This window comes from Phacochoerus africanus, chromosome 5, assembly GCF_016906955.1.
Source record: "Phacochoerus africanus isolate WHEZ1 chromosome 5, ROS_Pafr_v1, whole genome shotgun sequence".
NCBI lineage: Eukaryota > Metazoa > Chordata > Mammalia > Artiodactyla > Suidae > Phacochoerus > Phacochoerus africanus.
In genome coordinates this window covers 87,719,367-88,007,724 of record NC_062548.1, presented here as the reverse complement: position 1 = coordinate 88,007,724, position 288,358 = coordinate 87,719,367, and the positions used below count along the sequence as shown (strand labels likewise).

The following is a 288,358-nucleotide window of genomic DNA, read 5'->3' as shown; positions in this document are numbered from 1 at the left end:
AAGTTACCTTCTATTTTCTATTGTTTTAGTGGTCATCTTCCCCCTCTTCTTATTCTACTTATTCTAAGCCTACTATATACCTAAGTAATCTGTAGCTCTATCCATCTCTTAAATCATATAAGAAACTTAGAACATTTTAGCTCCATACGCATTCTCCCTTTGTCTATGTGATTGCTATTTTCTCCTTTTTAAAATATTTACTCAAATTAATCTTTCATTTTTATAAATTATTATTTGCTTATTATTTCCTCATATATGACATATTTTTGTTCTGGATTCTCTTTCCTTCTTGTAATTGATTTTTGTGTAAGAATATGCGTGTACTGATAACAAGTGAAAATATCTTTATTTCATACTTAATCCTGGATGACAATTTATCAGAGTTACATATTCTAAGATGAAAAAGTTTGTCTTTCTTAGTATTTTTTCTGCTTTCGGCTCATTGGGCTTCAAAGCCCAAAGATTCATCTTTTTTCACATCTAGAAAAATATTTATTAACTATATAGATATTTCCATTCTATCTATTCTCCTTTTCTGGAATTCTTAGTAGACATATATGCAAGTTTATCATTCTGTCCTCCATGTTTTAACTTCTGTTTCATATTTCCCATGTTTGATTTATATGTGTTATATTCTCAGTGATTTTCTCATATCTCATATATTCTGATTTACTAAGTTTCTTTCTTTCTTTTTCTTTTTCTTTTTTTTTCTTTTTTTTTTTTTTTAACTTGTCGGGGCTGCATCTGTGGCATATGGAAGTTCCCAGGCTAGGGTTTGAATCAGAGATACAGCCGCCGGCCTATGCCACAGCCACAGCAATGTGGGAACCAAGCTGTGTCTGTGACCTACACCACAGCTTGCGGCAATGCCAGGTCCCTGAGCCACTGAGCAAGGCCAGGGATCGAACCCGCATCCTCATGGACACTAGTCAGATTCATTTCAACTGTGCCACAACAGGAACTCCCTACTAAGTTTCTCTTTACCTGTATTCAACTTGCTGTTTAGCCTTTTAATTTCAATTACTATATTTTTATTTTCCAGAATTTCTATTTGACTGATTGTTAAGATTACTATTTCAAATAAAGTGTCACAAGTACAAACATTAAAAGGTAATAAGGAAATATTATAAACAACTCTTCCCATAAATTTTACAATGTATAGCAAATGGACAAATTATTTTAGGCACAAATTGGCAGAGCTCAGCTCTCAAAAAGAAATGGAAAAGCTAAAAATTATTATATCTCTTAAAGATATTAAATTTATAGTTACACATCTTCTAACCAAGAAAACTTGATGCTCAGATGGCTCTATGGGCAAATTCCACCAAAAAACTTAGGAAATAAATAATATCAATTCTACACAAACTCTTCAATAATATAGAAAAGGAAGGAACATTTACAGACTTATTTTATTAGGTCAGCAAAGTCCTACAAATACATTACAAAAATTCCAAACCAATGTTCCTCACAAACAGAGATACAAATATCCTTAACAAAAGACTAGCAAATTACATCCATCATGACTAAATGAGACTTATCCCAGGAGTGCAAGTCTGGCTAAACATTGCAAATCCGTCATTGTAATTCACCATATCAATAGACTGAAATTTTTTAAAAGATATTAACATTTCAAAAGGCATAGAAAAAGAAATCACTAAGATTCAACATTCAAAGTGATTCAACAACAAAACTCTAACCAAACTCAGAATTGAAGAGAATTTCCTTATTTCCTTAATCTGATAAAGGATATCTACCAAAAAATCTACAGTTAATTTCATATATGCTAGGGGAAAAATTAATCATTTCTCCCTAGGATTAGAAATACAGTGAGAATGTTCCACTTTTAGACTTCCCATCTGAAACCATACTGAAGGTCCCAGCTGACATTACAAATATGCAGTACAAGTACAATCCCTCATATGTTATTGGTGGAAATGCAAATTATCACAGCCTCTTTGGAAGATGTTTGGAAGATGTTTGGAAGTTTCTTATAAAGCTAACCATATACTAATCATATGACCCAATAGCCCAACTCCTAGGTATTTATCTTCATGAAATGGCAATCTATGTTCATATCATATGAATTTTTATTACACCTTTATTCATAATTGCTAAAACTGGAAATAATTCATATGTCCCTCAACGAGGGAATGAACAAAAATAATGCAACATCTCTATAAAAGGGAGTAATATTTAGTAATAAAAGAGGAAAGAATTCCTGTTCTGATACATGCAACAGCATGGATGAATCTCAGATGCATCACTTTAGGTGAAAGAAGCTGCACTCAAAAGGCCATCCATATATGTAACTTCATTTACATGACATTCTGGAAAAGCCAGAAGTGTTGGGACGGAAAATAGGTCATTGTTATCTGGGCCTAGGGTTGGGAGAAGAGATTAACTACAAAGGAGGGCTTGGAAAATATCTGGAGGCAAAGGAAGTGTTTATAATTATGCTGGTTGCACAGCTGTACACGTTTGCCAAAATTTGTATACCAAAGAGGGTGAATTTTACTGCATGTAAATTATACCTTAATTTACACATTTTAAAATGCTCGCTCCTGTTTTATACTGTCTTACTCAAGCTTTATGTTTTCTTTCAGTTGTGAATTTCACATATTTTACATACTTATATTAAAGTCTTTTCATATTGTTTATGATTTCTATTTTTCGAGATGTTTTATCTTCAGTAATGGCTCAATGGTTTTCTTAATGATTTTACCTATGCTTCTACCACTTAATGTAGTCAGTGTGAATATGGACACCACAGTTGTTCAAAGCAGATTGGGATTGTGCATTCTAGCTCTTGACTTTTCCCACCAAGGCACTAGAAAATGCTGATTTCTCATTGCTTCCAAGCCAGCAGATAGTTTTTTCTTATTTTCAATTTCCTAAACACAGCAACCCTCTCTAGTTCATTTTCAGCAGCCCAATTTGCATGGATTTAATTTATTATCACATGTCCACATAGATATTAGAACCCAGGTATCAAGGTCCTGAGACTGGCCCCCCTCCCCCCAGGAGACATTCAACTTCCTTTTTTGTTTGTTTTTTTATTTTGTCCCTTTAGGGCTGCACCCACAGCATATGGAGGTTCCTGGGCTAGGGGTCCAATCAGAGCTGTTGCTGCCAGCTTACGCCAGAGCCACAGCAACGCCAGATCAGAGCCGCATCTTCCACCTACACCAGAGCTCATGGCAACCCCAGACCCTTAACCCACTGAGCAAGGCTAGGGAACGAACCCGCAACCTCATGGTTCCTAGTCAGATTCATTTCCCGGGGGCCAGGACAGGAACTCCGACCTTCAACTTCAGTAACAGCTCACTCTCCTACCTGATTTCAGTCTTTGTTTCTGGCAGCTACGTTTTCCATTTCCATATGCTTTTAAATTATTTTATTTCTTTTCTCAAATTCCTGTGCTTGCATCCAGAAAGTGATTGGGTGGTATTTCAGGTAATATAAGGCTACCCTCTTGACTGAAAGTATCACAGCAATATTTCCTAACATTTAACATCACTTGGTTTTTTATTCATACACAAAGTGAGTTGGAACATCGAATTAATCGTACATTTTGAAAATGAAATGTTCACCTTGATTCAGATATTTTGTATTTTAATTACCTGTTATAGGACCTGAATTTTCTACCAAATACTTCATATTTTAGTAAAAATTTTATTGTTGTTTACATAGTGAGTGTGTATTATCTTTAATATATTAGTAATTCATTCAGGTAGATTCATGTCTAAAAACAATAGTGTCACTGATTTAATCAACCAACGACTAAGACTTCTGTGTAATTCAGCCTCAGAGTTCAAGAAAACCTGAAAGTTGAGATGTATGAAGTAGCCACATAATAAATTCATTCCTGTGTTTTTCAGAGAATTCAGATTTGTAAATAAAATTGTCCAAGTTTAAATAGAAGGTAGTTTAAAACAATGGTTATCTTCTATTTACTGTTTTAAGAAAAATATAATATTTCTGAAATAATTTATAAAGCTGCCAAAGGATAAAGTTGGTAATACTGTATAATAGATCACTAGATTTGGAACATCTAACTGGAAGAGCTAGAAATGAGAAGTTTAAAGTTCAAGGAGGTCTGAAATCTAACAAGCTTAATCAAAGGAAAAGATGTGAAATGTTCACAAAAAGGAGTCTGCAAAGCCACACACACAGAAAGACTCTGCCAGTGTAGGAAAAGAATGGCAACTTTTTCCTATTAAGAAAAAATAAAAATAGGTCACATTGTTGACCTTGGCCATCCTCTGGCATAGTCATGTCACAGTCATAACACAGAGCATAACATAAATGGCCAAGGGGCTCTCAACATGTGAGAACAATTTCTGAAAAGGGGGTAGGAAATCAATTCATACTAATTTTAACTCCCTCTTGTTTCTGCAAAGCGTATCTTGATTTCTTGGTGATCTTTAACACTCTTAGACTCCTTGACACAGTGCAGTTTTCATACAGTTCTCTTAAGACTTAAAAAAGAGATCGTTGGACCATAGTGCAACAGATAAACACGACCTTTCTTGTACTAAAAATGAGTATGTCATACTAAGCTAAAAGAACAGAATTATACAGGGTAAATATGGCCCCCATGATAGAACAAACTCATAGGAAGAAGAGCACTAAGATTTACCTTTCAAAGTGGCACAGCAACTTTTTAATACTCATCATCAAAAACTTCATCAGGACTTCTCGTCATGGCGCAGAATCTGACTAGGGACCATCAGGTTGTAGGTTTGATCCCTGGCCTCGCTCTGTGGGTTAAGGATCCGGCGTTGCCATGAGCTGTGGTGGAGGTCGCAGACTTGGCTCAGATCTGGCATTGCTGTGGTTGTGGTGTAGGCCGGTGGCTGTAGCTCCGATTAGACCCCTAGCCTGGGAACCTCCATGTGCTGTGGATGTGGCCCTAAAAAGCAAAAAAACTAAACAAAAAAACCACCAAACACAAAAACTTCATCAGAAAACACTTCTAAGTCTAATATTAACACTCTGATATTATTCACTCCTATATCACTGACCAGTGTTGCACAATAGCTTACACTTCAACCAACCAACCACTCAGTAAGTATAAATTTTTATCCATATTTTGCTGAAAACTATTGTGAGGATAAGAGAGGTATAAGAATATCTTACATTTTAGTAATATTTTGTTATTTAGAAAAGACTTGATTGCTGTTTGCATGGGAAAAGGCTCACATTATCCAATATATTGCTCTCATTTTCTTATTAAAATAGCCACACACACACTCCAGATTAAACAAAAGAGAAGTAGTGAGTGAACATAAACCATAAGTATATGAAGAGAAAAGAATTGGAAAGAGGGATTTTATGAATTTTCCTATCCATAGTGATGGCTAAGAAAAAATACATCCTTGAATATCCCAAAAGCCACTCCTGAAACAGAATGGCGTGGATGGCCACAAAAAAGACTTCACTCCTATTCTCGGTCTCTGACATATAGATAGAGTCCGTATTTACCAATAAACTGGTGAACATTTGTCAACTAGAAGAGTCATATCTTCTGAGTTCAACAAATTTCACCCATAACTCTTTCACCATGCCTCTATTTACACATCCATTTAGACATTAACTTTTCTTTAAAATTCATGATAGTTCTATATTTTTTTTTATTGGTAGTTAATGACCATATGCATTTACTAAACATAGAACTACTCCTTTGGTAAAGGGTGAATTTTAATCTATGTAAATTATATCTTAGCAAAAAAAGTTAAAATACGCATAATATGATAAAAAGTGATGGAAGGTGTGGGCACCATTGTGTAGAACCTGGACATACGTACCTTAGACAAAGCATTGCAAATAGGTATTGAGACAGATTGAGGCTGGCTGGCCAAAAAAAGCAGACTTTATGCATCCCATAGCATTTACCAAAGTAGCGTAGGGAGGGTGAATAGACATATAAATATAACAGATTCTTTGCAAGACACTTTAGCCAATACTGATTTTAAAACGAATGTTTAACAAGCTTATTTGTCACATGACTTTTCCAGGTATCTCACAGTGCATTTCCAAGAGGGAGACACAGCACCTTGTATTCTCCAAATTTATTTAATTATTGAACCCTTTTTTCCTAACACATAAGAAATTCTCTGGCAATCAAATGGCCGCTAGAGACTAATCTGCCCCTCTAGCATAGCTTGAGGCCCTGAAATTAAAAGTGCGGTACAGTACAGACTGGTCTAGAGACCATAAAATACTGACATTCAAATCATGGACAGAACTAGGGGCAAATTTTCTAAGCTAAAATACGCACTTAAGATGACTAAAGATACAGATGTGTGTAGGTGTGTCCCACCTATTTAGATGTCCCAGAGTTCAAGAATAAAGACACACACACACATTACATTAAAATCCAAAAATACTGGAATTCCTTTTGTCATGCAGTGGAAGTGAACCCAGCTAGCATCCCCGAGGATGTGGGTTCAATTCCTGGCCTCACACAGTGGGTTAAGGATCTGGCCATGAGCTGTGGTGTAGGTTGGAGACACAGCTCGGATCCCACGTTGCTGTGACTGTAGCATAGGCCAGCAACTGTGGCTCTGATTTGACCCTTAGTCTGAGAACCTCCATATGCTACGGGTGCAGCCTTAAAAAGCAAAAAAATAAAAAATAAACATTGACACGTAATATAAATATAAAAAATACTGAAACAAAAAGAAAAAAACTTGAAATAGGAGCATATCATTGTAATTGCTCCCTACACAAAACATTAGACTACTTTGTTAAACATTTATTTGGTTTATTTGAAAAGAAAAATCTAAAAAGATGAGTTCTATGAAGCAGGAGTAGGGAGTCTCCAGAGGGCAATAGTCTGAGGTGGAACTGGACAAGGAAAGAAAGCTGACTACAAAATAAGCAAAGGAACTAATAATGTTAAAAAGTAGCAACAGAATAAAAATTAATGATTGCATCAGGAAAACACTAGATTGTCATTAGAGAAAACCAAATCAACAAAAGGACAAACTCAAAAGGTTCCCCCAGCGGTAGAAAACATGGATGATGAGAACACAGTCCAAACGTATTGCATTGCTTCCAAAATGCATTGCAAGCTGACTTTTGCCCAACTCTTCATTTTACCGCCATTTCAGCCCCTTGACTTCACCAGAGTCCACATTTCAGCCTTAAATAATTACTTTCAACACCCTGGATATGATGCTACTCTTTCATTACCCTAATTTAAGATCAGCAGCTCTGGAGTGAAAATGTCAACTCAAATTTCAATTCTTTCAATTACTAGCCTTAAGATCTTGAAAAAAATAACTTTTCCATGCCTCAGGTACTCCAGCTCTAAAATAGGCCTTGTTCCTCTGATTTTTATGTTTTTCCTCTTCTTTTTCAAATTGCTACTATTTACTTTTTCTTTAAATCTCGACTCGGGGTTTATAGCATTCCCCAGTCTTCTAGTCTACATTAGACATCGTAAAAGCATCCAGTTTTTTTTTAAGGTCTATGTGCTTATTATTTTATCTTCTAGCACCTAGAAGAGTATATATTAAAAAAATTTCAACAAATACCTATTGAAAGTGCAAATATATGAATAAATGAGATTAGTGAAAATAGGTGAATAACGCTAAATTTCAGCCAAAGCAATATAGCTTAATAAGCTATATTATATATATAATATAAATTTATAAATTTTATATAAATTTCAGCCAAAAGCAATATAGCTTAATAATGCTAAATTATATAAATTTCAGTCAGCAACAAGATAATTAGTCTAGCTTAAGGTGGTAAGAATTATGAGCTAAATAGAAGTTTATGAAAAGCAGATATTGGGCATCCTGTAAGAGTATGTTTTAAATCAAAAGCTAATGCTCTCAGGGTTGTTCAGTAATTTCTTGGTTTAAATAGAAAATATACTAGAAATTTTCTATGTTCCATACCAACACAAATTTTGGGAGGCTCTGATTTTTAACAGATATAGTTTTATGGAGAAAATGAAATTTGAAAAGAGCTTTAAAGAAGGAGCTGCATTTGACTAATAAAAAGAGGAAGAACGTTCCAATTAGGGAACAACAAATACCAAGGCATGAATATCTCAGTTGTCTTATTGTGAAAGAGAAATGAATCAGTAGGGTTATGTATAAGAAATGATGAAAATTCCATAAGCTGCTAACAGAATTCACTATTGTTTATTTTTGATCCCACCGTATTTTGACCATCTGCAGAGGAATCATAGGTGATAGTTAAATTTATATTTTCTGCTTGCTTTCTGATCTCATTACTAACACTTATAAATACTTTGGGACAAAGTTTTAAAACTCTCAGTACCTGAATTTATTCATCTATAAAAGGGGTACAATAAAAGTGCTTACTTCACACAGTGTCCTAGTGGTCCAAATAATTTGATACAGGCAAGTCACCTAGGAACAGTAACTAACACCTTTGAGTGTTCAGTAAACATTATCATTTAATTTAAGATCACAAGGCATTCCCATAAAGTTTAGATAATACATCTTTCAACATATAGCATAATTAAACTCAGTCTTTTCAAATTCAGAATTGTAGTGACTCACTGTTGCTTTAAGAGAGGTTCCAATACTAACAACAACAATCTTATTTAAGGTAGCAGGAAAGTCAAAGTAAAGAGTAATTCCTCAAAGAATACCCATTCATACTCATCCATGGCATTCAAATATCCCAAATATAGTTGCTTTAGAATGAGAGTGTGTTCATCAATGGGTTATTCTTGGAAGTAATAAATCCAGAGTTCCGTCGTGGCTCAGCAGAAAGGAATCTGACGACTACTAACCATGAGGACACAGGTTCAATCCCGGGCCTTGCTCAGTGTGTTAAGGATCCAGCGTTGCCCTGAGCTGGGTTAAGAATCCAGCGTTGCCCTGACTGGGTTAAGGATCCAGCATTGCCGCAGATGCTGCGCGGATCTGGCATTGCTGTGGCTATGGCGTAGGCTGGCAGCTAGCTGCAGCTCCTATTCGACCCCTTAGCCTGAAAAACTCCATACTCTGCACCTGCGGCCCTTAAAAAAAAAAAAAAAAGTAAAAAATCCCTAGAAAAAAATGAAAAGGGAGGGAGGAAGGAAGGAAAGGAAAAAGGAAAGAGGGAGGGAGGAGAAAGGAAGAAAAGAAAGAAGGAAGGAGGGAGGAAAGGAGGAGGGAAGCAAGGAAGGGCGGAGGAGGAAAAAGAAAACAAAAAGAGGAAAATGATTTTAGACCATGTGTCTTCTCAACCTGGAAAAATTGTAGCAAAAATTGTTTAAACACTGAAAACTTCTTTCTAAATCACAGTGCACAGGAGCTATTAGTTTTGTTTGTTGCCATGGATGAGACTCACTCAAAGATGTCATTGAAATATTAATCCGATCTGTGATTTGGAAAATATTTCTCAATAAAAATATTCAAAAGCCTGACTGCTTCTCAGCTCTCAGACGAATTAAGATTTAACTCCGACATGAACTGAACCTCTCTCTGGGGATGCTTCTCTTGACAGGGGCTGAGATCACAGAGTTCATCTTTCTGGCACTAGCAGTTCTTTGATTTTTGTCAGGGAGGCCTGGCACCAGAGCGCAATGCATAGCAACGTGAGGGTTCGTCTCCCATGTTCCCTAATGAAAAGCTAGCCTGGAGAGTGGGGATAGGTCGGAGGGTAAATTTCAAAGAGGGGAAAGGTCAGTTCTTGGTCAAAGTATGAAGAGCTTGTGGAAGAAAGAAAACTTCGAAAATAAAGCATTAACATAAATTACTGAGCACAGGCTTTCAAGTCCTATAGAAAGAGATGAAGCAATGCTACCATGATAAAGGCTCTTTTTTAAAGGATATGTCCATCTTTGTCCTCTTCTTATTGCTTCAAAAAATTATCGGAAATGTCGGTAGATGATTTTATGTGCCTTTCTTAAAGAAAATTGTACAGGCATTGAAATTTAAAGAGATCTTGCCTCTTTAAATCAGAAAGGTGTTCAGGTCATGGTTAGCTTTCTGGGAAGAAAATAATATCTCATTTTCCCAGGAGAACAGCCTTTACTAATTGAGGGAGAAATGGTTAAGCTGACATAACATAATAAGCTGCATCAGTTCAAATATATAGGGGTATGAGTCAATGTCAATAATCTGGTATATTTAGTAATATAGAAGTGAACTAGATAATTATTTTCACAAAGTAAAGATTGGGACGGAGGAGCTGTTGTCCATGCAGTTTGAAGGCATAAAATAACTTGCCAGTCTCCATTATCTACTACTGTCCCACTAGGATAAATGATGGAAGGACAAAAATACTTAGAAGGATCTGGAAACCAAAACTCAGCCAAGTAGAAAGAATATGGAAAATACTTCAGGGCTCTGCAAGCAAGGAAGCAAGAGTCATAGATTTGGTATCAGGATTCCTTTTGAAGCACACCCCCCCGCCCCCCCGCAACAAAGACCATTTGTATATGGATTACCTCTTTCAATATTTGCTCTTTTACAATATTTGCTCTTTTAGAACTTTAACCTGGAAATGTTTATATATTTATTTATTCATTTAAAAACCATAGCAATGACCTTACTCTACATTAACATAGATAACATGTATTCTTACCTAAAATCCACATATTTTCCCAAACCAAAAAAAAAAAAAATTATTGGAAGACTGACATTATCTTACACTTTTGCAAATCTCTTTTAATATCTGGCTTAATAAAGACAGCTGAATTCTCTCTGCTTCTGTATTCCATCTGTTGTGATATCTTAATTTTAATTAAAAATATCAAGAAATCTGGTCTCACACAGAAATGTAGTAGGAAAAGGCAGAAGCATTTTAATAGCCATCTCAGATAAATTAAGTACTCTTCTCTGGTACTACACTGATATCTGAAAAGTGATAGCATCTCAAAGGCTAGAATCTGAAATCACATCAGTGGACTTTCCATAATCATTTACATTGAAATGCACTAGTCAATAAGAAACTTTGAATGGGCTTTCATCTATACATGACTATAACATCACACATTTGTCACTTGGAAAAATAATAGTTGGCTGAGTTATGTAGATCTTCCATTGCAAAATATATTTTAAAAATCACATTCATTAATATCACCACTAATTCTTGGCAAAAGACATTTTGTTGAGAGGCTGTCAAACTCACAGTAGTGGATTGGAGTTTTCCAAAAACTTGATTTTTGCCTGAAAGCTTAAATTTTATTATTGGTGACAAATACTGTAAGTGGTTTCCTTAAAGAGATCATTTCATTCTATTAACTATGAAGAAAAAAATTCCCAAATAGCCAAATCTACATAATCAGTTTTTCTGTCATTTTTTTAAAAAAAGTCATGTTTCATGGAAAAAAGCCTTGTCCAGCTCACTTCTCAAATAATCACGTAACTTCTTTTGACCAAATAGTTACTGTATTTAGTATGCAGTAAAAGTGCTTTACACATAATTCCTGCTTTGTCACACAATATTAAAAAGACATGTACTCAAGGATCAAGATTCAATACAGTAGTAAGTTTTATAGTTCATCAAGAACATTCTATGTGAAATTGGCTTTGTTTTAAATCTGTGATTCTAGTTTGGTAATACTGCCCAGATTCCTGTTAAGGCACAAGTAATTTTACCCACCACCTTTGCTTTTTCACCATCAGTGCAAATGCCAGTATAAAGAGATGAGCAAAATTAATGTCTGTGTTATTATAAGATGTTTTCTGTCAGTTGTCTTTTCACTTTGTGATAGTGTCCTTTGCTATGCAAAAGCTTTTAAGTTTAATTAGGTCCCATCTGTTTATTTTGGGGTTTATTTTCATTATTCTAGGAGGAGTATTCAAGAAAATATCACTGTGATTTATGTCAAAAAGTGTTCTGCCTATGTTTTCCTCTTAAGAGTTTGATGGTGTCTGGTCTTACATTCAGGTCTTTAATCCATTTGAGTTTATTTTTGTGTATGGTGTTGGAGGGTGTTCTAATTTTATTCTTTTACCTATAACTGTCCAGTTTTCCCAGCACTAATTATTGAAGAGATCATCTTTTCTACACTGTGTATTCTTGTCTCCATTTTCATAGATTAATTGACCACAGGCATGTGAGTTTATTTCTGGGCTTTCTATCCTGTTCGTTTGACCTATGTTTCTGTTTTTGTGCCAATACCATACTGTTTCGTTGACAGTATCTTTGTAGTGTTGTCTTAAGTCAAGGAGCCTGATGCCTCCAGTTCACCTATTTCTTCTTCAGGATTGCTTTGGCTATTCAGGGTCTTTTGTGTTTCCATTACAGATTTTAAAGTTTTTTATCCTAGTTTTGTGAAAATTCCATTGATTATTTGATAGGGATTGTGTGGAATCTGAAGATTGTCAAAAAGCTCATGCAGCTAAATTTCAAAAAAAAGAAAACAACCCAATCAAAAAAATGCATAGAAGAGTTAGACATTTCTCCAAAGAAGACATGCAGATGGCCAAAAAGCATATGAAAAGATGCTCCACATCACTAATTATTAGAGAAATGCAAATCAAAATTACAATGAGGTATCACCTCACACCTCACGCTGGTCATAATGGCCATCATCAAAAAAAAATCTGCAAACCATAAATGCTGTAGAAGGTGTGAAGAATAGGGAAACCTCCTACACTGTGGGTGGGAATGTAAACAGAACAGTCAGTATGGATAACAGTATAGAGTTTCCTTAAAAGACTAAAAATAGAACTTCCAATGACCCAGCAATCCCACTCCTGAGCATCTATCCAGAGAAAACCATAATTCAAAAAGATACATGCACCCCAATATTCATTGTAGTGCTATTTTCAATAGCAAAAGCATGGAAGCAACCTAAATGACCATCTACAGAGAAATAGACAAAGAAGTGTGGTACATACATACAATGGAATACCACTCAGTGATAAAAAAAGAATGAAATAATGCCATTTGCAACAGCATGGATGGATCTAGAGATTGTCATACTAAGTGAAATCAGTCAAACAAAGACAAATATTATATGATATCACTTATATGTGGAATCTAAAAAATGATACAAAAGAAATTATTTGAAAACAGACTCATAGACTTAGAAAACAAATGTATGGTTACCAAAAGGGAAAGGTAGAGGGAGGGATATATTAGGAGTTTGGGATTAAAATGTACATACTGCTATATGTAAAATAGATAAGGATCTGCTGTATAGCACAGGGATCTCAATATTCTGTAATAACCTATATGGAAAAATAACATGAAAAAGAACATATATATATATATATATATATATATATATATATATATATCACTTAGCTGTACACCTGAAATGACATTGTAAATCAAGTACACTCCAATATAAAATAAAAATTAAATTAAATTGAAAAAATATTATCTTTTATTATACAAGTTTGAAGTATAGAGCATTACAATTTGACATTCCTTTACACTACAAAATAAACACCAGCACAAGTCTAGCAGCAATCCACCACCATACAATTGACCCTCTTCATTCATCTTCTCCACTGCCCAACCCCTTTCCTCTCTGGTGACCATTAATCTTGTTCTCTGTATCTATGACTTTATTTTTGTTTTATTTGTTTGTTTTTTTGGATTCCACACATAGGTAAAATCATAAGGTATTTGTCATTCTCTGCTGCCTTATTTCACTTAGCATAATAACCTTCAAGGTCCATGCATGTTGTCCCAAATGAAGGATTTCATTTTTTTAATATGGCCGAGTAGTATGCTATAGTGTGTGTGTGTGTGTAGACATATATACACACACGTACACCATGTCTTCTTTATACATTCATCTATCAATGGACATTTAGGTTATTTCCATACCTTGGCTATTAACAACCCACCTAAAATGTCTTGCGGACTTTCAGAAGTCCACAAATCATACTTTGAAAACTGATGAAAGAGAGAAATGTTGGCTAACGCCCAGGAAATTAGCAAATACTATGAGAAGTTGTCATAAGCACAGAGAGAAAACCTCCTGAGTTTTTCTTTTTATACTGATTAGTTAGGGAAGGAATTTTGAGGACAATAGGTGTTTGTCATATCCCAAATGAAGGCAAACATGTGCAGCCAAACTTTTTAAAAATCTATATCTTGAGTAAAAAGAGTGAGAATTAGCTACAGTTGATTGGCTATAAATGTATCCACAAGACTTAAGAAGAATTTCAGCCCAAATTAGAACAAGATAGCTCTGAACTCTAGGAAGAATGTCTTCCAAAAAGAGAGAGAAATTCTAAGCAACGGTCAGAATGAGAAACAAGCTAGTGATATGATAAAGCTGGCTAACATGTTCCCTGTCTCAAAAAGAAAAGAAAGGAGTTCCCATCATGGCATAGTGGAAACGAATCCAACTAGGAACTATGAGGTTGTGGGTTCACTGGCCTCACTCAGTGGGTTAAGGATCCGGTGTTGCCGTCAGCTGTGATGTAGGTCACAGATGCAGCTCAAATCTGGTGCTGATATGGTTCTGGCGTAGGCCAGCAGCAACAGCTGATTGGACACCTAGCCTGACAACATCCATATGCTGTGGGTGTGGCCCTAAAAAGACAAAAGGCAAAAAAAAAAAGAAAGAAAGAAGAAAGAAGAAAGAAAGAAAGAAAGAAAGAAAGAAAGAAAGAAAGAAAGAAAGAAAGAAAGAAAGAAAGAAAGAAAGAAAGATGACTTCAGGTTTAAAAGAAAAACAACAAAACTGTACAAGAAAATCTGATCCAGGAATTTCCTTGTGGCTCAGTGGGTTAATGATCCAGCCCTGTCACTGCAGTGACTTGGGTCGCTGCTCTGGCATGGGTTCGATCCCTGGCTGGAGAATTTCTGCATGCTACAAGTGCAACCAAAAAAAAAAAAAAAAGTCTGATCTAAATAAGATGCACACAAAGTATAGTATGATTTGAACAAGCAATGGAAGGAAAAAAGAGAATCCACTTTATTGATGCCAGGAAATCTCTCTTTCGAGTTGTACAGATTTTGAATTTGTATGGAAGGAAATACTTGCATAGCTATAATGATATAAATACTATTTACCCATATACATATATATGTATATATACCCACAGTTATATACAATTTTGTCTTTAGTTAAATTATATATTTGTGTTAAATATGTATTTATACATGTTATTTAATATACATATATCCAAAAGACAAAATATAAATTTCAATATGGTTGCAGAACAACATGTAAGTATTATCAATATTATAAATGGAGGGCAGAAGAGATGTAGAGGAAATGGTAGAAGCCCTAGAAATAGCCTTAACAAGGGGAAGTTGAGAGATGCAATTGAAAACTTATAGAATAAGAAATACAGGGAGACATTAAGTAAAAGTATTATTCAATATTTTAAAGTTAAGGGATTTAGAAAATCATACAACTATTGCAAACGGGAAAAAGAAGAGATAGGTATTGTAAATGAGCTAAATTTTCTTTTATTGCCTTTAGTCAAGATGAGGTTTAACTGCGATAAAACCAAAAATTAGGATATGTTATATTATTTAATCAGCCTTAATATTAAAAATATTTGATAACTATTATAGTACAGATATATAATGATCAGACCAGAAGTCTATATGTTCAGAATGGAGGCTGACTGGGACACACTGGCTACATATCAACTCTATTTTTAAAAAAGAATTAGAGAAGTAGCAATTATAGGAAATAAAAATAGGAGCATACCAAAAGGCAGTCAGGGCTGAGCAGGAAAATATTGCCTTTTATAAGCCTTTCTGTGCTATTTTAATTTTTACTGTATGCACATATAACTTTGATGAGAAAAAATATTAATATATAAACTGATTTTTCATCCTCTTATTAGTTAGAACTGTTTAAATATTTTGCTATCATTCTCTTTAAAATCTACAACTAATTGATGTCCAATAGAAATAAAAGTAAGAAAATATAATGGTAAATATTTCCTTGGTTTAGTAGCAGATTTTTAATGTACCCTCATATATATTCTCAAGGATATACAATGGAATTACTTCAAGTTTTAATTTAGGAGATAATTCATAATTTTTTTCTTTCTCATAATGATGGGGAATGGAAAGTATCCTAAAACATATAGCTTATCTCTAGGGCACATTCCTTTAAAAGTTATCAATGCTTTTAAACTGTAGGAGATTCTCCTTACCAAAATTAAAGACAACATTGGGAATTTTATTTTACTTTAATGAATGAGCCCCAGTGAACCATAACTTATATCTATATGGCACAATTAACTATCCTTTCTGTTCTTTAGATCACCACAGAGAACAGGCGGCCTACAATAATTACTAGAAGATGTATTTCGAGGACATTGCTTTACTTGAATTTATGGGTAGTACAATTAATCACAGATATTGTTGGCTACAAGATATAAGTCCATGAAAAACAGTCTCCCAAATAACATAGATGCCTGTGCTAAGAAATATTTGCATGTTGGGCTAATTCATTCTGAAAGTATATGAAGTCAGTAAAGAAAATTATGAAAGTAAAAGTTATCAAAACATAAAAACTTACTTGCAATTTTCATGTTTCAAAACATAGAATTTTTTAAACTTTGTATATATTTTTAAATATGATAAAACATAGTATTGGACAGTTGTTACATTACAAGGTATTGAGGTATGGGAAGTGGGTAAGTCAGGGTCTTAGAACACTTGGGTTCATTTGAAGGATGATCTGACACAGAATTGTTTTTAAATTACAGTCCATTTAACCAACACCCCCATCTCGAGTCAACTTCCTTGCTGTGTAATATACCAATATCTTTGTGTAGTATTTCAGATCTCCAGGATCAAATAAAATGGCGCATCAGGACACATGGCATTCTTCTTTTCTATGTTATAAATATCCAAGTTGTACCTCCGTCTTTACTTATGTTTATTATTTAATTTTTATAGATCATATGCAATATAAATATAATATAGAATTTAGTTATGCATATCAAAAAGTGGAATTTCTGCATGTAGGCACATAATATAACTCTGTTAGAAACAAAGGCTTACTAAAGTGAGCAATATTGAATTATTCAAATTGAATAGCTTTCTGTTTATACATATATGTCTACAACAGCCTAATCAACAGCAAAGATAGAAAGTTATTAATTCAAAATTTGTTTATCTTTAATCAAATAGGTGGATTTTTGAGGCTATAGGGTACTATATACATAAATATATAAAGGATGTAGACATATAAAAAGTCTGAAAGAGTATTACTAGAGGCCTGTATGTTATTTAAAGTACTGATGAAGTCTTGTGTCCTATGTTAAAACCATGAGTTCTAGCAAACACATGTAGGAAGATACAAAAATTAGTCTTTATAGTTAGTATAATTTCATTAGTTAAAGCAACAAAATTACATAGGTCATATGTACTAAAACATTTGTTTTTGTCCTACAGTATAAAGTGTTTGAAGCAGAGTCCTTAAGGGTCTTAAGACGCGTTAGATAAACATGTATTAAAAACTGTTTTAAAACACATTATTTCTACCCAAAAAAGCAAATTTAATGCACTACCTTTTTCTTCATTCATTCAATTATTTATTCATCATTCATCTTATAAATATTTATTGAGCTCCCTGCTCTTAAACTTCTGTAGGGAAGGCAGAAGCATAAAACATACAGCCACAATACTACGTGATAAATGCTCTCAGTTATTTACGAAGTTGGGCAACTCGTGAGAACAAACAAATTAATTACCAAAAGTCCCTCAGTAATGTTACTTCCGAAGTAACTGGGTTTGAAAATAAAAAGTTGTCTACATTAGGCTTCATTATACTATAAAAGAACTGGCAAGTGGAAAACTCTAGAATTATTATATTTACATTAAGGAAAATTAGGCAAGATGCCTATCTTCTTAACTTTATATTCATTTAATGGACACTCATTCTTCATTTTTTTTTCTCCTCAGTTATAGAAATACTTGAAAGGCATTAGAACAGGTTCATTTTAATAAGAGAGAGGACAATCATACAGAAAATGAGTAAATTATTCGCAGTTTAAGATTTCACTGTTTATTTATTTATTTATTTATTTTTGCCTCAGGCTTTGGGAACATTAAGGCCATGTTATAAATCCTGGTCACTGCTTTTTCTAAAGAGCAAAAATGAGGGTTTATTAGCATCTCAGTGGTTGCCTCAATAATGACAAAACAGTTGCTCATTACTGCTCATTAGTTTCATATTAGATTCATTTGCAATAGCAATATATCTTCTATTCATACTCAATTGCAAAACACCCGATATGATTTGACACCTGCTGTACAATAGAATTCATTAGATAGTAATAATACAAATAGAAATTCAGGAGCTGGACTTCTATTTGCCTCTCTGATGACTCTGTACAGGAAAAGCCTCTGAAATCATCTATGCTAGAACAAGATAAAAATGCACAGCAGATAATCAAGGTTTTCAAATACTGAATTCTGCTTTTCTGTCTACAACAATGTACTATACACACAATGTACTATTTTAATGAGTAGCATAATTTCCAAAATAATAAAGCACTTTCTGCTACACAGGTGAAATGAAATGTTAAAGAATGATACTGAATAAAAAATGAGCCTGAGATCTATTTTTTAACCACAAGATAAACTAAATTTGTTTTCATACATTTCATATATTTTTCATGCATGTAAGTCTTAATCCATGGGGGGAAATCAGCTTTCAAAATGTACCTAATCATGATTTCTGATATTTGATTATGTTTGTTTACTCAAACCTTGTGGCTATTGCTACATGTCACTGCATATAGTAAGAGACTTTCAAATATTCTTCTGTTTAGATTCATGTTACCTAAATCACCTAAATGCTACACACAAATTCAAAGTGAGATGACTGCTTACCAGAAATGTTTTAGGGAAATTTAAAATGCTTTGCTTCAGGTAAGAAAGTCAGTTGTTAAGTTTCTGTTGTATGTCCATAAAAAATGAAGAAAAAGCTTCATTAACCAATCCCTAAAATATGAGTCATGAGAGACGTTATGCTGTTCCATTTCACTACCATTTTTCAGGTATCCACAATATTCCAGGAGTTATGAAGCCATGAGATTCATGCTTTTTGCAATGAGAATTTAACAATACTTTGCCATTTCCATCAGATTATAAACTCCAAACAGCCTCACTAATGGTTGAATTCCTACCATGTGGCATAGGCCTAAAACATGGCAGGAAGCCAATGAATGTTTGTTGAATGAATTGATGAGTGATATGAGTCATTTAACAGAGGACAAAAATATCTGCCCTTGAGTTGCTTATAATTCCGGTGGAAAACTAAGTCTTAAGAGATAGTTTTAAAGTAAAATAAATCAGTAGTTTACAATGTGTGAGAATGGATAGTGGGGAACACACTTACTTTCAGAATATGGAAAAAATGTGAAATCAACATAGTTTTTTTTTTTTTTTGGTTATATTTTCTTCCAAGCCCTGAAGGATGAGCTGAGTTTGAATAACTGGAAGCTAGGAAGCAAATATTTTAGGGCAGAGAAAAGAATTGGCCTAAGTTTAGAGGTAGAAATGAGCATAGAAAATTATGTTAACTACAAAAGCTATTTTACAATATATTGAAAGTTTGTAAATAAGGCATTTTCACATATGCATTGCCTCTTTCAGACATCAGAATACATTGGTGCCCCTTATTCAAGGTTTTGCTTTCTACATTTTGTTACCTGCTATCAACCATAGTCTGAAAATATTAAAGGGAAAATTTCATATATAAACAATTCACAAGTTTCAAATTTCGTATCATTCTGAGTGGCATGAGGAAATCTCACACTGTCCCACTCCAACCACCTCAGCTTGTGAATCATACCTTTGTAAGCATATCCCACCAGTTAGTCACTTAGTAGCTCCCTGGATTATCAGACTAAATGCCAAGGTATCGCAGTGCTTGTGTTCAAGTAACCATTACTTTACTAAATTATAGCCCCAAAATATAAGAATAGAGTTGCTAGGAATTCAGATATGCCAAAGTATTTCCTTTTAAGTGAAAAGGTGAAAGTTCTTGACATAAGGAAAGAAAAAAAAATTGTCTGCTGGGATTGCTAAAATCTGTAGTGAAATAAAAACTTCTATCCATAAAATTGTGAAAAGGAAAAAGAAATATGTTATAATTTTGATATAGCATCTCAAAATACAAAAGTTTCAGCCACAGTGTGTAAGTGATTTGTTAAGATGTAAAAAGCATTCAATTTGTACAAACAAGGTATTTTGAGAGAGAATAAGAGAGACTGCATTTGCCTAACTTTTATTATATTGCTATAATTGTTTTATTTTATTGTTAGTTATTTTTTTTGATTGTCTGAAATTTTTTTTATTTTTCTGAGGAAACTCCATACTTAAAGTACATTAAGATATTTATTACTTAATAATGCCACTTTATTCTACAGATATGAGTTTGTTTTTCTTTAGTGACACTAGATTCTCTAAAGGCAGAAAGAATTTTAAGATGCATATTTTTTCCTGATCGATTTACAGTATCTAGAAAATCTTAAAATTCCTTTTTGTTAAGGTTTGACAGTTCTTTATAATTCCTGTCCCTAGAGTAGTAGTTTCTCTTTTTTTATCATTTATTTATATATATATATATTTTTTTTTTTGTTAATCTCTTACTGTATATAAACTGAACTTTATCATAGGTATGTATATATAGGGAAAAAAATATGGTATATATAGGGTTTTGTACTATCTGCAGTTTCAGGCATTCATGGGAGTCTTGGAACATATCCTCTTAGATAAGGGGGTTCCACAAAAATGCTGTTTCAGTTGTTAAAACATCCTTCACTTTGTATTCTGAAATGAATCTACTAGAACCCCAAAATAAATGGTTTTTAAGCAGACCTAGAGGAAAAAAGCGAAGTCAAAGCGTCATGATGCAAATAAACTCACACCACTTAAATACAATAGCGCTAGAGATTAAGTAAATTGGAATATAGAAAATGAGTTAATAATCATGGTATTGGTATATACAATACAATTTAGGAAAATGGACTCAAATTCCAAGACATATATTCTTTAAGAATAATGTTTCTTACAACACTCTTACAATTTTCCATAAGAAATATATGTAAAATAAGTCATAATAATCAAAGTTTTGAATGTTAATTCCTATGAGATAGTATAATTGTTTTATAATAAAAAGCATAAGTCACAGAAGAGTTCAGTAAGAAACAAAAACACCCAGAGATTCAATTTTATGATGACAAACGCAAACTGTGTAAAATTAATATGTAAACTATCTAATAGCATAACTTAAGTCTTAATACTAACCGATTAGAATCTATATTTCAACAGTTTTCTTGTCTGGTCTTCGTACCACCTGTCTAATTCTTTTTATTTTATTTTTTATTTCATGTGACATATTGAATAAACTGTTCAATATTCTCTATTATTTTTATAATTTTAGCTAATATCTAATATAGAATTTCCAGATTTAGCAAATAAAATTATAGGATGCCTACTTGAATTTGAATTTCAGATAAATAACATAGAATTTTTAGCATAACTACATTTTGATATAAATATAAAAATAATTTTATAGTGTAAGTATGTCTAAAATATTTCATGGGACATTCCTATGCTAAAAATCAGGTGTTGTCTGTCTGAAATTCAAATTTAACTGAATGTACTATAGTTTATCTAGTGATGCTAGTCTAAAACAATGTATCACAGTTTCAAATTCAGTTGTTTAACAACCTTCTTTTCTTCCCATTAAATACCATATTGTCTCATGGTCTATGATTTCAGCTATAATTCTAATCCAGGCTTAATCAATAAAATTGGTATATACATTTCTATTTGCACAAAATTATGTTATATAATAAATTGTAAACTTTAACTTGTTATATCATGTTACAGAGCCCTTTTTGTAGGCTGGATTCTTAGGATCATCTTTATCGTTGCCCTATATAGACCAGATATAGAGCATCCCTTATTCTAGACTGCCATGTTTTTTATATGTGAAAAGACATTTTCTCTTCATATTACTTCAAAGATTAAAAGATTTTGTAACTTACTCAGAAGTGCATGTTTAATAGTCAAAGAATAAATTCTCTTTCTCTTTTCCTCCTCTTCATTTTCAATTTGTCTTTCTCTTTGTCTCTCTCTCTCTTTTTCACACATACTCACATGCACACACAAATGTATACACATTTCCTGACCCACCACATATCTATAAATTATAATAAACTTGAGATAATTTCAAATATGCTAGTGTTTGAAGCCATAGAAGTATTAAGTTACTGTGTATATTATTTGAAGATATGGTATGATTTTTATGAGTTGTGTGATTTAAAAAATACTTTTATTACTCAGTGGATCAATGGAAAAATGAGAGTATTTCTTTCAAGACTGGCAAATAAAACCCTTACCAAAAGCTTTTCATTAGAATGGCAATTGACTATTTTCTAATTTGCATTTGTAATAATTTTTAGCCTTTTTAAAATAGTGAGTGATGTTTGATATAAAAAATTTTAAACATGATCTTCACAAACAACCAGAGAAATATATCCTTGTATAGCCATGTGTAATTTGTTTCGTGTTTTATTCATAAAAGAAACAGAAGTTTCTGTTGTGGTTTAGCAGGTTAAGATCCAGCTAGTATCCATGAGGATGCAGCTCTATCCCTGGCCTCACTCAATGGATTAAGGATCCAACGTTGCACCAAGCAGAGGCATAGGTCCAGATGTGGCTCAGATATGGCATTGTTGTGGTTATGCTGTAGGCTACCAGCTACAGCTCCGATTTGACCCCTAACCTGGAAACTTCCACATGCTGCAGGTGCGGCCATAAAAAGAAGAAAAGAAATATATAATTCCTTTAATATTCCTCAATAATAGTTGATTTTCTTTATTCGGTCTTCTATCAAAAAACCTGATATTCAAAGGAAAGAATATAAACATTTCTAGCTCTTCTACATATGTGGTTGCATTGGTTAAATTTTAATAGACTAAATTCTCTTACCTAAACATTTATCTGGATTCTTTCACTGAATCAGACAAATAAGACAAACATTTTATTTTGAGAAATATCAAAAATTCTGAAATCGAACAGGAATTGTTGAGAAATACACTAGTTCTTTCAGTCCAGTGGAAGGGATTTGCCTGCTTCTAAGAGCTTCCTATCAGAAGCAAGTATAAATCATCTGTGGAAGATGGCAACATTGTCCTAGATCTCAAGTTATCCTAATATTTGTCAATCAGTAAAAAGAATATGTGTGTGTGTGTGTGTGTGTGTGTGTGTGTGTGTGTGTGTGTGTATGAAGAAACAAGATGAAGTGACTTAGACCAAAAGAAAAAATAGGTAGTAAAACTAGACCTACTAGGAATCAGCATAGTAGACTTTTCAAAATGGAAAAATAGTTATGGTTAATATGCCCAAGGAAATAAAAACAAAACCAAGATTACTGGGAAAGAAGTGATAACAATAGTAGAGAATCAACGTGAATTCTAACACTAAAAAAAATAAAAAATAAAAATAAAAATACATAGAGTGGTGTTGAGAATGCAATGCACAGCAGGAAAAAGCAGGTTAGAAACAGATAAACAGAGAATTTTTAAACTGAGTGCAAGTCAGAAGAAAATACAAAGAATTAAGCACACAGAGACAAATGCTGGAAATTATTGAAAAATATAAAGGATACACAAGAAATGCAATCAAAATGATCTAACTCCAATGTAACTAGGGTTCCAGAAAAAGAGAAAACAAACCAGACGGAAGTCATATGTGAAAAGACAGGTTGAGACTTTTTTTTTATATGACTCAACATCAAGCCAAACATTCTCCAAGTACTATGAACACCAAACCAGAGAAATATAAAAAAGAAAAAACACTGTGGGGCAGCAAATTAAAACTGCTGAAAAACAAAAATATAAAGAAAATAAACAAAAGCATCCAGAGAATATATACTTCAAAAATACCTATCCAAACTGAAGAGGAAGTGAAGATATTTTTAAACAAACAAAAACTTAGGAGATTCATCATTAGTAGATCCTCACTAAAGAAATATTATGGCTGATCTTTAAGCAGAAAAAAATAATCCTGAAAGAAAGCTTAGCTGTGTAGGAATGATTGAAGAACAATAAAACTATAATTACATGGACAAATGTAAACATGGCTATATAAAACAAAAATAATAACAGATTATGAGGCTTAAAAATATATGTGAAATATATGGAATTAAAATACATGACGATAGTAATAGTTTATGAGGGGGTAAATGGTGACAAAATATTTTAAGATCTTTACTATGTGTAAGAAGTGGTTGGACTCTAATAAAACAAAGATGCATGTTATAACCTCTACTGTAAAATCTAAAGAAGTAGTAAAAGGATATATAACTACTAAGAATAATAAAAAGAAAATAAAATTATAAAAGTTTCTCGGGAGTTCCTGCTGTGGCTTAGCAGAAACGATTCTGACTAGTATCCATGAGAAGGTGGGTTCGATCCCTGGCCTTTGCTCAGTGGGTTAGGGATCTGGCATTGTGGTGAGCTCTGGTGTAGGTGGCAGACCCTGCTCAGATCTGGCATTTCTGTGGCTGTGGCTGGCAGCTGTAGCTCCAATTTGACCCGTAGCCCAGGAACTTCCATATGCCGTGGGTACGGCCCTAAGAAGAAAAAATATATATATTAATCTTTAATAGTAAAAGGCCAGAATGACCCGGAAGACAAAAAAAAAAAGTACACATGGGCCAAATACAAAGTAGATAGTAAGACAATAGATGTAAATACGATAATTATAACAAATGCCAATGAACTAAATGATCCAAAAGACAAAGGCTGTTAGACTCAATTTGTAAAGCCTATAAGTTTATTAGCAGAGGCGTATAGAATATACAAGGATGCATAAGACTTAAACAGATGAAAAAGATATTCCATTGTTTATATGATTATGGAGGCTGATTACAGAGGCTGAGAATTATGATTATGTTCCCATGATCTGCCAAAAACTGTATTAGTGTATTTGCGAGTACAGGAAGTTTAATAGTGTAAGTGCCTGTCCAGGGCAGGAGAGGATACAGGCCCCAGCTCAAACAGACAGAGCTAGTGAATTCCCCTTCCTTCAATTTTGTGTTCTAGTCAAGCCCTGAATAGAACTACTGGGGAGAACTACCTGCTTTACTTGGTCTACTCATTCAAATGCTACCCATATCCAGAAACATCCTCACAGATACACTCAGAAATAATGTTTAACCTGGGCACTTTTTGTCCCAGTCAAGTCGATGCATAAAACTAACCATCACAGGGAACCATCACTTGGGAATGACACTAAGTGAGAAGAGTGAGGAGGTAGGATCAGGCAGAGAAGTGGATTTGCACTTTAGTCACAGCAAAGCCTGTAGTTCTGGTATGGTCCATGGCAGTTTTTCACATTGAGGCAAAAGGGCCAGGCCTTTGTGTTCCCATATCAACAGGTTATGTGATGTGGCCTGTCCCAAGAAGGGAACAAGATCTTAGGTGAGACAGAATCCTTTGAGAAATTCCTGGCGGCAGCCTCAGTAGTGAGCCATCATCAACCAAAAGTCCCAGAAACTGGTGAATCCAGTTCCTCTGCCCTGAAGGAAAGATAAAGACCATGTCCTACAGCATCTACTATTATCCAGTTCCCATATTTCACTTTGGTGAAACTAACCTCCCAGAATTTTAACTTTGCAGTTTATGTAAAATTGACATCACCTGACCTCTATCTCCCAAGATGGATTGTGATTGGCCTAAACTTGTCAACTGAATCCCAACAAACTTCCTTTCAGTTCTGGGATGGGCAAATCAGCAAACAGAATTACCTGATCAAGGCAATTCTTTTAGGTGTCCAAAGTCCCACAGATGGTTCAATCAGAGCAAAGACCAAAACTTTCTTTCAGTCATTCTCTCTCATAAACAAAGAAACAGGTAACCAGCCCTCTGAGCTGCTGGCAGCCTTTTTTTTTTTTTTTCCAACTAGAGAAACTAGATATAGGTTAGTAGGATAGCAGGCATTAATATATACAAGCTTTAGCTGATTACAGCTTTGTAACTTTTAATTATTATTATATAATATAAAGGATAAAGCTGACACCTCAGAAAGAAGCACAGATGTGGAAAAAATCAGGGTCTAAGGTGCTATTGGATAAAAACAATACTGAAGACTCCCACTATGAAGACTATTTCTGCACTTATGTGAGCTAAAAATTTCTCATATTTTTAAGCCAGTTAGAATGGTTCTTTGATCACTTGCAAGGTAAGGGGTTACTGAGACACCTGACATGGAGACATCTATTTGTGTTCATTGCTAATGTTTCCATTAATGTGTGACTGTTTCTTTCTATAAAAATACTTTTTTAAGCTTATTTTTATAAACTTCTGTTGTTTTCATTTGCATGGTCCTCTATCTAGTGGTATCCACACTTCTACATTGTACCCTATAATTAAAAAACGATTGAGCTAACAACTTACTGGGTGGGTTGAACTGTCAAAGTAGACTCTGGCTATTACCAATCTTTCCTAATGATTCAAAGGTTACACGCAACAGCTGGCAGAGGAGTAGCACTTCTTTCTAGGAAAGGTCAAATGTTTTAGCTACAGTTTTCAAAAATATCCCTTTCTCTGGCATTGACATGGAAGGGGTTAAGATACATTCTGAACAATGGATATGACGTCTCCAAGACGTCATTTCAGTTTTGTGGTTCTCCAGTTTTATACTCAGTTGCACCGATAAAACATACCCATATTACCATATCCCATTCTCCAGGAAGTCAAATTATAGGCCGATTACTGTAAGAAATCTGCACAGATCACATGTAGCATTTTTCAAATAGGCATTCTCCAGTATCTTTCCCCTAATAAATATCATGAACAGGTTTTATAAGGAGTTCTAGCCCAAGTAGTCAGAGTAGGTAAAGGAGTAAGTCACAGTTGGCTTGTCTTATACCACAGAAAAAACTAGCTTTACTTATTTATTCAGATCATACATATATACTATATCGTAAGAGTATGCAAAAGCAAAAATTAGAAAAATGCAAGATAAAGACTAATGAACATTTAAACATACTATGTTCTATGTATTAAGAGCAAAAGTCTACTGTAAAATGTTATTTATAAAATTTATAATAGTGAGAATTATTTTTAGGGCAGCAATATTATTGAGTATGCCTCACTGATTTGGAAATTTTTGATTTAATATTTTCTAATACAGTGTCTCTAGGATCTAAGTTTTTGATACTTGCTGTTAATGGTTAATATAACTGAAAAGAATTGCACTCAAAGATATGTGATCCAAGTGGAATAAGTGCTGAATTAGCTCTGCTAAACTATAATATTCATTTCAAATTTCCATCAACTAACAATTTTTTGGTTAAAATTTGCTTTTGGTTAAAATTTTAACAAATTTCAAAATTCACTGAAACTCATTGAATATAAAAATTTTAATTACGTTAGAAAATTTTGTTTCCAAAATTTTTAAAGCATGTGTGAGTTTTTATTAATAACACATTTACATAATTATCAAACACACACAAACACACAATGTTAGAAATATTTCCATACATTCATTTCAAAATCTTTTCTCTTTACCATGAGTTTTTTTCTTTTTTTTCAGAAAAATTGTTATTTTCTCAGTTGTTTATAGAAATCACATCCATGAAGGAACAGGTTAAGATATTTATTTTTTCTAGACTATACACCAACCAGCAATCCCTGACAGCTTTTTGGCTTTATAGAAAATCTGGAGTGCTTGATTTTTTTATAAAAGAAAGATCTCTAGCTCATATTCAAGTTTGACAGTTTTCTTAAGTCTTTTGTCAAGATATAACCAGTACAAAAGTTTTTCATAGTGACTTATCTCAAGTACTGAATTAAATAGTCTACGATTTAGCAAAATGCTATCTGTGAATCTGCTTAACTAGGCACATAATACATTGTGTAGGCACATATACACATTGCTATATGCAAAAATAAAAGCAAAAATCCTGCTAATCTCTTGGGCTGTATGAGGGAGACTTCTCTTCTCTTTTCTCTGTACCACTTACGTTTGAATATCATCCATAACCATGTATTATATTAACAAAGAGAAGCCACTAGTGTAATATGTGCAGAAATATTAATAAAGGCTGATTTCTTTCTTATTTTTAGTTTAAAAATAATAAAATTAACGGAGTTCCCTGGTGGCCTCATGGGTCAAGGACATGCCGTGGCTCAGGTCACTGATGTGGTGCGGATTTGATGTCTAGTCTAGGAAAATCCTCAAGTCACAGGTGAGGCCAAAAAAAAAATTGTGATATAGTTAATAGATCTACTATGTTTTCTTATACCTCAATTTATCTTTTTGTTTTCACATCACCCATGGTGGTTTACACATTTTATTTAATTCCTAATTTGATTTTCTGCAGTGTCAATTTTGATAATTCAGGCTACTCTATTTTCATTTTATTCCTATAGCCTATATTTTACTTAAATTGTAAAGAATATAACATAGATAATTACTAAATTTTTTACCTAAGGTAAGTACTGTATAGATATGCTTTGCCCATGGTGTTTAGGTCCATGTTTTACTTGTACTATATGAGTGAATATTTTCACTGATTCCTCGTGTTGATTTTTTTTTCTGGATCACTTTAATGAAGCACAACCAGCATATACAGGTTGTAAGTTGACAATGTGAATATGTATTCCAAATTTTTTCTGACTTAGGGTTCACTGGCATGCTGCCAAAATTCTCTTAATTCTCTCATACCTTAATCTGAAGAACAACAGGTGTGTACTCTCAAATTTGTGGTTTCTAGCAAATGCTTATTTGGTGCAACTGAGACAGCCTTGTTTTATTTACTCTGGGACCTGGTTCCTTTACAATGAGGAAGTGGTCTTATATATTGTTTAAAACCATACAATCTCTAATCATATTGCCCAGGTTCAAACCCAGCTCTACAACCTATTAGAGGTGTGACGTTAGGCAAATCATTTAACTTATCTCTGTCATAGCATATCTCTAAAATAGAAGTGGTCATCTTCACCTCATAGTGTTATAATTCTGTGGCAAATGTGTGTGAGTGCCTATTGGGTCCACTTTTTACTAAAAATGCCAGATGAAAACTCAAATCTCCATACTGCATCAATTATCCATGTTTTTCCGACTTCTAGTCTTATTTACAGCTGATTTAATAACAAGGCATTATGGGTCCCTGTTCACCCCTGGCTAGTGTGTGTGTGTGTGTGTATACACATATAGTGACTTTCAGGCACTCAGTGGATGAGGGAATTTAGTACATTGATCAGTTTTGCTGCCACTCTTTTTGGTTGAACACAGGCCTCAGTTTCTGATGCAGAGGTAGGGAATAGGGAGAAGCAGGGACTCTTTCCCATCTCCGACTTGCAGCACTTTCAGAGGCCCAGACATGAGTACTATCTTTTATCAATCTGACACTTTTCCATAATTAATGCTTTCAGAGTTTGGCAACTATGAGTGTCTCTCTCCCCTTCATAGTACTCCCTACCTTCTAATGTATTATGTTAATTGTGGATTATCTGCCTCTACCCTAGCTACAATATCTCTAAAAAGACAAAGAGGATTCTCACTCTGTATTTACCTAAAACAGTCCCAGGCCCAGAACAGGCCCTCAGATAAATATTTAACGTATTAATCACTTAATAGTACAACTTTGACTCTACAAAGTTTCCTGTGTTTTTAGGGGCTTTCCAATGGGGAATGCCATCAGACAAAGCTTAGCTGACCACCATAACTTGGAAGTCAAGTGCATTATTTTAAGAGCTAATCATTTGGACTTTTTCCAACACGTATAGGTTTTTAAAAAATACATATTCAACGGCCCAGGGCATCTTTTCTTTGGTAATGTCAGAGAAGACAATTGAAGTCACTGAATTTGCATTAAGAGCAGCAACTTTCCCTCAAACAATAGCTGCCTTAGGGCAAGGGCAAACCTTCAGCAATGCTGGCTAGACAGGGTTGAAAAACTTGATTGGTTACAGACCCTGCTCTACATATATCATCCAATAAAACTGGTTTTGGTTAGTAATATTCATAGCATGCCTTTTTTGGGTTTCTTCCAATTCCTTTCTGTTCTAAAGTTCTGCCTCTATTTATGATGATTCCAACTGCCAGTCAAAAAGCTTCTGTGCAAAGCTGCTAGCTGAGAAGACACTTGAACTGAAATTTCTATTAATAAGTTTTGTAAGTAATGATTTAGTGTCATTCATCTAATAAATCATATTAAATCATAGAAGAAATACACAGGTTATGTCTGATGTGCTTTTCCTCTTGATGGGTTTTTCCCTTCCTAGTAATTCAATTGCTAGGATGGTAAGAAATGTGTTCATGGCATTTACTCTTCCTGTCATTTCATTTTTGGGTCTTATTAATATACTGGGAGATTAAAACCAGTTCAACAAAATGAAATTGAAATAGTTGAAATCCAGAGATTCTTATTGTTAGGTCACAGATTCGAATTTATCATGTCATTTGCTGGTTACATAAAATGCTATTATCTGAACTAAATATCACTTACTATATGGAGAACAACATCTGCACATGTCATTTTCCAACAACAGTTCTCTTATTCTCTGTTACCAACCAGATGTCCTACCATTCAATCCTATTCTGCCACTCCCCAGAATTTGCATCAGACTCCACAGGTTTAAGGGTTCAATCACACAGGACCGCACTCACTTCAGACATCAGGCACAACTCCTAGGCCTCCAGGCTACCTGCACTTTTGACAGACGTGGCTAAAAATCAGGAAGCCCCCACAACCCATCCCCACCTTCAGCTATGATTCTTATTAGAATGATTCATAGAACTCAGGGAATCACTTGAATTACTAGTTTGTGATAAAGGATCCAACTCAGCAAAGAGGATGATATATGCACAGGCAAGGCTTTATGAGAAAGGGGCAGAGCTTTCTTGTCTTCTCTCGGAGTGCCACCCTCCCAGAGCGCTGATGCATTTACCACCACAAATCTCCCTGAATCTTGCTGTTCATGAATTTTTAAAGGTCTTATTCCTTAGTCTTGCTTGATTAAATCACTGGTCATTGGTGATTGAACTCTATTTGCAGCCACTTCCCTCAACAAGTGTGGCCATTTCCCCTTCAAACTATCTAAGGGACCACCTAGAGTCACAACATTAGCATAAACTCCTAGTGGAAAGGAGCTCATTATTATGAATAACAAACGACACTCCAGTTGCTCAGTAAATTCCAAGGGATTGGGGTGCTCTGTGCCAGGAACCATGGATAAAAAACAAATATATTTTTTGTTATCCAGCACTGGGCAAATCCTTTTTATTGACAAGGATATTTTGCATATTATACCTAAACAATACTAAATATTTTCTTTCATGTAGCCAGTTATTTTTAATGAAAAAAAGAGATTTAAATCTTCCAGTGTGTTTTAGCATGGAAAATACTTCCTAAACATTCCAGTATCTGAAAATTCACACTTTGCAAGATTTTTAAATCATTACAAGGAGAGATTTGGCTTATGGGGAAGAATAATTTAAAAAAAAAAGCAAAATTTAATTTTAGGTGTATTCTATTTTATATTTTTAAAAATAAATTATTTCCAGTTTTAAATGAATCAAATTACACCAAAATAGCAAGAAGCAAAAAAAAAATTAGTCTCTGTTCTTTAAATGCCAATATATTTTAATGGTGAAATATGCAAGTAGCCATAGTATAAAAAGACCTTAAATACTGTATCCAAGTTTTGATCCTCACCACAAGGTAACTTGTATAAGTGTACTCATAGAAGGTATATATGTAACTTCAAGGCACATTTACTTATATCTGTTCTTTGCATATTAAATAGGACCATAAAAAATGCATAATGAAAGAGCAGTGGCAGAATACTTACTCAGATAATGTATTTACATATTCTGATATCTGATACACTATGTGATGCTGAAATAAAGAAATAAGTTAAAATGTTCTTCCAGTGGTAACCTTATAAAGAATTTAATTACAATTACCTAAAACTTTTTGAAAGCAGGGAAATGTAATTCCCTTATATTTTTAAAATAAGTAATAGTTGCTAAAGAGTATTATAAAAAGACAAATGCAATATCTTGCTCAATACACACTGATTAAATGTTTCATATTATTTTTACATTGAACTGCAATATTTTCTCAATCTACTCAAATTTTGCACATGTTACAGGTTAATCCTTTAATAATACTTTCAGAAGATAGTAGATATATCACCTAGACAATAAAATCACAATGTTTCTACTTTTCCATAGCAGGGATTCAATAGCAGCTATTCTTAGCAGAGATCATTCTTTACTAATTGGTTCATTATATCAGTGTTTAAATTGATATCTGTACTAAAGATTTATGCACAACCTTGGAACATACTACATTGCAATTGCTCTAGCTGGTGTCTTTTCTATCTTCATGAAGAGATAAACTGTCAAATCTCTACAAAATGTACACTGGCAACAGCAATGTAAATTATCAGTACCCTATGATCAAGGATAATTCCAATTAATACAATGTCCTTTCTGCAACATTTAAATAATTACTTCAATTCCTCTTATAATTTTCTTCGATTATTAGGTCTCTGCTTATACCTTTTTTCGTTTGCTAGTATTAAGCCCGTGTGCCCTTGAGTTACATTGCCTCGCTCTACCACTTACAAATCTGTGATCTTTGGACAAATTATTTGAATGTTCTGTGCCTTGGTTTCCTCACCTGTAAAATGGAGAGCATACAAGCATTCACCCTGTAGTGTTGTAAGGATAACATGTCTTATTCCATGTAAAAGATTAAAACTCTGGCACATAATACGAGTTTAACAAATACTATTTTTTTGTTTTGTTTTGTTTTGTTTTGTTTCGTCTTTTCTAGGGTTGCACCCATGGCATATGGAGGTTCCCAGGCCAGGGGTCTCATTGGAGCTACAGCCGCCAGCCTATGCCAGAGCCACAGCAACGCCAAATCCGAGCCACGTCTGCAACCTCCACCACAGCTCACGGCAACTCCGGATCCTTAACCCGCTGAGCCAGGCCAGGGATGGAACCCACAACCTCATAGTTCCTAGTTGCATTCGTTAACCACTGCACCATGACAGGAACTCCCAACAAATACTAATTATTACTGATGGTATTTCAATCATGATATTCCCATAGAACCTCTAATTTACAGGTTCTCCACTTGTTTTAATTTTGAATACAGTTTCCATCTAAATGCAGTGTTTTCAAAATTTCCATATTGCTGCCTTTGTGCAGATGCCACATTTTACAGACTCTTGTGGGGGGATATGAACTACAGTTTTAAAAATTTGGTCTTGTTTCTTGTTTTATTACCCCCCAGAGGACATTTGCTTTACTTCCCCGCAAGAATTTTCCTCCTCTGAACTACTAAATATTTCCATTCGCCTGGTGATTTTTCTGTTTGTTCAGCTTTACAGAACAAGACATTTGTTCATTTGGGGAAGTTGATACTGGATCAGCCAGCAACTGTGTGGGCTTCATTTCTGAGTTTTAACTCCAGTCAAAGGAGAAAAGGAAGCATCTTCATTTTCTGTAGCTTTGTATTGCTGGCTCTGAGAGTTCCAAGTGCCTGTAGTGAGCAGTGCAAGAGCTTCTGGGGAGGAAGTCACATGACAGAAAATTTTCTGCTTTGGTAAGAGAGTTTCTTTCCCACACTTGTTGAACAATCTCAAATTAGCTGAGCGCCTGTCCCTTCCCTCTTCACTTCACATGACTAATCTCCTGGTGGTCTGTTGTGACATTGTCCACCTCAGCCAGCTGTTCTATTGGTGCCCTCTATTATTTGCCCTCCATTCACTACCTGAGAGAGTCAACCCCCAGTTCCTCTTCAGAGACGGGACTTTGCAGAAGAGATGTTAGGCAATCCAGTTTTCTTATTTCATAGGTGCACTTTTTTTGTCAAAAGTGCCTTATCACAAACTAGATTTTATGGCTCTCCGTCTGCTCCATCTGTAGTAGAATTTGTAGGGATAATCTAATATAGGCTTCTTAGTAGCCTTCTTTCCTAATACAATACTGTTAATGATTTATTTGAGATTTTCTCCTATTATTTACATTTCTTTGATCAATTCCTCGGAACAGCATTAAATATATGTGCCCACATTACTGTCCTGAAATGTAAATCTCCTATTTTCTTTTTTTTAAATGGGAGATTCTTACTTTTCTAAAGCACTGACATTTGTGTATAATGGACCCAGATTTGAAGTATGTGATTAAATGTATAATATAACTTCTTGAAAAAGTCAATTACCTTATTTCTTACTAACCATAGTAAAAGCACTCTCTTGGATTTGTTGCCGAATTTCTGTTAAACAAATGAATTAGCCAAATAACGTGAATTTTTAAGCTGCTACTTGATAATTATATGAAAATATTCATAGAACATATTGCATCATAATAGAAATGATGAATATCTAGAAGAAGATAATCTCCCTTGAATATTAGAAAATGTATATTTTTAAAAACAAAAACTTTAAACCCAGTTCTTCAATGAGAGAAAAATTTTACTGGGTTAACCTTACCTTGTTAATTCTAAAAGATCTTCATCTCATGAATCAAGTACAAGTGTTTCTCAATTTTGTAAAATTCATATTCCATCTGCAGCAAATATTTTTTAGGGTCTTATGTTCCTAAAATTTCTGTTTCAAAAAATATTTTTTCACTTATAAATATAGCACAACATTGTAATGTGGAATTATACTTTTGTCAAATTATAACACTTCTGCAGAAATTCTGATAATGCCCTCTGGCTACTTAAATATACATCTGACTTCTCTCTAATTCCTCTGAATAAAAATACTGGTCTTTGTAGAGAAGCTGCATTGAAATCTTTGTTTTGTTTATTTTTATATAGAGATGTGATCTGACTAAGAACCAAACTCTGATTTTTCCTTTTAACTCTCCTCTATATGGGCGAGGCTTAGCTGACCACTTCCAGATCTGAGGGTACAAATAACAGGTAGTTTCCACTCTGCAGGTTTTATTCTATCTGCCTGAAATGCTTCTCCAGCCCCAGGCCTTCAACAGTACCACTCTACAACCTTGTTTTATCCAAATAACCTCTACTTATCCATAGATTATGTGCCCCCCCCACCCCAGGAATCCACTTGGCTTATATCACCTGCTCACTCATCACTATTACAATACTTTTCACCTGGTATTGAAAAGGTATCTTAAAGTGCCTTGTCTACCAAATAAATAAACTAAATTCAGCAGGCAAAATCTATACCTTCCTTGTTATTCCTGCTGTGGTGGAAGTGGAAAAGTGATTTAAGAATCCACTGCAGGGGCTAGGGTCACTGTGGAGGCTCAGGTTTGATCCTTGACCCAGGAAAATGGGTTAAAGGAGCTGGTGTTGCCACAGCTGCAGTAATATAAGTTGCAGCTGCAGCTTGAATTCAATCCCTGGTCAAGGAACTTCCAAATGCCGCAGATGCAGCCATAGGGGGAAAAAAAAGAACTATATCTTCCTCCAATTAGTATTTAAAATACTAATCATAACATCCACTCTCAAAAATATTCATGGAATTGATTCCTAAATAATGTCACCACATTAAACATTGGAACAATAAAGAAAAGTTTGAACACTGCTATCACAAATCTTGCAATACTAAGAATATCAGGAACTATTAGTACTTTAAGTGAGGGGGGTAATATCTGTTTTAAGACTAATTAATAAGTATTTCTGAGTTTATTTTGTAAGAATTTAACAGCCATCATGCAAATGACAACATTATATAATGTTGCCATGTGTTAAGATGTAGTCATGACTCATATTCATACCAGGTTTTCATAGCAAATGTGACAGAGAAAAATGAGATAATTATCTGGGAAATTGGGGTGTGTGATGGGAATAGAAAGCTTTGACCTAAATGACAGTGAGTGTATAATTTAATCCAACTTTGATTTTCAATTGTGACAGAAAAAGAAGTAGCATTCCAACTATTTCAGAATCTTTTCGGGCTTCCAACCTCCTACTTCTAGTGAAGACTCTCCTTTTAAACAAGTGCTTTTCAATTTTGGCAGCACATCCACATAACCTGTGGGATTCTGTTCACAAAGCTGCATTTCTGAGGATACCAGGGCATCTAAAACTTCTCAGAAGTATACTAATTTCCTTTATAAGCAGATATTATTTCAAGACATAAAAATTGAGATATATTATTCAAAAATCATAAAGGAATAACTAGAGAAATTGGCAAAACTACATGCTTTCAACTTTTCAAACCATTCAAACTTTTAGAAGATACAAATATACATCCAAAATAAACATGGGCCATTAGGGGTGGATAAAAAGAAGCATTAAAAATAAACCAGGAGTTCCCGTCGTGGCGCAGTGGTTAACGAATCCGACTAGGAACCATGAGGTTGCGGGTTCGGTCCCTGCCCTTGCTCATTGGGTTAACGATCCGACGTTGCTGTGAGCTGTGGTGTAGGTTGCAGACGCGGCTCGGATCCCGCATTGCTGTGGCTCTGGCGTAGGCCTGTGGCTACAGCTCCGATTGGACCCCTAGCCTGGGAACCTCCATATGCTGCGGGGGCGGCCCAAGAAAAGGCAAAAAGACAAAAAAAATTTAAAAATTAAAAAAAATAAAAATAAACCAAAAAGCATAAAGCATAACTGAGAGTAAACATATTAAAACATGTGGAAGGTCTATATACAATAAATATTAAATAGTACCTATGGGCATTGTTTGAAATATTAAAATACTGAATGCTATTTATGTAGAAATCAACAAAGATCTGGTCAAAAAGTGGTGTACTTCTTAAAATCAAATACTTCCTGGCACCAAAAATAAAAAATGTACTTTTTTTCTTTCTCCTGATATGAAGCAATTGCCATGATTGCTTGGCAAATCTCAGTGACAAAGCTGAGGTATAGATTATTATGTAAAGTATACTACTATTTGGGTAAAAATCAGAAAAAATTATTGTCCTATGTAAATATATATATATATATATACACATAATATAATATAAATATGTTAACATGTATTATATGCTCAAATTTGAATAGAAAGGCTCATAGGAAATAATAGTTGCTTCTGGGCAGTAGAGTTTCAGGGTTCACAGATGGCGCCTAAGGTCTATCCAGGAATTCACTGAGTGTCTATAGACTTCAAATTAAGAAACTCTTTTTCTTAAATTCTTTCAGATTCAAAAGTAATTTTAATGCATTATCTTTGTCATAAGGGCTTCAGATGAGTAGTTAATGTGTTCACTGTGGAATTTTTCTTAATTCCAACTTATAAATATACTTGGGATATTAATTTTTTTCTAAAATACCACAATCAGTAATTTAGAGATATTGCAACAATTTGGAGTTTATACTAACATATGAAATGAAAAATATATCTATCAGTTACCCAGTGAATCCTTTACATTTAGACATCTGTTAATATTGATTCTAGCCTTTTTTGTAATTGAACTTCCTCTCTTTTCTCCAGCCCACCCTAAAATTAATGAGTTACATTTTTTAACATTTTCTTTACTTTTATCCCAGGACTCAGAGAGTAATAGCTCCCATACTTCTCCCCACCATGACAGATGGCTACTGAAAACTACATCTTCCTTTGATTTTATATAGCACCACATTTTTCATCCTGGGGATGTATGATTGAAAGAAATTGCTCAAATTCCAATGCCCATGTCTTTTAAATAGCTGTTGCTTCTTCCTTTTTTCTCCACTGTCAGGCTGTTAATACTTTGAACCCTTTTTAAGTTGTAAAATGTCCACTTGAAAACCTTAATCAGTCAGAAAGTTGGTAAATTATACCTTCATGCTATCCATATTGAGTACCCATTACTCCTGGATATAGCACATTAACTGACTCATTAGCTATTTCAAACCATATGGACTTGGGTTTGGGTGGGTCACTTTGATAATATCCTGAGGTGAGTTTCCTAATTATTGCAATTATGTGATCTCAATCATGAGGCCAGGCTCACAGAATAGTGTCAGTGCCTTTAGAATGAGTGTCAATGCACCCAGACAATGACTGAGATGAGCAACATGCTCTTTGGTTGTTATAAGTCCCTTGATACCCAAAAAGTAATTACTTGAAAAGTTCTGAGAAAATGCCAGACACAGTCTGAGAATCAAGTAAGCATGGAATGTTACAGTGCTTGACAATCATGAATAGATGGGCCAGAGCTGAAAGTGGGAAAAACTTGAGTATCTTTCTTAATGTTAATGCTGTTTAGACACTATGTTTCTAATGTGTCTCAATTAGTATTTTAAGCAACAGATGAATTTTTTTTTAAAGGAGTGAGAAAAAATGTTAAAAAATTATATTGTCTATGAGAAATTCTGTGACAATATCAGAAAACAAATGTAGGAGGTTAGAAGTTCACCTACTAGAGGTGGGGAGGGCTCAGGAGCAAGAGTTTGTTTTTTTTTTGTAATTAACTGAAAGGTTTTTATTGCAAAATATATATAAAAGTTATCATTCTAAAGTGTACAGTTTTGTTGACATTCAATGAATTCACATTGTTCTGAAACTATCAAAACTGTCCATCTTCACAACTTTTCATCTTGCGAAACTGAAACTCTGTAGACTTTAAACAATCATTCCCCAGTCTCCGCTCCTTCTGGCTCTTGGTAACTGTAATTCTACTTTCCCTCCCTATGAATTTTATTACTCTGCTATCCCATATAAGTGTAAGCTTACAATATTTATTCTTTTGTTACTGGCCTATGTCACTTAGCCTATCTTCAAGGTTCGTCTATGTTTATAGCACATGTCAGAGTCTCCCTCTTTTTTAAGGATGAACAATATTCCTGTATGTATATATACATACATACTTATATCACATTGTTTATCCATTCATCCGTTGATGGATACAGATTACTTCTACCTTTCAGCTAGTGAAAATGAAACAGAGGAATCCCCAAAGCTTACCATTTCCCTTCAATTTTCTGGCTTCTTTACCTAACAGCCAAAGATAAATAAACATTAGAAATCACAATTTTCTCTTCCTAGGGCTCTAAGATATATGTGAAAGGATTAGTACAATCAGAACTGCTGAAGTGGGTTATCTGGGAACAATACCTGAACAACTTTACAAAATCAATAGAGAAGCTTTGGATGGGTATTGTCATGTTAGGTTGATATAAACAATCAAATTGTTAAAATATGGAGGTTTATTGGAAAAATGGAAGTCTTTAATCTTACAGCTGAATGCTAATGATGAACAGATAACTAGTTAGTAGGAAATATTTTAAATATTTAAAATCTAGAGGTGGGGAGACACAAGAGCAACTTCTGAAATAAGTATATATTTAGGCTGGAAGTGTGGTTGCTATGAGTAGGTCTCAGATTTGACAAGCACCATTTACCCCAGTGAATAGCTTGAGCGTTCTGGACAAATATTTCTAATTTAGAGGTTGGTATAACATGCTTAGAAATCAGAATAAATCAGGAATTAGTAGTAGTGTGTATGTGTGTGCACTTTTTTTTTCATTCTGGTAGGAGAATTAAAAGACTTAATAGAGTGTAATATCACTTGTAAGTGGGAATCTAAATTTTAGTGGAGATACGATGTTCAACAAACAGTCTATGGAGAAGACACCCTTGTTGGCTTCCACAATTCTAAGTTTAATTTTGGTCAGAAAAAGAATCATGACCTTTCTTGATATTTTATTTTGGAACTGTTCTTCTAAAATTGAACCTGTCCAACTTTATCCCTAGCAAGCGTATCCACAGAGCCTGTTGAATAAGGGCTGAATACCCTAAAGATGTTTTATTTCAAGGTTTTGATGCTCTTGTAAAGGCCTAACTCATAAAATACCAAGCTTTTAAATTATTACATAGGGTTTGAGTAGTGATGCATGCTAAGGATGCTGAATTTATTTGCTTAATGTGACAGCAATTTTATAAAAAGAATCAATAATTTTTGGAAATAAGGATTATCTAAAGAGCTTCAAATATAAACGAAAAAAACCTTTGCTAGAAACTAAATCTAAATGTGGGTGATGGAACTTGTTTTATTTGCCTAAGGGTTAGTTTGAGGAATAAAAGCAGAAAGACTGGGTAGTAAGGCATCTATTTTGGACAAAGACACCTCACAGACCACTATTTAATTGAGGCATCCTGTCCTTAATCCCATGTTACACTGAATGTTATATGAAGTAGAGCAGAGTGGTATAAATCAAAAAATAAAAAGTATAGATTCTGTAACGAGACTGCCTGGTTCAAATTCTATCTCCACTACTTCCCTGCTGTGATCTTAGGCCAAGTAATTAAACTGTTCAGATTCTCAGGTTCATCTACTATAAAATAAAGACAATACTATACCTATCTCATTTCTGTCTCTCTTTCTTTTCATTTTTATTTTATTTTATTTTTTGTCTTTTTAGGGCCATGCCCAAGGCATATGAAATTTCCCAGGCTAGGGGTGAAATTGGAGCTACAGCTGCCACCCTACACCACAGCCATAGCAATAGTGGATCCGAGCCCCATCTGTGACCTACACAGAACCTCACGACAACTACTAGATCCGTAACTCACTGAGGAGGGCCAGGGATAGAACCAAGTCCTTATGGATACCAGTTGGGTTCGTTATCACTGAGTCACAATGGGAACTCCATTTTTTTCTCTTTTTAACTATTAAGTGAGTTAATACCTAGAAAACAATTAGAAGAGGGCCTGGGATATATTAATAGCTCAATATGTGGTAAACCATTACCATTGCTCTCACTGTGGTTTCTTTCTTTCATATGACTTTCTAATAAGAATTCAAAAGCCAATTTTAGAGAAAGCCCCAATTGAAGAATCAGTCAAAAGGAGAAAATTACGGGCTAATTTTTTAATTAGAATATTCACTCTATTTCAACCATTTCTGAGTCTTTTATCTATCTATATGTTCATTGCTCAGGGCTGTTAAATGAATTCTGCTCCCAACACCTAAGTTATGGTTTATCTTATCACCTGTCTCAGAGCTGAGGGACAGCCAAGAATAATGGCATGAACTTTTTTTTTCAGGGACAGAATGAACCCTCTAGCTGGATTAAAGATGTCCTTCTATTTTGGAATGTGTTATCCTGGTGTTTTTCAAGGCTGGTTTGGTTTACCGAAAAAGGGATGCCAGTTGGCTAGCTTTTATAGAAAATGTAAGCTTCTGCTAGAGACAGTCAAAAACCTTTTGCTTGACCTTTGCAGATCACTGGTTCCTGTGTTATCCTTTCCAGGTAATGCCACCTTCTTGTAACTTTTACTCCCACACATAGTCCCTTTTCATCTAATTTATAAGGTGTGTGAAGCATTCATCAGTTTGTAATGCTCCCTGTGATTTCAGCAGAGATGATTACTCTTCATGCATTAAATAGTGTTCTGTACAACTATATGTAAATGAAATAAAATATGACCCTATAGGGAGATTTTAATAATTCAACTATTGCAAGTCTTCGCTCTTTTAGTGTTCTCTGTCTCACTTCTTCAATTACGTCATGGAGAATTGCCTAGCACATTCTGGCTTGTGAGAGAATAGTGGAAAATCTTTCCATTGCTGAGATTACTGGCATCTTTATTACCTAAAAGTGGGTGTTGCTAATGAGACCAAAGGCATTTGAGTGAAAGAGAAAATGGTGGGGAAGAACTGAGGGAAACAATTTAATATGCAAATTATGTAATTAATTTCTCTAGCATGAAAACATTTTCTATATTTAACTAAAGTATGTTGATATGACTCCTAAAGGCTACAAATCCACAGCACTCTACTTATGAATATGAAACCATGAAAAATAGGTTTTCAAATAATTTGGGGGTCATGAATTAAGCTTGTCATTATTGGCATGTGCAACATTTTAAAAGGATGAGTATGGGAGGACAAGATGGCGGAGGAGTAGAGGGACACGCTCGCTCTCTCCCACACACACAACAAAAAAAAGCACATCTACAGAATAAATGACTCGCACAGAACAGCAACCAATCACTGGCAGAAGAACCTAAACTCCAATAACGGCAAGAAGTTCGTGACATTACGGGGCAGAACGGGAGAAAAGAGGAGAGTGAGAGAAGGTGCATCTGAGCGGGAGAGGCGCTCCCGAAAGGGAACTGCGGAGGAGAAAGGGATCCTGCACCCTGGAAAGACACCTACACGGGGGAAAGATCAAACGAACCGGAGGAATCTCCAGATGCAGAGAAGAGTGTAGCAGTAAGTTGGAGTACAGAAAAGCCAATCAAGAACCGAATGGACCATCTGAACTATGGGCAGTCACCAAAAATTTAGATGCCTGGGTGGGGGCTGGGCACCGAGACCTTGGCTCCAGAGGTTAGTCCCCGAGAAAGGGCCGGGGGACGCCTGGGTGGGGGCTGGGCACCGAGACCTAGGCTCCAGAGGATAGTCCCCAGGCTGGGGGGGCGGGGAGGAGAGGAAACTGCTTGGGAGGTCTAGAAACTATTTGACGGGGCAGAAACTGCCTGGGAGACTAGAAAACAAAGCTGTCGCAGAGGAAGGGAGCAATACTCTAGGGGCGGGGAAGTGGAAAGCTGCATCAGAGAGAACCTGGGAAAAGAGCCTGGTCTGCACCCATGCTGGGGAGGGGAGAAAAGAAGGGGTGGGTCCCCATAGAATACACCCCACACCATAGCAAGTTTACAGGCCTGCTAGCTAGCTGAAAGCTGTGCTTCCCAGTGCATCCCCTCCCCCCACCCCCGCCATCCCCTACGCTATCGCTGAACCTGGGGCTGCCTGCCATCCAGGAAGGCTGGCCTCAACAATTGCCTGAAGCCTACCACTGCAGGGCCTGTCCCTGCACAGGCCTGCTTGCCCTTTGGAGGGGCTACACTTCCACAGAGTAGCACCAAACACCACCAGCCCCCGAGAAAAGGCCTGCAGCCCAGAAAAGCTACAAAAAGCCTAGCCAGGCAGTGAATAGATCTGCCTAATTCGCACACGGTTTTTCTGAGTCCGGCTGCCCCGGGGAGGAGCCTCTTCGGTTGCCAACAGCCCTGCTACCCGCCCTAGCCCCCAGGGGGTGCCCTAGTGGATCAGCTGCATGGGACTGCCAGCTCCAGGCAGGACCCCCTGCAGCCCAGAAAAGCTGCAACAAGCCTGGCCAAGCCGGGAAAAGATCTCAGACGGTCTTTCTGAGTCGGGCTGCCCCGGGGAGGAGCCTCTTCGGTTTCCAGTGGCCCTGCCACCCGCCCATGCCCCTAAGGGTTGCCCCACTCCCACGGAATAGCTGCTCAGCACCACCAGTCCCCTAGAAGAGCCCCTGCAGCCCAGAAAAGCCGCAACAAGCTTGGCCAGACTGTGAAAAGATCTGCCTACATTCTCAGGCCATCCTTCTGAGTTGGGCTGCCCTAGGGAAGAGCCTCTTAGGTTCTCAGTGACCCAGATAGCTGCTCCAGCCCCCAGGGGGTGCTGCACTCCTGAGGAACAGCTGCCCAACACCGCCAACCCCCTGCAAGAACCCCACAGCCGAAAAACACCAGAGCAAGCTCTGCATGACCAAGTGAAATCTGCTACCATCGTGCTGTGGACCTCCCAGTCCTGTCTGCCCTCAGGAAGTCCTCCTTTGCTTCAAAGAAACACTCTTAGCCCCATCAACACTCCAGAAAAGCCACACTGCCTCAAAAAAGATTGACCAACAACGCCAGCCCTCAGGAAATATTCCACGGCAGTGACAAGGCAAACACTGCCCGATCACGGAGAGTACAACTCCCTCAGGAGAAAGAAAACAACAAGCAAGATGAAGAAGCTGAGAAACCTCCCCCGGTCAAACCAACAGGAGAACTCACCTAAAACAGTCAACAATGAAACAGATCTCGGCAGTCTGACAGACCTGGAGTTCAAAAGAGAAATAGTGAAAATACGGAAGGAATTAAGAGAAGATATGAACAGTAATGCAGATACCCTCTGAAAGGAACGAGAAAATATAAGGAGGAGCCAAGAAAAACTAGAACATTCATTTGCAGAGATGCAAACAGAACTAAGGGCAGTAAAAACCAGAATGAATAATGCAGAAGAACGAATCAGTGACATGGAAGATAGAATAATGGAAATCACTCAATCCGGTCAACAGACAGAAAACCGAATCAAAAAATAGAAAGCAATATAAGAGACCTATGGGATAATATAAAGCGGGCCAATCTACGCATAATAGGAATTCCAGAAGGAGTAGAAAAAGATAAGGGGATGGAGACTATATTTGAAGAAATTATCGCTGGAAACTTCCCAAATCTAAAGGATGCTGGGTTCAAGATACAAGAAGCACAGAGGGCCCCAAACAAACTGAACCCAAATAGACCCACAGCAAGACACATCATAATAAAAATGGCAAAAGTTAGTGATAAAGAGAGGATCCTAAAGGCAGCAAGAGAAAAGCAGAATGGTACCTACAAGGGAACCCCCAGAAGAATATCAGCTGACTTCTCTACAGAAACACTACAGGCCAGGAGGGAATGGCAAGAGATATTTAAAGTGCTCAAAGGAAAAAATATGCAACCTAGAATACTCTATCCAGCAAGAATATCATTTAAAATAGAAGGGGAAATAAAAACTTTTCCCAACAAACAAAAACTTAAAGAATACTGCAACACAAAACCCAGGTTAAAGGAAATATTGAAAGGGCTTCTCTAAACCAAAAAGGAAGGAAGGAAAGGGAAGAAAAAAGAAAAGAAAAAAAAAAAAAAGAAGAGGAAGAACTAGGACTGAGGAAACCGCAATCAGAGAGCAGTCACTCAAATAAGCCAGCATACAGATTTAATCATGAACGGGCCTCAAACAAAATAAAATTAAAAAGAAAAAAATAAAAAAGAGTCATCAAAACCATAAAATGTGGGCAAGGGATGTTAGGAAGTAAATAACCCTTTTGGTTTGTTTGTATGTTTCCCTTCTTAATTTTAATATAGTAATGAAGTGTTTGAACTTACAGGACCATCAGGCTAAAACACACAATTATGGGAAGGGGTTAGCATACTTAACAAACAGGGCAACCACAAGCCAAAACCAAATACTGCATTTGCAAAAAATGAAAAAAAAATACACTCAAGCAGATAATAACAGGAGACCATCCAACCAAAAAAAAAAAAAAAGAAAAAAGAAAGGAAGAATGGAGAACCATAGAATCAACTGGAACACGAGGTTCAAATGGCAATAAATAATCATCTATCAATTATCACCTTAAATGTCAATGGACTGAACGCCCCAATCAAAAGACACAGAGTGGCTGAGTGGATAAAAAGGCAAAAACCTTCAATATGCTGCCTACAAGAAACTCACCTTAGGACAAAAGATACATATCGATTGAAAGTGAAAGGGTGGGGAAAAATATTTCACGCCAATAGACATGACAGAAAAGCAGGAGTCGCAACGCTCATATCAGACAAAATAGACTTTAAAACAAAAGACATAAAGAAAGACAAAGAAGGACACTACTTAATGATCAAGGGATCCATCCAAGGAGAGGATGTTACTATCGTCAACATATATACCCCAAATACAGGAGCACCCAGATACATACAACAAATATTAACAGACATAAAGGGAGTTGTTGATGAGAATACAATCATAGTAGGAGACCTTAATACCCCCCTCACATCAATGGACAGATCCTCTAGACAGAAAACCAATAAAGCAACAGAGATCCTAAAGGAAACAATAGAAAAGGTAGACTCCATTGATATCTTCAGGACCCTACATCCAAGAAAATCAGAATACACATTCTTCTCAAATGCTCATGGAACATTCTCAAGAATCGACCACATGTTGGGACACAAAGCTAACCTCAATTAATTTAGGAGCATGGAAATTATCTCAAGTATCTTCTCTGACCACAATGCCATGAAATTAGAAATCAACCATGGGAAAAGGAAGGAGAAAAAACCTACTGCATGGAGACTAAACAACATGCTACTAAAAAATCAATGGGTCCATGAGGAAATCAAGAAGGAAATTAAAAACTACCTTGAAACAAATAATAATGAAGACACAACCGCTCAAAACCTATGGGATGCTGCGAAAGCAGTGCTCAGAGGGAAATTTATAGCAATACAGGCCTTTCTCAAAAAAGAAGAAAGATCCCAAACCGACAACTTAACCCTCCACCTAAACGAATTAGAAAAAGAAGAACAAAAAAGGCCTAAAGTCAGCAGAAGGAAGGAAATTATAAAGATCAAAGAAGAAATCCATAAAATAGAGACTCAAAAAACAACAGAGAAAATTAATAAAACCAAGAGCTGGTTCTTTGAAAAGGTAAACAAAATTGACAAACCCCTGGCCAGACGCACTAAAAAGAGGAGAGAAAGAACCCAAATAACCAAAATTAGAAATGAAAAGGAGAAATCACAACGGATACAGCAGAAATACAAAAAACCATAAGAGAATACTATGAACAACTATATGGCAACAAGTTGGACAATCTGGAAGAAATGGACAGTTTTCTAGAATCTTACAGCCTGCCAAAACTGAATCAAGTAGAAACAGACCAACTGAACAGACCCATCACTAAAATGAAATGGAAGAGGTCATAAAATCACTCCCTACAAATACAAGTCCAGGACCAGATGGCTTCACTGGTGAATTTCATCAAACATATAAAGAGGAATTGGTGCCCATCCTCCTGAAACTCTTTCAAAAGGTGGAAGAAGAAGGAATACTCCCAAAGACATTCTATGATGCCACCCTCACCCTCATTCCAAAACCAGACAGAGATACCACCAAAAAAGAAAACTATCGCCCAATATCATTGATGAATATAGATGCAAAAATTCTCAACAAAATCTTAGCCAACCGAATCCAACAACATACCAAAAAAATTATACACCATGACCAGGTGGGGTTCATCCCAGGTTCACAAGGATGGTTCAACATACGCAAATCAGTCAGCATCATACACCACATTAACAAAAAAAAAAGTCAAAAATCATGTGATCATCTCAATAGACACAGAAAAAGCATTTGACAAAGTCCAACATCCATTCATCATCAAGACCCTCGCCAAAGTGGGTATAGAGGGAACATTCCTGAATATAATCAAAGCCATTTATGAGAAACCCACAGCAAATATCATCCTCAATGGGGAAAAACTGAAAGCCTTCTCGCTCCAATCTGGAACAAGACAGGGATGCCCACTCTCACCACTGCTCTTCAACATCGTTTTGGAAGTCCTAGCCACAGCAATTAGACAAACCAAAGAAATAAAAGGCATCCATATAGGAAGAGAAGAGATCAAACTGTCACTGTATGCAGATGACATGATACTACACATAGAAAACCCGAAGGACTCAACCCCAAAACTCCTTGAACTGATGAATCAATTCAGCAAAGTAGCAGGATATAAGATTAACATTCAGAAGTCAGTCACATTTCTGTATACCAGCAAGGAAATATTAGAAAAGGAATACAAAAATACGATACCTTTTAAAATTGCACCTCACAAAATCAAATACCTCGGAATACACCTGACCAAGGAGGTAAAGGACCTATATGCCGAGAACTATAAGACTTTAAGCAAAGAAATCAAAGAAGATGGAAAGAAATGGAAAGATACTCCATGTTCCTGGATTGGGAAAATCAATATTGGAAAAATGGCCATACTTCCCAAAGCAATCTACAGAGTCAATGCAATCCCTATCAAATTACCCAGGACATTTTTCACAGAACTAGAACAAACAATCCAAACATTTATATGGAACCACAAAAGACCCAGAATCGCCAAAGCAATCCTGAGAAACAAAAACCAAGCAGGAGGCAGAACTCTCCCAGACTTCAAGAAATACTACAAAGCCACAGTCATCAAAACAGCGTGGTACTGGTATCAAAACAGACAGACAGACCAATGGAACAGAATAGAGAACCCGGAAATAAACCCTGACACCTATGGTCAATTAATCTTTGACAAGGGAGGCAAGAACATCAAATGGGAAAAAGAAAGTCTATTCAGCAAGCATTGCTGGGAAACCTGGACAGCTGCATGCAAAGCAATGAAACTAGAACACACCCTCACACCATGCACAAAAATAAACTCCAAATGGATGAAAGACTTAAATATACGACAGGACACCATCAAACTCCTAGAAGAAAACAGAGGCAAAACCCTCTCTGACATCAACCTCATGAATATTTTCTCAGGTCAGCCTCCCAAAGCAATAGAAATCAGAGCAAAAATAAACCCATGGGACCTCATCAAACTGAAAAACTTTTGCACAGCACAGGAAACCCAAAAGAAAACAAAAAGACAACTTACAGAACGGGAGAAAATAGTTTCAAATGATGCAACCGACAAGGGCTTCATCTCTAGAATATATAAACAACTTATACAACCCTACAGCAAAAAAGCCAATCAATCAATGGAAAAATGGGCAAAAGACCTGAATAGACATTTCTCCAAAGAAGATACACAGCTGGCCAACAAACACATGAAAAAATGCTCAACATCGCTGGTTATAAGAGAAATGCAAATCAAAACTACCATGAGATATCACCTCACACCAGTCAGAATGGCCATCATTAATAAATCCACAAATAACAAGTGCTGGAGGGGGTGTGGAGAAAAGGGAACCCTCCTGCACTGTTGGTGGGAATGTCAACTGGTACAGCCACTATGGAGAACAGTTTGGAGATACCTTAGAAATCTAGACATAGAACTTTCATATGACCCCGCAATCCCACTCTTGGGCATCTATCCGGACAAAACTCTCCTTAAAAGAGACACGTGCACCCGCATGTTCATTGCAGCACTATTCACAATAGCCAGGACATGGAAACAACCCAAATGTCCATCGACAGATGATTGGATTCGGAAGAGGTGGTATATATACACAATGGAATACGACTCAGCCATAAAAAAGAATGACATCATGCCATTTGCAGCAACATGGATGGAGCTAGAGAATCTCATACTGAGTGAAATGATCCAGAAAGACAAAGACAAATACCATATGATATCACTTATAACTGGAATCTAATATCCAGCACAAATGAACATCTCCTCAGAAAAGAAAATCATGGACTTGGAGAAGAGACTTGTGGCTGCCTGATGGGAGGGGGAGGGGGAGGGAGTGGGAGGGATGGGGAGCTTGGGCTTATCAGACACAACTTAGAATAGATTTACAAGGAGATCCTGCTGAATAGCATTGAGAACTTTGTCTAGATACTCATGTTGCAACAGAAGAAAGGCTGGAGGAAAAATGTAATTGTAATGTATACATGTAAGGATAACCTGACCCCCTTGCTGTACAGTGGGAAAATAAAAATAAATAAATAAATAAATAAAAATAAATAAAAGGATGAGTATGGTTCTGTTTAATTTATAGAATGCATTGGCCTTAATGTAATAAAAGACCTCTTTTTTTTTTTTTTTTTTTTGCTTTTTAGGGCCACACTGCGGCATACGGAGGTTCCCAGGCTGGGGTCTAATCAGAGCTACAGCTGCCGGCATACACCACAGCCAGAACAATGCTAGATCCTACACCACAGCTCTCAGCAACACCGGATCCTTAACCAACGGAGCGAGACCAGGGATCAAACCTGCAACCTCATGGTTCCTAGTTGGATTCATTTCTGCTGCACCATGACGGGAACTCCTAATCATCTACCTTATAGGCTGGTGGCAAAAGGAAACTCTTTCTTTGTTGACTGTTGAAGAAATATGAATCTGCAAGTTTTAGTGGGTTTTAGCTAACCTATAGTGATGTAATTTTAACTTCTATGTAAGTAAAGTAATGGTAAGTTCAATAATAGTACCATTTTATGACAATTAAGGGTACCCTTCCCTTTTTAATCTTTTCCCTTCCTAATTATTTAGAATCTCTATCCCATTATATCCCAAATCTGAGGAAATCAATTCAGGATACCCAGTGATGAGGCAGAATGAGGAAAAAAACCTCACTGGAGGCTAGTGAGACTCCAGGATATGATATTAAAGGCAAAATACCTCTCCATCCAACTTCATGAACATAGGTACAATCCCACAAAATTCAAATTACATCCGGGGGGAAGTAACAGGAATGAGTAGGGGTAAGACGACATCTCTGGAGTGAGGACAACGGGTATGAATGATAGTGTAACCTATAAAATGACAGAATATCCATCAAAAGTTGTCTTTTAAACAATAGGAGACTAAGGTTTCCCTACTGAACGAAGCTGTGATTTCTGCTTGGGTCACATGTTAGTGGTAGTGATGAAGCGAGGAATGGAAAGGGGATGAAAGGGATCAGTGGATTTGGTAGCCATCTGTGGAAATGGGGGCCACAGAGTCAAAGAAAACAATCAATTATAGAGTTAGTCGACTGTATCAATAAAAATTACTTTTGCACATCGCAGTCAATGTATGTAGATATTGATTCTCATACAGATAGAATTATTGACAGAATTTTCTTGTGTTTCAGACTAGGAAAATAATACTGGCTTCATCTATGAAACTTATAGAAGTATAAATATCTGACATGGAAGGTCAGAAAGGATAATAAGAATGATTACATAAATAAGGAAGAGGAAAAAGCATTGTTCTCTGAACAGAAATGTACTTATATTTCCATAAATATGACCAATGTTTTAACAGAGAAAGCTTGACTTGACTCAATGACTTAGTTCTAGTAAAATGTGACCAACACTACAGTAATCATCTATCTGATAGAAGAAGAAAATACCATAGTGGGGCTTGGTTCAAATGAAGAACTGCCTAGTAAGGAAGGCAATGACTATTTGTTACCAAATGGAGCTCAAACACTCTCATATTCTAAGTCTTTAATCTAGACAGGAAATGTCTGAATACTGCACCTGGACCAGCTATTTTTAGGATTCAGAGCTGAGAAAATGTTTTTATCTTGAGAAGTCAGTTGATCCCCATTTAGTGCTTTGTACTTCGGGGTTGTCAGAGAGAACTGACACTTTAGAAGCGACAATTAGTAGCATCATTTCCTGGTCTTGTCTGTAGTTCCTATTTATTATAGTTCTGTAACAACTGTTAGGAATATACAAAAAAAAGGGAAGAAGTTTATTCCAAAGAGTAATCCAATAGAACTGTTTCTGGGTTCTTAAAATTTTTGACAATTACATCAAAACACTTAACAATTTGATCTCTCTTGAAAAAAAATACCTGTAGACCTTTGGGAAGATGAAAGATCCAGCTGCAGTTTAGTCATCCAGAAATGCCAAAAAAGCTAGCTGAGAATTCTATTCTATAAATTCCTTTAAGAGCCTAAAGAGCTGTATGGAAGCTGATTAATTATTTTATATTTCTATCACCCTCTATTAAATAGAGGGAAAAAATAAAAGGCAAACCTCCAGGCATGAAGTGGTCTACATAATTTGCTTCTCCAATTTTCTTTCACTTGCAATATCTTTTACCTATTTGGCCCACTTCCACCATTATTATGTCTTAGACCAGTGTCCTCTCAGGCACCACTGTACTTAAACACTCAGAGGTCTCTGATTTACCTAACGCCACTTAAACGGGACCATTTTGCTTTGCATCAGTTCAAGTAGGAACTGATTTTTACTAAAATGTACAGGGAAAGTTAAACGAATCTGTATTAACTGACTTAACCCAGAGCTAGTAGTATGGTTGGCATAGCTTTCAAGATTTTCCCCTCTTTTCTTTTTTTAGCCACCGTCTTTTCTCATGACCAGATTAATTATTCAGATTCTTAGGCTAAGGCAGACATAGGCTACCTCCCTTGTCATATTGAGGTTCTTAAGTGTTTTTGTTTTTGATTTTTGTATCAGAACAGCCACTTTGGTTCTGGGCTCTGTCGAGCTCCTGGTCTACAGATATCTTTGTCTGACTGTTATCCTTTATAGTCATCTGACTTTTCTGGAGTATCTGGATAAAGAAGGCATATTGTTATTTGGCCCCAATAACGCTTCCTGATATTCTGAAAGAAATATCCTACACAGCACTTATCATGGTCATTTGCACTGTTTGAATATTATTTGAGCACTAGAGTCATTGGTGTGGTCTTCCAGCCTAAACATGTGAGTTATCAAACTTTCAGACAGTTCTACTCCTCAGGCTGCACGTCACCCCTAGACTGCAGATCCCAGCAGGGGCAAGCCATCCTTTTTGTATCCTCTCTAAGCTCTTGACACACACACAATATGTTAGCTTAATAACATAGCTGTTGTTTCATGCTACAAAGTTTGAAGTGTTTGTCACTCCATATGTTAACTGAAATAACTAGGAATATAAATTTTGGAGTCCACAATAACATACATTGCATTTAAAGCTGTAGGACTAGATGAAATAAAAGACGATCAGCATCTGTGGACTAAGGAAAGACTGAGACCAATTAAACAAAGCAATTTAGAAGGAATAGTCAGTGAGCTGGAAGGAGCTCCAGGAAACGGCTGGTGTCCTGGAAGTCCAAGGGAGATAACTGAGATTGGAAGGGGTGCATCTTTTTGTTATAGGACCTGAGCTATGATTGCCATTTCCCTCCCTTCCCTCAGAATGATGGATTGATTTGACTTCAGTGACTGACTTCTGTAGGAGTGGAGGAAAATAAAAATCGCTTGGTGTTGAGAGGCCAAATGAAGAAAACTTTTAAACACAGTTTGAAATGATATTTAAAATAACCATTTAGACTTCAGATCATTAATGATTACCAACAGTGCCTTCTGACTGTAATTTCCATAATTTATGTGCAGCCAAAATGATAACCAGGTGCTTCCAAGTCTTTCAAGATCTAAACAAAATGAACTCAAGGCCCTTTTTCTTAGAACTTCTATGGATTTCATTTATTTTTAAATTTTTTTTATTAAATTATAGTTGATTTACAATGTTCTTTCAATTTCCCCTGTACAGTGAAGCAATCCAGCCATACATATATGTGTGTATGTGTGTATATATATATATATATTCTTATTTTTCTACCATCTTCCATCATGTTCTAACCCAGGAGACTATACATAGTTCCCTGTGCTATACAGTAGGACCCCATTACCCATCCATTCTAAATGTAATAATTTGCATCTACCAACCCCAAACTCCCTGTCCAGTCTCTTCTCTCCTGCCTCCCCACTGGTAAACACAAGTCTTCTCTCCATGTCCATGATATGTTTCTGTTTTGTAGATAGGATTATTTATGCCATATTTTAGATTTCACATATAAGTGATATTATATGGTATTTACCTTTCTCTTCCTGACCTCACTTATTATGAAAATCTCTAGCTCCATCCATGTTGCTGCAAATGGCATTATTTTGTCCTTTTAATGACTGTATTCCAATATATATATATATATATATATATATACCACATCTTCTTAATCCACTCATCTGTCCATGGACATTTGGGTTGTTTCCATGTCTTGGCTAATGTGAATAGTGCTTCAATGAAATAGGGGTGCATGTATCTTTTTGAGTGAATGTTTTGTCTGGATATATGCCCAGGAGTGGGATCGCTGGATCATATGATAGTTCTATATTTAGTTTTTGTGGTATCTCCATACTGTTTTCCACAGCAGTTGTACCAATTTACAATCCCACCAACAGTATAGGAGCTTTCCCTTTTATCCATATTCTCTCCAGCATTTGTTATTTGTTGATTCGTTAATGATGGCCATTCTGACTAGTGTGAATTACCTCATTGAAGTTTTGATTTGCATTTTTCTAATAATTAGTGATGTTGAGCATTTTTTCATGTACCTGCTGACCATCTGTATGCCTTCTTTGGAAAGATGTCTATTTAGGTCTTTTGCCCATTTTTTGCTGGGTTGTTTGTTCTTTTGCTTTTGAGTTGTATGGGTTGTATGCACAGTTTGGAGATTAAGCCCTTGTCGGTTGCATCATTCGCAAAGATTTTCTCCCATTCTCTGTGTTGTATTTGGTTTGTTTAATCATTTCCTTTGCTGTGTTAAAGATTTTAAGTTTAATTAGGTCCCATTGGTTTATTTGTGTCTTTATCGTCATTCTAGGAGGTTGATCAAACAAGATGTTGCTGTGATTTATGTCAGAGAGCGTTCTGCCTGTTTTCTTCTAGGAGTTTTATAGTATTTGGCCTTACATTTATGTATTTAATCCATTTTGAGTTTATTTTTGTGTGTGGTGTTAGAGAATGTTCTAAATTCATTCTGTTATATGTAGCTTTCCAGTTTTCCTATCACCACTTATTGAAGACACTATCTTTCTTCTACTGTATGTTCTTGACTCCTTTCTCATAGATTAGTTGACCATAGATGCTTGCATTTATTTCTGGGCTTCCAATCCTGTTCCATTGATCTATATTTCTGTTTTTGTGCCAGTACCATACTATTTCAATGACTGTAGTTTTGTGGAATAGTCTGAAGTCAGGGAGCCCAATTCCTCTAGTTCCATTTTTTCTTTTCAATATTGCTTTGGTTGTTTGGGGTCCTTTGTGTTTCCATATAAATTTTAAAATATTTTGTTCTAGTTCTGTGAAGAATGTCATTAGTAATTTGATAGGGATTGCCTTGAATCTGTAGATTGCCTTAGGTAGTATAGTCATTTTGGCAATATTGATTCTTCCAATCTAAGAGCATGGTATATCTTTCCATTAGTTTGTGTCATCTTTGATTACTTTCATAAGGGTCTTATAGTTTTCAGAGTAAGGTTTTTTGTGTGTTTAGGTAGGTATATTCCTAGGTATTTTATTCTTTTCGATGCAGTGGTAAATGAGATAGTTTCCCTAATTTCTCTTCCTGATTTAACATTGTTAGTACGTAGAAATGTAATTGATTTTTGTGTATTAATTTTGTATCCTGCAAATTTACCAAAGTCATTGATGAGCTCTAACAGTTTTCTTATAGTGTCTGTAGGATTTCTAGGTATAGTATCATGTTGTCTGCAAACAGGGATAGTTTAACTTTTTCTTTTCCAACTTGGATTCCTTTTATTTATTTTTCTTCTCCGATTGCTATAGGTAGTACTTCCAAAACTATGTTGAATAATAGTGGTGAAAAGGACATTGTTGTCTTGTTCCTAATCTGAAAAGAAATGCTTTCACTTTTTCACCATTGAGAATGATGTTAACTGTGGGTTTGTCATGTATGGCTTTTATTATGTTGAGGTAGTTTCCCTCTATGCCCATTTTCTGGAGAGTTTTTATCAGAAATGCAAAAGCTTTTTCTGCATCTATTGAGATGATCATATGGCTCTTATTTTTCAAGTTATTGATGTGGTGTATCACATTGATTGATTTGCAGATAATGAGAAGTCCTTGCATCTCTGGGATAAATCCCACTTGATCATGATCTATGATCTTTTTACTGTATGTTAGGATGTGGTTTGCTAATATTTTGTTGTGGATTTTTGCATCTAGGTTCATCAGTGATATTGGCCTGTAGTTTTCTTTTTTGTGGTATCTTTGTCTGGGTTCGGTATCAGGTTGTTGGTGGCTTCCTAGAATGTGCTTGAGAGTATTCCTTCCTCTGCAATCTTTTGGAAGAGTTTCAGAAGAATAGATGTTAACTCTTCTCTACTGTTTGAGAGAATTCACTTGTTATGACATCAGGTCCTGGATTTTTGGTTTTTTGGAAGTTTTTAATCACATTTTTAATTTCAGTGCTTGTTATTGGTCTATTCATATTTTCTATTTCTTCCTAGTTCAGTCTTGGTATGTTGTACCTTTGTAAGAATCTGTCCATTACTTCTAGGTTGTCCCTTTTGTTGGCATATAGTTGCTCATAGTCTCTTATGATCCTGTTGTGTATTTCTGTAGTGTCAGTTGTAACTTCTCCTTTTTCATTTCTAATTTATTTAGTTGAACCCTCTCCCCCTCTTTTTTTTTTTCTTGATGAGTTTGGCTAAAGGTTTATCAATTTTATTGAGCATTTCAAGGAACAAACTTTTGGTTTCATTGATCTTTATCATTTTCTGTGTCTCTATGTCATTAATTTCTGCTCTAATCTTTATGATTCCTTTCCTTCTACTAATTTTGGGCTTTGTCTCTTTTTCCTTCTCTAGATGTTTCAAGTGTAAAGTTAGGTTGTTTATTTGCATTTTTTCTTCTTTCCTGAGGTAAGACTGTATTGTTATAAACTTCCCTCTCAGAACTGCTTCTGCTGTGACCATAGGTTTTGGATTGCTTTATCTTCATTGTGATTTGTCTCTAAGTATCTTCTGATTTCCTCTTTGATTATTTCAATGATCTCTTGGTTACTTAGTAGCATTTTGTTTAGTTTCAAGAAGTTTGTGTTTTTTGCTGTATTTTTTTTTCTTGTAGTTGATTTCTAGTCTCATAGAATTGTGGTCAGAGAAAATATTTAAAATAATTTCAAAATTTTTAAAAATTGGCTAAGGCTTGATCTGTGGCCCAAGATGTGATCTATCCTGGAGAATGATCCATGTGCACTTGAGAAGAATGTATATTCTGTTGCTTTGGGATGGAATGTTCTATAAATATCAGTTAAATCTATCCGGTCCAGTGTTTCATTTAAGGCCTGTGTTCCTTGTTTATCTTCTGTCTGAATGATCTGTCCATTGGTGTAAGTGGTGTGTTAAACTAGCCCACAATTATTGTGTTGCTGTGTATTTCTCCTTTTATGGCTCTTAGCAATTGCCTTATATATTGTGGTGCTCCTATGTTGGGTAAATATATATATTTATAATTTTTATATCTGCTTCTCAGATTGATCCTTTGATAATTATGTAATGTCCTTCTTTGTCTCATGTGACCTTTACTTTAATATCTATTTTGTCTGATATGAGTATTGCTACTCTTGCTTTTCCGTGATTTCCATTTGCATGTAACACTTTTTTCCCTCCACTCACTTTAAGTCCTATGTGTCCTTAGATCTGAAGTGAGTCTCTTGTAAATAGCATATATATGGGATGTGTTTTTGTGTCCATTCAGCCAGTCTGTGTCTCTTAGTTGAAACATTTAATCCATTTACATTCAATACAATTGTGAATAAGTATCTACTTACTGCAATTTTCTTAATTTTGGGGGGTTGTTATTTTGGGTCTTTTTTCTTCCCTTCTTGTTGTTTCCTTTTGTGATTTGTTGACCATCTTTAGTGTTATGTTTGGATTGCTTTTTCTTTTTCATGTGTGTGTCCACTGTAGTTTTTTGATTCATGGTTCCCATTATATCTTGATATAACCATCTATATGTGTTAACATTATTTCCAGTTGCTGGTCTCTTAATTTCAAATGCACTTTCAATGTTCTGTATTTGTCCTCTCTTCTCATGCTTGCTAGTTTTGATACCATATTTGTGAGTGATTTCCTACTTTTTTATTATCTTTGCCTTTACTAGTAAGCTGTTTCACTTGTAATATTCTCATTTCTAATTGTGGCCTTTCCTTTTCTGCTTAGAGAATTTCCTTTAGTAGTTGTTGTAGTGCTGTTTTGGAGGTGATGACTTCTCTTAGCTTTTGCTTGTCTCCATCAAATCTGAATGAGAACTTTTCTGGGTAGAGTATTCTTGGTTCTAGGTTTCTCCTCTTCATCACCTCAAATATATCTCGTCACTCCCTACTGACTTGTAGAGTTTCTGCTGAAAAATCAGCTGTTATCTTTATGGAGAGGTTTCCTTATATGTTATTTGTTGTTTTCCCCTGTGGTCTTTAATATGTTTTCTTTGTGTTTATTTTTTGTCAGTTTGGTTAGTATGCGTCTTGCTGTTTTTCTCATTTGGTTTATCCTGTATGGGATTCTCTATGTTTCCTCAACTTGAGTATTTCCTTTCTCACGTTTTTAGGGAAATTTTTGGCTATTATCTCTTCAAATATTTTCTCCAGCCCATTCTCTCTCTTTCTCTGGAACCCCTATGATGTGAACGTTGGTATGTTTAATATTGTCCCAGGGGTCTCTTAGACTCTCCTCATTTCTTTTCATTCTTTATTCTTTGCTCTTTTCTGTGGTAGTGATTTCCATCACTCTGTCTTGCACCTCACTTTTTCCTTCTTCTGCCTCTGTTATCCTGCTATTGATTCTTTCTAGTGCATTTTTCATTTCAGATATTGTGCTATCCATCTCAGTTTACTTGCTCTTTAAATCCTATAACTCTTCATTAAATATTTCTTTTAACTTCTCGAACTGTGTCTCCATTTTTTTCCCAGTATCTTAGATCATCTGTACTATCAGTATTCTGAATTCTTGTTTAGGTAAATTGCCTATCTCCTTATCATTTAGTTGTTTTTGTGTGTGTTTGTCTTGTTCCTTTGTCTGGAAGCTACTTCTTTAAGGTCTAACTTTCTGTTTATAGTCCCCTTGACAGTAGGACTGTAGATGCAGCATCAGGTGCCCAGACCTGGAGTTTTCAGGGGTGATAGTGGTTCATGTGTACCTATAGCATATGATGGGAGCAGCAGTATCACACTACCTTTCCTGGGGCTTGGTGGCTGCAAGGAATGGAGTCTATGAGAAAGTTGCCAGTGATTCACAGATCACAGGATAGCTTTTGCAGCATGCAGGGACAGCTGTGGCTCCTATGACTCTTCCTGCCATGAGATAACTCTTGGGACTATTTCCCGTAGTTGGCAATGGCAGCAGCTTCTCCTGCAGTCCCTCCCTTTGCTGGGGAGGCTCTTAAGACTGCTTTCTGTAGTTGTAGGGGCAAGTACCATTCTGCAGCTACCCCCCCTTGTTTGGGCACTATAGATATCTCTCTCTGTAGCCCCAAGGGCAGGGGCTGCTCCCTAACTGTTGCTAAAAGGCTCTCTCTGTAGCTGCAGGAAATGCACTTCTGGCAGTCCCTCACCTCACCTGGCTGCCAGCAGGAGTGCTCTCCATAGCTGACATGGATCAGAATGTGGACCAATGGACCTCCATCAGCTCCCTTGGTGGAGAAGGAGTGCCAATGGTTCAGGCCCCTGCAGGGCCACTGGCAGGAGCCATAGAGTTTGTGCTTTTCCCAGTAAGGCAGATTGCAATTCCTGTAGGGAACATGTGCCAGCAGGCTTCTCACAGCTCTTTTGGTGTGGAACAGGTGCCGCTAGGTGAGCCCCTGAAAGAAGATTGGGCAGAGTTGTGGAGCTTGTGCTATTCCTCTGGGCCTATTCCAGGGTTATTCTACCTGCTCCAGTTTTCCAAGGCCCTAAGGATTAGGCTGCTCTTCAGCTATTCTTGGGAGCCATTGCTCCTGGGTTGTTCTCAGAGCTGAAGCAGGCAGTGTCCTGTAGCCCGAGAACTCACTCAAGGAACTAGGCTGCAGTGGTGGATCCCACCCCTTCCCTCCAACATCCCCAAACAATGGCACCTAACCTCTAAGCCTCACTGGGTTGCCTTGGCTTATGCCTTCAAATGTGGTCACCCTATATTCTAGTCCCCCCAGGCCACATGGCCAAGCCCAGTTTTTTTCCCATAGCCACCCCAGCTCTGTCTTTGAGTCTGGCCTTTAAAACCAGAGTTTTAGTTCCCAACACTTGCTGGCACCAGCAAAGATTGCTATTTGTCATTGAACTGACCTTGCTATAGCACTGACCATTTATGGAATATTGTTTTTGTTTTAACTGCTTGACACCAATTGCTGTGTTCTCCTCCAGTACTCTAAAATTCCTCCTCTGTCCTGGCTGATCTCCTCACTGGTATGGGAACTTCCCAAAGTGCCAGAGCTTTTCCTCTTTCCAGCTTCTTCCTAGGGGTGCATATATCCCGTTTCACTTCTTTTCTCTTCTTTTTTTTTCTTTCTTCTTTATTTTGTCCTATAGAGTTTGTGAAGTTTTTCCTTGCTCTGTCGTAATTCTGAGGTCTTTTGTCAGTGTTTAGAAAATTTTCTGTGTGAATAGTTCCACATATAGATTCATTCTTAGTGTAATTTGTGGAAGTAGATGACCCTCACATCCTACTACTCTGCTGTCTTCCTACAGACTCCCTGTGGATTTTCAGGGGTTCGTGTTCTCATCTCTCATATAAGAGAGATCGGGAGGGTCAGAGCCAGAGATAAATATTGGAAGATGCTACATTGCTGGCTTTGAAGATGGAGCATGGGACCACAAGCCAAAGAGTACAGGCAGCCTGTATTGGCTAGAAAAGTCAAGGAAATGGATTCTCCCCTACAGTGTCTACAAGGAACACACCCTCCTGCCATCTTAATTTTAGGATTTTTTTTTTTTGGTCTTTTGGTCCTTTTAGGGCTGCACCCGTGGCATATGGAGGTTCCCAGGCTAGGGGTCCAATCGGAGCTGTAGCTATCGGCCTACACCACAGCCACAGCTCTCTCATTGGATTGGGGATCTGGTGTTGCTGTGAGCTGTGGTGTAGGTCTAAGACACAGCTTGGATATGGTGTTGCTGTGGCTCTGGCATAGGCTGGCAGCAACAGCTCCGACTAGACCCCTAGCCTGGGAACTTCCATATGCTGTGGGTGCGGCCCTGAAAAGACAATAAGACAAAAAAATTAGGTGCTCCTTTTACATATTCTAATAGAATCATATAAATTTTCTCAGTGATTATTTAGTTCCTGTCCCCTCTAAGATGTGGTAAGTTTCAAACCGGCAAAGACTATGTCTTTTGTTACAGTCTCCTCCAGAGCCAAGCTCAAGTAATATTCGAGGAAGTGAATGAACATGAATTGCTCTTTCATGGCTTCTCCATGGTGATTTCTGGCCATTGCATGTCACCTCTGTTGTATTCCATTGATCTGTCTTAGCCTCAAAGCATGAACATCACCTCTCATCTGTGTTTTTTAGTCCCCAAGTCAGTGCTAAGGAAGGCCAATGCCAGGTTGCAGGTTTGTTTTTATTTTGAAACTTCATTTATTCATTCAAAATATTTGCACTGAACCTTGTTCTAAATGCTTAGTGGTTCTTTCTCAATGTGGGGAGCAAGATGCTATTGCTCCATGAGGCCTTTGATATGATCCAGATATTTTGGTTTATAAACTTGAGGTTATGCTCCTAATGTTGTAATGCCTGGATTTCAAGTTTAATCTTAATACTTTTGAATTTCAGAGGATGTTGGTATTAATTGGCCAGTATTTTCTCTACTGCATTTTGGGTATTTTTCCCTTTAAAAGAGGATGTTTGACATTGGTACTCCATGCCTTCCTTCATCATGATTCTGTCTATGTTACTTTTAACAGAAATGCATCAAAGTTTCTTGCATATGGGCAGTATTCATCTTCTTTTATTACTTAATGAGTTTTATTACATCACAACCAAATTTTACAGCATTTCCCAAATTCATCTTTACTTTCTAATGCAAATGTGGAATGTTTCCTCTTTCTCATTAAAAAAATAATAATATATTGTATGGAGTATTGCAATCAAAATGTCAAAACAGGGAGATAAAAGTCTGCATTTGTTACTATCTTGCCCAGTAGCCACCAATGATTTCTTCACCAAACTATGGTCTCCTTACTCTCTATCTTGTCTGTTGTCTATCAGTTCATTTTCGTTATGAGTAGGAACTGCATTCTAGGAAATTATTCTGTATATTAAAAACTCAGGAGTATTCATATAGTGTGAAATATCCAGTAATAGACTGTACAGGTAGTTTCAGAGGAAGAATTTCATGACTCTAGTAACATTTGCATTTCATAGTTGATTGGGTACCTTGTGAAATGAATGAGCACTGCCATGAATACTTGACACTGTTGATTCACTCCAACATATTGGCAATTGAATGTTCCTCACCTCCGTCAAATCAATTCAGCGTTTACTTCACTTCTAAGGAATGGATTTTTGTGGTCTTCTCCATAACTTGGAAGAAGAGAAGAGAGAAAGCGCCATGAAGTATGAAAGAGTGCTAGAATTCCTCCATTTTATAAGTGAATTCAAGTGGCATCAGTTGGAACCCAACCACATATTTGTGAAAATATTAAACATTAAGCTATGGATAACATTCAAATATAAAATGAAAGCACTAAGCTCAAACAGAATTGCTCTTGAACTGTATCATTGGAGAATAATCTTGGAAAGAACTTCCAGCACTTGTTATGGTTGTAGTCCATTAGGATGACTTCATAAGAGTGGCTTATAAATATCCTCTTAAACATACTTGAATAAGAATAATTTTTCTCTTATATGCTTGAGACAGCTAAATAAAGCATGATCTTTTCAGAACTGAGACCAACAGAATATATCATTAATTTTATCCGATTGTTTCCTGAAGTGGTCTCAATTATATGATTTTTTTTTCACCTAATATAGTTCATTAACAGAAAGTGGAATATAAGCAACATTGTATTTCATTTTCCACCAAAAAAGGGAGTTTATTTGGTATAATGATTTTATTTTGGACTGTTTATATATATATATATATATATATATATATATATATATATAACACTTTAAACTGTAAAGTATCTATATTCAACTGGCTACCTAATTATCTTCCCTGATGACTTTTTTTTTAAGAACAAATATGATGAGGCAATGAGTATATCATTTGTTTCATTTTATAGAGGTAACACACATGTATTTTTCTTTTTCATAGCAGTAAAACATTTCAGAGGTCTGAAATAAAATAATCTATGCCCACCTTTCCTACTCTACATCCTGAGATAACCCAGTGTAATTTGTATCATGATGACGTCTATCTTCCACATCATTTTCTATGTTAATATAAATGAAATTAATATGAAATATATATACATATGATGTGAAAATATCCAGGACAATATAAAATATTGAATATATTATAAAAATACTATAATAAAAAAGAATATGGTATTGGCTGATGAACGGACTTTTCACAGACACACCGTTCTATGTTCTGTGTGGCTATCACACATGAACACTTAGTGTGAGCCTCCTGCTCAAGTTTACAGTGTTTCTTTGTTGTCTATGGCAATGCTGTCTGACAAAACTTTCTTTGGTAATGGAATTATTCTATAATGTGTTCTATACATTAGGGTATCTACATGAAGCAGTTGAGTATTTGAAACATGTCCCATGAAACTATTGTACTGAATTTTTAATTGTGCTTAATTTCAATTAACTGAAATGTGAATGGTCACAAGTGGTTTATGGCTACTATCCTGGATAGCACCGCTCTATAATGTCAAACCCCAAATCCTTATCAAACATTTAAGATTGTCCATAATTTTATCTCAGACAACATGAGATCAAGGCCTTATAGTCTTAGAATTAAATCTGAAAGAGGATGCAAACCCTTGAAAGGAAAGTTCAAAAGTGTGGTGTGAACTGAAGTTTGGCACTTGCCATCAGCCTCTACATGGATTAAATTATGAGCCACTCACTGCTCCTGCAGAGCTCAGGGTGAAAATCAGGAGTGAAGCACTCTGTGCTCTGGGAAAACTGGAAGAACAGGTCTTCAGACAGTCAGATATTTTTAGGAGAAGATTTTATGTGCCCAATTTTGACATCTCCTCATATCGAGAAAAACACTAAAATTCTTCATGGTGATGTCTGCTCCTTGTGACCTTCAGGAGATCAACAACAAACTTTGTAAAATGTGTGTATGGCTGCATGCACCTCCCTCTCACCTTTATCGTATCCTGATATTCCCCCTTTCCTATCCGGGATGGCATGTCAGAGCTATCTGAAATACCTCCACCTGGTTGTAGTTAAGGATAAAATAGAGAATGTCATCTGTGAATGCAGTCACCTCCAAGGGTGAGAGCCTGTGAGTCCTGCAGGCTGTGAAAACTCTGGATACTGGCCCTGATAGCAGAGGTGCATATCGAAGGAATGATTTCAGTGAGCCAAGGCCTCTTTTGTTCCTGCTACCTGCCCTTTGTTGCAAAAACTCCTATATATTCTAGCGCCTCCCTTTTTTATGATTTTTACTTTTTCTATTATAGTTGATTTATAGTCTTCTGTCAATTTCTACTATACAGCAAAGGGACCCATCTATATATACATATTCTTTTTCTCACATTATCCTCCATCATGTTCCATCATGAGTGACTGGATATAGCTCCCTGTGCTACACAGCAGGATCTCATTGCTTATCCATTCCAACTGCAATAGTTTATATCTATTAACCCCAGATTCCCAGCCCATCCCACTCCCTCCCTCTCCCCCTTGGCAACCACAAGTCCGTTCTCACAAGTTTAACAAGTCTGAAACCACAAGTCCATAAGTTTCTTTTCTGTGGAAAAGTTCATTTGTGCCATATATTAGATTATTAGATTCCAGATATAAGTGATATCAAATGGTATTTGTCTCTCTCTCTCTGACTTCACTTAGTATGAGAGTCTCTAGTTCCATCCATGTTGTATCCATGATGCAAATGGCATTATTTTGTTCTTTTTTATGGTTGAGTAATATTCCATTGTGTATATATACCACATCTTCTTAATCCATTCCTCTGTTGATAGACATTTAGTTTGTTTCCATGTCTTGGCTATTGTGAATAGTGCTGCAATGAACATATGGTTCACGTATCCTTTTCAAGGAAAGTTTTGTCTGGATATAAGCCCAAGAGTGGGATTGCTGGATTATAAAGTAGTTCTACATATACTTTTCTGAGGTACCTCCCTACTGTTTTCCATAGTGGTTGTACCAATTTACATTCCCACCAACAGTGTAGGAGGGTTCCATTTTCTCCACACCCTCTCCAGCAATCCCTCATCGCCTCAGATTTGTTTCTTAGGGCTACCTGAAATGCTGTCTCCTGGGCTTAAGTTCTAATTTGCCCCAAATAAAACTTAACTCTCAACTTTCAGGTTGTGCTTTTTTTTTTTTTAAGTCAACAGTGGCCTACTTAACACAGGGAAAAACTGTCCTTACCTCTGCTTTGAATACATCAACTCTATTATTATTGGAAGAATAGCCTCTCCTTAAAAATCTTTCAGTCATTTTCCCTTCCTCCTTTTCTACCTCATGTTTTTGATTATTTCAGACATGTTAGTTGGAGAGAAAGAGGCTGTAAAGGGTGAATATAGTTTTATTATTAATTAACCTTTTATGATGTTCGTATTAGGGGAATAGACAGAGTAAGACCAACACTGCTTTTCACTAACCAATTTAGGTTTTACCACGTTCAGTTGTTTGAGAGATAATATGATGTATATTTAATTCCTTGTTTAGGAGCATGGGCTCTGCTAGTTAATATCTCTGGAAAAGAGCTAGAGTCTGCTGACATACTGACAAGTGACATTAAAGAATTTTTTTATCCTTGTCTTTCATTTATATGGACAATCAGGAATCATTTTTGGACAAATAAGTTCATACTTTGTAATGGTCTCTATGTAAAAAATGAAAAGAATATAGCTATTTGGTCTGATTGTTTACCTGATAGCTTTGAGATTCCATTTATTTGAATACTATTATTTTCAAAATTTCTGTGTCAGTAACTGCTTAGCTCTCCAGGGATTGTGTGTTTATGAGTGTAAATGGCCTCCTGATTTTTGTAAAACAAAACTAGCTTCTTTGGCAGACAAAATGTTTCCAGTGACGTGATCTCCTTTTCTCACATTAAATAACAAAGATTGGATTTTTCTAAATGTTTTGTCTATGCAACATCTTTAACACTTTAATTGATTTGAAATGATCTTGGCCTTGCTAAGTGGTTAGGTTTTTCTTTTTTCTTTGAACCAGTGTAAGCATTTCTATAACACCTGGTTCTTTGAAAAGCAGAATCCATGCCATACCTACAAGTTGGCACACTGCCAAGAAAGTCCTTTCGTGTGTGTTTGTGATGAATCATTCATAGTTTGTAAGATCTATCAAAATAGTGTTGTTTGAAAATCTTGTTTTCCCTATTTTTTTCTTCTGATGACTCATACTTCAGTGCTTTCATGTCTAAATTCTCTTTTCTTTCTTGTTTCTCATCATGTTCATTCAGAAGATGTTCTTTCACTAGTTCCAAAATTTGTATTTCTATATTCTGTCAGTTTTCATCTTGAAACATACACACAGCAATATGCTCTGAATCATAAAATTCTGCATTATATCCCAACACTTAAAAAACCCCACATATTCTCAGTACAGGTTTACCTGCACTTCTGTTCCCATTTTCATTTTACAAATGTATTAACATTTTAAATTCATTAATGCTTGAAACTTTATTTTATCTCTTAGGAAGCTTTTGACTGTGAAAATGTAAAAACCAATGCTAAGTGTCTTAAACAGTAAGGACACCTGACACCTTATGGATGAATATGAAAGGTATGGTGGCTTCAAGTTTAGCTGAATGAGTTGTTCAATGATAGTCTCAAGGACTCAACTTCTTCCTATCTTTCTCTTCAGACATTCTTTTCTTTTGGGTCAGTTTCACTGAGGCATAACTTACAAATAATATAATTCATAAATTTTAATGTATAATCATGTCATCACTACCACAATCAAAAAATGAAACATCTCTCTCATTCCAAAAAGTTCCCTGAGCCCCTTTGCTGTCAATCCCTATCCCCCTAATCTCATCCCTGGCATTATCAATGGGATGATACAGTATATACTCTTTTATGTCTCCTTTTCTTCACAAAGCATCATGCTTTTCAGATCCATCCAGATTGTTGTGATATCAGTAGTTCGTTCCTCTTTATTGCTGGGGGATAGTCCATTGCATAGGAGATGTATTGTGTACCACAATTTGTATACCTAAACACTAGCTGATAGGATTTTGACTTGTTTCCAGTTGTTGGCTATTACACAGAAAACTCTTAGAAACACTCACATCCAAATTTTTGTGCACATATAGGTGTACATATCTCATGGGTAAATACTTGGGAACACAAATGCTGGGTCATATAGTAATTATATGTTTAACATTACAAGAAAATGACAAACTGTTTTCCAAAGTAGCTGTCCTACTTTGGATCCCTACCAGTAGTGTAAAAAGTTATTCCACACACTTACTAAAACTTGGCATCTTAGTGCTTTGCGATGAGCAGTTTTTTATTTTTATTAAATTTAATCAACTTATTCTTTTAAGCTTTCGGCTTTTGTTTTCCCCTGGGTACATTCTACTTATGAAAACTAAAAGATTACAAAGATTTACCAAATGCAAGCTTGTAAAGACTTTGTCCTGGGTTTTCTTCCAAAAGTTTTATAGTTTTAACTCTTGTATTTAGATATAGATTTATTATTAATTTCAAGTTAATTTTTATGTGGGTTATGAGTTAAAGGTTGAGGTTCTTTTTCTTTTCTTTCTTTTTTTTAATACATATATAATAAGTATATAAATAAGTGTTCTAAGTGTTCTAACCTCACTTGTTGAATGTTCTGCAATATCTGGTATATTGGGTTTGTATTTTGTTCTACATTCATGGTGACAAGATGGCTACAGAAATTCTAGGCATATTATCCAGAATAATATGAAGAAAAGACCATCTCTTTATAGATATGTACAGACACTTTTCTTCACTTCTTATTTTCTACACTTTATACATGCTTACTGTCTAAACCAATCACTGGAAAGGGAAATGGGACCACCATGATTCATTTTTTCTTTTAACAAGAAAATAGGATGTTTTCTATATGCATTCTAGGGGCTGGGAATACTACAATGACTAAAACAGTAAAATATGTTGCCTCCTCTCATGGAGCATAAAATTTACTGAGGAATACTCTTTATCTGTTTTCAAAATAAATACCTAACCTGTATAATATGTTGTCCAGTATTAAGCACTAGGAGGAAAAAGGAAAAGGGGCAATGAAGTACTGTGGATAGGTTGAAATTTTAGATAGCATCCTTAGGAAAGATCTCCCTGAGTTGACTTTTGAATAGTGACCTGAAGAAAGTGGTAGAGTAGGCCATACAGATACCAGATTGGAGAGTGGTCCAGGCAGATTAAAAAGTACAGTAAGCCTAAAACAGCAAGGATGCCACAGTGGTGGAGAGAGTATTACGAAATAGGGGAAGTGCAGAATATGGGAATCAGTATGGGTAAGTCATTCTCAACCAGCAGCAATTTTGGCAAAATTTACAAATTTTGATGATGTCTAGGAGACATTTTGGTGGGGGTTGGAGGGGTGTATTTAGTACTACAGAGGCCCAGGGTGCTGGTAAATAACCTATTATGCAAAGGAAACTCCACCTGGGACCATCTTCCCCTTCTCAACAAGGAACTATCTGGCCCAAATGTCAATAGTGTCAAGGTTGAAAAACACTGTCTTGGGTCATAGAAAGGACTGGCTAACTGTTAGAGAATTAGAATGACACTGATGTGTTTTGAACAGAGGAATAATCTAAGCTTTTAAAAAGATCATGTTGCTGTTGTGTTGTTTGTTTGTTTGCTTGCTTTTTGTGAATAGACTGATGGGGTAGAAGGGTAGGAGCTAGGATAACATTTAAGAGGATACTACTAATATCCAAGAAAGGCATGGTGGTTTGGACCAGAATAATAGCAGTAGGAGTGGGAGAATGTGATGGATTCTGGATATAGTTTGAAGGTCTGGAACCAAGCATGGCCCTGTGGGGCTCCTGGCCACAAAAGCCTTTCTATGTCTCCCATTTCTTGTTTTTAGGAAATGGGCCTCATTCAGCCTCCATGGCCTTCCTTCTCTGAGTTTCAAAGGGCAGTTTCAGATAGTTGATTGAGGAAGGGAGGGGGATGCAGAGACAAGGGAGGAACAGTCAAGAAAGAATAGTGCAGCCTTGGGGCAGTAAAATGCTTCCCCTCAAAGGATGCACATAATGCTGTAGGCATCTTATATACCTAAAAGAAAAGTTATATTCCCTACACTTCTTCTAGAAATGAATTGTTTAAAATTGAACAGCTTGGAGCTATTCCTTGTGCTTCTCTCTTGCTTGACTTCACCCTAAACACAATCACCAGTGAGCTAAAGATTAGGCACTCTGAGCACAATTGCCTGTGAATTAAAGATTATAAGAACCTGATGCTTTTCAGAAACTTTCTGATCTCTGGTCAATATGCCCTTTTTCGCAAGTATTGTTATTCTTGAAAAAGTCAAGAGGTGATCACCCAGAAAAGCACTGCCAGGATCACGTGGTGATCTCCTGGTGCCAGCCTCAATGACTGAGATTCCCCAAAAGAAAGAAGAATGCATGTCCACTCCAACTCTGATTCTTATCTGAAACCCTGTTTTTCTCCTTTTAGACTATAAAATGCCTGCAATTCTTTGCCGAAGGAGGGCAGTCTTTAGGGCATTAGCCTATTGTGGCCTTTGCCTGGCAAAGCGATTAAAACTAATTTTTTTCTCCTTCACCCCAAACTGTCTCAGAGTTTCTATTAGGCACCAGTGGACAGAAGCCAATTTTCAGCAACTGGTTGAGCTAACAAGATTTACTAATGACCTTATACTAAATAGTGTCCTCCTAAAATTTGTATGTTGAAAGGTAATCTCCAATATGCTGGTTTTGGAGGCAAGGCTTTAGGAGGTGACAGTCATGAACTTCCCAGCCTCAGAACTGTGAGAAATAACATTTCTGTTGTTTATAAACCACCTAGTCTATGGTATTCAGTTGTAGTAGTGCGAAAGGGCTATGACACTAACATGCTAGGTATACATGTATGAAAGAGAGGAGCCATGTTTGACTGCAAGGGAGTAATCAGTTGTGCCAGGTACTGGAGCTGCATCTTCCCAAAGAAAGCAACCTGGGGGAGTGGTTAGAAACCGGAACAAACTTGGAATGGGAGATTTTATGCCCATATAAATGTTTGGACAGGCAACCAATAGTATTTGTTATACACATGTAGCATATGGAAATAAGAATTGATGTTGTTAGTGAATGACTACCTTAAAGAGCACAATTATTCTATGTATAGACTGTTGAATTTCTTTAAAAATGCTTTTATACCTACAGCACAAGAGCTTTTTAAGAAATGTCTTCTCGTGCCATCTTTCATTTAGTGACAGTTTGATAAATACAGGAGGTCATAAAAGCTTATTCCATCAAAGTCCTTAAAGGATTTTGATTTTCCTTTCGGTATTCACATCCCAGGCAATTACTGACTTCTTGCAAAAGATGTTGATATATTGTTTATTAACTGCTTTCTGAGCATTTGTTCTGTCTACCCTAAAATAGTATAAGCCCACTATGAGTCCTTATTATATGTTAGAAAACTACTTATTTCTTTCACTTAGTTATCATCATAATCTTATTAGTTATAATCTTATAACTAATAACCCAGCAAATATCCTCTCCTTGACCAAACTCTGCTTAGGCTCCCCTGACCTCTTTTCCAACATACATTGACTTTTAGACTTCCGTGTACTCTCTACATTGTCCAAATCTCCCCATCCTCCATAACTAATCCAGTCCCTCTTCCTCTCCCCCTTACCCCCAGGTGATGTATGAACAAACTGGCCTGCCTTTAGCAAGAATCCTATTACCTCAATTTAGCCAGAATCCTCTCCTCAACACTGATATTTGCTTTTATTAATTTTCCATCCACTCACCCCCATCTTGCTCCTTGCTATAAATTCCCACTTTTGTTCATTTTATTTGGAATTGAGCATAGCTCTTCCTCCCACTGAAGAGTTTTGAATACAAAGGTCTTCCTCATCATTTTAAGAAATGTCAGAATAATTTGTTGTTGAAAAAAAAATCAAAACTTTATTATTTTACTTTTTTTGGGTCTTTTTGCCATTTCTTGGGCCACTCCCATGGCATATGGAGGTTCCCAGGCTAGGGGTCAAATCGGAGCTGTAGCCGTGGGCTATGCCAGAGCCACAGCAAGGTGGGATCTAAGCAGCATCTGCAACCTACACCACAGCTCGTGGCAACGCTGGATCCTTAACCCACTGAGCAAGGCCAGGGATCGAACCTGCAACCTCATGGTTCCTAGTCTGACTCCTTAACCTCTGAGCCACGACGGGAACTCCAATCAAAACTTTATTGAAGTTGATAATTACCCAGAAGCCTCAAGATAGAAACAATTTATGAGTCATAATGATAACTCTCTGAAGCCATTTCTAATGAACTTTATACAATATAGTTAGTGCAAGTCCTGGAGATTATGCAATAAGAAAGTCTGGCAAAATAAATAAATATATTCTTTTACACATCTCTTCATTTGTATGTCCTCCTTCCTATTATTTTTGATAATATAATTTTAATAATGAATTAAAAATTGTGCAGACCTCTCTCAGAACTTGCATTTTTAAAACTTGTTTAATTGACGTGTAGTTAATTTACAATGCCGTGTTAGTTTCAAGTATACAGTAAAGTGATTCAATTATACATATATTCTTTTTCAGATTCTTTTCTATAGAATAATTTTTTAACAAACCTTATTAACCTAAATAACTAGGGTTATTTCCATTTTTCAGAAGAAAAATGTTTTGTAAAGTAATTACGTTTAGTCAAGGTTATCCGACTAGTAAATGGGTTTTGAGCCAACATGTTTCTGAAACGCTGTGTTATAGGTCTTCTTGCTCACACCCAGCTTCTTGCTCGAGTTTAACTGGTTGCCTCTAAATGCTCCTTAAGGTCTGGCCCACTGATTTGAAAGCGCGAGGTACCGAGATCAGGGTAAGAAGACAACTGAAATTCCTTCTCAAAAATGCCCGCCAAAATGATCTGATGGCTCATCTTCCACCTTCTGGCGGGCCAGGGTGGATGGTAAAAATACAGCTCCCACTCCGGGGTTAGACCCACCGCTGCCTCTGCTCCTCCGCGCCAGCTGCGGCCTGGTTGATGCTCCCCAGGCGGGGCCTGCTTCTCCGCCCCAAGCAAGCGGCGCCCGGCGCCCGACGCACCTCGAGTCGCGAGACCGGGGGCGGAGAAGTTAGTTTGGTCCTTTCCGAGGGCCGGCGCTGCTCGGGGCCCGCCTCCCCGCGGGATTGGAGGCCCGCCGCCCCGCCCGGGACCGCGAGGCTGGCGGGAGGCGTAGAGCGGGCCCTGCGGCTGGGACGCCGAGAGCCGGGTCAGCCTTCTCTTGTCTCCGGGTCCTGGGGGTCGTGGCGGGCCCCCGCGCGTCAGCTCCCCGCTCTCCACGTGCCCGGCCGGCGCGGCGCCCCAGCCCCGGGTGGAGCTGCCGTCAGAGAGAGACGCCAGAGTCTCCGCCCCGCGCCCCAGTGCCGGGCCGGGCGGTGCGCCTGCTTCCGCGGTTGGTTCTGACTTTTTCCTAACCGAGCGAGAGCCCGGCGCCCCTTTAACTCGAGTATCCCCAAAGCGCAGGGCGGAGGAGTTAGGATGGGAAGGGGGTCAGGTTTCTCTTTCCGCCGGTCCAAGGAGAGCTTGAGGGGAAAAGGGAAGTATTCAGACGCCGGCAGGCTTCGCGGTGGTTCCGATTAGTCCAGGGTACGGGGCCCGGGTCGCGGGTAGGCCGCGCTGTCCCGCCCCTGCTCCTTCCTGAGGACCTGTGGCCGCGGCCGCCGCAAACCCGGTCCTGGCCCGGGTTCAGGTCCCTGGGTACCGGTTTGCCCCGGAAACTCATGTTGAACACTTAGTATCTTAGCTTTGGGAAGGAACCCCAAAGCAGCAGGGACCCCCATGCTGGTAACTGGCCTTGAGAGAAGGCTGGCGCTTCCTCTTGTGAACCAGATTCCGTGCCCAGAGTGTACATTTATAGTCAGTGGTCGCCTTTCACGTCTCAAGTTCTGATGCCACAGACTGGCCCCCAAACTGTTTATCTGCTTCATACTGAGAATTTATGCCCTGCTGAAAAGTTGTTCTTTGAAGACTTTAGGTTTTAAATCGGCAAATGGGTGTTGGACACCCGTGTAGGAAGTACTGGTCAATATATATAAGGTACTGATGAATATTTTTCCTGTTTTAGGCATTAATCGTCTAAACTCCTGGCTTCCCTTGTGTCCACGTTAGGAGGAGGATAGGTGAATATTATTAAAGATTTCTACTGTGTTCCTTCGCTGTACCTCAGGTGTTGCTGCTAAGTGCAGGTCCTTGGATTAAAGTAAGTGAAGGAAAACCTCCTGAAAGAAACAGAAATCTCCTCATTCAGAAGATGGATAGATTATACAGCGAAAGCTTTACTTTCATTTCAAAAGCACTCACCAGTTTTTAAAAATTCTTTGGAAAAATTTAGAGGATGACAATTATCCTCACTCTTAGTTTAGTTTTAGGACTGTATGCTGTGTGTGTGTGTGTGTGTGTGTGTTTCTCTAAGAAGTTTTATCCTCCAACTCAAAATCTCTGGTGAATTTCAATAACGTGTACAGTTATAATTAATGGGTTAAAGTTGTATGGTTGTATTGTGGTGTCTATACTTTGGTTGTTGGCAGTACTTCATTAATCTCTAAGGCAGGGCAATTTTCACTTTAGTGAGGGCTGGAAAGGGACAGGATATAGAGAAACAGAAAGACGCCCAAAGAGTAGTATGCAGGCCCTGAAAATGCCCATTGGCCTAGTACTCTGCTTTTTTTTTTCTTCTTATTAGGGCCACACCCACAGCATATGGAGTTTCCTAGGCTAGGGATCAAATCAGAGCTGCTGGCCTATGCCGCAGCCATAGCAACACCAGATCCAAGCCGCAGCTCTTGGCACCGCCGGATCCTTAATCCACTGAACAGGTCCGGGAATGGAACCCGCATCCTTGTGTATACCAGTCGGGAACTCCTGCTTAGTTATATATCCAGGAAAATTTGGGGCTCGTTTAACAAACATTTACTGGGTATCTACTCTGTGTCAGTTGCCGGGCTTGGTAATGATGTATGTTGCTATCGTCCATGTTTTCCCAGTCCAAAGCTGTATGTTTTTCAAGTGACTCAAGACCTTCTCATCTTTGACATTTAGCATTCTCAATGAAAAGAGTATTTCCATATATGTGGAAATATATAACTTATTTTCTCTTTGTAATTGGAAAGTGTTAACTCATTTCTTAAGGTGTATGCTGCACTGTTAATCGGAATTTTGATCCCCTAGATGAATTTTGGAAATGTTAATTGAGATTCAACATGTTTGTTTTTTAACCTTGGTGCCTCTTAGATTTCATTTTTTTTTCTTTTTTTAGCTGCATCTGTGACATATGGAAGATCCTAGGCTAGGAGTGGAATCAGAGCTGCAGCTGCAGATCTCTGCCACAGCCACAGCAATGCTGGATCCGAGTTACATTTGTGACATATGCCTGCAGCTTGCAGCAATGCTGGATCCTTAACCCACTGAGCAAGGCCAGGGATTGAACCCGTATCCTAAAGTACATTGTGTCCTGCTCTTAACCTGCCAAGCCACAACTGGAACTACCTAGATTTCAATATTGTAATGTGAGTGAATCTCCAGTTTGAATATAGTTTGTGGACTCCCAAACCCAATTGACTTCAGAATCCTAATTTCGGGGAATCTGGCAAAGTGCCCCATGGAAGACATCTTGAGAAATGTATTTTAACTGGAGTTTTCTTTGTTGTGTTTATTTTTAATCACTATCTCACCCCTCTGCCAACAGAAGTGATGCCACCAAGAAGAAATGAGAAATACAAACTTCCTGTTCCACTTCCAGAAGGCAAGGTTCTGAATGATACAGAAGGAAAGCAATGGGTACTGGGCAAGATGATTGACTCTGGAGGATTTGGCTTGATATATTTAGGTAAGGTATAACTCTAAATTACCAGATATTCATCTATATGCAGCTGTAACTGTGATTACTTAATAATATTTTGACAATTGAAATTCGAAGTAAATTAGAATTCATAAATGTACTTTATTACATAATATGAAGATAGTTAATGTTTAGTGGAATGTCTAGGTTCAAGACATAATTGACCCCAGTCCTTGTTGTCCATGTTTTTCTGAAGGACTCTCAGGAACATAATTACATAGCCTGCCACACAGAATATGAATGTTCTTTTTTGAGAGTGTGTTTTCCTAGAAAAAAATTGCTTTTTACAGCTCAGAGAACACAACTGTTTGAGTACAAACACTTTCCATTTGTGAATCTTAATCATTAATACTTAAGTAGTACAAGGATCGTGGTCATTTCTTAAGTAGGCTCCAGTAGAGAACTGAGCCTTAATACTTCGAGGCATCTGTTGATGTAATGAACTAACTTTTCTCCTCTACACCTAGAGTGGTACTTGTTATGTGCCATCCTTGGGATAATTAAGAAAATAGACACTCAAATTTAAATTTAGTTTCTCTTCTTTTTTTGTACAGGTAAAGACCCTGAGTTGAGTATACTTTTATACTACATTTAAAATTTTAAAAATTACTCAGACATTAAAAGGATCATTCACAGCTCCCTTACACCTGTAGTTTAATGATCAGGGATTGTTTATTACAAAACTAGATTTAATGAATACAATAAGATCAATACTAGTGATTTTAAAATGTCCCTTCAAGGACAAGTTCTCCTAAATGTAGTAGCTCATTACATCTGTTTCTGTTCTGTTAAGAAGTTGGTAAAAGGCCTGCATTGTGGGAAATCTTGGGTTCCTCATTAAACATTTCAAACTGTAGAGGAGGAAAGACTTCCCCTCCATCCTCCTAAGTTTAATAGCTGGGTTTATGAAATAAACCAACAATAGGCAGATTAATAGGAGAAAAGCTATACAAATGGATTAACTTTTTAATGTTTTACGCACAGTAATATCACAGGAAAAAAAGTGAATGCCCCCAAATACGGTGTGATTTGAGATTTGAGAGCTTGTATTCCATCTTAGTAGAGGAAGGGGAGATAGGATATAGGCCATTTAAGAGACAGTAAATGATTTTTAAGAAAGATTAATGGACCTTTAGAAGAGTAGATGGGAGTAGTATAATTTGTTACAAAGTTTATCTGGGAGTGGTGTCAATTTCTGATCTCTTCTCAAGTGATAACAGCCAGTTTTTCCTGGGTAATGAAGCTCTCCTGGAGGGGATTTAAAAGTACTGAGTTTTTTTTTCAAACAAAGGGGTTCAGAGAAAGCCTTCCCCTGCCTTCAGTTCAAAATATTCCTTAGGCCAAAGAGGTGTGTTTTTAGTGAACAGACTTGCAGTTCCAAGGGGGAGGGGAGAGGAAGTAGGATGGACTGGGAGTTTGGGGTTTGTAGATGCATACTATTACATTTCAAATGGATAAGCAATGAGGTCCTACTGTATAGCACAGGGAATTATATCCAGTCTCTTGGGATAGACATGATGGAAGATGATATAAGTAATGGAATATATAAGTATGTATAGACTGGGTTACTTGGCTATACAGCAGAAATTGGTGCAGCATTGTAAACCAATTATACTTTAATAATTAAAAAAAGAGGACGTTTCATGGGCCATGAAGTTTTGTAGTTTTGCTCAAATGGATGAAATTCAGTCAATAAGTACATTTTTATTAATCACTCAGTATGTAATCTAGTTGGCAAGATAAGATCAACACAAAAATATTGTGTGGGTTAAATGAAGACTTGCTTCCCCATTTAACGGTTTGAACTTGCGTGAAAAACGTGATGATTCTACGTACTAGACTGAATGATACAGGTGGCGCTGTTCAGCAGAATGTAATGGAAGACACATAGGGAATGTAAAATTTTCAGGAGCCACATTTAAAAAAAAGTAAAAGCAGGTGAAATTCATTTAAATAATATATCTTTAATACGATATATCTAAAGTATTATAATTTCAACATGCTACCAATATTAAAAAAGGAAATATTTCACATTTTTAGTTAAAGTCTTGAAAACACAGGATGTGTCTAGTCGTATTTCAAGGGCTCAATAGAATTTTTGTGTGGAATAAGTGTTGATCAAGGCTCTGAATTAGTGAGTTCTTTTGTTTTAGCCAAGAGTTAAGATATCTAGTGCATTGTCTGGACTCAAAGTCAGAGAAATGGAGTTGAATAAATTATTTCTTTTTTTTTTTGGTCTTTTTTGGTCTTTTTTTGCTATTTCTTGGGCCACTCCCACGGCATATGGAGGTTCCCAGGCTAGGGGTCGCATCGGAGCTGTAGCCACCAGCCTATGCCAGAGCCACAGCAACGCCGGATCCAAGCCGCGTCTGCAACCTACACCACAGCTCGTGGCAACGCCGGATCGTTAACTCACTGAGCAAGGGCAGGGACCGAACCTGCAACCTCATGGTTCCTAGTCGGATTCGTTAACCACTGCGCCACGACAGGAACTCCTGAATAAATTATTTCTGATGTGGCCCAGCTATAGCCTTGGATTGTGCAGCTTATCACTTACACTCTTAGTCGTTTTTTTTTTTTGCCTTTTGTCTTTTTACGGCCACACCCATGGCATGTGGAGGTTCCCAGGCTAGGGGCTGAATCAGAGCTACAGCTGCCAGCCTACACCACAGCCATAGCAACTCAGGATCCAAGCTGTGTCTGCGACCCACACCACAGCTCATGGCAATGCTGGATCCTTAACCCACTGAGCGAGGCCAGGGATCAAACCCATGTCTGCAAGGATACTAGTCGGATTTGTTAACCACCGAGCCATGATGGAAGCACCACTTTTAGTTTTCTAATGTTTAAATTATTTGAGTAATTTCAAAGAGCTACAGAAAAGCATTGATTGTGATGATGTCCCTCCTTTTCTTTTTTAAATGTAAATTTATATGTTGTAATATGTATTTCAGTGCATGTTTAAAGTTCAATATATCTACACACATATACATGTAAGCATATGTATGTGTATACATACTCACTTTTTGTGGGTTCCTATCATGAAAAAGGCACTTATTGCTTAGGTGTGTGATTTGTGTGTGTCCTTATTCAAATACAGAAAAATCTTTACTTCTTTCAGTCTAAGTACTGGACATATTTTTTACTTATTTTTTTCTCATTACCAAAAAATATTTATTTTGCAAAAATCTTCAAGGTTTTTTTTTTATTTTTTTTTTATTTTCCCACTGTACAGCAAGGGGGTCAGGTTATCCTTACATGTATACATTACAATTACATTTTTCCCCCAGCCTTTCTTCTGTTGCAACATGAGTATCTAGACAAAGTTCTCAATGCTATTCAGCAGGATCTCCTTGTAAATCTATTCTTAAGTTGTGTCTGATAAGCCCAAGCTCCCCATCCCTCCCACTCCCTCCCCCTCCCCCTCCCATCAGGCAGCCACAAGTCTCTTCTCCAAGTCCATGATTTTCTTTTCTGAGGAGATGTTCATTTGTGCTGGATATTAGATTCCAGTTATGAGTGATATCATATGGTATTTGTCTTTGTCTTTCTGGCTCATTTCACTCAGTATGAGATTCTCTAGCTCCATCCATGTTGCTGCAAATGGCATTATGTCATTCTTTTTTATGGCTGAGTCGTATTCCATTGTGTATATATACCACCTCTTCTGAATCCAATCCTCTGTGGATGGACATTTGGGTTGTTTCCATGTCTTGGCTATTGTGAATAGTGCTGCAATGAACATGCGGGTGCACATGTCTCTTTTAAGGAGAGTTTTGTCCGGATAGATGCCCAAGAGTGGGCTTGCGGGGTCATATGGAAGTTCTATGGATAGATTTCTAAGGTATCTCCAAACTGTTCTCCATAGTGGCTGTACCAGTTGACATTCCCACCAACAGTGTAGGAGGATTCCCTTTTCTCCACAGCCCCTCCAGCACTTGTTATTTGTGGATTTATTAATGATGGCCATTCTGACTGGTGTGAGGGGATATCTCATGGTAGTTTTGATTTGCATTTCTCTTATAACCAGCGATGTTGAGCATTTTTTCATGTGTTTGTTGGCCATCTGTATATCTTCTTTGGAGAAATGTCTATTCAGGTCTTTTGCCCATTTTTCCATTGATTGATTGGCTTTTTTGCTGCTGGGTTGCATAAGTTGTTTATATATTCTAGAGATGAAGCCCTTGTCGGTTGCATCATTTGAAACTATTTTCTCCCATTCTGTAAGTTGTCTTTTGGTTTTCTTTTGGGTTTCCTTTGCTGTGCAAAAGCTTTTCAGTTTGATGAGGTCCCATGGGTTTATTTTTGCTCTAATTTCGATTGCTTTGGGAGACTGACCTGAGAAAATATTCATGATGTTGATGTCAGAGAGTGTTTTGCCTATGTTTTCTTCTAGGAGTTTGATGGTGTCCTGTCATATATTTAAGTCTTTCATCCATTTTGAGTGTATTTTTGTGCATGGTGTGAGGGTGTGTTCTAGTTTCATTGCTTTGCATGCAGCTGTCCAGGTTTCCCAGCAATGCTTGCTGAATAGACTTTCTTTTTCCCATTTGATGTTCTTGCCTCCCTTGTCAAAGATTAATTGACCATAGGTGTCAGGGTTTATTTCCGGATTCTCTATTCTGTTCCATTGGTCTGTCTGTCTGTTTTGATACCAGCACCACGCTGTTTTGATGACTGTGGCTTTGTAGTATTTCTTGAAGTCTGGGAGAGTTCTGCCTCCTGCTTGGTTTTTGTTTCTCAGGATTGCTTTGGCAATTCTGGGTCTTTTGTGGTTCCATATAAGTGTTTGGATTGTTTGTTCTAGTTCTGTGAAAAATGTCATGGGTAATTTGATAGGGATTGCATTGACTCTGTAGACTGCTTTGGGTAGTATGGCCATTTTTCCAATATTGATTTTCCCAATCCAGGAACATGGAGTATCTTTCCATTTCTTTCCATCTTCTTTGATTTCTTTGATTAAAGTTTTATAGTTCTCGGCATATAGGTCCTTTACCTCCTTGGTCAGGTGTATTCCGAGGTATTTGATTTTGTGAGGTGCAATTTTAAAAGGTATCGTATTTTTGTATTCCTTTTCTAATATTTCCTTGCTGGTATACAGAAATGCAACTGACTTCTGAATGTTCATCTTATATCCTGCTACTTTGCTGAATTGATTCATCAGTTCAAGGAGTTTTGGGGTTGAGTCCTTCGGGTTTTCTATGTGTAGTATCATGTCATCTGCATACAGTGACAGTTTGATCTCTTCTCTTCCTATATGGATGCCTTTTATTTCTTTGGTTTGTCTAATTGCTGTGGCTAGGACTTCCAAAACAATGTTGAAGAGTAGTGGTGAGAGTGGGCATCCCTGTCTTGTTCCAGATTGGAGCGAGAAGGCTTTCAGTTTTTCCCCATTGAGGATGATATTTGCTGTGGGTTTCTCATAAATGGCTTTGATTATATTCAGGAATGTTCCCTCTATACCCACTTTGGCGAGGGTCTTGATGATGAATGGATGTTGGACTTTGTCAAATGCTTTTTCTGTGTCTATTGATATGATCACATGATTTTTGACTTTTTTTTTTGTTAATGTGGTGTATGATGCTGACTGATTTGCGTATGTTGAACCATCCTTGTGAACCTGGGATGAACCCCACCTGGTCATGGTGTATAATTGTTTTGGTATGTTGTTGGATTCGGTTGGCTAAGATTTTGTTGAGAATTTTTGCATCTATATTCATCAATGATATTGGGCGATAGTTTTCTTTTTTGGTGGTATCTCTGTCTGGTTTTGGAATGAGGGTGATGGTGGCATCATAGAATGTCTTTGGGAGTATTCCTTCTTCTTCCACCTTTTGAAAGAGTTTCAGGAGGATGGGCACCAATTCCTCTTTATATGTTTGATGAAATTCACCAGTGAAGCCATCTGGTCCTGGACTTGTATTTGTAGGGAGTGATTTTATGACCTCTTCCATTTCATTTCTAGTGATGGGTCTGTTCAGTTGGTCTGTTTCTACTTGATTCAGTTTTGGCAGGCTGTAAGATTCTAGAAAATTGTGCATTTCTTCCAGATTGTCCAACTTGTTGCCATATAGTTGTTCATAGGATTCTCTTATGGTTTTTTGTATTTCTGCTGTATCCGTTGTGATTTCTCCGTTTTCATTTCTAATTTTGGTTATTTGGGTTCTTTCTCTCCTCTTTTTAGTGCGTCTGGCCAGGGGTTTGTCAATTTTGTTTACCTTTTCAAAGAACCAGCTCTTGGTTTTATTAATTTTCTCTGTTGTTTTTTGAGTCTCTATTTTATGGATTTCTTCTTTGATCTTTATAATTTCCTTCCTTCTGCTGACTTTAGGCCTTTTTTTGTTCTTCTTTTTCTAATTCGTTTAGGTGGAGGGTTAAGTTGTCGGTTTGGGATCTTTCTTCTTTTGTGAGAAAGGCCTGTATTGCTATAAATTTCCCTCTGAGCACTGCTTTCGCAGCATCCCATAGGTTTTGAGCGGTTGTGTCTTCATTATCATTTGTTTCAAGGTAGTTTTTAATTTCCTTCTTGATTTCCTCATGGACCCATTGATTTTTTAGTAGCATGTTGTTTAGTCTCCATGCAGTAGGTTTTTTCTCCTTCCTTTTCCCATGGTTGATTTCTAATTTCATGGCATTGTGGTCAGAGAAGATACTTGAGATAATTTCCATGCTCCTAAATTAATTGAGGTTAGCTTTGTGTCCCAATATGTGGTCGATTCTTGAGAATGTTCCATGAGCATTTGAGAAGAATGTGTATTCTGATTTTCTTGGATGTAGGGTCCTGAAGATATCAATGAAGTCTACCTTTTCTATTGTTTCCTTTAGAATCTCTGTTGCTTTATTGGTTTTCTGTCTAGAGGATCTGTCCATTGATGTGAGGGGGGTATTAAGGTCTCCTACTATGATTGTATTCTCATCAATATCTCCCTTTATGTCTGTTAATATTTGTTGTATGTATCTGGGTGCTCCTGTATTTGGGGTATATATGTTGACGATAGTAACATCCTCTCCTTGGATGGATCCCTTGATCATTAAGTAGTGTCCTTCTTTGTCTTTATGTCTTTTGTTTTAACGTCTATTTTGTCTGATATGAGGGTTGCGACTCCTGCTTTTCTGTCATGTCTATTGGCGTGAAATATTTTTCCCCACCCTTTCACTTTCAATCGATATGTATCTTTTGTCCTAAGGTGAGTTTCTTGTAGGCAGCATATTGAAGGTTTTTGCCTTTTTATCCACTCAGCCACTCTGTGTCTTTTGATTGGGGCGTTCAGTCCATTGACATTTAAGGTGATAATTGATAGATGATTATTTATTGCCATTTGAACCTCGTGTTCCAGTTGATTCTATGGTTCTCCATTCTTCCATTTTTTTTTTTTTGGTTGGATGGTCTCCTGTTATTATCTGCTTGAGTGTATTTTTTTTTCATTTTTTTACAAATGCAGTATTTGGTTTTGGCTTGTGGTTGCCCTGTTTTTTAAGTATGGTAACCCCATCCCATAATTGTGTGTTTTAGCCTGATGGTCCTGTAAGTTCAAACACTTCATTACTATATTAAAATTAAGAAGAGAAACATATAAACAAACCAAAAGGGTTATTTACTTCCTAACATCCCTTGCCCACATTTTATTGTTTTGATGACATTTTTATTTTTTTCTTTTTAATTTTATTTTGTTTGAGGCCTGTTCATGATTAAAACTGTATGCTGGCTTATTTGAGTGACTGCTCTCTGATTGCGGTTTCCTCAGTCCTAGTTCTTCCTCTTCTTTTTTTTTTTTTCTTTTCTTTTTTCTTCCCTTTCCTTCCTTTCTTTTTGGTTTAGAGAAGCCCTTTCAATATTTCCTTTAAGCTGGGTTTTGTGTTGCAGTATTCTTTAAGTTTTTGTTTGTTGGGAAAAGTTTTTATTTCCCCTTCTATTTTAAATGATATTCTTGCTGGATAGAGTATTCTAGGTTGCATATTTTTTCCTTTGAGCACTTTAAATATCTCTTGCCATTCCCTCCTGGCCTGTAGTGTTTCTGTAGAGAAGTCAGCTGATATTCTTCTGGGGGTTCCCTTGTAGGTACCATTCTGCTTTTCTCTTGCTGCCTTTAGGATCCTCTCTTTATCACTAACTTTTGCCATTTTTATTATGATGTGTCTTGCTGTGGGTCTATTTGGGTTCAGTTTGTTTGGGGCCCTCTGTGCTTCTTGTATCTTGAACCCAGCATCCTTTAGATTTGGGAAGTTTCCAGCGATAATTTCTTCAAATATAGTCTCCATCCCCTTATCTTTTTCTACTCCTTCTGGAATTCCTATTATGCGTAGATTGGCCCGCTTTATATTATCCCATAGGTCTCTTATATTGCTTTCCAGTTTTTTGATTCGGTTTTCTGTCTGTTGACCGGATTGAGTGATTTCCATTATTCTATCTTCCATGTCACTGATTCGTTCTTCTGCATTATTCATTCTGGTTTTTACTGCCCTTAGTTCCGTTTGCATCTCTGCAAATGAATGTTCTAGTTTTTCTTGGCTCCTCCTTATATTTTCTCGTTCCTTTCAGAGGGTATCTGCATTACTGTTCATATCTTCTCTTAATTCCTTCAGTATTTTCACTAGTTCTCTTTTGAACTCCAGGTCTGTCAGACCGCAGAGATCTGTTTCATTGTTGACTGTTTTAGGTGAGTTCTCCTGTTGGTTTGACCGGGGGTGGTTTCTCAGCTTCTTCATCTTGCTTGTTGTTTTCTTTCTCCTGAGGGAGTTGTACTCTCCGTTATCGGGCAGTGTTTGCCTTGTCACTGCCGTGGAATATTTCCTGAGGGCTGGCGTTGTTGGTCAATCTTTTTTGAGGCAGTGTGGCTTTTCTGGAGTGTTGATGGGGCTAAGAGTGTTTCTTTGAAGCAAAGGAGGACTTCCTGAGGGCAGACAGGACTGGGAGGTCCACAGCACGATGGTAGCAGATTTCACTTGGTCATGCAGAGCTTGCTCTGGTGTTTTTCGGCTGTGGGGTTCTTGCAGGGGGTTGGCGGTGTTGGGCAGCTGTTCCTCAGGAGTGCAGCACCCCCTTGGGGCTGGAGCAGCTATCTGGGTCACTGAGAACCTAAGAGGCTCTTCCCTAGGGCAGCCCAACTCAGAAGGATGGCCTGAGAATGTAGGCAGATCTTTTCACAGTCTGGCCAAGCTTGTTGTGGCTTTTCTGGGCTGCAGGGGCTCTTCTAGGGGGCTGGTGGTGCTGAGCAGCTATTCCGCGGGAGTGGGGCACCCCCTAGGAGCTTGGGCGGGTAGCAGGGCCACTGGAAACCGAAGAGGCTCCTCCCCAGGGCAGCCCGACGCAGAAAGACCGTCTGAGATCTTTTCCTGACTCGGCCAGGCTTGTTGCAGCTTTTCTGGGCTGCAGGGGGTCCTGCCTGGAGCTGGCAGTCCCATGCAGCTGATCCACTAGGGCACCCCCTGGGGGCTAGGGCGGGTAGCAGGGCCGTTGGAAACTGAAGAGGCTCCTCCCCGGGGCTGCCTAACTCAGAACAACCGTCTGAGATCTTTTCCCGACTCGGCCAGGCTTGTTGCAGCTTTTCTGGGCTGTCGGGGGTCCTGCCTGGAGCTGGCAGTCCTATGCAGCCAAGTTTTTTATGTTTTACAGTACCCCTTATTATCTGAATTTTAGAACCTGGGATCCTGGAAATAATAGCAGGTACACCCCTTTGGGGAAGGACTTTCAAGAAATGTTTAGCTATTTTGAGGAAAAGTTTCCATACTGCAGAATATATAATAAAGTGTGTTGCAAATATTATGATTGTTTCATCAGAAGTGGCACTGATTAATCATAAAATCAGCTCTTTAATGAGATGCCATCAGCAATAATTTCATTAAACTTGTTTTTACTTATTATTTTCAAGGCTAAACAAATCCATATGAAATCATATCATATTTTTGCATTTTACCATGGTTCTCATCACTTGCCGTATATAAATGAAAACGTAGGTAAATTCAAATTTGCTTAATACCTTTGTGTCTAGGTGTGTTCTTCTTGAGCATTGTATATTTCATATACACTTTTTTGGCAGGCACTTCAGCAGCATTTGTTTCCTAAAGCTGAGAAGAAACTAGCCGCTGTGTTCAACTCATTGTGCGTGTACAGCTGACCTCTAGCTTTGAGATCAATAGTTAACACCTTTCAGAAACCAGCAAAAAGTGAAAGGGAAGGGACAGAAAAGCTTTGTACTTGCTCCTGACTTGGAGCAATAATGTGCCTGTAGCATTAATAGAAGTAGTTATAATAACAGAAAGAAAAGTCAGAATAGAAAACAAAGTTCTCTGTATATGAAAAGAGGGAGTGAAAAAAGAAAGAAGGGAAGGTGGTTTATGGGGTGGGGAAATTGCTGTCATTTTAATATCAAATAAATGAAAAGTTTATTTGATTTCTACAACTCTGGAGAGAGAACAAAGAGTTTGAATTCTCCTTTGGTGCTAGGTATAACATAGAATGAAGCAAACTAAGGGTGTGTGTATAAATAAAAGCATGTGTTTGGTGTTAGGCAAATCTGGGTTGAATTCTGACCTAAGGCTTTTGCAAAATGAGTGACTCTCACCTAGTCATGAGTCTTTGTTTCTGTTCTATATGATTGGAATAATAGTAACTGCGATTAAATGAGATCATGTTTTTAAAGAACTTGGAACTTGGTAAGCACTTCAATGTAAGTTATTTAGAATTTCCCATCCTCCATGAGAGTTGAACTCTTAAGTTCAGTGTCTGGTGCTGCAGGGGTTTAGAATGGTGACAAAGACACCTATTGGAGGGTTTTTCCATTTGTTCTTAAATGTGCTCTGATGGATTTAGTTACTAATGTGGTAAAACTAAAAACATAGAGAATACAGTAGGAGAATATGATATTTTACTTATCAACCTATATATTTTTTCCACTATAATTTACAATAGTAGCCATGATGACATAGTGAAAAGTTCCCATTTAAGCTGTGTCTTAGCTGTTTCAGATTTGAAAGATACCTTGTTTCAGAAATTAGTCAAAATCTAGTAAAATAGAACCATAGGTAATATACTTCAGTCAGATTGCTTTGAAAGCTATTATATGAATAAAATAGAAATGATTTATCTGTGGAAGTTTTAGTTTTTTAAATTTGGGCATAGCCATGACCAAATTTAGCATCTTTGGAATATTGAGCACAGACTAGATGTTCTACAGTTATTTGCCCGAGAGGTTGAGACTGAGCTTAGCTGCTTAAATCACACAAGCCAGTTTGCTTTATTCCCTTCTGTAATTATAGATGTCACCCTTAATTCCAGCCTGTAATCTTATAGATGTACTCTTAGTAACAAGAAAAACTGAGACAAAGTATCACGATATCATCTAAAAAAATCTATATATTCTTTGTTGACATTAAATCAATAGTGTTATCTTTTCTAAAGAATAATACATTATTATAATTAAAATTAACCCTCATTAAGCTGAAAGAGCCATCATTTATTCATGGATAAATGTTTAGATTTCATCTAAGTACCTGCCATGCATTTTTTTTTTGGTATGCTGTCATATTAGCTCAATTTTGCTCTTTAGAAACACAAGAAATCTTTTTGTCTGTCTGTCTGTCTGTCTTTCTTTCTTTCTTTCTTTCTTTCTTTCTTTTTGGGGGGGGTGGTGGTGCCAGGGGGAAGAAGATAGGATGGCTAGAGGTTTTAGAAATTATCAGAGTTTAACTCATTTATTTCATAGATGAAGAAACAGACTTCTGTTTATGAAGAAATAGAAAATGTTATTATTCCTCTGTCATTTTTACTCATTATACTTTCTAGTCAGCTGTAATGGATTGATTTGTTAAGGTATGCAGAATAATTTAGTTCAGAAGAGCCTAATGAGAATGATAGTAACAAAGTAAAGTTATTGAAACATATATTGCTTCATGTTGTATTGCTGGTTAAATGTTATTTTGTCAGTGTTTTATAGAGAAGCCTTTGAGATAAGCAGTCTTATTGGATACAGTGCAACATCATGGTGCCGCCACAGTTGTTACTAGGAAATTTTCTAGATGACACTGTGGGGGTGAAAAGAAGAAGGAAATAAATATGAAATAAGGATTACTTGTGCTAGAAACTATAGTATGTATGATAAATTAGTTCCCAGATGAAGGTGTAAAGAGGTAATTGGTGATATAAATTCAATAGAGGAAGGGATTACTTAGGATTTTGTGAATTCAATAAACTTGTTGTGTCTTGACCAAGAATTTAAAAAAGTCCATAGAAGTTGTATTTTAATTTTGGATGTACTGTCCATAGGCTATTAATTTTGAGTTTTTAAAGGGTGAGCTGTGTTCATTTACTTATCAGTTAAGAAACTGAAGTATCTGCAAAAGTTTGGGTTATAAAGGGGAGTTTTTCTAAGGCTTACTTAGTCTTTGCTTATCTTTGTCATTTTTTTAAGTGTCCTATCTTCTTTTTAGCATATTTTATGTTATGGGTCTTCACTTTGAACATTTTTTACTATCAAACTCTTTTGCCTTAAGGGAAGATTTACAAACTGCTCTGTTCTTCAATGATTTATATATTATGTCTCTTCCACTGCACCTCTTACTACCTTGTAACTGTTTACAGTGGTCATGGTTTTTAAATTTGAAACCTTTCACTATAGAAAAATTTTTTCATGAAATGAGTTCACCTCTATTGCCATACAATAAAAAAAAAATCTTAACTTTTGGGAGCTTCTGGCTTCCTTATGAAACATGGATAGACTTTTGCTTCTGAAGTAGTTTAGTTTTTTTTTTTTTCTTTAGGTTTGCAAGAAGAGTAGGAGGTATGATCCTTGTTTTAAAAAATAGGAATATCGGAGTTCCCGTCGTGACGCAGTGGTTAACGAATCCGACTAGGAACCATGAGGTTGCGGGTTCGGTCCCTGCCCTTGCTCAGTGGGTTAACAATCCATCGTTGCCGTGAGCTGTGGTGTAGGTTGCAGATGCGGCTCGGATCCCGCGTTGCTGTGGCTCTGGCGTAGGCCGGTGGCTACAGCTCCGATTCGACCCCTGGCCTGGGAACCTCCATATGCTGCGGGAGCGGCCCAAGAAATAGAAAAAAGGCAAAAAAAAAAAGGAATATTTATAAATGAGAAGAAAATTGAAGCTCTAAGTGGGAGAATTCATTAGAAATTAGCTATTTAGATGATGAAAATTTGTCCGCCATCCCCATTTAGCAATGATTCAAAAGTGTTTATGGATCTTATACTGCTTACACACTTGGTTTTGCATTAGTGTCTCTTCAGAATGTTTGTCCCATATATCTCCATTACATGAACCAGTATACTATGTGAAAGGGTATTTTAGGAGAAAAGACGCAAAATTCAGCAATTATTTCAAGAGAATTGTTGAAGATTTCCATTGTTTCTTTTCAAAGGATGGACTTCAGTTAGTCAGGTAGACTTCTCTTTCCTTTAACATCTCCAATCAAGTAACGCTTGAGGAAAAAGATTCCGTAGAAAGAAATCCATTGAAGGCCAGAAACATCTACAGATGCAGTGTGATCCCAGGCAATGAAGCATGTGGCCCTTCATTGGCATTATATGATAACAGGAGGATCTTCTGGCAGAAGGGCTGACTTTTGCTGCGTTCTGCATGCTGCCCCTCCAAACCCATCTTTGATTGGCACCTATGCCCTATTGAAACTGGCATCACACCTTCTGAATGGGCATAGTGCCAGGCTAGCAGATGGGTATGGGCAAAAGCATGCCAGAAAACCAGTATGTGCATCAAGTTTAAGTATCAGGGGCCCAAACTCCCATCCAGGGATATAAAAACTGCAGTCTGTTGAGAGCTTTTTGTGCTTAAGGTTAAAGGACATGCCATTTCTACTCCAGCTTAGAGGTTGATTAATTTCGAAAGTCAAACAGGAGCTCCTGTGGCTGTGTCAGGCAAAATTCTATCTTTGGTGACTGAGAATTACTACTTCATGTAGAGAAGTGAAAGTATTGTAATGAAGTTTCCAATGAGAGTTACTCTCCTGCAAGTGCCTCCAGCACTTAAGCAGCATGCATTCAGTGGAGATGAATATTTTTGTTCTCCAGCAGAGCCAGGTGCATTTAAGCCAGATCTTCAACCTGCTGCAGTAAAGAACCCTAAATTTAGAAAGGGCAGGCAAAGTTTGGAAGAACTCCTTGGTGGCAGCTCTTACCATGAGCTGATGAGGCTTCACAAAAGTGTATAAAGGGGATGGAGGGAAAAATTCCAAATAAAAACCCCTCAGAATATTTCAGCCTGAAAGAGAAAGATCTTTAACAAACCAAAGGAAAAAGTTGAGTTCTTGCTCCTCAGTGCAGAAATTCTTTTGAATTTTATATCAATAAAAAGTTAGTTTACCAAAATCTTATAACCAACTTAATGCATAAGTAACAAAGCCTCCTATTCTAACATTTATTTCATTGCATGTCTATCATGTATATAAACTTCACTTCTTGAATAATGGATTTTGCATAAAATTGAGTTCTAAATATCATATTCCTTATGATCGTCTCACACCAACTACAGAACTGGGCAAAAAAAAAGGGGGGGCATCATTCCTTGTGATCACTTTAATCATATCCCCTAAATGCTCTTAAATTTACAAGAATGCCTATAAGACCAGCTGTGGCCAAGAGAAGCTTTTCGTAATCTCCTTATAGCCATTGCTTTTTCTTTTCCACTGTGTAAACTTTATCTATGGAGCAGATTCCATGAGACCATTGTGAATACTTCAACGTATTCAAAACATATAACTGCCACAAATTAAACTACTAAAACTAAAGCTGGTGCATTGTAACTGCCAAGTAAAACTGGCACGTCCCTCTGTCAGACTGCGGGAGAGTATGCCATACAGTCCTCAGAAAACACAATTCATCCAGAAGCACTCTTGTCACTTGCTCTGATATTAAACCAGAGAAAGTGACATTAATTAAAGAAGTGACACGAGCCAACAAAGGCAATGAAATTCGAAGCTTTGGCTCATGTGCAGAGCTTACTCCAACTTGCTCTGCATAGGTATTGTGGCCATTTCTGCAGAAGACTGTGGCTTCTTCCCTTCTCCTCCTCCTCTCATCTTTCCATTCTGAAACATCATTTCAGGCAACTAAGATATCATATCCAGGGTTGCACTAGCCAGTGGGTACATTGGTAGTCATTGCAGGGTTTCCCCAAATAGTGGTGTGATGGCATGTGATGCATTTATTGCACTTGAGGTAACTGCATGAGATGAACAACAGCTAGAGACGGGAGACTTCATCTTACAAAAAGGCAAGCAACAGCTGAATAGAGCAGAGCACCTAGATTTGGGAGTCTGTTGCTAGGATTGCTGGTGGAAACAAATGGTGGCTAGTAGGCCTTATGAAAATTCCAACATGCTAACGAAGCCAAGGAGTGTCCACAACTTTCCTCACTCTCTCTTTGTTCCTTCCCATAGTGTGCTCTTTCTCAGTGCTGATTTTGTTGTTTATATAACTGCTATTTGTATACTGTTCACCTTCTACCAACAGTAGATTATAAAATTGCAAGCATTCTCTTTGAGTGCTTAAATAAGGCCTTGCATACAATAGCTTGAAAAAAAAAATGATTGGTTAAATTAACCTCAAAAGTAGTCTGTTAGGGAAACATAATTTTCCCAACAATTAGGTTATCTGAGATGAAATTTTGTGCTCTCTATATTCTAACATGTGATATGTGTGTAAGGCACTGTCCTTTTAGATTTAGAAACCTTATTTTGTATATTTTGGGGAGATTAGGGAGAAAGAAGTATCTGTTCATTCCTTTTCAAGTATGTTTTTTAAATATAAGAAGCCATGTATTTAACTCAGAGATTATTGGATTTATTGGGGAGAGTCTTCTTTGCTAATGCATCATGCAGGGAGAGTTAAAAAATGGACCTTATATTAAGACTAAACAGTTTTATTTTAAAATAAAACAATGCTACTGAGTAACACTTAATTGAAGTATACCTAATAGCAAGTATAAACTGTTGTAATGTAAATGGATTGACTCATAGGCATGTACTATGCACAAAAAAATCTACCTTTCAAAGAATATAAACACAACTTTAATAGAAAATAAATTATTGGAATTTCTTTTAATTCAAGTGAATGAAAGGTTTGATTAAGAGTTTTGTACATAGTCAGAAGCTTTTGTTACAGTTTCTGGGCATGGGGGTTTTACACTTGAGATCAGGAATTTTCTATCTATGTAATTAGTCATGAGGTTTAATGTACATTTTTCATATCAGCCAGACAATGGCTTCAAAGAGACAGCAGCGCTGCAAAGGAGCAAGAAATGAAGGCCAAAGTTGACACACACAGAGGCAAAACAGTGTAGGAAAAATCAACACGTTTTGCAAAATCAATCATTGAAAATGTGTCAGTGTTCAGGAGACTGTCTTTAATTTGCAATCCAAGTGAAAAAGAGTATTTAAATATGAGAGGCAGTATTATTGAGCCCAGCATGCCTGCTACCACTTGTTTGACTAGCTCAGAATAGAACAGAGAGGCGAGGGCTCAAAGTTAAATGAACATTTATACATTTTAAAATCAAATGAAAGATTCAGAGTATATTCATGAATTAAAATTTTTTTTCAGAACCCTAAATTTAATCAGCTGGAATTACTTTTAAAGTGTCATTCTATTTAACTTTTGGGAATGATGAATTTGCCTTTTAATGGGGATGCTGTATTTTATCATGAAGATGAAACAAACTGTCTTTTGTTAATTATTCCCCAGAGACACTGGCCATTTTTCTCTCCTCTGCTTAGTGTGGAGTAAAGGCAGCTTCCCGCAAATTTATATCAAGCGAGAGCAGTCAGGAGCTACAACACATGTGAAAGAGGCTCATGGAGGGCATAGCTTCCATTGTAGGTGTTCTGAGTGCCACCTAATGAAATTCTTAGAGGTAATGTTACGAAAGCCTCACTGTGGAGGCCATGACCATAGGAAATAGAAAAGTGAAAAAGGAATGAAAGCAAGAATCTCCAGTAAAGAGGAGCAGATGAGTCACGCGTGTCTGGGGCACAGTGCTAGGGATAGTTCTTGAAATTTTTTTTAGGAAATCATTATTGTTACCAAGTCCTACTAAAACCGTTTATTTAGTATGTGCCAAGCTCTGTGTTAAATGTTTTACATGAATTATTTTATGTAATTCCCCTAGCAACTTGACAAGAGCGTTATTGAGGCCTAGGAATGTTAAGTGATTTGCTTCCATGCCATCGTTTTAATAATTATCTCCATCTACATTTGAACTCCAAGTCTTTCTGCTCTCCTGATTGATAGACTTTGTCAAAGAGTACTTTGAATTTATTACTTGCCAGAGAAAATAGTGGCAAATGACATGTGTGTGACATGCTCGTTTCTGAAATAACAGTGAAATATCTAATTGATAGTATTGGCAGCTAATTTAAGAAATATGTTAGTGATGATGTTGATAATGGTGTCATTTTCATTTAGATTGACAACTTGAGGTGTAGAGCATCCGTGATATGTTTTTAATATTAAGTTCACAAAATCTGTGAAAGAACATCTGATATTTATAGTAAAACTAATGTTAAAAACTGGAAAAAATGCAATAAAAATGTACTATACCTAGATCAAACAATATTTTTATGAAAAAAAGTGAGAATAGTCAGTCAACAGTGCATATAAACTGGAGAGAAAGATTGCATAGATTTTTCTGCTTTTTAAAAATGAATAAATTTGTCTAGTTTATAGGGATTTTATGCATTTGTTTTGAGGCTAATGACCAACAAGAAGGTCAAAAGAAGCCTCTTTAAATCCCTGTGAAGCAATTTTAATAAGCATCATGTAAAAGTACATATTTTTACAAATATTGAATTCTTTTTGACCATGTCTTTTTTTCATTGGATGATAAAGACAAAGTATTTCAAAAATTAGGTCTTTTAAGAGTAAAACTAAAATAAATACTTAGATAAGTGAAATTTGACAAAGAATATGTTTTCTTATAGAATTTATTCAGACACCAAAATATTTTACTTATAATAGGAGTTTAGTCTTTGAAGAATTATTTGATTCTGTCAAGATATTACTATACAATAGTAGTTATTTATCATATACCTGTAGATGATTTTATGAAAAATTTGTAACATTTCATGTAGAGACAGATCTTTAAATGTTTTTAACAGAGAAGAGATTTTTATTAGATATTGCAATGCTAATTTTTATACTATGATACTTTTTTCCCCTTTGGAGTATATACATAGCAAGGAAACAAATGAACAAAATATAATATTACATTACAATACATATTTTTGAGCACTTTAGAGTGACATAGAGGCATTAATTTCAACTTCTGGAGAATGTGAAGAAAAGCTATTCATTATACTTGATCTTGTTTCTATTAGAAGATCATGTGTTATAGTTCTAACATAGATCTTCAGTGTCACATGTGAGTATTTCAGTTGAGAATGGAGTATTGTAAACCTTCTGTCTTACAAGGTGTTAGGAGAATGGTAGATGGAGAAGTAGTAAAACCCACTAGAAAAGTACCCACACAATATACTTCAATTCAAGACATGTGAAAAGAAAGCAAAACAAAGTTAAAGAAAGCAAAATAAAGTTTCTTCTCTAATATATAATTTTGCTGTGTGATGAAAAAGGGAAGAAAAAAAATTGCAAGGCTTCTTTTTTTTTTTTTTTTTGTCTTTTTGCTATTTCTTTGAGCCGCTCCCACGGCATATGGAGGTTCCCAGGCTAGGGGTCGAATCGGAGCTGTAGCCACTGGCCTACGCCAGAGCCACAGCAGTGCGGGATCCGAGCCGCGTCTGCAACCTATACCACAGCTCACGGAACACCAGATTGTTAACCCACTGACAAGGGCAGGGACCGAACCCGCAACCTCATGGTTCCTAGTCGGATTCGTTAACCACTGCGCCATGACGGGAACTCCGAGGCTTCTATACTATCAGAATTTCTGTTCCAGCAGAGAAAGCTTTTGAAGAAGTACAAATGTTCTGAAATTAACTAGTTTAATATATATTGAATGCAGTGTGGAATCTCTTTTAAAAATAAGTTTTTTTAAAATTTTAAATTTTATTTATTTATTTATTTTTTATTGGGGGAAGGGCATAAGTACCTTCTGACCCTGAAAATCCCTGAGGTCCTGAAGAAGGTGAGAATACTGGTGCATGGATAGAGGCAATTGACTTAGTTGAACAGAGAATTAGTTGTACTGTTAATGAGCAAGAAAAATAAATCTGAGTCACAGAAAAATGACATAAGGAGATCAAAAAGAAAAAAATAACAGTTCTATTAATCTGGTTCTGTAGTATATTTTTGGTTAATAAGAATATTACATGAAAAAGTAAAAGACCTGAAAAATAGAGACATAATGGAAGGTATAAGAAATATTGCCCTTATTTGAAGCCTAAGTTTAGCATGAATATTAGAAAATATTTCAAACAGGTAGAGAAGGGCCAAAGTTCTTACACAGTGGCTTTTTAAACTTAAAATACAGAATTTCAGGCATGGGGTTTAAGAACTACTTCAGCCCTTAATTTATAGACTGACACTAGAAAGACTTCAGGATAGCTAAGAGAAATATGACTAACATTCCAAAATACTATCTGGCTGAATTGTCTCTTGGGATAGAAGGAAACACTTGAAGTCTTAGAAAATCTGAAATCATTTTATAACAGATTACCACAAAGATAAAGTTGACTTGAAAATATCTAAGTGCAGAGTTCCTGTTGTGGCTCAGTGGTTAATGAATCTGACTAGGAACCATGAGGTTGATGGTTTGATCTCTGCCCTTGCTCAGTGGGTTAAGGATCTGGTGTTGCCGTGAGCTGTGGTGTAGGTCGCAGATGCAGCTCGGATCTGGCACTGCTGTGGCTCTGGTGTAGGCCAGTGGCTACAGCTCTGATTAGACTCCTAGCCTGGGAACCTCCATGTGCCGTGGGTGCAGCTCTAGAAAAGACAAAAAAAAAAATAATAATAATAATAATAAAAAAGACAAAAAAAAGAGAAAATATATAAGTGCAAAAGACAAGAAATAAATGAATTAAAATATTGAGAGAAGTTTTGCTAACAGAGTAAAAAGCTTAGTAAAAATTGGAGTTATGAATGTAATTTTATAATGCAATTAACATTTCTAAAGTAGATTAAAGAACTGTAGTTAGGAATTGTCAGGTTAAGATTAAACAAAAAAGTTGTTACAAATCAACCCTTCAAGCCCAAATTGTATTTTGTTAACAATAATAATGAAAACATCTATATTAGAATTTATCGGTGTTAAGGGTGTTTGAGTGTTTGAGAAACAGATAAATGGATTGAAAGATAGTCTATTTTAAGATGAAATAAAATGTGTATTATGTAACACACCAGTAAGTAATTGTTAAGAGAGAGCAAAAAAGAATAACAATAATCACAACATTGTAAATCAACTGGATTCAATAAAACTTTAAAAAATGGAGAAAAGAATAACATAAATTGACAGTGTTGTAGGATAGTACAATTGACAATTAAATTAGATAGAAAGTCTGAAATCCTCTGTTAAAGAATATCATTGACAAAACCCCCATAATCACTTGCCAAAAGAGAAATACCGAAAACAATGATATAAAGACACAAAATTGAGATTTTTCATGCATATGTAAGCAAAGAGATAAGCATTTGTTTTTTTTTTGTTTTTTGTTTTTTTTTTATCTCTTTGCCTTTTCTAAGGCCTATGGAGGTCCCCAGGCTAGGGGTCCAATCGAAGCTGTAGCCATTGGCCTACGCCACAGCCACAGCAACGTGGGATCCAAGCCGTGTCTGCGACCTACACCACAGCTCACGGCAACGCTGGATCCCTAACCCACTGAGCAAAGCCAGGGATCGAACCCGAAACCTCATGGCTCCTAGTTGGATTCGTTAACCACTGTGCCATGACGGGAACTCCAAGATAAGCATTTTTTATTGTTTTATATTCATAGTAAAAATCATTAAGAGAATTAAACAAGGACATTATATAATGGCAAAAGGTTGATAAAGCCAACTGAAAGTGTAATGATAGAATTTATTATGACCAGAATGCTACTATTTCTTTTTTCTCTTTCTCTAAGCATAAAAAGAAAATCTAGCAGATGTTCAAAACGAACATGTTACAAATGTAATAATAACTAGAGGTATTGTTAACAAATTTAGAAAATGACAAATCAGTTACCATTGGGTCTTTGCACTGGTCTCTCTGGAACCTAAGTATACTGGTAAAAGGGGTAGGGGCTCTGGTCTCTACCCTCACATTTCAACCTGAGCATTTCTGCTTTGATCTATGCTGTATATCAGCCTGCCAAGAGACATTCCATTACTAAAAGAGTTTGAGGATAACTGATTATGCTACAATAATTAATAGTCTACAAAGTTGAATATGCAATTAGAAAAATAATATTTGGAAGGGAATTAACATCATTGTACAGAACGAAATTTCCCCTCAACTGTACAAGAGCTCATTTTAAAAATTGTGTGTGGTGATTTAATAAATATTAAAATATCAGAATTTTTATATGTCACAGTCTTGGAATCCAGTGGTGGAAGTAAATATCAATACTGTCTTGTGTTTTCTCCTTATTGCTTGCAATCTACCGTCAGTTTCTGTGTATTTCAGATTGTGTTTATTTGAAGTTCACCTCCCCCTAGAAACCTGTTTTCTTTTTTGCATTTTCTGCCATAGTTGTAGATTGTGTATTTGTTTTCAGTAATATTTTATCTCTCTCTTGTCAGAGGCAAAATTTTGGAGAATTGACTTTTTACTATGTTCAGTCTTCAATCTATGAATTGTCCATTTTTTTAGGTCTTTAATTTCTTTCATCAGCATTTTGTAGCTTTTAGCATATTGGTCCTGTACATGTACAGTTTAGATATATATGTAAGTTTTTTCTATTAAAATTTGATGCTATTGAAAATGGTATTGCTTTCATAATTTTGGTTTACGGTGGTACATTATTAGTGTATAAAAATACAATTGATTTTTGCTTATTGACCTTAACATCCAGTCATCTTGGTAAACTTACTTATTAGTTCTAAGATTTGTTTTTTCAGTTTCTTTGGGCTTTTCTATATAGATAATCATGTTATCTGCAAAGAGGGACCACTTTATTTCTTCTCTTCTCACTCCTTCTTCTGGCTAAGACTTCCAGCACTTCATTGAATAGAAATGGTGAGAATGGACATCCTTGACTTCTTCCTGATTTTAGGGAGAAAGCATTGAGCCTCTCATCATTTAGTATAATGTTAGCTATAAGTCACTTGTAGATACTCTTTCTCAAGTTGATGAAGCTGTCCTTTACTACATTGACAGCTTTTATCATGAATGGGTATTGAATTCTGTCAGATACTTTTTTATGTACCAATTGATATAATCATTTGACTTTTTAGATTCTTAATATGGTAGATGACGTTGATTCATTGATTTCTTTCTTTTTTTGGCATCAGTATCTTGAGGGGAAGATACTGGTCTGTAGTTTTCTTTTCCCTACTGTCTTTGTCTGGGTTTGGTTTCAGGGTAATGCTGGCTTCCTAAAATCTGTTGTGAATTATTCCCTCCTTTTCTGCTTTGGAATTGAATATGTAGAGTTAGAATTACTCATCTTTTAAGTATTTTGTGGAATTCTACAGTGACACCATCTGAGGTTAGAGATACCTTTTCCAGAAGAGTATGTGTTTGTTTAGAGCTTAATTTTGCCTTCTTTAGTAGTTATTGGACATAGTTTGGTTGTTTAATTGTAGGTAACTTTTAGCAGTTTTTTTTTTTTTTCCGTTTTGCCTTTTTTTTTAGGGCTGCCTCTGGAGGTTCCTAGGCTAGGGGTCCAATTGGAGCTGTAGCCACTGGCCTATGCCACAGCCACAGCAGCATGGGATTCAAGCCGCGTCCATAACCTACACTACAGCTTACGGCAGCGCCAGATCCTAACCCACTGAACGAGGCCAGGGATCAAACCTGCGTCCTCATGGATGCTAGTTGGTTTTGCTAACCCATGAGCAATGACGGGAACTCCAGCAGTTTGTGGTTTTTAAGGAATTGCTCTAGTCCATATAAGTTGTCAAATTTCTATGTATAAAGTTGTTCATAGTGCTAGTTTATTATACTTTTAATGTTAGCAGGTTCTATAGTGATATTTCTTTTTCATTCCTGATATAGATCATTTCTATATTTTTTCTGTCTTTTTGATTTCTTGGCTAGTCTTGATAGAGGTTTATCAATTTTATTGATCATTTCAAACAAACAGCTCTTAGTTTCATGGATTTGCTGCATCATTTTTCTATTCTCTTTTCTTTTCTTTGGTCTTTTTAGGGCCACATCCAGGCCGTATGGAGGAGGCTCCCAGGCTGGGGGTCAAATCAGAGCTATAGTCACCCACCTATGCCTATACCACAGCCATGCCAGATCCTCAACCCACTGAGTGAGGCCAAGGATCGAACCTGTTTCCTCATGGATACTAGTCAGATTCGTTTCCGCTGAGCCACAACAAGAACTCCTGTTTTCTATTTTCAATTTTACTGATTTCTGTTGTTTTCTTTTTCATCTCCTTCCTTCCCTTTGCTTTGTGCTTAGTTTGCTATTTTTTTTTCCAGTAGACCCTTACTTATTGGAAGCTTTTCTTCTTTTGTAATGTAAGTATTCCTTGCTAAAATTTCTAAGTCCTTCCTTGACGGTATCCCACACATTTTGATATGTTGTAGTTGTTATACATTACATTTAAAGTCTTCCAGACCATGTTATAATTTTTACTTTAATTATCAAATAATTTTATGTGAAGAGAAGTATAATCCATTACATTTTCTAAACAATTTTCTGTTTTTTCTTTTATTCCTGATAGTTCACATTTCCTTATATGATTTTCTTTTCTTTTTTGACTGTTTTTCTTTAGCAGTTCTTATATAGCAGATCTACTGGCTATGGATTCTTTTAGTTTTTCTTTACTTAAGCATGTCTTTATTTAGCTTTAGTTCCAGAAGGATATTTTTGCTGGATATTGGATTGGCCGTTCTTTTTTTCAGCCCTTCAAACATGTGACTCCTCCCTCTGGTCTTCATGGTTTCTGATGAGAAATCTACATAATTTGAGTCATGTTCCCCTGTAGTTAATTGATTGTTTTACTCTGTCTCCTTTCAAGATTTTTGTTTTTAGCTTTGAAGCAGTTTGATTATATGTAGGTGGACATTGATTTCTTTGGGTTTATACTGTAGAAGATTCACTGAACTGTAGGTTTATGTATATGTAAAATTTCAGCCATTATTTCATCAAATATTTTTTCAGCATCATACTCTTATTTCTCTTCCTCTGGAACTCCAATATCATGAGTGTTAAATGTTTTGTTGTTGCCTATAGGACCTGAGACTCTGTTCAGTTTTTCTCTTCTATCTTGCTGTTTTTCAACTTCTCTTCTATCTTGCTGTTTTTCAACTTAGATAAATTTTATTAATTCATCATCAAATTCAGTGACTTTCATGTGTCATTTTCATAACCACATTGAACCCAATTGATTTAAAAAAAAATATGGTCCTTGTATTTTTCAGTTCCAAAAGTGTCGCTTGATTTTTTTTCTTTGTGTTTTTTTTGTGTGTGTGTGTCTTTACTACATTGGTCAGTCTTTCCATTTGTTCCAAAAATGTTTGCTTTTACTTGCCGGGGCATTTTTTTTTCCCCCCACTGTACAGCATGGAGACCAAGTTACACATACATGTATACATACTTTTTCCTCCCATTGTTGTGTTGCGATGTAAGTATCTAGACATAGTTCTCAATGCTACACAGCAGGATCTCACTGTAAATCCATTCCAAGAGCAATAGTTTGCATCCATTAACCCCAAGCTGCCGATCCCTCCCACTCCCTCCCTCTCCCACTGGGCAGCCATAAGTCTATTTTGCAAGTCCATGATTTTATTTTCTGTGGAAATGTTCATTTGTGCTGTATATGAGATTCTAGTTATGTGATATCATATGGCATTGTCTTTCTCTTTCTGACTTATTTCACTCAGTATGAGAGCCTCTAGTTCCATCCATGTTGCTACAAATGGCATTATATTGTTCTTTTTTATGGCTGAGTAGTATTTCATTGTGTATATATACCACATCTTCTTAATCCAATTGTCTGTCGATGGACATTTGGGTTGTTTCCATGTCTTGGCTATTGTGAATAGTGCTGCAATGAACATGCAGGTGCATGCGTCTTTTTTAAGGAAAATTTTGTCCAGATATATGCCCAAGATTGGGACTGCTGGGTCATATGGTAGTTCTATGTATAGATTTCTAAGATATCTCCATACTGTTCTCCATAGTGGCTGTACCAGCTTACATTCCAACCAACAGTGTAGGATGGTTCCCTTTTTTCCACACCCCCTACAGCACTCGTTATTTGTGGACTTATTAACGATGGCCATTCTTACTGGTGTGAGGTGGTATCTCATGGTAGTTTTGATTTGCATTTCTCTAATAATCAGGGATGTTGAGCATCGTTTCATGTGTTTGCTGGCCATCTGTATATCTTCCTTGGAGAAATGTCTATTCAGTTCTTTTGCCCATTTTTCATTTTTATAATAGTTGCTTTAAAGTCTTTATCAGATAGATCCAAATCTATGTAATTTTGATGTTGATATCTTGAATTTGTGGAGTGAATTAATTAGAATTTATTCACTAAATGACACAGTTTACCTTGGAGTTCACTTGTAGAGGTTTAAGGGTTTTGACAAATGCGTGTCATGTATTCACCATTATAGTATCACACAGGGTACTTTCACTGCCCTCAATTTTCCCTATGTTCCAACTATTTATTCCTATTCTCCTATCTGTAAACTCCTGGAAACCACTGTTCTTCTTATTGTTTCTAGTTTTACTTTTTCTGGAATGGCATATAGTTGGAATTATATGTTATATAGCCATTTAAACTGGCTCCTTTCATTAAGCAGTCTTTTCAGGATAATGATTTTGTTTCCTTTAGATGTATACCCAGCATTGCTAGATCATATGGTAGTTTTATTTTTAATTTCTTGAAGAACCTGCACATTATTTTCCATAGTTGTTATACCAGTTTACATTCCTACCAAGAGTGTACTTTCCTTCACATCTGTACCAGCATTTGTTACCAGTTCTCTTTTTGATAATAGTCTTGGTAACAAGTGTGAGATAGTATCTCATTGTGGTTTAATTTTCACTTCTCTGATGGTTGGTGTTGATGAGCACTGTTTCATGCACCTGTTGGACATTTCAGTGTCTTCTTTGGAAAAAAATCTATCAGAACCTTTGCACATTTTAAAATTGTATTATTATTAATTATTATTTTTGTTATGAGTTGTATGATCCATATGTATTTTGATATTGGATGTATCATTTGAAAATTATTTCTGTCTTGCTACAGAGAGATATCATTTGGTTGATGGTTTTCTTTGCTGTGTAGAAAGTTTTTAGTTTGATATAGTCCCATTTAGTGTTTTTGCTTTTATTGCTTTTGCTTTTGGTGTTAAATCCAAAATAGTCATTACCAGGATAAATATGAAGGAGCTTATTACCACTTTTTTTCTTTAGATTTTTTTATGCTTTTAGGTCTTACACTCAAGTCTTTAAATCCATTCTGAGTTGATTTTTTAGTATAATATAGGGGTCCAGTTTAATTCTTTTGCATGTGGCTATCTAGTGTTCCCAGCACCATTTACTGAAGAGTCTATCCTTTCCCTGTTGTATACTTCTGACTCCTTTGTCAAAAATTAATTGACTGTGAATGCGTGGATTTATTTCTGGCTTCTCTATTCTGTATCACTGATTTCCATGTCTTTTTTTGCCAATACTATACTGTTTTGATTATTATAGCTTTGTAATTTAGTTCAAAATCAGGAGATGTGATGCCTCCAGCTTTGTTCTACTTGCTCAGTATACTTTGGCTTTTCATGGTCTTTTGTGGTTCCATACAGATTTTAGGAGTGTTTTTTTGTTTCTGTGAAAAATGCCACTGGCATTTTGATAGGGATTACATTGAATCTGTTAGATTGCTTTGGGTATCATGGGTATCAGTTAATTTTTTTCATCTGTAAGCATATAATTATTCCATTTATTATGTTTTCTTCCATTTTTTTCATCAGTGTTTAAAGTTTCTCAGTGTACAAATCTTTCACATCCTTGGTTAAATTTATTCCTAAATAAGGGATTATTTTTGATGCTATTGTAAATGGGATTGTTTTCTAAATTTTTCCTTCTGATGCCTCATTGTTAGTGTGGAGAAACATAGTTGACTCTTTGAATGTTGATTTTATATCCTGAAGTCTTAAGGATTTTCTCTATAGAATGTCATCTACAAACAGAGGAGATAATTTTACTTTCTTTCCAATTTGGATGCTTTTTATTTCTTTTTATTGCATGATTTCTCTGGCTAGGACTTCCAGTACTATATTGAATTAAAGTGGCAGGAGTGGGCATCCTTGTCTTTTTCCTCATCTTACAAAAAAAGCTTTTAGCTTTTCACTGTTATATATAATGTTGGATGTGGGCTTCTCTTAATTAGCCTTTATTATGTTGAGGTATGTTCCTTCTGTACCCAGTTTGTGATCATGAAAGTGTTTTGAATTTTGTCAAGTGCTTTTTCTGCATCTATTCAATGATTTTAGGATTTTTATCCTTCATTTTGTTAATATAGTTTATCACGTTCATTTATTTGCATATGTTGAACCATCCTTGCATCCCCTAAATAAATCCCACTTGATCATGACATATGATTCTTAAATGTATTATTGAATTCCATTTATTAATACTTGGTGGACTATGTTTGCATGTATGTTCATCATGATATTGATCTGTAATTTTCTTTTCATGTTGTATTTTTGTCTGGCTTGATTTTTTTTTTCTATTGTCTTTCTAGTCTCCATTTCATTTATTTCTACTCTAATCTTTGTTTCCTTTTTCTACAAATTTTGAGCTTCCTTTATTATTTTTCTAATTCCTTGATGTGTTAAGCTAGGATATACATTGGATTTTTTTTTTCTTAGTGTAGAAGTTTATTATTAGAAACTTCCTTTTTAGAACTTCTTTTGCTGTTAACTTATAAATATTGATATATTGTGTTTCAATTTTTATTTGTCTCAAGTTATTTCTTGATTTTTTAAATTTCCTCTTTGAGCTATTGGTTGTTCAGGAGTATTTTGTTCCAGCTCCATATATTTATGAATTTTCTAGTTTTTTCCTTGTAATTGATAACTAGTTTCATACCACAGTGGTCAGAAAGGAGACTTACTATTATTTCAATTTCTTAAAGTTGTTAAGATGTGTTTTGTCACCTAATATGATATATCCTAAAAAAATGTTACGTGTGTGCTTGAGAAGAATGTACTCCGCTTCTTTTGTTTGTTCTGTATATGTCTGTTACCTCTTGTATAATGTGAAGTTTAAATCTGTTATTTCCTCATTGATTTTCTATGTGGATGATATATCTATTGTTGAAAATAGGGTATTGAAACTCCCTACTGTTCTTGTATTGTTTCCCCCTTTAGATCTGTTAGTATTTGCTTTATATACTTAGGTAAACTTATGTTGAGTACATAGATGTTTACAGCTATCCTCTTGATGGATTAATCCCTTTATCATTATATAATGATCTTCACTGTTTCCTGTTACAGTTTTTAATTTAAAGTATATTTTATCTGAGACAAGCATAAGTTCTTCCACTTTCTTTTGTTTTGCATTTATATAGAACATCTTTTTTCCACTCCTTTTCTTTCAGTGTTGTGTGTCTTTGAAACTGAAGCAAATCCCTTGTAGACATCATATAATTAAGTCTTATTTTTTGTCCATCCAACCACTGTCTTTTGATTGGTGAATTTATTCCATTTATATTTAAAGTAATTATTTATAGTTATGAACGTACTGTTGCCTTCTCTTAATTGTTTTATGGTTTATTTGCAATTCCTTTGTGGCTTTTTTCTTCTCTTGCTCTCCTCCTTTGTGATTTGATGATCTTTTTTGTAATGATGTGCTTGGATTCCTTTATCTTTTGTACATCTACTATAAGTTTATAAAGCTTACAAGAAGCATCTTATCCTCTTAACAGGCTATTTTAAGCTGGTAACTTGACTTTGAACATATATACAACTCTACTTTTACATTCCCTCTACACACAGTTTATGATTTGTTGTCAAAATTTTCATGTTTTTGTCTCGCTTTCATTAACAACTCATAATGGCTACAGTTTTTTCTAATGCTTTTATCTTTTAACCTTTATTCTAGAATTGTAAGTGATTTATCCATTACTATTGCAATGTTAGCTTATTCTGAATTTAACTGTGTATTTACACACAGCTAGTTTTATGCTTATATATTTTCATCTTAATTATTGACATCCTTTTGTTTCAACTTACCTCTCTTGCTTAGCTAGTTTCTAGTCTATTTCAGAAGAAATTGCTGTGTATGTGGCTGTACATTAGGTGCATCTTTGGTTTGAGGGGAGTGCAAGAACCTCTTATAAAAATTTTGATACTGTCAGTTTCTTTCTAGGTACTACTTTCATTCATCAAATTATTCATAAAGTTTTTTTTTTTTTTGGACTTTTGTCTTTTTAGGGCTGCACCCATGGCACATGGAGGTTCCAGGCTAGGGGTCCAATCAGAGCTGTAGCTACTGGCCTACACCACAGCCACAGCAACGTGGGATCCGAGCCACATTTGTGACCTACACCACAGCTCACAGCAATGCCAGATCCCTAACCCACTGAGCGAGGCCAGGGATCGAACCTGCATCCTCATGGATGCTAGTCAGGTTCATTAACTGCTGAGTGACAATGGGAACTCCTATTCATGATGTTTTTAATGAATGCTCTCTAGGTGCTTGAGACACATATAAATAAAGCAAAATATTTCTGTTTTTGTGAAGCTTACATTCTATCAGAGGAAAAACAGTCAGTACATTTTAACTGCCTCCTAACTAGTTTCAATAGGATACTTTCATTGTTATTTAGTACTCTGTATTTTCTAATTTTCACTGTGATATATTTATGGCATTATGGTTACAGAATAGGCATTATGGTCACAGAATATAGCCTTAATAATCCCTTCCTTATTCTTTGATATTTGATAAAACTTGCTTTTTAAATAAAAATAGGAGCAATTAAAAATGTTTCATGTTAGTTTGAAAAAAATATACATTCTTTTATTGTTTTTATGTGATCTTTATATAAAAACTGTTAATTGTATTGTTTCAATTTGTTTTTGTCTGTTTGCCTATTCATTGTGGAGTTGTAGTAAAATCTCCCACAATTTTTGTCACTAATAAATTTTTTTCTTGACATTGCACTGGTTTTGCATGTATATTATGAAGGTACATTATTAGATGCTTTCTGGTTCATAATTTTTGTCTTTCTGTTGAATCATTCCTTTTAGGATTAGGCTGGACTAACTTTATATCAAATAATTCTTTTTTTTCTGAGATTTATATAATTTTGAAAATATGTATTTCAGCTTTCTTTCAGATAATTTTGGGTAATTATTTTTTAAAATATCTTAGTTTTGTTTCTCTGCACCACTAAGTTTTAGTTGTCTTAAAGTTTACATTTATTTATTTATTTATTAAAAAATCTTATAGTTTCTTCCCTTAGCTGAGCTTAGTCTACTAAAATTTATTATGATTACTGGCGTATTTTTTCAAAAGTAAGCTATTATTCATCATAATATATATCACTATTTTATATCTGTAGGTTAAGTCCTCATAACATGCTTAAAAATTTATAATTATCTTCCTCTTGAATTATTCCTTTTGTGTTTATGTAAGACCTGCTTTATATGTAATACCTAATACTGCCCATTAAACTATGACACAGTACCTTTAAAATAATCTTATTTATGAAACACTCAGTTGTTGCAGTCATATCTAATGACTAGGTTTTCCACTAATATAAAATTTATGCTCCGCTCCTCTGTTTTGGCCTGGTTAAATAGTTAATTTTTCTGCATACACAAATCATTGCAAATGACAAACTTAATGTGGAATTCTACCAGCAATGTACATGATTCAGTTGAAGTGTAGTGAAGGAAAATAGACACCTGGGACTGAGTTTGTATCTGCACAGGCAATGACGACTGTAGTAACTGTTGACAGCAACTGTGAGATGTTGTCACTTAGAAGATGCATCAAATTTCAGAGATATTAAAATATGAAAAAATGTATATACTTTAAGTATTTAGTTTATTTTTATTATCATATTTTCTTTTTACTATTTGCCTTACCTCTTCTTTTTTTTTTTAATCTGTTCTTTTCCTGTCTTCTGTTAGAGTTTTTAAGGTTTTCTTTATTGTCTTTTTCCTCTACTGATTTTGAAGTTAATAGATTTTATTTCTATTATTTTAGTGGTTATAGTAACCTCTCAGTGTCCTCTTTCTCTCTTTGTTTTTGTTTTTCTGTTTTTTTCTTCTTCGTCTTTTGGCATGTAATGTGAAAGTTCCCGGGTCAGGGATTGAACGTGCACCAAAGCAGCAACTCAAGTTTCTGCATTGACAATGCTGAGTCTTTAACCCGCTGTGCCATAAGGAAATTCTCAGTTCACTCTCTTGATTTAACCAACTATGAAGCTAATCAGGTTCTCTCCTTTTCTCCTGGGTAAATATTTGGACTTTACAATACTTTAATTCTAGTCACCATACTCCTATCTTGTACATTATGTTTGTCCATGTTTTCAGTGCACCCTGTTCTAGATTGATTATTATTTCCACTCAACATATGAACATGATAGTCTTCAGTTGTTTTCTGATTCCCTTGTTGCTATTGAGAAGTCTGTTGTTACTTCATCTTTCATATACAATCTAATTTCCTATTGAGCTGCTTGTTAGAACTTTGTCATTAATGTCCTCTAGTTTGACTATGGTCAGGGAAGTACAAATTCACTGTTTATCTTGTTGCACACTTGTGATTCTTAAATTTGAGGATTCATGACTTCTGTCAATATTGGAAACTTATCAGACATTATTTATTTAAAGGTGCCTATCTTCCATTCTTGCTAGTCACTGGCTCTAGAACTTTGGTTAGGAAATTGTTTTTCTGTTACATTTTCCCTTAGAGTATTTCATAATCTATTTTTCATATTTTATATCTCTTTATCTCTGTTAATTGAACTCTGGATTATTTCCTTAGATTTAATCCAGTTCACTAGTTCTCTAATCTACCTTTTTTCTGTATGTTTTTAAATATTAATGATTATATATATATATAAAACATGTATTAATATAAACAAAAGTGCACACAGCATAAACATATTTTGTCAAAAAAGTGTAACTCAGAACACTCACAATCCCTATTCATGTCAAGCATATAGTATATCATAACATAACCAGTACACCTCTTTCCTCCCTTGTAGTAGTAACATTTCCTAGACTATTCATGACTTTTATTTTACTACTTGTTATTATAGTTTGTATATATGTATCCCAGAATAAATGTAATTTGTGAGTTTTAAATCTAAACAGATAAAGAATCACAAGTATGCATTCTGTTTTATATGGTTTCTTTCAGTTAACATTATGTCTTAAAGATATATCTATATTGCTACAGTGTGTATTTCATTCATTTTCTTTGTTGCAATGTATTGCCTACTATGACTGTAATGCAATTTATTAAACATTCTACTGAAGATAGACATTTTGGTTAATTTTCACTAGTTGGCTATTCCAAATTCAACCTTATTCCCAGATTTCCACTTGAATTTCTTAGTGCATTCCATGTTCTTGGTCAGTATCTCAGATCTCTGTTGCTTTTTGAATAACAACCAATTAGTTTAGTTGTCTTCACATTGCCTTTCACATTATTTCTTATGTTATTGATACCTTTCTTAGTAACTGTTAAGCAGATAGTCAATCTATGTGGGAGGTTTAAATTTCTTGGGGTTTATTCCTTTTGTTTTTCTCCTGTTGTGTAATTTTGGATCATTAACTCATCTTTAGCCACAGTTTATCTCTGGTAATCCTGTGGGCCCAGTGTTTCCGTTGAAGGAAATTAGTTTTTTTTACTCCGGGTTATCACTGGCTTTGAGTATCTATACCACATTGTGGTGTAATTTGAGCCTTAAATTCTTTTATTTATTTATTTATTATTTTTATAATAGTTATTTCCCCAATAAAATTTTTTTCGTATGCACAGCGAGGTGACCCAGTTACACATACCTGTACACATTCTATTTTCAAAGATTATCATGCTCCATCATAAGTGACTAAACATAGTTCCCAGTGCTACATAGCAGGATCTCATTGCTAATCCATTCCAAAGGCAACAGTTTGTATCTATTAACCCCAAGCTCCCCAACCACCCCACTCCCTTCCCCTCCCTCTTGTCAACCAGAAGTCTATTCTGAAAGTCCATGATTTTCTTTTCTGTGGAAAGGTTCATCTGTGCCTTATATTAGATTCCCGATATAAGTTATATCATGGTATTTGTCTTTCTCTTTCTGACTTACTTCACTCAGTATGAGAGTCTCTAGTTCCATCCATGTTATTTGTGGACTTATTAATAATAGCCATTCTTATTGGTGCGAGGTGGTATCTTGTGGTACTTTTGATTTGCATTTCTCTAATAATCAGGGATGTTGAGCATTGTTTCATGTGCTTGTTGGCCATCTGTACATCTTCCTTGGAAAAATGTCTATTCAGGTCTTTTGCCCATTTTTCAATTGGGTTGTTGGCTTTTTTGCTGTTGAGTTGTATAAGTTGCTTGTATATTCTAGAGATTAAGCCCTTGTCAGTTGCATCATTTGAAATGATTTTCTCCCATTGTGTAAGTTGTCTTTCTGTTTTCTTTTTGGTTTCCTTTGCTGTGCAAAAGCTTGTCAGTTTGATGAGGTCCCATTGGTTTATTTTTGCTCTTATTTCTGTTGCTTTGGGAGACTGACCTGAGAAAATATTCATGAGGTTGATATCTTTGATGCATATTGATGCAAAAATTCTCAACAAAATTTTAGCCAACCGAGTCCAACAACGTATAAAAAAGATCATACACCACGACCAGGCAGGATTCACCCCAGGTGCACAAGGATGGTTCAACATACGCGAATCAATCAGTGTCATATACCACATTAACAAAAGAAAAGTCAAAAACCACATGATCATCTCAATAGATGCAGAGAAAGCATTTGACAAAGTACAAAATCCATTCATGTTCAAATCTCTTACCAAGGTGGGTATAGAGGGAACATACCTTAATATAATTAAAGCTATTTATGACAAACACACAGCAAATATAATACTCAAAGGGGAAAAACTGAAAGCCTTCCCACTAAACTCTGGAGCAAGACAAGGATGCCCACTCTCACCACTCTTACTCAACATAGTATTGGAAGTCCTAGCCACAGCAATCAGACAAACAAAAGAAATAAAAGGCATCCATATAGGAAGAGAAGAGGTAAACCTGTCACTGTATGCAGATGACATGATTCTATACATAGAAAATCCTAAGGACTCAACCCCAAAACTACTTGAACTGATCAACAAATTCAGCAAAGTAGCAGGATATAAGATTAACATTCAGTAATCAGTCGCATTTCTGTATACTAACAATGAAATATTAGAAAGGGAATACAAAAATATAATACCTTTTAAAATTGCACGCCAAAAAATCAAATACATAGAAATAAACCTGACCAAGGAGGTAAAGGACTTATATGCCAAGAACTATAAAACATTAATCAAGGAAATTAGAGAAGATGTAAAGAAATGGAAAGCTATTCCATACTCATGGGTTGGAAAAATTAATATTATAAAAATGGCCATACTCCCCAAAGCAATCTACAGATTCAATGCAATCCATACCAAATTACCCATGACATTTCTCACAGAACTAGAAAAAACAATCCAAAAATTTATATGGAACCACAAAAGACCCAGAATTGCCAAAGCAATTCTGAGGAACAAAAACCAAGCAGGAGGCATAACACTTCCAGACTTCAGGCAATATTACCAAGCCACAGTCATCAAGACAGTGTGGTACTGGTACCAAATCAGACAAACAGACCTATGGAACAGAATAGAGAATGCAGAAATAAACCCAGACACCTATGGTCAATTAATCTTTGACAAAGTAGGCAAGAACATAAAATGGGAAAAAGACAGTCTTTTCAGCAAGCATTGCTGGGAAACCTGGACGGCTGCATGCATATCAGTGAAACTAGAAGACACCTTCACACCATGCAGGAAAATAAACTCAAAATGGCTGAATGACTTAAATATAAGACAAGACACCATCAAACTCCTAGAGTAGAACATAGGCAAAACATTCTCTGAGCCTTAAATTCTTGAAGGCCACTTTGGGATATTTAATTATCAGAAGACACTGCTCTTCCTTATACTTAGGGTCTAGGCCAAGACAGGTTTGATTTGTTTTGTTTTAGTTTGTTTGTTTTTACTTCTTTTTTTCTTTGGTGGTGGATTCTTTCTCTCCCTTCCCCTCTCATCCTTTCTTCCTCCTCTCCCTCCCTCTCTCCTTCCTGTTTCTTTTCTTCCCTCCTTTTCCTCCCTCCTTCTCTCTTGATCATTTTTTCCTCCTTCCTTTTTTCTGCTCTCCTTTCCCTATTTCTTTCTCTCTTTAATATTCCACACTACTGAGAATGTAGCACTTTTAAAATTCTGACTTTATGTGTCCATTTTAACATTTCATTTCTATATCTTCCAGGCCCAAGGACTTGTCCGTTTCCCAAGAGGATTTTAACACTCATATCCTTGGTTGCACAGACTAGATAGTCTCTCCCAAGGCTGCAGCATGGCCTGGAATCTCAATGCTCATGCACATTTCCCTCTAGTTCCTAAGTCACTCTGTCTTTGTGTTCATTGCCCCATTCTCCTTCTTCTTCTTTCTCCTCTTAACAAATCAATTCTACATTAATAAGAATGTTTGACTTATTTTATTCAGCATCCTATTTATAGAGAGAAGTTTTTGGTTTATCTAGTGTACTAGTCTGTTGACATTCTTTACTAGGTGACATAATATTATCATTTTCCATTTGCTGTCTGTGTAAGTCTTTGATTGCCAGTGTCAAAAACTCAAATGAATTCAAGCAAAAGGTAGGTTTATTAACTCTTGTAACTGAAGTTTGCAGCCTTTCTGGCTTTAGGTGTGGGCATCAAGGTTGCAATTGGGTTTATGCACTGTCACTAGGGCCCTTTTTCTTTCCCTGCCTTAATCCTGCTTTCCTCAGTTCTGTGATTTTATTCTCAGGCTTTATTTTCCATTAACCTGAGGAAAACGATCACTGCTATTTCTAGGATTAAGGTTTCCTCTTATAGTTTATGGTCTGTCTTGTGTTGCTTAGCATTTTAATGTCAAATACTAAGAAAGACTGTTACATCTAGTTGGAGCACTTTGCCCTTTCTGAACTGGCTACTGTGGCCAGTGGGCTTGTACCTTCCAGTTAGCCAGGCTTGGTCATGCACTCAACTCTCAAATGCAAGGGAGGGCACACTGTGACAGGCAGCCCTTTTAGGTCTGCATGGATAGTGAGAGGGTTGGTTCCTCAAAGGAAAAATCAAATGAGTTTTTTCAATGAATAGAGAATAAATGCTAGGAAGACAAATGTCATATATATGTATAATGCATTCCTTATTGGGTCTTCAGACCTCTCATCAGGAATTTAAATGAAGCTGTGAGACCACTGTACTTTCAATACTATGATTGATCATTCTTCCCAACCCCCAATAGATCAGTTAGCTGTAACCTACCAAAGTAGATCCCTTTCCCTCCATGGTCAAGTCATATCAGTTTCACCTTCTGTAATCTCTGGGATTGGTCTTTTTTTTTTTTTTTTTTAAATCTGCCATTGATTCTCTAGTCCAATCTATAGTCCTTTCTTCTCTTATCTATCAAGATTAGATCCTTACACATGTGTCAGTGTCTACTCTGGTTCTCTTCAGTCTGTTCTGTACATTTTAGTGTAGTGATCTGTTCAGAATATCAATCTTATTATGTGTTTCCTTCCTACAGCTGTACCTCAAGCTTTTGAAACTTTTCATGGACTGAAATTATTAGTTAGATTTTCATCTTGCCCTTCACCACCTCTCCAACTATTCTTACTCAAGCATTCCTTTTATGTAGATTAAATTATACATTCTTATAGTACCTCTCCCTTTAACATTTATTGCAGTTACATTTTTACACTCCTGTATGTGATGAATGTCTGATTTCTCTGTTAGACTATGAAAGCAGATACCATGTATATTTTCCATCATCATTTAATTTCACTAGCTAGAACATGATTTAGCTTACAGTAAAAAATAAATATTTGTTTAATTAACTGATTGATTACTGTAAAGAGACCTCCATCATAATCAAGACAATTTGTTTGTTCAGCATTCATCTCCAAGAGCTTTCTAGTCAATTGATTTTGGATTTAGGGCCTCCAATATAATCTGGCTTGAAAGTTTATAGAGATTCTTTTTTTTTTTGTCTTTTGTCTTTTTGTTGTTGTTGTTGTTGTTGTTGTTGCTATTTTTTGGGCCGCTCCCGCGGCATATGGAGGTTCCCAGGCCAGGGGTCGAATCGGAGCTGTAGCCACCGGCCTACGCCAGAGCCACAGCAACGCGGGATCTGAGTCGCGTCTGCAACCTACACCACAGCTCACGGCAACGCCGGATCGTTAACCCACTGAGCAAGGGCAGGGACTGAACCCGCAACCTCATGGTTCCTAGTCGGATTCGTTAACCACTGCGCCACGACGGGAACTCCGAAAGTTTATAGAGATTCTTGTGTGTCTACCAAATGACAAGAGTTGAGGATGTTTCAAGTCTATGTCAGCTGATGATTATGTTCATGTGAAATAGTATGAAAGGAAGATTCAGATTATAAAGTGGTAAAGATACACTGATCGAAATGAGCAAGGAGTAGGACATTGGACTGGTTGGATGTCTTTTTTCCCATTTGCAACATAGTTATTTATCTAGTTGAAACCCTCATTTTCCTTTTGTGCTTTTCTGTTTTTTTACATTCCATTGGATTTAAAGATTTATTTGCTGCTCTAGCCACTTGCTTTCAGACAAGAAGCAGGAAGTTTCTACCAGCCTCTACCTTAGGAATCAAAGATTACTATCTGTAGTCGGTGCTGTACTGAGTAGACTGGGGTTAGGGCAGAACAGTTTTTCCCCAGCCTTGGGGAAAAACTGGTAAAAATAGTTTGCCATGGGGTGGGAGGAAGGGCTTTTCTCATTGTTTTTTTCTTTACTAGGACTGGGCCCCTTTGTCTTTATATGCTTTCTTTAGTTTTATCCTTCCAAGGTATTCATAATTCATTCCTCCTGCAGTTCCCTTGAGACTGTTTCATGGGTGAAAATAAAATGACTTTTATGAGTAACCAGGAAAATAATTTTTTTTTTCTTTTTAGGGCCACACCCAAGGCATATGGAGGTTTCCAGGCTAGGTGTCAAATCGGAGCTGCAGCTTTTGACCTGCACCACCGTCACAGCAATGTGGGATCTGAGCCACATCTGAGACCTATACCGTAGCTCACAGCAATGCCAGATCCTCAACCCAATGGGCAAGGCCAGGGATTGAACCCGCATTCTCATGGGTATTAGTCGGGTTCGTTGCCACTGAGCCATGACGGAAACTCGAGAAAACTTTAATTGACATAAATAAGTTTAGTTCCTTTGTTACTGTAAAGAGATTTTGGTTCACAATTTATATCTAATATCAACTGAAATTGATTTCGTCATCTGTCTTATAGCATTGCTAACATCAAAAGTTTTGGAGATTGCTTAAGAAAATTGTGCATGAGTTAAGTAGAATTTATATACTTTACTAAATTTATAATATATTTATTACATCTATTCAGTGAATTAATGGAGAAAATATAATAGAATTAGGAGAAAAGGAAAAATTATAGTGGCAGTAATAAGAGGACATACTGTTTTGATAAATATACTTAAAATATACCTGAAGAATTTTATCTTATTCTCAAGCTAAGTGCCGTGGTCAATACTAGCTTGACTTTTTTTCCTTTAAACATCATCCTAACACTTAACACAGGGCCTTGCATGTGCTAGCCTCTTGATAAATGAATATGGGTTAGCTGAATGAATAAAGGAATAGATGAAGAGTGAATAGATGAATGACAGAATTCTAGACCTTTACAATACAAGTAAATATAAATATCAGCTTCTCTTATAAAGATTTGAGAACAAAGAAAAAATATTTTAATAATTTAGATAATGTCAATGAAATGATTGATTTGATTAAAAAATTTGTACAGGAGAATCAAGTTGAATTACTGCATCTAAAATGCACATAGTAGGAGTTCCTGTCCTGGCTCAGTGGTTAATGAATACGACTAGGAGCCATGAGGTTGTGGGTTTGATCCCTGGCCTTGCTCAGTGGGTTAAGGATCCGGCATTGCCGTGAGCTGTGGTGTGGGTCACAGACGCAGCTCAGATCCCGTGTTGCTGTGGCTCGGGCATAGGCCCGCAGCAACAGCTCTGATTTGACCCCAAGCCTGGGAACCTCCATGTGCCACGGGCGCAGCCCTAGAAAAGACGAAAAGACAAATAAAATAAAATGCAAATAGTAAATAATAAAATGAAGATAACTTGAAATTAATGAGCTTATGTTATGAGATGTATATTCTTTAATTTAGGAATAATTGATTTCTAGGCTCAGGAGATGTTTTCAAAAGACTTTATTCTCTTTCTAACTTGATTTATTTTAGAATTTTGCCAAGTAGAAATTGTTTTGAGCTTTCTACTTAAAATGAACCAATTTTCTTTCTGAATTATCATAGATTTTAATTTAGCAAAACTGAATCGATGGACTTTACTATATATCATTTATTGAGTTTAATGCTAGAAAATAGTTTCTCCACTATTGGGATCTATATGATTAATATAATCTACTGGTTTCTATGTTTGAACATTTGAAAATGGTTCATGGTAGAGAGTGTGGGCTGTGGTGTCAGATTTGAGTTTCAAATCCCCAATCTGCTACTACTTAGCAAATTATCCAACTTGTTAAACCTTAGAGGGACCTTGTGTAAAATGAAGATACCTATCCTAAGAGGTTCTTAGTACAGTGTTTGGGATGTATAGTAAGCTTTTGGTAATTGTGAACAAGTATTTTTTTCCTCACTATCTTTTGTTCTGCAGCTTTCTCCGCAAGTGAACCAGATAAAGATGCAAAACATGTAATAAAGGTGGTAAGTATTGCTCTTAAGTTTGTACTGTGTGTATATTTGACTTTTAATTTTCTGTTTTATTCATTTTATTCTTGTAAAAATGTTTCTCACCTTAGTTTTCACAAATTTACTTATCAGTACACTTAATACTATGATATACCTTTACATTATTAATACGTAAAGATTGGAACATTTTTTGTTCTTCTCTGTTGACATTTATCATCCTTCTGTCTTATCTAGTTGTTTGTCTTTTCCCTCTCCTTCCCTCTCTGCTCAGATGGTAGAGTTCTTAAAGGCAGAGAAGAGGTTTTATTTTTATTTGTATCCCCTGTGCCTAGCAGAATGAGTGAGAAACAGTAGACACTCAGTATAAGTATTTTGTGTGAAGGAACCACACGGTAGTTTGCAGTGTATCTAATCTGTTGTACATGTTGGACACCTTAAGTGTGTCTATGTATGTGTACAATTCTCAGCGCTTTTAATTCTTTCCATAAGAAGATGGCTTTGATGTGTAAGACTGTGTAGAGATAGCATTACAATATGTTAAATTAACAATAAGATTCTTCAAGTTTATTTAGTGCTTTTTTGAGATTCTTTGTGGAAATCTGGTGCCTGTGTTTTTTGATAAATGATTCAAGAACTATTATGTATTACATAGGTACACTCATATTTTCACACAAATACCACCTTTAAAATTTTTCTAATAAAATGAATTGTTTTCTTGTACAGGAATATCAAGAAAATGGCCCATTATTTTCAGAGCTTAAATTTTATCAAAGAGCTGCAAAAAAAGACAATAGTAAGTAAATTAGGAAAGTAAGCTACTTCCATATATATATTTGCCAAAGTGGGTGTTAATATTTTTGTCTTTTTTTGGCCCTCTGGAAACTTCTTTTCCATTATAAATCTTTATTGTAAAATGACACAGTTAACTATTATATGAACACAGGAGAGATGGTATACAAATCTTGATATTGTATACATATGTCATATATTTCAAGTCAAAGTAATTTCTATTACTTTATACAAAATGGTATTGATCTAATTTACCAAGAGTTTTCTAGGTATAAAAGATAGCAGAATATAATTGTTTCTACCACAAAAAAAAAAACCATTTGGATAGGAATAATATGAGATAAAACATTAGGAGTTCCCATTGTGGCTCAGCAGTAACGAACCTGACTAGTATCTGTGAGTATGAAGGTTTGATCCCTACCCTTGCTCAGTGAGTTAAGGATCCGGTGTTGCCATGAGCTTTGGTGTAGGTTGCAGACACAGTTTAGATCCTATGTTGGTGTGGCTATGGTGTAGGCTGGTAGCTGCAGCTCCAATTTGACTCCTAGCTTGTGAACTTCCATATTCTGCAGGTGCAACCCTAAGGAAAAAAAAAAGGAAAAAACATTAAAATGGCAGTAGATTATAAACAAAAGGAATGACCATAGAATAGATTAGGGTAATGTGTGTGGAAATGATTAAACATTAAGATGATTTAGGAAATAAGTTAAAAATTTAAAAACTTGAATGTTGGGAAATTAATTGGGAGCTGGATATCAGATGTAAGCACTATCAGAGGATTTGAATGTTAAATAAATATGAGCAGAACTAAGAAGAATAAATACATTTTATAAATACTGTATGATATAGATGCTAAGTAAAGCTTCAAGGACTTTGATATGAGTAATGACTATATAGTCAAGGTCCTTTACATTGTGTTTAGGAAAAAGAATGATGAGTCTAACCTCAATAATTAACTTTGCTTTCTTTAATAAAACTTTCTAAACATTAAGACTGTAGTCTTTACTAACTGCTTAAACTATGTCAGGGTGACAAATAGAATCCATTAAACTTCATTGTTTATCAGTAGAGCTGTCTTAAACATTAAGCATATATGGTAGAAAAGTGAAAAATTAAATAAGCTACCTGATTATTTAAGTGAATTTGATTTTTTTTTAAACAAAATTTAATCAGTTTCTATATAGCATAATTTCAGAGTAAGATGATTTTTCTGGCCAATTTCTTTACTTTTTTTTTGTTCTTTTCTGTGCTTTTAGATTTTTAGTAATGGGGAAGATCAATCTTTCTACTGATCCTTTGGTAGTTAACATATTTTATATTTAAAAATTTAACAAGCATATAAGGGAATGGCTCTTTTAATGAATAGAAACATTTGCGTAAATTATATCAATGCATTTTATGACTATGACCATTTTTGTTTTGGTTATAACTGATTTAATTTAAAAAATTTAAATGTTAGAAATTTGGGCGTTCCCATCATGGTTCAGCAGAAACAAATCCGACTAGAAACCCTGAGGTTGCAGGTTCGATCCCTGGCCTCCCTCGGTGGGTTAAAGATCCATTGTTGCAGTGAGCTGTGGTGTAGGTCGCAGACTCAGCTTGGATCTGATGTTGCTGTGGCTGTGGCATTGGCCGGTGACTACAGCTCCGATGAGACCCCTAGCCTGGAAACCTCCATATGCTGTGAGTGCAGCCCTAAAAAAGACAAAAAGACAAAAAGACAAAAAAGAGAAAGAAATCTGTATATGTTTTATATTAATTATATTGACAAATACAGCATTTGAAACTATTAACTAGATATATTTTATTTTTTGAAAATGTTTCCAGGAAGGTCTAATTTCTATCTAGGGAGAGTTCCCATTGTTTCCTTCCAGTGGAAATGAATCCAACCAGTATCTACAAGGATGCAGGTTTGATTCCTGGCCTCGCTCAGTGGGTCTGGGATCCGACATTGCCTTGAGTTGAGGTATGAGTTTCAGGCATGGCTTGGATCCTGTAGTTTCTATGGCTGTGGTGTAGACCGGCAGCTGTAGCTCCAATTTGACCCCTAGCCTGGGAGCTTCCATATGCCGCAAGTGTGGCCCTAAAAAGAAAAAAAAATTTCCATTTAGGTTAGCTGAAGAAGTTTAAGCACCTATGCAAATGTAAGAAATATCTTTCTGAAAAAGTAAATCTTTTTTTCCTGTTAAATTTGTCTTTGCAGTCAAAAAATGGATAAAACTCAAACAGCTTGATTATTTAGGAATTCCTCTGTTTTATGGATCTGGTATTACTGAATTCAAGGGAAGAAGGTAAAATGGAATTATTATAATCAAAATATTGTCATATAACTGTTTATATGTGGTCTGTTAGTTATTTGTTGCTATATAACTACCTAAAATGCAGTGGTTTATAATGACAAACTAATATTATCCTAGTTTCTGTGGGTTGGTTATCTATGTATGAATGGCTTCCTTAGATGATTCTGGCTCAGAACTTCTCATGAGGATGTAGTCAGATGTTTTTTTGGCTACAGTCATCTCAAGATTCAACTGGGGAAGGATCTGCTTTCACGATAACTCATGTGATTGTTGGCAAACTTCTCTTTCTCACCAAACAGGTCTCTCCATAGGCTGCCTAAGCATCAGAAAGACATGGCATTTGGCTTCCCATAGAGCAGTTAATTGAAAGAGAGAGGGAGAAAGAGATGTACAAGAGCATCCAAGAAGAAAGTTGCTATCCTTTTATTATCTAAGATGTGATATACCATCATTTCTACTATATTCTCTTTGCTAGAAGCAAGTCACTAAGTCTACCCCATATTCAAGAAAGGAGAAATAGTTAAGGTTCCTCTCTTTGGAAGAGACACAACAAAGAATTTGTAGAAATATTTTTAAACTCAACCAGACATGGCTAGTGGTCACATATAAATAATTCATTAATAGTGATTTTAAAAAAGAAAAAAATTCTGTCATTTGTTAGGTATCCACTTTGTTTTTTCAATAGCCTTTTAAGATAGATGATAATATTTTTTTTCCCCTAGGTTAGAAAATAGGCTCAGAGGTCAGTGCTTTGCTCATAGAGTCTTTAAGTGCTATAGATAAAAACAAAATAAACAAACAATAATCTTGAAACAAAGTAAAGGGATGCCAATAGGGGACTGAATGGGCAAAAAAATCATGGTACATAATATGATATAATACTATGTAACCCATTAAGGAAATCAGTTAGAGTTCTACCCGATGATTTGTAAGGATTTCAATGAGATATTATTAAGAAAATAAGATACAAAAAAGTGCATATAATAAGATTGCATTTTTGTAAAACAAAGACAAATTCCTCTGTGTTTGTGGTGATATACATAGATAGATACAGACTATAGGCTAACATGGTATGTAAGTGAAGGGAAGAAAAGAAGGGAGGAGGTCCCAAACAGAAAAGAAAAGGAAGTACATTTTTAAAAAAGTATGTTGGAGTTCCCACCATGGCATAGTGGGTTAGTGATCCAGCTTGTCTCTGTGGAAGAGCTGTGTTGATGCCAGCTAGGTGCAGTGGGTTAAGGATCCAGCATTGCTGCAGCTGTGGAATACGTAGGTTGCAGCTCTGGCTCAGATTTGATCCCACATGCCAAGGTGGAAGCCAAAAAAGAAAAACAAATTAGAAAACAAACACATACATAAAACATATGTTTATAAATATATAGAGAAAGTAAATATGATTTAATCAGGTCAAGTAAACAAAAAATAAAATTTTCTGTATGGACAATTTCTCAAGTCCATATGGTGAGAAGATAATGGAGTCAAAATAAGTTAAATTTAAGACTGATTGAGAAAGGCTGTTGTCTTTCTTTTCTTTACGATCTAAGACTGGTGGTTCAGTATAGCATGCTCTTCTCCTAGAAAACTAACTGCAAAGTATGTATATAGTAGAATATTTTTGCAAAAGCACAGCAAGATTATTAATGTGTGTTCATTCTCTAATGGTTCAAATTGCATCATTCTTCATTGTTAGGTTGGGGGTATCTTCCATTGTTTCAGATTCATAGTTTCAGCATTGCTATTTTGCATCTTATTTTGATTTCTCCTTCTTATAGTTACAGATTTATGGTAATGGAAAGACTAGGAATAAATTTGCAGAAGATCTCAGACCAGAATGGTACTTTTAAAAAGTCAACCGTCCTACAGCTAGGTGTCCGAATGGTAAGAAGGAATGACTTATTTTCCGTGCTCCATTTTCAGACTGTTTACTTATTACAACATACAAATTGTTGCCCTTTGTGGAATTATCAGAGAATGAAGGATTATTGCCCTAGAAATGTCAGTTATTGAGAGTAGATGCTATTTTGGCAAAATTGATAACAGTGGGCTCTGTAAGTGACAGAATGTGCTGTGTTTGGCACTACAAACTCAATTAGGCTTTGGTTCTACAGTCTAATTTTTTTTTTCCCTCACAGCTTTGTTTTACATATCAGAACAAGCTTGCATTGCTATAAGAATAACCTCTCTTTTGTCAGTTATATTTATAACAGTGCAAACTATGGCAAAATATATTATTTTCCATATTACACGTGTGATGATAAGGGGGTACTATAAAGTTTTTATTATGAGTTTGGGATGGTGTCAGTAATTAGTGTGGCAATGAATAATATATACTTTGCCAAATAAGAAGCAATGAAATCTTAATAGCACCCATGCACACATTTTGTTTATACCACATATTTATCTTATCTTGTTTGTGTTTGCTTTGCCTAAGCTCCATTTTATTTTTTCCATTTTAGATAGAATGCAACTACTCATGCCAGGTTGGAATGTGGCAAATAGAACTCATTAATTTTCCCATTCATCCTCTAGCCAGCCAACAAATGTTTATTGAGCACTAGGTGTAGGTAACATGCAAGTCTCAAGGGCTTTGAAGATGAAGCATAGGTGTTTTTTGTTACTCTGCAGAGGGAAATTTCCTTTCTCTGTGATCATGGACCATGGGACTTTGTTCTGGCATTCCCAAAACTTATTTATAATTATCGCTTGGGTGAATACTTGCTGAGTTGGCATCATGATTATTTCACTTAAGATATCTGATTTTATTGTGTTATTCCTCTTTGCACAGTGTGATTTGGCCACTGGGCTGTCAGGAGCATGTAGGCATTGTTGAATCTTAGTTTCCTTTCCATCAGAGGTGGAGTTAAAACACTTAATATTTGAGGATCATTTTATTCAGCTTTTTCATAGGATGCGCAACCAGCACACGTGATAATTTTAGAACAGATAAATGCATAATTGTTAAATACATGACTTGGCCATTGTTAATTTGAAAAAAAAAAAACATGTTATTCTCTATTCAGAGTGTTTAGAAATCATGAGTTCTAAATAGACACCAGTATAATCCTATATATTTCATTTTGCAGTTGGATGTATTGGAATATATACATGAAAATGAATATGTCCATGGTGATATAAAAGCAGCAAATCTGCTTTTGGGTTACAGAAATCCAGATCGGGTAGGTACAGTATTAAGCTTTTGCTTTTAGTAAGGATCTTCAAAGTACCATACTGAGACTTTCAAAAACCATGCTTCTAACCCAGAAGAGTTTGCAAATGAAGACTTAATGTGATGAGTATTGTAGTTTTTCTTAATTTATCTTACCTTGCTTATCTGATTTAAAGCACTAAACCAATAAGTGATTAGGATGAAGAAACTGAGACTAAGGAAGGTTAAGTAATTTGTTAATGGACACATAGCTAAGAAGTAGCTGAGCAGGGATTTGAATTTCTGAAAAATATAAACAAAGAACCATCAAAATCTAAGAAGAGAAAGGATGGATTTAGGCAAAAAAAGAAAAAAAAAAAGCTGTCACCTTAGTTCCTCTTCTACTGTATAAACAATTAAGTTTTAAAGAGAGCAGCATTTCCAAAAGAGTTCTCTGTAATAATGGAAATATCGTATATGTTACTATCCAACATGGTAGCCATTAGCCATATGTGGCTATTGAGCACTGGTAATGTGGGTAGTACAACACCAAATGCTGGTGAGGATGCGGAGCAACAAGAACTCTCAGTCATTGTTGGTGGAGATGCACAATGGTCTGACCACTGTGGAGGACAGTTGGGAGTTTCTTACAGAACTGAACATATTCTCACATATGACCTAGCAGTTATTTTCCTTGGTGTTTACCCAAAGGAGTTGAAAACTTGTATCCACGCAAATACCTATACACACATGTTTATAGTAGCTTTATTCAGAATTACTAAAACTTGAAGCAACCAAAATATCCTTTAATAGGTGAGTGGATAAGTAAACTCTGGTTCATCCAGGCAATACCATTTTACTCAATGTTAAGGAGAAATGAGCAATTAAGACATGAAATGACATGGAGCAAACCTAAATATGTATTACCAAGTGAAAATCTCCATAACTCCAGTTATCTAACTTTTGGAAAAGGCAAAACTATGGAGACACTAAAAAAGACCAGTGATTGCCAGGAGTGATTGCTAGAGGGAAGGGAGGGATGAATAGGCCAAGTGCAGAAGAGTTTAAGAGAAATGAAATATTCGTGGGGGCATGTCATTATGTGGCTGTCAAAACCCATAGAATATTCCACACCAAAAGTGAACCTTATTGTTAACTATAAACTTTTGGCTATAATGATATATCAGTGTAGGTTCATTTATTGTAACAGATGTAATACTGAGGTGTGCAATGTTGATTGTTTGGGAGGCTATATTGGAGGGTGGGGGTGTTGATTGTGTGGGAGGCTATATCGGAGGGTGGGCGGTGGTATATGAGAACTTGTACTTTATGCTCACTTTTACCTAAATTGTTCTAAATTTGGTAAAATTGAATTTAAAACTGCTCTAAAAAATAGTCTTAAAAATGTGACTGAAGAACCGACTTTAACTTAATTTAAATTCATTTTTTCACATTGCTTTCCCCCCAGCTTTATTGACAAAAAAATGCATATATTTAGTTTGTAAACATGATTTTTTAAGGTATATAAAGTTATGACTTAATATACATATATATTGTGAAATGATTACTGTAATCATGTAATCATTGATCATGTCACATAGTTACCTTTGGCTTTGTTTTGTTTTTATGCTAATAATACTTAAGATCTACTTTTTAGCAAATTTGGAGCATAGAGTATTATTATCTATAGTCACCAGGTAGGGAATTAGATCCATTGAACTTACTCATCTTCTAACAAAAAGTTGGTACCCTTTAACCAATATCTCCCCATTTCTTCCACTGCCCAGCCCCTGGCACCACTGCTGTCTGGTTCTGTAAGTTTCATTTTTGCATATGCCACGTACAAGTGAGGTCATATAGTGTTTGTCTCTCTCTGTCTTGCTTATTTCACTTAGCATAAAGTCCTTTGGATTTATCCATGTTGTTGCAAGTGGCACATTTCTTTCTTTTTTATCACTGAATAATATATATTATTATATATCACATTGTATATATATCATTTTCTTTATCCATTCATCCATCAGCTAGCAGTAAAGTTGTTTATGTATCTTAGCTGTTCTTAGTAATGCCACGGTAACATGGGGGTACAGATATTTCTTCAAGATAATGATTTCTTTTCCTTTGGATTATTTCCAGAAATGGGATTGATGGATGATATGGTAGTTTAATTTTTAATGTTTTTTTGAGGAACCTCCATACTATTTTCCAAAATTACTGTACCAATTTACATTACCACTAACAGTGTACAAGGGTTCCCCTTTCTTGGAGTTCCTGTCGTGGCACAGTGGTTAATGAATCCAATTAGGAACCCTGAGGTTGCAGGTTTGATCCCTGGCCTTTCTCAGTGGGTTAAGGATCCGGTGTTGCTGTGAGCTGTGGTGTAGGTTGCAGACGTGGCTCAGATCCCACGTTGCTGTGGCTCAGGCGTAGGCCAGTGGCTACAGCTCCGATTAGACCCCTAGCCTGGGAACCTCTATATGCCGTGGGATCGGCCCTAGAAAAGGCAAAAAGACAAAAAAAAAAAAAAAAGGGTTCCCTTTTCTCCACATCCACACCAGCACTTGTTATCTCTAATAGCCATCCTAATGGGTATGAAGTGATGTCTCATTGTGGTTTTAATTTTTTATTTCCCTAATGATCAATAATGTTGAATACTTTTCATGTTCCTGTTGTCTATTTGTATATGTTCTTTGGAAAGATGCCTATTTACGTCCTTTGCTCATGTTTTAATTGGGTATTTTTGAGTGTGTGATTTGTATAAATTCTTGGGTACTTTGGATATTAATCTCTTATCAAATACATAGTTCGCAAATATTTTCTCCCATCCCATAAATTGCCTTTCCATTTTGTTGATGGTTTCCTTGGCTATGCAGAATCATTTTGGTTTGGTGTAGTCCTACTTATTTATTTTTGTTTTGTTACTTATGCTTTTGGTTTCAGTTGCAAAAAAATCATTGCCAAGGCAGGTGCTCATGGATTGGAAGAATTAACATTATTAAAATGTCTATATTACCCAAAGCAATAAACAGATTCAATGCAGTCTCTATCAAAATTCCAGTGACATTTTTCACAGAAATAAAAAAAAAATCCTAAAATTTATATGGAACCACAAAAGATCCTCAATAGCCAAAGCAGTCTTGAGAAAGAACAAAACTGGAGGCATCACACTTCTGATTTCAAACTATATTACAGTGCTATGGTTATCAAAACAGTATGCTGTTGGTATAAAAACTGACGCAGCCCAATGGAACAGAATAGAGAATGATGCACATACAATCAACTAATCTTTGACAAGGGTGTCAAGAATCTTCAATGGGGCAAAGATAGGTTAATCAGTAAATGGTGGTAGGAAGATGTGATAGACACATGCAAAAGAATGAAGTTTGATTCATACCATAAACACAAATAAATTCAAAAGGGATTAAAGACATTGAGTCAAAACTATACACTAGAAGAAACTTAGGGGAAAAGCTTAATTTTAATTGATTTAAATTTAAATAACCACATGTGACTAGTAGCCACTGTACCAGCAGAGATTTAAAAAATTTAAAAATTGAGTGTATAAAAAATTAGAAAACATTTAGCTGAATATTTAACTGAACTATCCACGAAGAAATAAATTTCTAGATAAAAGTACCCCCAAAATCTTAGAAAAATATTGAGAAATTTAAAATTTTAAGATATCTGTACATTTAAAAAATCAAAAATGAAAGGCAGGTGAAGAGTGGGAAGTGTATTTATGACAAGTATTTTAGGATATATAGTGACCTCTAAGATATTAATAAGAAAAACACCAAATTCTTTCTTAAAACAATGAATATAATGAATGATCAGGCAGAACAGAGAAGCAACACGACTGAGAAATAGATGAAAAATTCACCATCACTAAAAACTAAGAGATATGCAGATCAAAACAGCGAGTCAACACTTTAAAAGAACTTTATCAAATAAGAAAAGTCTAATATAGTAACTTCACGATATTGAGGCTGGTGAGGGTGTAGGCACTTGTAGGATGCCAGTGGATATGTACATTAAATGGGTGTAGGAGAAGAAATTAAGTTGATGGAAGGGCAATTTGGCAATATATATTAAAAGCCTTTATATGTCTACATATGTTTTTAAGGTGAGGTTTTTTTGAAGTATAATTTACAAACAGTAAAATTCCTCCTTTTAAATGTATAGTTTGATGTGTTTTGACACACGTATATTGTATAACTACCAGTACAATCAAGACATAGAGCATTTCTGTCATTCTCAAAAATTCTCTCATTCCCTTCTGCAGTCAGTCTCCTTCTCTTACCCCTTGGCAATGCCTTCTGCCCCCTTTTTAAAAAATGTATTTTTAGAAATGTCATGTAAATGGCATTGTAGGTTTGTACTCTTTGTGTCTGGCTTCCTTTACTTAGCATAATGTTTTTGAAATTTATTTGTGCTGCAGTTCATTAGTAGTTCATTCCTCTTTAATGATAGGTAGTAGTCCATCGAAAATGACAGTTTCTTTATCTGTATACCTCTGTATAGATATTTGTGTTGTTTCCAGTTTTTAACAATTATGATTGAAGTTGCTGTAAACATTCACATACAGGTTTTTAGGTAGGTATGCTTTTACTTCTCCTGGGCAAATAACTAGGTGTGGAATTTCTGGATCATGTGGAACTGTATGTTTAACTTTAAAAGAAATTGTCAAACTGTTTTCCAGAGTGATTGTACCATTATACATTCCCACCAGCAAAGTGTGATAACTCCAGTTACTCCACATCTTGCCACCACTTGGTTTCATTTGTTTAAAAAAATTTAGGAGTTCCCATTGTGGCTTAGCAGAAATGAGCTGAGTAGCATCCATGAGGATGCAGGTTCAATCCCTAGCCTCACTCAGTGGGTTAAGGATCCAGCATTGCCGTGAGCTGTGGTGTAGGTCACAGATGTGGCCTGGATCCCACATTGTTGTGGCTGTGGCTGTGGTGGCTGGCATTTCAACCACCTGGGAACAGTTGCAGCCCTAAAAAGACAAAAAAAAAAAAAAAGCTATTGCAGTAGATATCTGGTATATCTAGTAGTAAGGTTTTATTTCAGCTTTCAGTTATTTTATTTAGTTTTCAACGCAGTGGGAGTGTAAATCCAGCCATTGTATTTCCTCAATGCCAAAAGTAAAAAGGACCGGTTTTAAATTTTTTTTTATTTATTGTGAATTGTCTGCTCATGACTTGTGCCAATTTTTCTAGAGTTTTTTTTATTCCCTTGATGTTGAAGAGTTCTTTTTAAATATTTTTTATTTTTTCCATTATAGTTGTTTTACACTGTTCTGTCATTTGTACTGTACAGCAAAGTGACCCAGGCACATATATATATATTCATTTTCTCACCTCATACTCCATCATGCTGCATCACAAGTGACTAGATATAGTTCCCAGTGCTATACAGCAGGATCTCATTGCTTATCCATTCCAAAAGCAATAGTTTGCATCTATTAACCCCAGATTCCCAGTCCATCCCACTCCCTCCCTCTTCCCCTTGGCAACCACTATTCTGTTGTCCAAGTCCATGAGTTTCTTTTCTGAGGAAAGGTTCATTTGTGCCCTATATTAGATTCCAGATATGTGCTATCATATGGTATTTGTCTTCCTCTTTTTGACTTACTTCACTTAGTATGAGAGTCTCTATTTCCATCCATATTGCTGCAAATGGCATTGTTGTGTTCTTTTTGTGGCTGAGTAGTATTCCATTGTGTATATATACCACATCTTCTTAATCCATTCATCTGTTGATGTCCATTTAGGTTGTTTCCATGTCTTGGCTGTTGTGAATAGTGCTGCAATGGTTATATGTGTCTTTTTCAAGGAAAGTTTTTCTCCTTTGTTCCTTTCTTTTTTTGGTTGGATGATTTCCATTTATTTTATGCTTGTGTACTTTTCTTTTTAGTTTTTGTGAATGTGATATTTGGTTTTGATTTGTGGTTGCCCTGTTTTTTTTAAGTATGACCTCTTCCTATATCTGCTTGCTTTAGCCAGATAGTCATATAAGTTCAAATGCATTATTTAAAAAAAAAAAGTCAAGATTTTCTTACTTTCCTCCCCACATTTTATGATTTTGAAGTCCTTTTTTAACATCTTCATGTTTGTCATTTTGCTGTTCCTTATGTTTATTGTCACTTTTACAGTAGTTTCTTTTTTTTCCTTTTCGATCTGTACACTGATTCATGTAAGTGATTGCTTTCCGATTTTGGCTTCCTCCATCCTATTTCCTCTTACTTCCTTTTTATTTTGAGAAGGCTTTTCAGTATTTCTTTTAGAATGGGTTTAGTATTGCTGTGCTCTTTTAGCTTTTGTTTGTTGGAGAAGTTCTTTATTTCTCCTTCTATTTTAAATGATATTCTCACTGGGTAGAGTATTCTAGGCTGCAAATTTTTCCCTTTTAGAACTTGGAATATATCTTGCCACTCTCTTCTGGCCTATAGTATTTCTGTAGAGAAATCAGCTGATAGCCTTATGGGGGTTCCCTTATAATGAATGCTTTGTGTTTCTCTTTCTGCCTTTAGAATCCTCTCTTTATCTTTAAATTTTGCCATTTTTATTATAATATGTCTTGGTGTGGGCCTGAAGAGTTCTTTAGATATGAATTATATTAGCTCTAACTGGAATCTAATATCCAGCACAAATGAACATCTCCTTAGAAAAGAAAATCATGGACTTGGAAAAGAGACTTGTGGCTGCCTGATGGGAGGGGGAGGGGGAGGGAGTGGGAAGGATCGGGAGCTTGGGCTTATCAGACACAACTTAGAATAGATTTACAAGGAGATGCTGCTGAATAGCATTGAGAACTTTGTCTAGATACTCATCTGCTATATATTTTGCAAATATTTTCTCCCATTTTGACTTTTGTTCTCTGATTATACATGTGATGTTTCATTGCCATGTAGAAGGTTAATTTAAAAAGTTTTAATGTGGTCAAATTTATCAATCTTTTGTTTACTACAGGTAGGAAGTCATGGTTTATAACCTTGTTCTACAGACAAGTTTTATATCAATTTTATTATTTGATTTTATTTTTTGCATTTAAGTCTCTTATTCAGTTAGAGTTTATTCTTTTACATGACAGGATATATTGACCCAATTTTATTTTTCCCTAAATGATTTTCCAGTTTTTCAACACTATGAAGAAATCTTTGCTTCAGTGATATTAGATGCTGTCTTTTTTATGTAATAGATTTCCATATATACTTGGGTTTATTGAATACTTCTGGTTTGTCTGTTTATGCTTCATTGCCATACTAATGCATTAATTAATGAGGCTTTGTAATGTATTTTAATATCTGGTATGGCTAGTAGTGCCTTGTATATTTTCTTTTTCAGTATTCTTGCTATTCATATTTTTCTATATTTTGTTGTCTAGTTTCATTAAAAATACTTGTTGGTGTTTTCATTGGAATTTTGTTAAATTTTTAAAGTAATTTAAAGAAGATCTGACATCTTTATGATGTAGAGATGTTCTATTCAACAACAAGGAATGTTTTTGTATTTCACTGGCTTTTACATCTTTATCTTCTGGAGTATGTTAAAGCTTTTCTCATATTTTTCACATTTCTTTTTACACTTATCCCTAAATATTAAACCATTTTTGTTTGTACTGTCAGTGTGATTTTACTCTACCATTTTATTTTCTAAGTGATTATTGCTCCTGTATATGAAAGTTACTGATTTTTAAGCATCATTTAATATCCTGTTAATTTACTTAATTTACTTGAGGTAGTTATAGTAATTGTTCTCCAGAGTTTTCTTAGGAAATTGTCATATCCTATGCCAGTAGATGTAGTTTTCCTTCTTTTCTAGTTCTTGTACTTCTGATTTATTTTGTCAAATATGCATTCAGTACACAGATAATTGTAATGAAGATAGTGATCATCCTTGCCTCTTGATATAGTAGAAATGCCAAAAGTAGTACCCCATTAAATGTGATGCTGGCTTTAGGACTAAGGTATGCCTGCCTATGTGTGAGTATGTGTATGTGAGTGTGTATGTCTTTATAGTTATATTAAGGAAATAACCATCAATTCCTATGTTCTTGAATGGGCATTTTGTTTTTATGAAATGGATATTGAATTTTGTCAAAAGATTTTTTTTTTGCATGTATGGAAATGATGATGCTTTTTCTCAGATCAGTTAATATAGTATAACGTATTGTTGTGCTTCTAATAGTGAACCAATCTTACTTTCCAGGAAAAAGTCCCACTTTGTTATGATGTATTATTTACTTTATATGGTACTGAAATATGTTCAGTAATATTTTATGTAATATTTTCACGTTGGTGTTTATAAGTGATGTTGGTCTATAAATATTTGTTTTTGTATTATTTTTTATCAGATTCAAATAATATTCCACTTGCTTATAAAAGGAATTTGGAAGTTTCCCTTCATTTTCTATGTTCCAGAACTATTTCTATTACATTCGTACCCTTAGGGTTTTGAATGTGAAGCTGTCTGCTTCTGCTGCTTTTCTGTGAGGAAGTTCCTTGTAACTCTGTTTTTTCCTGTGGAAATTAGTTGTTAAGCTTTTTATCTCTAGTTGCATCAGTTTTAGTAGTTGTCCATTTTGTTTAGCTTTATAAATTTACTTGTATGGTGGCCTGCAATGTAGTCTCTTATGACTTTTAAATTTCTTCTGCTTTTATAGTTGTTTCCTTTTTTAAATTTTCTTTTTGCTTTCTCCTTTTTTTATCTTGATGAAATTGGCTAGCTTGTCCATTATGTCAATTTTTCAACAAACTTGGATTTTGATTTATTAGAAAAATATATTGTTTTTCTTTTCTATCTTGTTAACTTCTGATTTTACCTTTATTATATCTTTTCCTTGTACTTTTATTTATTTTTATTTATTTATTTATTTTTTTGCTTTTCAGGGCCACACCCTCAGCATATGGAGGTTCCCAGGCCAGGGGTCCAGTCGGAGCTGTAGCTGCTGGGCTACACCACAGGCACAGCCACATGGGATCCAAGCTGCATCAGCAACCTATACCACAGCTCATGGCAATGCCAGATCCTTAACCCACTGAGCAAGGCCAGGGACCAAACCCACAACCTCACGTTTCCTGGTCGGATTTGTTTCCACTGTGCCATGACAGGAACTCCTTGTACTCTTTTAAATTTACCCTTTTGTTCCTTTTCTTGGTCTTCAACTTAGGGTTTACTTCACTTACTTTCATTTTAAATTTTTTTACATCTGTAAATGTTTAGGGCTATGATTTTTCCCCTGGTTACTACTTTATATTATACCTCATGGATTTTGATATGTAGTGTTTCTATTCTCTTTATTTTTTTGAAAGGTTTGTATTTCTCCTTCACCAAAAAGTAGCACAATATAAGGTTTTTGAATTTTTATGTAGAAAGACCTTTAAAAACTAATTTTGTTATTAAAATCTAGATTTGTGACAAGATAGTCATAATATTGTCCACAGGAATTGTATTCTTTGGAATGCACTGAAGCTTTCATTGTAACTTGGAAGAGGATCAAATCTGTTAGTCTCCATGTTTTCTTGAGAACAAGTCTCCATTTTCATAGTGTAAAGTTAAATATGTGTCCAAAAGACCTACCTTATTGACTCTATTATTTGTCATCTATATCTTCACTTAGTTTTTGTCCACTTGATCTGTTTTGTACCAAGAGTGGTATTTAAGCCTTCAGTGATTTAGTGTGTTTCAGTCTGTCTCCTTGATGCTTGTATAGTTTCTGTTTTATAAAGACCACTGCTGTATTGTTTGGTAAATAGTATTTGGTAAATACTCATAATTAAATTTGCTGTGTTTCCTTTGTGTTTTCTTTGATTTTATATTCTTTGAGTTTTTTGAGGGGAAGGAGACTGTTTATGGAAGTCTATACTTTTGTTCTATTGGTTATACCTTTTAAAGGTATTTATAAGTTTTAAAGATGCTTTGAGCCCACTTTTATGTATTTAGTACTACCATGATAGTCTTTTGTGGTGTGTATGTGTGTATGTGTGTGTGTGTGTGTGTGTATATATACACACACATATATATATGTACTTTTTTTTTTTTAACCACAACTTAAATAAGTTTGCTGTTAAGGAGTTTATTTTACTTTCCTTCTTTCCTTACCATTGTCTCATTTTTTAGTCATACTGCTTTGTCAGAACATATATCATTTGTATATTCTTCATTTATGCTTAGCCTTGTTTTTTAGTCTTAGGTATAGTTAACTATATTAAATGCTTGCCCTCTGTCCTTTTGCCAAAGCTACTCATCTTTTAATTGGGGGGAACTAATCTTCTAGTATATTGCTCAAGAAATGCCCATAGGTATAACTTACTTTTCATGTGTAGAACTTTTTCAAAAGCATCGATCTTGGTGTTCCCGTTGTGATGCAGTGGAAATAAATCCGACTAGGAACCATGAGGTTATGGGTTCAATCCCTGGTCTTGCTCAGTGGGTTAATGATCTGGGTGTTGCTGTGAGGTGTGGTGTAGGTCACAGACATGGCTCAGGTACTCCATTGCTGTGGCTGTGGTGTAGGCCGGCAGCTGTAGCCTCAATTAGATCCCTAGCCTAGGAATCTCCATATGCCACAGAAGCAGCCCTAAAAGAAAAAAAAAAAAAAAGATTTATTAAAAAAAAAGAGAGAAAAGCACTGATACTTGAGGGATAGCTTGGATGGATTTAACATACCTAGTTTAGGAGTTTCCACTGTGGCACAGCAGCTTAAGGATCTGGTGTCTCTGTGGAGGCTCTGCTGAGGTGCAGGTTTTATCTCCAGCCTGGCACAGGTGCTAAGGATCTGGCATTGCCACAGCTGTAGCGTATGTCTCAGCTGCGTCTCGGATTCAATCCCTGCCCAGGGAACTTTCATATACCTTGGGTGTGGCCAAAATAAAATAAAATAAAATAAAATACTTAGTTCGTATTTTTTCCTCGAATTTCTTGAAAATATCGATCTATTTTTGCCTTGTTTTGCAGTTTGCTTTTAAGAAGTCTGCTGCCGATTTAACCCTCTTGCTATTGTATGTTGTCCTTTTTGCCATACTGTCTTTAGGATTTTTTTCCTTTGTTAATAATGTCTAATCATTCTACCAGAATATGTTTTAGGATAGACTATCATGTATCAGTTTTTCTAGCTATCTGATAGGCCCTTTTGATATATGAATTCTTTTATTTACAGAAGGTTTTCTTGGTTTATAGTTTTAAATATTAGTTTTCCCTTCATGTATGTTTTAAATTAAAACTATGTAGAAAGGAACTTCGGCAGTAAAACTATTTAATGGACAGAAAAAATAAGTGGGAAAAATGATTCAGAATTAGAGAGGTAAGATGTTAAATGATTTGGCAAGAGAAAAAGACAAAAAAAGTTAGCATTTATACAGCCTTAGTCAAAGCATTAGGGTTGTAAGGACTCAGGTAAAATTGGAAAGTAAAGACAAAGAGGTATTGGATAAAAATAGCAGCCTTCTAAATTAAGGTGTAATGGAAAGATCCTGAAAGAGATAATAATCAAAAGTCTTGTCCTGGATAGCCAGTTGGGGGGCATAATTGATACTCTGGAGTGTTTTTATTTTGTCGACATTTTGGGGGGGGGGAAATTTCCCAAAAGAATAAATTTAGTGGGATCAAACAATTTTTTTTCATAAAAACTAGCCCCATTGAGAGTTGAATGACCTATTGTAGATTATTTTGATTATCACTTTCCCTGTATCTTAATTGCATTTTGGCCATTTCTCGATAACTCATCTGATACTATCCAAATTTGTATTTTTTGAAATTTCTCAAAATTTACGCTCTTTACTTCCTTTTCTTTTATGATTTTCAACATTTTTGTTTAAAGAAAAAAATCCCAACTTCATCTGTGAAAAAAAAACCTCATTTCAAAAAAACTTGGGACTTCTTATATACTTCTTTACATCACCTCTGTTTTGGTGAGGTATTTATTTAAAAGTCTTTATTTTAGATGATTAAAGAAAATGCTTAGTGCTAATATTATACTTGGTAAAATAAATAGAAATCAAGTGTATAGGTTTGGTTAAAAAGTTCTGAAAATTATGGGAGCTCCTGTCGTGCCTCAGTGGAAATGAATCTAATATCTATGATGATACAAGTTCAATCCCTGGCTTTGCTCAGTGGATCGGGGATCCAGCATTGCGGTGAGCTGTCGTTGGTGTTTGTTGCAGATGTGGCTCAGATCCGGTGTTACTGTGGCTGTGGTTAGGCTGGCAGCTGTAGCTCTGATTCAATCCCTAGCCTGGACACTTCTACATGCCATGGTACGGCCCTAAAAAAAAAGCCAAAAAAAAAGTTCTTTGAGTTAAAATGGTATTACCAGAAATGATTCCAGTTGGTGGTTTTGCTAATGAATACTACCCATTTGGCTGAATCTCCCAGGGTCACTAATGAAAGAAGTTGAAGCATTTTAACTGAAAGCAGGTTTGTACCCATCTCTTTATTTCAGTGGTGCTGATGCTTTCCTCATGTATGGAAGGTCACCCCTTTCTTTGTTGATTAGAAGCACATTGTTCTTTTATGGAAAGCTTATTACATCCCTGTTTTTACATGAAGCCTTTCTCAATTCTGGTCTGTACTGAACTCTGTTTCTAACTTCCTTTGGCTTCTAATATATATTTTAAGCACATAAGCACTCAGGTCTCACATGTTTTGCATTGTCTTACATTCCGTACTAAAATTAACTCCTTGAGCCTTGTAGAAAGGTACACGTCTTTTGTTTTCCTCACAGAGCCTAGGTTAGTGTTCTTTTTGCAATAACTCTTCAAGAAATACTTTATTGACTTCTCAGGACATGAGACCAATACCTCTGGCTTAGTACTGGGGCAACTTCAATTGTTCGGCACTTGACCCCACCATGCTCCATGCGTTTCTTCCCCAAAGCTACCTCCTAAGTCAAAGAGGATGATCCTCACAAGTAGACAAGAACAGTTCTTTATGTCAACATTTGGAGTGATACGTATACTGTAGGAAACCTATGATTTTTACAAGTACTTGTTTGATTACTGGAATTTGAGTCGGACCTCAAGTCAGGAAACCAGGTTCTAGTCCTACCTTTGACCTTGAGCAGAATTGCAGCTTCCAGTAAATCATTTAACCTGTGTGGATTTTGGCTTTCTAGTCTATAAAACGTGGGACTCTGACTAGGGGATCTCAAAAGTTCCTTTTTGTTCTAAAAGTCTGTGATTCTTTGAAAACATGTTTTCTAAGTAATTAATGCTTATTGCCAAAGGTGGTATGTGTTATAATGTTTCCAAAGTGTGTTGTTTATTGTTGCATAGCTAAAGAAGTTTAAAAGTTTAAATTTAGAAAAAAAATTAATCATCTGGGGAGCAGGTATTGCACACCTGACCTGTGTCTGGTACTAAAATACTCACTTTCAGATTCTAAGGATATCTTATAAGGTAGGGTCATAAGCCTCATTAAAGCTGCTTGCTCACTGTTTACTAGAGGGAATTCTAGCATAATCCATTTATCAATCACAGTTACTTGTAAGATGGAGTGTGAATTTGTGTGTTTAAGAATTTTGCATGGTATGTGCACGTAATATGGTTACCATTTAGAGAGAGTATTTCCTTTGCTGAACATATACAGTCCTGGTAACATTTCTGTATTTTATTATCTCCAGAATAGCACTAGATGATCTTAGCTTGATGATACCATAGTATTACTATATGGTATAGCTGTCAAGGCCACTTTAAAATATTTTGATATATGTATAAGGTTATACTGTAGGTTAAATAACACGGTGGTATTGACAGTCATTTAAAGCATGCAATAACATTGCATGTTGTTTTCCTTTTTCCTAGTGAGATTCTGTTATGTTTTTTTTAGTTGAGCAAAGAGATTTTGGAAAATTGTTCATATGACTTTAGTTATTTGAACTTTTAAAATTAATAGTTTATGAATTGTATAATTATTTTTAAATATACACTTTCACTGAATGTTTTATCTCATTATAATTATTTATTAATGAATATGTTGATGTTGAGATTTAATAGATTGTATGTATTAAGAGATCCCTTCTACAGACTTAGTGCTGTGGGATTCTTTCAGAATGATTTGTCAAAAAAAATAGAGCCAGCTGCAAATTTTACTTCCATCTAACAGCCTGTAGTGTGTTGATACTACTATGTTTTACTACACTCCAATTTATTACTTTAAAATTTTCTAAGTAATCAAATGTATTTTTGGTTCTGTTATCTGGTACTTAATAGTGTTCCTATCATTAAAATTTATTCTTAACATGTTTATATTAAGATGTCTCCTTTTCAGTCAGATTAGATCCATATAAAAGTTCTTATTTCAAAATATTATACAAGTGACAAGCTATATGAATGCAGACTACTATAGTCTTATTATTGGAGGGTGGTAATGGGTGGAAAATATTGAGGAAAACATAATAATTATAATTTAGAGGCCATGGCTCCATATTTAAAATTAATATTTTGTGAAGCTTATTTCCCAATATAAAAATCTGAGAATCTGTTAAGTATATAATTTTGCCTCTAGGAGGACACAGTCTTTTTAAACTTTTATTTAAAAAAATTTCAAAAAGCAAATTTCAATACTTAAAATAGAGAACTCTGTATACTCATAACTTTGATTTAAAAATTAACATTTTTTTGTTTTATCTATTTTTGGTTGAAATGTTGTAGATTATAGATAAGACATTTTGCCTCTAAGTACTTAAGTACGTATGCATCACTTATATATGCAAATAAGGACAATTCACCATATTATCACAATGCTTTTACCATACTTAACAAAATTAGCAGTCATTCCTTAATATCATGTACAGTGTTATTTCTTCTACTTTCTTTTTCCTAAAATTCAAGAGGAAATAGGAATATAGATTTTGTAAAATTCCAAATGTACTTAAACCCTTTTTGTCTTATTATTTATTGCAATAGTCTTTTCTGTGTCATGGTGTCCCTTTCTGTAAAGTGAATAGCCTAGATCATATGATCTCTTTGGCCCCCCTTTAGTTTTCATAGTCACTTACTTCTGGCTAGAACTGCTTGTTGTTAGCTACAGATCTGACTTAGGAAACTACTGTTCAGAAACTTTTAACTGAAAGAAAACCAAGTGAGCATGATTTCTTTCAGTTAAATATCCATTAGGAGAGCAAGTTTGTAGGCTTGTAAACAGGAAAACAGGAATTATGTTTTATTCACTGATGTGTATCCAGAAGCTGGCACAAAGCATGGCGTATAATCACTCAGTAAATAAGTGATAGGTGAACAATGAGTAATTGAATAGGTTAATGTGTAATTGATTAATTCCCCATTCAGTGTTCAAAAGTAACAGGTAAAGCTAACCAAGTAGAGCCGGATATAGTTTAAAGAAGTACAGCAACTAGGCTATTTATACATTTCTTAAATTCTTATTGGGAGAAATTTAACCACTGTGTCAAGAGATCTTTACTACTTAATATAACCATCATGAGTGTTTTCTTATAGATGGATCTCTGTCAACATATTCACAAAAAGAAATGGGAATGAGGGCTGCTGTGTTGAATTGCGTCCTTTCAAAAGATGTTAAAGTCTCAGTCACCCAGTTCCCATGAATGTGACCTTATTTGGAAATAGGATTTTTGGATATGATCAAATTAAGATGAGGTCATTAGGAAAGGCCCCAATCCAGTATGATTGGTGTTTTTATAAAAGGGGAAATTTGGAGACAGAGACAGACATGCACAGAAGAAAGATGATGTGAAGACAGGGAGAGTGTCTTCTAGAATCTAAGGAACACCCAAGACTACCAGAAGCTAGGAGAGAAGCATGAAACAGATTATTTCTTACAGCCCTCAGAAGGAACCAAACCTGCCAACACCTCAATTTTAGACTTCTGGCATCTGGAACTGTGAGACAATATATTTCTATAGTTGCACTTACACAGTTTGTGGTACCTTGTTATAAGAGCCGTGGGGATTTATGCAGGGTTCTAGATATAAATCTTTGGGTAGAGGTTGAGATAATAAATTTTCCAAATAATTATAATAGAAGTCTCAAGATCGTGTTCTTTTCTGTATAGGTTGCTAACACTTTATCATGAATACCAATGTATTTTGGCCATATATGAGCCTTGGGTACAAGGATAAGGAAAGAAAAAGGAAAAGGGGAAAAGTAAGAGTAGGAAGTGCTCTTATTTTGTCTAGGACTGCTCCAGGTGGGGCCCAGTTGGTCAATGTGTCTAATATGATTTGTTCTTACACATAGAATTGCCAAGTGGTTAATTCATGAACATTTGTGGTGGGATCTCCACTTAATGATATACACAGTCTGCTTGTTTATTCTGGAGTTAAATATCCTTGTTCTGGATCAGAATGAAGATATAAAAAGATGGGATGTGTACTTCTCCTAATCCCAGACAAAACGTTTGTTAAAAGAAGCTTGATTCTATTTGCATAACTTTGAATTATGTCAGAGGTTCAGTATAGAATAGTTAAGGGTGTGAGCTCTGGAATCAAACTCTTCAGGTTTGAGTTCTGGCTTTACTTCTTGTTTGTTTAGTTTCTTAGCCATATTATTTTACCTTCTGCATCCTTTCAACATCTAAAAATAAGGATAATAGAACCTCACTCAGAGATATTGTGAGGATCAAATGATTTGGAAGTGAATGGCTTAGATCAATATTAGACACATACTAATAACAAAATAATACAGTTTTTATTATATTTAAGTTTATAACAAAAAACCCTTATTTTTTGCTTTCCAAAAATTGTTTAGTTTTTTTGAAAAAGAACATTGGTTGTTCTAATTAGATATTAAGAAAATGGTAATGAATTGGACTTAATAAGTATAGTTCTCCCCAGGTGTGTAGTTTGGTGACAGCTATTCCTTAAATTGTAGGGAACAGAATGTTCTGGGTCTATTTACTGTGTAAGGGAAAAAGATTTACCTTTTAGGAATGTATATGTTCTGTAAGTATAGGACGGTCCATTTAACAAATCACCTGTCTCCAAGAATATAGTTCCCAAGAGAGTTAATGCTGTTGAAAACCTAGTGTTTGACTGTTTATATCAATATGTGTTTACTGATGCCTCCTGGGTTCCAGTGGTTGTATTATTTATATTTCTGAAGGCCATATGACCAAAGAACTATATATGACCAAAATATTTGAGCATCCTAATTCAAAAAGTGCCATATATGTATACATATATATTATTTTTTTTTCCCTCTAGTTAGTGTGGGAAAATGGCATTACTGAATTCTGGTTGACTCATTGAGTTGTAAAAGTTGGATGGATTAAAAGGCATGCCTATTTAGGGGCTGTTAAAAAATGTGGACCCTCAAAGGACTGTGCATGTAAAAATTGACATGATTACAAGCAGCCTTAACACTAAGGTTAATGTAGAGCAAGGAGACTCTTCTGAATGTTGGATGGCTATGTTTTATGTGGACAAAGCTTACATGTAATGAAACTTTTTATAATAGAACAATAACAGTCAAATTATATCAGGGTGAGCTCAGAGTCTGATACAATTCTGAGAAAGTCTCAGCTAATCCATTAGGGAGCACCAGAGCAAAAGGGTCCCATTGGAAGAGTCTCCAATTAGGTAGAAATGGCCACACTGTATTCCTACGATGATCATTATTTAGTAGGAGCTGCCCAGGAAGAGTGTGGCCATGGCTTACATGCTCTGGTGGTTTCCAGTGACCCTGCCTCTGGAGATTGTCAGCTTATTGTACTCTTCTCAGGTGGAAGGCCAATTCTTTCTTGATGGGATTGTACCTCAATGGCTACTACAGTACCTTTTCAATAATAAAATATTAAAATTGAAAGTCCTTGAAAGCATTAGTTTAGATGAGGTTTTTTTTTTTTTTTTTTTTTTTTGCGGGGTTGGGGTAGCAGAGAACTTCACTAAGGCAATAAAATCATTTGTAGAAACTGAATATAGGGAGTGTTGGATGACTTGAATTATTTGAGTGTATCACATTTTTCATCTGTTAAATGTGTATAATGACACATATTCCCTACCTAACTCACAAAGTTGAAAGAAAAAAAGCCATAGTACATATCTAAGAAAAATGAGAGAAAAAAATGAATACTGTATGGAAATGTGAGAGGCAATGCAGAGTGATTGAAAGATCTATAAGATTAAAGAAAGTGGGCAAGCTGTTATACTCATGGAGAAAGGAAATGCTTACTAAACTCAGAAAAGTTGTATAAAAAGAAAATTAATTAAAATGCATTAGGATGGAGTTCCTGTCGTGGAGCAGTGAAAACGAATCTGACTAGGAACCATGAGGTTGCAGGTTCAATCCCTGGCCTCACTCAGTGGGTTAAGATTCTGGCACTGATGTAAGCAGATGTAACTCAGTTCTGGTGTTGCTCTGGCTGTGGTGAAGTCCGGTGGCTATAGCTCTGATTCGACCCCTAGCCTGGGAACCTCCATATGCCACAGGTGCAGCCCTAAAAATAAATAAAATGCATTAGGAGAAATTGGTAAAGTATTGTAAATCAACTCTATTTTAAAGTAAATAAATAAATAAAATATATTAGGGAGCTAGACATTTAAATTTTCCTATGTCTAGTCTTATTATAATGCAAATAATAACCCCCACCTGATCTTGGTGATCTTGAATTTCCTAGTATATATATGCTTATCTAAAACTAGGGGTATTATGTATATTTATCCTTAAGTGAAAAAATATTAATGAGTTAGTGTTTTTAATTTCACAGGATAAAAAGGTGATCATACAAGCAAAGTTAACTGAAACTTTTACTTTATATTAGGGGCTGGCAAGGTTTTTTCTATAAAGAGTCAGATAGTAAATATTTTAGGCTTTTATGAGCTCTGTGGGCAGCATATGGGTCTGTGTTTCATATTCTTTTTCTTTCTTTTTTTACCAATCCTTATAAAAATATATAATTCAGTCTTAGCTCAATAGCATACAAAAGCAGGACCTAGACTGCAAATCCTACTGTAGATTGAATTCTACTTAAACGTATTTTTGACTTCACAAAATTTCAGAAATGCCGAGAACCCTAAATTATGTACTGTACTTAAAAAAATACCATAATGGACTTTGAAGTCTTATTGGCATGCATTTGAATCCTGCTTCCATCCTTTGCTTGCTAGCTCTGTGACTTGAGTGAGTTACTTAAGTATTGGAATGCTCAGCTTACTCGTTATGTAAAAAGACCAATGCTACCTGGGTAAGTGACTGCCTGGATTTAATGAATAATTTGTAAAATGTACTTTGCCTAGTGATTATCACATAATTAAAACATCAACAAATGTTAGTCCCTTTCTTTCTTTCCTCATCTTGTTTGACAACATTTCCCAGCCTTTCTTTCTTACTTTCTGTGTCTTGTTCTAACAAAATGCTAGACTCTCTATTTTTACTAAGTTATCTTAGTATAAACTCTTGCTTTGGCCCAATTTGAATCAAATTGACTTGTTAACATTTTAATTATTTGGACAATTATTAACTTTACTCACCTCTCACATCAAATGTCTATTCACTAAAGGCAATCATCCCTAAATTTCTTCCGTGGCATCTACAATCTAGAATTTTTAAATATACTGATAGATGCTAATGGTAAAACTTTCATGACAATTTTGGAGACTTTATCTAACTCTCATAGAATCTGTAAGAATATAAATATTTTGAGCCATGTACTACACTAGTAAATTAAAAATCCAAATTAAAAGATACAGGTGGGTAGAGATAGATAGCTATTCATTTTATTATTTTGTTCAGTAGCCTTACAGTAATACTTGAGGGCTTTAACAATGGATACATCATCTAAACAGAAAAATCAGTGAGGGAACACTGGAGTTAAATTACATATTAAATCTCAGCATTCCTGTTGTGGTTCAGTGGTAATGAAGCCAACTATTATCCTTGAGGATGTAGGTCCAATACCTGGCCCAGCTCAGTGCGTTAAGGTTCCAGCATCTCTGTGAGCTGCAGTATCGGTCATAGACGTGAATCAGGTCTGGCATTGCTGAGGCTGTGGTGTAGGATGTCAGCTGTAGCTCCAGTTGGACCCCTAGCCTGGGAACTTCCATATGCCTCAGTGAGGCCCTAAAAAAAATAAAAAATAAAAACTTTAAAAAATAAAAATGATATGTTAAATCAGATGAATTTAACAGACAGAATTTAACGGTCCTTCAACATCAGCAGAACACGTTCTTCTCAAGCACATATGGAACATTTTCTAGAATAGTTAATATGTTAAGTCGGAGAACAATTCTTTTTTTTTTTTTGTCTTTTTGACATTTTTTGGGCCGCTCCCACGGCATATGGAGGTTCCCAGGCTAGGGGTCTAATTGGAGCTGTAGCCACCAGCCTATGCCAGAGCCACAGCAACATAGGATCCGAGCCGCATCTGCAACCTACACCACAGCTCACGGCAAGGCCGGATCATTAACTCACTGAGCAAGGACAGGGATCAAACCCGCAACCTCATGGTTCCTAGTCGGATTCATTAACCACTGCGCCACAATGGGAACTCCAGAGAACAATTCTTAATAAATGTAAGAAGATTGATATATTAAGCATCTTTTCTAACCACAATGGTATGAAACTAGAAATCAGTTACAAGAGGAAAACTTGAAAATTCGCAAATATTCTTGATCACCATAGATGCATAAATTCTCAACAAAATATTAGTAAACCAATTTCAACAGTACAATAAATGAATAATACACAGTGTTTGGCGTTCCTGTTGTGTCAGGAAATGAATGCAACTAGTATCCATGAGGATGTGGGTTTTATCCCTGGCCTTGTTCAGTGGGTTGGGGATCTGTCATTGTTGTCATGAGCTGTGGTGTAGGTCACAAAAGTGGCTCGGATCCCATGTGGCATGGGCTGGCAGCTGTACCTCCAATTCAACACCTAGCCTGGAAACTTACATATGCTGTGGGTGTGGCCCTAAAAAAGCAAATAATAATAACAATAATAATAATAATACACAATCTTCAAGTGGCACTTGTTCCTAGGATGCAAAGATGATTCAGCACATGCAGACCAGTCCATGGGATACACCACATGGACAAAATGAAGGCTTAGAATCATGATCATGTTAGTAATGCAGAAAAACCATCTGACAAAATTCAACATCCTTTCATGATTAAAAACTCAAAAAACTAGGTATAGAAGTAACATGCCTCAACATAAAAAGGGTCTGTTATGACAAGCCCACAGTCAACATCATAATCAACAGTGAAAAGCTGAAAGCTTTTCCTCTAATATCAAGAACAAGATAAGTATGTCCACCCTCACCATTTTTATTCAGTATAGTACTAGAAGTCTTAGCCAGAGCAATTAGGTAAGAAAAAGAAATAAAAGATGTCCAAATTGGAAAGAATAAAATGGTATCTGTTTGTGGATGACACTATATTATATATAGAAAATCTTAAAGAAACCACCAAAAACTTGTTAGAATAAATTAATTCAGTAAAATTGAAGGATATTAATTCAGTATACAAAAATCAATTGCATTTCTGTAACCTAACCGCAAACTATTGGAAAAAGAAATGAGAACAGTCCAATTTACAGTGGCATCAAGAAGAATAAAATATTTAGAAATAAATTTAATGAAGAACATGAAATACCTATACTCTGAACTCAAGGAAACACTGATAAAAAAAATCAAGAAGACACAAATAGAAAGCTATCCCATGCTCATGGATTAGAATAATTAATATTATTAAACTATCCATATTACCCAAAGCAATCTACCAACTCACTTTAGTTTCTATCAAAATTCTTATGGTATTTTTCACAGAAAAACATCCTAAAATTTGTATGAAACCATAAAAAACCCCAAATAGCCAAAGCAATCCTGTGAAGAACAAAAGCAGAGACATCACACTTTTTGATTTAAAACTGTATTAAAAAGCTGTAGTAATACGGTATTTACATAAAAACAGACACACGGATCAGTTTTGCAGATTAGAAACTTAAGAAATAAACACATACATAAATGGTCAAGTTTTGACAAAGGAGCCAAGAATATATATGGGGAAATGTTAGTCTCTTAAATGGTGTTGGGAAAACCAGACATCCACATGGTAAAGAATAAAATTGGACCCTCTACCTTTGTCTTATACCTTACACAAAATTCGAATCAAAATGGATGAAATTCTTCAATGTAAAACTTAAAGCCATAAAACTCCTAGAAGAAAACATAGGCAGTACACTCACTTTTTGACATTTATCTGAACAATATCTTTTAAAATATCTCTCCTTGGGCAAGGGGAACAAAGCAAAAATGAACAAGTGGGACCATATCAAACTAAAAAGCTTCTGCACAGCAAGAAAACTACCAACAAAAAGATAGCTTACTGATGGAAAAATATATTTGCAAATCATATTCAATAAGGGGTTAATATCCAAGATATATGCAGAACTTATACTATTCAATTAGCAAAACAAAACAACTTAAAATAAATGGGCAAAGACCTGAACAGACATTTTTCCAAAGAAATGGCTGACATGCGTAAAAAGATGCTCAGTATCAGTAATAATCAAGAAAATGCAAATCAAAACCACAGTGATATATCAACTCACACCTATTAGCAAGGCTGTTATCAAAGCGACAAGAGATAACAATTGCTAGTAAGAATAAGAATATAGAGAAAAAGGAGCCCTTTGCTACTAGGATAACAGTATGGAGGTTGCTCAAGAAATTAAAAATAGAACTACCATATAATCCATCTATCTACCTTCTCAGTATATATCCAAAAGAAACAAAATCATTATCTCGAATAGATTTGTACTCCCATGTTCATTATTATTCAAATGAGTTGGTGTATCCTGAGTCAAAGATTAGTGTATGTTTTCTTTATTGTTAGCTTCTTGTCTTTGCATTAAATGTACACCCTGCATTGCCCCTTAAAATTTGAGTAACTCAGCAGTACCTTGAGGCCCATAGCTCAGTGATGACCAAGAAGGCATTACAGTTCCCCTCAGCTTGACCAATTTAGATAGGTTTCCTCCTAATTCCAGGCTACTGTCTTCCCTTTTCTTATAGCATTTACCTAAGAAAATTTGAAATTATAAATTCTTTCTCTGCCTTTTTGAGGTGTGAATCTTCCAGCCTCTTGCCAGTTTTACAACCCAGGAAAGTCTTTCTCAAGAACCTCTAGGACCTGGGAATCATCCCTTTAAAATGTAATCTTAAAGAAAGAGTGTGCTCCTATCTCCACAGTCTTTGAGGGAGGCTAGAAACCTAAGCACCAATTAGCAAACATAGTAACCTAGTCATGTTGACCAACCTCCCCTTAATGTCCTTCAATACTTTTCCCTGGCTCAACCTCAGCACTTAAAAACTTTCCCACCCTTTGTTTCAGTGGAATTGAGTTCAGTTACTCATCTCTATTTCAGTAGCTTTGAATAAAGTCCTCCTTATCTATTTAACTTGTCCAATGCAATTTCAGTTTGATGGTGACTGAGATGAAGATTCTGGAGTCAGACTCTGGGTCTGTTTTACTACACAAGTCACATAAGGTCACTGAGCTTCAGTTTGTTTATGAATAAAATGGAAGTAATAGTGCCATGGGTTAACGAACTTTAAGTTCTTAGCATGCTCTTAGGTGCATATTAGGCATAATCCATATTATATCCAAAAAGTATCCATAAATTTTAGGTATTATTTTTTGGTTAATCTACATAAAAACTTCCTGATAGTTTTTTTTTAATAGTAAACTGCTGTAGTTTATTTAAAATATGTTTCTGCTGAATTACCAATGTGTACATATTCGGAATATCTGCTTTGCAAAGTGGATTTAGTTCTTGAAATTAAGGTAAAAATGCATTATAAATAATGAAATAAGCAGCCGGTTATATATCTGATCCTGAAGTATAGTTACTTTGGGCAGTTACTCTGGGAGGTTATTCTTAAGACCATGTTGAGCTGTGGCATCTGTAGGGGAAAAACAAAACTGAAATTATGTTTTCAAACACTCTAGCAAGCTATGTTCTCCAACAAATGAAGGAACTGTGCTGTTTTTATTTTGAAGTTCAAAATGTCTTGTACTTAGGTTATCTTGAAACCAAAATCAAAAACAAAAATTTAATTTTTTGTTTTTTGTCTTTTTAGGGCTGCACCCATGGTATATGGAGGTTCCCAGGCTAGGGGTCCAGTTCGAGCTGGAGCTGCCATGTCTGCGACCACAGCTTACAACAATGCCAGATCCTTAACCCACTGAGCAAGGTGAAGGATCAAACCCACGAACTCATGGATACTAGTTGGGTTCATTAACTGCGGAGCCAAGATGGGAACTCCAAATTTTATTTTCTTTTAATAGATATTTTTAAAATACAAGTTGTATTACAATACTCTGTTGTCTTGAAGCTACATCATGAAATGTTGCCTCATCCCCTAAATTTTTAAGAAATACATGTGAAACAACACATTTTAAAAGTTAAAACTGCTTTTTTTTAAAAAAATTACTTTTTATTTATTTTTTATTGTTATTTCCGCCAACACATTTTTTTCCCACTGTGCAGCATGGGGACCCAGTTACACATATATGTATACGTAATTTTTTCTTCCATCGTTGTGCTGCGTTGTATGTATCTAGACATGGTTTTCAGTGCTACACAGCAGGATCTCATTGTAAATCCATTCCATGAGCAATAGTTTGCATCCATTGTTCCCAAGCTTCCAATCCCTCCCACTCCGTCCCCCGCCGGGCAACCACAAGTCTATTCTCCAAGTCCATGATTTTCTTTTCTGTGGAAAGGTTGATTTGTGCTGTATATTAGATATCAGATATGAGTGGTATCATATGGTATTTGTCTTTCTCTTTCTGATTTATTTCACTCAGTGAGAGGCTCTAGTTCCATCCAGGTTGCTGCAAATGGCATTATGTTGTTCTTTTTTATGGCTGAGTAGTATTCTATTGTGTATATATACCACATCTTCCTAATCCAGTCGTCTGTCGATGGACATTTAGGTTGTTTCCATGTCTTGGCTGTTGTGAACAGAGCTGCAATGAACATGCAGGTGCATGTGTCTTTTTTAAGGAAAGTTTTGTCTGGATATATGAATAGACATTTCTCCAAGGAAGAGATACAGATGGCCAATAAGCACATGAAAAAATGCTCAACACCCCTTATTATTAGAGAAATGCAAATCAAAACTACCACGAGATACCACCTCACACCAGTCAGAATGGCCGTCATTAATAAGTCCACAAATAACGAGTGCTGGAGGGGTTGTGGAGAAAAGGAAACCCTCCTGCACTGTTGGTGGGAATGTAAGCTTGTACAGCCAGTATGGAGAACAGTATGGAGGTACCTTAGAAATCTATGCATAGAACTACCATGTGACCCAGCAGTCCCCTCTTGGGCATATATCTGGACAAAACTGCTTTCTTTTCCTGGAGAATTGGGGGGGGGGGGGGACATGGTAACATATAGCTGGGAACTATAATATTTTGACTACATGTCAGAATGAATGTCTAGTCATAACAGTTCCCTATTCAGTGATGCTCTATCTATAAAACTACTCCTCTCCCTTCTTTCTATCTCCCAAAGTAATCTGAGAAAAATTCCCTTGAATCGCTATCTGACTTTTAACAATCTATATTCTGTTTGGAAGCCTTGCTTGCAATTCTGACTGACTTACAAAGATAACTGTCATGATATGGATCGGTCTAAAAGGCCAAAAGTATTGCATTGAGGTTCCATTCTTAAATACTATCAACATGACAGTGTTTTATTTTTTTGTTTTTTTAGGAATCATTATCACAGTCTGGTCACTATTTTTATACCTCCTGTTAATGGAGATTCCTATAACATTAGGTTAATATTTTTAGATTGTTTGCTCTCATCTCCCCCTCCCGGCTTGAAATAGTTTTATGTTAGAGGGAGGGGTTACAAGAAAAAGCAGAGCCTCATAAGCTATATGAACACAGATAAAAAGACATATTGTGTTTTATGATGTCTACATGCCCACCTGCAGAGAAGGAAATTTAAGAGTAAAATAAAAAGACTGAAAATCTACATCAGCTCAGAAACAGGATATTCCTATGATGAAGTCAGGATTTAAGTTAGAAAGTTAGCTGTTATGGCCCCCAGTTGTATATATTTTATCCTAAGGCACCATTTGGCTTAATAAAATGTAAACCTGAGGCTTTCTTAACCTATCATTTTCTTAAGACTTAATTGTAAAGGTTATATTTTCAGAGGACAAAAGCATTATTCATTTGTCTGTTCATGTCTTCCAGGTTTATCTTGCAGATTATGGACTTTCCTACAGATATTGTCCCGATGGAAACCACAAACAGTATCAGGAAAATCCTAAAAAAGGCCATAATGGGACAATAGAGTTTACTAGCTTGGATGCCCACAAGGGAGTAGGTAGGTTTCTCTTTCTTTCTTTCTCTCTTTCTCTCTTCCTTTCTTTCTTTCCTTCCTTCCTTCTTTCCTTCCTTCCATTTTTATTTTGGAAGAATAATTATAACAAAGAGTCATAAGGCTTTATGACATGACCTTTGCATAGTTAGTTTGAAAAATGAGACATTGATGAGATTTTTGTCAAAAGTAGTGAATATGCCAAGGAATATTTCCTCTAGCAAGGGAGAAGATACACACTTTGACAAGTGAGAAAGGAATAAGAGAGTGTCAAGTAAGCAAAACTTGATGCTCATTTGGGGCAGGAAAGTACTAGTTTAGGTTAAACTTGGAGGTCAGGAACTGAAATCTTACGATGTATGACTATTACAGATTTGGTACAGGTACATGTGTGAAGAATTATTCCTGTTTTTCATTGTGTCATAGATTTAAAAGATACATACCATCTCAACAATAAGGAGATCTTTTCTGAAACTATAAAGTGTTAACTTGTGGAAGTCTCTCCTAGTCGCCTTTCATATATCTTACTTATTTAAACTCACTTTGAAGGTATTGGAAACACATTTGCAGGTAAATTACATACATAGTCCTTTTATTGGATATTGATTGTACTGCCTTGCATTCCAAGGCAGACTTAATTCAACAATTCCCTAATTAGTTAAAGTCATAACCTATGTCTTGTATTCATTTACCATTAATTAAACCTTAGCTGTTTATTACACTGCAGTCCAAATCCAATAGCCGACCCAGAAAGCCATGGAAAAGGAAGTAGGAGGTCAATATTGAAAATATATGGTGCAGAGTCCCACTGATGGTTGCTTTGTTCACAATCAATATGGTCAATGCAACTGTACTTTCTTAGTTGCTCTGTCAGCAAGACAAAAAGTCAATTCTAATGTTATGCTAGTAAAAAAAAATGGTGATTTTTGAAAAACTTTGGCTTTCAAAATTATATTCTTTGTAAACTTTTTTATAAAAGTATTTTCATATATGCTAAACCATACAAATAATTTTTAAACAGCTTTGAAAGGACTACATTTTCACTAAAAGGCAATTAGACATTTGCACTTGCTAATGGCTGTTGAACTATTACCCTAAACTGATACTTTCTAACGAGTTTTACTTGGTGCAAACAACTGTATATTATTGCTTTTTCTATTAAAAGGACCATTGACCATGTAATGTAGAGGGCCTTGATCATTTTCCAGAGCAATTAAAACCCCACACTAGTTTAAGGTAGGCCAGTGGAGAAGTGAAATGAGTGTGTTATATTCCTTCTTCCTTCAGAAAGAATCATACATTTTCTGAAATGGAAATTAGCTTTTATACTCCTGATCAGAGTCAAAGAAATCACTACATTTTTTTTTCAAGGATAGTTTGATTAGAAAAGTAATGATTTCACTCAGAAATTTAGTATTATTGTGTAGTTTTCCACCATTAACATTGTTAATGAATCAATGAGCATTTAAAAAAAGATGTAAATGGGACATGGCTTTAATTAAATTAAGAAATGTAAGAGTTAAATGTTCACAAAAAATGCTTACACTTTTTTTTTTTCATTTTGAGGTTCTCAATGAATTTTGTTCTTCTGCCAGATTTATTAGTATGCAAGAATTTTTAGAAACCTGAAAGTACTTCTTTGATGACAGGATAAGTGGAAATTCATCGTATAAATTTTTAAGCATTGGCCCAATTTTGTATATTAAGGGTGATGTTAACTTATGATTGGGCCACTTAGTCCAGCTGTTAACTATAGTACTGATGTAATTAGATTTTGACTATTAAACAGCTAGGAAACCACTGTGAGTGTGGAATGAGAAAGTAGAGTTGTTATATGTAGGTCTGGTCAGTGTTTGGACTGTGGTAATTCTGAAAATCCTCCTTAGCTATGCCACAATTTAGGGCAGTGTTTTCATTATACTCTCTTCATGAAAGATTTGAACAGATTTTTATTCTGTAGTGCATTTAAAAGTTTTTTGCCTCCTAAATAATAATACATGTTGATGAGTTGGTTATATTTCACCATGCTAGGTCTTTGGGGAGATGATTGAACTGAAAGTAGAAAGATGTTATCTCTTTGGGAAGACTACATTCAGGGAAGGGCCTACTATTCCATATTTTTGGTGTTTGTTGAAAAGTCATAAGCTGGAGTGAATATTTATTTTTATCACAGGTTTCACAAGATTTCTATAAAAATTAGATTCCTTTTAAAATAGAATGTACAGGGGAGTTCCCATCATGGCTCAGCTGAAATGAATCTGACTAGTATCCATGAGGACACAGGTTCAATCCCTGGCCTCACTCAGTGGATTAAGGATCCAGGATCCAGCTTTGCCATGAAGTGGGGTGTAGGTCACAGACACGGCTTGGGTCTGGCCTTGCTGTGGTGTAGGCCAGCAGCTACAGCTCCTGTTGGACCCCTAGCCTGGGAACCTCCATATACTGTGAGTGTGGCCCAAAAAAGACAAAAAAAAGAGAATGTACACTAAACCTCTCAGCATATGTATAATTTACATATAGATACCGATATATGTGCATATACATACACATGTATACATATATACATGGATATCTATACATATACACATAAATACATATATATTTGCTAAAATTTTCATATGTAGCTTTAGTCTAGTATAAAAATTGAAAGGTTTGGTATCCTGAAATGTTTGCAAACTTTTCATTCCTAATGTTTTTCATTTAATTTTCTAAAATAAAATATTTCACTTTCAGATTTTATTAGAAATAAAATAATCATTTAGTCATATCTAGAAACTAGAATAAATAAGGCCATAAATCCTGTAGGTAAATGCAGAAGGTCATATTAATAAATATTGATGTGTTTACTTTGAGTACACACTATGCAGTTTAATCTCAGAAAAATCTTTTCTATACCATCTGGCTTTGAGATCAAATAAATACTGAGACAGATAATGCAAAGGAAAACATAGAGCAAAACAAGTTATCAGTAGGAAATAGAACCTCTAGTTGTCAAAGCATTTGCTGTGATTTAGGTTTATCTATATCTGATCAGACCCTGGGAAATTTTCAGCCTTTAATGTGCAACTGACTTATGAATTAGCCACTTAACAGAGACATTGCTAACCTGATCAGGCTATCCAGTCCCTGCTACTTTTGTAGTGGTTATTCAAAAACTGAAGATAACTCTCATGTTCCTGTGAATTAGTTGGGTTTTATAATGAAGGAGCTTGTATAAAGTGTCAGCAGTTTTTACCAGAGCATTTTCTAGTTCAACTGGAAAAGGAGGGTAGCTTGTATTATTGCAAACCAAAAATATGAATAGAGACTTAATAGAGGTGGATTGACAGATAGATGAATGGATAGATAACTATTCCTGGAACTATTGCAAATCTATATATCTATAAAGTTTTATAAAATTTTTAAAATTTAGATTTCTAAAATCTATAACTTTTTTTGACAAATTTAAATTTTTTTATATATCTCAATTATATAAAAAATTTTTAAATTTAATTTATTCTTCCAAACTCAGTGCTCTTCTATGACCTAAAGGTATTTTTCTGAGTGGCTGAAATGCTTCATTTAGTATAAAATTAGAATAATATATGCTGGGCTTATCTTATCTATTATTAATTTCTTATTTTTCATAAAAACCAACATGTATTAACATTGACATATTTTGGGCTTGTTGCCTGATAATTAAAGAGAATTATATCTGTGTCAAATACACTATTTTAAAATTTGTTACATTCTTAATAATGTTAAAAAGCAGTATTTGGATCAATGGGTGGTATGGATTTTTGTAGATATTTCTACTCACTGAGGCATGCAGTCAATACCTAATTTCTCTAGAGGTATACTGCATTTAACATATTGAGCTTTTTTAAATACTTCAGACCTGTGCATTGAGTGTATAATACCTGTTTTAATTTGACACCATCGATGACCATAAAATATGATATCTAAATTGCATTTTAAATGTCCATTTGTTTATATAATGTATTCATCATCAAAGAAAGAAATATTTTACATACTTTTTAATATTTTTGCCAATTGCCACAGTATACGAAATCCAAGTCTTGTGTTATTTCTTGCATGGCTTCATTTCACTCTAATCTAGCACTCCAACTTATAAAATATATGTGAAATAAACTGAGAATGTATTTTCATGCTACCACACTGGGGGAAATGATATGGTTTACACAATATTTATCTTCTTAAGCAATAATTCGAAAAAGAGAGCCCATTTTTAATTGCAAAATAAAGTAAACCACCGAGTTATTGATATGTTCCATTGAATAGTAACAAAAGTATACTGTTGATTTTTACTTTTAAGTAAATGTCACTGCTATAGATAGTCTTTGGTTAATGTATAAATAAGTAATAATGAAGACACTATTCCTTCTATATGGCATAACTCAATTGAGATGTTTAGACATGACTTTCAGAGTCTTGACATAGGTCTTAATCTATTTGGTTGGATTAAGAATACACATTGGCCAAATGTAAGATACCTTTGCTCTATTGAATAACTTTTCCCAAGCCTCACATGGTAGTGTTAAATAAAAAACTAAGGCTTAGAATTTAAAAGGTACTGAAGAAATAAGAGAGACCTGGGTTAAACATTTTATTTGAAAGGTGACACCTTGCATTCTATTTTCCTGATATCTTTTTTAAAATTGCCATAAATTGTGGACACCTTAAAATTTCTTTTATACATCTGAATGGACAAACTACTGAATAACATAGATTACTAGTTAGAAAAATAATAAACTATAAATTTGTTCTGCAGATAGTTACTGTTCACCTCTCAGGTGAGCATCCTAGATGTTTTCTGCTTTCTTTTTGTCATTCTGAGTATATATAAACCAGTATTTTGAGCATTTAAACCCTGTCTACTTAAGGCAAAAGTTAAGTTTCCTTTATTATTTCCTACCAAATCTTGTTTTTCTTCATACTTCATGTTACTCTATATAAGAAAACTAAGCAGAAAACACTTTAGGCAAATAATCAGATCCCTTTGGGGATGAATGCTTACACTTTTCTTTTGGTCCTAATTCTTTCATTCCATTTGGTAGATTGCATCCAGATAATTTCATTACAGTTTTTTTTTTTTGGTTAGATTTTATTTGTTTATCCTTTTTTTAAAAATTATTTTTTATTGTTATTTCCCCCAACGCATTTTTTTTCCCACTGTGCAGCATGGGGACCCAATTACACATACATATATACATAATTTTTTCTCCCATTGTCGTGCTGCATTGTAAGTATCTAGACATAGTTTTCAGTGTTACACAGCAGGATCTCATTGTAAATCCATTCCATGAGCAATAGTTTGCATCCATTGTCCCCAAGCTTCCAATCCCTCCCCTCCTTCCCTCTCCTGGGCAACCACAAGTCTATTCTCCAGGCCCGTGATTTTCTTCTCTGTGGAAAGTTTAATTTGTGCTGTATTTTAGATGCCAGATATGAGTGATATCATATGGTATTTGTCTTTCTCTTTCTGACTTATTTCACTCAGTATGAGAGTATCTTGTTCCATCCAGGTTGCTGCAAATGGCATTATTTTATTCTTTTTTATGGCTGAGTAGTATTCCATTGTGTATATATACCACATCTTTCACCCAAAAACTACTTGAACTGATCAAGAAATTCAGCAAAGTAGCAGGATATAAGATTAACATTCAGAAATCAGTCGCATTTCTGTATACTAACAATGAAATATTAGAAAAGGAATACAAAAATATAATACCTTTTAAAATTGCACCCCAAAAAGTCAAATACCTGGGAATGCACCTGATCAAGGAGGTAAAGGACTTATATGCCAAGAACTATAAAACAGTAATCAAGGAAATTAAAGAAGATGTAAAGAAATGGAAAGATATTCCATGCTACTGAGTTGGAAAAATTAATATAAAAATGGCCATACTACCCAAAGTAATCTACAGGCTCAGTGCAATCCCTATCAAATTACCCATGACATTTCTCACAGAACTAGAAAAAAACAATCCAAAAATTTATATGGAACCACAAAAGACCCAGAATCACTAAAGCAATCCTGAGAAACAAAAACCAAGCAGGAGGCCTAATTCTTCCAGACTTCTGGCAATATTACAAAGCCACAGTCATCAAGACAGTGTGGTACTGGTACAAAAACAGACTTAAAGACCAATGGAACAGAGTAGAGAATGCAGAAATAAACCCAGACACCTATGGTCAATTAATCTTTTGACAAAGGGGGTAAGAACATAAAATGGGAAAAAGTCTTTTCAGCAATCATTGCTGGGAAACCTGGTCAGCTGCATGCAAATCAGTGACACTAGAACACACCCTCATACCATGCAGGAAAATAAACTCAAAATGGCTGAACAACTTAAATATAAGACAAGACACCATCAAACTCCTGGAAGAAAACATAGGCAGAACATTCTCTGACATCAACCTTACAAATGTTTTCAGGTCATTCTCCCAAAGCAACAGAAATAAAAGCAAAAATAAACCAGTGGGACCTCATCAAACTGACAAGCTTTTGTATGGCAAAGGAAATCAAAAAGAAAACAAAAAGACAATTTACACAATGGGAGAAACTTGTTTCAAATGCAACCGACAAGGGCTTAATCTCTAGAATATACAAGCAACTTATACAACTCAAACAGCAAAAACGCCAACAACCCAATGGAAAAATGGGCAAAGGACCTGAATAGACATTTCTCCAAGGAAGAGATACAGATGGCCAACAAGCTCATAAAAAAATGCTCAACATCCCTGATTATTAGAGAAATGCAAATCAAAACTACCATGAGATACCACCTCACACTAGTCAGAATGGCTGTCATTAATAAGTCCACAAATAACAAGTGCTGGAGGGGTTGTGGAGAAAAGGGAACCCTCCTGCACTGTTGGTGGGAATGTAAGCTTGTACAGCCAGTATGGAGAACAGTATGGAGGTACCTTAGAAATCTATGCATAGAACTACCATGTGACCCAGCAGTCCCACTCTTGGGCATATATCTGGACAAAACTTTCCTTAAAAAAGACACATGCACCCACGTGTTCGTTGCAGCTCTATTCACAATAGCCAAGAGCTGGAAACAACCCAAATGTCCACTGACAGATGATTGGATTAGGAAGGTGTGGTATGTACACACAATGGAATACTACCCAGTTTGTCTTCAAAATAAGGACCAGTTCTCCAGTGTGGTTTCTTTGTTGTTCTTGTACCAGCTTGGAAGGACCATTTAAAACTTTATAAATTAATGTTTTAATTAGACACTCTTCTTCATCAAAATGAAGTAGTTTTAAAGAAATAGTTGTATCAAAAATTTTGTTAGTGTTGCAGCTCAGACCTCAGGATCTGCTGCTTATTTCTTCCTTGCCACAACAGGTGTCTTTGGTCAGTATGTCTTTTGATGTTTTAAGTTAAAATGCCTGCTTCAAGTACTTTCTGAACTACGGAAGTAGTATATATAATATTGTTTAAATGGTATTAAAACCAACAATGGAGGCAATGTAATTGTTAGATTGAATGTTGCCTTTAGGTTCTGAAATTTTGAATTTCAGTGCAGAGCTCTGTGATACTGAGCAAGTTATTTAACTTCTCTGAGCTTCTATTTTCTTATTTATCAACAGGGCTAATGATACTTCATATTATTGTTAGGATGATTAAGATGATATATAAAAGCAGTTAGAGTGTCTGACACAGTAGCAGTTCTATAAATCACATTGTTTTTATTTTATTTATGTATTTTAGTGTCAGCTGTTTCTGGAATCTGCTTTTTAGTGAAATAGAATTCAAGTCCCACCCTACCTGTGCCTTTTTTTTTTTTAAACTCTTGCCAATACTTTATCTTTTAGAAATGTTGAGCAACTGAGACCACCACAAGCTTTCAATGAGGAGTCATTTACACTGCTCCAAATTAATAAGCTAAATAAAAATTAGATGCTAAGTTGTATTTAGAAAGTAAGAAGAAAATGTAGAAGAAAAATATTAATGACTAAATCTTGCTCCATTTCTAAGCAGTAGTATCATAAGTAAAAGTGTGATTATTTAGGAAATCTCTGTGAAAATATATTGTTAATGATTATATTATCAAATGCAACTGAAGAACCTTATGTGTTATAATAAATTATAGAGAAACACAAATTATATAGAAACAAAATAATCCATAATATATGTTTCAACTTTCAAGTTAAAAATATTTTCATAGTTAGATATTAAGTCTTTCTCAACTATGATCAATTCTTTTTTTATTTTCAGCATTTTATTTGTTTTCAAAAATACAGGGAATAATAGAATAATGTACCAAATATTCAAATATTCAATCCTATATTCAACATATCATCTGTATTTTAATGATGTATTTTAAAGTTAGAGATATATGATCAATTTATTGTTTTAACTATATACCCACGTGTAAATGCTAATATTGTCATCTAGGACATTTTAATTAAGTTAACCAATTAAAATTACTCTTCTCCATACAGTAGATGGACAGAAGACATAATCATTGGAAAAGTCTTAGAGGTTAACTTTTCAAAACCACATAAAACTTTGCAATTTGTTTCCCTCAGAGGGAATTTCAGGGAGCGGTATGTACTTGAGAACATTTTTAATCTTTTCATCTCCCTGTTTAATGGTGGGAAAGCATCATTATAGAATTTTTTTTTAGCATTACTTGTATGTCTATAGAATTTAGCGAAGCAGTGGTAAAACATTTTCCTAACGATAGTTATTAGTGTATGTATGCAGGAAAAGAAAATAAGTAAAAATTTGAAAAATGTGATACTATATTTTAATTGGGTAAGACTGAACTATAATAGTGAAGTAAAGTTAACTCTCGAAGGGCTATTTCAGATGAAGACCAGTTTATGAAAGATTGGCTTCAGAAATCTAAATGACTTGTCATTACTTACAGCTTTATATCAATTAATCCCTCAGTTGGGGGGTTGGGAGAAGTGGCTGGGAAGGTTCATTCCATTTTAATTCTGATTGTTTTTCCTCAAAGGGCCTCTTGTGCATAGCCTATGTTGTCCAAACAGGTGCCAGAATCTAATTTTTAGAAAATTAGAGGATGTGAATTTTTTTTTTTAAGTGATGGTAATCAGGAATTGCCATAATGGAAAAGGGACTTGTGAACACATCTGTACAAATGGAACCATTCCATTATTAATGGAAGATTTATTACTGAAGAAATCACTGCAAAACAGCGTGGTAGAGATTGTGTTTTTATTTTAATAGGAGAGCCAAGTCTTGCATTAGGACATTGTTGAAGCTTGTGCAGAAAGTAAAGGGCGCCCATGGGACTGTTGCATTCTGTTAGATTGAAGGGCCTTTAATAATCCAGTACTCTAATAGCAGTTAAGATAGAGTATGTGTAAGAGCTAATCTTGTCTTCTGCTTTTATAACTTATGTATGGTGACCCAAAGTAGTTATGATGTGCTGGCAGCGTTGTTCTTAGTAGATGACTTCTTAAATTAAAAACTAAGTTTACTGAGTGACTGTTCAGAGTATATTTAATGAAAGATAATAAAACCAGGATACCTGTTTACAGCAGGTGTAACAGCCATGTATTGCACTTAGGAGATTTTATTTCCCTGCACAGATGAATATTAAGGTAATGGTAGAAATGTAAGCCAGCCTATTGTTTTATAATAATTTGAAATGGTTATAAAAATGAGTTTATTTTGTGGTATTGTAGTAATTAATGTGTTAATCATTATTTCAGTAATGTTTTGTGATATTTGACATGTTTCTTAGATTTCATTGTCCTTATTTTGAAATCTGTTACTTTAAAAATGCATTAAGTTATTATGAAATTAGTCTATGTCATTTAATAGTTTTATATACTGATACTTACAATGGCCTGAAAATATTCTTTTACTGTATTTTTGTATGAAAAGCCATCTTATATTAAATTTGGAAAGCCTCTGTTTATCTTTAAAATCCACTTCCCACCACTTCTGCCCACCCTGCTCATCCACACTCTTGCCTTACCTTTATATTTCTTATTCAGTATATTTGACCAGAATTTCAGGCATTGCTTATATCTGAAATAGTATTTGTAAAGTTTTAGATCCATGTATTTTATCCCATACTTTCCTTTTATTGAAAAATCCTAAGACCTATTTTTTTAATACTGCACACTAGATGGCAGTTTTGTCATATTCTTCCAATTTCAAATGCTACTAGTATGAGTGGAGCAGGAAAGGCCATCAATGTTTAGTCTGCACTTGAAGGGTCTCTGCATGACCAATGCAGACCCCATGGACTTCCTGGAACATATGTTAGCAATTTAGCTGCAGACATTTATTTCTTTGTTTTACTGCTTGGCTCTTTGAGAAAGTGTTGGTGCCAGGTTATGGGTTGTCTGGATCATGTCAGAGGCCATGGAGATCAAGTTCATGTGACAGGCCAGACTAAGGAAGGATGAAGTTGGAGGAGGTGAGGAAACTGACCCTTACTTTCAGCAGCAACAAGTCACTGCCTGTCTGTGGACTGGGGCCAAATGCCTGGGTGTTTAAGTTTTATTCCAGCTGAACAAACAAAACACGTCGCCCATTTGGCTTTTTCATATTTCATCAGTGGTAGTTCATTCAGTGATTTCTCTATTTCTCAAAACTTACTTATCCCTCATCTTTCTTTCTGAATGCTTATTCCTATAGCCCTGTCCAGACGAAGTGACCTTGAAATCCTCGGCTACTGCCTGCTGCGGTGGTTATGTGGGAAACTGCCCTGGGAACGGAACCTGCAGGACCCCGTGGCTGTCCAGACTGCTAAAACAAAGTACAGATTTTCAAGTGTTCCATCATGTACAGTGACAGGTCTGAAGGGATACACTAAAGGGAGTTAATATCCCAAAGAAGTTGCCATTCAGCCAACATAATAGCCAAAGCAAATTTCTGAAATTTGAAAAGTATTTTTTTTTAAAAGCGAGCAGCTCACAGACATAAATCCATTAAGATAACAACCATGAAATCACATGTATGTGAGTTGTAATACAAAATATAAAGTGAAATATTTGTTGCTTTACATGGTGTTTTCCAAAGCATAGATTCTAGGTGGTGGTATTTTCAAGGAAGAGTATTTTCAAATAGTATTGTGCAAGCATATGGAGTTAGTGTGAGCTTGGTGTGATTGACATTAACTGTGCAAAGCAACAATATGAAATGGAACAGATAGGGCTTATATTTTTCAAGTGAGAGCAACATACCTTTTTCTTAATCCTGTGTATTAGAGGGAGTATGTTTTGTTTCTTAAGAGAGAAACAATTTGTATATGAGGTATTTATATGAGAGATCATTTGGCAGCCACATAAACATTTTTAATATTCCACAGTCAGTTTTTAATCATCTGAACTCTATTAGCATAAGAATTAGGTTAGACAGAGAACAGAGTGGGTTACTATTGTACCTTTTTTTTTTTTTTCCCCACTGGTCAGGACTAGGAAAAGTCAATTGCATGTAGTACATGCATAGCCAGTTTTTTTTCTTTTCTTTCTTTTTTTTGGGGGGGGGTACACCCGTGGCATGCAGAAGTTCCTGGGCCAGGGATCGAACCCGAGCTACAGCAGTGACAACGCTGAATCCTTAACCACTAGGCCACCAAGGAACTCCACCAGTTTTTCTTTAGATACTAAGATATGCTCAATAGTATTTATCCACAGATATAATATCACAGTTGGAAAAGACAGCTATGCTTCAAGTAGGGCAAGTCACAGCAGAAGTTTACAAAAGGGGTGGCGGAAATCAGTCTTCACATTCAGTGTGGCATCAGTTCTTAACAGAGAGAAAGTCTAGTCTGCAGATACAGAATAATACGGGTTACACTTGTAAATATTGACATATGTTGTATGAAATATTGCTCTACTTGGACTCTTGATCATTCTAGTCCCCTACCCAAAACTAACAAGTTTATATGTCAGTATTGGACTATTTAATTAGTCATTTACTGTCATGATTGATGTGTCCATATAATGCTCAGGTAACTACCATTTTTTCAATATATGAGTCAAATCAAAGCACAGTAATGGGCATATATAAACAGTCTTGGTATCCAATATTGTACCTCATTTTACCTAATTTGTCTTTTTGTCTTTTTTTTTTTTTTTTTTTTTTTTAGGCCACACCGACAGCATGTGGAGGTTCCCAGGCTCGGGGTCCAATAGGAGCTATAGCTGCCAGCCACAGCCACAGCTCACAGCAACGCTGGACCCTTAACCCACTGAGTGAGGCTAGGGATCAAACCCACAACCTCATGGTTACTAGTCAGGTTCATTAACCACTGAGCCACTATGGGAACTTCACTTTACCTAATTTGAATAAAATACTTTTTAAAAAAATACTAGCACTTTAATTCTAATAATCATATATATGTTCCTCTTTTACTAAGACTTACCAATATTATTTATTTTAGTCTTTCATCGATATGCATATATAGATGCCTTCATTGTATAAATATCTAAATATATACCAACATGTGTTTATTCAAGTATCATAACATGGTATCATATAAATAATTAAATATAATGCTAATAAACATAACATCCAGTTATATTTTGGGAATCCTTATATGTGTTAACATATTCATTTTGACTGTATTCTAATATAAATCTATAGACCAGTAAAGCTGATGTGGTATTATGAAGTTTATAATTAAGACATATATATAATTATGACATAGACATGTTCAAACTTCTTATATAATACGTAATTGTAATTTATTCAGCTACTAAAAAGGCATAACCCTAAATTTGCTCACAAATGCAGGCTTGCATATTCAGCTATAATACTTTGTCTCCCTTGTGCCCTTTATTTTCCTATGTAGGATCATATTAGATTAGTGCATTTATTCTTGCAATTCTGCCTATATCTGAGTTTGTGAATCAAGCATTCATATCAGTAATTTTAGTTAAATGTTCATGTATTTGTGGCTGAAGCAACTCAAGACATTTGCTCTTGTTCAATCTAAAACACTGGAATGTGTTAGAATAATGAGGTTTTTGTCTTATTTTTTGGATATTTCGTGTTAACCTGTTTAATCATAAGGTAGCATGAAACATTGCCCAGTGGAGAACAATATACATAAATAATTAAATAATTTACCTCTCCCCAAGGGAAAGTACCTGGGGAAAAATATCCTGAAAATTGATAAAATTTTTCTGGATATTTCTTCTCATTGTTTTTAAGAAAAAATTATGTATCCTTACTTGGATATTTCCACATATACAGACTTTGTATGAAAGTGTTTATACTGTAATTCCACATTTAGTTTTTAAGTAATTGATATAAAATTGGTCATTGAGATTTGAAGGATCTCCCCCCTTCATTTACCCTCTTCAGGTGGGTGAAAAAAAGTATGGAAACTCATAATATTAGTGACCCAAAAACAAAGAGTTTTGTTTTCTATCAAAGCAGCAAATCACAAGATTGCAAACAAATTTATCATGTGGTACTCTATTTTATTTTAGTCTGTTGGATGAGCTCCCCGAGTCAGTGTTTAAATGGGCTCCTTCTGGAAGCAGTTGCCGTAAGTCAAATGATAACTTCTGCCTTCTCTTATATGATTTACACATCACCACTTTGTCACTCTTGTTTTGTAGCTTTTGCTGCACCCATTGCCCCAGTGGTGGGAGGGAATTCTTCAGGGTTACAGATAGATTGCTAAAGAAGAGACTGTTTAGACGCTTTTCATTAAGACACATGAATGCTGCAAGAAGTATTTAGCATTCTAGCATTCTAGCTGACTGCACTGTTTGCTCTTAGATGTATATATTGGGAATCATGGACAAGTTTAATTGTCACCCGTATCTGGAATTTCTAGAATTGACTTTGTTTTTGTACCTCTGTTTATTGTTGAAAGAAAGATAAAGTTGATTTAAGGAGAAACTGCTTTCAATTAATAGTTAAAAAAAAAAAAACAAACCATTAAACACTTGGATGCTGTTTAGACATGGCTTATGGTCTGGCTAAAAAGCCAGCAGAAAAATTTTGGATTTGCAAAGGCATATTACCTTGGGATTCAGAGTATATTTCATTAAATGGGTTTGTCTTTCATGTTAGTATAGACTATTTTGGAATACTTTAATTGGCAGCATTATCAGTAAAAATAGTAAGGCAATTCAGAATTACCCAAGTGCTGCATAGCACATTGCTTAGTACCAATTTAACAACCAAGTTAGATTGTTTCATAGAACAGAGCCTGCTTCTGCTGTCTGGCTTGCTTTCTCTCTGAGACAGATGAGCAGAGTGAATCTTGAACTCTATTTTATATCAGGCAATTTCAAAGTTAGCATTTAGCTGACTTAAGAAAGTAAATATGTATGCTGACCCTCTAGCTAAGGTCAAATAGTATGAGTTTCCACCTGAGAGTTTGAAAGTGGAGTTAAATCATCGTAAACTTAGGTTTACAGCCCTTCTTTCACCAGAAACCAAAATTTCCTTGTCCACAGGAAACAAACCAACCAGTCCTCTTTTCCCACCTCCACTTACCAAGTCCCATAAGTCCGCCCAGCATGAGGCTTCTGCTTCCTACTCTCTGTAGTCCTTTTCCTTCTGAAGGAAGGAGGCAAACGGGAGAGTAGTGTTCTCATGTGGGGGGATAGGTTGAAAGGTGAAAAGCGTTTTGTTTATATAACTGCACTAACTCAGTCAATATGCCAATATTCCTTTTTGGCTAATATTCTTATTGGCGTTTTTACCAAGTCATACGGCTTGCATTTTCCTCAGTAGGACAGTGCAAAGAGTGATGAGATGTTAAAAAAAATTTTTAATTATGTATCTCTCTTTTCTTGTCTCTCTTGCACAAAAGGTAACTGTTCAGTTTAGGATTAGAAAAGAAAGCCCAGATGCTCTGGATTGTACAAGATAAATTCTTAGGGACCAATGTATATGCTGGAACACTGCTATTGCCAGAGATAAGATTTGAGTGATATAAGAAATGATGGAAAGGGTACCAGGCTCCTCTTTTTCAGTATAAGCCGTTTGTTTGAGTCTATTATATTATCTTATAAAATACAGATTTTTATTTCTAAAGCACAAAACATTGAAGTTTTTTTTTTTTTCTTCCTCCCATAGGGCTGCACCTGCCACATATGGAAATTCCCAGCCTAGGGGTTGAATCCAAGCTGAGACCTACACCACAGCTCATGGCAATGTCGGATCCTTAACCCACTGAGTGAGGCTGGGGAGTGAACCGGAATCCTCATAGATACTAGTTGGCTTCCTAACCTGCTGAGCCACAATGGGTACTCCCTGAAGTTTTGTTATTAACTGAAGGTTGATTAAGTTGGTTGTGCTTAGAAGTGTGGGTAGGGCTAGCATAAAAATTAATCCAGTTTACAAAAGCTTTATTACTAAGACACTTTATGAAATTAAACAGCTGAGAAGTTTGCAACATGCATGCCCAACTTAGTGTAATATTAATAGTTTCAAAAGTTTCTATCTCCTGAAATGATACTTAAAATTTCACTAGCCTAAAAAGCAGAAGATTCAAGAATATTCCAACTTCATACTACTCAAAGCATTTTGTTTTATAGCCCAGGAAATATCCTAGTAAATTAAAAGGTGTACTTAATATAATAAATCCAGGTCTTGAAAGGCTAACATTTAAACCAGTACCTTGTCACAATCATCTAAGCTTCAGGTTCATAATAATCAGTTCATAACACAGCTGGCTCTTTTCTTTTTCTCCCTCTTCTGCCTCACTGCTACCTTATTTTTTTCAAACCCCAGACCCACGAAGGCTTTGCAGCGTAGCTGCTGTCAGCTGCTGGAGTGCCAGGAGTCTCCCATTGTCTTCTAACAGTGATTTGTGAAAAGTGTTCTCAACATATTCAGCTCCCTTCTCCGTTTGGGATGGTCTGATTAATAGAATTATAATGTAGTCCAGTCTGGGCTTAACAATCTTGAAAGAAATAAAGAAAAACAAGATTTATATTAAAATGGTAGTGAATGTAATTTAGTTTTTTTTTTTTATTATCTCTTCAGGAATTGGACACCTCCAAGAAGGGCTTCTTATAAACACGAGTTATAGATGTGATGAAGCTGCAGCACTTGCTGGTTATGGAGAGCTGGTTGAGCAAGTGCTGGATAACAGAATTTGATATCTTACACAGTAGAGAGCAAAAAAGGAGTTTGCAGAACTGCTACAGTATCCAAAAAAAAAAAAACCCAAACCAAAAATACTCTGTAGCCAAGAATTTTTATTTTAGCCACAGTAGCTTTATGTTCCTAGAAAATAGTTGTGGACAATGTAGCACAAAATGGTCACCCTCTGACTTTCCTCAGGGAAGAGATGATGACCATTCCTTTGGAATTTTTCCCTGTAGGAAAAATTTTTCCCAGTACCTCTGCAGTTTCTCACTTTCATGGAGGTATAGGCGTGGAGGAAAGTGAAGATTCAGGAAGTCACTTCTGCAAACCCATGAAAGCTCCCAGATTTCCCCACTGTAGCATATAAACAACTTAGAAAGTAAAGTAAAAAGTACTGATGTGGGGGTCAGTAGTAAGTTTTCGAAGAGGAAAGGCTTGTAAAAACTAGTTTATGGAGTATCTAAACATCTCTGAACAAATGCAAACAACCATGCCAGTTTTTAAACAGTGTGTGGTATTATCACTTGTATCTCAGAAACTCCACCTGAAACAAAAGTGAAAACTACGTTTGCTTTAAAGCAGCTATGTAATTTTTGATGACCGATTCTACTTTCCTATATTTAAAGTTTATAGTTCATACCTTTTCAATGAACTGCTAACTGGGGAGAGGGTTACTCTACCATTATAGGGAAGAGAAAAAATAACAGGTAGCAACTTCCCACCCTCGTGCTCTAAATCAGGGTAACTATGCCATAATTGCACTGGGCTATCTAGGTATGGAGAACCTGAGTGAAGTTCAGCAAAGTTTACAGTGAGTCATGGAGGAGTTCCCATCATGGCTTAGTGGAAGCAAATCTGACTAGGATCCATGACGATGCAGGTTCAATCCCTGGTCTCACTCAGTGGGTTAAGGTCCAGCGTTGCCATGAGCTGTGGTGTAGGTCGCAGACATGGCTCAGATCTGGTGGCTGGGATCACAGCGGTGGCTGGGATCACAGCTGTCGCTGTGGCATAGGCCAGGGGCTATAGCTCGGATTTGACCCCTAGATTGGGAACTTTCATATGCCATGAGTGAGGCCCTATAAAGACCAAAAAAAAAAAAAAAAATCAGTTATGGCTAAAAATGTAGAATTCAAGGTCATTTATAAATGGACTATTGTAATCTCAAAATCAAAGCCTTAATTAAAATGTGCAGTGATTTTTTTTTCTTTTGAAGTAAAGAGGTTTGTAGTAAGTATTTTTAACTGAATTTTTAAAACTTCAGAAAAAATGTGTGAAGCATAGCTGGTCTGTTGTATTATTCATATAGTTCTTAGTTGCACCCCATAAATCAAAACCACTAACTATAATTTTAAAACTTTGCTTGCTTTGATGAGTGAATTGTAAACATATCAACAAAGATAAGTAAAAAAAATCCAAAAAAACACAAAAACACCAGTTTCTCCCATCATGTCAAATCTGTAGGTAACTGTGTTTCAGTCATTTTTGGATATCATTTATAAAGTACTTTTCATCAAATGTTCATCCTTAGTTTTTTCAAGGTGTGCATGCATGTGTGTGTGCATATTGTACATGCTTGTGTAAGAGAAAAACAACTGCAATTTTGAGAATATTAGTCTTGACAGTTTCTGACAATTATGAATGATACATTTTTAAAAATTAATACTTTGCAGATGAAATAGCCAAATATTTGGTATGTGCTCATAGTTTAGCATATGATGAAAAGCCAGACTATCAAAAGCTCAAGAAAATCCTGAACCCAAGTGGAATACCTTTAGGACCACTGGAGTTTTCTGCTGAAGGAGAGAGCTTAAATGTGCGCCCTCCAAACAATCAAAAAGTAAGTAATAGCCCCTGGAATTCAGTGATGACCTTCTGTGAAGCTTTTCTACCAAACGAAGTTGTTTTAGGTGTCAAAATGAGTCTGACAACCTTGTTTCCTACTTATTATATTTAATTCCTATATCCCCTAACTCAGTTCCAAGAACTTTTGTTGAAAGTTCCTTTGACCTGTTATCTCTTGGAGAAAATAATAGGATCAATAATAGGATCTGTGGCCTACTGTGCACTGTTAAAGAAATAAAGCAGTCACTGATGTTGTGGACATAGAACTAGGGTAAGATTAAAGGCTAATCCTATTTTATTCATGAAAACCTTTTGTTTTCCTCCTTTTCTTCAGATTTTCCTTAGTCATCCCCCTGTTTCTGCTGACTCATTTCTTCATAATTTGAAGGTATGAATAATACTCTTAGATTATTTTTATGCGCTGATATTTCAATCTATAGAAACAATTCTTTTTGTGAAAAGAGTTAGTTATTAAAGTTACACCTTCTCCTTTACTCTTTCTTCCAACTCTGACTCCCTCACAGCAACATAAAAAAAAAAAAAAATTAGAACTGGATACAACACAAAAGAATCAGAACTGGAAACATTTTTTCAGAGAGTGGAGAAAACCTGAGACTTTTATCAGCAAAGTTACTGGACTGGTAACTAAAGGTCCCATTCTGCCTTGACACTGCCCATAGGCCAAAAAATTTTTTCTTAAATTTAAAAAACGGGGGGGGGGGGTACTCTTTTTCCTGATGCATGTACAATAAGGTTGGGTCAGGATGCCATTCATTTTTAATATTTCTTATGAACTTTGGATCATCACAAGTGTTCATGAGCCAAGAATGCAGGATGCAAACTAATGTGACTGATAGGCTGCTAGATGAATGGTGAGTCAAGTATCCGTGCACAGATGGTTCTGATTTGCTGAATTTTGTAGCTGCTGCAACTGAAGACATAAAATATCCTTCTAGTCATAAATTAGCTCTTTGGAAGCAAAACCTTGGCACCAGAGCTTTACAACCTTCAATTAGTAGGGAAAGAAGTATTTGAATGACTGTGGTATTGACATCTGTAGGCCTGCATAGTAATCATTCCTAATAGAAGAGAATATCTGTTTGAGGAGGTTTTGCATGGCTAATTAACTACCAGTGAGAATATGTAATTTTTTCATGATCTCCTGATTGTCACCTTTCTCTCATGATACAATTACATTTTATTGTAGCAAGTGCCTTACAAACCAATTGTCAGCACTATTTACGTATTGCAGAAGGCAGAACAAAAGTTCATGTTTAATAAAAAGCCACTGGATTTTGATCTTGGTAATTACTGAGACTTATTTTAACAGTTTTATTGACTTTTGTGTTTTTATCACTTTTGCAACAAAACAAAGAGCTATTTCTTTGACACAGTATTTCCCTTGCAATAATGGTCATCACTTAATCTACACTAATTTAAGTAGATTTTTTTCCTTTTTTGTAGTTTTTCAGTTTCATAAACGTAATTGAAATATAAAAGAGGCCATTTAAAAACCCGATTGCTATATCCTCTCATATAAAATTCTAATTATTATCCACCAGAATTTTCAGTTTCATCAAATTCAAAGGATGTTTGTTGTGAAACCATTTTTATATGTAGAGATAGAACATAAAACATTTTTTCCAATGAGCCTCAATTAAAAATATTTTATCCTTCCCTTTTGATTGGAGCACTTTGATTATGAGTAAAAAGAAAACACTAAGAATAATATGCATTCTAAAACTAGTTAATTTCTGTTAACGATATGATCAGCCTGAATAATAGGGACATTAAGATGAATCAGAGATATATTTCACAGTAGATCGATATTAATTAAATAATGACTTTATTTCTCTAGTGTTTTAAGGACACTAATATATTTAATAATTATCCCATAAAATATAAGTTCACCATATGTGACCAAACCTTAAGTATCTTAATTTTTATTTTTAAATTAAGTTTACAGATTTTGAAGTACTGCAAAGACCAAATTGAAAATGATCAAAAGAACAATGTAACATGTCAATTGTCCTGAATTTGGTTCTCCTAAACGATCAAGTATAGGATAGTTTCCACAATTGACTGCTTTCATAGAAAAAAATCACTTTTGTCTTTTTTTTGCAGGGGGGGCGGGGGTGTCATGCCCATGGCATATAGAAGTTCCTGGGCCAGGGATCAAACCTGTGCCACAGCAGTGATCCCAGCTGCTGCAGTGATGACATTGGATCCTTAACTCACTGAGCCACAACAGAAGTCTCAAGTCATTTTTTAAGTCCAGAATGAATATCAATCACATGGCCCCAAATTTTTCTCTTTTTAGACAGAATCCCTTTATTAGTAACCAAAAATATTTATTATTCTATATATAGATCTAACTATTTAACAGAATAGTAAACACTGGACTTGGACTTTTTGGACAAAGATACTTTAAAGAAGTCAGTGGACCAGAAAACATATATAGTTAGATAAATTAAATGTTTCTGTGATTCAGTATTCAAAGGAAAGTTATGAATGTTTAATTTTTTTAAGGTTATTTCCCTCAGTATAAGTGGTTTGTGCCTTTTAAGTTTAGTAGTTAAAAATATATTCTGGTTAGGTATTAGGAAATAGCACATCACTATAAGAATCTCAGCAAACTTATAGAATCTTTTTGGGAAAAAAAGAGGTATTTTTCCAATACTGGTTTTCACTAGGCATTGTAAACTGTTCCCTGTAAACTGAGCCTTCTTGAAGTCCTCAAATACTGTTACTGGAGTTAAATTAGAAATGAATTTTTGTCAAGATAGTAGAGACGTTGATATTCTTTCCTGAAAAGCAAATCTTTTGGGACATTTGCCTCAATCAAAAAAAATGGCAGTCCATATAGCTGAAATTACTGTCTAGTAGTTCTTTCTGAAGACTCCAGAGAGAACATTGTCAAATTAGAAGAATCTGTTATCAGGGCTACTTCAGTCTATTTAAGCCATCCATTGGGACTTAATGTCCAAAATTCACTGAAGAAAGTGTATTCAGTAAGAATGCTCATCAAGGTGAACTAAAACTCTAGAATTCCCAGATGAGAATGCTAAAGCCAAGCTGAAAACTGGCATTACTAGAGGTCTCAATTCAACTACTGAATAAGCCGTTTCCTAAAGAGCCAGTAGTGGCTCCTTTTACCATTTTACCATTATCTTTCTCCTTATTTTGATGCCTAAACCCATATTGTGATAGTATAGACACCTGGGCACAATGAGCCAACCATCCTTTGTAAGGCCTTTACCTAAACAGAAGAGTAGTTAAAATGTTCAAACTGTCCTATGTTTCAGACAAGAAAAGTTCATTCCATCGCTCACCCTAAATTTGAGGTTTGCATAGCAAATCCAGGGGCGAATATATTGTTAGTAGTAGTAATCTTTGTATTGAACTTACAAGTTTACAGAGTTCTTTCTGGAGCTTTAATTCTCAAAGTAATTCTGTTAAATTTGGCTTCATATTTTCCGTGTGTGAGGAAAGTTAGAATATAAATTCTTAATTATAAGCATATTTTTTGCTTATTGAATTTTAGGAGGCTGAAAGTATTCCTTATTTGTAGGACAGTGTGAAGTACCAATGGAAAGTTAAATAAAAAATATCTTATTTGAATAGCAACTTTCTGGACCATGACACACATTTGGATAGTATCCTTCTATTGATCATGTGGGGCGCCCAAAGTGTTTTTCTCAATAATAATATATTTACTTTTATATCTTTGAGAAAAATGTTTACTCTGTTCACAGTTGAGTTAAATTTCATCATCCCACTTCACTCTTAACATTTCAAACATTTCCCTAGAAATTTTCCATAAACTAGGTATCATTTTGTTTACTAGGCTAAAAGTGCTCATGGCAGCACAACTTAACCATCCAGCCAACTGATAGCAGATCCAGGAGGCCTCACAGAGGACAAAATGTATTAGACCAAATTCTGTTTGTACATCAGAGGCTCCCAAGCCAAAAAACTGTTATACTTAAAGTGCCTAGCATATAGGAAGCACTAAACACCTCAATTAATATCTCAGCTAATCCTTTATAGCACTGAACACATTTCACAATGATTGGCAAGCCAGTGTTTTATTAGGATAGAAGCATGAAAGCAGCCTTAGGAAACCCTTTGTTTCACACTAGTGATATGATGGGCATTTATTATCAAGATGACTTCAATGGAAAACTGGCTCAGAAGGTGGTTACACATGAATTTTCCTAGGAGTTGAGGAGGGTTGAATGGTAGAAATAAAGAACCCCTGAGTGATCAGAAAGCAATTCCAATTTTCAGGTTACTGAGAAGCAGTGGCTTTGCTATCCTTTGAATAGCTGGGATCCGGGAGGAGCGGGGGATAAAGAATGGTGTTGTGACAGCTTAAACCTAGCCACAAAACACCAGCATATTTTAAAGGGAAGGAGTGAACACACTTGGCAATAGAGGCTAAAAATTGAGAGACTACAAATTAAGGCTCTGCTTGCCCAGCCAGTGTAATTCATTCTCTACTTTGGCATTGGCTACTCCATTATTTCCCCTTGTACTCTTCCTATCTTCTGCCCCCTATTTAACCCATGAAAAAAAAGGTGATGGCACTTTCAGCTGCTGTAAACATGAAGCTGCTGAACAAATACTTCACATAAGGATCTTCGCTGTAGCTTTCAATCTTCTGACTGTATTGTGGGATCTGCCCTTCTATTTCTGTGTCTACTTCAAGGTTATTGAGAGTCCGTCATCCCCCAGATAACACCATGGTGTGAAAAAGCAACCTTAGAGACAGCATACTTGTTGTGGAATTTAACCTCTGATACTGGTACACAGTATTAGATGTCATGGACTGTTACTCATCTCCTCAAAGGTTAAATTACCTGTATAAAAAAAAGTAAGCAACATCATAAGCTCCTTTTATATGTTCACATTAATCAGGCTTGCTTCAATGATAGAAAACTAAGATTCTAATTAATAAGAATTTAAACTCAAAGAAGTACTGGATCTACTCCCAGCAAAGGTTAATAATGAACTCATGTGCAGTTTTAAAATGTGACAGTTTTCTGTAAAAATGCTGTTTTCAATAAGCAAGTTATCTGTAGAGATAATATTTAAAGAGTGCACAACAGTGACACCAATTTTAATTGGTTTTATCCTATTGATGAGAAAAGGCCTGGATCTCGCCAATTACTCTGTTTTTCTATTACTTCCATTTGTTGGTTTCCTCTTTATTTCCTCATCTTTTCAAAGCTTGGCAAGTATAGAATTTTCAAAAATCTGGACATGAATGCATTTTTTCCAAGTGTCAAAAGTTTTCATTATATGTTATTACTTACTCTATATCAACAGGTTGATTCACGAAAGGCTGCAATAAAGCAAGTCAATCAGATGCAAAGTAGGTTAATAAAAAAAAAAGGCCACCGTGAGAGAAGTGCTGAGTCCTGTGCAACAAGGAAAAAAGTGCAGAAAGAGAAGCTGATTGGTTTGCTTAACAATGAAACAGCTCAGGTGAGAGATGTTTTGTTGTTTCTTTTTCCCTTAATGTTACATTAGAATATGGCCTTTGGAAATACAGACATTTTAGTTTCTTCTGAGGGTAAAAGTTGTATAGTTTTGTTAAATGAGAAGGGACAGAAAATGTCCCATCCAGTGGATAAAATCAAAGCAGCCAACACCAGTTATCATAGAAATAGAATGACATTGAGCACATTTGCATGCAGATCTGATTTCTTTCTTCAGCCTGAGAATGCAGTAAAATGCACCTATATTTGTTATGCCATCTATGGCCCATGAGGGACTCACCATATTCCACACTTCCACATTGGTTCTTCCAGTCTAACGCATAACCCAGTGTGAGAGTGTTCTTGTCAAAGCGGTTGTATTTTAAAATGATGTGTTTTTATATATCATTCGATCTTTTGTTTGGCTAGTGACTCACCTTGAGCACATGACTTACTCAAGTGACAGTGAAAGTCTTTCCTAATTTAACCTTTTTCGACAAGAAGGAGAAGCATACAAGGTATTTATAGCTGCCATGAAAAAATTTTTTTCCCAGGATGGCCAATTTTTAATATGATTTAAACAACATCATTTTCCCTAGATGATTTGAGGTAGTTTACAATGTGGAACAGGATAATTTAGTGCTCCCCCACCCCACCCCCCACCCCCTGCAAAAAAAAAGAATTGGTTAATCAGACAGCTGGGATGTTTATCACTAAACTGAGCACTGAATTCGGCTCTGAACTTCTTGGCAGCCAAGGTAAAAATTAGGAGCATACAAGTTAGGCATTTCTCATCTAACCAGCAAGCATACAAGTTTATCTACAGGGAGAAATGCTTTTTAAGTACTATTTGGAATCTTTTGCGTTTATTCTGTTATAAAACATTAGTAGCAACATTAGTTGTTTTTTTTTTAATTTTTAAACTGATATAAAGGAAGCTATTTCAAATGGACACAATCTTATGGTTCCCATTTATAAAATTAAAGACAAATATTGCGTGGTGGCAAAATTTAGATTCTTGAGTACTCTTTTTCAACCCTTAATGTGTGCACCATTACCACTTGTGTATGGAGAAAGGGACTGTAAAAATACTGATGCTTGCATTTCAAGCAAAGCAGTGGATTCATTTCTTTAATTGATGTGTATTTTTATCACTGCAGAAAGTTCTGTTCCTCTTCCCAGTCAGTCTTCTTCCCCAAGATACAACTGCTGTTCTGATAATTCTCATTTTCATCACGAGATTAGTTTTGCCTCCTCTAGAATTTCACGTGTCATGAGTCATACAATGTGCCCCCTTTTGTGTCTGGCTTCTTTTACTCGGCATGGCTTTTTAAAATTTACCCATGTTGTTGTATATCTCAGTAATTTTTTTCCCTTTTTGAGTAGTACTCCATTGTTTAACTACATCATAATTTGCATGTCTGTTCTCCTTTTTTTAGTGGACACTTGGTCTACCCCTGGCTCTAGCCACCATGAATATCATTGTTATGAATATTCTGACACAAGCCCTTCAATGGATATGTTTTTTTTATCCTGAGAAGTGGAATTGCTGGGTCATGGGGCAGATGTATGTTCAACTTTACAGAAAGCTGACAAATACTTCCCATTTTATATTCCCATTGGTAATATATGTGAGTCCCAGCCATCCTACATCCTCCCTATAATTTGGCGTTTGTCTGTCTTTTTAATTTTAGCCATTCCAGCATGTGTGTATTAGTGTCTCACGGTGATTTTAGTTATCATTTATCTGATGACTGGTAACTCTGAGCACCTTTTCCCTGTGCTGACTGCCCATTCATATATCTTCCTGGAGCTTTCTTGTGGCACAGTGGGTTAAGGATCTGGCATTGTTGCTGCTATGGCACGGGTTTGATCCCTGGCCTGGGAACTTCCACGTGCCATGGGCATGGCCGGCAACCTCTCTCCCCACCAGGAAAAAAAAAAAAAAAAGTATCTTCTTTTGTAAAGTGTCTTCTCAAGTATTTTATTCATTTTTATTTGGATGATTCTTTTCTTCTTTTTCTTCTTCTTCCTCCTCCTCCTTTTCCTCTTTTTTTAATGGCTGCAACTGTGGCATATAGAAGTTCCCAGGCTAGGGGTCAAATCAGAGCTGTAGCTGGTGGCCTATGCCACAGCCACACCGGATCCAAACCACATCTGTGACCTATGCCACAGCTTGCAGCAACGTCAGATCCTTAACCCACTGAGTGAGACCAGGGATCTGCATCCTCACAGACACTATGTCAGGTTCTTAACCCACTGAGCCACAATGGGAACTCCTCCTATCTTTTTATTATTGTAGGAATTCTCTGTATATTCCACGTTTCCTGTTCAATATCTATATTACGGATATGTTCTCCTAGTGTGCAGCCTGCCTTATTCATTAGTAACAGTGCCTTTGATAAGCAGCAACTATTGGTTTTTATTTGAAGTTGTTTATCAATTTTTAAATTTTTTTTTGCTACATATATTTTTGAAAGTTTACAGTTTCAGCTTTCGTGTTTGAGTCGCTGAACCATCTCAAATCAATTGGGTATGGTGTGAGATAGGGGTTGAGGTTCATTCTTTCCTGTGTAGAAAGCCAGTTATCCCAACACCACTTATTTAAAAGACTTACCTTTTCCTAATTAGATTTCTTTGGAGTCTTTTTCAAAAGTCAGCTGACTGTATAAGATGGGTCTATTTCTTTTCTTTTTTGCTTTTTAGAGCCACATGGGCATCCTATGGACATTCCCAGGCTAGGGGTCAAGTTGGAGCTACAGCTGCTGGCCTACACCACACTGCCACAGCAACACAGGATCCAAGCCACATCTGTGACTTACCCCACAGCTCATGGCAATACCAGATACATAACCTGCTGAGTGAAGTCAGGGATTGAACATGTATCCTCTTGGATACTAGTCAGGTTCGTTACCACTGAGCCACAATGGAAGTCCAGTATGTATCTATTTCTGGACTCTCTTTTCTATCTATTTGTTCATCCTTACACCGAAACCACGCTGTATCAATTACTACAGCTTTACAGCAAGTTCTGAGATTAAGTAGTTTAAATCCTTTAACACCTTTCTTCAAAGACGCCATGGACATTCTCAGTCCGGGCCTCCTCCATAAAATCTAAGAATCACCTTGTCTGTTTTCACTAAATAGCACAATGGGATTTTCATTTGGACCACACTAAATTTAAAGACCAGTTTAAGGGGGACTGAAATCCCAACAACACCGAGTCCTCCAATGCATGAACCTGATGCTTTTTCCGTTTAACAATTTTTGTAATTTTTGGTATAGATATCCTACACATTTTCCATTAAAATTATCTCTATTTAACCTATTGTAAATGCCATTTTTTCCCCAAAATTTCATATACCAGTTATTTGTTGTTGGTATATAGAAATAAAATTGAGTTTGTATACTGACCTTATATTTTGGGATCTTCCTAAAATTTAGTCATAGTGTTCTTTTGTATTCATAGGATTTTCTACATAAACAATCATGCTGTCTGTAAATAGCCTTTCTTCTTCTCTTCCAACATATATGCCTTTCATCTCTCTTTCATGTCTTGTTACACCTGCTGGGACTTCTAATACTACATTAACTAGAAGTAATGAGTGGGAGTCCTTGTTATATTCCTAATCTTAGAGGTAAAGCTTTCCTTTATTCACCATTAAATGTGGCGTTAGCTGTAGGTTTTTCCTAAATGTCTTTTTTCAGGCTGAGGAAATTTCACTGTGTTTATACTTTGTTGAAGAATAAATTTAAGTCCTAAATGGGTATTAAGTTTTTTGGGATCTGCTGAGATAATCATGTGATTTTTTTAACCTTTATTAGAATAGCAAATTAATTAATTTTTGAATGTTAACTCAGTCTTTTATTTCTGGAGTAAACCCACTTCGTCAGGTGAGTTGTCATAAAGAATTCAATTTGTTATTCTTCCATTGTGGATTTTCTATATCAGCATTGATGAGAGATGCTGGTCTGCAATTTTCTTTTTTCATCATACCCTTATGTGCCTTTATTTTCTGGTAACAAGTTACATGAGAGGGGAGTGTCTATTTTCAGAAAAAGTTTTAGTAAGATTTGTTTTTCATAAATGACAGGATTTAGCAAGAAAACAATGTAGATATAGTTTTGTTGTAGTAAAATTTTAAACTAAATTTACTCTATCACAGTTAAAGTGACCATTAGATTACTTTTCTTCTTGTGTGTTTTAGTAACTTGATCTTTTGAAGACTTTGTCCATTGCATCTAACTGCTCAAATTTGTTAGCACTATGTAGTATTCTCTTATTATCCTTTTAACATCTTCATTGTCCATTGCTGATAATAGTAACTTTATTCATGTTGCTTTATAGTAATAATGTCTCCCCAGTTCTAAACCCTGGAAAGCACTGGGTTCTGTTCTGCATCACTATAATTCTGTCATTTTGAGCATGTCAGTATAAATCAAATTATACACTATGTAACTTGTTGAGGTTGGCTTTTTTTTCTTTCACCATAACACCCATGAGATCCATCCAGAGTTTGCATGTATTGATAGTTCATCCCTTTTTATTGCTAAGCAGCATTCTGAGGCATTGGTGTTGTGTTGAAGAATCAGTCTTACAGAATCAATCCCACTTGGTAATGGTGTATTATTCTTTTCATATGTCATTGGATTCAATTTGCTAGTATTTTTTTGAGGGCTTCTGTAGCTCTAATGAAGACTATTGGTCTGTAGTTTTTATTTTATTGCCTTTGTCTGGTTTTGGAACCCGGGAACCCGGTAATGCTGGCCTCATAAAATGAGCTGAGAGATCTTCTGATTTCCAGAAGAAAATGAATAGAATTGATATTGTTTCTTTTTAAATATTTTAGAGAATTCTCCAGTGAAATTCTGGAGCTTTATTTTTCTTTTAAACTATGAATTCAACTTCTTTACTAGGACTATTCAGATTATGTATTTAAGAGTTGGCAAAATTTCCAATGAAGAGCCAGATAGTAAACACTTTGGTTTTACACATCATATGGCCTCTGTTTTATTCAGCTCTGCACTGTAGTGCAAAAGCATCACATAAGATAGGTAAGCAAGTATACCTGAGTTCCAACAAAACATTTATGGCACTGAAATGTGAATTCCATGTAATTTTCAAGTGTCACGAAATACTTTTCCAGCCATTTAAAAAGGTAAAAACTGGAAGTTCCTGTTGTGGCTCAGCAGTAATCAATCTATTATCCATGAGGACTCCAGTTCAATCCCTGTCCTCGCTGAGTGAGTTAAGGATCTGGCGTTGCTACGAGCTGTGGTGTAGGTCACAGACATGGCTCAGATCTTGCGTTGCTATGGCTGTGGCATAAACCAACAGCTATGGCTCCGATTAGATCCCTAACCTGGGAACTTCCATATGCCACGGATGCAGCCCTAAAAAGACCAAAAAAAAAAAAGTAAAAAACATTTAGTTGGTAGGCTCTACAAAACAGGTGGTGAGCTGGATTTGGCCTGAAGACCAATTTACCAACCCCTAATCTGTTTTATCTTCAGTTGTGATAATCTGTGGTTTTCTTAGTATTGGTCTATTTTTATAGTTTTATGTGTAGAACTTCAGAGTATTCTTTTATTTAAATCCTCTAAATGGAATGAAAGCCTATATTAATATTTCTTTCCAAATAATTAGTAGTTTTTGTCTTCTTTCTTGGTCAGTTTTATCAATTTTATTGGTCTTTTCACAAAACCAGCTTATGTTTTATTTTTCTCTATTATTTTGTCAATTCTATTGATTTCTGCTTTTTTCATTCTATTCATTCTATGTATTTTCTTCTTCTTTCCACCTCAGTTATTGAATTGAGACTCTACTATTTAGTATTATAGAATGTCCTATTAGCCATGTTATATATATTTTGATGTTTTCATTTTCTTTTAGTTTAATATATTTTAAGTTTCTCTTGGATCTCTTTGACTCATTCATAAAACTTTTTAAATTTTCAAATGTTTGGAGGTTTTTCTGTAATTACTTTCATTCAGCTTGTTTTACATTGATTTTTCCTTTTCTATTTCAGGTGGAAGGTTAGGGCTACTGATTTGAAACATTTATTTTTTCTAATATAAACATTCAGTATTATAAATGACCTACTAAATCCCATTTTAACTGCATCTAGTAAGTTCTTGTTGTTTTAATTTTGTAGTTTCCTATGAGATTTTTTTTTGGCCCCACCCAATATTCCCAGGCGGTCTCCCATTCAAGCACTAATCAGGCCCAACCCTACTTAGCTTCTGGGATCAGGCACATTCAGGGTGGTATGGCTGTAGACTTTTGATGCTTTGGTTATTAGGAGGGAGTTGTCTAATTTCCAATAATTTAAAATTTTTTCTGTTATTGATTTCTAGTTTATATTGTCTTTGTGTAATTTGGTTTTAAATTTCTTAAGGTTCATTTCATAATGCAGGATATAAATGGTCTATCTTGGTAAATATTCCAGCTGCAATGGAAAAAAACAAATTTCCAGTTTGGGGGTGGTGTGGTCTGTAAATATCATTTAGATCCCACTGGATTATGTGATCTAACCTTGATGTTTTTCTGTCTAGTAGTTCTCTTACTGAGAGCAAAGTTTTCTAGGAAGGAGGATGTGAGAAGCTGCCTCTTTGCTTATGCAAGTCTGTGATGGCTAAAACAGCTATGTTCCAATAAAACTTTATTCACAAAACAAGCAACTTAGTCAATTAGCCACTTTTCCTAGCTGTAGACTATCCTTCCCAATCAGAACTCTCAGTAAACCAAAGACAAGCTGGTGGTTAAATCCTTTGAGTGCCTTCCCATTTGATATCATTTGTTGTTGCTTAAAGAGAGACAAGGTATATCGGCTACAAAGGAAATGATTCTAGCTTGAAATTTTAGTATTTTGATTTATATTCTTACCTAAATGGGTATTACCTAGATCATCCACTTCCACATGTCAGTTATATGTACATGTGGCTTAAGTTAGCTTAGCTGTGGCTCTCAGCCTTTAGAAATATGATTTGATGGTAAATTTCTTTTTCTTTGTAGAGTAACAATGCTTTATGAGCCTACCGAAGTTAACTATTCACTCTTCAATTGAGCTGACAAAACATTAGGAAAACTGCATTAGTGTGACTCTGTTTAGCTCTCAGGCAGTAAAGAGTGGTTTATAATCAGTTACCTATCAACAGCCTCTCTTTAATAGAAAAGCTAAAGAGGCTTGAAGACATCTATTTGACATAGTAAAACTGTAATTTGTATAGATTTTCTTGATTCTTTTTTGCTCAGGAGATTAGAGTGAACATTTTTCTTGTACCAACTTTCCAGACAAATATTTTTACCAGCTACTTTCTCAAGGTCTGTTATTGGAAGGTATCAGTCTCTGGCAATAGGTCACTGCGGGCAGGCGCTGGCTTAAGCTGGTCTGAGGCCAGCACTTGCACCACCATCTTGCTCCAGTGCTCCTAGCATCTTTAGCTGTTAAAAATTCTAAGACAGACCATCTTAATTAATTAACCCCATAAGATTAAGCCTGGTTATTTGTCTTGCCAAAAAATCCATCTTTTCATTTTCTGTCCTATTTTTAGATTATAAATGTTTTTAAAAGAGCCTTAACTGGTTTAAAAGAAACCAACAAAATAATAAGATTTGGTTGTTTGAGGCTGGTAAGTACTTTATGAGCACTTAAAATTCAGAACCTAACAATAACTCAGGAAAAATAAAAAGCACACACAAACTTGATCTTGTGTAACAAATTTTATTTAGCATTTTTATAGAGTACACAAAATATGCAAATAACTTAAACCTAACATACACCGTATGAATTTTCTCATAGGAAAGCATAAGGAGAAGACAAAAATATTGTGAGTCTCAAGAATTTCTGAATGAAGTAAAAAGTTCTCCACAAAGATCCAGCTGTATACAATTCCCAAATTCCTCTTATGAACCCCATCAAGGTTTCACCAGTACAGATGTGTTCAAGTCAAGCTGTCCATCTTGGGACACATATACATCTACAGCTGGTACAGAGGGCACAGAATTAGAAAGTTCTACAGGATTTTGGCCTATGATGTCCCAGTTTACTCTCAGTGAAGAGACAAAGGTAGATATATGTTATTATGGCTTCACCATTCTTTTTCTTTTGATATTAGTATGTCTTGCTTTATATTTTCTCTGAAGATATTAAATAAAATCCTTTTGCTAATATAAGTTTCCAGGTCTCCACAGAAATGTTGCATTCATTTCAGGGTCTTCTCCCAGTCATTTTCAAGGTAATTAGCTTATAAAAAGAGAATTCTTTACATTAAAAATGGTAGAATGATGAAGTTTGGAAAATACTTTTTAAGTTTCAGATCACCTAGGAAATCTAGAAAAAGGGTTAACCATTTTTTGACCAAAGGAGAAATCTGCAAATTAAGATGTTGATAGGGATGATTTATTTTAGAAATTTTTTTAAAGTAGACTGAAAAATCCTTCAAAAAGTTTTATATAAACTACTAAAACACATTATTAAACACCAGGCACATTTTTTGAAATGGGAATAATAATTTGCTTACCTTACTACAATACGGACATTCACCAAATATGGTATTAAAACTCTGTCTACTGGTCAGCAGTCCTCTCAACCACTGAAGATTTTAAAAAGAGAAGGGATCGGTGTAAGCATGATTACAAATTACGGGCACTCTAAATATCGTTTCCTTTCCGAGTACATTATTTCTTATGCCAGAAGATTCTCCTCAATTTACTTTTCCAAGAGTAAGGGGAAAAATTTCCTGAGCTTATACCAAACTACTAAAATGCTCAATAACAAGAGGAAACCATAATAAACTTCAAGGTCTACACCACTGACTTAAAATCAAGTAACTGACCCCTTTAAGAATTTGATAAAAATTATCTATCTTTTCCACCCTAAAACAGATTCACACATAAATGTTTTCAAGTTCACGGGATTCACATATTCTACCTAAATCCATTAATCATAAATTGAGAACTTGTGCTATGAAAGATAACACAAGATCTTGAAAATTTAGGTCTTAATTCTGGTTTTAATCACCAATAGTGGGTTAATTCTCAGTCCATTAATTACAAGCATAAGGCTGTCCATTTTAAAAAATTAAATGAATATTCATTATTACAAAAGAAAGCACATGTTCCCTGAAGAGTATCTCTATAATTAGACTTGGTATTTAATGATTTTATATAAGGTAAATTGACATCTCTACCTAAATTCTTCATTGTTCAATTGAAGATAGCACCAGCAGCTCTCTCTAATCACAAAAATCAGGAGGTGATATTAAGGAAGTCTTTGAAAACTGAAAGCACTATAGAACTGCAAGCTGTTCTGTATGTAGATGCACATGTAGTTATTCAGATGTCAACTCTGCCGTAACATGAACACTATAGAGAGCAAATGACCATAGACAGGAATGAAAGAAGACTTCACATATAATAAAGAGTAAATTAGATGTCATTGCCTAAGCGTGTTGTGAGATACTCAGATCACAAAATGCATTCTGAATATTGAAAGTAGGATTATTACATTTATTCTATACTCAAATATAGCCTGAACAGTAGTACTACTCTTTTTCACCTTACTGCCATCACTACTCCCAGTGGGATGCATCTACAGATTCTGCATTGTGGTTACATGAGATATTTACTCAAGATTCCAATGTACCATCAATTTAACTTCTTATGCATCAATGAAAAGTCCATGAATATATTCTAGATACATTTTCCTCCTCCTTGGATACTTTAGGACATTTCTAAACTCATTAGTAACATGATGAAGAAATGGAACAGATGGCATTTGGAATGGACTGGTAAAGGAGCTAATGACAAAAAAGGGGATCACTACTGACTAAATAGATTTTAGATTCTGTTTAGATAGATTTCAAAGATGGTTATTTCCTACGTTGTGTTACTCTTGCTGATATTTTTATTTTTACCTCGTATAAGCATACTTGATGGAAAGACTGTCCACACTGTGCATTATCACACACTTGATCAGGAATGACACCATCAAGTTGATAGGCGTAACAAATTCCACAATCCATAGAAAAATCCTTCAAAACAAAAGCAACGTTTATAAGAATATGTGTTTCAAATACACAGGGTGAAATAAAAAGTATGAATAATATGGTATTAGGTATTATTACATTTTTATTAAAGTTTTATAAAGGTAACTATCATATTATAAAAAAAAGCTACATCACTAGCACCTTAGAAAAGCTGGGTTTTTTTTTTTTTTTTTTTGTCTTTTTGCTATTTCTTGGGCCGCTCCCACAGCATATGGAGGTTCCCAGGCCTATGCCAGGGCCACAGCAACGCGGGATCCGGGCCACGTCTGCAACCTACACTACACCACAGCCCATGGCAACGCCGGATCTTCAACCCACTGAGCAAGGCCAGGGATTGAACCCTCAACCTCATGGTTCCTAGTCGGATTCATTAACCACTGTGCCACGACAGGAACTCCTAGAAAAGCTATTTGTAAGACAGTGCTTCCTTTTTCATCCAATAGATAATATACATGAATATACACAGATTCTACTTTTTAGTTCACAATATGTTTGGGCTTAGGAATTTTCCCAATTTGTACATCAATAAAATGCCACTGTAGCATGCAAAGATAAGAAGTGACATTAGGTAGTCACTAAACCAAACTTCAAAATATGTAACTAAAGGAAAAAGGAAAACACACTCCCACCACTTACTAGTAGTCTACATCCTCAGCAGCTTTGTCAAAAATCATTTCTAAGTTTATTTTTGCAGTGTAGTAGTGTCTATTCAATTTTGAAAAACTATACCACCATCCTTCACAAACACTTCTATCAAGCTAATTAGAATGTTATCAGTTATCCTTAAGCAGAGAGTACAGAAAATCCAAACATCTCAATAGCTACACTGGACTGTTCCTATTTTTAATAATAAAATGTCTCAATCACTTTACAGCTGCAAAGATAATGAAAAAAGTTCACTTATAACCACCAAAGGTTAACAAGTTCTTCAATGCAACCGTTGCTTACAGTTTAGAAGTCTGTTATAATATTCTTCTAGTTCCTTCCCTTTCACCCTTATTTCTCTCTGGTGCCTAAAATAACATTTAACTTTTATTATGCAACACTGTTTGGAATATCAAAGCACTGATAAAACTTACAGACTTTTCCAGGATAGCACGAGCTGGAAAATCAATTTCTAAAACATCCTTCAAATTTTGTAACAGACTATTTTCTGGATCCCTGAAAGCATAAAAAAAACTGTTATTAAATTTGTAAAATCACAGAAAGATGTAACAATTATATTGTAAAGATACCTACCACAAATGTATGTTTCTGCTCAGCTTAATTCCCAGGGGTTTTACCACTTCAGATATTAAAAAAAAAAAAAAAAAGTTAATAATTTAGGGTTTGCTACTCTCATTTTATGGAGTCACATTTGGAACAGAATTTGTTTCTTTTTATTGAGCTATAGCTGATAACACTATATTATAGATTTAGGTACATACAACATAATGATCTGATATATGTATACACTGCAAAATGATCACAAGTTTAGTTTACATCTATCACCATGTGGTTAGAATTTTTTTACTTGTTAGGAGAACTTTTAAGAGCTACTCTTAGCAACTTTGAAATATATAAAATATTGTTAATCACAGAGTGTTTCCTAACTACCTGATTAGAAAATCTAATCATATATATTATATATTGAAAAGCACTGAAGTACATAGTTCAGAGACATTTTCACTGAATATATTTACCATTAAAGGGTTAATGTGTTACGATAATATTTAATTTAGTGGTAGCTAAAGATTTTATGATTCTATTGAAAACATTTAAAACTGAGATCTCATACCATGGTCAGCTCCAAGAAAACAGCACTCAGGAAGCATAGTAGGATGCCTGGGATCTACCTCTATATTTATTGAACTATTATTCCCTACAATATAAGAACATTAAAGCTTTTAGAAGTACAACAGTTCATCAAAAAAAAAAAAACACACACACACACACACAAAAACAAAGGAGTATTTGGGTACTTATTGTATACCTAAGGAAAGATTGCTTTATATAGAATTTTTTTATAAAGGAAAATATATCAGTAATTCATAATTAAAAGTATATTTTAAAATTGTAATCATGACTAAAGATTTAGGGATCCCAACTTTCAAAAAAGAGAACCAATCCATAGTTAATATAATTAATTTAGACTGGAATTTAGGTGAGAATTTCATTCAAGTTTGAATAAAATTTTTCAATGGAGTGATGAAGATCTTTAATATAAAAATTATAAATCAAAAGTTTAAGAAATAATCTAAATGACTTTTCATGACTTTCTTGAAAATAAAACATAGAAGACTAAAAATACAATAAATGGTAAAAATAAACATTAAGATTTGTGTTTTATTAAGTTTTATAAAAATATTTTCTGAATTCTTTACCTCCATATGAAGCTTTCCTGTGTAAGTTAACAAAGGGTTCAATTCATATTAAATTTTTGGAAACTTCATTTAATAACAAAAACAATGAACTCAGTTTGCAGAATCTAAGAAAAAGTTATTTCCATTTGGCACTAAATTCTTTCATAAATAATTTTACTAGAATATAGTACAGATTTCAGAAAATGTTACTTGCTTTTTTTGAAAGTACACTGTATAATTATTTTAAGTTTAATTTGTACTTCATTTTTATGATAAAAATATGTCAATAAATTTTACATAATATCATGTAAGACTGGCTAATGTTGGCAATAATATAATAAATACAATTATTATAGATCTAGAAAAAGGTGATTAAGTAAAATAAAAAAATGAGTATAAGTAATTCAGTGAGAAAAACAAAATTACAAAAACTTATCTCATTGGTTAATGCATTTTTTTTTTTACCATGAACACAAATTCCAGCTCCAGGAAGTACTTTTACTTAACAAAAATGACCACATTAGTTTTCCAGTTAATTTGCTAAAAACATGGTCCTAAAAAGACAAATCATTCCCTGAATGAAAAAAAAAAAAGGAGCTAAAAAGTAAATAGTGAATAAAAACCAGGTTGTCTATGCTGAATAAAAAAAAGCATATTTAATCCTAACCTGATAAAATAACTATTTTAATGTGGCCATTAAGATAATAATTTATTACACTTCTTTGGAGAAAGTATTTTCATTTTAATATCGACTTACTCATGAATATACTGTAACTTGGTTAATTATTCCAAATTAAATACTGTTAATCCTTTTCAAACTCAGTAATAGATAGCACTGTTTGTAAAATCGCTACACAACTGTACTTTCCTCTTCTCCTAGTAACGTGCCACGTTTCCTCCCAGATAGCCTATTCTGCCTAGGTAGAAACTAAAAACTGCTCACTAATTTGGATATGATTCACATCAATTTCAAACTATCCTTCCTAACTATAGTACTTACTGTGAACTCAACATCTAAAATCTTGAGAGGCTGAACTTTTAAAACTGATTTCATGTACCGCTTACTCACAGTGAGAAAATACAAAACGAGCATTTTATAGGAGAGAGAGAATGGTAACAATTCAAGGGTGATATTTATGGTTATTCCATAACTTATTAATTTCATATATTTATAGTAAAGAAAATAATTAAATTCAATTATTATTTTGTAAAGCTTTCTATGTATTCTTCAATGGCATGCATGGCCCACTTCAGATGCTTTTATTCCTCCATTTTTTTTTCCAAAAATATTTTCAGACTTGTTCATACTAATCCTGTCTAGTTTCACAGATGAAGCCTTTATTATTTCTAGCATAGTTTTTTTCCTGAGAAATGGAAATTTTGAAAAATATGCTCCACTATTTCTGTGCTAATTGAAAGCTAATTAAACACTATTTCTGAATGCTACTTCCATGTACTGGATCATCACCTTTTATAATGAAACACCTTATACTTGCCCTTTCTACCTGAAATATTTATATTTAAATACAGTCAAATCATAGTTCATCCCCCAAAATTTTAGTATCTGACTTCATACAAAAAAGTCTCATCCATGAGTCCAGTGTCATCTTAGGTTCATTTTCCTAAATAATACAAAATACAAACACCTAAAAAAAAAACAAAAAAACTAAACAATGAAAAACAAAACAAAAAAATCCACAAAAACAAAAACCCTCCTTAATCCTTCTTTACCCTACCTAATGCAATTCTGCGTGCTGTAGCACTCCGTGTAGGTTTTTCTGGCTCAAGTACCCAAGTCTTCTCATCGATTTCATCCATAACATCCCAGAATGCCTTCAGTGATTCTAATGCTTCCAAAAACTGGCTATGAATGCTTATTAAGGAGCTCTGTGAAAAGACGGATGAAAGCTGAAGTAAGTTACACTCTCAGTAGTGGATAATCTTTCACCTAAAATACAACTCAATTTACAAGTTTTGAACTGTTTCATTTCAGCTAAAAGTAGACTCCAGCAACAGATTCCCTGCTTCATATCACTCACTTTAATACTCAGTATTAACAGAGTTCTTTTTTGATTGTCACTGGACTGTGCACCTTATCAAGAAAATTGCTTTTTAAAAACTATATTTTATGATGCATTTTGTACCATATATATGTACCATTAATAGAAGGTATGTACATGTAAATTTATTAACATCAAGTTATGCTATATATCTTTAGCATAGTGTCTACAATTTTAGTATGAAAACATTTTTATTTTTGCTCAGGTATCAAATGCAATGCTATTTGTAATTTGATTAAATTACTTTTATACACTTAATAACTGCAGACTTAATTAGGAAGACTATGAAAAGGTTTTATAGTTTCTTAAAAATTCAAAAAGAAATTACAAACAAGATTTCTTTTCATGTTAAAATTTTTAGCCAATCTCTGAATCCAGTATTCCAGACATTAATCCTTTATGGAAATTAACTTAAATACATTTTCACTAAATGGTAAGAAAGCAAGCCGTCATTGATTTTAAAAAAATCAATTCATAATTACCTTCAAAGTTGAGTTTCTCATAAAATAAGGTGATATGTTTAAAAGTTACAGCTCTCTACTTAATATTTTATATGAGTCAAAACTGAAACAGAATGATTTTATGTTTCAAATGAACAAAATACATGTCACTGAAAATACTAAAAACCTATTAATCCAAAATAAGAACTCACTTCCTTAAAAACATGTATTTTGTATTTATTTACTTAAAGAAAACCCATTTCATTTCATTATCACTTCAGTTAGGGTTTATACACAGATGGTTTCATTGTTTATATGCATGAAGGTAGTTTCAACTCTGCTAACCACCCCCCTTTTTTTTTAGGGCCACACCCATGACACATGGAAGGTCCCAGGCTAGGGGTCTAATTGGAGCTTCAGCCTGCAACCTACACCACAGCTCATAGCAACACCGTATCTTTAACCCACTGAGTGAGGCCAGGGATCGAACCTGAATCCTCATGGATATTGGTCAGGTTCATTACCAGTGAGCCACAATGAGAACTCTCTAACCTTATATACAGAAAAAAAGGATAGGAACTAGAGCTTAGTGTCTGAAAATAACCTTTTAGGATATTGAGGGTTGAGCATCTATGCTCTCCTGATATAATATAACCTACAGATTTAGATGCCAGAATCCATAAATCAGAAACAAATTCCCAAGTGTGTGTGTGTGTGTGTGTGTGTGTTTCAACTATGAGCTGTACTTCATTTCTTCTTTCACTGAATGCAGCACCATTCTTTAGATACCCAAATAAGAAACTAGTTTTGATCCTTGAGGATTTCCCTTTCTTATACATAAAAATTAAATAAGTTAATAACATAAGACCTAAGTCCATATTTAACCTATTTCTTGGTAACTCTATCATGGTACTATTAGATACTACTAAAATAATCCCCTATTATTTCCATATCCAGACTTGCCATCCTCGACTTCCAACTATCTTACTGCAGATTACCCTATCTAAAATTTTAATAAACCTGAGCATATAAGTACCTCTCTTAAAATCATTCAAACCAACATTCTAACTGGGTTTTTTTCCCTTCTAGTTATACTTCCCTAAAAGCCCACTATTTACACTGCAATCAAGTTGATTTTTGTAATCTGCAACCCTGACATTTTAATTCTCTAGTTTTAAATGCAGTTCTTCTCAAAGTGATGTTTTTTTTCTTTGGATGCTAACATAGTGAAAGCAATACAAGTTCTAAGAACTGTTCAATATTTGTTTAAACTGAACAATTTGATGTTAAAAATCACTGATGACCTTCAATATTCTATTTGTAAAGGCCACTATTACTTATCAGTAGCTTGCAAATTATGTTTTATATTATCACTAGAGATTAAAACCACCATTTCTCTATCATGGCTTGCAATTAATATTAGTATATATAGATATGTTTACACAAAGTAAATTGAAATACTTTCTGTGGGTGTATTTCCTACTCTAAGCTTTAGTAACCATCTTCTCTATGATCATTTCCAAATGTGTTTCAGCCAGATAGAGAACTCCAAAACTAGTCAGCCACCTCTGTATAGGTGGTATCTATGTGACTAACACACACATCATACTCAGATGGCTCCAAGCTGATCTCATCATTTTCCCAAAGAAATATTCTCTCCTGCCTTTTATTTTTTTAACTTGCCCTACTGTCCAAGCCAGAAGTCTGAGCATAGTTTTAAGACTATTAAAACAACCTTCTAAATGAATTTTCTGCCTTTATATTTCCCTAGAACTCATTTACACTGCAATTGACTTTTGTATTCTGTCAATTTATTATTATTTTTTTGTCTTGTAATTTTTAGGGCCGCACCTGCAGCATATGGAGGTTCCCAGGCTAGGGGTCTAATCGGAGCTGTTGCTACCAGCCTACACCAGAGCCATAGCAATGCGGGATCCGAGCAGCGTCTGCGACCTACACCACAGCTCACGACAACACCGGATCCTTAACCCACTGAGCAAGGACAGGGATCAAACCTGCAACCTCATGGTTCCTAGTTGGATTTGTTTCCGCTACACTACAACAGGAACTCCTGTATTCTGTCAATTTAATACTGTAATTTCTTTGCTTATAATAAAAGTCATTGATCATTAGATGCAGACATAGTAAACCAATTGCTGGATGGTATGTTGGGATATTTAATAGCTTTATTTGGTTATAATTGATATTCAAAGAACTGCACATTTTAATGTGTACAAGCTGATGAGTTCAGGCATATGCTTGTACCCATGATACCATCACCACGATCAAGATAACAGACATATCCAACACTTTCCAAAGTTTTTGTGTCCCTTTTTTTTTCCCTAAGAACACTCAATATGAGATCTACGTTTGCAAGAAATTTTGAAGTGCACAATACTGTATTGTTAACAATAAGTACTATGTTGTATAACAGATCTCTAAAACCTAATCCATCTAGCATAAGTGAAACTTTATGCCCTTTACACACTAACTCACCATTTTACTCACCCTCCAGCCCTGGTCGACCACTATTATGTTCTCTATGAGTCTGACTATTTTAGATACTTCATATAAGTAGAATCATGCAATATTTGTCCTTCTGTGGCTAGTTTCACTTAGCAATAATATGCTCCAGGTTCATCCATACTGTTGCAAATGGCAGGATTTTCTCTATTTAAAGCTGTATTTTTTTTTGTCCATTCATCTGTTGATAGACACCTAGGTTTTTTCATATCTTTGCTATTATAACACTAGAATGAACACGGGCATGCAGGTGTCTCTTCCAAATTCTGATTTCAGTTCTTCTAGATATATACCTTTAAGTGGGACTGCTGGGTCATATGGTTGTTATAGTTTTAATCTCTGAGAAACCTCCATGCTATTTTCCATAGTTGCCGCACCACTTTACACTCTCACCAATTGTGTACAGGGGTTCCAATTTTTCCATTTCCTTGCCAAACTTCTACTTTGTAGGGGGGTTATTTGTTGTTTTGTTTTTGATAAAAGCCATGCTAACAGGTGTGAGGTGATCTAATTTTAGCAGGTGTTTTTTTTTTTTGGGGGGGGGGGAGTGGTACCCGTTGCATATGGAAGTTTCTGGGCCAGGAATCAACCTAGGCCACAACTGCAGCAACCACTGTGCCAGACCAGGGGCTGAACTGGGAATCGGAGCCACTGCAGTTGGGATGCTTAAGCCACTGCACCACAACAGGAACTCCACATTTTAGTTTTGATTTGTATTCCCTGATAAATGATGATGTTCAGCATCTTTTCATGTACTGATTGGTCGTCTGTGGGTCTTCTTTGGAGAAATGTCTGTTAAAGTCTTTTGCCTGATTTTAATCAGGTTATTGGGTTTTTGCTATTGAATTCTAGGAGTTCCTTATATATTTTGATGTTCATATTCAAGAGATCACTGCCAAGACCAATGTCAAGAAGCTTTTCCCCTAATTTTCATCTTGTAGTTTTATGTTCAAGAATTTATTCATATTTTTTCTTTTTATTAGGGCCACACCTGTGGCATATGGAAGTTCCCAGGTTAGGGGTCGAAATGGAGCTGCAGCAGCTAGCCCACGTCACAGCCACAGAGCAACATGGGATCTGAGCGGCATCTGTGACCTACACCACAGCTCATGACAATGCCAGATCCTTAACCCACTGAGCAAGGCTAGGGATTGAACCTGCATCCTCATGGATACGAGTCACAACAGGAATTCCTTGGTTTTGAGTTGATTTCTGTATACAGTATGAGGCAGGCGTTTTAATTTTATTTTTTGTGTAGATATCCAATTTTCCCCAACACCCTTTGTTGAAAAGACTCTTTTCAAAAATCAGGATAGTATTGGCCCACTCCTTTCTCTCCATCTATATTTAAAAACTTATAATTACCTATTTCATTGAAAACCCAAGGGAAAATTAACCAAAAAGTCGTAAAATATTTTCACAATGTTATCTTTCATTTGCAAGTAAGTAGCCCCAAACACACTAAACATTTCTTGTACACATGACTGTAAATAAGATACGAAACATAGCTCTGCTTAAAATGCTAACTCTGCACTTTAAAAAGAAAAATATTTTTTAAAAAGAAAATGACAGCAAAAAACCAGACACCCTAAAACCAGAAGTCAGTTGATAATTATAGAAAAAATGAATTTCAAACCTTAAAAGTCATTGTCAAGTTTTAATAGATAGACATGTGAGATAGATACACTAAACCATATTTTTATGTTCCAGATAAAAGTGTCCAACAAGGTGAATGTGGGACATAGACATTTCTCAGGGAACCTACCTCAATATAGTAAGGGCCAAGTATGATAAACCCACAGCTAACATCGTTCTCAACTGTGAAAAGCTGAAAGCATTTCCACTAAGTACAGGAATGAGACAAAGATGTTCACTCTCTTCCAATATAGTTTTGGAAGTCCTAACCATGTTAATCAGAGAAGAAAAAGAAATAAAAGGAATCCAGATGAGAAAAGAAGTAAACTGTCACTGTTTGCAGATGACATGATACTATACACAGGAAATCCTAAAGATGCTACTACAAAACTATTAGAACTCAATGAATTTGGTAAAGCTGGAGGATACAAAATTAATACACAGAAGTCTCCTGCATGCCTATACACTAACAATGAAAGATCAGAAAGAGAAATTAGGGAAATAATCCCACTTACCATCACATCAAAAAGAATAAAATAACAAAAGAATAAACCTATCTAAGGAGACAAAAACACCTTTACCGTTTCTCTTAGCAATTTCAGAGAATGAGATATTACAACTACACTATTAGTAAACTATCTGAAATTTTTTTCTCCAACTGCTTATTTATCTATTAATCATTCATTTACTTTCATTTTCAATAGATTTACCTAGTGAAAATGAAAAAAAGTCCAAATGGTAACAATGCATTTAAATATTCTACATACATCGTTCTAAGTGCCAAGAAAGTTCTCTATAATATGACTACATTTTACATCTATGTTTAATAAGTATTTGGTAAGGAGAAAAGTTTTCTAATTTTTTTTTAAATTGCTAAGTCTTCATCTTTTAATATAAGCAGTTTCACATCACACAAAATTACTGTGCTCATGTTTTCAGTTTTCTTTCCTTGTTTTAGCAAAAGGAGCAACATATGAGATAAAATAATTAGTACAAGTCCAGATGTCCACTGGTAAGAAAAATGTTAACCTCCAGTATATTCATGCAATGGAATACTACTCAGGAATAAAAAGAACTAACGATACATGTCATAACGTGGACATCTGTAAAAGAAGCCTATATACAAAGTGTACATACTATATGCTTCTGTTAACGTGAAGTCTAGAACAAGCATAGCTTGTTGAAAAAATAAAACAATTTGTATTTACTGGGAAGAGAGAGGAGACGGGTGATGGCGATGTTCTGCATCTTGGGTGTGGACTGCACAAGTGTGCTCCTGTACTGAAACTTACGGTACACTTTTAGGATTTACGCATCTTGCTGTTTCCAGATTCTACAAAGAACTGAACTCTAGTTACAGGTATGAATACTGAAGTATTTGGGGGAAAGATCTCCAATACATGCAAAGTACTATGAAAGGCACCAAAAATCAGATGGATTTATGGACGGAAAGAGGTATATAAATGGGAAGGTAAGGGTACAAGCAAGTACAGTAAATGTTAACCGCAGAATCTGGTGGTGTGTATATGAATATTCACCATAAACCTTTTCAACCTTTCTGTATGTTTGAAAGTTTATATAATTAAATAAATAGGAGGAATGGCATACCTTAGGTTATTAGAACTAAGAAACTTAAAACTTCTAGATTATGTTGTAATTTATTTTTTAAAAAATACTCAATAACTCATCTCTACATAAATCTTTACATCTGTATATTTGAGGAGTTCCTGCTGTGGCTCAGTGGAAACAAACCTGACTGGTATCCATGCACCGCAGGGTTTGATCCCTGGCCTTGTTCAGTGGGTTAAGGATCTGGCATCGCCGTGAGTGTGGTGGTATAGGTCCCAGAGGTTGCTTAGATCCTGCATAGGCCTGTGGCTGCAGCCCTGATTCTACTCCTAGCCTGGAACTTCCATGTGCTTCAGGTGTGGCCCTAGAAAAAAAAAAAAATTAAAACCATCTCCAAAACAAAACATTTCTTCTGAGAAAAGCAGCTCACTGTATAAGACAAGTTATAACCGTTGAGATCTCTGTAATAGCTATTCTTAACTAGAGAATCAAATTAAAAAATATATCTTTATATTCTCTAAGTAAATTTAGTGTTTCCTTTAACTACAGAGATAACAAACCACATTGTATTAGTACCTGTAACATTCTCTACAATAAAAATCATATTGCAATCACCTAGAGGAATGAAACACTAATTTCTAAATTCCACTCTCAGCCATTCCTTTTTAACTGATTTTGTTACAGTGAAGCTTCAGCACTGGGAATTTTAGAAGCCCGCCAAGTGATTCTAATGTGCAAAGTTGAGGTGCCTAAGTGAAACACCGAAGAAAAACCATTCTCGTTACAGTCCAAATGTTGCCACAGTCATATTTCTAAAAGATTCAAGCTTATAGGGGAAAGAAGGGCATCCTTAAGAACATTTACATCATAACTTTAATTTGACTCGTTTTTCAGTGTAACCCATGTTTAAAATAGTATTTATTTTTGTAACCAATTTTGGGATTGGGGGGAATATACAATGAATTTGTAGAAATGGAACATATTTCATAAAATATTTATAAAATTTTAACTTAAATTTAGTCAATTTACAGCCATATTCAACAAACTATCTGGGTCAAGAATCAAAGAATGCATGTTCTTATTTATAACACACCAAGTTACACAAAAGTAAATGATACTACAAAAATGTGATACAATTCATTACAGCAAATGTGTATAATGCACCTAGTAAGTGTTATGCTCTATAGCAGATACTGGTTGAACTTAGAACGTGTAAGATGCTTAGCATGTTAGTTAAGATCACAGCCCTGAAGTCTAATCTTGAGTCTCATTCCTAGCATCACTGCTTAAAACTATGTGCATCTTTCTCAACAAATTACTTAATCTCACCTTAGCATCTGTAACATGGAAATATTGTTAATCCTTACAAGATTTAAGACGATGTATATAAGATGCTAAGTGCTCAGCATATATTATGTTTAAGAACTGATAGCCATTATAAGTAAAAGATACATGGTCCCTGACCTATAGAAATTCACAACTCAAATATAAAAAATCTGTACCATATCAAAGGATTAACACCCTTAATATGAAAGGTTTACTGAAAATCAATAAAAAAATACGTATGTATTAAAAACAGGGGATAAAGAGTTCCTCGTGGGAAAAATTCTCATAATCAATAAAAAATACTCAACCTCATAATAGACATTATTCTTCTAACTGCAAATTTTCAGGTAAGAGAAAGAAGAGATGAGCAAAACCTCAGAGGATGGTGAGAAAAATGAGACCTCCTGAATGGAGGTCTGCTTTCCCAGAGTAGCTTCTCCTCCAGTTTCACAGTATAGCTTCTTTCTTACAGCACTCCTATTGCTAGTCTTGGTAGTCACTGCTTTATTACAGAACCTCACAGGAGAAGTGAGCATCCTGTAGGTCCTGTGGGACCATGATGCATGCCTTTAATCCATTCCAGAATCATCAAGAGTGGTTTTGTTCTGATTTGGCACCAATATTTGATTTCAAGGCTTCACTGGTCCCTGGGTAGTGTGGTTTTAAAAACAACCCTTTTTATGACAGTTTTTATCTTCTTTGTCCTTTTCGATTCTTCCTACAATAATACTATTTGTATAATCATAAAAGAGCATATGGAGAAATATAAATAAATGGTCTATTATACACCCTTTCAAGATATGTACAGAATAGTAAAAAATATACTAAACTTAATTCAGTGAAACCAATATCCCAACCCTATGTCAGGAATATGTTAGGATTTCTGACCCAAAGATAAAAGTACTAGTTCATGAGGAGGTCACCATTCTAATCTTGATGGGTAACAAAGTATCTGATCAAGACATACTCAACCTCTTGAAGCCTTATAGCATCTATAAATATAAGTGTACAGTACATAACTTCTAAGATTACTTCCAGCTCTAAAAGTTAACTCCAAATATGAAAAATCTATAAAGTAGGTAATTCTGTCCACTTAAAAGCACATTTTGTTCTAGATACCAATTACTATAACATACCCCATTTCCAAATTGTGTTTATAAACATTTTTATTCAAATTATATATAATTTGTATGATTCACTCCAGAGCACTCGGTTCCTCTTTAACGAAAAGAACTTTCATACCATATCAAAATATTTGGATTATACCTTATATTCCCATGATCTAAGGGGAGAAGTCAAATATGCATTATACAACTACTATTATTTTCTAATAGATATGGAAAAAAATTTCAGCCTTCCAAAAATTCTGAGTTTTGGAATAGGTTTAGATACTATAAATTTCTAGCAGGAATGGCAAAGTAATTATATAGCTTAAATATGATGACGATCCAAAAAATTAAAATCCAAACACTGTAGCTAATTCATTAATCAAAGGAAAATGCCAACCACCAACCTTTTTGCACATACATACAATACTATGATTAAAAGAAATAAAGAAAAAAACTGAAGACAAAAGAAATTGGCAGCAAAACCCCCAAAATTATTTTTTAAAACCCCTAAACACAGAAAAGGCTTAGTGTCCCAAAAGCAATAAACTGAGAAGAAAAAGATCCCAGTGACCAAGATAATGATGCAGAAGCCTCTCCCCTAAGCCTTGATGTTGTGGGAAGGGAGAGGATGTGATGCTAAATGACTTCTTGTACTCAGAGCATAAAAAAGAAATTCCTAGAAAATTAGAAAATATAAAACAAGGTGAGAAGAGTGCATTCTATATTCTAATCTACTCCAAACATTTTTAACATACTATGATGAAAGCATACTAACCACAACCTCATTTATCTATGTACCTTTCAGTCCACCTATTTTTATGTGGGATAAATAAGGCAAAGAAATAAAGGCACAGACTAACATTGGAAAAATAAATCTGTAACATTACATGCCCCGGAAATACCAGAGCTAAGTTAACAGGGAATGTATTTCCTGATTGGAGTCCCATCTTCCTTTATGAAAAGGAAAGGTCAGAAGATTAAAAAGAATTTATTAGTCTCAAGGAAAAGAATAGACATCTCAACATGATTTGAAAAGAGCAAGCATAAAGATAGTCAGAGATCAATTTAATGTTAGAGTCACCTAAAGAATTTAATGAAATTCTCTGCGCTGAAATTATGACACATGAAGTGTTCTGTTCTGCTTCTCAGTGAGAAGATCAGTATGTGAGATGCCTGTGTTGAAGCACTAAAAATTTCAGGACAGACGCAACTGAAAAGATTTCTAAACAGGCTGTTTGGTATGACAGATTTGGTATTTAAATATTGAGATCATGAACCATTAGAAAATTCATCTGGTCAAATGTGACCAAATCATGACCTTACCAAAAAAATTAAAAGCCCATATAAAAAGGAGTTCCCGTCGTGGCGCAGTAGTTAACGAACTGGACTAAGAACCATGAGGTTGCGGGTTCGATCCCTGACCTTGCTCAGTAGGTTAACGATCCAGTGTTTCCATGAGCTGTGGTGTAGTGTAGGTTGCAGACGCGGCTCGGATCCCGCATTGCTGTAGCTCTGGCATAGGCTGGCAGCTACAGCTCCAATTGGACCCCTAGCCTGGGAACCTCCATATGCCATGGGAGTGGCCCAAGACATGGCAAAAAGAGGAAAAAAAAAAAAACCATATTCTATTTCCTGACTAGTTTTATGATGCTGAAGCACAGTCTATTTTTGAAATGCTTGCAATTTTTATTCCTGAAAAGTGTGATGAATAAAGTACCCTGATATTTGAGCAGAAGAAGGTCAAATTAGTTATTCTTATTCATGTTTAATAAATAAAATCAACCATCAGAAACCTAGGTTCTATCAGGTTATATAAAAATCTTAGAAGTTATCACATTTTTCTTACAAAACATAGCTGATTAATAAGGAGATGAACATATTACTATTAGCTCCATGGCTAGAGGATGTGTATTTAGTGAAATAAATTGATGCTCTGGTTTCCACTGTCATCACCCACTAATAATTACTTACATGCCTAACTAAATTTTTCAAAACATGCTAGTAACTGCATAATAAGGACAATATAAGAAGTCCTTGGCTATGGCCCATTGTTATAAAATAGTTGCATAAAATTGTTTGTAGTGGTGACAAGCCAAAGGAAACTGATAGCAAGAGTAAAGAAAAGTCTGTAGTGCTAAGGACAAGATCTGAGAGAAGACTGATACTTTGATTTATAAATTGAGTTTAAAAATATGACAGTAAAGATGATCCAAGATCTTGGGAAAAAAAAAAAAAACTGGAGACAAAGATTAATAAATTACAAGAAACAATGAACAAAGAAATAGAAGGTTTAAACATTAAACAAACAGATGTAAAATACAGTATCTGAAATAAAAATATACACTAGAAGCAATCAAGAGCAGAATATAGGAGGCAGAAGAACTAAAAAGCAAGATGAAGGACAGACTGGTGGAACTCAGACATGCAAAAGAATGAAGACAAAAAAAAAATGAGAAGAAATGAGGACAGTCTAAGAGAACTTTGGAGTAACTTTAATGCACCAAAATTCTTATTAAAGGGGTGCCAGAAGGAGAAGAGAGAAAGGGCTGGAGAAAATATATGAAGAGATAATAGCTGAAAACTTACCAGGAAGTACAAGTACCAATTAAAATAACCCCAAGGAGGTATAACCTGAGACACATATTAACTGACCTAAAGACAAATAACATATACTGAAACCCCAATTAAGGTTATCAGCAGCTTTTTCAGAAGAAACTCTGCAGGCCAGAAGGGAGTGGCAAGATATACTTAAAGTGATGAAAGGAAAAAACCTTGAACCAAGAATACTCACTCTATCCAGCAAGACTCTCAGATTTGAAGGAGAAATCAAAAGCTTTACAGACAAGAAAGCACTAGGAGAATTCAGCACCACTAAACCAGCTTGACAACAAAAACTACAGGAACTTTAAGTGGAAAAAGCAAAGCCATAACTGGAAATAAAATTACAAATGAGAAGGTTCACAAGTAAAAACAAACATATACTAAAGGTAGAAAATTATCCATACACAAGACATCAAAACCAGCAGTCATGAAAAGAGGGAACAAATGCAGGATACTGGAAATGCATTTGAAATTAAAAGAACCACATCTTAAAACAATCTTGTACATATAGATTCCTACATGAAAACCTCATTTTAACCACAAACCAAAATCTACAATAGATACACACATGAATAAGCAAAAGGAATCCATGAATAAGAAAGAGGAATCAAAACAGTAAAGACAGTCATCAAATAAGAGATGAGAACAAAAGAAGGGAAGAAAGACCAACAAAAACAAATCCTAAACAATTTTTAAAATGACAATAAGAATATACATATCAATAACTACCTTAAATATGAATGTACTAAATGCTCCAACCAAAAGACAATTGCTAAATGGTTAGAAAAACAAGACCCATATATATGCTGTCTACAAGAGACCAACTTCAGTTCTAGGACACATACAAACTGAAAGTGAGAGGATGGAAAAAGATATTCCATGAAAACAAATCAAAAGAAAGCTGGAGTAGTTATATCAGACTTTAAAGACACTTAAAAGAGACAAAGAGGGACATTACATAATCATCAAAGAATCAATCTAGATGAAAATGTAACAACTGTAAATACACACACACACACACACACACACATATACATATATATAAATTTTTTTTTCCACCCAACGTAAGAGCACAATACATAAGACAACTACTAACAGCCATAAAAGGAGAACTTGACAGTAACAGAGTAATAGCGGGGGATCTTAACACTCCACTTATATCAATGGATAGATAATCAGAGAGAAAATTAAAAAAGCAAACACAGGTCTTAAATGATGCATTAGGACAGGTGGACTTAATAGAGAATATTCCATCCAAAAGTAGCAGAAGACACATTCTTCTCAAGCACACGTGGGAGATTCTCTAGGACAGATCACATTCTGAGCCACAAATAAAACCTAAATTTAAGAAAACTGAAATCTTACCAAGCTTCTTTCTGACCCCAATGCTGTAAGACTAGAAATTAGTAAGAAAAAAAAAAAAAACTGCAAAACACAAACATGCAGAAACTAAACAATATGCTACAATACACTACAACCAATGGATCACTGAAGAAATCGAAGAGTAAACTTAAAAATACCTAGGAGTTCCCATGGTGGCTCAGTGGTAACTAACCCAACTAGCATCCATGAGGATGCAGATTTGACCCCCAGCCTCGCTCAGTGAGTTAAGGATCTGGCATTGCTGTGAGCTGTGGTGTAGGTTGCAGATACAGCTCAGAGCCTGTGTTGCTGTGACTGTGGTGTAGGCCAGTGGTTGGCCTTGGGAACTTCCATATGCCACAGGTTTGGCAATTTAAAAAAAAAAAAAAAAAAGGCAGCTCTAGGAGGAAAGTTTGTAGCAATACAAGCCTACCTAGGGAAACAAGAAAAATCTCAAATAAACAACCTAACCTTACACCTAAAGCAACTAGAGAAAGAAGAACAAACAAAATGAAAAGTGAGTGGAAGGAAATAAATCAAAGATCATTGCAGAAATAAATGAGAAAGAGATGAAAGAACACAATGCTAAAAAAATAATTAATGAAACTAAAAGATGGTTCTTTGAAAAAAAAAATCAATGAAACTGATAAACCCTCAGCCAGATTCATCACAAAACAAAGGGAGAGGGCTCAAATCAATAATATCAAATCAGTAAGATGAAAAAGGCTGCTACAATGGACATCACAGAAATACAAAGGATCCTAAGAGACTACTACAAGCACCTATATGCCAATAAAAGTGGACAACCTAGAATAAATGAAACAAATTCTTAGAAAGATACAATTTCCAAGATTGAACCAGGAAGAAAGAGAAGTGATGAACAGGACCGGTTACAAGTACGGAAATTCAAACTGATTTTAAAAACTTCCAATAAACAGAAGTCCTATACCAGATAGCTTCACAGGTGAATTCTATCAAACCTTTAAAGAAGAGTTAACACCTATCCTTCTGAAATTACTCCAAAAATCTGCAGAGAAAAGAATACTCTCAAACTCATTTTATGAGGCCACCATCATGCTGACATCAAAATTAGGCAATGATGCCACACAAAAATAAAATTGAAAGCTGGTATCACTGACGAACAAAGATACAAAATTCCTCAACAAAATATTAGGAACGCAAATCCAACAATACAATAGAGGATCATAAACCATGATCAAGTGGGATTTATCCCAGGGATGCAGATTTTTTTAGTATCTGCCCAAAAAAGTGTGATATCACACTAACAAATTGAAGAATAAAAACCAAACGATCATCTCAATAGGTGTAGAAAAAGCTTTTCATAAAATCCAACACCCATTTCTAAAAAAAAAAAAAACCCAAAAAGTAGACATAGAGGGAACCTACCTCAACATAATAAAAGTCCATGTATGACAAACACACACAGCTAACATCATGCAAAGCCCACTAAGATATGAACAAAAAAGGATATCTACTCTCATCACTTTTATTAAACATAGTTTTGGAAGTCCCAGTCACAGCAATCAAACAAGAAAAAGAAATAAAAGAAATACAGATTGGAAAAGAAGTTAAATTGTCACTATTTGCAGATGACACACTGCACACAGAAAATCCTTAAGATGCTACTGGAAAACTGTTTGAGCTCATCGATGAAAGCAGTAAAACTACAGGATACAAAATTAATACACAGAAATCAACTGCATTTTTATAATCTAACAATGAAAGATGAGAAAGAAAAATTAAGGAAATCATCCCATTTAAAATCACACCAAAAAGAAGAAAATACCTAAGAATAAATTTACCTAAAGAGACAAAAGTTCTGTACTCTGAAAAAAACAGTAAGACACTGATGAAAGAAACTGAAGATACAAACAGATGGAAAGATATACCATGGTTTTGGTTTGGAAGAATATAGTCAACATGACTGTACTAACCAAAGCAATCTACAGATTCAACACAATCCCTACCAAATTCCCAATGGCATTTTTCACAGAATTAGAACAACAAATTTTTTTTAAATATGTACAGAAACACAAATGACCCCAGTTAGATCAAACAATATTGAAAAAGAAAAATGGAACTGGAGGATTCAGGCTCCCTGCTCCAAGCTATAACACAAGGATACAGTAATCAAAACAGCATGGTACTGGCACAAAAATAAACATAGATCAAGGGAACAGTATAGAAAGCCCAGAAATAAACCCAAGTACCTATGGTCAACCTGTCTATGACAAAGAAGGCAAACATACAGTGGAAGAAAGTCTGTTCAATAAGTGGTGCTAGAAAAACTGGACAGCTACATGTAAAAAAAATGAAATTAGTACATTCTCTAACGCTGTACATGAAAATAAATTCAAAATGGATTTATTTATTTTAAAAGTAAAGCCAAATAATATAAAACTCCTAGAGGAAATCACAGGCAGAACACTCTTTGACATAAATTGCAGCAACATTTTGGGATTTGGGATTAATCTCCAAAATTTATAAACACCTTCTGCAGCTCAACACCAAAAAAAAAAAAAAACATCAAAAAATGGGCAGAAGATCTAAACAGAAAATTCTCCAAAGAAGACATACAGATACCAAAAATCACATGAAAATTATGTTCAACATTACTATTAGTGAAATGCAAATCCAAACCACTATGAGGTACCACTTACACTGGCCAGAATGGCCATCATCAAAAAGTCTACAAACAATAAATGCTAGAAAGGGTGTGGAGAAAGGGAACCCTATCACACTGTTGGTGGGAATGTAATTTGGTGCAACCACTGTGGAAAACAGTATGGAGATTCCTCAGAAACCTAAAAACAGAATTACCATTTGATCCAGCAATCCCACTCCTGGGCATCTATCCAGAGAAAACCATGACTTGAAAAGACACATGCAGTCCAGTGTTCACTGCAGCACTATTTTCAATAGCCAAGACATGGAAACAACCTAAATGTCCATCGACAGAGGAGTGGATCAAGAAGATGTGGTACATATACACAATGGAATATTACTCAGCCATTAAAAGGAAAGAAATAATAGCATTTGCAGCAACGTGGATGGACCTAGAAACTATCATGCTCGCTGTTAGTCAGACAGGAAGACACCAACATCATATGCTATCACTTACATGTGGAATCTTAAAAAAGGACACAATGAACTTCTTTGCAGAACAGACACTGACTCACAGACTTTGAAGCAAAACTTATGGTTTCCAAATGAGACAGGTTGGGGGTCGGGAATGGCCTCAGGGTTTGGGATGGAAATGCTATAAAACTGGGTTGTGATGATCGTTGTACAACTATAAATGTAATAAAACTCATTAAGTAATTAAAGAAAGAAAAAAGAAAATAAGTTGCAGGAAGACCTTGTTTCATTCATCTCCTAGAATAATGATAATAAAAACAAAAGTACACCAATGGGACCTAATTAAACTCAAAAGCATTGCACAGCAAATGAAAACAAACAAACAAAAAACAGAAATACAATCCATAAAATGAGAGAAAATATTTGCAAAGGATGCAACTGTTAAGGGCTTAATCTCCAAATTATAGAAATAGCTCATACAAAGCAATAACAAAAACCAACCCAATTGAAAAATAGGCAGAAGACCTATGTAGACTTTTCTTCAAAGACAACATATGGATAGGCAATAGGAACATGAAAAGATACTAGACATCACTAATTATTAGGGAAATGCAAATCAAAATAACAAGGAGGTACAACCTCACACCAGTCAGAATGACCATGATTCATGTCTACATATAACAAATGCTGAAGAGAATATGGAGAAAAGAGAACCCTCCTTCACTATTATTGGTGGGAATCTAAGTTGGTACAATCACTATGGAAAATAGTATGGAGGTTCCTCAGAAAACTAAACACACAACTACCATATGATCCAACAATGCCACTCTTGGGCATAAATCTGGACAAAACTTTCAAAGAGATACATGTACCCTGATGTCCACTACAGCACTATACACAATCACCAAGACACTGAAACAACCTACATGTCCATCAACTGATGAATGGATTAAGAATATGAAGTATACACACACACACACACACACAGGAATACTACTTAGCCATGAAAAGAAACAATGCCATTTTCAGCAACATCAACGCAGCTAGAGATTCTCACACTAAGAGTAAGTCACAAAGACCAAGACAAGTAACACTTATAACACTTATAAGTGGAAACTAAAATATGGCACAAATGAACCTATATCCCAAATAGAAACAGACTTGTGACTGCAGCAGTGGAGTGGAATGGACAGGGATTTGGGGGTTGGGAGATGTAACTATTACATTTGGAATGGATAAGCCATGAGTTCCTATTGTACAGCATAGGAAACTATATTCTTATGAATTTTAGAGTGAATCATTTTGTCATCTAGAAAAATCTTGTGGCACAGTGGGTTGAGGATCTGGCATTGTCACTGTAGCAGCCTGGGTCTACTACCTGGCCTGGTAACTTCCACATGCCACAGGCATGGCTAGAAAAAAAATCTAGAATTTTGATTGGGATTGCAGTGAATCTATAAGATCAAATTGGAGAGATCTGACAGCTTAACAATATTGTTTTCTAACCCATAAATCATTGTTTCTCTGGATTAATTCAGGTATTTATACAAAAGATTTTAACATAATTTACTAAAGAAGATACAAGGATGACAAGCATTTAATATGTTCAACACCACTGGTGGTGAAGGGAATGCAAATTAAAATCATAATGAGCTACCTCTACATATCAGAATAACTCAAGTGAAAATGACCAGACATACCAAATATTCATAAAGATCAGAAATACAAAAGGAACTCTCAAACACTATTTTGGGGAATGTAAAATGGCACAAACCCTTTTAAAAACCGTTCAGCAGTTTCTTAAGTTAATACACACCACCTATATGATCTAACCATTCCACCTGTAGGTATTTGCTAAAGAGAAATGAGATCATATGTTCATATAACATTCACATAATATTCACTGTAGCTTTATTTTACAGGCAAATCTTGAAAACAATCCAAATGCCCATGAACAGGTAAATGAACACTATGTGGTAAATTCATACAAAGGAGTACTACTCAGTATAAAAACAATGAACTATTATTAATGCTACAAATTGATAAATTATGCTGAAGAAAGAAATCTGACATAGGAAAGTACAAAGAATTATATAAAATTCTAGGAACAAGAACAGTAGTTACCTGGGGATCAAGGGTAGAGACAAGAAGGACAGAAGCAAAGAATCAAAAAGGGGAAGGAGGAAACTCTGTTGTTGTGGAAAGGTTTACTATCTTGATATGGGGTTGATTTCACAGGTATTAACATTAGTCAAAGCTCACCAGATCATAATACACTTTAAATATGTTCAGTTTACTGTGCATTCACTGTACTCCAATAGAGCTGTTTATACTCATTCTGATTTCTGGACAGTAAAGAACTTACATAGCAGTACCTTCTTTGCAGCAGATTTCAACATTTAGAAGTTAAATTTACAAAACAGCAGTATTTCTAACAGTAAGGACAAAGGTAGAAGAGTAAATGTTTATAATTTCACCACTTGGAGAATAAAATTTTATCAATTATATGCATGTGAGGAGAGATAAAATGTGCATATATTGGAAAAGGAAAGAGAAAGGAGATATATATAGATATATATAGATATATCTATATATATATAGGAAATAAGATGTTAGCTCTTTCCCCATAACTGTTATTAAATTATGTTAATTTAGGAAAGCACTTAAGCAGAAAAGTGTGAACACTGCCAATCTCAAAATGTAACGCTTATTATCTTTAAAAGCATTTTGTTACTTTATAATACCTGAAGTGATATAATAATGTCAGTCACTTAACCAGATCTTAGAGTATAGTATCTTCATCTTAAGTACTATTATTTCCAGTATTTTAATAATTTTCTCACAGTCCCGGAATGTGATCTTTTGTGCTCTGATGACACTTAAATTAATAGCATAATTTTCTGGTACTTGCAACAGTTGCTTTCCATTCTGATTTTTTTATACTTTTCTATAATGCATGCAGATAAATCCTCTAATAATCATTTTTGTCTATCTCAGAGGGATTCAAAAGGCTTCAATAGAATAAGGAAATATCAAGAGATTAAACTTTTAAAGAAATTTAATTTTAATATTAATTGCAATATTCCCAACCAGCTATCTTTAAACAGACGATAAATCTCTTAAATATTCAATTCATTTGATTTCACTTGCAATCTTCATTAATGTTCTCAACTCTTTCTGTAGGTATCTCTGTAACTAAATGTATTTAATCAAATGCTATTATTCTCTGTCACACAATCCATCAAGAATACATCACTTTTTCTTACAGTTTATTTTTACTGAGTGACCATTGATCATTTAAAAGATATGCTACTATTTTTAAGTCATATGGGGAATATAACTGCCCACAAAGTCAAGTGAAACATATTCACTCCATGTGTAGCCATCACAGAATGAATGCAGCAACTTTGTTAATTAAAAAGTTAAGGAAGAAAGGGAGGGGTAGAGAGAGAAATAAAATGTCTGTCAAGTGTATGTTGAAAATGGAATAGGAACTTCCAATCTGGTCCTAAGATATCCTATATTGCAGACCATTAAAAAAAAAAAAAAAATCAAGCCAGTTAAGAGAGGATGCTGGGAAGATGGCTGTGTAGAAAAGTACAAGGAATTTGTCTCCCCACCTAGACAACAAAATGCAGTGACAAACTATTTTAGAACTCTGGTGTTTACTGAAGGCTTACAACTTTAGTCAATTTCAGCTCTTAGCTGAGTAGGGGCTACTCATCACCCAGGCCCCAGCCCCATGACAAGCAGTCCTGCACACACTTCAGGAAGAGTTTGCACACAGCTTATAGGAGCCAGGGTACAGGAAAGGATCTTTTTTCCAAATATCAGGGATCTATGTTCTGACAGCTGACTGCTGCTTCTAAATCTCAGGAGGAGACGAGAGGCAGATGGACATTGTTGTTGCACTTCCCCCTCTGTTTCAAGTCCCTCCCTCTCTCAAAAAATTAACTTACAGAGTATTTAAGGAGCCAATGCCCTTTATCCCATTTTCTTCATTGTCCTTCTTCCCCTTTTGAGTGTCAGACATTAAAGAGTAAACACTCAAAAGCAGCTCAACTGGGATAAGTGAACTAGGTGAGGAAAATTAAGAGGTGCCAACTTCAAGCTATAAAACAAATGAGTCATGGGGATTAATCATACAGGGTGGAGAATATAGGTAGTATTATAATATCTTTATATAGTGACAGATGGTAGCTAGACTTATCATGGTGATCATTTTGTAAGGTATAGAAATGGAATCATTATGTTGTGCATTAGAAATTAACATAATGTTGCAGGTCAATTATACTTCAAACGCATAGAAAAAGCAGTTATATTTGTGCTTACTAGAGGGAAGGGGTTTGGTAAAGAGGAACTAGACCAACGTGGTCAAAAGGTACAAACTTCCCATTATAAGAAAAATAAGTACTAGGGATGTAATGTACATAATTTATGTAATTAACAGTGTTATGTGTTATATATGCAAGTTAAGAGTAAATTCTAAGAGTTCTCATCAGAAGAAAAAAATAACTTTTCCTTTTATTTTGTACCTATATGACATGACAGATATTCAGTGAACTTATTGTGGTAATCATTTCATGATGCACAGAAGTCAAATCATTATGCTGTACAGCTTATACAGTGCTATATGTCAATTGTATCTCAATAAAACTGGAAGAAAAAAAAAAGGCAACTGCCTATATAGGAAACATTTGTAGGACATTGTGCATGCCCAGAGAAAGGTGTAGGCTCAAAAAAGACCAGAAAAGATCCTAAGTTTATACCTCAGACTTATCCTTGACACACAGACAGCCCACAACAATCAAAAGTACAAAAAATAAACAAAAAACAGGGGAGATTTTGATCTTTCTTAACTGGGTTGAAGAAAGAATCCAATTTCTAGAGTTATCATAATAACATGATTAAAATTCCCAGTTTTTTGAGAGTTCACATAGTGATGCAGCAGAAACAAATCTAGTATCCATGAGAATGCAGGTTCAATCCCTGGCCTCCTTCAGCGGTTTGAGGACCTGGCGTTACCGTGAGCTGCGGTATAGGTCGCAAACGTGGCTAGGGTTAGTCTCTGGCCTCCTTTAGCAGGTCAGGGACCTGGCATTACCATGAGCTGTAGTGTAGGCTGTACTTCGTGGCTCAGGTCACAATGTGGCTGTGGTGTAGGCCAGCAGCTGTAGCTCCAATTCGACCCCTAGCCTGGGAACTGCCATGGTGCTGTGGGTGCAGCCCTAAAACGCAAAAAAAAAAAAAAAAATTTCCAGTTTTCAACAATAGGAAAAATCACAGGGCACCATAAAAACAAAAAAAAGTATGGCCTTGATTCAAAGGAAAAAATTAACAAACTGTCCCTAAAATAGACTTGATAGTATCTCTACTAGACAAAGAATCTGAAACGAATGTGATATATATGCTTTAAAAATTAAAGATGAAGATAAAGAAAACACTGCATGAACAAAATTGAAATAAAATAAAGACAATATCCCACTCTCAATAACAGAGAACAACCAGAGAGAAGTAAGGAAAGAGGACTTGACAACACAACAAACCAACAAGATTGAACAGACATATATTGAACACTCCACCTAATAAAAACAGAATGCACACAGTTCCCTAATGAGTATGGTGTATTATATAGGATACATCATGTTTTAGGCTATAAACTACATAAATAATTTTTTTTGGTCTTTTTAGGGCCACACCTGTGGCATATGGAAGTTCCCAGGGCTGGGGTCGAATCACAGCTACAGCTGCCAGCCTGTGACAGCCACAGGAACATGGAATCTAAGCTGCATCTGCCACCTACACCACAGCTTATGCCAACACCAGATCCTTAAACCATTGAGCGAGGCCAGGGATCAAACCCACATCCTCATGGATACTAGTTGGATTTGTTTCCAATGAGCCATGACAGGAACTCCTAAAATACATAAGTTTTTAAAGATAGGTATCATACAAAATATCTTTCCAACCATAAAAAGAATATATTTAGAAATCAATAAAAGATAGAAACTGGAAAACCCACAATTTGTGGAAACTAAACAAGACAGTATCAATCAACGGACCAAAAAAGAAATCAGTTTAATTAGAAAACACTTAGAGGCTATAAAAATATAGTATACAAAAACTTTTAATGCAGCAAAAACATTATGAAACAGAAAACTTATATCTATGAATGCATACATTTAAAAACAAAGATCTCACATTAGCAACATAACTTTATAACAAAAGGATGAAATTAAACTGTACAGTAGTAGAAGGAAGGAAATAATAAAGATTAAAGAAGAAGTAAGTAAAATAGACAACAGAAAGACAACAGAGAAAAATCAATGAAACCAAAAGTTTAGTTCTTTGAAAAGTTCAAAAAGTTGACAAATTTTTAGATAATGGGCTAAGGAAAAAAGAGAAGTCAAATTACTAAAATCAGATATGAATGTGGGGATATTACCCCATTCTACAGAAATGAGAAAAATTATGAGAATTATGAAGAAGTGTATGCCAAGATGGGATCAAGATGGTAGAGAGTCAAGATATGGTGCTCACCTTCTCCCACAAACGCATAAAAAAAAAAAAAAAAAATCCCATCTACATGTAGAACAATTCACATATTACATCCACTGAATGCTGCCTCAAGACCTCAGACCTCCAAAAAAGGGCAAGAAACCTTCCACGTAACAGGGTCAAACAATAGCAGAAAAAGAGAAAAAAAAAAAAGGAATTAGGATGAGACCAGGACTCCTGAGAGAGAGCTGTTAAAGAGGAAAGGAATCTGGACCCTGGCAGGCCACCTAACTGAAGGGGAGCTCAGCTAGAACAGAGGTGGGGAGCCAATAAACCTTGGAGAAAAGCAAAGCACAACAACCAATCTGACGAGGGCAATGCACAGAGAAAGCTGCACAGAGGATTGGTACCACTGCCCAGCACAACAGCCTGAGACACTCGGGCAGGGGCTGGGTGCTAAGTTTAGGGCTTTGGAGACCAGTTCCAGAGAAAGGTCTAGCAAAACAGCATGACGGAGCCAAGGGAACAGTGGACCAGGAACTAGAGAGCACTGTGCCACAGCCAAAGGAACACAGGAGGAGCAAAGCACCACTGCTGAGGAGGGGTGAGAGGAAGAGGAGGAGGAAGAGGGGCGCGAGGAAGAGGAGGAGGGGCGCGAGGAAGAGGAGGAGGGGCGCGAGGAAGAGGAGGAGGAAGTGGGGCGCGAGGAAGAGGAGGAGGAAGTGGGGCGCGAGGAAGAGGAGGAGGAAGTGGGGCGCGAGGAAGAGGAGGAGGAAGTGGGGCGCGAGGAAGAGGAGGGGGCGCGAGGAAGAGGAGGGGGGCGCGAGGAAGAGGATGTGAAGGGGCACAAGAAAGAGGAGGAAGACGCGGAGGAGCGTGAGGAAAAGGAGGACGCGGAGTGGCGAGGGGAAGAGGGGCACGGGGTAGGAGGAGAAGCCACTGCCAAAGGCCCTGTGACCACTTGCCATCTACAGTTGGAACCCATAGCCCTCACCTCCCTGGAAGCACATGGAGGCCTTACACCTACACACTCCCTATCAATGGGATAATGGCCTGCACACTCTGAGCAAAAAGCAAACTTCCAAACCAAAAGCAGCTTTAATGCCAAAGAAAATAGTAAGCTCTCACAAGCTACCAAGGGATGCTGAAAGCATATAAACAGCCCTTGAAGACTATAGTAGATAACTGTTTTCCCTAAAATCACAGAGTAAGAAAAATATAAGCAAAATGAAGTAGCAGAGGAACCATTCCCAGTTAAAAAAACAGTAGAAGTCCACCTAAGGAGCACACAATGATAAAGACCGTTGCAGTATAACAGACACCAAATTCAAAAAGTAGGTTATGAAAATACTGAAGTACCTAAGAACAGATATCAACATTACTTTAAAAATGACCTAGAAACGAGAAGCTAAGAAATGTTAGAAAACATATTTGCAGACACAAAAGCTGATTAAAAGGCATTGAACTGCAGAATGAATAATGCAGATGAATGAATAAGTGATTTGGAAGATAGAATGGAAATCCAACGATCAGGACAGGAGGCAGAAAAATCAATGAAAAAAAAATGAAAACAATATAAGAGAGCTATGGGATAATATAAAGCATGACAATCTATGTAAAATAAGGATTCCAGAAGGAGAAGAAAAAGGGATTGAAAATACATTTGAAGAAATTATGGCTAAAATCCTTACCAATCTAAAGAAGGTAACAGATATCCAGAAACAGGAAACACAGAAGGCCCCAAACAAAGTAAACCCAACAGATCAACACTAGAACATATTATTATAAAAGCTGCAAAAGTTAAAGGAAAGGATTCTAAAGGCATCAAGAGAAATACATCATTATTTATAAGGGAAACCCCATAAGGCTATCAGCTAATTTCTCTACAGAAACACTTCAGGTCAACACAAAGTGTCAAGATATATTCAAAGTTCTAAAAGGGAAAAATCTGAAACCTGGAATACCTACCCAAAAAAATTTTCATTTAAAGGAGAAATAAATACTTTTTCTGACAAACAAAAATCAGAAGAATATAGCAATACTAAACCCATTCTAAAAGAAATATTGAAAGGTCTCATTTAAATAGCAAAGAAGTAAGAAGATATATGATGTTGAAAATCACAGTTGGTAAGTAATCACTTAAATAAGCCAGTATAAATATCAAAAAGAAAAAAAAAAGGACACCTATTTGTGAAAGCAGAGATAAACATAAGGAACAGCAAAAGAATAGACATGAAGATATAATAAAGAGCATTAAAATTATAAAATGTAGAGAAGAAGAGTAAGAAAATCTAGATTCTTTTTTAAGAATGTGTTTGAGCCTACATGACTATCAGGCTAAAGAAAACAAATGTAGTAAGTGGTTAACATATTTGAAAAACAGGGCAACCACAAATCAAACCAAACAATACATGTGAACAGCCGAAAAAAAAAAAAAAAAAAAAAAGAACAAAAGGAAAAACATAAAATCAAGTGGAAAACAAGGTAAAAAGTGGCAATAAATACATTTTTTCAATAATTACATTAAATGTCAATGGACTGAATTCTCCAATGAAAACACACAGATTGGAATGTGGGATACAAATAACAAGAGCCTACAATATGCTGCCTATAAAAGACATCTTAGGGCAAAAGACACATAAATTGAAAGTGAGGAGCTGGAAAAATATTTCACTCAAATGGAAATGAAAGTGGGAATGGCATCTTCATATCACACAAAATAAAACAAAGGCCATAAAGAAAGATAAAGAAGGACACTGTTTAATGATAAAAGGATCCATTCTAGAAGAGGATATGACACTCATCAATATATATGTCCCTACTATAGAAGAAACCAAATACATAAAACAAATACTAATACACATATTAAGGGGAAATGATGGGAATACAGTAACAGTAGGAGACTTTAACGTCCTACTCATATCAATCGAGAAATTTTATAGACAAAATCAGTAAGGCAAACAGGGATCCTAAATGATACAATGGAACAGTTAGTCTTGGTTTTTAAAGGATGTTATATACCAAAAAAACAAAAACAGAAACCAAAACCAGACCTTACATTCTTTTCAAGTAAACAATTGACCACATACTGGGGCACAAAACTAACCTCACCAAATTTAAGAGTATAGAAATAGTTGCATCTTTGATCACAATGGCATGAAACTAGAAATCAGCCACAAGGGGAGTGTGGAATGAGAGAAAACTGACTGCATGGAGACTAAACAACATGCTATTAAAAATCCAAAGGGTCAATGAGGGAATGAAAAAGGAAAAGAAAAAAATATATTGAAACAAATGAAAATGAAAAAAACAACCATACAAAATACATGTGATGCTGAAAAAGCAGTTCTTAGAGGGAAGTCATAGCAATAGAGGCCTTCCTCAAAAAAAAAATAAATAAATAAATAAAAAATAAACAACTTAACCTACTACCTTACATTAAAAAAAGAATAAAATGTAAAGTGAGCAGAAGGAAGGAAATCATAAAGATCAAAGGAAAAAAAAACTCCAATAAAGTAGCGATTGAAAAAGCAATGAAAAAAAAAAAAATCAGTAAAACCAAGAGTTCGTTCTCTGAAAGGGTAAACAAAATTGACAAACCTCTGGCTAGACTCACTGAGATAGAGAACCCAAAAAAGCAGACTAAGAAATGAAAAGAGACAAATCTCAATCGATAATGCAGAAATACAAAAAACCTTAATACTATGAACAATTATTGCCAACAAAATCTGACAGCCTAGAAGAAACAGAAAACTTTCTAGAAACATACAGTTCACCAACACCAAATCAAGAACAGTTAATTTGAACAGAGTGATCACTAAAAATGCAATTTAATACGTAATTAAAAAAAAAAAAAAACCTCCTACAAAAGCCCAAGACCATAAGGTTTCACAGGCAAATTCTAATAAACAGATAAAGAACTAGAGCAGTCTTTATGAAACTTTGAAGAAGGAACACTCACAAAGACATTGTATAATGCCACCATCACCTGAATAGCAAAAACAAAAAGATACTAACAGAAAAACAAATTCTAGGCCAATATTTTTGATAAATATAGATGCAAAAATTCTCAACAAAATTTTAGCCAACCAAATTCAACAACACATCAAAAAGATCACACACCACAACCAAGTGAGCTTCATTTCAAGTGCCAAGGATGGTTCAACATATGCAAATCAGTGTAATACACCCCATTAACAAAAGGCATAAACCACATGATCATCTCAATAGATGCAGAAAAAGCATTTGACAAAATGCAACACCCATTCATGATAAAAACTCTTTATACCAAAGGAGGTATAAGAGGGAACATCTCAACATAAAAAAAGCCATATATGACAAACCCACAGAGAAAAGCTGAAAGCCCCCTTCTAAAATATGAAACAAGACAAGGATGCCCACCCTCACCATTTTTATTCAACACAGTATTGGAAGTCCCAGTCTCAGCAATCAGACAAAATAAAACACAAAAAATAAACAAAAATTAAACGTATTCAAATTGGAAGAGAAGAGGTAAAATTGTCATTCTATGCAGATGACATGATACTGTATATAGAAAACTCTCAGGATGCCACACAAAAACTACTTGAACTGATAAACGAATTCAGCAAAGTAGCAGGATACGAGATTAACATTCAAAAATTTGGGTTGCATTTCTGTATACCAACAATGAATTATTGGAAAAGCAATATTAAAAAACAATACCTTTTAAAATTGTACTCCTAGGGAGTTCCCATCGTGGTTCAGCAGTTAACAAACCCAACTAGCACCCATGAGGACACAGGTTCGATTCCTGGCCTCCCTCAGTGGGTTAAGGATCTGGCATTGCTGTGAGCTGTTGTGTAGTTTGCAGATGTGGCTCGGATCCTGTGTTGCTGTGGCTGTGGTGTAGGCTGGCAGCTACAGCTCCAATTCGACCCCTAGCCTGGGAACCTCTATATGCCATGGGTGTGGCCCTAAAAAGACAAAAAGGCAAAAAATAAAATAAAATGAAATAAAATAAACTTGTACCACCAAAATACATAGGAATAAACCTGATCAAGGAGGTGAAAGACCTACATGCTGAAAACTGTAGAATATTAATCAAGAAAATTAAAGAGGACTCAAAGAAATGGAAAGATATCCCATGTTTTTGAACTGGAAGAATTAATATTGTTAAAAATGGCTATACTGTAACAAAGCAATCTACAGATTTCATGCAATCCCATTCAAATTACCCATGATATTTTTCACACAACTGGAAGAAACAGTTTAATCTGCAACCATAAAAGACCTAGAATTGCCAAAGCAATCCTGAGGGGGAAAAAAAAAAAAAACAATCAGGAGGCATAAGTCCCCCAGACTTCAGACAATATTACAAAGCTACAGTAATCAACACAGTGTGGTACTCGTGCAAAAACAGACCTATGGTCAGTGGAACAGAGAACCTAGAAATAAGCCCAGACACCTATGGTTAATTAATCTTTTGACAAAGGAAGCAAGAATAGAAAATGGTAAAAAAACAGACTCTTCAGCAAGTGGTGCTAGGAAAACTGGATAGCTGCCATGTAAACCAATGAAACTAGAACACATCCTCACACCATGCACAAAAATAAACATAAAATGGCTTAAAGACTGAAACATAAGACATGACACCATAAAACTCCTAGAGAGAACATACGCAAAATATCCTGATATAAACCATACAAATGTTTTCTTACTTCAGTCCCCCAAGATAATAGAAATAAAAAAAATAAACAAATGGGACCTTTCAAACTTAGCTTTTTCACAGCAAAAGAAAAGCTAACAAATGGGGAAAAAAAATAGGTCTAAATGATGCAATCAAGGACTTAATATCCAAAAATATACAAACAAGTCATACAACCCAAAAACAAACAAAAAAAACAACCTGATTGAAAAATGGGCAGAGGACCTAAATAGACATTTCTCCAAAGAAGACATGGATGGCTAGTAGGAACATGAAAAAAGTTCAACTGTTAGAGAAATGCAAATCAAAATTACAATAAGGTACCACTTCATATCAGTCAGAATAGCTGATTATTAACAGAATCATTAATAATTCTGTAACACATGCTGAAGAGAATGTGGAGAAAAGGGAACCCTCTTACACTGTTGGTGGAATGAAAATTCATACAATCACTGTGGAGAATAGTATGGAGGTTCCTCAGAGAGCTGTATACAGAACTATCATATAATCCAGCAATACCTATCCTGGGCATAATGTAGACAGAACTATAATTCAAAAAGACACATGCCCTCATATGTTCCTTGAAGCCAATAGCCAAGACATGGAAGCAATCTAAATATCCATCAACAGGTGAATGGATTAAGATGTGGTACATATCTATAATGGAACCTATGCAGCCATAAAAAAGAATCAAATAATGCCATTTGCAGTAATGTGGCTCCAACTTGAGATCCTCATACTAATTGAAGTCAGAAAGAGAAAGACAAATGAACTTATCTACAAAACACAAACAGACTCAAAGTCATAAAGGTCAGACTTGTGGTTGCCAAGGGGGAAGGGAGAAGGAGTGGGTTAAACCAGGAGTTTGGTGTTAGTAGTTGCAAACTATTACATTTAGAATGGATAAGCAAGGAGGTCCTATTGTATAGGGAACTATATCCAATCTCTTGGGATAGACTATGATGTAAGATAATATAAGAAAGGCAATGTGTATGTGTGTGTATGACTGAGTCACTTTGCTGTACAGCAGAAATAGGCACAACACTATAAATCAACTACATTTTAATTAAAAAAATAAAAAGAGGGGGTGGTATGAACAAATTCCTAGAAACACAAAAACTTCCAAGACTAAACCAGTAAAAATAGAAAGTCTGAATAGAATAATGATGATTAAGAAGATTAAATCAATACAAGTATCTTGACAGAGAATGTCAAGATTTTTGGGGGGGCTGGGGCTACATGGGAAGCATATGAAAGTTCCCAAGCCAGGAGTCTAATCAGAGCTACAGCTGCTGGCCTAAGCCACAGCCACTCGGGATCCAAGCTGGGTTTGTGACCTATACCACAGCTCACAGCAACACTGAATACTTAACTCACTGACCAAGGCCAGGGATTGAACCTGCATCCTCGTGGTTACCAGTCAGGTTCGTTTCTGCTGCACAACAGAAACTCCAGTGCCATGTATTTAAGAAGAATTAACACCAATCTTTCTCAAACTTTTCCCAAAAGGGGGGCCAATACTCCTAACTCTTTTTGTGAGGCCCTCTTTACTCTGATACTAAAGCCCCACGAAAACTAAAAAACCACGATCCCTTATAAATACTGATATAAAAGTACTAAACAAAGTATTAACAAACTGAATTTAGTAGTTTATTAAAGAGATTATACAGGGAGATCAGGTAGAATTTATTCCTGGACTGCAAGGATGTCTCAACATATGCAAATCAATGAAATGTAGTACACTACACTAACAGAATAAAGGAAAAATATCCATATGATCATCTCAGTTCATGCAGTAAGAGTAACTGACAATATTTAGAACCCTCTAATGATAAAAAAAACCACTCAAACTAGGATCAAAGAAAATTACTGCAATATAATAAAAGCCATATTATGAAAAACTACAGCAAATATCATACTCGATATTGAAAACTGAAAGCTTTTCTTTCTAAGATCAGGAACAAGGTAAGGATACCTACTTTCACCACTTCTATTCAACAGAGTGCTAGAAGTTCTAGATAGATTAGGCAAGAATAAGAAATTAAAAGCATCTAAATTGGAAAGGAAGAAGTATAATTATCCATACTTGCAGAGGATGTAATCTTACAGGTAAAAAACCTTAAGTACCCCCACCCCAAATTGTTAGAAGTAAGAAATTTAATTCAATCAAGTGGCAGGATACCACTTTGGCAAACAGCAAAGTCATCACAAAAATTAGCTGCATTTCTGGCTAGCAACAATTAACAACCCAAGAAGTAAATTAACAATTCCATTTACAATAGTTTAAAAAAAAAGAAGCATAAGAATTAACCTAACCAAGGAGGTTAAAGACTTATAAGATAAAAAATAAAAAAATTCTCCAAAGAAAATTCAAGAAGACATCAATCAAAAAAGGAATTTCAATCCACATTCATGAACTAGAAGACAATCCAATCCTTATCTAAATCCCAATGACATTTTTTTAGGAGCCAAAATAGAAAATCTCATATTAAAATTCATATAGAATTTTAACAGACCCTATACAGCCACTCAATCTTAAAAAAAAAAAGTTGGAAGGAAAAGTGGAAATCAAATTTCCCGAGTTTAAAACTTAATACAATGCTACAGTACCCAAAATAGTGTGGCACTAGCAAAAGACTTATGTGGAGACCAATGGAACAGAATAGACAGCCTAGAAATAAACCCCCATATATATGATAAAATAACTTGACAAGGGTGCCAAGACCATTCAATGAGAAAAGAACAATATTTTCAACAAATATTTCTAGAAAAACTGGTTATCGATAAGCAAAATAATTAAGCTGAACCCTTATCTAACACCACATGCAAAAATAACTTAAAATGCATCAAAGACCTAGATATGAGTTAAAAGTATAAAACTCTTAGAAAAAAATAAAATACAAAATGCAAAAGTTTCAATACACTGGACTGGGCAATGATTTCTTGGATATAGCACCAAAGGCACTGGCAACAATAGAAAAAGTAGGTAAGTTGGACTTAATAGAAATTTTAAAAAATTTGAGCATCAGAAGACAATACCAACAGAGCAAAAAGGCAACTACAGAATGGAAGAAAATATCGGCAAATCATGTATCCGATAAAGGATTAATATCTAGAATATGTAAAGAATTCCTAAAACACAGTAACAAAACAAAACAAAAAAACCTAATTTTAAAATGGGCAAAGAAACCATTCCAAAGAAGATATACAAATGGCCAATTAAGTACATGAAAAGATACTCAACCTCACTTAGGGAAATGCACATCAAAATTACAGTAAAATACTACTACACTCACACCCATTAACAGAAAATAAGTACTGGTGAGGATGTAGAGAAACTGGTACTCTTGCACACTGTTCATAGGAATCTAAAATGGTAGAGCAGCTCTGGAAAATGGTATGGCAGTTTCTCAAAAAATTGTAGGGACTCAAATTGCTACATGCACATCCACGTTCACAACAGCATTACTCCAAAGAGGTAAAATATAGAAGTAATTCAAATCCAACAACAGAGGAGTGAATAAACAAAATGTGGTATATACATGCAGTAGCATATTTTCAGTTTTAAAAGGAAGGAAATTCTGACATATGCTATAACTTGTGTGAATCTTAAGGGTACTATGCTAAGTGAATAAGCCAATCAAAAAAGACAAATACCACTGTGATTCCACTTATGTGACATACTTAGAAGAGTCAAAAATATAGTCAAAAAGTAGAATGGTGGTTGCTACAGGCTAGTGGTAGAGAATGGGGAGTTCTTATTTAATGGATATAGTTTCAGTTTTACAAGACAAAAAGAATTTTGGAGATGGATGGCATTATTGGTAGCAACTACAGTATGAATGCATTTAGTACCACTGAACTGCACCTTTAAAAATGTGTAGGATAGTAAATTTTGTGTGCCTTACCACAATTAGAAAAACTAAAGTAAGATGCTAAGAATGTCAGGACAGGGCTTAGATATTGTGGCAGCTGGACCCCTGACTGATGAAGAAACTCCTGTGATTGTTTATTATTTCTTTCTCAGATGTTTATTATTTCTGTCTCAGATGTTTATTATTTCTTAAACAATCATGTCTGTACATTGCTACGTAAGACCCTTGATGTTTGGTTTAAATACATTTCTAATATGGTTTTAACTTCCTTTATTTTGTATTAAAATTGTTTTACACAATAAAAAAATATCAAGCCAGTAAGTAAAAAAACAAACTAGTCTAGCTTTTTGTTCCAGTTATGTCATACCAAAAATCTATTTTTTATTACTCACACTAAAAAGACCAATATAAGGAAATAAATGGTCACAAAAATCTTTGCTTTCAGGTAAAATTAAGCAAGACTAATAGACAGCATACCAATGTGCTGCTGGCTACCAAAGTTACCTTCACAGCCAGAGCCAGGAAACTCACTCCTAGCAATGACATCATTAAAAAAAAAAAAGAAAAAGAAAAATACTGTCCCACTGCCTCTGCTATCCGCCAACTCCAAAATTCTGGTTTGCTTCATTATATCCATCTGCTAAATTCTTTAGCTTCTAATACTCAACTTCTTTTTTAGCACAAAAAAGAGGGGGAAAGTATATTTCATAGCTGAAAGTATTAGTATCTGTCAGTGATTATAGCAGATCATGTTTAACCTGTCTTTCATATCTGAATTATTTCTGTCTTCAACTAGATCTTTATTTTCAATGTGGGCATCTATTTTTCCAAAAAGATGGTTTAAAACACACACACACCCAATACTCACATATTTTAAACTATCCCTTGGATTAAAAAAAAAAAAAAAGTACAAACAGACATTGTATCAATTTCCAGAGATTCCTTAACAGGGACAAAACTTGAGGTAGAGAATGTTAAGCTGTGCTTGCATTGAAGAAAAGTTGTGCATGATATAGGCTAAGATAATCTTTATCAAAAATATTTTAAAATATAAATCAAGCATTAAGAAGCCATTTGGATACTAATACCTATATATTTTCTTTTAATTGGGCCACTTGCTATATCAGAGTATTTTATTGATTTACTCCAAACTATATTCCAAGTATTAGCAATATATTAACCAGTAAAACTGTAAAAGCGAACAATATTTCTCTCAAACACCTCTCATCTATGTTACTTAAGGTACAATGTATATGGAGTCATCTACTACAACCAGAGAGCCTGGTGAAGTTGATAGTCATTTTTCAATCATCTCTATTCCATTTTGAACACCAGAGTATTTGACTATTGCATGTAAATGGAAATAGTTTTAGAGTATATGTGGTTCAAAACACAAAGAGATACTAATTACTCATCGTTGTATGTAGATGTGGGTGTGTTTACATATATAACCATATAACTGTATATTGACACTTTTCTTGGTCCCTTTTAAGTCTTGCTATTTTAAAAGCTCATGCATTCACAAACTGTGTTAACTCCCTATATAACTTTGTACATTTGTATAGCACTTTACAATTCAAAAGGACTATCATATACAGTATCTCGATTTACTCTGACATGCTGTATGTAATCTATGACAAGTTTTATTTCCCTTTTTAAAGATAAAGTTAAATAATTTACCCAAGGTCATGAGCTGTAAAGATAAAGCCAGAATTTAACCCAGACTTTTTAAGACTCTGTTCTGTTTTTACTGTGTTACAGTAGTCCAGCAGAATTGCCTCTGAAGCCTCACATGAAGGCCTGCAACAAAGTCAGATTTATTAATATGAGCAGGTAAATTATGTAATTTACCTTAAAGAGGTACTGAATGCATCTGATAAAAAAACCTGTTCCATGCTAATAGTCTGAGTCTTTAAATTCATGGAAGAATTTTACCATTTGATAAAACTATCTCAAGTGCTCACAATGCACATATCTCAAGTCTTCTACAAAGCTTAAACTAACTTTGATTATCTTAGAAATCAACTGAAATTATACTGTTATTATCTTCCTTAATCTGGCAAATAACTGACTGTATGAGATTCAAAGCCATGTATCCAACTGCCCACTAAACACATTTACTTGGATATGGTATGGGCATGCCAGACTCATCCAATTTCAAACTGCATCTGCCTCTACACCTCTTTGTCTTGCACTCTGGCTCTCACTTGGTAGACTACCAACTGTCTAATCTAGTCATCCACACCAGAAGCAGTGGAAGTAACCCATGAGATTTCATGCCCAGTCCATCAGCATGTTCTATCAGTATAACCTGTGGCATTTTCCCAAACAATTCCCTTCCCTCTTTCCCTGCAAACATTAAACCTAGAACAGACCCAAATTATTGCTTACATGGATAAGTACATAGCTACCTCTCAGTTTTCTTCACTATAGTCTCTCCATTCTCATTTAGAACTGCCTCTTCACAGAGTGACCTATTTTAAAAAATATGTTTTAGAATTCCTTTGTGGCATAGCAGATTCCAGTGTTGTCACTGTAGTGGCTCAGGATGCTGCTGTGATGAATGTTCAATCCCTGGCCCAGGAACTTCTACATGCCACAAAGGTGCCCCACCCCCCAAAAAAAAATGTTTGGATGAAAACTAATCTACAGAGGTACTCTGAGAAAGGGAGAAAAAAAGGGTCATACTAGAGATTTATAATACTTATAATATATTTCTTACCAAGAAAGCTAAGAATCCTAAATAAAAAACAGCAAAACTTAAGTCTAGAATTCTGTAAGTTTATAAAGATCAGAGTCCTTTCTCCACCTTAATCCTATTAATATCCCAAAACAAAACCAAGAAAACCACTTTGAGACGTGCTATTATGAAACAAAATTCTGACCACGTCAAGCTTTTCTTCCTTATAACCCCGAAACTTTCAAGACGGTAAGTCTAAGATGATAGAATTAGTGTAGCAGACCCTGCCTAACACCACACAAAAGCACCAGTCTTATCTGACTACAGAACACCAAATGATGTGTAACCCATGTATTACCTCCTAATGTTTTATGCCTTTGTTCTCTGGCTAAGGCAGTTCTCTCCTTAAGTGTAACATGTCCTCCCAAGCCTCATTTCTCATTTCTCAAGACTCACTGAGACCAAGGTAACATCCTACCCAGAAAATTTGCTGGACCACATCAGCTTAAATTATGTGCCTCTTCTCCATCTTATCAAAATGGCTCATCATATCACTCAACACATTTTACTGAAATTATCTTTTTAAATACATCTCTCCTTAATAGGCTGAAAGATACTCCTGAAGACCTATCCCTAGGATATTAGAACTTGGTTCATTCACCTTAAACTCCTTAGGATCCAGCTCAGGGCTAAAGATACAGTACATCTTCTTTGAGTTATGATGAGGTTATATCTGCATAAACAGTTGGAAATGCATTTAATACACTTGAAACATCATAACTTAGCCTAGCCTACCTTAAACATGCTCAGAACACATTAGCCTACAGTTGGGCAAAATCATCTAACACAAAGCCTATTTTATAATAAATTGCTGAATATCATATGTAACTCATTGAACACTGTGAAAGTGAAAAACAGAATGGCTGTATGGGTACAGAGAGGTTCTTGATATATTGGTTGTTACCCTTATGATCACATGGGTGACTAGGAGGTGGGAAATGAAAAAGTAAGAAAACTGTTAACTCTAGGCAGACAAAACTGGAGAAACAAGGGGAAAATAACCATAATTAGATACATGGCTTATATCTGCATATAAGCTTATAGACATTCAGCATAATAATGTAAACACTAAATACAGACATAATCGAAATTACCAAAAAACTATTTGGGAAAAACAGGATGCTAGGAAGTGTATGTGTGTGTGGATTGAGGGCATGTGTGTTGAGTGGGGAAAAGCAGAAGAAAAAGCATATTATCTACAGTGGAACGTTAACTGTTAACCAACAATGCCTAAAGCAAACCAGTAAACAAAAAGCAGTATAATTACAAGAACATGTAATTTAATTACAACACCAAAAGCATCAGCTAATTGTTAAAACTAGTTGACCCAGGAGAAGGAGAAAAAAGTAGGAAAGGAGGCTAGGACATGCTATTTTGTTAAAAAGAAAACAAACAACAAAAAAAACCTTGTAGACCCAATTTTTTACACTATGTTCATATCCAACTTTAAAGGCATATACACACCACTATATATAAAAATTGATAAATAACAAGAACCTACAGTACAGCACAGGAAAATCTTAATACTCTGATAGCCTATCACTTTGCAGCAAACCTGAAACTAACATAAAACTAAGTCAACTATTCTCCAATAAAATTTAAGAAATAAAGTCAAAATGTCATGCAAAGCACACATGTCATTTAAATTTTCATAGGTACAATTAAAATCATTTTTAAATAGTTAAAAAAGTGTAAGCAGGAAAAGAAATGAGAAAAAACTTACCACATAGAGACTAAACAACATGCTATTAAAAAAACCAATGGGTCAATGAGGAAATCAAGAAGGAAATTAAAAAAAATACTTTGAGACAAATGACAAGGAAGACAAAACTACTCAAAATCTATGGCATACCACAAAAGCAGTGCTCTGAGGTAAATTCACAGAAATACAGGCCTTCCTCAAAAAAGAAGAAAAATCTCAAATCAACAACTTAACCCAACACCTAAATCAATTAGAAAAAGAACCAAAAAACCCCTAAAGTCAGCAGAAGGAAGGAAATCATAAAGATCAAAGAGGAAATCAATAAAGCAGAGATTAAAAAAAAAATAGAAGAAATCAATAAAACCAAGATCTGGTTCTTTGAAAAGGTAAACAAAATTGACAAACCTCTGGCTAGACTCACCAAGAAGAGGAGAGAAAAAATCCAAACAAACAAAATCAGAAATGAAAAAGAAGGCACCACAGATATTACAGAAATACAAAAAAACCATGAGAGAATACTATGCCAACAAATGACAATACAGAAGAAATGGACAACTTTCTAGAGATTTACAGCCTGCCAAAACTGAATCAAGAAGAAGATTAACTGAACAGACCAATCACTAGAGATGAAATTGAATGTGTCACAAACACACTCCCTACAACTAAAAGTCCAGGACCAGATGGCTTCACAGGTGAAGTCTGCCAAACATACAAAGAGGAGCTTGTATCTATCCTCCTTAAACTTTTTTTAAAAGGTCGAAGAAGAGAGAACACTCCCAAAGACATTCTATGACGCCACCATCACCCTAATACTAAAACCAGACAAAGATACCACCAAAACAGCAAACTATTGGCCAATACCTTTGATAAATATAGATGCAAATATTCTGAACACCATTTTAGCCAACCAAATCCCACAACATATAAAAAAGATCATACACCATGACCAGGCAGGATTCATCCCAGGTGTCAACATACACTAATCAATCAACGTCATATACCACATTAACTAAAAAAAAGTCAAAAATCATATGATTATCTCAATAGATGCAGAAAAAGCATTTGACAAAGTACAAAATCCATTCATGATCAAAACTCTTACCAAAAGTGGGTACATACCTTAACATAATCAAAGCTATTTATGAGACAAACCCAAAGCAAATATAATACTCAACGGAGAAAAGCTGAAAGCCTTCCCACTAAACTCTGGAACAAGACAAGGATGCCCACTCTCAACACTCTTATTCAACATAGTACTGGAAGTCTGAGCCACAGCAAGCAGACAAACAAAAGAAATAAAAGCCATCCCAATAGGAAAAGAAGAGATAAAACTGTCACTGTATACAGATAACATGACACTATACATAGAAAATCCTAAGGACTCAACCCAAAAACTACTTGAACTGATCAACAAATTCAAGAAAGTAGCAGGATATAAGATTAACATTCAGAAATCAGTCACGTTTCTGTATACTAACAATGAAATATTACAAAGGGAATACAAAAATACCTTTTAAAATTGCACCACAAAAAATCGAATACCTAGGAATAAACCTGACGAAGAATGTAAAGGACTTATATGCCAAGAACTATAAAATAGTAATCAAGGAAATTAAAGAAGATATAAAGAAATGGAAAGCTATTCCATACTCCTGGGTTGGAAAAATTAATATTGTAAAAATGGCCACACTCCCTAAAGCAATCTACAGATTCAGTGCAATCCCTATCAAATTACCCAGGACATTTCTCACAGAACTAGAAAAAACAATCCAAAAATTTATATGGAACCACAAAAAACCCAGAATCGCCAAAGCAATCCTGAGAAACAAAAATCAAGCAGGAGGCAGAACTCTCCCAGACTTCAAGAAATAGTACAAAGCCACAGTCAGCAAAACAGCGTGGTACTGGTATCAAAACAGACAGACAGACCAATGGAACAGAATAGAGAACCCAGAAATAAACCCAGACACCTATGGTCAATTAATCTTTGACAAAGGGGTTAAGAACATAAAATGGGAAAAAGACAGTCTTTTCAGCAAGCATTGCTGGGAAACCTGGACAGCTGCATGCATATCAGTGACACTAGAACACACCCACAAACCATGCAGGAAAATAAACTCAAAATGGCTGAAAGATTTAAATATAAGACAGGACACCATCAAACTCCTGGAAGAGAACATAGGCAAAACATTCTCTGACATCAACCTTACAAATGTTTTCTCAGGTCAGTCTCACAAAGCAACAGAAATAAAAGCAAAAATAAACCAGTGGGACCTCATCAAACTGACAAGCTTTGGCATAGCAAAGGAAATCAAAAACAAAACAAAAAGACAACTTACGCAATGGGAGAAACTCGTTTCAAATGATGCAACTGACAAGGGCTTAATCTCTAGAATATACAAGCAACTTATACAACTCAACAGCAAAAAAGCCAAAAACCCAATGGAAAACTGGGTAAAAGACCTGAAGAGACATTTCTCCAAGGAAGACACACAGATGGCCAACAAGCACATGAAAAAAATGCTCAACATCCCTGATTATTAGAGAAATGCAAATCAAAACTACCATGAGATACCACCTCACACCAGTCAGAATGGCCATCATAATTAGTCCACAAATAACAAGTGCTGGAGGGGGTATGGAGAAAAGGGAACCCTCCTGCACTGTTAGTGGGAATGTAAGCTGGTACAGCCACTATGGAGAACAGTATGGAGGTTCCTTAGAAATCTATGCATACAACTACCATATGACCCAGCAATCCCATTTTTGGGCATATATCTGGACAAAACTCTCCTTAAAAAAGACACATGCACCCACATGTTCACTTCAGCACTATTCACAATAGCCAAGAGCTGGAATCAACCCAAATGTCCACTGACAGATGATTGGATTAGGAAGATGTGGTATATATACACAATGGAATACTACTCAGCCATAAAAAAAGAATGAAATAATCCCATTTGCAGCAACATGGATGGAACTAGAGACTCTCATCCTAAGTGAAGTTAAGTCAGAAAGAGAAAGACAAATACCATATGACAACACTTAACATCTGGAATCTAATATAGGGCACAAATGAACCTTTCCACAGAAAAGAAAATGATGGACTTGGAGACAGACTTGTGGTTGCCAAAGGGGAGGGGGAAAAGGGGTAGGGTGGATTGGGAGCTTGGGGTTAATAGATGCAAACTATTGTCTTTGGAATGGATTAGCAATGAGATCCTGCTGTGTAGCACTGGCAACTATGTCTAGTCACTTATGATGGAGCATGATAACGGGAGAAAACAGAATGTGTACATGAATGTGTAACTGGGTCACCATGCTGTACAGTAGAAAAAAAATTACATGGGGGAATTAACAATTAAAAAAAGTTAAAACCTTGCTCACAACCTGATAATAAATAGAAATTATGATTTTTTAAAAAAAGTCCACATTCACAATGGTAACAAAAACCTTAATACTTCCAAGGAGTTCCCTTCATGGCTCAGCATTTAACAAACCCTACTAGGATCCATGAAGATGTAGGTTCGATCCCTGGCCTTGCTCAGTGGGTTAAGGATACAGCCTTGCTGTGAGCTGTGGTGTAGGTCACAGATGTAGCTCAGATACCCTGTTGCTGTGGCTGTGGCATAGGCCGGGAGCTGTAGCTCTGATTTGACCCCTGGCCTGGGAGCTTCCATATGCCATGGATGCAGCCCTAAAAAGACAAAAAACAAAACCTTATACCTCAGAATAAACTCAACAAAAATGTGTACATGGATTAAGAAAATACTGCATCTTGACTGGAGACCTAAACACAGCAAGAATGATGAAATGAAATATTTCGAAAATGATATATTTTGTTAAGTGCTAAGCATAGGTTCAGAACTATCATCCAGTGAGATCCCAATTCTAAATGGAGACATTAAAGGAGGTTCCATATTTTCTTAATTTTGTGTCTTTGTATTTTCTCTCTCTTTTTAGAATCAACACAGGGGTACTTTTAAAATAAATGTAATTGTAAAAGAAAAAACAAAAAAAAAAGGCAGTTAATAGGTTATTCAAATTGGTTATACCAAATCACACAGGTCCACCATACATATACAATCTCAATAATGAACTGCATATCTTTGTTTTCATATCTTTGATATCTTTTTATCCATACCTTGTTAACAATAACATTGCCAAGAAGGCAAAAGCATATTTAACCAATTTAAGTGTGAACCAAAATCTAGTACTATTAATTCGCCAACAAAGACCGCAGAGAAAAAAATGGAAAGATAATTCAGTATGTCAAAAAAGGAAACTTCCATAGGCTACATAACATGGTGACAGTGAGCATTTATTCCCCCCTAGCATTCTGTTTGTTTCAAATCAAATTCATTTTCTTAAGATCTCTGTGAAAGAGAAAAAGTTCATTATATCTATATACATATGAACTGAGGCAAAGGGAAGTCACATGACCTGTTTGAAATTATACAATTAAGTCAATGGCTGAACTGTAAACAGAACCCAGGATACCCAACTGCTAGTCTGCTGCTCTAACTAATAGATCATGCTCCCTGCTATGTAACAGGACTGTTTCCTTTAACTACAATTTCTTCATTCATCATCAGATTATCAGCCAGAGGCTTTATCATTAGTTTTGCTTTTCTTGCATTCATGACATTACTCTAAGAATGAGACTTACATCATAAAAAACAAAGACCACTGCTTACTGTATCATACCAAATCTGAAAATTTCAAGTAGCGTGAAAAGGATGGTTCAGTAAGCCTGCACTTAATGGCATATTTATAGGTAGAACTGCAATTTTAGCATCCATTCTGGGTTGGTCAGTGACCTGGAGAAAATTAATTTTCTTTATTGAATCACTAATATCAGTGCTCTTAAAATCAAACATGAGAGTATCCTCTGGCCTCATGAGTCAACAACAGTCACATACATGACCTGTACATAAAAAGTCCAAAGGGTAGCAGATTAAGTACATGTTAGAACACTTGTGATGTTGTGAGGTAGAGTAAGATAAATATCAATGATATAATGTTACACTATATGCTGAAATTTATAAACTGCAAAAACAAAGCAAATATATGGAACGAGGTGTGCAGTCACTTGTCTTTGAGAAGCACTTTGTTTCTTTGGCACAAATCACAGCAGCAGTGGTAGCAGCAGCCTTGCCCTTGGTGCTGATTTCTTACTACTCTAAATGTCTCCTCCGAGCCAGAATACACTGGCTGTTGCTGATCATGCTGTGAGACACCTGCACTGGCTACTAGGCTTGTCATGACGCACAAAACCCTACCATCTTCAGCTTGACATTGTGCAAGTTATAATTATTCATCCAAATGAATATGTCAGAGCAGCAGCAGCAGACCTCTCATCAGAGCAAAAGAAAAATACATCAAAACATTATCAACTCAGCAGGAAGACAGGGACCATAAGGAAAATTACCCATTTTTAATATGGTTGCCACAAAGCCATGCCTATTATTTTACAAAAAGAAAGGAAAATAAAGACCTTCCAAGTTCAAAGTCCAGAAACACTGAATCCAGAGGAAACGCATAAAAAGCAGACAAGGAATTTTTAAAAATTAATTATCTGGAATCTATTTATAATCTCTTAAACATAAGTTTGCTATTAGACTACAGTAGTAACATCTATTTGGCTTAAGAACCAGACTGTTTAAAAATTGTTCAAGAAAAAACACAGTAATTCTCACAAGCAGAACTGTTTCCAACAGGTCAATGAAGAAACATCATAAACATCAAAGAAGTCTGATGTTGCTTCATACTTTCAAAACATAAAGTAATACTGCCAACACTTATCACAACTAAAAGACTCAAGAGTTCATACTGTTGATTGTAGAACAAAATGCTGATGATGTACAGCTAGAGTCTAAAATAGGTAAAATATATTGAAATTTTTCTAAACTTATAATGGTATGTGTAAAAGAAAAACTGAAATCACTTCAGACCTCCACCAACAGACACATCCAAAATGTTATGAGTATATATAAAATAGGCAATCCTAAATACAGATTCCTCTGAGCCAGAATACATCTCACACTCATACTTCAATATTCCAATAAATATGAAAAAAAAGTGGAACTTTTAGAACTTTAGGAGAGTATCTTTTCAGAACAAGATATAGAAGATTTTCTCATTCAAGAAAAAAAGCAGAAACCACAGAGAGACTAATAAAAGTCCCCACAGTGAAAGTTAAACTTCTAATTGGCAAAATACACCATATACAAAGTTAAAAGACATGCCACAGGGAGACGATACATGTATCCTACATAATCAACAAATAATTAGTATCCAAAATATGTAAGAAATGCTTATAACAAAAGAAAATTAAGTAGGCAAAGATTATAAACACAAGATCAATGATTATGATTCTTGGTAAGAATTAAGGTCAAATTAAAATGAGACTGAGACTTGCAAAGAATTTAGGAAAGTAGGTGTCAACATGAATTGCTAGGTAGGATTATAAACTTATTCAACCAATTTGGAAAGGCAATTTGACAGTGTTTAGTAATCTCAAAAAGAGGTGCATTCCTGACAATCCAGCATTTCCACTTCCAGGCATAAACCACCCTAAAAGTCTCACATGTGTACAAAGAAACACAGAAGGAGGTTAAGAAATTATGGACAGATGTAGCAGTAGGGCAACAGATAAACTATTTGGTGGATTCATATAACAGAATGATAAAAAGCATTTAAAATAAATGTACTACACATGCACAAATCATAGGTAAATCTCAGAAAAGATGGTGTATTAAAAATCCAAACTGCAAATGTTAGAGAATATGGCATAAATTTATGTAGAAAAAACATATCATGGATAGCATACACATCAATTCCAGGCAAGTGGTTTACCCTCTAGAAACGGCAAGAGGGGAAAAGGAAATGAGGAGTGAAGTTTTAAGTTTTTATTCCTAAGAAAGACACAGAGATAAGTGAAGAAAATGTGACAAAATATTAACATGCCAAATTTTAGCTGTGGTTAAAAAGGTGTCTAAATTTTTATCTATACTACATACTAAGAATTTTAGTATGTTCTTTAATTTTAAAAATAATTTATGACATTCCAGTTACTACTAATTAATTCTGCTTTCTCAGAATACAAAATAGAAAACTTGTTGTATGACCTAATTAAATCTAAATCTGAATTAAACTAATATTGTAAATACTTATCCATGCTTTTATGTGCGAGAAACTGAGGTGGTGTTAAGTCAGGATACAAAATTTAAAAGAAATTACCCTCTACTATTTTCTAGTCCTAGAGTCCCAAACAATTTATACAGACTTTTTGTGGGGATGCACAGTTTTTCACAGATTAAACTCTGGGGAAAACTTATATGGTTATCTGCACTAAAAACACTAAGAAACTCATCAAAAACATACCTTCAACCTTGGGGTTTTAATAAATACTAAATTATAATTTAATTTAGAAATACCATATCTGGAAGGAGAAATACAATCCCAGTATAAGGTTATCTCATGATCTCATGTAGACAAAGTTTATAATCTAAGTAAAAAAATGTATATTAAAAAAGAAAGGTATGGCGTTCCCAGTGTGGGCTAGTATCCATGAGGATGAGAGTTTGATCCCTGGCCTTGCTCATGGGTTAAGGATCCAGCATTCCTGTGAGCTGCGGCATAGGTTGCAGACATGGCTTGCTTGGATTCCATGATGCTGTAGCTGTAATGCAGCTGCAGCTCCAATTAGACCTCTAGCCTGGGAACTTCCATATGTCTCAGGTGCAGCCCTAAAAAAGAAAGGTATGCAATTTATATATAATTCCAATTCTTTTCAAAAAAAAAAAAAAAACACTATGTCTTTCTTTGGCCAAATCCATGGCAGACGCAAGTTCCTGAGATAGGTATCGAAGCCATGCCACATCAGCAACCTAAGCCACAGCAGTGACAATGCAGGATCCTTAACCCACTGCACAACCAGGGAACTCCAACAGTCTATTTCTTCTCATACACTTATATCAGAATAACAAAAGGCAATCAGTTTTTCCTCCCCTTTATTTTGCTGTGTTTTCTAAAGAAGAAAATGAGGAAATTTTGTAATATATATGTAGGATTAAAGTAATTATTTAAACCTTCCCAGGACTATTTAAATCCTGCTAAGTTTGTTTGTTGTTGTTTTTTTTAACTTCGTACATAAGACCATTACTTTAAATCTACGTTAGAATTTCAAACATAAGCATAAATTCACTTGAATTTCATAATAAAAAAAACAGTAGCCTCTAATTAGAGAATATCTGTAAAATTAACTAGGAATTTCTCTTTGCATAAAAATAGAAATGTTTTCTTCCATTTTGGTATCAGCTGCTACCACCTACCTGGTGAGAGGACTATGCCTGTCATCATTAGCTTGTTCTTTAACCATCATTCTCTCCCGTCTTTAAAATCACACACATGTAAATTTGATGACAGAACTACTGACCAGAATCATACCAGTTTTATCCACTGTTACAGTTTACAATGCACTTCTAAATAACCAACTTGTTAGATATCACCAATGTATTGAAAATTAAACTGAAAGGAGCAGGAGAAAAAAAAATCCCCTGCATTTTTTACTCAAAATATGATGTTCCAAAGCACATTCAAAAATAATACAGTCTGAGTTCAAGGATGAACTAAGGACAAGCACTTTAAAACAAACAAAAAAACTGAATAGAAATGGCAGGGTTTATATTTTCATTCATAACTCATTTTCCTTTGAAAGTGATTTTTTATTATTATCCTGAAAAATTTTGACCCAATTTTTAACCTACTGTTCACTGCTTTATAAAGAGTTGCTTAGGATTTAAATTTAGAGAAAAAATTGTCACTAGAGCTGCTTAATGTTTATTTAAAATGAAGCATAAAGATGTAAAGGCTGGATGGTGTGTTTTGTGTGTGTGTGTGCGGCGGGATATGGAGAGGGATAGAGAGAGAGAAGAGACATTAACTTCTGGGAAATATGAAAACACTCTAGAAGTCCTGTTTGTAAATAAATGCTTAAAGAAAACTGAAAAAACACTTTGCAACCTAAAAAAGCCACTTATGACTAAAAAAGATATGCTTTTTAGCTACTTAAAATAAATTTAAGAATTTACCTGTGGTGTCCAGGAAACAGAAAATGAAACAGGAAAATCCACAATACAATCTGGTGGTTCTGCAGGATACTATGAAAAAGCATAAAATCAGGTCATTTTCGCTGCTGTGTGACAATGAGGTATTTCACAAAATCTGAATGTATTAGGAAAAGTATTATTACAAATGCAAATTATTATATATAAATATTTTGATTCTACTATTATAGAAATGTCAAGAGCTGATTAACAGTCAAAAGTTATTCTCAAGAGAAGATACAAAGTTTGGTTATTTGTGGGTGCCAAGACAATTAGTTTTTAATTAAAAGTAATAAATTAAGTCAGTGCCAGGTTAGCTGCTAATGTGACTTTAGGGGTGAACTAACTACATTGCGTCTCAGTTCATCTTTAAAACAAAAGCTTAAACTGGTTGATATTTAAGTTCCTTTTAGTTTTACTTTAGCCTCAGTCACTATTTAAAAGAAGCAATATGTATTAAAAGAATCAAGAAATACACAAAAATGAATATATTAACAATAAAATGTGTTTTTCACAATGAAGCAATTAATTTTAGGAAGATTGAAAAAAACAGTGAAATACCTTCTGGCTTATTAAGGAAAAACATAATATTAGTTTTAAGAAAAGCTTTTTTGGGAGTTCCCATTGTGGCACAGCAGAAACGAATCTGACTAGGAACCATGAGGTTGAGGGTTCGATCCCTGGCCTTGCTCAGTGGGTTAAAATCTGGCATTGCTGTGGTGTAGGCTTGCAGCTACAGCTCTGATTAGACCCCTAGCCTGGGAACTTCCATATGCCACAAGTGAGGTGCTAAAAAGCAAAAAAAAAAAAAAAAAAAAGAAAAGAAAACCTTTTTCATCGCTGATAAATAGAAAATTCTTCAACAATTTTATACAAAATTGAGTCATAGGACTAATCAGGTTGCTAATGAAGATAAACGGTTCTTAAAACCAATTTTGTCACTAGCGATTTGTACTATATGATTTCTCTAAAATTCAATTCTCAATTCTTAAAAGTCAAATGTAATTTTAAAAATGTTCCCTTCTTTCCATTAAAAAGCTAAATTTACTAAAAGAAAATTAGTTTGAGATAACTTCTTTCCCTCACTTGACAATAAGTTTAAAACTTTCACTTTTTTCAACCGCTTATTAACTACTTCGCTGTATTAGCAAAAAGGGACAGAAAATTACCACTACAGTATTTAACAAACACTGGCAATCAATGCTTTTAAGAATTAACATTATTTTTAGCCAGCCAGTCATTAAAACTAATCAGTGTACACTCTGATTATTGCTATCTACCTATGCAGAAATAACACAAAGGTAAATATACAGGAAATCATAAAAATACCACAATGCTCTAATTTGAAGAAAAAAACAAAGATGATCAAGTTAAGATTAAAGAGGGAACCCGATTTCCGACAATTCAAAGTTATCAGATGATGTACTTCAAATTTTAATTCCTGCAATCACTGGGAAAACAATTTGCACACCTTTCTACAAGTCATGTGATTATCTCAAAGTAAACACAGAGACCTTAGCTTTCTCTGGTTTCTATGTGACCTTGGACAAGTCATTTAACAGCTCTAGTTGTTTTATATGTAAAAATGATGGTACTCAGTTAAAAACATTATAAAATCTCTTTTCCCTCCCTCTAAAATGTTAATCTTCCACCAAATAACACTATACATTTAAAACCTCCACAGGTCAAAAATAGAATACTTAGTTCATTTTGAGTTGCTGCTATTTATATCCTACTGATGCTGACAATCAACAATATCAACTTTCTAACTTAAACAAATCATCAAGCCAGGTAAAAGTATGAACTTGATGAAATGTTTACTCTATACAGAATAGATAAACCAAGGAAAGTACCTGTGACTTTGCAAGTCCTTGAATATATAGGACACATTAGAAAAGAATATGAGCCTACATTCAAATAGGACTCAAGGTAGTAAATGGTATCTAAGTACTAATATACAAAGAGATCCACCAAGAGTTAAACAAAAAGCAAGTTATAATAAATATGATCCCACATAACTGAGAAGATAATGTTCAAATATACATTTTTCTAATTATGCAAATAATACATATATAACAATTTAGACTGATCTACTGCAGGTGGCATTACTATCTATGAGTTAAATGTATATGGTATTTTATATATTCATAATCAAGATCAGTTCTGTTTATACAATATACTTCATAACTGTATTGTACATAAAAAGTACAAATTTATACATTTCTGGATGATTTAACATGAATTAAGAAACAGCATCCTAGATATTCATTTTTAGAATTATTTATACTGAAGTATGAACTACAACATTGATAAATACAATATTGTAAAAATGACTAGCAAAATTCAGATAGTTTTCAATGCCAAGTTATAGGTATACATAATGCCAGAGACTAAATGCCAAAAGTTTTACTTCAGAAGTCCAACAACAACAAAAGCTCCACATAATGAAATATTAATTGAAAAACAGGTACAGTAACTAGTAATTTTTAATTAAAATATACTCAAATCTCAATTGAACCAATTCAATCAAAAACTTTAAGACATTATTATACAATTTTAAGTATATTTTTGTCACAAACAGTATTTTTTAGACTCTACAGTATACTTTTCTAAGGAAAAATAACCCCTCAAACTGTTTGGGGATTGGACCATATACGTAATAAGCTCCCCTGCAAGTGAATATATATCAATTGCAGCAGGTTACAAAAACAACCAGCAGAGACAGAGTGTACAGTCTCTGAAACACATCTGTGATTTGTTCTTTTCAAGTAGTTCTGATCTTGACCAAAGCTAAGGAAGCTGTGGGCTACTTCTTTTTTAAAGAAAAGGTAGTTTCATCTCATGGTTCAGGATAAACTATAAATATCACATAAAAACAAACCTTTAAAAGCGATGAAATTTAACTGCTTCTTTTAATATATTTCTTTTTGATTTATAATATTTACTTATAATAGGGGAAGTCCAGACAAAACCGGTATTGTTTACCTTGTGGGTTTTTGGATACAGTGAGGTAGGGTGGCAGAAGGGCGAGAGGTAGGGTGGCAGAAGGGCGAGAGTATGTATTCACGAATAAAAATAAAACAAATGCATTTCTTCACTGCATATTAAAAAGTATCAATAAAAGAAATAGATGTTTGCATATCTACAAAAATAAGCCTGCTCTAAAGCTTTGTTAGAAAAAAATATATAGCTTGACTTTAAAATTTAGATTAAGACTTTGCATTATGTACTCTTAAAGTTTTAGCTTTCACTGTTTTTAATGGACATCCCAAATATTCCTAAGAAAGAAATTACCACATCTAAAAAGACAACTTTGGTCTCTATGAAAGCTGAACATTAACAATTAAAGACTCTACTAAATCACACCAACATAAAATTCATTTGTTTCCAGCCTTTTTTAAAAAAACCCAATTTTTTCTTCTTAAATTTCTTCCTAATGCAAATATAAAGCTTTCTCTTCTCTCTTGCCAGGGGGTCACCATCAATGCTGCAAAAACTGACACTTAAAATATTCTCTAGAGAAATATTAGAATTGTCCCATTACCTATATTGAAAAGTTGTAAGAAAAAGCAGACAGAATGGACCATACTAGTGGCTATACATCCTCCCTCTCACTACTACCAATAATGTTATTAATCAGAATTAAAAATACCTGGTAGGTATAGTTACAGGCAACGTAGACTTAAATCAATATCTCTTAGCAGAAAAGATTATAAAAATGCTATTAAAAAAAGAATCAAGATAGGATGTATTTAAAATTTTTCATTTTGGTCTTCCTATAAGCAAAGCAACTTTTATCAATGTACAAAATATAAACAAAAGTTTAAAGAAAATGACAGAACCCTTGCCACTGGCAGTATATGACCTTTGGAAGGATAATAGAGATTTCTCCTTCATCTTAAGAAAAAAAAAAAAAAAACACTTAAAAATTAAAAAGCAAATTTTTTTAAATAAAATATTTTAAAATATTTTATTTTAATAAAATATCCATGTAACTTGTTTTACAAATACAATTTCTATCCCACTAATTTTTTCTCAATACTCATCACATATGAATCTTCAAATTATAAGTAACATTCTCTTGGTGAGACAAAAAGAGAATGAGTCATTTCTCAATTTGTCTGCTATGAGGCACTATAAGGTATCAACTTTTCTGTGTCACCCAGTACAGCTTTATGTATTAATTTTCTCTCATGAAAAGCTTAAATGCCAGACACATTTTTAAAAAGGACAAACACCATTGATCTTTTCATCACTACAATCTTCTGAAATAAAGTTGATTGATGACTCCCAGGGACAATAAAAAAGATGTCCTGGTTTTCTCAAATTCTAATGTTTCCCTAGTGATTAATAAGTAAATGATTAATATCCTGAACTTGCTTATTCTACTTATTTCTCAAAATTCACAATTTAAAAAATAAAGACAAAACAGCTATGTTTTTGTACCAATAAAATCAGTCAGTGGTTACAGAGGTGTTATAATCTTTGCAAATTTTTTAAATACAGAAGTTAAAAATTTTTCAGTCGAAACAACAATAAAAAGTATGCATATGTTGTGTGTTTGTGTTTAGGGTGTGTGGGGGAAGGTGATAAATAAGAATAGAGACAATTCATAGTAAATGTTGAAGACAAAAGACTTCTTCAGTAGAACTTTGAGATAGTAGAAACATTATTTTCCACATAGAGTGTTACAAAAATAACATTATGGTACTTCAAGGCTGCCAAACCTTATTCGTAATATTTCTTTACTTATAAAGTCTATTATTTTGATCAAATTTGAACTGAACCAGTGATATGAAACTATATCTAGGCTTTTGGGGAAACCTAGTGAATAAATTTTGAGGTATTCCAAAATAAATTTAAGCATCATGTATTTTTTTTTTTTAGAAGCCAATAGCATTTGTTTACATTGAAAACATTCAGAGTTTATTTCACAAGGTATTTCCTGCCCACAGTTATAGTTTAAGGAAGCGCATACCTTTGCCTTCAACTTGACAGTGATTAGATGCTCTCTACCAGAAGCATCTTCAGCTTTTAACTTGATGGTACTAAAGCAAGTATCCACATGCACAAGCCTGGTGAGTAAAAGAGAATAAAAAATGATCTCAATGGGGGGGGGGTGGAACTAGGGGGAGGGGTAGGTTGGAGGATGGTAGGGTTTGAAAAGAAAATATTTGGTATATTCCTATTAATCCATTACAAAAATTAATCAGAGGAATTTCTGCATGCCATCCCATTATGCTGTTATAGATTTACTGCCGTTAATACACCAGCCCAGAGCTTAATGCAGTCATAGATCTCTGGATTATTTACAATGTGTGTCAAGGCTCATGCTGTGGTCAGTGAGCACTATGTTTTGGTTTTCCATCACCGGAACCTTTGGCACACATAGCATGTTCCTGTCAGACTCTACTTATGTACACATTAAACTTCCTGTCAAACTCTTTGATCCATTTCTGTAGTTTCATACAGTAAGAGACTTTTATGCTTCCTATATTTGTTTTTCTCTTCAATGAACTTCTCCTTTATTATCAATAATGCTACTGTACAAAAAGCTGGTTGATATTAGTTCATATATTCAAACTGATCCTCTCAGGAAAATGCTGTGTAAGCACAGGTACAGCCTGATGGCCTAACAATAAATTCTCTTTTTTGTGCAATATATTGCTTTTGACACTTAACTTGGGCACATATTCAAAATGACTAATATTTTAAACATAGCACAAGCACAGTTGTTTTGTCGTTAAGTTGCTCTAAATGCATGAATTTTATACACTGGAAACCAATACTTTTTAAAATATATCCTTCTATTAAAATATGGTTCCTTGAGTAGCATAAGCTACTGCCCAAAAGGTTCAAATTTAGCAGTATATTTACTAGTGAATTGGTATGTGGAGTTTTTTTTTTTTTTTGACATTTTTACAATACCATCTCTTGTAAAGATAAAAAGTAGCCTAAGAGTATTACACAACTTATCACCCAGACTGATGAACTCTAAAACCTATTAGAGTTCAAAATTAACATTAGCCTCCTAACCTGGGAAACATTTTTTTTTTTTTAACATTGCTATTATGCCATTTAGTCACTGGCCAGATTTAAAATGGGTCAATTTCAGTAAAAAAGCTGAGCAATAAAGTTGTGGAACACTATCTGTAATGAAAAAGAGATCTGAATCTGAAGATTACATTACTTCAATAACAGAATAAGTAAAACAGATCAATACAAAAAAATTATCATAATCTAAAAAAGTCAGAAAAAAATTAAAGTAAAATTATTCTACATATATTTACATAAAAATATCAATGACTTTATGTAATCATTTTCTTTCAGCTATAACCACAAAAATGTCAAATACCCCACCCACCAAAAGTGCAGAACATGAGGACTTTATTATGTTTTATCCATAGGACTCTAAGGTTTACATGCATGGGCATCTGACTCTGAAAACATCCAACACTTCAGATTCAAGATATTGGGATGAGCATATGCATTTATAACCTCCTTCACAAAAATGAAGGAATTTTATAAAGATATAAATAAAACCTAAAGTTATAAAAAAACACAAGAAGGAACGACATCAACCAAAGCAAATTTTCAACAATTTTATAAAAATGCAGTGATTAGAGGACTGGCTGACACAACAGATTAGCAGAGAGAAGAAAAAGTCTGCAGGAAGGAGAGAGCGGGGGGGGGGGGGGGGGGGGAAGTCTATAGAATTGAGGGTATGACTTACATGTGGGAAGAAATTAAGGCAATTTTTAAAAAATACAACTAAAAAAATAAGGAAATTTTAAAATAAATTATAAGCAAAAAAGTTATGTTAAAAATAGCAAATAGCAATTGCTCTACCATTAGCTTTTTCAGTGAAAAATACTTATGTAGTCATAAAAATTAAACTGCTTACTAATTACGATTTTTAGAATTCAGCAATTAGACAAAGCTAGAAGATTTAATTATACTTACAGAAACTAATATAAATATATTTGATCATTGCAATTTAAAAGAAAGCGACAACAAAAACTGGGAAGTACAAAGGGGGAAGATACAAGAAAAGAAGATTAGAAACATTAAAATTTTTAATTGCTAATTTGAGAATAAGAGATATCATCTTTAACCAAGCAGACATCAAAGAAGTTTAAGAAATATTAAAGCTAATATAAGAATAAAAGAATAGTGACGAAGGGAGAGAAAAGGTAGTCTATGAGAAAAATCCATTTTTATTATAGTCTTTCACCAGTATATAATTCTGCTATATCAAGCAATGTTGAATACAGGCATTTTTTTTGGGGGGGGGGGAATGGAAGTTACTTATAAAAATGAGTATTTAAGAATGTTTGTCTCTTATCTGATGAGGGATAAGAAGTGGTGTGGGCAAAGCCTGATGCTTTTCATTATAAGCCCTGAATAGTTTAGAACCATGATGAATATATACACAGAAAGAAAGCAAGAAGGAATAGGGAGAAAGAACAACAACTAAATCACCAACTAGTACTTTTAATATTCCACATTGCTGCTTGGCATCGACATGTTTAAAATCATTACGGAACATCTATAAAGTAAGATGGAAATAAACTAAAGTTCTAGTCTTTTGTTTGTAATCACACAACAGATGATCTATCTTTCCACAAAGTTTAAGATGCAGAAGTAAGTTTCTTTCGAGAAAAAACAGGTTCATGCTCAAAAAGATAATAAGGTTAATTTTGTTAAACTTTTAGGACATAATTCAAATTTTTATAATGTTATTTCAGGTTCATCTCAGCATGGTCATTTAAAATTAAACATCTGGGAGTTCCCATCATGGCGCAGTGGTTAACAAATCTGACTACGAACCATGAGGTTGCAGGTTCGATCCCTGCCCTTGCTCAGTGGGTTAACGATCCGGCGTTGCCGTGAGCTGTGGTGTAGGTCACAGATGCAGCTCAGATCCTGCGCTGCTGTGGCTCTGGCATATAGGCTGGCAGCTACAGCTCCGATTAGACCCCTAGCCTGGGAAACTCCATATGCCTACGGGAGTGGCCTAAGAAATGGCAAAAAGACAGAAAAAAAAAAAATTTAACATCTTATCCATGTAGATTCTTGTCTACTCTGGGTAGAGGGAGAAACCTAACTGTGATTATTAACATGTGGAATAAATGTAACCTAACTATGTATTCTCACCTTCTTCCTTTTGTTAATAGGACCCCTGCACCACAGCACTCCCAGCTAACCAGGTTTAGCTGGGTACACTCCATGGAAGATTTTGCCACCCAATCAAATAGGCTTTATTTTTTTTAATAAGGAATATGAAAGTTTTATATATCCATGGATGTGTCAATGTTCTAAGTATTATATGAGCATAAACAAGCTGCTGTCAGACTGGTTCTTATTTACTAATTCATATGTAAGTTTTAAAGAACTAAATGCAAAATTTGTTTAAATTAGATACTATTAAACATTACCAATTTACAAAGAAAACTTTTTTGGTATTAAATAATTTGCATTCAGTGATTTGGATTTATGTATAGGGTAAAAGCAATCTATTTATAAAAGTAATTTAGAATGAAAATCATACTTTTAACATTCTTGTGTATTATACAATAAAAAATATTATTATAATTAAAACATAACGCCAATTAAATACTATAAAACTCATGTATGGTCAGGCCATTTTTGGCAAATAGTGTCTCAACAACCTTATATTTACTTTACACAAGGAATTATTTGAGTCACATAACCTAGGTTTCTTTTCAACTCTTAGTACCAAGCATTTCATTTGAACAATAAAGAAAATGTGGGCTCCAAGAGGTTACATTACTTGCCCAAAGTCACACAGCTGATAAGCCAGAATTAAACTATTGTCTAGTTGCTGAAATTAATTTGGTATTAACGAGTATCTCCATTTATCCCCATATATCATGTAATTCTTTGAAATGAATTGAAAATTATAGAAAATATCACCATCAATGAGTTAAGTCCATTACCAAAATATTGGACTTAAAATTAAAAATCTAATTTAAAATGTATTGACAATCTTTCAGCAGCACAACAAACTTAGTAAAACTCAGCTCTTTCCCAAAATAAATTTGAAAGGCCAAATAATTTAATTCTACTATCTGGGAAATAAAATACTGTCTAAAAAGGACAAAAATCACATTTTAAGAGATGGTCCTTCTGTGAGAACCATTTTATCTCTGAATTATCTAGGGCCATATCATTACTAAAATAAACATAAGACAGCCTATAAATAATCTATGCATATTTTTCACTGGGACACTTCTAAGACTGAAAGGAGCCAGGATAAAAGGCCTAAGTAAGGACTATCCTAGGTAAAGTGGGATATAGATCAGCCATTCTATAAAGCAAACAGTGCTTTCAACTTCAGGACATTCTTCATGCCAGAGAGACAATCTTGTTAATCCCCAAGGATTCTGTTTAATTCTTACTGTTTTAATGAACCTTTCTGTAAATTAACAAAGCAGAAGTTAAGAGAAACCCATTAAGACATTTTTTTGCATTACTCATCTTCTCGAGCCAAGAAGACTCAAAATCATCCACAACTTCATCTTACCCTTAGGATAACTTGCTATTTTTCAGTATGTTTTTATACAAGTTAAACCAAGTACAAAATTACAATAGTAACCAAACTTAAAGATCAGCTAATTCTCAACATCATTTCTATTTGGAAAAAAAAATGAATATAGAGGGAAAGAAAAGACTAATTGCATTTTATATATTTCCTTTTTTCTAAATTATTTTTTATAATGCCTGATCCTATTGACTTGATTAGATAATGTCAAGCACATAATTTAAAAACACATCAAGGTCTTCCTTATTTTAGAGAAAGACCTTTCTTAGCAAACCAAATGCAGCAATACATTAAAAGGATAAAACACCATGATCAAATGGTATTTATCCCAAGAATACAAGGATTTTTCAATATCTGCTAATCAGTGCGATATACCACATTAACAAACTGAAGAATAAAACCATATGGTCATCTCAATAGATGCAGAACAAGCTTTTGACAAAATTAAACACCCCCATCTTTAACAAAAACTCTCCAGAAAGTAGGCATGGAGGAAACCTATCTTGGCATAATAAAGGCCATATTATGACAAATCCCCAGACAAAATCATTCTCAATGGGGAGAAGCTAATGAATTTCCACTAAGACCAGGAACAAGACAAGGATGTCTACCCTTATCACTTTTATTCAACATAGGGGTTTGGAAATTCTAGCCATGGCAATCAGAGAAGAAAAAGAAAAGGAAACCAAACTGGAAAATTATTAAAACTGTCACTTTGGAGTTCCTGTCATGGTGCAGTGGAAATGAAACCAACTAGGAACCATGAGGTTGCGGGTTCAATCCCTGGCCTTGCTCAGGGGGTTAAGGATCTGGCATTGCCATGAGCTGTGGTATAGGTCTCAGACGTGGCTCGGATCTGGCATTGTGTGGCTCTGGAGTAGGCTGGCAGCAACAGCTCCGACTAGACCCCTAGCCTGGGAACTTCCCTATGCCGCAGATGCAGCCCTAAAAAAAGACAAAAGACAGAAAAAAAAATTTAACTGTCTGCAGATAACATGATACTATATACAGAAAATCCTAAAGATGCTACCAGAAAATTGAGAGCTCACTGGGTTCAGTAAAGTTGCCAGATACAAATTAATACAAAGAAATATCTTGCATTGCTAACTTGGACAAAATATTTTAAAATATGTATAGAAACACAAAAGACCCTGAATAGCTAAAGCAATCCTAAGAAAGAAAAACCTAACTAGAGGAAATCAGGCTCCCTGACTTCAGACTATACTGCAAAGACACAGTCATCAAAACAGCATGGTACTGGCACAGAAACAGAAATACAGATCAGTAGAACAGGATAGAAGACCCAGAAATAAATCCATGCATCTATGGTCAACTATTCTATGACTGAAGAGGCGAGAACATACAATGGAAAATAGACAGTCTCTTCAACAAGCAGTGCTGGGAAAACCAGATAGCTACATATAAAAGAATGAAATTAGAACAGTCTCTAATACCACACACAAAAATCAACTCGAAAGGGATTAAAGACCTAAACATAGGGCCAGATACTATAAAACTCCTAGAGGAAAACAGAACACTCTGACAAAAATCAGAGCAATATATTTTTTGATCCACCTCTTAGAGTAATGAAAATAAAAACAAAAATTAACAAATGGGGCCTAATTAAACAAGTTTTTGCACAGCAAAGTAAACAAACAAAAAAAAAATGCAAAGACAACCCACATAATGGGAGAAAATCTTTGAATATGAAGCAACTTACAAAGGATTCATCCTCAAAACATACAGACATCTTATACATTTTGTGTCAAAGAAACAAAGACCCAATCAAAAAATAGAAAATATAGACATTTCTCCAAAGACAGACAAAGGTCCAAAAAGCACATGAAAAAATGCTCAACATCACTGCTTATTAGAGAATGCAAATCAAAATTTATTATGAGGTCCCACCTTACACCAGTCAGAATGGCCATCACTAAAAAGACTATAAACAATAAATACTGGAGAGGGTGCAAAAAAAAAAAAAAAAAAGGGGGGGGGGAACCCTCTCTACAGTGTTGGTGAAAATGTAAATAGGTACAACCACTATGGAAAACATTATGGAGGTTCCTTAAAAAACAAAATATAGAACTACCATACAATTCAGCAATCCCACTCCTGGGCATTTATCTAGAGAAAATCTAATTTGAAAAGATACATGTATCCCAAATCATTCTAGCACTATACGATAGCCAAGCAACCTAAAGGTCCAATGACAGAGGAATGCATCAAGAGGCTGTGGTACATACACACAATGGAGTATCACTCAGCCATAAAAAAGAATGAAATAATGCCATTTGCAGCAATATGGATGGACCTGGAGATTATCACACTAAGTATGAAAAAGACAAATATGATATACTATCACTTATATGTAGAATTTAATTAAAATGATACAAAATAACTTATTTATAAAACAGAAACAAACTCAGATTTTGAAATCAAAATTATGGTTACCAAAGGAGAATATGGGGGCATAAATTGGGAGGATGGGATTAACATATACACACCACTACATATAAAACAAAAAACTCACAAGGACCTACTGTAGAGCACAGGTAGGTCTACTCAATATTATGTAAAATCCTAATACGGGCAGAAAAAAATGGATGTAAGTCCATGTATAACCGATTAATGTTGCTGTACACCTGAAACTAATGCATCATGTATCAACTGTACTGCAATAAAATTTATAAATAAAATAAAATGTGAGTTTCCACTGTGGCACAGAATCAGAGTGCAGTGGTTTGGGTCACTGCGGAGGCATGGGTTTGATTCCATCCCAGCACAGTGTGTTAAAGGATCCAGCGTTACCACACCTATAGCATAGGTCACAGTGCAGTTCAGATTCCACCCCTGTCCCAGGATCTTTCACATGCCTGCAGGTGTGGGTATAAAAAAATAAAGTCAAATAATTAATAAAATGGAAATTAAATCCTTTAAAAGAAAAATCTTTTTTTATCAGATTTTATACTAACAAATCTATAAGATTATTATTGAGAGTGTTAAGTAAAATATAGACATAATGACATGGTCCAGGAATCATGAAGATTCTGAAAATCCATTCAGTCAATTTGTCATGTAAATTATGAATGTTATTTTAAAAGATATTTAAATAAGAAACTTGCCAGCTACTCAGGCGGGGCCTCAAAAGGTAGCAATTCTAGTAAAGGTACAGTGTAGTTCAGGTCTCCTTTTCATCTCTAAGGGTCCTGAAACCCAGTATTATCAGTAAGGGATACCAGACCTGATTTAATAATTAAGTCACAAAAAGAAAATTGAAAGGAGATTTTCTTACTTCACCAGACAGTGCCAAATAAATACTGACAAAATCTTATTATTCGGCATCTCACAATCCAAGCAGACAACTTCTCTTTGACTAGCGTATTTATTTGTAAAGACTATGAAACAAATGATTAAGTAATAGCAGGTATATTCTAATTCAAATGTATATTCTCATCACTATAATTAAACTATGATCTTTAAAACAAATCTAAGCAATAGATTTCAAACTATCATTTTGCATATGGCCAATTTTATACAAGGTGAGATAGACAGTTTCAGCCTTAAAGTGTGAACAGTCCAAGGAGTTGAGGTAACTTAGCTAAAGGTTCCATACCAGAGCTATCCCAACACAACTCAGGTTGGAGAGGGAGCATCAGCCAAATTCCTGAGCACTATTATGCAGCCAGCCTTGTCAACAGACATGCATCTTAAACACAAAGTTGGGGATAAAACTATATATCTTCAAACTAATTCTGAGAATAAAATAAGTACTCCATAAAGTGGCTAGCAATCAGTGGAATATAGCAGAAACTTATAAATGAAAGTTCCTATATATAATAGTCTTAGTCTAAGGTGAGACAAACATTTATATAGCGATGAATGCTATGGTAGAGGCATTGATATCTTTACCTTTGGCTTTCATCTATTATCCAAGTTAGATATCTGTTCCTTTTTCTCCCTATCAGAACAATGTAAAAGCAAATGTATAAAGCAAAGCAAAGGTCAGTACTATCTCTAAAAACATTTATTCCATAAAATATTTTGTATACTTGCATTATTTCTCAACTTTGCTGCTAACAGTTCTCAAAAAATAGGAGTACCTATCATAATTAGAATTAAGTACTACTGGGGTCATCTACTTAAATTCTGATCCTTCCACTAGATTAAGGTCCATGAGGAGTCTGAAATCTTGTTTGTGTATTTTCACTGCCTTACATTATAGGCAGTCAATAAACAGGTGGAAAAAAAGAATGACCCAAAAATCTGGTATTTGTGTACTCAATATTTCAAATAATTTGCATTACTGGAATTCTCCCAATCATGTCACATGTGCTTAGAAAACTGCCTCAAACTCACTATACAAAAATAACAAAAATAAAACTAAAAACATTTCTTCCCTTTCTAAACTCTTCTTATATTCCTAACTATCCTCTAAACACTAAAAAATTATTTTTGACTTTTTTTCCAGATGCTTAAATATTAAGATTTATCTTTCCTATCACTTTAAATCCAAACAATGACCAGGTCCATGACATAGCTGACTCAAGGCAAATTTTCATAACTTCAGCAGAATTCATAACAGTGAATCTCAGTGTATTGTCTTTTCTGTCTCTCCCCTCCATTGTTCTGCTAAATTTTAAAGGTTTCATCCATCCGAAATCCTATTTAGGAATGCTGCCTTATCAAATAAAGCATGATCTCATAAATAAGCATTAACCAGTCCTCAACATCACTATGATAGTACATTAAAATTATATGTAACATCCATTTCTAACTAAAATGGAGTACCTCACTACAGATGAAAACTTCCACTGAGAACAACTTCAGTAGCCTGATGACAGGGAAGAGGGGAAAAAAAGTTTGAAGGCATCAAAAAATTGCCAAGGCAACCTGGCCTTAAAGGACCAAGGTCCTAAAGAAAGACAACAGAAGAGAGGTAAGCCAACACTTCAGCCATACATGCTCAGGGTATTTACCAACTCTGGATACAGGGCAAGGGAGGGAGGATCTGGACAAAGAGTGGAGACAGAGAGCTACTAATAAGTGGCAAATAAATAAATAAATTAAATAAACACAAAAAAACAAAGCTAGCAGCATTTCTGGCAATCTCTTGAGGTCAGAGAAATAAAAGTAACAGACGTAAGGGGCTAGAATCTGGTGAAAAGGTAGGGTCAGAGTCCTTGGTCTAAATACTCTGTCAATTTTCCATCAAAACTTTTGATATGTCCTTTAATTACAAAGGATAAAAAGATAAAAAGCCAAGCCAAAAGTCAATAAAATACAAAGGATAATATTTAGAAATCTTATAATAACTGAGAAGAAATTAATTAGATTTTAGAACCCACCAGTGAGAAAAAGTCCCAGTGAATATCCCCACACTCTCAGTGGGAACTGCTGGAGGGCTACCTCTAAAAACAAAGAGGTCTATGAGACACTGTCCAAACTGGAGCCAAGAGGCTAATGGAGAGGTAAACTAGCCTTGACAAATATTAGACTTTAGGACCTACCAAGGTGGAAATCCCAATGAACACACTTGGCTTTTGCTTAAAAGCTCTGGAGAATTATAGCCTGGGGGTGAGAGGGAAGCAAGAGCCCTACAAAAACTACAGCCCAGTAGTAGAACCACTTCAGTCTCTATGGCAATTTGCTTCCACTCTCATCTTCCTAGAAAAGAAAAAAGTAAATGCTCTGTAGAAGAAAGTATCGTTTGGAGCCTCTAAATATTTTTATACACAATTTCCAAGACTCAACAGAAGATTATCAGGCATTAACACTGCAGCCTGAATGGTAGTGAAAAAAAAATACATGAACTAGAATACTTGCCAACTAGGCCAGTTTCCTCATTTCTCCTCTTTTGCCAGTTTTTGGGGGCTTCTCTGGTTTATTTTAAAGAAAGCAGTCATATTATTGAGACAAGGAGATTAAAGGTTTTACATTTTTGTTGTTGTTTTGCATTATTCAATTTTGTATTGATTTAATTGTGAAAATAAAAAATTCCTTTACTGTTAAAAAAAAAAAAAAAGTATATAGGCCTTGGTTTATACCCAACTGAGTTGAAAACCTGTCCACATGGAAGACCTGAACATAGATGTTTAAAGCAGTTTTATTCATAACTGTCAAAATTTGAAGAAGGTAACCAAGATGTCCTTCAGCAGATGAATGGATAAATTGTGGTTCACCTAAAGCACAGAATAGTATTCAGTGCTAAAAATAAATGAGCTAATGAGCAATAAAAAGACAAAAATTTAAATACATATTACTAAGTGAAATAAGCCAATCTGAAAAGGCTTTCATGTGTGATTCCAACCATATGATAATTATGGAAAAGGCCAACTATGCAGACAGTAAAAAAGATTAGCAGTTGCCAGAATCATGGGAGAGGGAGGGGTGAATAGGTGAAGCTTTTTTGGGGCAGTGAAACTACTTTGTTTGATATAATGGAAAAATACATGTTTTTATACATTTGTCAAAACACATAAAAAGTATATCACCAAAAGTAAATCCTCATGTAAACGATGTTTTGGGATGATAACAACGTGTCAATGTAGGTTCATCCATTCTAACATGTGCTGCCCTAAGGGGGGACGCTCATAGTGGGGGAGTCTATACATGTAGTTGGGGACAGAATATATGTGGGAAATCTCTGTAGCCTCCTCTCAATTTTGCTGTGAACCTAAGACCACTCTAAAAAATTAAGTCTACTAACAGAAATTAATAAAAGTTCTAGGAATGCCAAGATCCAGGACTACATGACAGAAAACCACAAGGAAAAAAATAAATAAAAACATACACAAGATGGTCTAGATTATGGAAGTAGGTAGAAAAATATTTTAAAACAATGATAAAAAAAAAGATGGAGAATTTCAACTGAGCATTAAAATCTAGTAGAGTTTTTCTCTATCTAATAAAGAAGACATTAAGGCAAGAAATATTACTAGATATAAAAAAACATTTAATAAGAGAAAATCCACAATTAAGAAGTATGCACTCTAAAATTAAAAACACAATTTCCATATGATCCAGAAATCCCACTTCCGGGTATGTATTCAAAGGAAACAAAACCACAATTATCATAGAGATATATCTGCACACTCATCTTCACTGAAGCATTATTTACAATAGCCAAAACATGGAGACAACCTAAGTGTCCACTGACAGATGAATGGATAAAAAAATGGATAATGAAAACAGATACACATATAACAGAATACTCTTCAGCCACATAAAAGGCTATCAAGCCATTTGCAACATGGATAGACCCTGAGGGCATTATGCTAAGTGAAGTAAAGTCAGACGGAAAAATACAAATACTGTATGATCTAACTTTGTGTCATCTTTAAAAATACTGAAAAACTGAATTCACAGTAATTCACAGTTACAGAGAACAAACAGATTGGTGGTTGCCAGAGGTAGAGATGAGGGGCTGGGCAAAATGAGTGAAGGAAGTCAAAAGGCACAAATTTCCAGTTAGAAAATGATTAATGGTAATGTGATCTACCACCTGATGACTACAGTAAATAATACTGAACAGCTGACCCTTGAACAATGTGTGGGAACTGACACCCACCCCCCATACAGTCAAAAATCCACCCATAACTTTACAACTCCATAGCTGCAGTTCCACATCCATGATTAAATCAACTGCAGGTTGTATACTACTACAGTACACATTTATTGAAAGAAATTCTACATAAGTGAACTGTGTTGTTCAAGGGTGAACTGTATTGTGTATTTGAAAGCTTCAAAGAATATATCTCCAAAGTTCTAATCACAAGAAAAAGTATGTAATTATATGTGGTTATAGATGGTAACTAGCCTTCTTGTGGTGGTGATCATTTCATAATGCACACATATATCGAATCTTAAGGTTACACACCTGAAATTAATGTCAGTTATATCTCTATAAACAATACTTAAGGAAATTCTTTAGTAGGGAGAAAAACTCTGGAGAAAAAGAACAGAAATGCAATAAGGAAGAAATAAACAATGGGAGAGAGAAGTGGTACATATATAAAATACTGACTTTAGAAACAGAGATCAGAGGCCCAAGAAAATAGAAGATAGTAAAGCAGAAGCACACAAGCTTACAACCTTTTACAAAAACACCAAAGTTAGAACTAACTGCTCAACCACCATCAACAAAATACACTGGATGGGAGTTCCCACTATGGTGCAGTAGGTTAAGGATTTGGCATTGTCTCTGCAGCAGTGCAATCAATCCCTGGCCTGGCGAAGTGGGTTAAGAATCCAGCACTGCTACAGCTGCAGCCTGGATTAGATTTGGCCCAAGAACTTCCACACACCACAAGGGTGGCCAAAAAAACAAACAACAACAAAACAACAACAACAACAAAAACACACTGACTGGAAGACACCAAAAAAGATATCCTATACCTAAAGCCACAATGAGATGGCAGAAGGTGCACTTTCAGGATATAAGCAATTCCATACTTTCCAGGGTTGGGGTGGGGAAAAACATGGCCAAAAAAAATGAAAAGTAACTACATTGCATAGGCTCCCAAGAGTGACATTTCCGAATCCCATATCAGGTCACCACCCTAAAGGTCTGGCATCAGGAGGCAGAGCCCCAGAGCATTTGGTATTGAAGGCCAGCAGGTCTTAAGTTCAAGAGCTCCACAGGACTGGGGGAAACAGAGACTCCACCCTTGGAGGGCACGCACAGGTTTCATGTGCCTTGGGTCCCAGGGCAAAGCAAGGACTCCATAAGAACCTGAGTTCTTGCTTTGGACTCAAAGGAAAAAGGGGGGGAAAAAAAAAAACAAAGAAAGAAAAGAAATGAGGACAGTCTAAGAGAACTCTGGGACAACATCAAACATACCAACAAGCATATTATAGGTATGCCAGAAGGCTGCAGGTCTTGGAGGGTGTCATGGGAAAGCAGGGGTTAGCTGAGGCTCAATGTGGGGTAGCATGTTGGAGGCAGAGGTCCCAGGGAATAATCATTGGTGTAAAATCCCCTGGGGTTTGAGATTTTGGGAAAAAATGGCCCCATACCAATAAAAACATGCTAAAATGAGTGCTCAGAAGCCCCAGGCCAAACAACAAACAAGGTGGGGACAGAGTCCAAGTCAAAGAGGTTGCCTAAAGTTCTCCCAAGGCAAAAAGCTACCACTAATCACACCCAGAGACATAGCCCCACCCACCAGAAGGACAAGACTCAGCTACACCCTGTAGTGGGCAGGCACCAATCTCTCTCTTCAGGAAGCCAGCCACAAGCCCCTGAATCAATTTCACCCACAAGTGGGCAGACACCTGCAGCCTGAAGCAGGGAGACCACAGAGAAAGCCAGACAAAATGAAAGAGCAGGAAAATATAAGCCAGACAAAGGAACAAGACAAAACCCCAGAAGAACAGCTAAGCAAAGAGGAGATGAGCAACCTGCACAAAAAAGACTTTTAGAGTAATGACAATAAGGACAATCCGAGATCTGAGAAAAAAACTGCAGGCAAATATTCATAACTTATAAGAAACATTTAACAAGGAAATAGAAGATTAAGAACAAATAATCAGAGATGAAAAACATGATAAATGAAGAATTCACCAGAAGAAATAAATTTCAGAATACAGGAGGCAGAAGAATAAGTGAAGTGGAAGATAGACCAGTGGAATCACTGAAGGAGAACAGAATAAAGAAAGAATGTGGGAGGTCCCAAAGTGGCTCAATGGGTTACAAACCTGACTAGTATCCACAAGGTACTAGTTCAACCCCTGGTGTCACTCAGTGGGTTAAGGATTTAGCATTGCCATGAGCCCATGTTGTAGGTTGCGTATGCAGCTCGGATCCCTCGTTGCTGTGGCTGTGATGTAGGCTGGAGTTGCACCTCTGATTCAACCCCTAGCCCAGAAACTTCCATATGCTATAGGTACGGCACTACCAAAAGGGGAAAAAAAGAAAAAAAGAATGAAAAGAAATGAGGACAGTCTAAGAGAACTCTGGGACAATACCAAACATACCAACAATTATATTATAGGTGTGCCAGAAGGCTGGAAAAAATATTTAAAGAGATAATAGTGGAAAACTTGCCTAAATGGGAAAGGAACCACTCACTCAAGTTGAAGAAGCACAATGAGCACCATACAAAATAAACCCAAGGAGGAACATCCCAAGACATATATTAACTGACCAAAATTAAACACAAACATAAAGTACTGAAAGCAGTTACAGAAAAGCAACAAATAACATACAAGGAAACCCCCAATAAGGTTATCAGCTGATTTTTCAGCAGAAACTCTGCAGGCAAGAAGGGTGTGTGGCACTATACTTAGAGCGATAAGAAAAAACTAACAACCAAGAATATTCTACTCAGCAAGTATCTCATTCAGATTTGAAAGAGAAATCAAAAGCTTTACAGACAAGCAAAAGCTAAGAGATTTCAAACCACCTTGATAACAAATACTAAAGGAACTTCTCCAGGTGGAAAAGAAAAGGCCACAACTAGAAACAAGAAATCATAAATGAGAACTCTTACCAGTAAAAGCAAACATAATAAAAGCAGGAAGTCATCCACACACAAGTATGTTATCAAAACCAGCAATCATGAGAAGAGAGTACCAATGCAGGATACTGAAGATGCATTTGCAGTTAAGACACAAGGAACTTAAAACAATCTTGTATATATGAAGACTCCTATTCAAAACCTCATGGTAACCACAAACCAAATATCTACAACAGATACACCAATAAGAAAAAGCAATACAAACGTAACACTAAACACTCATCAAACCACAAGAAAAAAGAGCAAAACAAGAAAAGACCAGCAAAAACAAATGCTGAACAACTAACAAATGGCAATAAGAATATACCTATCTAAAACTACCTTAAATGTAAATGGTTTGATTGCTCCAACAAAAAGACACAAACTGGCTATATAGAAACAAAATCAAGATAGACAGATACATAGATATATAGATAGATAGGTACTCTCTACAAGAGACTCACTTCAGTTCTAGGGAGACATACAAACTGAAAGTGAGAGGATGGAAAAAGAAATTCCACATAAAAGCAAATCAGAAGAAAGCTGGAGTAGCAATACATATAAAACAAAACAGACTTTAAAGACAGTTACAACAGACAAAGAAAGGCATTATATAATCAAAGGATCAATCCGAGAAGAAGATACCATTGTAAATATATATGAACCTAACATAGGAGCGCCTCAATATATAAGGCAACAGCCATAAAAAGAGAATTCAACAATAGTCAGGGACTTTTAAACACCCAACTCTCAGCAATGGACAAATCGAGCAGACAGAAAAAAAAAAAAAAAAAAAAAAAAGGAAATAGAGGCTTTAAATGATCTATTACACCAGATGAACTTAACAGATAATTGTAGAACATTCCATCTGAAAGCAGCATAATACACATTCTTCTCAAGAGTACACAGAACATTCTCTAGGACAGATCACATTCTGGGCCAGAAATAAAGCCGAAGTTTAAGAAAATTAAAATGATATTAAGCATCTTTTCCAACCACAATGTACTCAGACTAGAAATCAACTACAAGAAAAAAAGTGCAAAAAACAAACACGTGGAGACTAAACTAATATGCAACTAATCACTGGATCACTGAAGATACCAAAGAGGTAATCAAACAATATCTAGAGATAAACGGGAAAAAAAAAAAAGCCACAGCAATCCAAGACCTATAGGATGCAAAAGAAGCATTTCTAAGAGTGAAGTGTATAGCAATACAAGCCTACCTCAAGAAATAAAAAATTCAACCTTACACCTAAAACAACAATAGAAAGAAGAACAAAGCTCAAACTCAGAAGGAAAGAAATCAAAGTGAGCCAGAAATAAATGAAATAGATGAAGAAAGCAATAAAAATACAAACAACAAAAGATTAATGAACCTAAAAGCTGATGCTTTGAAGAGATCAAAAATTGATAAACCCTTAGCCAGACTTACCAAGAAACGAAGGGGGGCTGAAATCAATAAAATTAGATATAAATAAGTTACAATGCACATCACAGAAATACAAATCATCAGAGACTACTACAAGCAACTGTATGTCAACAAAATGGACAACCTAGAAGAAATGGACAGATTCTTAGAAAGGTACAATATTCCCAGAATGAATCAGGAAAAAATAGAAAAGATGAAGACTGATCACAAGCACCGAAATTGAAACTGTGATTAAAAAACTTCCAACAAACAAAAGTCCAGGGCCAGATGGCTTCACAGGCAAATTCTATCAAACATTCAGAGAAGAGTTAATACTTATCCTTCTGAACCTATTCCAAAAAACTGCAGAGGAAGGAACACGCTTAAATTCATTCTATGAGGCCACCATCATCACCCTGATATCAAAACCAGACAGAAACATAAAAAACTATCACTGATGAACATAGATGCAAAAATCCTCAACAAAATACTAGCAAACCAAATCCAACAATACATTAAAAGAATCATACACCATGATCAAGTGGGATTTATCTCAGAGATGCAAGGATTTTTCAATATTGCCAAATCAGAGTGATACGCCACGTTAAGAAACTGAAGAATTAAAACCATGTGATCATCTCAATAGATGCAGAAAAGACTTCTGACAAAGTCCAAAACCCACTTATGATTAAAAAAAAAAAAAAAAAAAAAAACCTCTCCAGAAAACAGGTATGGAAGGAACCTACTTCAAAATAATAAAAGCCATATATCACAAATCCACAGCCAACATCATTCTCAAAGGTGAAAAGCTGAAAGCATTTCTGCTAAGATCAATGTCATCACTTTTATTCAACATACTTTTGGAAATCCAAGCCATGGCAGTCAGAGAAGAAATAAAAGGAATCCAAACTGGAAAAGGAATAAAACTGTCACTGTTCACTGATGACATGATACTACAAATAGAAAACCCTAAAGAAGCTATCAGAAAACTACTAGAGCTCATCAGTAAAGCTGCAGTATACAAAATTAATACCCAGAAATCTCCTGCATTTCTATACACTAACAACAAAAGAGCAGAAAGAAAAATTAAGGAAACAATCCCTTTTACCACTCCATCAAAAAGAGTATCTAGGAATAAGCACACCCAAGGAGGCAAAATACTTGTAATCTGAAAACCATAAGGTGCTGTTGAAAGAAACTGAAGATGACACAGATGGAAAGATATACCATGCTCTTGAATTTGAAGAAACAATGTTGTCAAAATGACTATGTTACCTAACGCAATCTGTAGATTCAATGCAATCCCTATCAAATTACCAATGGCATTTTTCACAGAACCAGAACAAAAAAAAATTTTAATTTGTATGGAAACACAGAAGACACCCAAATAGCCAAAGTAATCCTGAGAAAGAAAAACATAACTGGAGAAATCAGGTTCCCTGACTTCAGACTATACTACAAAAGACACAGTCACCAAACGGCATGGTAACAGCACAAAACAGAAATACAGATCAATGCAACAGGATAGAAAGGCCAGAAATAAGCCCACACACCTATGGTCAACTAATCTACATGTAAAAGAAAATTAGAATACTAACACAACACATAAAAATAAACACAAAAATCGATTAAAGACCTAAATATAAGACCAAATACTGTACAGCTCTCCAGAAGAAAACATGGGCAGAACTCTCACATAAACCACAGCAATATCTTTTTAGATCCACCTGCAGGTAATGAAAATAAAAACAAAATTAAACAAATGGGACCTATTTAAAATGAAAAGATTTTGTACAGTAAAGGAAACCATTAAAAAATTTTTTTAAATAAAAATCACACAACCCACATAATGGGAGAAAATATTTGCCAATGGAGTGACCCACCCAGGATTAATCTCCAAAATATATAAACAATTCATGCAGCCCAATAACTCAATCAAAAATGGGCAGAAGACTTAAACAGACATTTCTCCAAAGAAGACATATGGATGGTCAGCAGGTACATGAAAAAAGTGCTCAACCTCACTAATTATTAGAGAAATGCAAATCAAAACTACAATGAGGTACTATGTTACACAGCCAGAAGGTATATCATCAAAAAGTCTACAAACAATAAATGCTGGAGAGGGTAGAGAAAAAAGGGAATCCTCCCATACTGCTGGTGGAAACATAAATTGGTACAACCACAATGGCAAACAGTATGGAGGTTCCTCAGAACACTAAAAAGAGAACTACCCAATGATCCAGGAATCCCATTCCTCAGCCATCTATCCAGAGTAAACCTTAATTCAAAGAAATACAGGCACCCTAATGTTCATTACAGCACTATTTACAATAGCAAAGGCATGGAAGCAACCTAAATGTCCATCAACAGAATATGAGATAAAGAAAATGAGGTACATAGCTACACTGGAATATCACTAAGCCATAAAAAAGAATGAAATAATGCCATTTGTAGCAACATGGATAAACCTAGAGATTATCATACTAAATGAAGTTAAAGACAATCATCATATGATATCACTTATATGTGGAATCTAAAGAAAGGATACAAAGGATACAAATGAACTTATTTGCAGAACATAAACAAACTCACAGATTTTGAAAATAAACTTATGGTTACCAAAGGGGACGGGTTGTGGGGAAGGATGGATGAGGCTTTGGGATTGGCATATGCACACTGTGGTATATGAATGGCTGGCTAACAGGGACCTGCTGTATAGCAGAGAGAACTCCACCCAAGATTCTGTGATAATCTATATGGGAAAAGAATCTCAAAAAGAATGGACTTTGTTGTACAGCAGAAATTACCACATCACAGTAAATCAACTATACTTCAAAAAAAACTTAAACACCAATAATAAAGTCTTCTCCAATTTTAAAAACTCATTATGACAATAACACAGTAAGTGAAGAGGGAGACAATGCATTAAAGAATTTAAGATCCTCTCAATTTAAGAAAATTGGCAAAGGTAACAAGGTACATTTTGCTACATGTATGCTAAAATCACTAAGGTGACCTCCAAAAGCTTTGTTAAAAAAAAAAAAAAGGTATAGCTAACAAGTTAATATAAAGAAAAACATGCAATTTGTATTTCAAATAAAGTCAGAAGAGAAAAAGCACAAAACAAGTTGGACAAACAGAAAACATACAGTAAGAAGGTAAATATAACACTCAATATATTGTGATGTGTGAAAACAGCAGAAGTTCCTAAAATTCTCCCCCCCACAAAAAAACAACAAAGTCAACCCTCCCTCCCCCACCAAAAAAAGAATCAGGAAAAAAGGGACAAATATGTGAAGTGATGGAAATGTTATTTTTTTTGTTTTTTGGGGTTTTTTTTTTTTTTTGTCTTTTCTAGGGCAGCACCTGTGGCATATGGAGATTCCCAGACTAGGGGTCTAATAGGAGCTGTAGCCACCAGCCTATGCCAGAGCCACAGCAGTGCGGGATCCAAGCCAGGTCTGTGACCTACACTACACCACAGCTCATGGCAATGCCAGATCCTTAACCCATAGAGCAAGGCCAGGGATTGAACCTGCAACCTCATAGTTCCTAGTTAGATTCGTTAACCACTGAGCCATGAGGGGAACTCCGGAAATGTTAATTAATGCAATTGTGTGAATCTTTTCACAATGTGTATCAGCTCTTCCTATTACACATTTTAAATATGTTAAAATTTTATTTGTCAATGTATATTACTAAAATTAAAAGAAAATGATGTTATATGTTCAGGGAAAAACATGGTAATTATATTACTGTGTATATAAAAGTGTTACTTTTTACAAATTACATTGAGTATTTTCCTTGTAGGTCATTTTTTTTATGATAATATACCTTTTGATCATAGCCACAATAAGTATCAGATACTCTAATTAGAATTAAACACTTCACTAGTAACAGGCATAAAATCAATTGCTAAAACTATAAATATATTAATGTGAAATGTGTAACAGAGAGGCATTTCTAAACTTTTTTTTTTAAATAGACATACTTATCCCAACCAAGAGTTCCTATCTCTTCAACAACACTTGAGTAGAACTGGGGAGGAGGAGGTGGTACATATAGCTCTTGTTTATTCTTTAAAGCAGCTTCCTATTTAAAAGAAAAAACAAAAACAAAAAAAACAAATCAGCTGTGGAATGTTAGAAAATGAATAATTAGTACCTGTTACAAAACACAACTCCATAATCTTTGTGACTATCATGTTTTGTGATTATCTATTATTTTTATAGAAAATCCAGCTGAATGATTTCCCCTTCTCATAAAAAAAAAAGACATGAACAAGTTAAAAGACTACACTGAAGGTTATGTAAAAATGTCGATTATTATACTATACAAGCTTAATGAGACTTTACTATTCTCCTAGAATATTATGCCTCTCAGAAATTATTTTTTTAAATTAAAAAAAAATTATCCTTTAAGGCTTCATTATTTTTCTACCCCTGTGGATATAATGTTTGATAGAAATATGTACAAAGCCTATGTACACAGCCTTGAATGATATATTTGTACACCATTATGAATCACATTCTTACAAAACAAAAGCCTTTCATTTGGTACAATAAACACTTAACCGGTTAATTTCTCTCACTGACTTACATTCTGTATTACTCTCAGAATAATACAGAATGTGTGTTTTACTGTCTATCTGGCTAAATCACAGTTCCTTTCCCTGCTAAGCCCACCTACATTACCTTTAAGATGGTTTATGTTCCTCCAAACAAAATTAAAATTTGCATTCTACAAATCACAAAAATCACTAGAATTGCAGAGGCTCAAAATTAGCAATTGCTTCAAAAGGTGCTAACCTAGGCAAATACCTTATTTAAGAAGTAAAAATATCCATGAATTACAGATGTTAAATAGTCTAGATTATCAAAAGGTATTATAAAAATAAAGTTTTTAAAAACCAGATTAAAAACAAAACCAGAAGGAACAAGTATAAAAATTATAAATATTTTGATAGATGAATAAAAATTTATACTTTTTGTTAGGTTAAGTATATACTTGTTAATCCTTCTTCCTGTTTTTTAAACAAGGATAGGAGACTATTGAGTTAACACAAGAACAGATTTTTACAAAACAGATTTCAAAAATCAAGACTACTTACTGAAACCACTTTAATATTCTTCTACATCTACTTTAGGAAAAGAACAAAACCATGAAAGCAGGTTTGTAAAACTCAGAATGTCAACCTGAATTAGAAGGGAAGTTCCTAGAAGACAAAATGAATGCTTTCTTTTCATAAACTAAATACCTACAGTTGTATGTAAATAGCCTGATGGTCCATAAAAATAAATCTGTACTATTAAGATTCTCCTGTTACTAATAATACTAAAACTGACGTCAGTATAGTTCTTCTACTTATACATGGAACAGCTACACAGTGTTTCTTTGGAATTTTTTTAAAATTCAAAAATATTAACTACTACTATTTACATAGTTAAGGTAGAAATAAACTTGGATAATAATAACAATGTACTTTAATCCTTAGGCTTATGACATTGGTAAACTCTACCTTCTACCTTGGGCCAGACAAGTTACTCCTATTCCAGGACCATCAAAGAGAAAAGGGTAAAGACAGAAGCAAAGCAATCTTTGTGGAGAAAGAAACAAAAGGTTCACAGTAGCAAGAACACAGGCTTTTACAAAGGTTTTAAATCCTAACGTTAAACATTCCCAAGTTTTGAGGCCTTAGGCACTCAGTGACTCAGCTCTAAAAAAAGGAATGAAATAATTTACTTTGCAGGTTCTTTTACAACATAATTGTTCATGTATTAAATATATATACACCAACCTCCTACCATATGCTTGGTTATTACTAGGAAACTTCACGGGAGGTTTAACAAAATTTCCTGAATAAGTTCAACAGCTATGATTTGATTTGGGCAACATTCTCAATACTTTCACCAGTATATTAAATGAACCCTACTACTAACAACAAAACCCAATAAATACATGAATATTACTTGTTTTTTAGGTTTACTGTCATAAATGTGCAATAACATCACCAGTTCAGTCCATAACTTCTTTAGGAAACTAAAACATATCTTTTTTAAAAAAATGGAATAAGAAATATACTGAATAGAATATTGTGAATCAAATCAATCGCAGCATAAATATGGTTTTTTACTCAGGTTTCCCTTAGTCCTATTTGTATAGCTTATCAAAATTATGATAAAAAGATAAAAGAAACCTTTCAAACTTTTGTCCAATGTAAAGGAGATATAAATCAAAATATCTTTGCCTCTTCACCTTACCTTTTTTTAAGGTTATCATGTCGTGGCCTTTGACAAAATTTATGAGTTTTGATAGTCCATATCAATTAGGATTTACAAAATTTGTAAGTCAAAATTTAAACTTTACAAACTGATTTTATACTCTTTATTTTGATCCCAAACCCAAATCATGTGGTTGTTAAAGGATTAAAAAAAAAAGGACTCAAAACAAATCTAGCAACTAGGTGAGCTCTCAATATGTGGCAGCTGCGGCTAACAATAAAAGGGCCTCACAAAGAACCACCAAGAAATATCGAATTGCTCTCAGTTGTTAGTAGCAATATATTGATACTGTAATTTGATAAAGAAATATTTCATAAATACAGGAAAAGCCGAAGTAAAACATAACAAGTAAAAACATAATAAAGTAATAATTATGTTAATATTAGAAAGGAACATATTCAGATTTAAGAGGAAAGAGATGCAAGCATAAAATCAAACAGGTAAAATCCCTATAATACCAAATTTGAGTTGAAAATACTGAAATCAATTCAGGATTAAGTATTTTCTTTCTAAAAAGCATTTTTTCCTAGCTTTGTCCACTGAGAAGTCCTAGAAATGATAGTGATGAACACTCCGGTTTTGAGACGGTGGCCTCTAAATACCATTTCCTACCAAAAAACCACAGCTCTTTGGAAAAATAACTGATGACAGTTCTATGACAGGATGAGTTAATGAAACTGGGGCAACTGATGTCATAAAGCAAAGCTCGAGCAGTGTTTTAAAAAAACTCAGAGTTCCCGTCATGGCGCAGTGGTTAACGAATCCGACTAGGAACCATGACGTTGCGGTTTCGATCCCTGGCCTTGTTCAGTGGGTTAACGATCCGGCGTTGCCATGGGCTGTGGTGTAGGTTGCAGACGCAGCTCAGATCCCGCGTTGCTGTGGCTCTGGCTTAGGCCAGTGGCTACAGCTCCGATTTGACCCCTAGCCTGGGAACCTCCATATGCCGTGGGAGCGGCCCAAAGAAATAGCAAAAAGACAAAAACAAATAAATAAATAAATAAATAAATAAAATTTTAAAAACTCAAGAGCCAACATGAAAGAGCTTATTACACTGACCCAAAATGGTACAATTTAAGCACTGAAAAATTAATGATTAATACTAAAAAAAAAAAATCATGTTCCCTTTGAGTTGCTAGGTACCAACTCATTATTCTAATAATTGATTTTTTTATAAAAGGAAAAAGGACAAGAGCAAGCACTTATCCTCTCTCTCCAGTATGAGCTACACCTCAAATTAACCAAATAATTGATGAGGGGACATTCTTGTCTACAGATTTTTAGCTAATAAATGTAGGTAGCGGATTTTTTTAAAATTACCACCTGCAACCCACAATGAAATGGAGTAGGCAGAGACCACCATTGGAAACTAAAATCATAAGGTGATAGGCTCATGGGAAACTTCATATTGGGTGGATCTTAACCTATTGATCAATCTTAACTCTACTAAAACGAGAGCTATCAGACAGACATGTGCCTCATGATACAAAGTAAGAAGTACAGAGCAAAAAAAGTAATCTTACCAGAACAAATGAACCCACATTTGTTAATATCCCTAGATTTAACTGCCAGATTACAAAAAAAGGTAGAAAAATGTAAAAAAAAAAAAGCCATGAATATCTAATAAACCAAATACAAAATGTAGGCAATTTTATAGGACCCATAACGTAGTAAAAGGGTTAGAAAACAAATTCTTACCAAAACCATCTTCAATTCCATCATGAAGCTCATTAGATCAGGAGAGTGTTGCATTCTCTAGATAAAAACAATTTATCTCCAATTAATTTCATGTGTCATGCACTGAAACTGAAATAAAAATCAAGTCCATGTGAATATGACCCCAAAAAAGAATATTACCTGTATGTATCTCTTAAAAGTGTAAGAACTGCAGTACTGGTCATTAACCCTACTATTCCTACTGATGTCATTCTGAAAGAGTAATTACAGCCCTCAAATCTACTTTAGTGAGATATACTGAATTATTTCAGAATGTCACTTAAAATCTCACACACCCCTCTTTTTCTTCAGCACTGATTACCATGAAGTTTAGAAAATCTAGCAAACCACATGACTATTCCCGTCATGGCGCAGTGGCTAACGAATCCGACTAGGAGCCATGAGGTTGCGGGTTCGGTCCCTGCCCTTGCTCAGTGGGTTAACGATCCTGCGTTGCTGTGGCTCTGGCGTAGGCCAGAGACTACAGCTCCGATTAGACCCCTAGCCTGGGAACCTCCATGTGCCGCGGGAGCAGCCCAAGAAATAGCAAAAAGACAAAAAAAAATAAAATTAAATTTAAAAAAATGGAGTGTCAAAAGCAGACTAAATATATAAATGAAGCAAATGTATACAGTTTAAAAATCTAACTAAAGCAATGAATAATGAATGATAATACTATTTTAATTTTTTCTCTGATATAGACTACCTATTAATGTTAATTTTGTCCTTTCACGACTAACCTTTATTAATTCAAAAGGAGTCAATCTTTATTTATTTATTTATTTATTTTGTCTTTTTAGGGCCATACCCACAAGCATATGGAAGTTCCCAGGCTAGGGGTCAATACAGAACAGCAGCTGTGGGCCTACACTACAGCCACAGACAATGCCAGACCTGAGCTGCGACCTAGACCACAGCTCACGGCAACACTGGATCCTTAACCTGCTGAGTAACGCCAGGAATCAAACCCGCATCTTCATGAATACTAGTCAGATTTGTTACTGCTGAGCCACAACGGGAACTCCAAAAGGAGTCAACTTTTCAAAGATGTAAAACCATCAAAATAGAACTACAAAAACAAAATAACTTCTGAGGTAGAATAGATATTTAAATGTCATGGCTCCATTTCCTAGAAACTTTTGATTGTTAAAAGAAATTAACTATAAAATAAATGAAAGCAAAAAAAGTTATTTCTAGTTTTTTTCCTAGATAAATCTCTACATCATTTCTCTGCTTGAAATCAAAATAATGTATTTTTGTTATTTTTGATCCACTGCACTACCACCACACGATTCTGAACAAAGATGATGTATAAATTCACCGTTCTTAGATGAAGAAAATAATAATCTAAGATGTATCAATACATGAGACATGATTCACAACTTAACATAGCTTTGTGTGGACATACATCTGTACAATATGTGACTTTCCTTCTTCTATATATTATTTCCCCCATAGTTTATTAGAGATGAGTAATAAATTATACCCAAGGTGTGCAAACTACATCTCAGAGGCTAAATCCAGCCCAACAACTGTTTTCAGAAATAGAGTTGTAATGAAATGCAGCTACACCTATTCATTTACCTCTTGTAAGACTGCTCTGGTGCTACAGGGGCAGAGTTAAGTAGTTAAGACAGATCTTAGGGTCCACAAAACATGAAAAAATCTATTATCTGGCCTTTTACAGAAAAAGACTGCTAACCCCCGGCCCATATTTACTCTAAGTTAAAAATGATACAAGAAAAAAAAAAGTAATATTTACCTGCACTTTTGGAATAAAACAAAGACTCTAATATTGGGTTCTACATGACCAACTGGAGGAAATTAATAAGTAATTGGGACAGTTTTCTAGGCATCTTCCTGGTGAATTGGTAGAGAAAAACTTTTATAGATCTTAGTCTTCATTATCAAGTTTTCTTCAAGCTATTTAGGTCTCTCAGATTCATTTCTTAAACCTTGGTATATATAACAGGCACAGTGGAGGGGGTAGCAGTGAAGAGAAAATAGAAATAATTAAAACATCTCCTTAAAAATCTGCTGTAATTATATTGCCAGCAATGACACCCTACGTTCTGCAAATCAAATAGTTTATCTCCTATATTTCTTTGTGGTTCAGTACTACTTTAAGTGATAATGATTGTCATTGTCACTTATGATAAATAATAACCTGTTAAAGATAGAGAAACTACAGGAAATCAGGAAAAACAAATCAATAAAACATCAAAAGAAAGGCAGTTCTACCAACGTTTATTTTTCTACAAGAGGCATTTCATTATTTTCAGTTGCTTTGGTAAGTAATTTTTTGTTTCTATAATCTTTAAAGGAATTTTCAGGTAGAGGAACCTAAACATTAAGAATAACTGCATTTAGTTGGGGAAGTGGGTGAAGTAGGTTAAGAATGTCAAAAGCACAAACTTAGTTATAAAATTTTAAAAAGTAAATAACTGAATCAATCCTGTCTATATCTCACCTATGCTGCCTTTACATCCACTCTCATTACATATGCATACATGATCCTAAATGATTTCCACCTCACCTTTTCTGTTGCTAATCTTAAACTACAATCACATTTTTGCCACAGATATCCTACAACTCCTAAATGGGTCCTGGGGTTTTTTGGGGGGGTTTTTTTTGTTTTTTGTTTGTTTTTTGGTACCTCCATTATTCAGTCTCAACAGAAAAATCACCCAAAGAGTGATGGATGTGGCATAATGTGTGCATTTAAAGAAAAAAAAATCACTCAAAATGCAACAGATATTAAGATGGTATACATATTTGAAGATCCTAAAATCTCAAAGATGGAAATCAGTTTCAACACAAATGCTGCCTGAAGATGTGCTGAGAATTCTGAGATAGGAAACATTTTAAATAAAATATGGATCCTTAAAATATTTGATAGAGATGCAACACAAAATTCCACAACTACTAAACCAGTTTGCTTTTAACAATTTGCAAAACAGGTCTTTAAAAAAGAATGGATTTAGTCATTTCTCACCCTCACTTAAAACATAAACCTTTTAAAGTACTTACCTGTTGTACTACTTGATGATACCCATTAAGTATTGTTCTCAGCTGCCAACTACACAGCAATCTAAAATTTTAATGGAAAAAAATGGTTTGTTCATTGTTTAGAATTAAAAGGAAAAAACTTGTTTGTATGCTAACACAAACATGTACATACATAGAAAAGAATGACAAGCATAATTCTGACAAGTTAATAAAATTTTTACCACTGGTACTGTTGATAATCATGCCTTCAAACTGTTGATACTAATTTTATTATTTCAAAATATAAATAACTGCAATCAGCAAATGACATGCAAAAAAAAAAAAAAAGTAGTACTCTTTTTTTTTAACTTTAACTTATCCAAAGCAAAGTTTTCTACTGAGTTGGATTCCAAAGCAAAGTTTTCTACTGAGTTGAATTCCAAAGCAAAGTTTCCCACTGAGTTGGATTCCAAAGCAAAGTTTTCTACTGGGCTGGATTCCAAATCAAAGTGTTCTGACTTGGATTCTTCTCCAAGGTAGGTTAAATAAAACCAACAGTCTTGATCATAATATACAGAACTTATATTTGAGAAAGCGTATGTAGCACCTTAATCTTCCAATTCCAAAAGAAGGACACATACTTGAAATTCTGTAAGCAGTGATTAAGTTAATATTCATTTATTTATTGGTTCACCTCGGCTGTGCTCTCAACATTGCTGGGTAGGTCACTGAAGGAACTCGTTTATGTACCTAGCCTCCCCAAGTTTTCCCAACCATGGCCTTTTCAAATCATCACGCTCTCTCCATTCCAGGTCTGTACACCCACATTCCCACTACTACTTCCTATCAGAAAGGCAACTGCCCAGGGGAAACAGCCTCTCCAAATTTACTTTCCACCCCCTTGCCACCAACTCACTACATCATTTCATTAGCTATCACTTTACTGTGGTATCCTTAACTTTCTGTCATTTTTTGCTCCATCATATATTAACTTGTTCAAACAAATCTCTTTAAAAAAAAATAAAATAATTTTAACTCTTCCTTGCCGGCGTACCCTTCTCTAGACACTCCTGCTCATCAAAGCAGTTTACAGGGTTTGCATTTTCTTTCTGCCCACTTACTCCAAAACAAGCTGACTTCAACCACTACATGAAATGTATGCAATCTAACCTGATTCCTTCTCAACAGTCTGCAACATTAACCACTCCCTCTTTCAGCTTCTCTTTCTTTGGCTTCAGCAAGAACGGTCCAGATTTTCCTGTTACTTCTCTGGTCAGTCCTTAGTCTTCTCTGAGGATCCTATTTAGCAGTCCTTTAAATGTTGTTAATACCCTCAAAATTTTGTCACTGGCTTTCTTTTCTCATTCTATACACAGGCACCAGAAAGTCTATCCATACTCACAACCTCAAATCCCATGTCTACTGTGACTTCCACATGCATCTCCATTCCAAGTCCATGTTCAAGTTCCACACCAAAACACTACTACCAAAAATCTCTTGATATTTCACATAGGCATGTCTTAAAATCATTCCTCTTCTACCTTCATCAAAGACCTCTCCTCTAGCTTAGCGATCTGAGTTAGGAACTGGGAAAGCATCCTCCACTCCACTTTCCTTATCTCCCACTTCCAATCAGTCACAAAATCCTGTCAGTTCTACTCCTGTTTCTGGATTCTTCCTCCTTTCCTACTACCCCCAGAGATATTTAGGAGTAGAAATGAGATTTGGGGTGCTACCTAAATTTCTAGCCTCATCTCCTGACATTCCTTCAAGGGCTCTCCTTACCAACAACCCATGCTGACACCTAATTTATATTAGGACAGAACTCATAATAATGTAGGTTTCCCACGACTGAATATATATATAATTAACATCAGTCAAAAGTTGGAAAGAAAGTTTTCCAAGTCTTTTGTATTCTCCAAAATATTCTCCCTTGTTAGTAAAGTCTACACCAATTGCCGTATACTGCTTTGAATTTTAAGAAAATTAGAGAAGGTGCTACCTTTGAAAAGCACTTCAGCACCAGGGAAAATCACTTACAAAGCACAATGATTTGAAAAAAATGAGAAATGTTTCTGGTTGACTGATAAGCATTTTAAACAGAACTCTAATGAAGCATTTTAAACAGAACTCTAATGACTAGAATCAACTTATTCCAGATTAATGATTGCTCATCCACCCCCCACCGCCATATCCCCAGAGTATATGTAACATTACCTTGCATTTCTCAATTGTAAATCTTTGGGCAGCAATATTTTAAGGTGGAAATCTCTTCCCTATGGAAAATATTAAGAAGGGTGACTCAAAGTTTCATCTTTTACTTAAAGAGAAGTCAAACAGAACCACATAGAAAAAGCAACATTTTCCTGTATTTTCTAAGGTATCAACTTTATCCAAATACTTGTTAAAATATAAGCAACAGAATATTGCATTTGAAGGAAAATAACTCAGAATTGTCAGAAACTTGGCAATTACTGGGTAAGCAAAACTCTAAGATAGGATTTTGTTTTTAAAGAAAACATCACTCACATAAACACAAAAAATACTAAGAAATTGTTGTCACTTACATAAACACAAAAAATACTAAGAAAATGTTAATGTAGACCTAAAGAAGAAATTTAAGTGTTATTTCTTAGTAAATAAGTTTATGGGAAAGTAAATTCCTTCAAATTTCTTCAACTATAAAAGGAAAAATCATATTAAAAATTACAAATATATAACAGACTTCACATTTGTAATTTTCCAAATTTAAAGAGTAAAAATTGAAATAATCTAAATACACAAATATTTTCATAAATCAGAGTATAATAAATCACTAAAATATGAAGTTACTTATTTTCATTTAAATATTCACAACCATACATTTGAAAAAACCAGATTTTACTCGAGTCTTTCTAAGGAAAGAAGGACAGGTCTGAGAAATACATTCAGTTTTACTTTCTTGAGAAAGTGAATGGGTAAGCAGCTTAAACTTTGTACCTTAAACAGGATAACACACATGAAATCTGAGCAAAGGTAAGCAGAAAAAGACAAACAGAAATATAATCTTTTACTCCAACAGTATAAAATGAAAGAGAGTAATAAAATTCTTGAAAAACAATCACCACGAGAATTTTAGCACATTCTCCCTCAAAGCGGTTTCAAAAAATAGAGGAATACAATTAAATGTACCCCATAACCTTTACTTTCATGGTAATATTGCAGTTCTGACTTTCATTACATTTAAATGTCCTTTTAAAAAAATGAAACAAAATGTACTACTGACCTTTTCAAAAGGTCAAGTAACAATAATTCACTATTTCATTAAAGCACTAAAAGGTATTATGTAGTAACTTTAACCTAACTTTATAGACATCCCACACAAGGTGTAAGAGCAATCTGGAATTCAAAATTTACATGAAAAATAGTAAAAACTACTCTACTGATCTGTTATGTCAAAGAATAAAATTCCAAAGTCCCTTATTTGCAAAATCCAACCACTTTAAAAGGTCAAATGCCATGTCACATGCCATAATACTTTTGATTCAAGAAAATGTCCAAAATAATTTTTTCTATGCTTTAACTAAAAATAAGATAAACTGCTCTCATGAAGCAGATTTTCCAGGCTTATAAGGAACAAAAGTAACTGAATGTTTGCTAAATCTGAATCTCTCTACATACTGTCCCAAAAACTTACATACATCAAAACTAAGGACAAGCAGTATCACAAAAAATCCCATTCTTAGGCATAATCAGAAGAAAGCTAACACTATAAACTATAAAATCACCTGTAAAAAGAAAAATATAAACCACTTCCCAGTGGTTTCCACTCTGGGCCTCCCACATCAAGTTCTTTTAGAGAGCTAGGGGATTTGGGGTGGTGGTGGGGGAATATATGCATGGAAGACAGAAGAGGAGACTGCACTACCTATGAAAAAAAAAAAAATAAAGACTTCTGGTAGATTAAAGCACTGACTACAGGGAGGGGACTTACTATGGTAAAAGACAGGTAGAGATAGCCTTAGGAAACTGGGTGTTGGGAGGAAAAGGTGGTAAGTATGGGAAATTTAGGATCTTGTACAACAAAATAAAAACACTCAATTCCTCCTTCAGCACGACCAAAAAAAAAAGTTCATCCATTAAGTAAACTACCCTTTGCTTCACTAATAGAATAGGGTATTTTGGAATGAGGAATAAATTATTGCAAACAGCCAACTTTTGACAAACACAAAGACAATGTCTTCATCATAAGAGAAAAAATATCTCAGGTAATGACAATCCCCCGATGTAAACAAAAACCACAAGGCAGAAACAAATCACAATACTGAATTATCTATTATTTGGTGAGCATATGCACCTAGATTCAGAAAAATAAAACTAAGAATGGAACTGAAAAAGATAATATTTAAATGGAAGAATAAACTGTAGGTGCTCAAAGAAGAACACAGTAAAATAAAAATTTCATGAGAAATAAAAAAGGCCAAAAAAGACCAAATGAGAAAAAAATTACAGACCATCTGAGAAAAGCAGTTGAAGTGGAAAACAAGCCAAGAAAACCTAATATACTAATAATTGGAGACCTTCAAAAGTAAGACAAAATATTAGAAAATAATATTTTTAATTACAATCCAAGTATAGTTTCTAGAAATTCACATATTGAAAAGGACACTGGACATTGAGAAATGACATATATCTTAGCATATGGACTTAAAGTCTGTAGCTTCTAAGAGAAACAGGATAATAATGCCATTAGACGCCTGAAAGCAAGATTTTTTTTTTCTAACAAAAGCAACAATGGAATAGAACTTTTCAGAATCTGAGTGTAAATGTTAACTAAATAATACATAAATCAACATTGCTTTTAAGAATCTCTAAAAGAACTTCTGCTTCTAGTCATGATGGAACAACAGGGAAGAATTTACCTTCCTACATTAACTAAAAAATTGGACAAACTATATGAAATGATTTTTCAGACATCAAACAATAGGCACTATAGGACAATGATCCTTGAAAGGCAGGCAATATAGGACAGTGGTCCTTGAAAGGCAAACAAATAAAAAAAGTCTCTACCTAGCCAGCCTGGAGAATTTTCAGGCTGCAGGACAAGGATGGAAAACCAAATAGAGCCTAAAATTATCTCTGATTTGAGAAGACAGGGTTAAGAGAGGATAAGGCATGCAGAATTCACAAGGTATGGTAATTAAGAGGAGAGAAATTCATGGAGAAGAGAGAACTACACAGAGAACAAATCTAGAAAACTTCAGAGGATTCCTCAAAAGGAGTCTTCAGCTGAGTATCGATTGCCATATAGATGTGAGAAAACTACCCAATGCTGTGGGAACATGACAATGTCTCCTGGAGCTCACGCAAGACTGAAAGAAGTCATGCTCTGACCAGCGAGAGTGGAAAACCTTGTACTACAAGGGCTATTAAAGGAGTGCCCTTGTGTGGCAGCAGGTTAAGGATCTGGTGTTGTCACTGCAGTGGCTCAGGAGATTGCTTGGGGAGGGGTTTAATCCCTATCCCTGACCTGGGAACTTCCACATGCCATGGGCACAGGAAAAAAAAAAAAAAAAAAAAGAGGTATTAAATATAGTACTCGGAAAAATGTTGCCTCAGTGAGAGCAAAATTACTCTAGGCCTAGGTCTGTTCTATTTCTGCCTAACAAAGTTTAAAAGCAAACCTCAGAATGATCAAACTGTTCCCAAGCAATTTAACTGTAACTTAGAATCATATCTTAAGAATATTTGAGACAATAAAAATATCTATCACCCAACAGGCAGAACACACAATGTATGTCATTCAATCAAAATATACCAGATATGCAAAGAAGCAGGAAAATAAGATTCATAATGAAAAGATAAACAAATGCAAAAATGGCAGATAGAGGTGCTCCCCAAATATAAGCAGTTATAACTACACTATGTATGTTCCAAAGATGGCATTCCCATTGTGCGCAGCAGAAATGAAATCCAACTAGTTACCATGAGGTTGCAGGTTCAATCCCTGGCCTTGCTCAGTGGGTTAAGGATTCAGTGTCGCTGTAAACTGTGATGTAGGTCGCAGACATGGCACACATCCTGCATTGCTGTGGCTGTGGCCTAGGCCAGCAGCTGTAGCTCTGATTCAACCCTTTGCCTGGGAACCTCCACAGGCCACAAGTAAGGCCCTAAAAAGCACAAAGAAAAAAAAGCCTGAGTATGGTAAATAGATATAGGGAAGATATAAAGACCCAAACTGAAGGGATGAAAAATATGCTATGAAGTAGTCATTAATAGCAGATTAAACTCTGAAAAAAAAAAAATTAGTATACTTGAAACACAGAAATAAAAAACATTCAAAAGAAGCAAACACTGGGGGGGGGGGGGGGAATCAATGAATCATGGAACAGTTGAAAGAGGCTTAATATGCATGTACTTGGAGTGCCCAACATAGCAAAGAGGAAGGAAAAGAAAGAAACAATGAGTGAAGTTTTTTCCAAATTAAATGACAATACATACTCACAGATGCAAAAAATGCCATAATCCTTATGAAGGAAAAACATGAAGAAAACTACACCAAGGAACATCCTAACTAAACTGACAGAAATCAATGATAAAAAGAAAAATCTTAAAAGCAGCCCAAGAGAAAACACACACTACTTACAGAGAAACAAAGATAAAAATAGTAGAAATTTCTCATAGGTAATAATGCAAAACAGTGAAGCAACATCTCTAAAGCATTAAAAGAAAAAAGTCAACCTCAAACTTTATACTCAAAGTATCTTTCAAAACACCAAATAAACAATTTCTGAAACATAAAACAGCTGAAAGAATTCATCAGTAGTAGACATACAAGAAATGTTAAAGGAAGGAAGTAGATGAAACAAGGTGGAAATCTAGATATAGAACCAAGAGTATCAAACTGTAAATATACAGGTAAATACAAGACACTTTTTCTAATTTTTTAAAAACCTCTTTAAAGGATAATTGACTGTGCCAAAGCTGGAATAATTTAAGCATCAAATAAAGTAGTATAGGATTATAACTCAAAATATAAAATATCTGTAAGTTCATAGTGACATAAATGACTGAATTAAGAAATGAAAAAATTTCCCATACAGAAGAATTCCAGATAAATTACAGCTGACCTTTGAACATGGGTTTGAACTGTTCAGGTCCTCTTATACATGGATAGTTTACAATACATACATACTATAGTACTATAAGATACACAGTGATTGAAAGTAGACTATAAGTTATCTGTAGAATTCCAACTATGTGGGGGGTGGAGCTCTTAACCCTAGCATTGTTCAAGGGTCAACTGTACATAAACACTCCACCTGAAAGGAGGGGGAGCATCAATTCCCACCTCTTTATGAGGGATGCTCATAGTGACTTCCATCCAAAGAGGGGGGAAAAGATTAACTTCATGGCGGAAAAACCTGACAAACACTACTACGGCCAAGTGACCAAGGTCAACATCAACAGTCATAAATCATATTAATAACATGTACCCTTGATAAGATGTGATGAAATGGTACTTAAATTTTGTGATGTCCCTCTCAAAAACCCATAACCCCAGTCTAACCATGAGGGAAAAAAATAAAATAAATAAGACAAATCCTAGTAAAGTAGTATCCTACAATATACTTGACTAGTACTCCTCAATTAAGTTGGTCACTTCACAATAATAGAGGAGTCAGGGTCTTCAAAAACAAGTCTAAGAAACCATCACAGCTATGAGAAACTTAAAGAGACATGGTAACATGCTATCTTGAATGGGAATCCAGAACAAAAAGGTTATTAGGTAAAAACTAAGGAAATATGAATAAAATGTGGAACTCAATGATAGTGGTTCATTAATTATAACAATTATACCATACTAATGTAAGATGTTAAGAATAGGACAAACTGTATAAGTAGATAGAACATGGAAACTCTGTACCATCTGCTCAATTTTTCTGTAATGCTACACTGTTCTTAAAAAATTAAAGTCTTAAGATTAAAAAAAGATAACTGACTGCTTAAAAGAAAGTTAGCAGTGTATTGAGAAATTTATAAGATAAATAAAAATAAAATATACAACAAAAATAGCACAAAAGCCAGGAAATAAGAAATACAAGTAAACTGTTTTGTAGGATTCTTACAATATAAGGGAAGAGGTATACTTATAATTAAAGATGCATATTGTAAACCCTAGAGCAAACACTAAAAAAAGAGACAAAAATAGCAAATACTTAAAAAAAAGTAATAAGATGACAAGAGTTAAATAATAAACTCGTGAAATGCACAAATAGGAAAAGAAAAAATACATAAAAACAAACAGCAAGATATAAGATTTGAACCCAATGATATTAATAATCACGTTAAATGTAAATGGTTAAATACCCCCAAGTAAAAAACAATGATTGTCAGACTGGATAAAAAAGCAAGGCCCAGCAGTTTGCTTGGTGGCTCAGTAGATGAAGGATCCAGTGTTGTCACTATTATGGCATGTGTTTGACTGCTGGCTCAGGAACTTGCACATGCCACAAACAAGATCAAAAAACATCAAAAACAAAAATAACAAAAAGCAAGGCCCGGAAGACATCCACTTTAAATATAAAGCTATATATAGGTACATATAATGAATTGAAAAACGATAAACCATGCAGACACTAATCAAAAGAAAGCTGAAGTCACTATGTTAGTATCAAAGAAATATATAGATTCCAAGGCAAAGGTTATTACCAAAGTAAAAAGGGTCATTTTACAATTATAAAGAGTCAGTTCTGCAAGAATGCTTACAATCATAAGTTTATGTATCTAAAGAACTTCAAAATATGAGGAAAAACTTGTAGAAATGAAAGAAACTGAAAAATCAACAGTTATAAAGTAGTCCCACTTATCCACAGTTTCACTTCCTCCAGTTTCAGCTACCTGTAGCCAACTGAAAATATTAGATGAAAGATTCCAAAATAAACAATTCATACATTTTAAAGTATGCACCAGTTTAAGTAGTATAATGAAATCTTGTGCTGCCATACTCCATACCACCCAGGACTTGAATCATCCCTTTGTCCAGAGTACCAGCCCATTAGTCACTTAATAACTATCTTAGTAGTAAGATGAATTATCTAGTATCTCAGTGTTTATGTTCAAGTAACTTATATTTTACTTAATAATGACCCCAAACCCCCCAAGAGTAGCAATGCTGACAATTTACACATTCTCTCACTGTACCTAGTTTATAAAGGTTATATGTTAACCTTAACATAGATATGAATACCTGGGGAAAAATAATAGTATATATAGGATTCAATACTATCTACTATTTCAGGCATGCACTGGGGGCCTTGGAACATATCCCCTGCAGATAAAAGAGGACTAAAGTAGTTAGAAATTTCAATATCCGCTTTCATTAACTGAACAAATAGAAAAACTGCAAAGACTCTGTAGAAAACCTGAAGAGCATTATGAACCAATTTGACTTGACATTTATAGAACACTCTACCTAACAGCAGCATAATGTACATTTTTTTCAAGTATACACAGAACATTTACCAAAACAGACCATATTATAGGCCATAAAAGAGTTCCATATAATTTTAAAGAATTCAAATCACACAAATTATATTCGGTGACTAAATGATAAATCAGTATCAAGAAGACATTTGGAAAATCCTCAAATTAGAAACATATATTCTTCTAAAGTAACCCATGAATCAAGGAAGAAATTAACAAGTATTTTGAACCAGAAAAAGTATATATACCAAAATCTGTGTGATACAGCTAACACCATCTGAAAGAAAATATATAGCACTAAACAACTGTATTTTAAAAGAAAAATGACTCATGATCAGTGACATAATATTCCACCCAAACAAACTAGGAAACTGAAGATCAGGAATGAATGAAACAGAAAAATAATGAAATCAAAAGTAGTTTCTCTGAGATCAGTAAAATTTGTAAGTCTCCATCCAGATGTATCAGGAAAAAAAGAGAGAAGTCACAAAATACCAGTAACAGAAATGGGGATGGGAGGTATCTTTGAAATATAATTTCTTTGATACTTCTACCTTTAAGTATTGGTACTTCATCTCCTTCTGAAATACGGATTGGATATGAGTCTTGATTTTGACAAAAAGAATAAAACATATGGAATTCCCATAGTGGCTTTACCGGTAACCAACCTGATGAGTATCCATGAGGATGAGGGTTTGATCCCTGGCCTCGCTCAGTGGGTTGAGGATCCAGTGTTGCTATGAGCTGTGGTGTAGTTCACAGATGCAGCTCAGATCCCATGTTGCTGTGGTGTAGGCCCACAGCTGTAGCTCCAATTGGACTCCTAGCCTGGGAACTTCCATATGCCGTGGGTGAGGCCCTGAAAAGAAAAGGAAAAAAAAAAAAAAAAAAGAGGGGGGATAAAAACACAAGTGAATTTGTAACTTTACAAGCTGATTAAGAAAAAAAGTATTGTGCAGCTTTGTGCTGATCTCTCTGTTTTAATACTCAATCATCGGGGGGAACTAGCTGCCATGATGTGATGACAATCAAACAACACTATGGAAGTCCATGTAGTGAGGAACTGAAGCTTCTATCAGGAGAAGTAAAAAACTTGAGGCTTCCAATCAATAGCTATGTGAATGACCAATCTTGGCAGCAAACCTTCCAACTCCAGTCAAGCCTTTAGATAAGAGACATCCCAGCCAAAACCTTTATAGCAAGTTCAGGAGGAACACTGATCCAGGGCCATCCAGCTAAGTCACATCCAAATTCCCGACCCACAGAAAAGGTGAGATAATGTTTTTTGGTTTAGGCCATTAAGGTATGAAACAGTTATGCACAAAAGGTAATGAATATAGGAAGCATCATTACAGATTCTAAAACCATTAAAACGATAATAAGAGAATTTAATGAACAACTTTTAAGCCAAAAAAGATTTAAAAACCTACACGAAATTAACAAAGTCCCTGAAGCAAATGAACCACCAAAGCTCACTTAAAAGAAAAACCTGATAATATGGAAAACACCTTCTTTTAATCACACATAGCTCACAAAAAATAAAATTTTTAAATGAAGAAGTTCCAGAGTAGAATTTTAACAAACATTACTAGTCACAATGCAATAAAACTAAAAACGACCAAAATAAAATGAAAAAAGGAAAAAAGACCTTCCATGAGAAAAATGTTTAAATCTGCTTTTAATAACTCTTGGGTACAATAAAACTACAAAATGAGTAGTTTTTTAACTTAAGTTCTAAAAAATGATTATAAAATACTACATATCAGCATTTACAGGATACTTTTAAAACAGTGAAAAAAGGAAAATGCAAAGCCTTAAAAATATTTCAATAAAAATGTGCTCTGACTGGCTAAACCTGGGACAATTTAAACATCAAACAGGGAGGTAAGAATTTTAATGTATTATTTTTTGAATCCATGAGCCTGATATAAATAAATAGGAAAATGGAAAAGCTACTTTTTTCTATCAGAGAATGCCAATTAATAAATAGGACAGAGTTAGAAAATCATCACTGGCAAACATCAGTTAACTAACTAATCATCACTGGCAAACATCAGTTAACTAACTAATCATCACTGGCAAACATCACTTAACTACAAGGTGGATGAGAAGAAGTGGAATATGATGCTCTGGAGTAGCTTCCTATAAGTACTTAATAATTAAGAAGGAAGGAGTTCCTGTCGTGGCGCAGTGGTTAACAAATCCAACTAGGAACCATGAGGTTGCGGGTTCAATCCCTGGTCTTGTTCAGTGGGTTGAGGATCTGGCGTTGCGGTGAGCTGTGGTGTAGGTTGCAGATGCGGCTCGGACCCCGCGTTGCTGTGGCTCTGGCGTAGGCCAGTGGCTACAGCTCTGATATGACCCCTAGCCTGGGAACCTCCATATGCCATGGGAGTGGCCCTAGAAAAGGCAAAAAGACAAAAAAAAAAGTAATAATTAAAGAGGAAAATCTGGCAGATGCCACCTTAAACAGGTGATCAGAGATAACACCATCAATGAGGTCTGCTGACATCACACACCCTGAAAAGGAACATAGCAATTCTGTGGCACAGCTACCAAAATTGTATAACCTGAATTTAATGATGAGGAAATATCAGTCAAATCTAAACTGAGGGACATTCTACCTAATGACCAATCTGTACTCAAAAATCGACAAGTTCATGAAAAACAGAGACTAAGGAATTATTCCAGATTAAAGAGACAGGACAACCAATGTAATGTGAGATTTTACATGAGATGATAGGAGGCTGGAAATGGGTATAAAACACATCATTGCAACTTAACAAAATGAGAATTTGGACTCCAGATTATGTAATGGTATTACCTTCTGATTAAATTTCCTTATTTTGGTCATTTTACTGTGGTAATGTATGAGTGTGTCTTTGTTCTCATAAAATATACACTGGAAGTATTTAGGAATAAGAAAGCACTATGTCTGTACCCTAACCTGAAACTGTTCACGAAAATAATGGGTATACACACCCACCCACATACACTCAGAATAACCAAATGGAGCAGATGTAAAATGGTGAGTCTCCTTAGAGGGTACACTCCAATTCTTCCTACAGCCCTATTTTTTTTTTATTATGTTTTTTCTTCATTTTGTATTAGAGAAGCAATTAGAAAATTCTTTTGTTGTTGTTGTAAGTTAAAGAGCATTTTTTTTTTTTTAATGATGGATGTCCCTTTCCCCTTGAAGGGAAACCTTGCTATTTTTCTGTAAATCTGAAATTATATTAGACAAACATTTTTAGGCAAAACAAGCTCCACCAAACAAAACAATGCTAAAATGTTTAGCTTAGGATTTCAACAAGCCACCTAAAACAGGTACAAATAAGAGTTATAGTTACAAGTATCATAAAAATATTTCATCTAATCTGAATTTTGATGACTACACATATTTTCTAAGAGGCTGTAGCAGATACAGACAAATATGAAATACTTTCCTTAAAATGCCTAAAATTAGGCATAACACACATAGTTCCTGATAAAAATGTTCCTGATTAAAATGTAATTTAATATCTCAACTTTTCGACATGTGAAAGTTTTCAGCTAGATAATTCAAGACCAATACTTCCAACTGAGAAAGGGAAAAGTGAACTAACTTTATACAGAGGTAGCAATGACTTTTAACCTCAACTTTGTGATGGGTACACAGAGTTTAAAAACAAATGAATTCCAAGTATAAGGTCTATAACCTTCAGTGTATCCTGATGAGTTCTACACCTAATATTCCTAGGGACAGGTGTAATTTTCACTTAGCAAGTGAATTTGATAATTCACTCAACATTTGAGAGGTTACTACATGTTTTGAAGAGACTTCAAAACTTATGCTAATTTCTAGAATGTGGCCCCTACCCTCAAAAAGTTATGTGTGCTGGTGGTGGAGGAGCACAATATTGAGTGTAGTGGTCAGGAAGCCGACTCTATACTCTTTAATTCTAACCTAAGGTAGCTTGGTGCAATGTGGAAAGGGAAAACCCAGGAGTAGAATCAGATAGCCTGACTTTAAGAGCGTGTGCTGCGAACATAGACAAGTAACTTAATCTCTGCACTTTCCAATGCCTTTATTTACTCAACTATAAAAAGAGAATAATGATTTTCTTAAAATTTCTGCCTCAAAGGGCTGAGGATTAAGTGAGATATTGTACCTGGAAAGCGCTTTGTAAACTTCAAAGCCCTACACGTGTTTACTATGTGTAATAAACTCCACAAGAGGCCACTTGCAATCAGCTAAGGTAATTAATTCGGCTGTCAAGATTTCCTACAAAAAATATCGCAGCTAGATGTCCTCGGGTCCACAGGGCTCTGCGTCGAGCCAAAATGAGGTTTTTCCTCCAAAACGATGTTCTTTCTACAGAAAACAAGAATAAGGTGAGCGCAGATTATCCTGTGACAGGCCTCCAACCTTCAAGGGAGTGAAGGATGTTAGAAAACAGGCAAGAAAAAAACTGACCAATTTAAAAAACAAAACCAAACTTTAACTGCGGGACAGACGCTGAATAAGTGAATTAGGAGGAAGGCAAAACTCAGCAAGGGGAGGGGACGAGGGGCGTGAACATGCGCCCCCGCCCCCTGCTCACTCAGCGCGCGCGGGTCTCCAAGCGTTCCCGCCGGAGCGGCGAGCGGCAACCACCTCCCAGGCGTGCCCGACCCCGGCGTGCCAGATCCCGATGCATAGTTGGCGGCGAGGGCCGGTTTCCTGCCACAGCCGCAGTTCTCGTACTTCTAGTCTCCGAGAGGGCCGCCCCTCTTAGTCCCCACTACTCCGAGCGTGTAACCCCTCCGGTCAGACTTCCAGGGGTGGGGCTGCACCGCTAGAGGGAAGCTCTCCTAGCAAAAGAGCATCTACCAGGGCGAGTACCTGAGCCGAAATGAATCCTTCATACACGGTTTTCGCCCGGTTCTGGGGCAGAAGCAGCGGGCACTGCCGCAGCAACCTCGCTTCCGTCTCCGCCATGGCCCGCGGTTCGTGGAAGCGCCAGGACCTGCGGCCGCTGGGCCCCGCACATGCGCAGTCCTGCCTGCGGCCAGGGCGCTGAGAGCGGAAACCAATGCCTTGGCGGGAAAAAAACCTCGAGGCTTCCAGGGGCGAAATCAAGATCTAGTGCTAGTCGTGACACCTGGGTTTAGGGCCAGTCAAGGTGGGCACAGCTGTGCAGGAGCAGCATTGGCCCCAACGGGAGGCAGGAGGGAAAATTGTTTTCAGGTTCAAGGTTCTGAACAAAAAGGAGCATTCTAGCCTTGGCTGTCCCAAGAGCCATTTTGGATACATACATTAATCCAGACTCGGGTCACCACCAGATTTGGTTCTGGTGTATTGCGCTCATAAATATTTAAGGCAAAATAGTCAGGAAAATTGCTGATGGACTTGAACCAAAGTTAACTTTTCTTTAACAACCCTTTCTACATATTTTTCTAACTTGAGAGTGGTAGTTATACATTTCCTTTTACTAAGGATTCATTAAGGAACTTGTTGATATTTACTGCACGATCATTTTAATCCAGTCAGTATTCAATACATTACGATTTGGGGCCCTAGTGTTTGCAAAGCATCATTGTAATATGCTACAGGTTGTGCAAAAATGAGTAATCTGTGTACCCTCCCATCTTTATTGCCCTCAAAATAGGCTTAGATTTCTTGAAGACTTAAAGCTTGACAAGAGTATTCTGTATGCTTCGGGAAAAAAGAATGTTGCAGTAATAGTTAAATATGAATTACACTGAAGCAGTAGTTCTCAAAATGTAATACTGGGGCCATCCGCATCATCTGGGGACTTTACAGAAAGGTGTATCTTCACCTTTCTCTCAGACCTAGGAAATCCCAAACTCTGGGCGTGAGGCTCAATCATCTGTGTTATAACAAGCCCTCCAGGTGTTTTGATACATTAACATGCACTCCAGGTGTTAAGGGTAAAGTTTGAGAACCTCCTCAGAGGCATGACATACTCTCTACTCAATTATGCAATTCATTTATTAAGGATGACATGCTGCATATTTTTGATGGGCATAAACTGAAGGCTGTACAATTGTAGGACCAACACAAAGATTATTAGGACATAGAGCCACTGCCCTCAAGGACTTTATAACTTATGTGTGAGCTAAGACCTTTGCTATTTCCAATACCTCAAACTTCCCCACCACAACACTTTCCCCATAAAACCTCTACCCTTTCTTCAAAGTCCTCAGCTGCTACCTTTTTTCAGGAAACTTTTATCTGCTGAAAATTATTGCTCTCCCTAATCACTTAGTATATATCGTAGTTCACTCTAGGTATTTATTAATTATTTACTAAATTAAATGACACCTGTTAGTCCTATAGGTAAAATAAAAAATAAGTGTTATTAATCTTTGACAAGGGAGGCAAGAACATAAAATGGGAAAAAGAAAGTCTATTCAGCAAGCATTGCTGGGAAACCTGGACAGCTGCATGCAAAGCAATGAAACTAGAACACACCCTCACACCATGCACAAAAATAAACTCCAAATGGATGAAAGACTTCAATATACACTATGACAGGACACCATCAAACTCCTAGAAGAGAACATAAGCAAAACACTCTCTGACATCAACATCATGAATATTTTCTCAGGTCAGTCTCCCAAAGCAATCGAAATTAGAGCAAAAATAAACCCATGGGACCTCATCAAACTGAAAAGCTTTTGCACAGCAAAGGAAACCCAAAAGAAAACGAAAAGACAACTTACAGAATGGGAGAAAATAGTTTCAAATGATGCAGCCGACAAGGGCTTAATCTCTAGAATATATAAACAACTTATACAACCCAACAGCAAAAAAGCCAATCAATCAATGGAAAAATGGGCAAAAGACCTGAATAGACATTTCTCCAAAGAAGATATACAGATGGCCAACAAACACATGAAAAAATGTTCAACATCGCTGATTGATGTTGAGAAATTCGAGTCAAAACTACCATGGGATACCACCTCACACCAGTCAGAATGGCCATCATTAATATGTCCACAAATAGCAAGTACTGGAGAGGCTGTGGAGAAAAGGGAACCCTCCTGCACTGTTGGTGGGAATGTAAACTGGTACAGCCACTATGGAGAACAGTTTGGAGATACCTTAGAAATCTATACATAGAACTTCCATATGACCCCGCAGTCCCACTCTTGGGCATCTACCAGACAAAACTCTCCTTAAAAGAGACACGTGCACCTGCATGTTCATTGCAGCACTATTCACAATAGCCAGGACATGGAAACAACCCAAATGTCCATCGACAGATGATTGGATTCGGAAGATGTGGTATATATACACAATGGAATACTACATAATGCCATTTGCAGCAACACGGATGGAGCTAGAGAATCTCATACTGAGTGAAATGAGCCAGAAAGACAAAGACAAATACCATATGATATCACTTATAACTGGAATCTAATATCCAGTACAAATGAACATCTCCACAGAAAAGAAAATCATGGACTTGGAAAATAGACTTGTGGCTGCCTGATGGGAGAGGGAGGGAGTGGGAGGGATCGGGAGCTTGGGGTTATCATATACAACTTAGAATAGATTTACAAGGAGATCCTGCTGAATAGCATTGAGAACTTTGTCTAGATACTCATGTTGCAACAGAAGAAAGGGTGGGGGAAAAATGTAATTGTAATGTATACATGTAAGGATAACCTGACCCCCTTGCTGTACAGTGGGAAAATAAAAAAATTATTAAAAAAAACACACACACACAAAAAAAACCACACACAAAAAAAATAAACTTCAAACTAAGATGCAATCGATGTGGCAAAAATATTGTTTTAAATGCTAAAAACCCAAATTCTCAATAAAGATATTACAACTGTGAAAAAAAATGTGTTAAAGAATTCATTGGAAGGAAGGAATTTTTGAGTTGGCTTCCATTTATGATGTCATAATAATCAGGCTATATAGTACTATTATTGACTTTATGGGGTTTATTGAAATTATAATACAGCTAGCATGTGTAAAGCATTTTCACACTTTAGTTTTGATGGCAGTGCTTTTTAGGTAGGTATTTTTTTATAATGTTTATTTTATATGCAAGGAAACTGAGATTCAGAGATACTAAATAAGTTGTTCAAAATAGTGACTTAGTGACCCATACAATTAAGATTAAACCCAAGTCTTCTAGATTAAATAATCTTTTCATTAAAGCATGGCAGAAATTAAACTTCCCACCATGAAACTCAGGAGAAATTATCTGAACTTGTCGATTATTCACGCTAACAGTTTTCAAGAATTTCGCTTTTAAAGTTTGATAACAGATTTACCAGCATAACAGTTTTCTTTTGAATATAACATTTCCTACCTAAGATACACATATTTTGAAAATAGAGCCTAAGATCATTTTTCTCAGTAATTTCCTCAGAAACTAAAGGTTTTCCATGAAAGTAATATTAGGCTATCCTCGTTATATACATTAGGGAAATGCAGGCCAGAAAAGAAAGTAATTTTTTCAGAATCAAACTGTTAGAAGTATATGTGTGTGTGTACATCATTATATACTTACATAGAAAGACCAAACTAATACTATTCTGGGGACTCTTAAAAACTTCTGGAAAGTTTCTAAATACCAGTTTAGTCTTCCATGAACCAACATGCACCCCTGTCCAGACAAGCCATCTTCATCACACTCATTCCCCTTACCATTGATATACCAAACTGTGTAGCTCTTAGCCAAACAGTTGGTCCCTTGCTTTTGAATCTTCATAACCAATTTATTAGATTTAGAGATTTTCACAAAAATTTATTGTCAGATATCATCTTAGTCTCAAAGGAAAAGATATCCAAATCACCATTCATGGTAGTTGAATTTGTAAGTGAGCATTCCATGTTGATAAAGTCTACAATCTTCTTATTCAACCATCAGAAGACAAGGAGAGATGCCATATAAGGACTTTTAAATTCATTGACTCAACCATTCTCCTTAGGTGTTCAAGACTAAGGTGATGACTCTCACTACCATCATTAACTCACATGTTGGGCAACTGCTTACATGTAGTCCAGTCTAAGACAGTCACCTTCAAATTCACAGGGAATACTCAATATGTTCAGAAATCAGAAAGGCAATAAACTATTACTACCATCAGCATTATTTTAATTTTGGGATCACTCTGACAAACTTCATGCAGATCCTCACCAAGTTCAAGTTCTTCAAGGCATCCTAGGCATGACTTCTTGTATATATTCTGCAGTAAAAGTTAATAGTATTTAAATGCTATTTCCTGAGAGAGAACAATATTTTCTAACATTAAAAAAAAAACCTAAATACATTTTCATGAATGGAAACACAACTTCCAGAATGGTATGTTTACTACAATATCATTTATGTTTCAATAAATAAGTAAGCTCACAATATATTACCAGCACTGGTTACTTTTGGGGAGGGAGATAGGGGATAAGGAATGGGAGTAATAGCCTGAGGAAACTTTCATTTATCAGTTATATTTAAATTTTTAAAAGGAGAATATTAGTCTTAAATTTTTAAACATATATACAATTTGAAACAGCACCTACCACTATTTTATTGCCTAAATTTTTAGCTTTGTCATAGGTGTTTCTTCTCCCAGCTCCTGTCCATAATGAAAGATGATAGGATGACAACAATTAACATTAATGAGAATAATAAAGGAACAATTGCTTGAGCATAGTGAAAGATATAGGAAGAATGTTGGGAAATGCCAACATTAAGGAAGAATCCTCTAGGTTGATGGAAAATATGGTGGAGCAGGAAAACCCTGGGCTTGTGTCCTCCCAAGCTTGTTTTACCATAACGATGCTGGTGCTGGCAAGTATCATTTTGGAGTTCTCCCTCTAGCTTATTAGTGCCAGGGGTTTATTCACCCACAGTGGACTAGCACCAGTTCTTGGATCCCCTGGACTGAGCAACAATCAGCCATGCAGTTATCAAGCCCTAGCTACCCGTGATCCATCAGCCACTGCACAAGGTGGGCCCTGGCAGTCAACCAGACCTAGGGAGAGCCTTGCCTACCTGCATGCCCACAGTAGTTGGCCCCAACACAACAGAAGGGCCCACACTGCCCACATAGGGGACACCCCTATAACATATAGAGTTATAAGTAATCAGAAGGGGATAAGATGTTGGGCTGCATAAAAACATCTCTGGCATACGTCCATTCTCCAAAAACAGAAAATGTAACCAACATAAACACTGAATTAGGCAAAAAGAGGAGAGGAATATGATCCAAACAAAGAAATAAGACAAAATCTCAGGAGAAGACCTAAGTGGGGTGGAGATACGTAGTCAGCCCAATAAGAAGTTCAAGGTAATGATCATAAAGATACTCAATGAACTGAGAGAGTGGATGAACACAGTGAGATGATTAATAAAAGGTTATAAAATATGAAGAGGAATTAAATGAGGAGGAAGAACACAGTAACTGAAATTCAAAGTACACAATAAAAAATCAACAGTAGATTAGATGATACAAAGGAATGGATGAGTCGGTGAACTAGAAGATGGAGTAGGGGAAATCACCTAAGCTGAACAGAAAAAAAAAGAAAAATGAATTTTTTAAAAATGAGGATCATTCCATGTGGGCAGAGACCTTTGTTTTATTCTGTTGTGTCCCAAGTACCTGGAACAAAGTCTAGCACTTAACAGGCATTCAGTAAATACTTGTTGAATTTTTTAAAAATGAGGATCATTTAAGAAACTTCTGGGACAATATCAAATGTAGTAACATTCAAATTATAGGGGTCCTACAAGGCGTAGGGAGAGAGAAAGGGACAGAGAACTTATTGGAAAAAAATAATAACTGAAAATGTCCCTAACCTGAGAAAGAAAACAGACATCCAGGTCCAAGCAGAAGAGAGAGTCCCCAACACCATGAATTCAAAGAGGTCCACAAAGAGACATTGTAACTAAAATGTAAAAAATGAAAGCTAAAGCTAGAATCTTAAAAACAGCAGGAGAAAGGCAACTAGTTATGTACAAGACAACTCCCATAAGACTATCAGCTGAAAAGCAGAAACTTTGCAGGTCAAAAGAGAGTGACAGGGTAAATTCAAAGTGATGAAAGGGGAAAAAAAAAAACCCTACAATCAAGAGTACTCTATTTATCAAGGCTGTAATTCATATTTGAAGAAGAGATGAAGAGTTTTACAGACAAGTGAAACCTAAAGGAGTTCAGCACCACGAAACTGCCTTCACAAGAAATCTTAAATGGACTTCTCTAAGCAGAAAAGAGCACAACTAGAATTATGAAAGGAAAATTTTCACTGGCAAAGGAAAATGTATAGTAAAGGTGATAGATCAACCATTTATAAAGCTAGTAGGAAGTTTAAGAGGGAAATGTAGTAAAAATCATCAGAACAAAAATATATAAAATATGTCAAAAACATTAAACTCAGGAAGGGGGAATAAAAATGCAAGTTGTTAGATGTAATCATCTCAGATGCAGGAAAATCTTTTGACAAGATTCAGTATCTATTTATGATACTAGTACTTAACAAAGTGGATATAGATGGAATATGTGTCAGCATAATAAAGATAAAATATAACAAAACTATAGTCAACGTCATACTCAACTGAGAAAAGCTGAAAGCATTTCCTCTAAGATTAGGAACAAGACAAGGTAGGCCATTCTCATCAATTTTAGTTAATACAGAATTGAAAGTCTTAGCCATGCCAATTGGGTAAGAGAAAGAAAGAAAAGGAATCCATATTGGAAAGGAAGAAGTAAAACTGATACTGCTTACAAATGACATGATACCATGTATAGGTAAACCTAAAGGTGCCACCAAAAAACTATTAAAACTAATAAATTCAGGAAAGTTGCAAGATACAAAATTAAGCTACAGAAATTTGTTTCATTTCCATACACTAACAGAAACCTATCAGAAAGAGAAAATAAGAAAACATCCCATTTACTACTACCAAAAAGAATAAATACCTAGGAATAAATCTAACCAAGGAGGTAAAAATCCTGTACTTGGAAAACCATAATATATTGATAAAAGGAGTTGAAAACAATACAAATTGAAAGATACACCATACTCATGGATTGGAAGAATTAATATTTTTAAAATGACCTTGCCACCCAAGGCAACCTACAGATTCAGTGTAATCTCTACCAAAATACCAATGGCATTTTTCACAGAACCAGAACAATAAAACATTTTTAGATTCTAAAATTTGTATGGAAACACAAAAGAACCTCCATAGCCAAAACAATCTCGATGAACAAGAACAAATCTGGTATGACACCCTCTGATTTCAAACTACACTGCAAGGCAACGTTAATCAAAACAGCATAGCATTAGCGCAAAAGCATATACATAGATTAATAGAACAGAATAGAGAGCCCAGAAATAAACTCGTACTTGTACATGGTCAATTAATCTGTGATAAAGGAGGCAAGAAAATGCAATGAGGAAAAAAAAAAGCCTCTTCAGTAAATGGTGTTGGGAAAACTAGATAGCTATGTGAAAAAACAAAACAAAACAAAACAAACACTGAACTACTCTCTCACACCATGCATAAAAATAAATTCAAAATGTATTAATGTGAGACCTGAAACTATAAAACTCCTAGAAGGAAATACAGACAGTAAACTCTTTGACATTAATCTTAGCAATATTTTTTTTTCAATATGTCTCCCCAGGCAAAGGAAACAAAAGCAAAAGTAAACAAATGGAACCACATCAAACTAAAAAGATTTTGCACAGTGGAAAAAACTTACAAAATAATTAGGCCACCTAGTGAATGGGAGAAGATATTTGCAAACAATACATTCAAGAAGGGTTTAACATCCAAATATACAAAGAACTCATACAACTCACTATCAATAAAACAACCCAATTAAAAAATGGGCAGAGGACCTGAATTGACATTTTTCCAAAGAAAATAAGCAGATGGGCAGCAGACCATGAAAAGATACTCAACATTGCTAATCATCTTGGAAATATAAATCAAAATTGCACCAAGCTATCACTTCACATCTGTCAGAATGACTATTGTCAAAAAGAGAACAAATATCAAGTGTCGGCAAGGATGTGAAGAAAAGAGTACTGTCATGCATTATTGGTGGAAATGTAAATTGGACCAGCCACTATGGAAAACAGAATGGAAGGTCCTCCAAAAATTAAAAATAGAAATTTTAAATTTAATAGAACTCATACAATTTAGCAATTCCACTACCATGTATTTTTTGAACCTCAAAAACATTAATTTGAAAAGATATATGCACTACTATGTTCATTACATCATTATTTATAATAGTTAAGATATGGAAGCAACTTAAGTGTCTGCTGATAAATGAATGGATAAAGAAGATGTGGAATATTAACCATAAAAAAGAATGAAATCTTGGCGTTCCCATTGTGGCACAGTGGAAATGAATCCCTGGTGTTGCTTAGTGGGTTGGGAATACAGTGTTGCCATGAGCTTCGGTGTAGCTTGCAGACACAATTTGAATCCTGTGTGGCTGTGGCTGTGGCTGTGGTATCGGCCAGCAGCTGTAGCTGCCATTCAACACCTAGTCTGGGAAGCTTCATGTGCAAGTGTGGTCCTAAAAAGTAAAAACTACAACCACCACCACCACCAACAACAACAACAAAAGGAAAGGTTTCATTCTTTTCTTTTTTTTTTTTAATTTTTTTTCACACCCAAGGTATATGTGGAATGCTACATAAAGGCTGAAAAAGTCAAGAATTGTAGGGGAGGCCTTTAGATTGGAAAAGTATTGATTAACTTAAAAGAACAATTTGTTCTTGCCTATTTTCCTATCCAAACATACAAAAGCAGTTCACAAATATAGTGAATAATTTTGGCATTACTTTTATGTATAAAGACTTGAGAAGACCATGCCCATGATAAATAAACTATAAAGACTTAGTTATGTGAGCAGAGTTTTTTAGATGATATATGGAGGAGATATCTCAGTTCCTAAGAACCCCATCCAAACTCTCTAGGAGCAAATTCCCTTATTAGGTAGGTTTGTCCAATAAGGAACCCAAATCCATTGCAAGTCCTGAATAATAATTTCTGCCTCAATCTAGGCAGTATACTCAAGGAGCAATGACACCCACAACCCAAACTCTGGTCAGCAAAGGAGCACTTAAGAGTTAAATCCATTGGCGTTCCCGCTATGGCACAATGGGATGGGCAGCATCTCAGTAGGTTCAATCCCCAGCCCAGCACAGTTAAGGATCTGACACAACTGTGGCTGGGATCTGATCCCTGGCCCAGGAACTCCTTATACTGCAAAGCAGAGCAGCCAAAAAAGAAGAAAAAAAGAGAGAGTTAAATCTGTTGAAAGAGTTAATGAGCTACAGAGGTGGGCTGGAATTAAGAGAATATTTATGGGATCATCATCTAAGGAGAGAGAGGAAGTAAATGGGTTGTTCAAAAAGTCTCTGAAGATTCCTAAGTCTCTGTTTAAAAAAAAAAAGAGAGAGAGAGAGAGACTCCAAGTTATCAGGCAATCCTCTTCTTCAGCAAAGCACAATAAGACTCTCTTCCTTGGAAATATCATACCCACACTAAAGCTGATGATAGAGAGATTAACAACTTGTATTCTTTTGGTAAACAACTGGAAGAAATGTTCTCCAATAGTTAACACCTACAAAGATTACAAGTCAGACAATGAGTGCTACAGCTAAGGCTGGGAGAATAGAGAAGAACTATTCACAGGAGATATAAACTTAGGCCACACAGTAGAAGTTGTAGGAAGAAGAGACAAATAAATACTTAGGACTAGGAAAGAGAAGGGTAAAGCATGCAGAAAGAAAGTGAAGGGGAAAAAATGGCTGTTTATTTTGAAATTTTGCCTGAAAGATTAATCCCAATTTGAGTCTGATATTAGGGAGATGATATTTTCCTGGCTTTTCTCTTATGGTCCCAAGGTCACTGCTGGACCTCTAGCCATCTTCATTTGGAAGGGCAATGATAGCTTTTCCAGAGGCCTGATTGAAGTCTCATATCACATTAGCCATCCCATCAGCAAAAGTTCTGGGAAATGCAGCTTTTCAACTAAATACACTGCTATAATTCTGTTAGAATAAAGGAGAGAATGGCTGAGATGGGCCGTTTCCCATTTCTGAAACACTGTGAACCCTTCTTCAGCATCAATAAAAAGATTTGAGCTTCATGGCATTACATTTTTAATGAAATGCATACTTTATATGACAAAATTTCAGACTGAAGATCCATTATAAATACATGCACTTCCAAAGATATAATGATATGTTTTCTTGTATTTTATATTTTTTCAAGAAGAATTTTCCTCTCAAAAGAAAACTGAAATTAATTTACATTTTATTGACTAACTGAATATTATCTATAAAGTATTAAGGATGAGAAATAAAATGAATAGGTAACATTTTAAGAGGCAATAAAGAACCAGTTTCACATTTTAGAAGTTTATGTGTGTCTACGTAGTAATGAAATATGCTACAAATAGAATGAGGAAGTCATGAAATCATAAGTATATTTGCCAGAATTTTAAATGTCCTTCAACTCTGAAAAGATATGGTTATGGTTTATGCCATTCCTTTAAATGCTCTTTATAGGATAGAATTTACTAAAATAGTAATTTGATTTCTATGTAATGTTGCTTGTTTTATTAATAGTCTAATACAGCAGGTAAAGTAACATACATTATCTATAATGTGAGAATACCTAATTTTACAAAACTTTGAAAAATAACTAAATAAAAATAAATCAAAATCACTCTAAAATTCAGAAGTGATTTTATATATAAGCCATTTCCAAATAAAACCATTTCAAATATCTTAATAAAAAATTAGTAACACTCTGTTCTTTAAAATCCTAATTATATAATGTCACTGTTAGCAAGTGTATGGAGAAATAGATATTATCATACATTGCTGATAGTTATATGTAATTCAGAATATGTTTCTAAAAAGCAACCCGCTTACACATAGGTGGAATCATAAGTTATTTTCCTTCTAGTAAATATCACTTATGGGAATATATCTAAAAAAACTAATCCAAAAGGGTTTATAGAACTAAGAGATGACCTAATGTCCAGGAAGTTGGAAATGTTCAGATTATATAACATGATAGAATGTCTAAAAGCCATTAAAATTACATATATATGTGTGCATACATTATTTTTATATGTATAAAGTGTACGTGAAATCCCAGTATGTGAAAAAAGCAAATCAATGCCAAGAGAAATAGAAGGGGAGTTTCCTGGTAGCTCAGTGGGTTAAGGATCCAGCATTGTCACTGCTGTGGCTCAGGTCACTGCTGTAGTGTGAATTCGATCCCTGACCCGGGAACTTCCACATGAGGCTAGTGTGGCCAAAAAAAAAATAGGAGAGAGAGAGAGAGAAGGAGAAGGAGCTTGTATTATTAGTTGTTATTTTAAAGGTAAGTATCTTTTATTTTTCTTTGTAAAGCCAGTTTCTTAACAGTAGCATGCATTTTTTTAAAAGAAGGCATTAGCAGAGATTTTTTTATAAATGTAAATGCTGTCAGATATAAAATTATCTATTGAGTTGGAAGAAATACAGTATAATGAAAAGGGAGTTAAGAAACTTCAGTTCAAATGCTTGGTTTTTTATAAATCACATAA

At 35.3% G+C, this 288,358-nt stretch overlaps 2 protein-coding genes across 8 annotated transcripts; one reads left to right on the top strand and one right to left on the bottom strand.

Annotated features, from left to right (window-relative positions):
• The first annotated feature begins 71,402 nt into the window (after positions 1–71,402).
• Positions 71,403–178,308, top strand: VRK2 (VRK serine/threonine kinase 2). 6 transcript variants are annotated; one of them, XM_047782027.1, is made up of 15 exons: positions 71,403–71,475; positions 72,331–72,465; positions 73,951–74,091; positions 114,150–114,199; positions 114,908–114,977; positions 117,177–117,264; positions 119,046–119,151; positions 120,357–120,449; positions 146,609–146,741; positions 157,378–157,498; positions 160,182–160,240; positions 164,478–164,644; positions 164,984–165,037; positions 169,981–170,139; positions 177,935–178,308. In XM_047782027.1, exons 3-15 carry the CDS (start codon positions 73,956–73,958, stop codon positions 178,274–178,276), a joined length of 1,578 nt encoding a protein of 525 aa, XP_047637983.1. In that variant the 5' UTR covers positions 71,403–71,475; positions 72,331–72,465; positions 73,951–73,955; the 3' UTR covers positions 178,277–178,308. The 6 variants fall into 6 exon arrangements, with proteins under 6 accessions (XP_047637983.1, XP_047637988.1, XP_047637985.1 ...); XM_047782029.1 differs by having other exon boundaries at positions 71,445–71,658; positions 72,331–72,385; XM_047782026.1 differs by having other exon boundaries at positions 71,445–71,658.
• On the bottom strand, positions 177,841–276,808 carry FANCL (FA complementation group L). Of its 2 annotated transcripts, none has more exons than XM_047782033.1 (14): positions 276,651–276,808; positions 264,539–264,597; positions 262,364–262,424; positions 259,316–259,372; positions 255,328–255,428; positions 234,838–234,934; positions 229,845–229,913; positions 184,261–184,411; positions 181,960–182,043; positions 181,422–181,467; positions 181,262–181,343; positions 180,051–180,167; positions 178,656–178,727; positions 177,841–178,378 (listed from the first exon to the last, which is right to left on the bottom strand). In XM_047782033.1, exons 1-14 carry the CDS (start codon positions 276,744–276,746, stop codon positions 178,343–178,345), a joined length of 1,128 nt encoding a protein of 375 aa, XP_047637989.1. In that variant the 5' UTR covers positions 276,747–276,808; the 3' UTR covers positions 177,841–178,342. The 2 variants fall into 2 exon arrangements, with proteins under 2 accessions (XP_047637989.1, XP_047637990.1); XM_047782034.1 differs by lacking the exon at positions 276,651–276,808 and adding an exon at positions 275,938–276,140.
• Between the last annotated feature and the right edge of the window lie 11,550 nt (positions 276,809–288,358).

What these genes read in the sequence shown, in the direction of transcription:
- FANCL (XM_047782033.1), bottom strand. Translation starts at nt 276,746, where the DNA reads ATGGCGGAGACGGAAGCGAGGTTGCTGCGGCAGTGCCCGCTGCTTCTG. An exon ending in CTGTTTCCTGGACACCACAG is followed by an intron (nt 184,412 to 229,844) that starts GTAAATTCTTAA and finishes GTCTTTTCACAG; the next exon opens with AGCTCCTTAATAAGCATTCA. An exon ending in GTGCTATCCTGGAAAAGTCT is followed by an intron (nt 180,168 to 181,261) that starts GTAAGTTTTATC and finishes TTTGTTTTGAAG; the next exon opens with GATTTTTCTATGGATTGTGG.
- VRK2 (XM_047782027.1), top strand. Translation starts at nt 73,956, where the DNA reads ATGCCACCAAGAAGAAATGAGAAATACAAACTTCCTGTTCCACTTCCA. An exon ending in TACAGCTAGGTGTCCGAATG is followed by an intron (nt 119,152 to 120,356) that starts GTAAGAAGGAAT and finishes TTCATTTTGCAG; the next exon opens with TTGGATGTATTGGAATATAT. An exon ending in GGATGCCCACAAGGGAGTAG is followed by an intron (nt 146,742 to 157,377) that starts GTAGGTTTCTCT and finishes TTATTCCTATAG; the next exon opens with CCCTGTCCAGACGAAGTGAC.